The 223,920-nt window shown below is 42.1% G+C and overlaps 11 protein-coding genes across 27 annotated transcripts; 4 read left to right on the forward strand and 7 right to left on the reverse strand.

The window, feature by feature from the left end:
- The first annotated feature begins 22,360 nt into the window (after positions 1 to 22,360).
- Positions 22,361 to 29,389, forward strand: LOC128447794 (elongation factor 2). Its single transcript, XM_053430138.1, has 13 exons — positions 22,361 to 22,519; positions 23,610 to 23,824; positions 24,449 to 24,630; positions 25,017 to 25,225; positions 25,400 to 25,578; positions 25,810 to 25,915; positions 26,114 to 26,366; positions 26,446 to 26,641; positions 26,763 to 27,129; positions 27,288 to 27,641; positions 27,764 to 27,946; positions 28,210 to 28,342; positions 29,019 to 29,389. Exons 1-13 carry the CDS (start codon positions 22,517 to 22,519, stop codon positions 29,210 to 29,212), a joined length of 2,574 nt encoding a protein of 857 aa, XP_053286113.1. The 5' UTR covers positions 22,361 to 22,516; the 3' UTR covers positions 29,213 to 29,389.
- A 3,991-nt stretch (positions 29,390 to 33,380) lies between these two features.
- On the forward strand, positions 33,381 to 37,550 carry hmg20b (high mobility group 20B). Its single transcript, XM_053430308.1, has 9 exons — positions 33,381 to 33,438; positions 33,743 to 33,901; positions 34,638 to 34,838; positions 35,105 to 35,225; positions 35,404 to 35,456; positions 35,540 to 35,606; positions 35,843 to 36,058; positions 36,323 to 36,455; positions 36,909 to 37,550. The coding sequence occupies exons 2-9, from the start codon at positions 33,821 to 33,823 to the stop codon at positions 36,919 to 36,921; spliced, it is 885 nt and encodes a 294-aa protein (XP_053286283.1). The 5' UTR covers positions 33,381 to 33,438; positions 33,743 to 33,820; the 3' UTR covers positions 36,922 to 37,550.
- Positions 37,551 to 39,198: 1,648 nt separating this feature from the next.
- Positions 39,199 to 86,233, forward strand: unc13a (unc-13 homolog A (C. elegans)). The gene is made up of 39 exons (XM_053430707.1): positions 39,199 to 39,305; positions 44,460 to 44,489; positions 44,612 to 44,711; positions 45,857 to 45,974; positions 46,407 to 46,530; positions 47,335 to 47,405; positions 47,621 to 47,675; positions 50,045 to 50,240; positions 53,903 to 54,721; positions 54,996 to 55,089; positions 55,462 to 55,547; positions 56,062 to 56,140; positions 57,689 to 57,763; positions 57,858 to 58,077; positions 59,119 to 59,346; positions 60,207 to 60,348; positions 60,805 to 60,974; positions 61,098 to 61,213; positions 62,307 to 62,470; positions 62,589 to 62,742; positions 63,242 to 63,310; positions 63,634 to 63,723; positions 64,174 to 64,308; positions 65,177 to 65,310; positions 65,500 to 65,585; positions 66,496 to 66,622; positions 67,185 to 67,281; positions 67,964 to 68,107; positions 68,227 to 68,304; positions 68,541 to 68,618; positions 69,501 to 69,589; positions 69,707 to 69,853; positions 70,287 to 70,410; positions 75,455 to 75,511; positions 75,628 to 75,708; positions 76,426 to 76,573; positions 80,535 to 80,627; positions 82,025 to 82,184; positions 82,661 to 86,233. Exons 1-39 carry the CDS (start codon positions 39,284 to 39,286, stop codon positions 82,947 to 82,949), a joined length of 5,289 nt encoding a protein of 1,762 aa, XP_053286682.1. The 5' UTR covers positions 39,199 to 39,283; the 3' UTR covers positions 82,950 to 86,233.
- si:dkey-110c1.10 (unconventional myosin-Vb) lies at positions 85,250 to 101,326 on the reverse strand. Its single transcript, XM_053429990.1, has 35 exons — positions 101,300 to 101,326; positions 100,552 to 100,662; positions 100,280 to 100,448; positions 99,272 to 99,416; positions 98,791 to 98,947; positions 98,541 to 98,684; positions 98,345 to 98,426; positions 98,120 to 98,227; positions 97,713 to 97,825; positions 97,323 to 97,591; positions 97,159 to 97,240; positions 96,739 to 96,879; positions 96,304 to 96,435; positions 95,744 to 95,827; positions 95,507 to 95,623; positions 95,325 to 95,422; positions 95,149 to 95,235; positions 94,091 to 94,411; positions 93,817 to 93,973; positions 93,436 to 93,675; positions 93,111 to 93,320; positions 92,443 to 92,536; positions 92,177 to 92,325; positions 91,870 to 92,067; positions 91,253 to 91,353; positions 91,035 to 91,140; positions 90,628 to 90,733; positions 90,215 to 90,340; positions 89,021 to 89,172; positions 88,660 to 88,749; positions 88,224 to 88,356; positions 87,840 to 88,137; positions 87,043 to 87,217; positions 86,852 to 86,932; positions 85,250 to 86,759 (listed from the first exon to the last, which is right to left on the reverse strand). Exons 1-35 carry the CDS (start codon positions 101,324 to 101,326, stop codon positions 86,598 to 86,600), a joined length of 4,965 nt encoding a protein of 1,654 aa, XP_053285965.1. The 3' UTR covers positions 85,250 to 86,597.
- Positions 101,327 to 102,138: 812 nt separating this feature from the next.
- Positions 102,139 to 111,622, reverse strand: mbd3b (methyl-CpG binding domain protein 3b). Of its 2 annotated transcripts, none has more exons than XM_053429993.1 (7): positions 111,485 to 111,622; positions 108,334 to 108,493; positions 105,588 to 105,725; positions 105,408 to 105,498; positions 104,720 to 104,897; positions 103,560 to 103,712; positions 102,139 to 103,358 (listed from the first exon to the last, which is right to left on the reverse strand). In XM_053429993.1, the coding sequence occupies exons 1-6, from the start codon at positions 111,496 to 111,498 to the stop codon at positions 103,565 to 103,567; spliced, it is 729 nt and encodes a 242-aa protein (XP_053285968.1). In that variant the 5' UTR covers positions 111,499 to 111,622; the 3' UTR covers positions 102,139 to 103,358; positions 103,560 to 103,564. The 2 variants fall into 2 exon arrangements, with proteins under 2 accessions (XP_053285968.1, XP_053285967.1); XM_053429992.1 differs by lacking the exon at positions 111,485 to 111,622 and adding an exon at positions 109,507 to 109,835.
- A 320-nt stretch (positions 111,623 to 111,942) lies between these two features.
- On the reverse strand, positions 111,943 to 114,226 carry LOC128447714 (cytochrome b-c1 complex subunit 10). Its single transcript, XM_053429994.1, has 3 exons — positions 114,066 to 114,226; positions 112,909 to 113,050; positions 111,943 to 112,130 (listed from the first exon to the last, which is right to left on the reverse strand). The coding sequence occupies exons 1-2, from the start codon at positions 114,125 to 114,127 to the stop codon at positions 112,930 to 112,932; spliced, it is 183 nt and encodes a 60-aa protein (XP_053285969.1). The 5' UTR covers positions 114,128 to 114,226; the 3' UTR covers positions 111,943 to 112,130; positions 112,909 to 112,929.
- A 1,362-nt stretch (positions 114,227 to 115,588) lies between these two features.
- Positions 115,589 to 142,108, reverse strand: tcf3b (transcription factor 3b). 13 transcript variants are annotated; one of them, XM_053429996.1, is made up of 21 exons: positions 142,050 to 142,108; positions 138,386 to 138,482; positions 136,359 to 136,431; positions 131,270 to 131,343; positions 130,595 to 130,667; positions 130,073 to 130,113; positions 129,709 to 129,841; positions 128,936 to 128,982; positions 124,292 to 124,391; positions 124,094 to 124,194; positions 123,673 to 123,796; positions 123,430 to 123,488; positions 122,827 to 122,902; positions 122,221 to 122,282; positions 121,846 to 122,037; positions 120,533 to 120,644; positions 120,185 to 120,338; positions 119,829 to 119,882; positions 118,976 to 119,235; positions 118,194 to 118,345; positions 115,589 to 118,032 (listed from the first exon to the last, which is right to left on the reverse strand). In XM_053429996.1, the coding sequence occupies exons 2-20, from the start codon at positions 138,458 to 138,460 to the stop codon at positions 118,200 to 118,202; spliced, it is 1,956 nt and encodes a 651-aa protein (XP_053285971.1). In that variant the 5' UTR covers positions 138,461 to 138,482; positions 142,050 to 142,108; the 3' UTR covers positions 115,589 to 118,032; positions 118,194 to 118,199. The 13 variants fall into 13 exon arrangements, with proteins under 13 accessions (XP_053285971.1, XP_053285978.1, XP_053285974.1 ...); XM_053430003.1 differs by lacking the exon at positions 142,050 to 142,108 and adding an exon at positions 141,494 to 141,838 and having other exon boundaries at positions 123,673 to 123,766; positions 124,094 to 124,191; XM_053429999.1 differs by lacking the exon at positions 142,050 to 142,108 and adding an exon at positions 141,494 to 141,838 and having other exon boundaries at positions 124,094 to 124,191.
- Positions 142,109 to 150,023: 7,915 nt separating this feature from the next.
- zbtb7a (zinc finger and BTB domain containing 7a) lies at positions 150,024 to 173,292 on the reverse strand. Of its 2 annotated transcripts, none has more exons than XM_053430009.1 (4): positions 172,891 to 173,292; positions 162,218 to 162,781; positions 160,468 to 161,351; positions 150,024 to 158,082 (listed from the first exon to the last, which is right to left on the reverse strand). In XM_053430009.1, exons 1-4 carry the CDS (start codon positions 172,954 to 172,956, stop codon positions 157,647 to 157,649), a joined length of 1,950 nt encoding a protein of 649 aa, XP_053285984.1. In that variant the 5' UTR covers positions 172,957 to 173,292; the 3' UTR covers positions 150,024 to 157,646. The 2 variants fall into 2 exon arrangements, with proteins under 2 accessions (XP_053285984.1, XP_053285985.1); XM_053430010.1 differs by lacking the exon at positions 172,891 to 173,292 and adding an exon at positions 165,963 to 166,521.
- Positions 173,293 to 175,172: 1,880 nt separating this feature from the next.
- On the reverse strand, positions 175,173 to 185,073 carry map2k2a (mitogen-activated protein kinase kinase 2a). Of its 3 annotated transcripts, none has more exons than XM_053429911.1 (12): positions 184,766 to 185,073; positions 184,242 to 184,418; positions 183,828 to 184,038; positions 182,544 to 182,690; positions 182,322 to 182,399; positions 181,881 to 181,932; positions 179,081 to 179,205; positions 178,240 to 178,453; positions 178,053 to 178,117; positions 177,869 to 177,930; positions 177,641 to 177,686; positions 175,173 to 176,952 (listed from the first exon to the last, which is right to left on the reverse strand). In XM_053429911.1, exons 2-12 carry the CDS (start codon positions 184,325 to 184,327, stop codon positions 176,842 to 176,844), a joined length of 1,197 nt encoding a protein of 398 aa, XP_053285886.1. In that variant the 5' UTR covers positions 184,328 to 184,418; positions 184,766 to 185,073; the 3' UTR covers positions 175,173 to 176,841. The 3 variants fall into 3 exon arrangements, with proteins under 3 accessions (XP_053285886.1, XP_053285885.1, XP_053285884.1); XM_053429910.1 differs by having other exon boundaries at positions 184,636 to 185,073; XM_053429909.1 differs by having other exon boundaries at positions 184,534 to 185,072.
- A 4,224-nt stretch (positions 185,074 to 189,297) lies between these two features.
- Positions 189,298 to 201,341, reverse strand: pias4a (protein inhibitor of activated STAT, 4a). The gene is made up of 11 exons (XM_053429907.1): positions 201,242 to 201,341; positions 199,302 to 199,683; positions 199,099 to 199,183; positions 198,945 to 198,986; positions 198,690 to 198,780; positions 196,906 to 197,034; positions 194,500 to 194,605; positions 194,242 to 194,315; positions 193,964 to 194,124; positions 192,825 to 192,976; positions 189,298 to 192,667 (listed from the first exon to the last, which is right to left on the reverse strand). Exons 1-11 carry the CDS (start codon positions 201,266 to 201,268, stop codon positions 192,393 to 192,395), a joined length of 1,524 nt encoding a protein of 507 aa, XP_053285882.1. The 5' UTR covers positions 201,269 to 201,341; the 3' UTR covers positions 189,298 to 192,392.
- A 4,105-nt stretch (positions 201,342 to 205,446) lies between these two features.
- On the forward strand, positions 205,447 to 207,036 carry foxq2 (forkhead box Q2). Its single transcript, XM_053431534.1, has 2 exons — positions 205,447 to 205,944; positions 206,662 to 207,036. Exons 1-2 carry the CDS (start codon positions 205,447 to 205,449, stop codon positions 207,034 to 207,036), a joined length of 873 nt encoding a protein of 290 aa, XP_053287509.1.
- The last annotated feature ends 16,884 nt before the right edge of the window (positions 207,037 to 223,920 follow it).

Consider the following 223,920-nt stretch of genomic DNA (forward strand, 5'->3'; position numbering starts at 1 on the left):
GGCCCACTGAGACGGTGACATGGCTATGTACATGAAAATATTAAATTGAATGAATACAAATTAAATTCCTTAATGGCTAGACTTGATTTCATAGTAATTCATATCATATTTGTTGAGATACTTCTGATCTGGACCAAAGTAGTGGATTCATCAGACCAGCCCAAATACTAACATTGCCATACCTAAAGATAAAGCAGGCTGAAAATGTTTAATTGATGCTGATTAGGTCTTTTTATTCCAGTGAGCTCTTTGGTTACTTGCAGCAGCTCTGTGGATTAACCCAGAGTCAGTGGCTTTTGCAGTCTTTCTGACCTTTCCCTGCCGATGATGATCTTGCCTTGAGGAACAATAGATTAGCTAAAATACCAGCCGGTGATTCAGGCTTTATCTATTCTTTCGCAGGTCAAAGCAAAGAGAACTTTAGATACATCAAGCCAGAATGGGACAGATGCTGTCATCCATGTCTGGGGGTGTTTATTATCGCGCACACCAGGCCAATCTGTGGAGGCAGGTGGAGTGAATGCAAACCAACAACACATGGCTCGAGGTGTGTCGGGTATGAAACACAAATTTCATTTTTGCCACTTTGTCATTTTGTCATCTTATTTCCAATAATAAATACTAATTAATTAATGTTGAAAGTGATTATAGGGAAGACAATCCATTAGAGGTATCCATCCAGACGTCTTTGTTCTAGACTGTAATAATAACTACTGGTTGGATGACCATGATACTATGTATTGACATGCAAGTTTCCCAGAGGTTGACTCTTAGTGGCTTTTTTGAGGTTTCTCATGGCACTACAATTAGATTGACACTTCTGATTTTGAGTGAAATGTCTTTACAGCTGATCGAGAGACTGAATACAATTTTTTTACGGAAATTCATGTCCTCCCATAGTACAAATTTTAATAACCCATCCGGAAAAAGGTTCTGGGCCATCAGGACTAAAACCTTGCACCACCTGAACAGTTTTTTTCCCTATGGCAGTGGGTCTCACAAACAAGCCCCCTGCATCACACTGACTCTGCAACCCCCCCCCCCCCCCGCACATAATTTATAATTATATATTATTGGCACTATCACCAATCTCTGCACCTTAGCACCGCACGTGCCCATAACTCTCTTACTGTATATATTGTTGTTCTATATTGTTGTTTTTTATATTGTTGTTTTATGTACAGTGCACCAAACACACCAAGACAATTTCCTGTATGTGCAAATATACATGGCAAATAAAATAATTCTGATTCTGATTCTGACCCCTTGACTTGTCCTCAATCGCCACCATCAGCTCAACATTCAATGTGTCCTTTGGTTTTACCTGAAGAACTGATGACATAACCCAGAGATGTCAACCATATTATCTGCCAAGAGATTTACTGATATGTTAATCATTGTTGTTTATGATACTTAGGGTGCAGATAAAAAAAAATGCACCAAAGGAAGTGTATGAGGCCATTATCAGTGTTGATCTTTTTATTATCTTTTGAGCAGCACATAGGGAATCTTGCCTTGCATAATGGTAAATAAATCTCAAATCTTGAATCTTGATGCCTCAGTTGTACTTTGTGTTTGGAACTGATTAGCAAATGCTTAACACTTCAATGGCAACCCCACTCAGTTATATTTATATATGATAAATCATAATGGAGTCTTCTCTCTGTACTTTTCACATTGAGAAACTACACCATTCTCTTCACAAGATTATTCACAGAGACCCAACATTCCCCCATGAGCGGGCATTTGGCAGCAGTAGGGAAGAATAACTCATTTTTAATGGGAAGAAACCCTGACTAATGCTTAGCTCTGGGTGGGCAGCCATCTCTTTCCCGACCAGTCAGGTCAGGGGCAGAATAACATGGCTTGATGAAAAAAATAATGCAAAGACTAATTTGGGATAGATGAACAAATGCTAAACATCAACCATTGTCACCATGAACATGTGAATCTCTGTTGTTTAACATTTCAAACCCTGAGTTTTAAGCATGGCTGAAGTAGATGAGGCAGCCTTTCAAGAACAAGGAAGGATTTTTATACATTTGAAAGTGAAAAGTTGGTGCTGATGCTGCATAGTTGAAAGAAAAACGTTTTAAAACTACTGTGAGGCTGGCATCTTCCTCAGGTCTCTGATCTATTTCAAGAATCTGAAACCATGATCAGATAGACATTATGCCACTGGGGTTAAATCTCATCGGACGCAAGCACAAACTTTGAGAAATCTTTCATTAAACTATTAAACTACACTAGTTTAGTAAGAGTAGTTACATTTTCGGAGTCAAACATTTATACCACATAGACCAATTCCCAGCGGGCATCACCAGTATCAGAAGTTTGGAGTTTTTACTAGGTGCGGCTAAGAAATATAATTTAAAAGTACTTTAATTTTGAACCGTGTCCCTCAAAAGGTTATGATGTTTTATTGCATCTCTGAATTATAAACTAATCAAATTTCTACCTGCGCTTCTACAAAATCAACTGAGCTTGAAAATGCTACGGGTTCAATGTCTGAAATGAATAAAGGATGTGCACACACACACATACAAACGCAAACTCACCAGCTTTCCTTTTCTTTCATTACAACATGTTAGGTCAAAACTGAAAGAAGGAACATTTAGAGGTTATTTACAGTCCTTCCGAGAAGCATGTGTTAAATGTATGTTTCATATATGTTGACCTACTTACCAGATCAATCAAAGTATTGTGAATTACAGGTAAATGAAAAGTACAATGTGTTCTCAGTATAACTGTGTATTTACAACACAGTCAGGCTTTGGGTTATCTAAGGTGTTGAGATACTATATCATTCCTGCGATAGAGCAGATGGTAATTAAGTTAATGATTTCAGATACAGGCATACAAGTGGTTTTATTGTGGAAACTTTTAGTTTCGAGACTTGTTCATTTCAACATTCATGACAGAACATGTGTTGGTTTTAACATAAAATGTCATTATTAGAGCTGTGAAAAATAACGCGTTAACGCGTTATGATTAAATTACAGGATTAATTCGTTTTTTTTTTTTAACGCATTTAACGCATGCGCAGAAGGACCTTCCAATTCCGCCGCCTCTGCACTAGTCGCCGCTCTAATGCAGTCAGACGGCAGCTGCCATTCAAACAAACAAACAACATGGATAATTCTGATGAACCTGAGGACCTTCTGGACGGGAAGATCGTGTTCCAAAAAAACAAAGATCGAACATTCAGTAAAACCAAGGTGATATGCACACTCTGCGAGAAGACGTTATCGTTTCGACGTAGCAATACCCGCCTAACCACCGCAACGCGAAGCATGTGTTGGTAGGCGAGGGGCGTTCAAGTGGAATGCGCCAAACCAGACTCACTCGCAGGACACATTGTGCAAAAGAAGCGGTCAGCTTTACTGTCAGAGAATTTGAACAAGTTAGTTAGCCAACTGGCTAAAGAACGAGTAGCTAAGAGGGCCTTTAGAGGCATTAGATTGTATCATGGTGTGGTTAATGGTTGTGTGACAAAAAATATAAAAAATGTCAACCATCCTATGGCTAAGAAGCTCAAATAATTTCTGTTTGATTTAAAAAAAAAAAGTTTTATTCAACCACACAATGGCTAAGGAGCCCGAATATTGTTTAGGATGAAGATTATATTAATGTTCCATATGGAAAAGCAATGATAACTGCTGAAGAACTGCTGAGTTGCAGCACAAAAGAAAAGTTAAATGTCATAAATCTTGTTTTCACAAAAATATTCCGAGAAAATCGGTAATGTGATTAATCATGATTAATCCATAGAAACCTGTGATTAATTTGATTAAAAATTTCATTCATTTCACAGCCCTAGTCATTATAAGAACTTTCCCCACTTATCCTCCACTTTACAGGTGAGACATATTCATGTCATATTCAAGCTCTGATCTTTAGAACTGAAAGACAAAAGTGTTGCTGCAGTTAATTCATGTCGATGTGAATAACATCAGCTTCATGACATTCATAACAGTTTTTTTCAGCCTCTCAAAATTGATGGTATTCACCTTATTATATCCCATGAGGATTCTCAAATAGAGAACAATTCACAAGTCAGATTCCCCGAGAGACTGAAGTTCTGTAATGTGGGTCAGGTATTTTTTTGCAAACCTCCTGAGACACAGCAAAACCAAATCTATCTATCTACCTTGTCAGGTGTACGGATAAATGATTCAGACTTATTTATCATTCATGCCAATATAAAGAAAACATTCCTTACTGTTTCCTACTGAAGAATAACAATGTCAGTAATCGATAATTGAACATATGTAGAGTAACTCTAAGTGTAACGTTTTAGAGGAATTACAAATACAGCCAAGTGTTTTTCAGTGGGCACCTGTAAACTTGGTTTGCCCTTGTTGTGCAGTGGTTTGCCAACTCATAAGAGGGACTTGCTGTCTGGAGAACAAACCTGTTTTATCTTCAGACGCTGAGAGAATCTAACTCAACTGCCATACACCGCCCCATGTTAAGTGGGAAGATTCCAAGCTTAAGAGAAATGAAACAAGGTCACCTCGAAACTGCAGGCGAATCTAATGTGGACTGAGCTTGGGAAAGAATTGAGGATCTTTGAGGGAATTGCTGCCAGTTACTGTATGACGTTCATATAACTTTCTCTGAACAAGGGAGGATAATAGACTGCATATAAAGATGGAAAACGTGTCTTCACTACAGAAATTAAGCCGAAATGTCCTGGATATAAATCGTCTTGTGCCGATGATGTAAAACGGAGCCAGACTCTGTGTAGTTTGTATTTTCCTCGCCTTTTTGGAACTACTGTCTTTTGTGTTATTTTTTAAAGCAAAAACTAATGTCACGACCAAGATGATTGAGCCATTGCGGCACCTCCTGGTCAGTAGGGGGCAGTTTGAGACCATGGCTGGGCCAAGGCACTGCTACTTTATAGCGCAAGCGCCGCTGTTCCTCATAGCTGTGAGGAATTCAGCAGAGGCAAGCCACGTCTCCGTGTCTCATTCTTGTCTCCTATATTTCAGAAAACTAAATATATAGCTGTTTATGGGTGCCACAGTCCGGTACCTGTAACATTGAAAATTACATCTTAATTTGATCCCTTTATCTATGTCAATTATCTATATTGCAGACAGCCACCAGGGGCCAATCAATACACATTGCTTTAACTTTAGGGCAGATTAATCAGTCACACCAATTTATTGGCAAGTATTAGCTAATTGCAAACGTATAAATATTAATTATAAGTTGTGTATATATATGTTGATGATACAGTGCTATTTAAACTTGTGCAGATAGGGAAACAGTTAACCATTCTACATATTTCCACTATATTGTGAGGTTACTGTAATGACTACAATTATAACAAACTTTATTTATATCACACTTTTCTTAATAATACAAAATGCTTTACAAGGAATACAAATTGAGAATAATACAACAGAACATGAGCAGAGAAAATAGAACAAATAAAGTTAGTCGGGATAAATAAGAGCCAGTCTCATTATTTGTAGATGCTAATTTATTACTCTGTAAGTTCAAGGGGAAGCAAATTCCCAACTTTTTGGGCTCTGATAGCAAAAAGCTTAAGGCCAATTTATGCTTCTCCGTTTTGACGGACACGGACAGATAGGACCGCTTTCTTTGCCGTGGAACGCCCTCTCCGGGCCTCTCCGGGGCTCCACGGAGAGCTTTTCGGACAGCTCTGATTTTTCTCTACACGTCGGCATGGCGGAGAGCCCACGGATAGCCCTTGGCTGTGATTGGTCCGCTAACGCCAGCATTTCGGGACCTCAAACTTCCTGTTCCATTCCCTACATCACAATAACGACTCTATGATTAATGTGACAAGTGTGTTAAGCCAGCGGCGTTGTCCGGCTGACGGTTGCTGCAGTCACCTACGGTTATAACGAACTTTCATAACGGGGCTAGCGGGCTAGCCACCATGCTAACTGCGGTGGGAACAGCGCAAAAACCCGCTGACTTTAATCCCACGGCTGTCATGACACTGTTTCTCAAACACCGTCAGGTTAGAAGCAAACACTTGGTAGTAGTTAGTATCGGGTGTCCGTGCTGACTGTGTGTGGAAGCTGGGGGGAGCTAGCTGCCTCCGTGTAGCTTCAAGCTGTTGCAGCTGTTGAATTAGCAACGCAGTTTGGAAACAAGACCGGGGAACTGCTGCGCTAAGACACGATAACATAAGCATTTTGACCCGCTGGGTGTCACTTTATTTCAGCAAAAACTGTCGCGTCATCAACATCCTTTTTCTGTTAGTTGGCATCGTTCACTGTGTGTGAGGAGCCGGGAGGACGTAAATAAACTAGCGTGGACTTCTTCTATATACCTCATGAGGTAGGCTTCTCTAAGCTCGACTTCGTTGCGCCAACTACTGTTCTGGCGGTGAATTGTTTTCACAACAAAAAGGCTCGTAGAACTATAAATCAAAAAGTGTCCGTCCGATCCGTCCGTGCGTCCGTCCGCAACGGACTCGGAGAAGCATATATCGGCCTTAGTCACGTTTCCTTCAAGGTGAGACCTGGGAGAAACCAGCAGGGCTCCATCTGCAGATCTTAACAGTTGAGAGGGCAACTACCAGGTCAATATGTCTATAAGGTATTTGGGTGCAAGGCCATTCAAGGTCTTAAAAGTGAGCACTAACATTTTTAAAAGAAGCACAGGAATGGTGTAGTCTTGACTTTTTGCCCCAGTGATAAGCCCGGCAGCAGCATTTTGCATTAAATGGAGATGATGGGGAGAATTCTAGCTCATACCTGAGTAAAATGTATTACAGTAATCAAGGCAACATAAAAGCATGTACATCTTTTTGCAATTCAGCAATTGATAAAATGACTGAAGTTTGAGATGGTCTTGAGGCGAAAGGAACAGGACTGAGCAACAGTCTTCCCCTGCACATCAAAAAAGAGGTTTGAATCAAATATTACATAAAGATTTCAAACAGTCAGCATGATATTATTCGACAGATCTGAAAGTTCAGCTTTGGTGAATAGACCTTGTCTTGTCATCATTGATTTTGATTGAATGTCAGAGAGTGTCATCTTCATAAAATGATAAAATACAGCCAAAAGGGGGCCAGTAATATCCTTTGGGAAGTGCTGAAACAATTTAACATAAACCAAAACCCTGACAAATTGTCACTGATCCTGTTCTTCCCAAGTTTTTTGAAACTACCCTATAAGGAAGATGCTTGAGGACTGCCAACCAAGAACATTTACAAAGAGTCTTTCATACCAAATCTACATGGTTCTAAGGAGGTGCAATCTTCTCCCTTTGAGTGCAGTCTTGTCTGTTCTAACGCAAAAAAAGTAAGCCCAATATCATCAACCATGACAGAGACAAACGCTACACCTCCTCCTCCCCTTCTGTCTGATCCAGACCATAGAACAGGACATTCCACTTCTCCACTCTATAGATATTTAAGAAGAGGCGGGGCGGGGAGCAGGGAGGGCTACACGGCTTATCAGGGAAATGATTAGTATTTAGACACAGCAAAGCATCAAACAAAGAGAAAGACTGTTGGTTCTGTGTTTGTGATCTTATCTATTGTGTTGGCCTTCAACTTCTTGCACGGTGCTGCTGTTGATAACAAGCACCGACAATAATTAATCATTGAAGATGAAAAACAAGATATGATATTGTCGGAGGAGATCTGGGTTTTTGAGAAAAATGAAAACTTTACTACGAGTTGTTTATATGTATTTGTGTCCGTTTTTTTTCAATATACCAGTGGCCTGCTGTCAGGGCAAGAAAGTCGAGCGATGCTTGACTCCTGAAATCTACCAGTAGACCTAAATAATGATATCTATTAAATTATACGAAAGTTCAATTGATTTCTCTTCTTACATCTGATCCTAAACTGTGCAGTGTCTCATGAAGGATCTGATGTTGCCTGGTTGCATTTGTGGTGGGGAAGAATCCTCACTGTGGGTGAGCATAGTGTGCAGCAGTGCTGAACACAGCCCCCCCACTCCTCCACTAATCAGCCAGACTATATAGGGCACCTATGAGCTGCCGTTGGTCTGGGCAGGTTGTGGCTGGTGGTTGCTAGTTATACAGGTATGTGGTTGACGTGACTCTCTACCCTGCAGGCTCCTTTTCTGTGGCTTGCACACTAATTTTACTGCCTCCATTACAGCCTGCTGCATGTTCCCTGTTGTCCTGGCTGTGAGAGACACAGACTAAGGCACCATACTGGAGGTGTTAAGTAGTGGTGGCCCCCATACTGAATGTGTTTTCATGCAGCATGGTCTGCATAACTAATTATTATGTTTTCTCTGTCTAAGTTTCACCTGCTGCTTTTTTTTTTAGGGGGGGGGGGGGGGTAATATTGGATTTATTTCTTTTTGGCAGCATTTACTTTGTTTAGTTTGCATGAATTGTTACCTTTGTTTGTTTGAACAAGTTGGTTACACCATTATTAGTTATATTGTTTATGTTTATATCGTTGACAGTGGTGAGGTCCCCACATAACGCATGTGAGAGAGAGCACTGGGATAAGAGTCTTGTGTGCACCATTGTTGCTGTGCTTTGCTGTGATGCACCTGAGATGAGCAACTGGTGGCAACCTTGGCCATAAAAGAACACACAAACGTGAAGCCGAAGCGTCTTGATTTCCTCCTCATGGCTGGCTATGGTATAGGTCATAATAATACAAATAATAGTAATAACAGCTTGAATTTAAATAGCCGCATTCAAGAGATCCAAGGAGGCATAGGAGTGGAAATTAAGGCAATGTTGACAAATGGTACGACCAAGCAGGAGCATGTAGATTGTGAAACGAAGGGGGCCCAGCACTGAACCTTGCGGCACACCCGTGTTGACTGGGGCTGGAGTGGAGCTAGAAACTTTGACGTGACAAACTGTTTCCTGTTGGAGAGGTATGATTGGAACCAGGTGACAGCTGTACCAGTCCTTACAGAGGTGTTTGGATAGGTGGTTGAGGATGATGGTATGGGAGACTGTGTCACAGGCAGCAAAGAGGTTTAGGAGGATGAGGATACTGATGTGGCCAGAGTCGTCAGCGATGAGGATGTCATTTTAGCTCCATGCACCAATCCCTATGTCTCAAAATGCGCAAGATGGCAGTGTTCATATCCGGGATATTTTAGTAAATTTTTTGGCTAGTGGGAGGAAGTGGAGCTGGCTGTGCATTTCTGTGGTTTAGGTTGCACAGTCAGGTCAAAAATAAAATTGTATGTGATTATTGTAAACAAAAAACTCGGGAAAACTGTGTACAACAATTTCTGAAATGGCTCAGGAGCCTAAACTCGCCACTGTCATCCCTGACATGAAGTTAACTGTGATAACCACTTTCATAGCCTCCTCACACGTTTCAGTCTCCAGCCTGTGACCCTCATTTTAACCTTTTACCACTCAAACTCCTGCCGTGACTGAGTTGGCCTTAATTAAAGCCTGCTGTTTGACCAACATGCTCTTCGTGGGGACACTTAATCAGCAGCTGTCATCACAGACATTACCATTCATCTGCAGCAGTGCTGTACATCTCCAATGAGTCAATCTATAGTCACTTTACAAGACAATATTTCTGACAACCACTTATTTCCTGCCCTTTAACAATGACTATTTTGCGTCAATGCCAAGGGGTTGTTCTGGATAATGGTGTCATTATAGCCGTAAATGAAAGAGAGACGATGAAGACCAACAACAATATTGGCTGTAAATGCAGTTAACAAGTGTTCTATTATCTGAATATGAACACTGGCGAAGGAGAGGCATGTCAATCTAGCTGTCTAATGATTTCATTTCCCTGAGTGCCCTGCATGACTAAATTGAATGTTCTATGCATACACAGCCTTGTACTGGATGTAATTTGCCATTCATAAAAAAACTACAGATCTTGGTGAGTCTTAAAATGCTATTGCATGGATGGTTTTGGTCCAGAATTCAGCTGCCTGCCTGTCTGGATGAAAATGGAGCGCTCTGGCTGCTACATACTCATATTCTCTCCCTCACAAGTACAACAGACGTTTGCCCCAAAATGTGATCAGCAATGATTGGATTTGGCTGCAAAACTGTTTACCCCTGAAAGTCCAGAAGTGTTTTGTGGACTCAAACCCTTCTGACTGACTGAAAGTCAAATCTTAAATTGTCAGAATCCGGTCCAGTGAGGTCAGGTGTAAAGCTGAACTGCAGATCAGTTAAAAACCGACATTTATCTCCAACATTCAGCACAGAAACTTTTAAAGGATGAAGAATTCTGCAGAGTTAGGTGTATTTGTCACAGCACTAGCTCTTCTGGTTCAGGAAGCCATGGATCATGAGGGATATCCAGCGTTCAATTGTGTTTCAGTTTAGTGAGTAGACCGAAAGAGTCAGAGCTCCAGTCAAGACCTCTCTCCAGGGTCTGACAGTAGCATAGGATGAGTGTCTTATATAAGCAGCTGAGAATCAGGTTTGTCTGTGTTTCTCTGTGCTGGGATTATAAACTGAAATGTTCACCTTCTGACCTCTGTCTCCTGTAATATCTCATATAAAATAATATTCTATACTTCAGTGCAACAGTGTTTTGTGTTTTATTTCAGGCATGCACATACAGTGTTTTCCAGGAGGTGGACTGGGAAAGGCCATACACTTCTGCCGAAGTAAAAATATAAAGTATGAGGTGGCGACAAGTATGGAAGACTTCCCTGACCTCCTGCAGTTTACCGAGCTAAGAGAGGAACTGGGGTTGCTTCCATCACTAACTCGTTCTTCCCTCTGAGCATCTGGATGGCTTAAGAAATTCCTTGCTACACTTAAAATGTTGATATTTCTACATGAAATGATTTAACCCCACATCCTGGCAGAGAAACTGCCGACCTATTTTAGATGTGACAGTATTATAGGATAGATTTAATATCTTTGACTTGCAGGAGTAAGAATAAATTACTCTTCGTGTGAAAAAAACGTATGTATTCTTCTGTTATAGCTCATCACATGGATATACAGTATCTTTTAGACTTTTTTTTCTCTTGGTGAACATGAAGGATTATGTAGCAGATGGCATGCAGCGAATGTATGTAACTACATGTCTGCATTTGATTAAAAGCTACAACGAGGCCAGTCCACCCCCCAGGAAGTGATCCACTTTCCCTGTCTGCACACCAATGATGTTTCCGATGGCTCGAGCTGTTTGCACACTGCATGGTTTGAAAAATTAGTCCAACACAGAACCAAGGGTCCTTAAACACAGATGCCAGTTTACACAAGCAATCCCTTCAAATGTGGCCACTAAAATCACTGAGGTGAAATAATGCAAATCTGATTCATCTAAATCTGCGCCAAGTCACACAGAATTGGAGTAGATGGCTCTTTTTTTGCGAACCGCTCCCCGTGAAAAATCTGCTTGAAAATAATGAAATCCATCCAAACATGGAGCCCATCCACTTCAGTTTATTACACAATAATGGTAGATACGAGGGTTAGAGGATAGACTGTATATAAAGATGGATGACATGACATCTCCCAAAAAAAAAAAAAAACTAAAAGTGAAAAATCTAACAATTGTTTAAATTTTCTTTGCGGTTTCCGCATTGCATGTGGGAGCGAGCATCGAAAAACATATTTATTGTACTTCTAATTTTCCTGCAAGTTAATGAATGGGAAACTTGTAACATGCAGTACACCTTTTAGTTCATGGCATTGAAGTATTGCTGTGAACTCACTTTCTTTTGTGACAAACTTTCTCCTCAGCCCGCCATGGTCTATTGTCAGTTAAGACATGGGGATCACTGCTGCCACCACAATGGAGCAGTTCTCCTCTTTCAACAATCTCTTTGGCAATTCATAACCATTGTTGACACATTCTGGCCTGTGTTGGGATGGAGATGAGGGAAAGTTATGAGTGAAACTTGCAGCCAAATGGTCGCAATTCAGAAAGTCTGCAGAGTTCAGAAGATACACACTATACAAAAACACCATTCAATTTGGAAAACACTCTTCTGATTTGTGTTTTCAACACAAATTAGGAGAACAGATTAAACAATTCCAAAGTCTAAACTTTTTTATTGGCATACTTACACTTTCTAGGGATTTACTCTCTAATTTAATCACCGTCCATAGTAACTTTTTTCTCCACTCGTTTTTAATCCGGAGAGCACAAATGTCCTTTGACAAACTTTCAAACTGTCTCCTCCCAATGGAAAGATAAATGGTGCTTGAAATAATGAATGATGGTGCTTTAAATTAGGTCCTATGCTAAATATTATGGCAGAAGTAATTACATGTTTATTCATGTCCATCAATCACTGCTCGTCTTCTAAACATTAACAGTCTATGCGTGTGTATGTATATTTTTGATAAATTGTGTTGATGACATTGTCATCAGGAGAATGGATTGTATATTATATTGGTAGTCTGATAATAATCAGTCATTTTCTTCTATCCTCAGTTTCCAATGAAGTGATGTTGTTCAGATAGACGCCTGGATGGAAAATCAATTCATCTCACAGCTGGAGAGACTGATAACACAAGTATCGGCTTTGAGATGATTCAAACTGCTTTTATCCATATCTCCTCGCAATTAGTTGATGTTTTTAACTCATGTCTTATCATTCATCATAGACCATAATAGACGAGGAGCAATTTCACTTACACTTAATATTACAGACAAAAGGCTCTCCAGGGGAATCAGAGATTCTCTCATACACCCGAGTTTAGACGGCAAAGTAAACAATTGCAGATTCAAAGAGCTTCAGTCATTTATTTGAAAGTATGCACACAATTGTAATCATATCCAATAATAGAACTAAAATATCCGGGATTTTAGCTATTGACATCATATGGAGCCAGAGTGATCAGGGTGTGGAGCTGCTGTTTTCAGGTTCTGCCGATGAAAGCGCTCGTTCAACCACTTGTCCCTCTCAGCTGTCAATCATGATGTTTCACCTTATTTTTATAACATCGATTAACTAACTAACATGTACTTCGACTTTTTAGTTTGGTCCATGTTTATTGCATGTACTGCAGTCAGCCATTTGGGCGAATGAGATGATTTGTCTCCACTTCAGGGAGCTGTCATGTCGTCCAACTTCATGTACAGTCAGTTGGTATACAACCTCTTTTATTTCTCTGCACCACTGCAATACATTTATTTTCTATTGAAGCAAAATGCAGCATCTCACTGACGGAAGAAGTTAAGCAGTCAAAGTGTCCAGGGAGAGTCTCGGCCCACAGAGCACAGTCCAAACAAAAACAGCCCTGCTTGCATTTTTATCTTCAAATGGAAGATGGCACAGATATACTATATTCTTTCAAAATCTTTGAATAAATTGACTCAAATACAGACAATCAATCAACTTCTTTGTTGCTATTTTGTTTGTAGATATACAAACTTTATGTGTGTGTGCTGTATGAAAGAAGATACCAAGAAGATATCCTTCCATGCAGAATGGAAAAACATCCTGTTTTGTCAAAGCAGCAAAATCATTTTATCAGACTGTTTGTAAGAGATGCGATGGATCGGCTTTATTTATTCCATGTGTGCCATGTGTTACAGAGAGCCGGTGTGATACCAGAACTAGAAGCAGATTCGTTTGTCCTTTTCAGAAAGGTCCCGGTAAACCTTCCAGTCAGAAATCTCATTGGTTTGACAAGATACTGCAAATTAAAATGGAAAGCCAGTTTAACTTGGCAGACCAGTTGCACACTTGGGTATGCTCCCTGTAGATGTTCTAAAGCACAACAGCATGGACAAAACGCAAATGTTATAAATAAATAAATAATATCCCAATGGCAATCAACTTGGAAATGTCCTCCAGGGTGCATGGTAAGATATAGAAAATATGTGTCAGTGTAAAGAGTGAATACACGCATGAAGACCTTCAGAAATCCAGGTCAGTGAAATGTGATTGGTGAAGCAGAGTCGCTGTCATCTGACACAGCAAAGCATGACATCGAAGCCCATTTCAGTCTTGACAAATGCTGGCTTAAAGTCAGCATGTCAGCTGCTCTCAGTTCTGTCTGGGAACCCGTCACTCCAATAAGCCACATCCTGGCCACATAGATGAGCCCAAACTGGATCATGGAGCCTGCCACATAAAAGAAGTGCCACTGCCATTCAATGTAATACCCAGAGCTGCTCAGCTCCTGCTTATTGAAGTGCAACTTCACCTCATAGTTGTGGGTGAAGTGTCTCTCCGAGGAAATTAAAAAAGAATGCACACAGACATCGTAAGCACACACAAATGCAACTTACCAATTAGTTTTCTGAAGTTAAGTTATCCAGCTTGTCGAGGACTGTGCAGCACTTTAGCGACAAATATTGTTTGCCTCTGAAGTTCCCTGATGGCCAGACCACGGTCGCCCTGAGCCGTTTGAACCACTGGCACAGGCAGCTGTCTCAGCCAGGGTTTGTATGTGAGACAGCCAGCTCTATGGCAGCAGTATCTGAGGACATGGAGGGACAGGAGAGGATGGGGAACATCTCTGAATGGCAGACGGTGTGGTGGTTGGTTGGCTGATCATTATTAAACATGCTAGATAAGACGTCAGCTGATGGCAGCTTATTATGATTTCCAAAAGACAGAGTGGATGTGAATGTAGCTATCATTGCTTAGTTCTGCTGGCTCCCCGTCTGCTAGAGTTTAGAGAGCGCTGCCAGAACTGGGTCAGTTTGATATTTTGGGCCTGATTTCAAAATGTCACTGCCTTTTTTAGGTGTGAACAACTCCTACCTGCTGCTAGTTCCTTTCCAATCAACAGTGTGTTTCCCCCCTCTCACCACACTAACTGCGACAATCTGCACAGCTTTAGTTTTGTACCAACCTCAGTTATATTCTCCCACACCTTCTCCCTGCCTGCACTCCCCTCCTCTCCTTTAGCTCTCATTGGGTTCCTCTCTCTTTTGTCTAATCCTGTGCGTCTCTCTGTCTTTGTCCAACTGATGGAACAAAGCAGACATAAAGGTTCATAGTCTTACCTAAGTTATTATGGGTTTGAACTGAGCAGAAACGCTGGTAGGCTTCTTCCAGACATCTACTGAACCCTGGGCATTTGCTTGAAATTTTTCCCGGAGGGGCTGTATGTGAGAATGGAAATGTTTAAGTCATTTCCTATGGCCATTTTCTGTAACTTCTCAGAGCCAGCCTCAGAGTAAAATGTCCAGAAAATGTCAGGGTGAGTCCATGTGAGAATACGTCAAGATTTCCAGAAAATGCAGTGCAAGCGAACAAGCATGCTGATGACGTTTCTAACACATTCCCCATAAGGAATACGAGTGTGTCAGGAAACAACAAGAGGTGTCATTCTCGCAGAAGATGCAGACAAAAATATCATCTTGGAAAGACATAGAGATTCAAAAGCTTTCGGTGATAAGAGCAGACGCCAGAGTCACTACACAAAAACACAGAGTGGAATTGATATATATATATGTGGTGCCTCCTGCACGCTCTATCCAGGTATCACCCCTCACCTGAAATGTGACATTTTCCTGTTATTCTGACCTGGGGAATCTCTTTGTGCATCTTCATATGTGTTGAAAAAACTGTAGTCTCAGCAGGAGGAGCCCCTTCATGGAGATAAACACCCCCTCATACAGTTTCATCATTCTAAACAATGTAGTACTGCAGATAGACTATGAATGAGATGAAGCAAGATCAATTGTGAACTTTCATTTGTATGATAATATGTCCTTTCTCTCAGTCTTGGGGTGTTGTTATTGGTCTGTGTTTACATCCAGGAGAGATTACCAAGATTATGGGTTTATCACCTCACAACGCAGTCAAAACTGAGCACAGACATGACACACATATTTTTAGATTCTGTTTAACTCAAACTCCCAAAGAAAGTCGTCGTCCCTGATGTTCACATCTATAAATCTGCACAGAAAAAGTGCCTCATTTAACTCGAGAACTTCCCATTGAACATTTTCCTCAGTATCATTGAAATCGAGTGACAGTTTCCTGAAAATTCCCTGAGACATTGTGAATGTAAACATTTCTGGGTAGCAGACATTCTCTGTGTGTTCTCTCCTACGCACAGCAAATATAAAAAAATCCACCCGAGTGAACATTAAGATACGTCACAGTGCTACCTGACAGGGGCTTTATTCAGGGAGTGTGAAAGGAGAGATGAGACAGAAATAGTCCTGCCCTCTCCCTTTGAGATTTAACAGCGATGACACTGGAGCATGACAGATTATATCGACCGAAATTCACCTAAGTCTATAAAGAAATTGTGTCCCAACCCCTGCTCTAGTAAGCCACCTTGTCATAGTCTTACTTTTAAGGGATTTGTAGAAGAATAATATTCAAACACATAATTAGAAAGGAATGCATTTTGGTGCAGACACAGATCAGGGGACGGATCCAGAAAATTTGTTATGATCATTTTCTTAACTAGAATGACACTCAGGGGAGTGCATACCTCCAACAAGGCCCAACGGCTCCCCCCTAAAATTACCTGTTGACTGAATGCACATGATCTCAGCTGCACATGTGTGGTAGTTACAGGTTAGAATTCCTTAATGTTACTGTACAGCAGCTGAAAAAAACTGTATTTATATCCACTCATTCCCGACTCTTGTTTTGAGCCACTTATGGGTGTATTTTTCATCAAGATCTACGAATTATACCCTTTGAAATGAGGGAAAGTTATAAAGTATAGAATGATTAGCTCCTTTAATGGAATCTGTGCCAACATTTAATATGTTTTGGTCCATGTCCCGTCCTTTCACCAAGTTTTGTTGTGTAATCCCGATGACAATCAAACACAATAGAATGACACTCAGTAGAGCATTCCTCCACCAAGGCTCAACAGTCTCCTTAAATTCAATCCAGCAACACCAATTTTCACTCACTCAAGGTATCACTTCCCTTAATGTTGCTGACCTTTGTTTTCAAGATCCATGTTTGTTATTCCCTGGCAAATCTGTGAAAATGTGATGAAAAAAACCCGGACCTGCCATTGGATCCTAATTTACACCAACATGTAATGGGTTCTTTCCTAACACATACCGCATCCTTCCACCATGTTTCATGGAGATCACTTATGTAGATTTCGCATTATCCTGCTGACAAACAAACAGGCCGAGGTGGAAACATAACCTCTTCGGTGCAGTTCCTTTGCTCACCAGAGTAGCTTCATCAACTCCAGCAGTCAAAGCTCACATAGATGTGTCGTTTTGGCTGCAGCTTTGGATAGTTTTGTTTCTCTGCTGTGCTCCACTCTGAACATAATTTCAGTAGGTATCAGAGACAAACAGTTTGACGACAGTTACATGAAATGTTTGAGCTGTTTTCTTAAATGTCAGCTGCAAGACAACCGCACATAATCACACACATTATTATATGTATTATCAAACACTTTCGCTGCTCTATATTGATGCTGGGGGCGACACTTGCCGCAGAGTGCTTTCAGCGCATAGTGTTTTCAGCTCAGGTTTTCAGTCTGAATCAACATTCAACTACATGTTTTCAACTTACGTGTACCTTGTTTGGACAGCTTGTGATCAGGAGTGTTTTGATTCTGCCCCTGTTATGAAACTTGTAAGGACTTTTCATTCGTCTAACCTCTTTTGTTGTACTAATTTTTCGAATTTATCTGTGGACCTTTTGATATTAGGGTAGGACTTTGGTCTTGTATATATGGCTGTTTGGATCCACAGACTTTGGCCTTTTACTTTCCATTTGGTTTTTGGATATGGATTCTTATCTCAGTTGTTTGAACTTTGAGGTAACTATTTTCTGTTTTACTTTTAAGTTTACGTCCCATTTCACGACTTTGTTGTGTTCATGTGATTTGAAGTTGGAATGGGGGAAAAAGTGCTGTTGTATCCATGTGTTCAGAGCGTTTAAACACATTGACACCTCTTTCCAATATCTACAATAAAATCTTGATCAACTAAGCAACTCTGTGACTTGTGTAACAACATTTCGCCAACTTTCCGATTTGTTGATCCGAGTTGAGATGATGTTTATGGGAATTATCCCGGACAGGAACTTAATTTTACAACAACTCTGTCTCCACATGAATGTTGATTACAATCACTATAGTCCACTATAAAGGGAGCTTGTGGCATTGACAGAAAGAAAAATGGCAGAGAGATGAGAACAGCCTTCTCTCTGAGGAGATTCTACTCCTTATTCTTATCAAAAAATTCCCACAAACCATTCGTCGCTTCACATCCTTGCATTTCCTGGCTTTTCAGTTTTGCTGTTTTGGAATTTATTTGTGATTTATATTGTGATGTTTTTCTGCATTACTGCTTCTTACCTGTTAAAACTGTAAGCCAATTGTTTTAATTAGTTTTACCATCTTCTCAACCAGCCTTGTTGTTGGTCTGCTACTTGGGTCCTGCAATCTCTAAACTTGTCAATTTGTTCCCTGGGTTGGCAAAATAAACCCTCTAGCTGAGGGGGCGTTTAGCAAGACCCTTAACCTCCTATTGATTGAATAGAGCTGACATGTGAGTCCAGCAGAATGAAGGCTACTTATCTTGAAAAAATTTACCTGGATAAGTTAAGACAAATTAAGTTTTAACAACATGAGGTATGCTATCCAATGAATATATTCTTAGTGCAAGAATAGGTACATTCAGCAGATTCCTGAAGCAATATACTTTTTTAATTTTTTTTATATATTGATCCTGTGTCAACCTGAAAGACAACATGCATTGTGTACTGCAAAGTACTGCTCTGAATACAATGGGTATTAACTTAAATTATCAGTTGATAAAGAGTAGAAATCTTCCATCTCCACCTATCCTTTGCAGCCTATCCCATCTGACACTAGGCGAGTGACGGAACTATGAATAGGACAAATTGGGTGACAGACTTGTTTGAGCAGGACCTGGAGGACACTGGGATTACTTTAATGGAATTTATTTAATTTGTAAGTGATCTCCAGTCCACTCTATGAACTCGGTGCTCATAGAGTGACTGCAGCGATATTACACACTCTTGTACTTGATGATACACGCACAGTGTTAGAAGAAATTATTAAAAACTATTATTGACTTGGCTCGGCAACTCTGCTGTTTAATGAATCTGAAGATGATTTTTATCTTTTTCAATTAAAGGTTCGTAATGAAGAATAATGTTGCGCGCATAAAAATAACCTTTTTTTTTTTTTAAAGTTAATGATGAAGTGGATCAATAATCTGGTTTCAGTTCACTATACACAATGAATGGAAGTCAATGCAGTATCCTAAAAAGGATAGATGGGCAAATGTGTGTGTGTGTGTGTGTGTGTCTGTCCGTCCGTCCACATAGATGTCCCCTGTATATCTGTTATTGGTGCTGTTGGTGTTCAAAGCTACTGAAAACTGGAATGAAATTCCTCATATGTGATAACAGACGTATAACTGTGGGTTACCTGTATGTTTGCGTCATTTATTATTTATAACATGTATTCGCTGTTTGCCATAATGATGCCTTGGAAAGGCTCCAGGGAATTGACTCAGCTTGTGTCCGGTATCTGAGCTACATTCATAGTCCAGATAGTCCAAATTCATTTTGAATGTATTTGTGGCTCTAAAGCAATTCAAACCAACAATGTTGTGATGTGACATTGGAATACCATACTGATTTGGCCTTTTCTCAACAATAAGCCTTTTGACTGGTGAAAATGGGAGTTCAATTTCAGACTATAAACTAATTGAATATGAGATGATTTCTTCTAAGCACTTCATCTCAATAATAGGTGTTGTCAAAGACAACTGATGTCTGTATGTGAGGGTCAGACTCTCAGATGGGAAATAAATGAGGGCAGGGAAGTTAGAGACTGTGGAGCGGGGCAGAATGTGGATGAATTAGACTGTGGACATGGTGTGTCAGACTACTGTCTCTCTGTCAAACAAAGTACCAGGGAAACATGGACTACTGAGAGAAAGCAAAACAGCTTTGAATATTTACATGACGCATGCACTGAGGTTGCTCTTGTGGCAGAGAAATCATACCCCCTCTAAAACTTCTTTGTCAATTTTAATCTATAGTCAATTACTGATGCTGAACTGTCTGCCGTCTGGGCCCGTCAATCATCTGTGTGTGACTGTTTTCAGATACGACTGCATGCTGGGAGCTACAGCTTGAAAAGCACATCAGGTGCGATGGCGTCAAATGAGAACATTTTACAGAGTTAACTTCCTTTTGGAACGGGTAATTAACAATGTCAAATTAACTCTGCGTACTAGGTAGAGTGTTTTTGAGCGTGCGTGTGTCTGTGTACGTGTTATAGGCCTAATTGTTTTCTAATTGTGTCCTCTACATGCCCCTCTCTGTTCCCGGTTTCCTCTAAGAATATTAATCATGGGATAATTTTATACTTTTTGTGGCACTAGAGCAACCCATAAGATTAGTCCCATTACGGTCAATCTATCAGAGTATTCATCATCTCCCGACAAGCAATCAAACTGACTGCTGCCTTTAAAGAAAGACGGTTTCAGCATGGAGTGCAGATAGAGATAGATTTCACTTCATCTCTGGTCACTGTCTTTTCTTCCCCTCTCACGGACTACCTCCACTCCCATACCCACATTTAAAGGTTTGCGAGTTTGCGTGTCAGTCCACGAAACCCTTTCGAAGTCTCAGGGGTTTAACAGTGTTACATCCAAATCCATTCAAATGTAAGAGGCCTTCTTCCGACATAATAAAACAACAGGTAAAAAACATGGCTCCATACTGTGTGGTGTCATCCAAGTGTCTGTAAGCGCTGACCTTCAAATTTGACTAAAAAAAAAGCATCATTTACACTGTTTGAGTAGGTGGTCTAGCAACATGGCAGATTAAAGAGATAATCAAACAATCCACAAAACACCTTTATATTCTATGTGCAATCAGATTAAAGGTAATTTGTCTGACATCATTATTGGATCGTGGGCAGTATTTTGGTCAAGGACAAATCTTTGACAATTACGCAGTTCTTATTCAGTATTCATATGTAACCCTGACTGTTGTCAACCATAAGAGATTATGAAGTCCAGGTTTTATAATTTGCAGCCTCCAATCACAGATTAAAGCAATTACTCACACAGACCAAGGGAAATGCATTCTTTTGTGAATTTCACAACCTTCTTCTAAAAAAAAAACACGTGTTAACTTTCAGATATTCAATTAGATACAACCACCTTTCCATCTGCTGAGGTTATTCTCAGCTGTATCCTGTAATGAGAGTCAATTAAACAGCATATTTTCTTGAAGAAAAAATATACCCACAGCTGAGCATCACTTGTGCATTATGGGACATGCAGTGTGCTGAAAGTTGGAGTGGCTGGTTATGAAGTTGGGGCGCCATCTGCTGGAAGGAAGAAAAATATGCCGATGGGGGAGTTGAAGTGTTTGAGTCCATAAAACACTTTTGGAGCTTCAGGGGTTAACAGTGTATCTGATTAGTGACCTATCTTCAGATGTAATAAAACGAAAGACTGCTAGTGTGGTGTCAGCCAAGTGTCCAGTAGCCCCGACATTCAAATGCGACTCGAAACGAAGTCATTAACATCGTGTTTTAAGACTCATCTCAGTTTGATGACATTTTGGAGTGACATTGTTAAGATGATGGAATCAATAGGTAATGATAACATTTAAAAAATCTAATAAACCTGATAAATTAAGAAATTAAGGGGTGAAAAGATGAAAAGTCTATGATATCAAGTAGATTTGATATCAAAAGGTCAAACAATACAGCATAAAACCCAACCTGAAAACATGTTGAATACGAAGAAGAACTCAAATGTCAAAACCTTATATGGCAAATATAAAACAATTTGACAAAAATATTTACTGTACATGTTGTGATATATCAACAGATATCAGACAGCCGAAGCGCTAATATGAAATTTGGGCTCTTCCTTCGGCAACATTACAGAAAGTATTCTCGCCTTTTGAAATTGACCTGCCGATGCAGAAGATGACCGTTTCAAAGGCTTACGGACACTTGGAGGACGTCACATGAGCAGTGTTTAGGCCTTTTTTGGGGGGGGGGGGGGGGGGGGAATTGATCACCAGTAACATCAATTGTATGCATGCAAACTTTTTACCCATGAAACTTTACTCTTTTGAATACTATGGACGTATATGCCCGTATTTCCTCTGTCCCATTCTCCCTGCCATTCGCTTTTCAGTCCTGATTTTGATTAAACTTTAGATCTCAGCCTTCCAGCCCAATGTGTGCAGGAATCCATACAAACAAACCGGGCTTCGATATCTACTGCGTCGTCATCACGTTTAGTGCGCAGTCACGAACCAAACTTTGAAAGTTGAACTTCCTTCACGTTTGTGCTGCGGCTGTGGACCCTACACTGTGTATTCCAAGAAGAAGAAGAAGAAGAAGATGATGATGATGATGATGATGAAGATGATGACTGCACCCTTCTTGGTCTCTGCCATAGGTCTCTGCGCATCAGTGGCGGGAATCACCCGTGAGCCTCTGGGGTTCCGTCAGTACGTGCTTACGTAGGAGGTGACGCAGGCTGGTGACGCAGTCCCTATAAACGTCTGTTTCCCTACATCAGCTGCCTCTTCCCTGCCTAAGCCATCGTGTGGTGGGCAGCGTAAAATTTACTGAGCGAGCGTATCCGAAACCATCCGTCAAAATGGTAAGTTTCTAACATTTCTCGGAGTAGTGTTTGAACGCTAAATCGTATCAGTGGTTTAGAAACGCCGGTATTCGCGGATGGTGTGCTACTAACATGTATATACTATCAATGTGGCTTGGATGAAAATGGCAACCATTTTGTCGTCTGTCCCGCTGGCACCGGCAAAGGCCGCAACGCCTCCAGAAACAAGCTCAACTCGCTCCCTTCAATGTCAAATTGAGGCTGTTGATCAGAGAATTTAGTGAAGTGGGGTTTAAATGGCTAACGTCAGATGACATGGCGTTTTTGCTGAGCATCGACAGTAACGGCTTTTGCTCCGTTAGCTGCTGAATTGCTCACTTGACGTTTAATAAAAACCCATTTTTGGTGCGCATCTTGAAGCGGGGGAGCGAGCACCTCGACCTGTAATCTGGGTTTTATACCTGTAGCGGTTTCCGAGTCTTCATCTGCCGGCTTTTCGTGGCCTGGAGCGTAAGGCTAGTTTAGCTGTCACGCTAAAGTTAGCGTTTAGCATGTTGTCTATTCTGTACACGTGGCCTATTCATGCCGGGTGGTGGTGGTCCGATCACTTTTTTGGCCAAGTCAGGTTGTTGAAGTGGATGACGTCATTGCTGTCCACTTTATGTCCGCATTCATACTGACTGAAGGCGAGGTCAAAATTCGCTGTGAAACGCAGAACACAATAGCATTCCAGCTGTGGCCGTGGCGAACGCTCAGTAACTGTGCAGAACCATGAATGACGAACCGGCAGCCATTTTTGAAATGTAAGGGTGCAGCCACTGAAGGAAATTATTCTGTCGCAATTCGCCTAAGACGCTGTCATCCAATTTAGCTAGATAACCGTAACTTGTGTAAACAATTAGATTATCTGAGTCCATTAGTAACACCAGCAGTTAAGAGGAGACACCGTGTAGTTAATGAATCCGTCGGTAAGTGGCACTTCCAGTAAAGTCTCCATCAGATACTATCTGGATTGTCGCCCGAAGCACTATTCACAGATTACAATGGCCGCTGCATGACCGGCTGTAGCGCAGCTGTACAAAGTCTGTTTCTTTTTGTGTGACATTTCAACTTGACTTTTCCCCCCTAGGTGAACTTTACTATCGAGCAGATCCGTGCCATCATGGACAAAAAGGCCAACATCCGTAACATGTCTGTGATTGCGCACGTCGACCACGGAAAGTCAACCCTGACTGACTCGCTGGTATCAAAGGCGGGCATCATCGCATCAAACCGTGCTGGAGAGGCCCGTTTCACAGACACGCGCAAGGATGAGCAGGAACGTTGCATTACCATCAAATCTACGTAAGTATTTTGTTTATTAAAGTCTGCTGTTTTTTTTGCATAGATCTGACAATACAAGTTGATGGAGCCTGAATGGAAATCTGTTGGATAGGGATAAAAGTGCAGGACAGACCCTACTGCTGTATTGCCGCATCACGTTTGACTCCATAATACTGGCACAATTTGTAAACTCATTGCAGCTTTTTATAGTAGTAGTTTGGCTTAAGTGAAAAAGTGACTGATCATAAAAGCTCTTAATGACAATATAGCAATATCTGTTAAAGAGCCTTGTTTCTTTAGTTACCTGCTAGTCTCAGCTGGACGACAAGTGAATTTCTCAGATTTTTTTCTTGCTTAAATTTTTTAACATTGTAATCTCCGATCACTCTTCATCATGGTCAACCAGTTTACTCACAATGTTAAATTTTGCGATATTACACTTCATAGAGCACCTAATCATTTGATCTCTCTTTGCTGCTGTAACATGGCAAATTTCCCTCTTTTTGGACAAATAAAGGACTTCTAAACTTATGTTGAGAATTCGTCAGGCTCTGAAGAGTAGGATTAAAGAAAAAAAGCATTTTATTTATGTTACTTCGATTTAGTTGTAGTAAATCTTGACATCTGGTTTTGCCCACATTGCAGCGCCATCTCCATGTACTACGAGTTGGGTGAAAGGGACTTGGCCTTCATTAAGAATAGTAAGGATGGTGCTGGCTTCTTGATCAACTTGATTGACTCACCAGGACACGTTGACTTCTCCTCTGAAGTGACTGCAGCTCTCCGCGTGACTGATGGAGCCTTGGTTGTTGTGGATTGCGTCTCTGGTAAGAACAACTCCAAATCTTCAGTGGATTGTGTAGGCGCTTGCTTCTGAACTTGCAATTAAATGTATAAAGGTGGAAAATCACAGACTGTAATTTTACAAAGGAATCATTCCAGTCACAGCTTCTTCAAGTTGTTTGTAGAGACAGTAAGATCTACTTAATCTATAAAAAGTGGCTACAAAAAACAACTTCTGGCCAACTGGCAGCTTGCTAATAAGACTGTCTTCTGAATTGTGAGGTTTTTTCTTTCAATTATTTAGTTTTTCATGCAAATATGCTGTTACTATGATGGTTATTTTTTAATTACACCATTGACTACTTGTTTTAAATTAGATACAGAACTTGACGCCTTCTCCTGGGTTAATTTGTCTCTGTATCCTTGCCAGGTGTTTGTGTGCAAACTGAGACTGTGCTCCGTCAGGCCATTTGTGAGCGTATCAAGCCAGTCCTGATGATGAACAAGATGGACCGTGCTTTGTTGGAGTTGCAGATTGAACCAGAAGATCTCTACCAGACTTTCCAGCGCATTTGTGAGAATGTGAACGTCATCATCGCCACCTATGGAGAAGAAGATGGTCCTATGGGCCCCATCCAGGTGAGTGGAAGTCTAAACTTTATCTTAAGTACAATACTCAGTGGTATACTCGTAGTTGCACACAGGTAATTTACCTTGAGCACTATTTTCGAAATAGTTTATTTTTTTTATCAACCAAATTGTCATCTCCCCCTTTTCGGCATATAGTGACTAATGGTCTGTCGCTTCTCCAAGATTGATCCACCAATAGGTACTGTTGGCTTTGGCTCTGGACTCCATGGCTGGGCTTTTACCCTCAAGCAGTTTGCTGAGATGTATGTAGCCAAGTTTGCTGCAAAGGGCAACACCGACATGACAGCAGATGAGCATTGCAAGAAGGTGGAGGACATGATGAAGAAACTGTGGGGTGACAGGTGAGTCTAACAGGCGCTTGACTGCCTTACAAATTGCATTTCAATAGAAACTGTAGCCAACAGTTACACTAACACTTAATGGAGGGCCGTAGTGCGCAAAAGTGGCTTCACTAAAATGCTCATCTTTTTGTTTGAATCACAGACTCTTAACTTTCAGATTTTGCTTCTCTTATGGATGTAGCTGATTCTGGCCCGTTTTTTATTGGTAATCTTAAACATCTTATGTTTTAGGTTCTTTGATGCTAGTACTGGAAAGTTCTTGAAGTCTCGTACTTCAGCTGATGGCAAAAACCTTCCCCGCACCTTTGTTGCTCTTGTGTTGGACCCCATCTTCAAGGTAACTAGAGATGCTATTTACCATAAACAATTGTTAATTTTGCCTGCAAGTGATGATTTGAATATTCTTCACTTTGACCTGACTAAACATTGATGATGACCTTCACTCTGAGCGGGGACCATTCTATGGTTTTCTTTATCATCTTTGGTTAGGCTATGTTGGTTTTCATTCATAATTGCAATCAACTTCCTTATTTAGGTGTTCAATGCCATCATGGAATTTAACAAAGAGGAAACCGCCAAACTGATCGTGAAGCTGGATATCAAGCTGGATAATGAAGACAAAGAAAAGGAGGGCAAGCCTCTCCTGAAGGCTGTCATGCGTCGCTGGCTTCCGGCTGGAGAAGCACTTCTTCAAATGATCACCATCCATCTGCCTTCCCCGGTCGTTGCCCAGAAGTACCGTTGCGATTTGCTCTATGAAGGACCCGGTGATGATGAGGCTGCCACCGGTATGACGTTTATTTATTTTTCATTTGAACAGTTGTGTTTAGATCCTGGTCTAAATGTCCGGCTTATTTGTTTACCCAGCTATCAAGACCTGTGACCCCAATGGTCCTTTGATGATGTACATCTCAAAGATGGTCCCCACCACCGATAAGGGTCGCTTCTACGCCTTTGGTCGTGTGTTCTCTGGGTGTGTCTCCACTGGCCTGAAAGTGCGCATCATGGGACCAAACTACATCCCTGGAAAGAAGGACGACCTTTACGTGAAGCCAATTCAGAGGTTGGTATCAACTTTTTGTCTGTTAATTGGTTATTATTTGATATGTGTTTGGAGCCTAGCTGTGCGATTGAATTAATCAAGTATTGGGCACATTAGTATAATCCAACTTTCTATTTGTCAGGACAATTTTGATGATGGGGCGTTACACTGAGGCCATTGAAGATGTACCATGCGGTAACATTGTGGGTCTGGTTGGAGTGGACCAGTATCTTGTCAAGACGGGAACAATCACCACCTTCGAGCATGCACACAACTTGAAAGTGATGAAGTTCAGTGTCAGCCCTGTGGTGAGAGTTGCTGTGGAGGCCAAAAACCCTGCTGACCTGCCTAAGCTGGTGGAGGGTTTGAAGCGTCTGTCCAAGTCCGACCCAATGGTGCAGTGCATCATTGAAGAGTCCGGAGAGCATATCATTGCTGGAGCTGGAGAGCTGCATCTGGAGATCTGTTTGAAGGATCTGGAAGAGGATCATGCTTGCATCCCAATCAAGGTGACTTAGTCCATAATTTAAGTTAACTTCAGTCAGTTTTTTTTCTTAAATGATTTTGCAATTCATTTTATATTGAATATGCCATTTTCAATTGTAATATTTTGATAGTCCCTAGAGGTTGACTTTCCTATATTGAAATTTTCTGCTTTCTTTTTTAGAAATCTGACCCAGTGGTGTCCTATAGGGAGACAGTCAGCGTCGGATCAACTGTCATGTGTCTGGCAAAGTCGCCCAACAAGCACAACCGTCTGTTCATGATGGCCCGTCCCCTTGAAGAAGGCCTAGCAGAGGATATCGATAAGGGTGACTTTACCCAGCGTCAGGAGGCCAAGGCCCGTGCCCGTCAACTTGTTGAAAAATTCGACTGGGATGTCGGAGAGGCTAGAAAGATTTGGTGCTTTGGACCTGATGGAACTGGCCCCAACATGCTGGTGGATGTCACCAAGGGAGTGCAGTACCTTAATGAGATCAAGGATAGTGTTGTTGCTGGCTTCCAGTGGGCTGTCAAGGAGGTAATTAGAATTCACTCAATCGGTTCATATGGTGTATTGTATTTATTAGTTTAGGAATAGATGTGTGCAATTATTGTAACTGAGGTCAGTGCATATATTTCAACTATTTATTTTCTCTTTAGGGTGTCCTGTGTGAAGAGAACATGCGTGCTGTTCGCTTTGACGTCCATGATGTGACCCTGCACACAGACGCCATCCACCGCGGTGGTGGTCAAATTATTCCCACAGCCCGCAGAGCCATGTACGCTTCTGCACTCACAGCTGAGCCTAGAATCATGGAGCCAATCTATCTGGTGGAGATCCAGGTAAGTTCCCCTGGATGTATAGTCTGGTTTCCTCTAGTTACCGGTTGTATCTCAGAGTTGGACATATGATTATTTTTTTACTTTATATATTTGCTCACAAAATTTCTCACCTTTTGGATTAAGCAAGGCCCAATGATTAAGTTTCAGAGGTTATTATTAATCGGAAGAAAAAAATTGTCAGGAGCCGGGCTTTTATTAATTGTGCACTTTTCATATATTTTAGTATTTTCTGTTGAACCTAATATTGCTTCTCCACTCTGTAGTGTCCTGACAGTGCAATTGGTGGAATCTACGGTGTGTTAACCAGGAGGCGTGGTCATGTGTTTGAAGAGTACTCCGTCGCTGGGACACCCATGCATGTCAGCAAGGCCTACCTGCCTGTCATGGAGTCATTTGGTATGTTGGGGTTGTTTTTAAACTAGAAGTGCAGCGAAAACATTTCTTTTTAAACCAGTATTGGGAACTGATTCTGACTTTAATATTAGTACTTTGTTTATGTTGCAGTATAATCTATAGTCATTTCAACACGACATCTTGTATTTTGCTGTAGTTTCACTTGAGATGTAGAAGTCTGATTTTAACAGTAGCCGACATCAAATATTTTGCTGTGTAACTAGAGTAGTTTATTACCATAGATCTGACCCACTGGAACAAAATCACCTATAGACTACTTAATCTTGCTCTATTATGAATATCTAGATCCAAATACTGAAGTGATATGGAAAGTTCTGCAAAGGGAATGCCAGTGATGATGTGATCAATTTAACAAAATGTGTCATTTGGAATTTGTAACTTAAACACTTGATGCATCTCTGACAAGTACGAACATTGTGAGAACGTACAGGCAGCAGCCAAATTTTGTTTGTACATGTACCACTTATCTTATTGTTCCAATGATCTCAATTTAGTTTTAGCCAAGTGAAGTGCTCCCACTATTGCGCCCTGGGTTAGTTTAAAGCGACCAGCTGTTAACTCACTAGTTGCTACATTAATTAAACATACAACCTCCATTGACAGTATTGTAATTACTTGATGAGGATACGTTGAAACATTTTGCTCTGTCCTTTCCTAGGTTTCACAGCTGACCTGCGATCTTCCACTGGTGGCCAGGCCTTCCCACAGTGTGTGTTCGACCACTGGCAGATCCTCCCTGGAAACCCAATGGATGCAACAAGCAAGCCTGGCATTGTTGTCACTGACACACGCAAACGCAAGGGTCTCAAGGAAGGTGTCCCAGCATTGGACAACTACCTGGACAAAATGTAAAAGCTCACCTGGCTCATGCCTAATTCCTGCTTTCCCATCAAATTTAAGTCTACATCATGGGACCGGACTGTACAGAACAGAGTTCACCGTTGGCCAAAAGGATTGACAATATTGAATAAATATCTACAAAAATTGTAAACCATCAATAAAAGCAAATAAAAATGTGTTGGAGCTCTTTGTTTTCTCAGTTTGCTTTTTGAAGAGATAACTATGTTTCCGTGTTTTACGATATGAACTCGTCCAAAACAAATGTAGTAACACCACTGATCACAAGTTGAGAAATATTAGGAGAGATTTCAGTTGTAATGCAGTAACAAGCTGATGTCTTTGGGGTGTACCTCAGACCAGCATCTAGTTAGACATGCCCAAACTACGGATATCGAGCTGGGAGCAGTGTTGAAATGAGAGTTAGTGATAGTTCAACAGTGGTGAGTAGATGTGATGTAACATTTTTGGCTGAAACTAAAGCATTGTCTAATCGCCAAAAATACAGACTTGTATAATAAGCTAGTGGGACTGTGCTTGGTTGTGGACCGGGATGGAACATTTCAGCTATTTTTAGGTTACTGCTATAAGGTTTGTATGGCATTATTCTAAGTTTTACTATTTTAACAGTTTAACTTTCCATGATACCTTTTTATTACTTTCAACACTTAAAATGGCTTAATACCCTAAACAAGCATTTAAAGGCAATCTACTAATGGTTGAGACCTATGCAACTATAATAAATAAAACAAGGTTCCAAGACCCATTCCTGCAGTGGCCCTTGATGTAGAGGTAGCAAAGATCCTGATGGAACACCTTTTAGATTACAAAGGTACAGGGTGATGTTTGACATTGGAAGTTATGTTTTCTTCCATTTGTATTGGAGGGCACGGTTACACTTTAAGGGGGTTGGTAATGTGTACTGTAGTGTCCAGCCCCGCAGAAGCAACTAAAAAGGCTAGGTAACATGTGGCCTTAGGTTCAACACACCTTGTAATGGGACATTTTACCATCATACCACTCTGTATTATCTCTTATGCATATTAATTCTGCTTGTGAAACTGTTACGATGACATTAGAGCCACAAGTCTGACGAGGTTTGTCTCCTACCACCAAGACCTCGAAGAAGCAGTCAACTTGTGTCTAGGAGGCCTTCAGCATGTGACTGTCTCATCTCCTGGGATGTTATTATTCACTCAGTTCTAACACACACACATCATCGCATCTGCATAATAAACATACGCCTGCAGCTGTTTCTTTGTAATTTCCTTTGCAGAATAATCATCGCACACTCTGACTGTTTGACCTTTTTTGCAAGGAATAAAGTAAACTTAAAAGACCATGATTCTCTAGCCCTTTTATTTCAGATGTCTCACCGGGTCAAATTTCTTTACAATCTTAACCCTGAATTGTTCTGTGAGAACAATTTTGTTTCAAACCATTTCATTCCCAGACTTTCAAATCATTGACTCAAATGAAAATAATTTCTTGGTAGGAATAATAAAATAAATATTCCACAACAATATCACTTTGTATTTTGTAGCTTTACATCAATCATCAGGGTATGCTAATTCATAGTAATCCAACTGTCAATTAATTTTAGAGGAGCCAATGTTAATTGAGATAACTGAACTTTTATGACTTTTACTTCTTGGTTTCAGATTCTTTCTCAGTTTGGTCACTCTGTTTTGAAAGTACATCTCAGATGTATTAGTAAACTAAAAAAAAAGTAAACTAATAATTATTAGTCTGTGTGCTAAAACATACCATTGCACAACATGCATAAAACATAGCATCGCAAAACATGCTTACAAAAAACTTTCTTTATGATATATAACTATCATTTTGACTTTCAATGACAACATTCAAGCATAGACTTTCAAATTAAAACATACCACAGGTAATTGTTTCTTGAACTCCACCCTGCCTTTGAGTTCACTTCAAATGTCACAGAACCTAAAACATGTGTCACTTTATTTTATTATTTACCAAAAATATTATAAAAATGGAAGCCTTTCGAAAATAAAAGTTAACTAGAAGGTTTTGCATGAATTTCAGAATTACATTAAATTAAATGTGTCCCACACTGTGATTCTTTTAAGGTGCCAGAAGCCAAGGTTGGAAACTACTGGGTTATTCTCTAACAAGTGGTTTTAAAGCATGTTAAATCATCCAGTCTCTAAAATCCCAAAAATATAAAAGTGACTTTTAAGTAAGGCTGTCCAATATATGTAGTAAAGTAGAAAATAAAATGGGTTTCTCTGAAATGTGTATTAAAAGCAGCATAGAATGACACAGACACACACACACACACAAAATAATGTTTCCATCTTCTTCCTGTACTTAGTTTCTCATGGGAATGAGCAGAGGTGTAAAAAGTACTGAAATATTGTACTCAAGTAAAAGTACCTTTACTTTGATGAAATTTTACTTAAGTACAAGTAAAAGTACCCATCTAAAAATCTACTCAAGTAAAAGTAAAAAGTAGTTCATTTAAAATGTACTTTAAGTAAAAGTTACTTAGTTACTTCCAACAACTTAATGGGGGCCGCTCCTATACAGTGCAAAGAAGGACAAGGGGTCCTAAATCCAATCCAAAAACAGTTATTTTTAATTAAAGGAGAATCTTTACAAATATAAGTGCAATGACATTAAACATGTCAAACATTTAACATGTCAACATTTAACAACTTTTGGGAGGACATGTCAAGACATGAACCACATGACAGCTAAAATAAAAGTTAAAATGCCGCTGTCCCACTGTATATTTAAACTTTTGGTTAAACTTTGGTCGACCTTTTGAGCACTAGTCTGCAAACTTCTTGTTGAGTTTAAGCAGCAGCTGATTTTCAAGGTGAGTAGAGCTCATCCGGGCTCGCTTTGCAGTGAACAGCAATCCAGCACAGCTGAAGAGTCACTCGCTGACGGCCGAGGCAGGTAGGCCAGTAGGCTATTGAGTTTCAAAAGAACGTGTTCATTGAACACTTTCATTTTTATGACAACGTTGAACTGAACGCAACTTAATGACAAATAATGAATTTGAACGGTGAACACTTTCATATTATCTGAGGTCTAGCTAAAACGTTACGGTCTGTTTTCCTTGCCTGAGGAGAGACGCTGTCTAAATCGAATGCTTGCACCATGTCGTTGCGATTTTTTTTTAATGGGGGGGCTGCGCGCCGGGAGTGAAGCTTGCATAGAGCCCCAAATGTTCTAGGGCCGGTCCTGTGTAGTGCAGTGATTCTCAAACTGTGTGGTGCGCTCCATCAGGGTGGGGCGCGCGACCGGGAGGGGACAAATGCGAGGATGAACTAATATTATAGCCGAACTAATGCTTTGACGTCCGCATCTCTTTAACGGCGGAGCAGTAAACAAATCGCTCTTTCAACGGAGCCAGGGGTCGGCAACCCGCGGCTCTTCAGCCGCTCTGCAGTGGCTCCCTGTGCAGTGTTGTGCATGTCACGCATATTTTTCACGAACAGTGAACTTTACGATCAGTTTTCATATGTTGAACGTGCACGTGAGGGAACGTCATCCACTCTATGCAGCATCTACCACTGCAGTGAGAATTGCCTTGCGCCTTGAACTTTTTTTACTCAGTAACAGACGTAATTTCCAATGTAGCGAAGTACAATACTTCAGTCAAAATCTACTTAAGTAAAAGTAAAATTACCCATTTCAAAAACTACTCAAAAAATTACAAAGTACACAAAAAAAATACTCAATTACAGTAAGGTGAGTAAATGTAATTCGTTACTTTACACCTCTGGGAATGAGCAACTAATCCAATCCTTAATGTTAAAGTAAGTGCAGTGTGGGTAGAGTGGTCGTTCTCCACATAAAGATTGGGAGTTCAATTCCCACTCTTCCCCATCTGAATGCATATCATGTCCTTGGCAAGATACTGAACCACTACATTTGGCAGAACTTCAACCACCTATTCATTACACAATATTTGACACTATGTACATTTTAAAACAAAAAAAGGGTGAGGGTTACGGTTAGGATCCTACGCAGGAAGTGCACAGTCCGCTTCTGCCCTAAATTATACAAGAAAATTTAAATATACCAATGGAGCATAAGTGACGGCTCTTATTTTTTACAGAGGAATCTAAAGTAGCCATCTAGTAGGACGAGTGGGGGAGGGGTTCACGGCCATCCAGCCAATCAGGAGTGTCCGTTTCGACCAATCAGAAAACAGGCAGTCTTCTCTTCCTGTTTGGACGAGGACTTCACTGTCGGTGAGTAATATAAGGTTTAGATAAGAAGTACAACTACTTGTCAAAAAACTCTAACTGTCCCCAGTGTGTAGGTTGTACTTTAAAGTAAATTGCGTATTTTGCTTTGTATTATTTGTTCCTTCGGCAGAGCGAGTGTGTTGTGCTACCTTTGTTTGTGTGTGTGTGTGTGTGTGAGCACTTAGCCTCAGTGAACAGCTAGCAGGGAGGTTAGCTTACCAAGCGGCATAGCTGCGGGGACAGTAATACCACAATTAATCTCTCGCCTCTTGTTTTTAAATCTTTTCTCCTATGTTATTTTGCACAGACACTTTACCAAGACGCGAGCCCAGCGGATAAAGGCCACTTTCAGCCTGAACACAGTCGGTTTCTCGGGAAGAAGCCCATGGGAGGGATCAAACAGGAGCAGGGTGATGCCTCACAGCAGCTCAGAGCCTCGCATTCAGCCGAACAGACCCAGGATGAGGTGACCGCGATCAACGTCAAATCATTTAAACTTTAACTCCTGTATGCGGGAATGCGGCTGTAAGGTTTTCAAAGTAAAGAACTGAGGACATGTGTTGTTAACTTTATGCACACATAGTCACTCTTTTGTTGCAGCAGTTCTGGAATACTCTTTTATAAATGTGTAAATACAATATCAATTATTCTGTATGTCAGTTTTTCCCCTTGCCTTTCTGCCTGGTTTTACTTTAAGCATGTTATTCCCCCTATCCCCAGGATTTCACAGGAAAATATAAATAGTATACATGTTTGTGGGTCTTTTATAATATATTATGGGGAGCTAACAGTAAAAATGTATTATCAGTATAATGGTACACAATTGAACAGCGGTACTAAACCTATAGCCTCTTAAATGGCCTCTAAATAAAAGAATGTGGTTTCTGTCGTACTTGACATATATCTTACATTTCCTTCATTACTTTCTAAAAAAGTAATTTAACCTGTAGGAACCCCAAAGTTACACTGATCAGTGTCTGCAGTACAGCTGGAACATCTGATTTATTAATTTTAATTATTTAAGTAAAGTAAAGAAATATTTTCATTCTATAGAGCATTGAATATGTTTTCATTATGGGATGTTAGTTGGACGAAACATGAAATTTGAATTGTTTTTTTTAACTTGTTTAAACATCACATTTACAACCCAAACAAATGACAAGCCTCTCCACTCACCAATGTCATTCTTTCTCTCTCTGTAGCCCAAGAAGAGAGGCTGGCCAAAGGGTAAGAAAAGAAAAAAGGTACTACCAAATGGGCCTAAGGCGCCCGTAACAGGATATGTGCGCTTCCTGAACGAGCGGCGGGAACTAATGAGGGCCCGATACCCTGACTTACCTTTTCCCGAAATCACCAAAAGACTTGGAGCAGAGTGGACACGTTTAGTGCCAAATGACAAACAGGTACATTTCAAGTAAAAAAAATAAAATGTAATGACGCAGTATATTCAGTGCACCAGGTACTTTCTTACTGGCCCGGTTGAAATCCATGACGACTCATGGACATCAAGTCAGGAATATAATAGAAGCTGTTGTTTTTTAAACATTTGTATTTTAGCATTTCAAAGATTTTCAAACCTCAAGGTTTAAAAAAATATTTTAAACAAATTCCAGAATGTGTCATTTAGCAAGTTAGGTTTTTTACCTGAACAATATTTCTGTACCGGCAGCGCTATCTGGACGAGGCGGAGCGGGAGAAGATGCAATATGCTCAAGAATTGAAGGAATATCAGCAGACTGAGGCCTATCAGATCACCACTGCTAAGATACAAGACAAAAGGATCAAGAAAGGTGAACACTGACTTCTACTCAACTAATGTTTGTCATGTTGATTACTGTTGTGCATGTGTGTTTTTATTACTTACTACCTTAAAAAATAACCACCGTCATCAGGGAAACTGACACGATTATTATTCAACCTCTCTGTTCCATCTGAGCTGTATTATGGACATAAAGTTTTCTCTTTCAGAAGACTCTCCATCTGTCATCATCAGTACTAGTTCAGGGTCATCTTTACCAAAGGTACAGTTATTTGTCACTACATATTCTTTAATATTTTTATAGAGTAAATTGCACAAAGCTAAGTTGTGCATTTTGTCCTCAAGGCTTCTGACCTCCCGAGCAGATTTGACATCCCTATCTTCACAGAGGAGTTCCTTGATCAGAACAAAGGTAAGGAAAAACCGGAAAATGGAAATAAAGCACAAGGCGTGTTTTCAGCATGGATAGGTACTTATGCCAGGACAGAAGTATGCCATTACCTAATATACTAATAGGACATTAACAGAGGTGGTGCCTGGACATCATGCTAAGAGAGGTGATCACATCGATGTAATGCTTTTTCAGTTTTTATTCGACCAACAAACAATCTCATCAAATCATTTTTATTTCACTCTTTGCCGTTTCAGCTCGAGAGGCTGAGTTGCGGCGGCTTCGTAAGGCCAACATTGAGTTTGAGGAGCAGAACGCAGTGTTGCAGCGGCACATCAAGGACATGTACAACGCCAAAGAGCGCCTGGAGGCTGAACTGGGGCTGGATGAGAAGCGCACCCAGGCTCTTCAGCAACACTTATTGGCCATTAAACACACTCTGGTTAACAGTCTCTCATCAGTCCCACTGCCAGGTAAGGAGTAAGGAGGCTGTATTTAGGGAATACAACCAGAGAGTAATATAAAGGTTATGTCTTCATGCCAGGTTCATTGAATTTAATGTGTCATTATGAAAACACTGGTTATGTTAGGTGATTGGTCTTCTCCTCATTTTAAATATCTGGCTATATTAAAAAACTGTACTGTCCCAGGAACTGCTGTATTAGTGCATAAATTAAAAAATTTCCATTTGAAAAATCAAATTCAATAATGTGTAAAGATATTTTTTTCCTGGACAGGTACAGGTGAGACAGCCTCTCTTGGGAACCTGGACTCCTACCTGAGCTGTCTCAGCGGTGCGCTGGAGGGCAACCCACACAAGCACCGTGCCCTGCTTACCCAGCTTTGTGAGGTCCTCTCTCATCTTGACAGGTAACTGAAACCTCTTTTACAAACATACCGTGGGTGTGTCACACAAGACTTTAGCATTTAATCTGTATCTGAGCACAGATACTTCTACTGATCACAGACATGCTTTGCTGAGTTAATTTGTGCACACATACACGTGCAGCTATAACATATAACACTTAAACCATCATGTTCAAGTGTCGGGTAGTTAATAAATAATAATTTACTCCAAGATATTTAGTATCTATTGTACATTTTGTAGCTCTAACCGGTTGGAGAAAGAGAGGGAGAGACCCTGAGGAGAAAAGAAGCATGTCAAAATAAACATTATTAAAGTCACACACTGTAGTTGGGTCTTTGTCTATCATGATTATCCTTTTTTTAATTCTGAGCTTCCAAGTTTTGAAGACTATATTTGAATTGAATCCCTGAATAAGTCGTCTTCTTTTTCCGTGTGAATGGACTTTTTTTTGTCAGTGAGAAGCTATGAGGAGACTCCATCTGAAGAGCCTTTGATTCCTGCAGCAGAGCGACAGGTGATGGACATGTGGTATTAGCTCAAACTAGTGCCATTCAACAACACACGGCTATCTCAAGGATAGGCAAGACAAGGGTACAAACATTTCAAACTCCACATAACTTTTCTTTATGAATGTGTGTATTCACACACATTCTTTTTCTTGTGAATAAAAATCTGTGGGGTGCTAAGGGTTTTTAAAGTTTCATTTTTTTAATTTCATTAAATGTAATGTACAGTAATTTTACCTTCACGGATGCCATAAGTAAATTTAGATTGACCCTAACTCTATTGTGTAGCTTTGTATCAACAGTTGCTCACCGTCTCTATGAGCTGTCCAATAAGGCCAGACTAATAATCAGTTTACATTAAATGTCATTCGGTATGTGGTGGGTGGTTGTACATAGTGTTATTTAGACTGCATGAAAAAACGAACTGGAAGGGATTGAAAATGTAATGTTCTGGTTAACTGCGCATGTTTGAATTTACATAGATGATGGCAGGTAGATGGATCGATGAGCAGATAAACATGTCAGAATATTATATATTTGTGAAGTATATTTGTATTTTTCTTAAATGTTCATTAAACCATATTGAAAATGTTTCCAACAAAAGGGTGAGTGTGTGCAGCTTGAAATGTTTTAATTGTCATTGGTGAATTGTTTTTTAAAATGCCACATCTTAAGTTAAGATCCAATCCCAAAAGAACTTGCGTAAAGGCAAAATGTTCTTTTGTATAATTTTGGTGCTCTGACCCTGAGGACTGTGAAGTTGTATAGGGTGTTGTGTACCAGCAGGGGGAGCTGTTGGCCCACACAGCCAAAGCTAGACGAGAGTTAAAGGGTGTATCTGTTTTTTAATTGAGATTATCTGTTTTAAATATGCAACACAGTTTACACAGAATTTAAAGATTGAGACTGATTTAGATTTTGTCCACTCAGTCAGACCAAGGCTCAAAGACTGATATCCTGCGCCAATTACAGGTGGCTGTGGCTCAGGCGGTAGAGAGGGTAGTCCACTAACAACTAGCAGGTCGGCAGGGTGATCCCAGTCTCCCATAATGCGGGCAGTGAAGTGTACTTGGTTTCTAAGTAATGTGTGATTGAGAGAAATTTCTGCACACAGATGCACTGTATGAATGGGTGAGTGGCAAACACTGTACTGTGAAGTGCTTTGAGTGGTCATCAAGACTAGAAAACGCTATATAAATACAGCTATTTACCATTTAATTATGATATTTTATCTTTTGTTGAGCACCAACAGTCCATCTGCTTAATTATCACCCACGTACATTACCGCATATTGGGGCTATAATAATTTCCATCATTGTTTAATCCATCTATTTATCCCCCTGATTAATCAGTTGGTTCATAATGTGTCTGTCTGTGTGTGTGTTTATTTGTGTACCTTGCTTCTTTTGAACTTTTGCTGTAAATGTATGAGAATAAGAATTTTCTTTAACTAACTGATGCCCAGTAATTCTTGCCCTGTCTGCTTTGTTTTGGAGCTCTATTGTTTCTTTTAAAGTAGGGCTGGAAGATATGGCCAATAATTATATTAAGATAAACATTTCCTTATCAGTCCATTTTGCTAATTATCACAACAAATGTCACATTATTATTTATATTAAGTTTAAAGACAGTATTTTGCTCATGAGTGAAGGTTGTGGCTTTAAACTCTACTTCATGAAAAGCAAATGACAAACACTTGATTAACAGCAAGTGTTTGTCCGGTCATTGTTTGCAAGACGGTTGAAAGTTTGACTAGTTCTTTCTCTTTATTCTCCAAAAGGTAGTCCTACATATTATGGCAGTGACTGAAGAAGAATTGCAATATTCCCAAAGAGATAGTGGTGCGATAAAAGGTGTAAGGCCTCAGGAGCTTAAGAAGAACTCCTGAATAGATGTCTGCTTGTTCAAACATACAAACACGTACACTGGTGGGGGAGTCTCACCACAGACCACCGCCCTGACGTCACTGCCAGAAGCTGTCCACTCTGGCGGTGGTGCTGAAGCTGAACAAGATGGCTGAGTGCTGGGGAGCGGAGAGCTGAGATAGAGAAGGTGGTCGGCGGAAAAGTCTCAGATTTGGACAGACGCGCCACTCAAACGAGGACAGACGGGTTCACCACTCCGGCGCTCGGCCTGACACAGTGAAGAGTTGATTTACCGAGCAGCGGAACGAGCCCCGCCAGGCCCCGGCTCTGCCGCCGACGGCAGGCTTCTCCCCACCCGCAGCCCCGCGACCCTCTCCCCGGCTGCGCTGCCGCACAGATTAGCTCAGTGAAGGAAGCTGGTGAAGAAGCTGGACCCGGGGCCAAAGGCGCTCATAAGAAATGTCATTGCTGTGTGTTGGAGGTAAGAGCGACGAATGTGCAATAGTCTGGCACGACTTGCTTTCGATTTCCTCCACATTAGATAAATCCAAGTCGCGTCTTGTCGGCTTATTGTGGAGGGGTTGACCTGTGAGGATGCATTCATCCCTGTTGGGGATTAGCTACTACACGCTCATACATCTTAGTTGCAGTTTATTTCGTGCACATCTCACTGATAAGGCGAATACTTCCCATGATCACTTATAGCGTTTGATTGTCTATTACCCTGTATTCACTCCCACTGTCAGCCATGAGCACGACCTGCCTGCCTGGGCTCATTTCACCAAACCTGGGATCACTACAACATTTAAGGATCGATTTATGGTGTCGATGTATGCTTTCTGGCAGCCTCTGTCAAACAAGGTAAAACCAGATTGCTCCACTCGCAGTTTGTGCCTGTATGTGTTTCAGGACTACAGGTCATTACTGGTGCAGACGCTCCTCGGTTTTCCACCGTAAATGTGCGAAAAAATTTGCACATTTTCTCTACGTTAGGTTTTTCAGAACAGATTCGATTTTTAAATCATCCTTCTCCTATTGATCGAGCTCTACAACAACAACCACAGTCTGTTGTGATTTTAACCAATTCAAGACTCTTCAAATGGTTGTTTCGGTTTCCTCCTAAGAAGCCTGATTTACAACACACTTGTGCAAGGACTTCTTTTCAAATATCTTTCTCCAGTCACTGATGATGTATTTCCATTTTTTCAGTCAAGTCTATCTGGAAAAGAAATAGAACCTGGACCCCAATACCATCTAGTCCTCTGATTACAAACCTTTAAATGTAATTTATAGGCTATTAACACTACATTTAGTTTAAGATTTGTAGTTGTGTTGTTTTTAATTGATTTATGATTTGGGTTTGACTAACATTTTTGTATCAGGAGTTTCAATCAAGTGAGTGAAGACCTCCATTTATCAAACTTCACTTTATTTTAATCAGGAGTCTTTTGCTGTCAGGTATAACTTAAATTGTTATGTATACATCTCAAAGGGAAAACTGGGTGGACAGATTTCTGCAAATGTGAAGGGAATTAAAGAGGCCTACTATTATCCTGCAGCGGATCTCCCCTGAGCACCTCAGTAACACCTGGTCAGCTGCAGATTTGGGAACCAGAAAATTTATACCACTTAAGACAGCTTTAGATTCAAGATTTTAGGAAGAATCTGAATGTGTGGATTTATTATGGTTAGAAATTCTCCCCCCTCTTAAGGTTTTATTTAGACTTCCTCCATAGGAGCAGAGTTAAAGTGTTGATGAAGATGCTGCTTCTGTCCGGTTTGACCGCCAATGTCAGGATTGAGATTCAGGCTCATTGGCCCCTTCATGTCCTGAAGCTCTGTTGGCATGGCAACCCCAATGGTATTTTAGGCCTCTTCCGGCATTTCCTCATTAGTTCCTTCACTCTCTGTGGCAGGTCTGTAGCTATAGGTTTATATTGATATTGTATTTGTTCACGGTGGCTGTGCGCAGAATGACGTTATGAAGAGGAAGATGAGTATAGGTGTTCACCTCGTTGAAATGGTTACAGGCTGATATGAACATTGCAGTAGCAGTGATGTGACATCGCCTGTGCATGTTCCGCTCCCACGTCTTGTGATGTTAGATTTAGTCTTTAAAATGATGGCCTGTGTCACACAAGCTGAATAAGCATATTCAGATCTGACGGCTCTCCATTCGCTGTCAACCCTAGAGATGTCAATTCAAACATTACAACTTTCTAGCAGAGCAAACCATGACAGACGTCTGTATTACTTATGCCTTTTTGCATTAATATAATTACCTCAAACAAGGAGGTTACTTTTTTTTTAATTGTGGTGCAGATCTGGAACAAGGCAACACTTTTATAACATTTCTGTTGATTGGTCAAAGAATCATAAGCAAAGAAAATGCAGACATAATTAGGGAGTAGGTATCACTGAGTGTGTGCAATTTCATGTGGATCCAAATAGAAATTTGTATCTACTGGATTTAAACTTTTAGGTTTAGGTGTGTAGGCTTTGTTCAGACACTGTATCAGGGCTAGACACATGTAACTACCACCAATGTGTTGCTGAGAAATGTAAAGTTTACAGAGCCTGTTGGGGCTTGTCAGAGGTACATGCTCTACTAAGTGCCTTTCTAACAAACGTAATCAGATCATTGAGAACCTTGGTAAAAGTAATCCCGTTTGTCAGACACTATAAATGAATATAAGTTAACCAAGTCAAACCATCCTTAGCCTCTGTTGTTTGTTCTCTTTTTACATTTAAAACACACTGTTATATTACTGTCACTACTATGGCACTCAGAGAAACACATACCTCTGCCAAGATCAAACAATCCCACACATGTCCGTCTAGCTCTCATAATAGAAAAATAATATGAAAAGGAAGTAGTCAGACAGTCTGCAAAAATTTGTACAAACTCTTAAATCTCAACACCATAAGTATGTCTGATTTGTTCTCATCAAACAATTCATTTCCCCCAAGAAGTTGATTTCCTGGCCCATGGCCCCTTCCCTTCACCATGTTGGGCACCAATCATTTCAGTGACTTTGGGTAATCCTGTTCAAAGCAAAGGGTGGGGTGAAAACAGAACCTCCTTGGCGAAGTTAATAGAGTTATTGTGATTCTGGGTTTATTGTAAATATCAATAGTATAACACAGCATTCATATTCTGTGGTTAATGATGCAAAGGCAACAGCATTACGTTCTGTTTATATCCTCTCTAAAGTCTTAAGTTTGATTGCTAAGCTTCTTCATTAGCAGACATGAATTAGTGCTTACCAGGGGAGTGCAGTCACCAGGGACCGTAGTACTTTTTTAACAGTTACACTCTAATCAGCATGACTGACCCACAGTATTCCCTCAGGTATTGTTCAGGAGTGTGACTGAATGTTATCCAGCAGAGCAGACAGGAGTGCACTCTAATGACCTCTCAGTTTTACTTCCATCGTTTCTAGTTTCTTTCCGTCCATCTCTTGTCTATCTGTTGTGTTTTTCCTGGTGTCTAATTCTGAGGTGTGGCTTGTTTCAAACCTAAAAAGAGGCCTATCTGCACTGGGCATCAGTTAAAGTATTTGTCCAATTTTCCTCCAGCAAAGAAAGAGAAAATGAGGTCCAGTAATTACTGTGGTGGGGACTCCACGATTTGCAGTAAAATATGTTACACCTACTGCCTTCTCCTCCCTCCTCTGTTCTGTAACCACAGCGATGTTGGTTTAGTCTCATGCCTGTGAGCTGTGAACTCCCCACCCCCCCCTTTCCGGCAAACCCCCCACCCTTGTCACACTGAAGTGGTTATTTTTAGTGTTGGGGATGCAGCGCGCTCTGCCCGCATCCGGCTGCACACAGAGATTAATGGAGCACAAGCGAAAGAGATAGAAAGGGAGCACACGTGCATACTTGCCACATGGCAGGGGAAGCTTGTAGGAGCAAGTGATTGAGAGAGAGAGAGAGAGAGAGAGAGAGAGAGAGGAGGCTGACGACTGGCTGATGGTGAGGAGGGCGAAGCGTTTGACAGCGTTGGCAAGGGTACAGCCGAGGATGCATCTGTCACTTGCCGTCTGTGTGAAGCAAAGAAATAATCCATTTGAACGTCTCTTTTACAAATGTATATATTCGGTACTTCCACCGACATGAACCCTCTGTACCCCCTTAGGCGTGAGTGCCCCTGACAGCAGCTCTAATACCAGCAGGGGGATTTCACTTTGAAGTTGGATAAGTAGCACATATGCTCCACCGCACCTTGTACTCTGCCACCTGCCTCATGAATCAGAGATATATTTAAGTGATAAGCAGGATCCCAAGGGGCGTTTGCTGGGGATAGGCTATTTTTAGAATCAAATTTGTCCACACTGATTATCATACCTGCCCGGCTGTCACCGACCCTGAATGTGTTTCTTTATCAGCATCACTTTTGCAACTGGAATTTTTTTTGATTGAATAAGTGGGCGTCTATATTTATATATTCGGCTCCATCTATTTGAAACAGTCAGACTGTAGGTCATTCATTTTGAAAGCATTCTTCTTACAGCCACACACACACTCAGAGGATTTATTAAGGGCTTGTTGTTGTGGCCTGATTAGGTCGACTTTAAATGATGCTAAGTTGCTGTATTTCTTTGCCTAAATGTAACATCAGTGAAGAGAGGCAATCAGCAGGGATTAAAAAGCAGAACTGTGAATATTAAATGCCTCAATGCAGAACATGGGGACGCTGGGCACCAACAGGGTGCAGGGTTGAATGAATAATGGAACGGCTCCTGACGTCACTGTGGCTATAAAAGTCAGTCTGGTTCCTCCAGAGGTCCCTGTGTTGAGGAGTCCTCTTATCCACCACCCCCTGTCGACGACCACGCAGGAACTCTCACACACACACACACATGCACACACACAAGCACACACATCATAGAAGCTTATTGCCACTCTCCCGCTGGCATCACCTTTTCACTGTCACCTGCAGAAACTGCCCTCCTGGCCCCCTGTGACTCATAGACCCTGAAATCTGATGAGCAGATGCAGTCTTTCATATTGAGATCCTGGAATTCTGCCCAAAGAGTCCCATGGTTGAGAAGAGCACCACCCCCCTCCTCCTCCTCCTCCCTCTCTCTCTCTCTCTCTCTCAAATGCCAGGCGCCTGTCAATCACCAACCAGACGAACTTGCACACAAGCTACAGGCAGTGGTCCGTCTGGACTGTAGGGTAGAGTCGCACAGCATAAGACGAGCCTTCATGGAGTCACTAAGAGCTTCAGAGCATAAAAATGTGAAATCTTAAAATATATTCTATAGCCTATAACCTTTATACAATAACCTTCGACAAGAAGGTTATGTTTTTGTCTACGATTGTCTATTATTTAACCGGATTCTGCAAAAACGAAATGTTGATATACCACAAAACTGGGTCAGGGAAGGATGCATTACATTTTGGTGCAGATGCAGATCCCAGGGATGATCCAGTTTGGTCTTGATGAAAAATATGGCATGTTTGGGAGACTGATATTTATGACTGTGTCCAATTTGTTGCAGTGGCAAAAAAAAGAATCTGGATTTAGTGAATTTAAACGTGTTTTCATGAGGGGACTGTTGGGCTCTCTGAGTGCCACATATGTTCCTCTTTCCATAGACTAATTTGTCCATTGTTTTGTTTACAGTGAAGAAAGCCAAGCTTGATGGACCCCAAGGTGAGTAATGGCCTTCGACCTCGGGAGATCAGTCATATCTTACTTATTTTTGCTGACTGCTGTTAAACACACACTCATTGGTTATAGTCTAACCAACAATTTTAACTTTTTCTTTTTCACAGAGAAATTTAACACATACGTGACCCTGAAGGTGCAGAATGTTAAGAGCACCACCATCGCTGTGCGCGGCAGTCAGCCGTGCTGGGAGCAGGACTTCATGTTGTGAGTGATTCTTGCATCTCTCCGTCTTCCACCCCTCTTTTAACTCAGCACGTCGTTCCCCTCTTAACTGCATGTCCTCTTTTCTGACTTTTTATTAGGTGATTGAATTGGGGCCAGTGCTGCTCAATTTTAATTCACAATTTGTTACTATATTCCCTCTTCTTCAGACCTCAAATTTTTCCAATTAAATGAATCCTCACTTGGACCCACAAACTATGAATGGGGTTGTATTGTTTCGATATAGAGAGCGTTTTGACTGTTTTTTTCAGGTCAACGGAGCACTGCTACCTGTTGAACAGGATAAATATGAAAAACCTAAAATTATAAAAGAATACATAAATGCCAGCTTAAATAGGTGGGTTTTTAGAGGTGAAATTTAAACAACATTTTTTATATGGTGGCTGTTATCTTATTTTTATATTGGTATAATTCCAATAAATAAACATATAACCACAACACTATCAGCTGGCAGAGGATAATAGACATTGCTCCAAGTGGAGATATGATTCCATTAATTATCATGATCGTATGTTTTGGAAATTAAATAAATAGATTAACAAAAGAATAATTAAAAGTACAGAAAATGCTCTTAAGAAGCAGACACTCATATAATCATTCTGATTATATGAGTGGTTGTATAGGTTTAAAAAAAAAAAATGTATAGGGAAAATTAAACATTTTTAATAATCCGGACATTTTGTAGTTGTACAGATAAAAGTAATCATTACAATATCAGAGGCTGTTGCTCAGTTTGAATAAAACAGGAGAAAATACACGATGAGAGATTCTCACTCATACAAGCGTTTCTGATGAGTCTATATGTGGTGTTTACTGTCCAGGACTGTTCCATGATGGAAACAGAAATAGTATCTGTTGTTGTTCCATCTTGGCTCCCTCTTATATCTTGTCCGCGACCTGGTTGACGATCACCCTCTCGCTCCATCCTTGTGCTGAGTGACTCATTTCCCTCACAGTGTGTATTCATCCCCGAGTTGAAGTGAAGCTCCTGATGGCACACGCTCTATTTCTGTTCTAAACCCTGTCTCTCCTCAGCTCTTTATATCATTCTGTCTACTTTTCTCTCTCTTCTTTCTTAACACATTATCTTTTTCTCAACCCCCTCTCTCCCTCTCTCTGCCTCACAGTGAAATAAACCGCCTGGATCTGGGCCTCACAGTTGAGGTGTGGAATAAAGGGCTGATCTGGGACACCATGGTGGGCACCGTATGGATCCCCCTGCACAGCATACGGCAGTCCAATGAGGTACACTGCCACTCCCTCTGTCTATTCGGCTCCGGAATATGGTTTCACTGGCCACACTGTACATGTAAAGCAATGAGGGATGATAAATTGTAAAATGAAAGACACATCACTTTTCATGTTACCTTGATTAAGGCCATTGTGTGAGACCTGAGAGTGCTTTGAGAATTATTGGTGTGATCTCATGACTTTCAGCCACATACTGTATTTTGAAATAGTTTTGTTTTATGCATGCCTTCCTGGATTCTTGTCATCACTTTGTGGAAGTCTGCACTTTTCCACGGCCTGATGATCAGACTGAATCCCCATTTTGTTTTCTGTTCATTAATTAGTGAATTACATTACACAGAGGTGTAGAGCCAGACCAGTCTCACAGACTAAAACACCTGTTTATTTATTGTCCCGATCACGTTCCTTTTCCACTTTTATTTCCAGGAGGGCCCAGGTCAGTGGCTGACGCTGGACTCCAACGTGATCATGGCTGAGAATGAGATCTGTGGAACCAAAGACCCGACCTTTCACAGGCTGCTGCTCGACATCCGCTTTGAGCTGCCACTCGGTCTGACCTTTACGTTGATGTTTGAATGACTTTACCTTCTGCTTTGTTCTGTGTGTTTTATTTTTAAAATAACATTTTTATTCAGAATTTCAATTGAATAAGAACAATGACAAAGAACAATTACTGTCACTAATAGTACTACTACTACTGTAGTGCAACTACTTCTCTCTCTACCGCCATCCTAATCAGGACCATAAGTAGCACTACTATGACTAATACTACTTCTTCTACTAATACTTTCCTTCTACAATACTAACACTACCTTTGATCGTGTTCCTACCACTATTAGTATTTCTTGCAGTATAACCACTACTCGCAAGACCATTGTTATCTAATATAATGAGTAAGGTTTGTTTTTGAGTTTAAGACTGTGCTCAAACCTACAGCATCACTGCAGGGCGTGGTAACAAAACGCACTTATGTCATTTATATTTTCTATTTCTTTATCTACCTTGTGCTTATATTGCATGTTTATGAATATATTACTTTTAATGATTTCTTTTGACTGTCCTCTTTGCTGCTGCAACAGGATAATGTCCCTGTTGTGGGGCTAATAGAGGAGATAATTGTATTTAATCTTAAACCTAAGACACCCAGTAATACACAGACAGGGCAGTAAAGCACTGTTGTCTAGCCTGGTGTTGAGTCACACTTTAAAGTTTAAAGTGATCATTATGCTTGGACCTGATCATGGCCTCTCCCAATAGAGTAATCATTACTCTATAGAAAGAGAGATGTTCATATGTCCAGTGCTTGATTTGCGGAGGCGAGTGTGATGTGAAGTGTTTTTGTTGTGTGCTGCAGACATTCCGGAGGAGGAGGCCAGATACTGGGCCAAGAAACTTGAACAACTCAACGCCATGAGAGATCAAGATGTAAGAACTTTGCGACATTCTACTCAGTCTCTCTGCGCCGTCATCGTGTGTTTCCCCATCTATTTATTCCTTCTGCCTTATCATGCTTTCTTTCATAACCGTTTTGTTTTTGAATTTTCATACTCTCAATAGCTGCCCATAACAGCACAATTGCTACAGTCAAGTGATTTACCTCAGTGCATTTTCCAACCCGTCTCTTGTTGTTTTCTCCTCAGTATGCCTATCAGGAGGAGCAGGAGCGGCCACTGCACGCACCGACCACACAGTGCTGTGAGTGTCTGCAGCTTCCTCTCTACTCTCCCTGCTGTGTCCTTTTTATGCCTCCTGTTTTTACTCCCTCTGTTCCGTCGCCCCTGACTTATTGAGAACATGACTAGACGCGAGGTACAAATGAGGCTGATAGATGAGGCAGAGAATGAGTGGAGCGAGGGAGGAAAGCAGATGTGACGAATCACCCAGGCAGGCCTGCCGGAGCACTCCAATGACTTAGTGGTGCTAGATGTGTATGCATGTGAGCTGACATATGCTGGGTTGTCAGACACACAACACCCTGTCTGTCTGTCCGTCCATCCGTCTGTTTGTTGGTGACACTGGGAGCAGATTGATACATGCATACAAATCTGTGGAGGGTACGGGTTGGTTGGTGGAAAGATGCTTGTGTATATGTGTGCAGAGATGACACAGCACGAGAATCTTTATAACGCCTCTGGCCACTGGCTGTTGGAGGAGCGGAAGCGTGATGTTTTTGTGTTGTATGTCCATCTGTATAAACATCTATTCATCTGTCCCATTCTTGTAAACATGATATATCAAGAACTCTTTGAAGGAATTTCTTTGATCGGACAAAAACATTCACTAATTTGATCAACATCTCAGAAACACCTTTAGGGAATTTCTACAATATTTTGTACAAACATTCACTTGGACTCAAGGATTAACTGATAAGATGTTGGTAGCCAAAGGCCAGGATCACGGTGACCTCATGTTTTTGTGAACGTGATATATCAGGAACACCTATAGGAAATTTCATTAGGTAAAAAAATTCACTGGGACTCAAGGATGACTGATCAGAATTTGATGGTCAAAGATCAAGATCACCCTGACCTCACAAACCCTTGTTTTCCTTGTGAACACGAGAGACTGCTTTCAAATTTGGCCAAAATGTTCACGTAGATTCACGGATTGCCTGATATGATATAGTTGTCAAAGGTTAAGGTCACAGCAGCCTCATAACACATGTTTAGGCCTTTTGAACATGACAATTGAATCTAAAGTCTGCCTTTAGGGAAATTTCGTAAAATTTGAACTGCTGTCACTTCGACTCAAAGATTATCAGATTAGATGACGTGGTCAAAGGTCACAGTGACCTCATATGAGTCTCCGTGTAGACTGAGTCTGCACTGGTTGGCAGAGTCATTCAACCTCAGGATGGTAATTATATTCTGTTCTTAGTTAGCAGCATCAAGGCCGACAGCATTTAAAAAAAAAAGACCTTGTACTTTTCTTCACTCACACACTGGATTTACGTCACTTATGAACTCTCTGCACTCAAATTTGCATTTTATGGTAATTATCTCCCCCTGCTTTACTTCTCTATATCTTTGTTTACATGGATTTGTGAAATGATGATGTGTTTAGTTTGTAACCCAAACCTAATTTTTTCCAACCATTCATCTCCTTGCAGGTAATTGGAGTCTGTGGGGAGAGCAGCAAAGTAGGTTGAAGTTTCTTTCATGCTCCCCTGCTAATGACTTGCAGTAGCTCTGTTTTTATTTTCCGCGTCTCACTTAATGAAATGATCTTGTGTAGTGTGTTGAATTTCCTTTTCTGCTTTGATCCATATTCTCCCATGGATAAATAAAGTCAGGCTGCAAGAGTTACATTAAATAAAGACGCAAAAAAATATAATCTCTAGTGAATGTTGAAGATGTATGTCGAGCACAGTAACAACCGGGATGCTAGGATTACAAAAAGTAGTTGACAGCCTTAACCCTTGCGTTTATTAAACAAATGATATGCCCAATTTAAAAATAAATTCAGAGTATTAATTATCAAAACATATTTAGAAAAGAAATGCAAACTTATATTTTGGAAAAATAAATCTCCCTGGGCAAAATATGAAAAACACTTCCCTTCACAGATATTTACTGTCTTTGAAATTCTTCCAGGACTTTTTTGTCCTGGAAGAATTATGGCTTCCATTATATTCTTTCTTGGAGAACGCGTTCAAATATGATCTACAAAAGAACTGGGACGATTTCTTGCCCTGAGCCTTGTACAGCCATTAACAAATGTCAGTGTTTTGTTTTATTTATTAGTTTATTTGTTTTATTGTTGTTGTTCAGTTATTTTTACATTTTTTAAATTTGATTATGCACTTCAAATATGTGAATATATGTGATGCCATGTGTGCATGAATTAGAATAAACAAAATTTCAAAAAGAAATGCAAATAGAAATTCTAAGGAAAAAGTCAATTTAGCATTTGTTCCACCAATGACACTCTGTCTGACATTATACACATTGCTCTAGGAATCACACCTTTGTCAAAAATGAAAAACATGAAACAACTGTTCTGTCCATCACTCTCATCTCGCCCCCTCGTTTCCTCCGATCACTCACTGGTGTTTGTGTGAACAGACGAGGACCCCGACAGCGCCGTGGACGACAGGGACAGCGACTACCGCAGCGAGACCAGTAACAGCATCCCGCCTCCGTTCTACACGACCTCTCAGCCCAACGCGTCCATGCACCAGTATCCCATGAGGAACCCGCAGTTAAGACACTCCTACAATGACGATATCCACGAGTTGGACTATGACCACCGAGCCATGAGGTAACACGCACAGTTCAGCCACTGCACAGGCACAACTAAAGCAGAGTGGTTCCTTTTCTCTTTTTTTTAAGTCTTATGTTTATGTGCACCCACGAGATTACCATAATGAATCAGCAAATTTAAGAGGGAGAAAGGATTTCTTTTAGGTAGACAGGAAGGAAAAACACCAGAAGTAAAAAACTGTTTAATGATGAAAATGTAATATCACACTCTGCCTCTTGAACAAAAACTTCCTTTTTGAAAGAATCCATTCGGAGACAAGCATTTAGCCCCGAGACAGTTGAGACCCTTTGGACTTGCTCTGTTTTGTTCATGGTAACATGTTGATCCACTATGCTCTCCTCCTCTAGAGAATAGCCCTGGCCTCAGTGTATACAAGCATGCTGGGGCACAAACTTCTTGTATACAGGTCATGTATGAAAGTCGGCCTTTGTGGCTATCCTTTACTGCGTGTGTGCATGTCGAGTCTTTGAGCATCAGAACATGTGATCAGAACATGTGACCTCTTCTGCGCTAACTTGCTCTGCAGGAAACTAGTTAATTTCAGGACATGACAGTATATGTGATGATTTCTGGACATGTTTTTAATGGTGGCAGATGAAAGCAAATGAATGCACTCCTCAGGAAAGCTGAAACATAAAGTTTGGATTTCAAATGGATGAATTCAATCTTCAAGTGCCTAACCTTGATCAAAGAAACTTTAAGGATAAGGGCACAATTTTTCAAGTCTGTCTTAAGACAACAGTCTGGTGTTCAAATGAACCATAGCCTGAGCCAATGTGTCCTAATCGGCTCCTGGTGGATGGTTCCAGTACAGGTCTGAAATCCAGTCTCCTCCATGTTAGTGGATGGGACATAGGCCGAACTAAAAAGTCAAAGTTACCGTCAATTAGATAATCTCAAAGATATCTTCTGTCATTTTAAGACTTTCTTATCACACTGTTTGTTTAAGTGTTCCTCTTTCTCATAACTAAATTTAATTTGTTATTTGAGGCTATAAATGATTGACGGCTGACAATGACTCATTATTTGGTCGAGTGTATGTTTTGGTAGGACGTTGATGTCCATTTCTCCGTCACTACTGTGCACACGCTGGCTCCAAATGTGTGTGTTTTTAAGTTTCATTTCTGGACAGTGAGAGGAGGTGGAGATGCATCATCCTTCTTTATGTAGAGTGTATCATATGAAAACTCTTCCTAATGCACTTGCAATGTAGGTGACATGGCACACCAACAAGTGGGGATATTCCAAAGTCTTTTTAGCACAAATTTACCTCTTTGTATTCCCACAGTGTTTTCTTGGGATGCTGCGGTGGGAGGACTGAAACATAACACTGAAAAGACCGTAGCTCTGGAATTTACTCACTTGAATTTAATAGATCAGGCTGCGGAAGCCTCATATTAGCTTCAGTCAATTTAAAACATAGGAAAAGATGGTGAATAACCCTAGTAAGTTTGAAGGTCTTCTGCACTATTTGGATAATATGGGCCCAACACAGTGCATGTTAGTGACCATCGGCGGCGGTTAGAGACATGCCATAAGTTGTGTACCTTAGCGTCATCTAGGCTTTCGCCCTTTTAATCACAAGGCACCCTCTGCTCAGTGAGGTTCACCATAGGCTGATCAGACCTGGGGAGGTGACCCTAACATCATGAGGCCCAGTCGGGGTCTTTCCTCCATACATGCACCTGACTATTGTTTTGAGACTTGAAAAATTGTGAGGCTTTCACCGGTTTTACGTTATATTGCAGAGGCTCAGTTTGGTTTTCTTTGAACGACTTGCATTGAGCTCTACTGATGCTCCTCTCCCACCTCTTCCCTCCCCCCCACCTCCCTCCCTGCTCCTCCTACCAGACGCAATGATAGTTTAGACTCTGCCACCAACGGGGGCAGCGATATCGACTCAGGCTCGGGGTCGAGCCGGCGCACCAGTCGTCAGTATTCACTAGACAGTAGGCACTCGCTGTCCGATAGGTGGGTCTCTGTACCTCCTCCCCGAATCCTCCCCCCCTCCCCTCTACTTCCTCTTGCTCCGGCCTGTGACTCCGTCTCGCTGTGACGTCAGTGGTGGACTTGTCCCGTCCTCCTCGCTCGCTGTGCTTGCATGCATGCGCTCTTGCCCTTTCTCTGTATATGTATATATTATATATATTTTCTTGAAAAGAAATCTACTGGTCCTGCATCTATCTTTACTGTGTGCCTGGCGAAGAATTACAAATGAGTCTCACCAGTAATGTATCATGCTTGTCTTTCTCCATCTTTGAACCCTAATAAGTTTTGTGCAGTTTTCGGTTTATCTGTGTGGGTGAGTGATAAAACCAATGTGTATATATGTGTGTGTGTGTGTGTGTGCGTGTGTGTGTGTTTGGTCCAGATATTATTTATTAGTTTACACAGTCACATAATGGGGACTTGTCTTCTTTATATGGGGACAAAAAGCAAGTCCCCATAACATAGTCAACACATTTTTAAGGTGAATACAATTTTTAAGGTTAAGTTAGGACTAAGGCTTAGGTTAAGGTTAAGGTTAAGGGGAGGCAAGTAGCCATTATGGTTATGGTTAGAATAAGTCTCTGTAATGTAAGTACATTGTATGTCCTCTGATGTCATTGGGACTGGGTTGCGTGTGCATCTGTTGTTGTGGCAGCCTGCTGTTACTCTATGTGAGACTTTAAGAAGGGCCCTGTCTTATTCTGGACGTCCCATACATGGTAATTATACACATTTAATTTCCACTTGTGAGAAAGTAGGAGGACATCGACCTAATGATGAGGTCCTAAAGAAGAGAGGCCAAGACAGACTCTTTATTCTTCATTTCTTCATGTTTTTTTATAGGGCAGCCATTTATTTAGAGAGTTATGCAAGCGTTTCCCTGTCAGTGTTGGTCTTTGTGTTGGATGAGAGGGAGATAGGTGATGAATAGTGGGGAACAGGGGTGTCGTAATTGAATGTCTATGTGTCTATTCAGCCGTATGTTTGTATTCCCTGTGGCTCACAGGCCAAAACCATTATACAGTTTTCTCCTTTATGGCTCCTGCACTATGCATTATTGAACCGACGTGGCTGTAATCAATAGAGACAAAACAATACTGTGTGAGTGTGTTTGTTAGAAATTGTGTTATGTGTCTTAAAATCTCTTACTGACTCATGGTCTGTCTCAGTGTTTAATAGCCTCATTCATCATAGAGAATAATAATATTCAGTTATTTATATGCAGAAAGACTGTTATTGTTCTGCCAGGCTAATCAATCACCCTGGACCTCTCCAGGTTCCTGTTCTTTCATTTGATTAGGCCTGTTTATATCATACATTTCTCAAATATCTCCTTTCTAATCACCTGCTTCTGTATGCTGTGTGTTTCTGTATTAATTTGTGAACTAGTATCCATTGTAACCTTTCCCATGACTAAAGATATGGTTCCCCTTACAGTAACATAGAAGCACTTTTAATCTGATCCCTTACTGTAAGTCTCCTGATTGGTTGGTTGAGAGTTACTCCTCTTTTCCTATTGGTTAATGGTCTCCCTCCCTGGCCCCTAACACAAGTCCCTAAAGTGTCACTGTGTCAGCAAAAATCTTTAAAGTGCAACTCTGGGAACTCCACTAGTTTAGTGTTAAACCTGTGTGGGTGTGTAACATTCTGCATCTCCCCCCTTCTTTTAGTCCCACGGACAGTCGTTACGCCTCATCGGGCGAGTTGAGTCGAGGCAGCTCGCAGCTCAGCGAGGGGTTTGTTCCCGAGGACGGCGGGAGCTTGCGAGGTTCGGAGTTCTACGATGAAAACGACTCCTACCACTCCTGCCACTCTTCAGTCAGCGGCGGCAAAGAGGATTCCCCGGGCTGGGAGGGTGAAGATCCCCAGGCCATCTACAGCGACGATGGAGCCTACCTCAAAGACGGAGGGGAGGAGGGGGCATTGTATGATGAAGATGAGGGAGACATGTACGGGGAGGAAGGAGAGTACACCTACGAAGATGAGGAGGAGATGCCTTATGAAGAGGATGAAGATATGTATCAGCTTGACGGCACACTCAGTGAATCCCAGGAACCGCCCTACACCCCCACACCCACAAGCACTGACCCCACTCTGATGCCGCCCTCTGATGGTCAGTCCTCCACCCGGCCGCCGCTGGAGAAGCAGGCGTCGTTGCGACAGCAGCAGCAGCCGGCCCACGATCAGATCCAGCCTCCGATCACAGCTCCTGGTCTACCTCCGGCCTCACAGGACGACATGTTGCCACCTTTCACTTCAGACTCCACTAAAACTCCCTTTGCATTCCCACAGCCAGATATGTCCACCACCACATCCACACCCACTCCTGCAACCACTATACAGGTTCCAGTCCCAGACTCCAAACCCCTGGAACCCGAACACAAACCTGAGTTAGCGCTGGAGGAACCGAAACCTTTCGAGCAGCTTCCAGCAGCTGAAGGCGTCTCTCCAGCTCCTGTGGAGAAAACAGAGGAGCCTCCTGTTCCAAGGTGAACACAGCTCATACCTTAAAAACTTCAGAGAGGAAGAGAATACATAAATCCACCTACTGTCAACATTACATAACTCATGTGAAAACTCTATATACTAATATTATTCTGTCCACGTATCTTCATCATTGCTATAGTTTCAGTGCATACATTTCAGTATGTATATTTATATATATATATATATACTGAAATGTATGCTCTGCATAAGCCTAACCCTAACCCTAACCCTAACCCTAACCCTAACCCTTTGGTCTTTATTCAATCGTTCTTTTAGTTTCCCAAGGAGAGAAATCATGGAGCCTGGTACTGCCAGAGCCAAAGCCAACTGGCTTCGACTTTGCAGCAAAGTGCGATTACAGCTGCAAGAGGTACAGCCTCTGCATGTGTGTGTGTGTGTGTGTGTGTGTGTGTGTGTGTGTGTGTGTGTGTGTGTGTGTGTGTGTGTGTGTGTTCGTTCCTTACTGTATCTTTCAGCACGTAGGTGTCGATAACAGGTAAAAGAGGGTAAATCTTGTTTTTTTGTATTTTTTTCTCTGTTGTTGGTCTGCTTTAATTTCTATGTCTATTATTTTAGCTGACTGACTTGTAGGATCAGCCCCTTCCTGTCTAACTGTTGTGTTTTTCCCCCCAGCTTTTTGTGATTGATGTGGATTATGCTGTATCGTCTTGTGTGTATTTGATTGTTTATGTTTACCCCTTGTATTGTTTTTTTTTTCTCCATTTCCTTATTTTCTTTTCAGTTGTTTGCCATCCTCGTAGCGATTTGCATGTTGTCCATTCTGATTACCCATGGCTGGAGCCGACTCGCAGGTGGGTGTGGCCCAGAGTGTGTTGATTTATATTGTCTGGCCTTGTGCAGCTCGTAGTTATTTGCATAGAGCCAGGCGGCTGTTAGCGCTTTATGTGTCATTTTCAAAGCCTGAACTCACCGTGAAATATTGCTTTTTGCTAATTAATCCCTTGTAATATCGCTAGATTTTGATTTGTCAGGGTAAAGGACAATGTCTGTACAGTACTATAAGATGATACTCTTCTTATTCTTCTTCAATATGGCATCCTGCTTGCTTTTCTCTCTCATCACATCGCCCTCTTTCTTCACAGGCCCGAGGAGAAAATGTTGGCATTGCCCGCCTGCTGCTATCAGCAGGGTAAGCCACCATGACGCTGTTACTACTGCAAATGGAAATCTATAACTTACCAGGCAAAAGCCAAGCCTGTGGCCATAATGTCTGAATGCATTTACTGTCTAATTGAACCGTCATGTCCACGTTCTGTTTAACCACTGTTGCAACTCAAAACCTTGGATGCTGAACGTTGCTCTGTGCGTGGTTTGTCTCCAGGATGGGCGGCGCTCTGTACAGCATCGACAGCATGCCAGACCTCAGGAAGAGGAAAGCTATGCCTCTGGTCAGAGATCTGGTGAGTTTCTGTGCTAATCTCTTTATATTCCCCTGACTAAGTGTCTCACATCTCCGCAGTCCATCTATCACTCAGCTCAACAGTCAGTGCTCTCGTCTACTCTAGCTCCTCCTGGGCTTTTCATCTGATTCTCTGCTTTCTTTGTGTCATCTTATCTCTCCGTGGCTCTATTCTCCTGCACTTTCCTCCTCCATTTGAGCCTTTCAGTCTACGTCACTTCATCCTCTGTGCTTACAGATGATGCATGCTGCTGTTACAGCGTGACAGGGCAAGCTGCAGGGCTGAGGGGCCAGGGGAAAGGCCAGAGGATTCCTCTGACATACACTGATGTCTGCTTGATACTCTCTTATAACATAACTTTTCATAACCACATGACACTGACTCATTCGTGGTTCGACTCTGAAAAACAATAATCCGCTGGACGAACCTGTAACTCATCTAGTACAAGACAACTTAAAAAAAAAACTTGGGTACTTTGGGAACTTCTCTTATTTTCTTTTTTAAGATCACAACCATTATCATATATGTCTATCCAGAGCCACACAAGAACCATAAAACCACAACTTCAGAGCTCAGCTTTATATATTGATTAAACAAATAAAATACAGTGTACTACGTAGAATGCAAGTCAGTGGTCTGCTTACCTCTGCCAAGGCTCAACAGTCCCCTTAGAGTCATTAAAGCTGCACCAAATGATACTCATAGATATCAGTGCCACAATGTCAAAAAGGCCATTGTCTTGTTAATAAATAAAAAAAAAAAAAAACAGGATTAGACCCCTATTCAACGAACCTAACCCGTAACCTAATTTAATCAAACCTTCTCCAAAGTTCTTTATTGGCCTATCCACACCTTTTCACCCAAACAGTTGATAGGTGTTTGTGTAATCCTGCTAACAGACAGAAAACTGACATAAAGCATAACTTAGAGGCACTGGTATGTAAATTCTCCCATTTCCTGTCACCTGGCTCCTCCAAACAAACTGACTCATGCTAGCTGCACTGGCTTCAATCTTGTCATCTCCATCGTGGTAAGGAAAAAAAAGCTTAATGACAGGGTGGAGTACTGGTTGTATGAGCAGTCATCACATTTTATTTACATAACATATATATCGGACTGGTTGTGGGTGTGGCCTCCTCGCCCTTCAGGTTTCCACATCCTGGTTTTGACTCCACGCTTTTATTGTGGATTCCTGTGAGGACAGCAAACGCACAATAAATGTGTCGGTTTCTCATCATCACTTTTGCATTTTTAACAACCTGCGGAAATTTCTTCCACAGTCTTTCCTTTTTCTAATGTCAAATCTCTCCCTTGTTCCTTCCACCATCACGTTCTGCCACAGGCCATGGTGAGTAACAAACTTTTTTTTGTGTGATTTTGACAGTATAATAGTGTTCTATGTATCATGGTTGCTATTGCAAAAGGAGGCACTTTAAAGTCTTCAGCTGTCACCTCTACTTAGTTGTAACTGTTCAAGAAAACATTACTAGACACACGGTAATAATTGGGAGCTGAGAGACGTGACATCTTCTTTCTCCCGTCGCTCAGTCTTTGGTTCAGAACTCCAGGAAAGCAGGTATCACCTCGGCCCTGACGTCCAGCACCCTCCATAATGAAGAACTGGTCAGTGCTCTCTTTACACTATTAGATCGAAACATATCACATCAGGCTGAAAGGCTTTTAACTCCTCTTCTCCTCTTCCTCTGTAACCTTGTAGAAGAGTCATGTCTATAAGAAGACTCTTCAGGCCCTCATATATCCCATCTCCTGCACCACCCCACATAATTTTGAGGTGTGGACCGCCACCACTCCGACTTACTGCTACGAGTGCGAGGGGCTGCTGTGGGGTATCGCTCGCCAGGGCATGCGCTGTACCGAGTGTGGAGTCAAGTGTCACGAAAAGTGCCAAGATCTACTCAACGCTGACTGTCTGCAAAGTAAGAGACACGATGGAAAACATTATTATTACAGTTCGTGCATCTAAAACATTGGAAAGAGAGACTGAAATATGATGATGTCGTATACATTTTACATTCATGAGTCTGTAACAGTAGAAGACGTGTACATGTCTGTTACATGTATGAAGTCTTATACGTTGAATTTAAAAAAAGAACATATTATTTGTGCAAATAAACTTAGCTAACATACATCAGTGTGATAAGAACTACTGTAGATGACAGAAACCATCTTTGAGAAAAATGTATTTAACCTGTACTTTAACCTTTTAGTTTGGTACATGTTCCATCCACTAACATGGAGAAGGTTTTCTATACTGTCATCAGGTTTCATGCTAAGCTAAACTACCTGGCAGCTAGCTTCATGTTCACCTTACAGACTTAAGAGTGGTATCAATAATCCCATCTAACTCTAGACAATTAACTCTTTTGAATGAGCAATCAAAATTTGTAAATGGCCTAAAACTGCTTCAAGAATACCCTGTAATGTCCTGTGATATATAACTCAAAAGTAATTTGTATCATGGCTTGTTAATTGACAACCATTTACTGACTTCTTTCTGCGTCAGTGCTGCTTTTTATTAATAAGACCAAAGTATCCATGAGCACTTTTCTTCCTCTTATCTCTCTTTGTCAGTGTCAACCTCCTCTTCCTTCCCCCCTCACACCCACTTCTTTTATTGTCCTTGTTTTCTTGGGAGGATATTAAAAGTCATTTATCTTTTGTGGACATCCACCTCTCGTTTCCATTTCTCTTTTACACAGCAGTTCATAGCACTGCAAATGTGTCCGGCCCTCATTCATGAAATATAATATCATCTGCAGTTCTTCTCTGCTCTGAATTAAATTTCCTTGGCAGGTTTTTTAATAAGTTGTAAAATGTTGTCCTCAAGGGAAAACTCTTCTCTTCTTTCTATCATAATTAATCACTGTATGGAAACTAAAAGCCATAAACCTCTCATGGAGAGTCATTTCTATATGGCTTTAACTTCAGATCCTTTTCTTTATTGTCCCACTTATCAGGGGCGGCGGAGAAGAGCTCAAAACACGGTGCGGAGGACCGAACCCAGAACATCATCATGGTCCTGAAGGACCGCATGAAGATCCGTGAGAGGAACAAACCAGAGATCTTTGAACTCATTCAGGAAGTGTTCACCATCCTCAAGGCCACCCACGTCACCCAGATGAAGCAGATCAAACAGAGCGTGCTTGATGGCACCTCCAAATGGTCGGCCAAGATCTGCATCACAGGTGAGGGCGGGGGGGGGGGGGGGGGGGGGGGGGGGGAAGTTATATCAGTACAGTAGGTTTGAAGGGAGCTGGCAGACGTTGTCAGCATTAAAGTCAGAAGAGACGGAGCATGTCACGTGTTTGTGTCTATGAAATGAGACGAGCTGCCGTCTGCATGAAGAGAGCACAGGAGGCGTTTATGGGGCAATAGAGCAGAAGGTCAGATGAGTTAAGAGACATCTGTTTCCCTCAGAACACACACTCTCACGCATACTTGTGCTTCTATACTTGTGAGGACACACTACTGCCCCTAACCCTAACCTTACCCTTCACAAATGGAGCGATGCTTGGGAGCTACTTCAGGCAGCCAACTGGAGCTGTGCTGCTGCAATCACGGCGGTCGATTTGAACAGAAAATAATTCCCATCACTCCCTTTGCTTGGCCCTCGCTGTTGCTGCACCAGTTTTGCTGCTCCCAGCATCCACTGGTAGGCTCCGACGGGGGTCATTTTTACTTCTCTTAATAAAACAGAAAGGTAGAGTGCATAACTCTGCCAAGGCTCAACAGCCCTTTTGTGAAAGCATGCTTAGGGAAGGATGATGCACCTCTTGTATCCTTTCAATGGAAACAGGCTCTGTTCCTCTATGCTTACCCAAGCCTAATTCTAACCATTAAGCAAAACCATCGACAAAAGTCTGAACACTCAGCACTTTGAAGCTGTCTGAAAGTGCAGGCCATCTAAAATGTCCTAAATCTGTTGATCTAATCTACAGTGACACTGGTACTCACACAGATAGAAAGAGCAGGACACACAGAGGATGTTGCTGGTTGACTGTGTAACAGTGTGGCTGACCAGTTTATTGTTTTCCCTTCTTCCTAGTGTTGTGTGCTCAGGGTCTTCAAGCCAAGGATAAAACTGGCTCCAGTGATCCTTATGTCACTGTCCAGGTGGGAAAGACCAAAAAGAGGACCAAGACCATCTACGGAAACCTCAACCCCGTCTGGGAGGAGACATTTAATTTGTGAGTCGAGACTTCCTGGAAACTACCAATTTTATAGTAGCTTTAGGCTTTTATGTTATTAATCTTCATGCAGGCGATACGTTATTTTTTCCACAAAATTTCTCGTTAAGCCAGAAACTGTCCTATTTTAGTGGGAAATGCTCATCACAATTTCTCAGAGCTCAGGGAGATGCCTCATTATTTCTTAACTTTGCCAAGAAAGGAAAACATTTAAAGATATATTGCACTTACAGTTACCTATATAGCTTTTTTACTCATAACCCTAATCATTATTCAGTTTTCCGTGTTGTTGACTAAAATTGTGTTGACCTTTCTCTAACTGAGTTAGGTCTAGTTAGTGTCAGAATTAAACGTTTTTATCTCCTTTGTGTTGATGAAAGAAAATAGATTCAGCTCATTTTAAGGTTCGATTTTATGTTTAAGGTGTAAACTGATTGTCTGATTCCGTCTGTGCAGCGAGTGTCACAACTCCTCAGATCGGATCAAGGTGCGCGTCTGGGATGAGGACGACGACATCAAGTCCCGTGTGAAGCAGAAGTTCAAGCGAGAGTCTGATGACTTCCTCGGTCAAACCATCATCGAGGTCCGAACCCTGAGCGGAGAGATGGATGTTTGGTACAATCTCGGTCAGTTACATTTATAGTCTGCCTCATTTATACTTCCTGCAATAATCTCTTGACTTTACACTTATAAAAGTAATTCAACATCTTTGATTGATTGAGTTTGGTGACCGTGTTGTGTGTTCACAGATAAGCGTACAGACAAATCCGCTGTATCTGGAGCCATCCGCATGCACATTAATGTAGAAATCAAAGGAGAGGAGACGGTCGCCCCCTATCACGTTCAGTACACCTGTTTACATGAAGTAAGTTCAGTGTGTGTTTGTATGTCAAAACAAGCAAAAATCTAGAGTTGTACTTTAATACTGTTTTGTGGCACTGGTAAGCATTTTGTGAATCTTTATTTTCCTTCCCCCGATACATTTATACATTGTATATCAAGACTATTTTTTGCAGAATAAAGAGAAAGAGCTCCTAAAAGTTAACAAACAAGTAGTGTTTACCCAAAACTTTAGAACACTATAATCGGTTGATGTTTTAAAGATGTCTCCCTCTGATGGGGGGGAAATCTTTTACCTATAATAGTTTCATCCATTTTACTGCTCAGACTTTTTGAGCAGTACTTTTTTTCATTGGAAAGCCCAATTTCCAATGAACAGACAGCAGCCACTTCATTGTTGCTGTAACGATATGCGTTCTTTCTTTATTTCTGCATGTGAAGCTTTTGCACTAGACACCCAGTTGACTGGGTTTTAAAAGGGAAAGAATATAACTTATATGAATGTTAATGGTGTGTGTGTGTGTCCATGCACCTCTGTGCCAACTCCTCTCATGAGCTCTGCCAGACAGTTTGGCGGATGTTCCCTTCCATAATGGATTCATTCTAAATCAAATTTAAGTTAATACTCCACGAACATTGCTTTGCTCTAGTAAGGTAAAGACCTTTTCTAAAAACAAAGACATCCGACATAGTATTAAACTGCTCCACACTGTACAGAGAACTACCCTGATTGGCTGTGAACCAATCACAGTCTTGTACGGAATCATTACCGGGCCCATTACTCAACAGAGCACATTAGCTGAACCTTAACCGACAAATGACCACTGTTATTGCTGCACATAAGTGGCCATAAACCACAAAGCCAACCCTTAACGTTTTACTGCTGCACAATGCTTTACGGCTGAGTACCCTCGACAGCAGCCTCGTGTTGGCCTCATAAAGCGGTTTAACGTTGCACAGTCGTTTGAAGATTAATAGGTCGAGAGTTTGAAACCTAATTCGTTTTTCACAATGACATATGCAAGCTACGATTTAAGCAGAGGCTCAGCTCCTCTCCCTCTAATCTTCCGCACACCTCCTTCAATTCTTCCCCTCACTCTGCTACCTCCTCCCCGCAGAACCTCTTCCACTATATGACAGACCTGCAGAACAACGGCGTGGTGAAGATCCCTGATGCCAAAGGGGATGATGCATGGAAAGTTTACTTCGAGGAGACGCCCCAGGAGATCGTAGACGAGTTCGCCATGCGCTACGGAGTGGAGTCCATCTACCAGGCCATGACGTATGTTCTTTTTTTGGGGGTGGATGTCATGCAGCATTGGTTGTGGTCGTGCATCAGGCTCTCAGTAAGCTGTTAGCACCTACTGTTTGTTTACGTTGTGTTTGTCCTTCATTTGCAGCCACTTTGCCTGTCTGTCGTCCAAGTACATGTGCCCAGGTGTGCCTGCAGTAATGAGCACACTGCTGGCTAACATCAATGCCTACTATGCCCACACCACCCAGGCAACTAACAACGTCTCTGCCTCTGACCGCTTTGCTGCTTCTAACTTCGGGGTGAGTCATTGCAAACAGAATCTATAAATTCACCTGGTGTCAGAATGTTCCACATCAAAAACTTGCCGTTGAATTTTTTTGTAAACAGATTACAATAAAACTTGGTGGGATGATGTGGTATAGGTCAGGGTTGAAACCATTGAATTCTGGTGCATATTCCCCCTCATTTTTCCCTTTTTTCCCTTTCTTAAACATTGATTAAGCATTAAACATTGATAGAGCATTTCTCCACATTTCCTTGATTTTTCACTGGATAATGAATAAAAAAATAAAAAAGGCATATTTAGGGGACTGATATTTTATGAATGGAATTTGGAGTCGATCCATTTAGAAATCATGATCTACTAGTGAATGACGGCTGGGCCTTGGCAGAGGTATGCATTTTACTGAGTGCCATTCTCTTTTGTCATAGAGTTAAATTGCTGTTTCTTTCTATATTAAGCAGTGAAGTGGATGTCAGTGTTAAATTGTGTTTTCATATGTTTTGTAATATCCACAGAAAGAGCGATTTGTCAAGCTTCTAGATCAGCTGCACAACTCTCTGAGGATCGACCTGTCCATGTACAGAGTAAGAAACCCCATCTCACTGCTTTCCCTCATGTCTTAGATTCTATAATGTCTGTGATGCTTCCTTTTCTCCTAACATCTGCCTCTATGTGAGAAAACAGCCACACAGAGCAGAGTGATGTGTTCTTTCGAGTGACAGCTCCTCTCAAACATGCGTGGACACATTCAGGACACACTGCACACACCCACACAGTAACAAGTGGAAGGATTCGGTGGCAGTGCTGGATCTTTTCCATGACACCAGAAAAAAAACACTGGGCAAAGAAGGATGTGATATTTTTACTGTTGTGACTCACTGTTTTTTTTTTTTGTCTGACTCTGCAGAATAACTTCCCAGCCAGCAGTCCTGAGAGGCTGCAGGATCTCAAGTCCACAGTGGACCTCCTCACCAGTATCACCTTCTTCAGAATGAAGGTACAGAGACTTTTTCTTTTCCACTGTGTTTCATAAACACAGCCTACCCATTCAAATGGAATATCGCTCAATGTGTGAACTTCTTCTACCAAATTGATTCAGGAAGTTTAACCCGTAACTAAGCAGAGATGTATTTATTTGTTGTTTGCAGTATTTCTCTGAAATGTTTCTACAAAATCAGCACAATCAGATTGCAGGGCTGCTTAGTCTTCACCCTGCAATCGTTATAATACCATGGGGATCCTACAGTGCCAACTAAATTATAATGATAATGTTAACCAGTTCATCCATTTTCTTCATTCAAAGACAATTTTTTTTCTCTGAACCTTATTTAAAAAAAGTTAGTTAATACAAAGCCGAATTGAAAACTATGGTCTGGACTTTCAGGTGAGAAAACCGCTTTACTTTACTTTACTGTAACTTTCTCTCTATCTATCTGTTTGTGTTCAGGTCCAAGAACTCCAGTCTCCGCCCAGAGCCAGTCAGGTAGTCAAGGACTGTGTCAAAGCTTGTCTCAACTCCACCTACGAGTACATCTTTAACAACTGTCATGAGCTCTACAGCCGCGAGTATCAGACAGACCCGGTAAGAACCTCTCTGTCGCTCTCTCTCTGTCTCTCTCTGTCTCTCTCTGTCTACATTTATAAGACAGATTGTTATTATTCTAATAAAGTAGTGGCTCTTGACTGGCCCTTGACTAATCAGAATGCCATGGACTTTTGTGTGAAGCACTTTGTAACCTAGTTTAGATAAGTTCTATACAAATAAAGTTATTATTACTATTATAATTAATCAAATTGCTTGATAAAAGATTTCTTGCACAAAATACTTTTTTTTTTAAATGTTTTAATTCCATCCTCAGTGCTTGATTTCTGTAATATCCTTGCTGGTGTGTGAAATCCAATCTCTCTGTGGTGTGTGTGCGTGCATGTACTTTGTTTTGTGGAGAAGTCCGACCGTCCTCTCTGTCTGAGTAGGCCAGGCTCCTCCATCCATCACCCTGAACCAGATTTCAGCTGGGATTTCTAGAGCTTGATCCGAGTCTTCATAAAAGCACCAGCCCCATTCATACTCCCTCATGAATTTCATTGTCCCTTTTGAATAAAACATTTCATCCTGCGGGACGTTGCTATATTTTGTCGAAATCTCTGCAAGATCATTCTTCACTCTTCATTTCCTGCAGTGCTCAGCTTATTTTTTCAGCTCTTCAAAGAAATCGCTCAGATGGTTGACATTCAGTCTGTTTTATTCTGTTTGAGCAACATTTGCTGGGTCCCACAAAAGTGGACGTACGGGGCTTTAGGACATTTGACATGACAATGCAGGATTTTGTGTAATCATGACAATAAAATAAAATGAAATAGTAGCTATTTTCTTGTCATATTTTAGGTAAAGTGAGCAGCAGGCAAAAGTCCTATTGAAACATTGTGTGTTCTTTTTGTGACCTTTCCAGGCGAAGCAGGGCCCCGTGCCTCCAGAGGAGCAGGGACCGAGCATCAAGAACCTGGATTTCTGGTCCAAGCTCATCACACTTATTGTTTCCATTATCGAGGAGGACAAGAACTCCTACACCCCCTGCCTGAACCAGTATGTCTCTACTTAATCACATTTCCTTCCTAGTGGCCTTTTTTTTTATTTTACCCTCTTTACTCTGTCTCTTCTCCTATTACCCTCACAACCCCACTTTCAGGCTTGTATCTTTCTGCTGAGTTTAATACGCCTTCTTATTCAAAGTGCATATACATTAAGTCCATCTCCTGTTCCTCCTCCATTAAGATTTCCCCAGGAGCTCAACGTGGGTAAAATCAGTGCAGAAGTGATGTGGAACCTGTTTGCTCAGGATATGAAATATGCAATGGAGGGTGAGTGCACATCATTGTTATTCTGAGCTTCTCAAATGACACAAATCACTGATGAATTGTTACCGCTAACAGTTTGTGGTTCAAGCACTATTTGCACTCACGACCAAACAGACAGAGAGGACAATATAATGCATTTGACCTGCACTTCATGATGATACTTAAAGGGTTGAACGGATACTGGTACTTGACTGTTTCCAGTGGTTTGGTTGTAAATCCGACAGATGATGAATGATTTGTTCTGTGTTCACGATCAGTCCGGAAGATTTAATCGTAATCAAACAATCCTGGGTAATTATATCCTATATGCGATAAGCACAAACCCTGTTTTTTTATACATGCTCTATAGAGGTATCGAACATATTTTATGATAGTTTGTCAGTAGGATACAGTTCTTTGGCCGCAGTGGTTCTCCCAATTTGATTGTGTGCAAATTCTCATTATAACTAAATGCAGACAATAAACATGAATTCATTGTGTTTTCTTATTATGAGCAGGATATTGAATTGATATTGAAAATCTCTTTTTCATCAGATAAGTAATTCACTAAAGTCTAAAGTAATGATATAGCATTTATTTGCAGCCACATTTCCTGCTTTCATTGATATCATTTTGAATAAAAACTTGATTTCAAATAACGCAAGGCCTGAAGGGTTGTATTCAATTGTACCTTTAATTGATTTTTTGATTTATAAATTGGTACTCCTTCCATAATGATCCTATGTGACAGCTTTACAAAATATGATCACAATTCATTATATTCACCTACTCTGTGAGGATGGGTGTTTGATTCTTGGCTGATGCCTCTTCAAGCATTGTGTAGTAAAAGCAGGTGGGTGTAGTCAGCTCAAACACCCGGACCAGACGATCTTTTGACTCAACGTGGATTTGTCTGCTTTGCTCTTTCTCTCAGAGCATGAAAAAAATCGCCTGTGCAAGAGCGCAGATTACATGAACCTGCACTTCAAGGTCAAGTGGCTGTACAACGAGTACTGCAAAGACCTGCCCTTCTTCAAGAGCAGAGTGCCCGAGTATCCTGCGTGAGTAGCAGCTCCACCATCGATGTCTCACAGCCTCATGCACACACACGCATCTGAATATATTCTGAAAGCTGAATATAAGAAGAGCGGATTAAGTCCCCGATCTTTCATCCGTGATGTAAATCAGTGCAGAGTGCAAGTATCTTTCCTCTGCATTAATCATGGGTGTTTTGGGTCTAACATGCAATGTACGAATCAGAGTCCTGTTCCCCATTACCTGTAAAAAACAGGTATGCTTTTCCACATTGGCAGATTGCAGTTGTAATGATCAGTTGCCAGGTAGTAGGGGATGGATGGATGGATGGATGGATGGATGGATGGATGGATGGATGGATGGATGGATGGATGGATGAATGGTGGATGGATGGATATATGGATAGGTGGATGGATAGATAGATGGATGGATGGATGAATGATGGATGGATATATGGATAGGTGGATGAATGGATAGGTGGATGAATGGATGGATGGATCAGACTCTCTCTGCTTGCTCAGCTTGTTACCATCAAGTGTTTTTTCCCTGTGTCATTTTGCTTCCTGCTTTGTTTTATGCACTCCATAGGTGGTTTGAGCCATTTGTCATCCAGTGGCTGGATGAAAATGAGGAAGTGTCTCGAGACTTTCTGCACGGTGCTCTGGAACGAGACAAAAAAGATGGGGTAAAAGTTTTGCTGCTCTTCCTTATCTGCGCTTCAACCCTCTTGAAATGCAGAGTCGCTGTTGTTGCTCAGGCAGAATTACTGTAATCCATCCTTTGTACTTCCTCTGTCACGCTCAAACTTATCAGTTAACGGTGTCTCCTCCCGCTCGCCCTGCTATGCTTCAAAGGCTGCCAGCAGCAGGAAAGGCACGCACACCGCAGCGCAGGTGTGGTCTCGAAATAGAACACATTTGTGTGTTTGGGATGAGTGGATGTTTCAGCAGAAGCACTTCATCGTGTAAAGAGATTCTTTGTAAGTTCAAAGACGTGCGGTGGAGACGTGCTTGTGACAGCAGGGTATTGTGAATGAATGGCCTGATTCCAGAGTTTTGGCTCTTCTACTCATTACCCAGACTCCCTGGAGGAGCACCTACACACTCACCTCCAGCCAATTAGGGACCAGGCACATACCAACAGCCAATTAAAAGGAGACAGTCAGGAGTTCCCACCTGTCCCCAGATGGCTGTCTAACAGGCAGTATGGCTGAATGACGGCATGGGGGCTGAGGATCTGTGCACGCTGTGAAAGATATTCAGTTTAATGGTCCATTTCTATGATCGTAGGTGGCCAGGGTCTAATGTGCCTCGCCTCTATCTTTTTCCCGGTTTTTAATCTTCTTACACATCTTCTCTGCCCTACAGTTCCAGGTTACATCAGAACACGCTCTGTTCTCCTGCTCTGTGGTGGATGTGTTTTCTCAGCTCAACCAGAGCTTTGAGATCATCAGGAAGCTGGAGTGTCCAGATCCACAGATTGTTGGACACTACATGAAGAGATTTGCCAAGGTGATTCAGAACTTCCCTTATTGAATCAATACACCTTTTTTTTATTATAAAGGTAACAGCATTTTTTTTAACAACTATCCCTTTATAACTAATTGCTCTTTCTTATTTTCCCTCTCCAGACAATCAGCAATGTCCTACTGTCCTATGCTGACATAATCTCCAAGTGTTTTGCCAACTATGTCACCATGGAGAAAGTGGTGAGTGGCCAAAGACTTGATGAGCCCACCCGGAGTCATCTCAGCCACTTCTAAACAAACCTTAGATTTCAGATTTCAGTTTAGCTCTTTTTTTTAATTGCTCGAAAGTCTAGTAATAACATGTAGAACGTAAAAATGGATGTTATTATTACAGTATATTTATGTGTTATTATGTATTCATCATCCTGAATCCCAACAGAAGTGTTAAAGACAAACACGTGTTATTTTGTCCTCAGCCCTGCATCCTGATCAACAACATCCAACAGCTGAGAGTTCAACTGGAGAAAATGTTTGAAGCGATGGGTGGAAAAGACGTGAGAATCCCCATTTACATTTTTTTTAATTGTCAGGGCCTGTAAACCTCATGGGGACCAAAGCCTGGTCCTACTGAGGTAAATCATCATTTCTGAAGTTCTGGTGAATGTCAGTGGTAAGATGTGAACTGTGGTTAGGTTAAGGTTAGAGTTAGGTTTGAATTGGTCATGGTTACGTTCAGGGATAAAGTTTTCCATTTGGCTGTTCACAAAGATTGGAAATCAATGCAATGTCCTAGGGTTAGTGTGTTAGTCCTAGTTTCTTAGTTCAGACATCTTAAAGGTATAGGGTCGGTCATTTGTTTATGAAACACGTTTTATCTTATTTCAAAGTCTTCTTAATGTCTCGATATAAGTTAAGTCGTCTGAAATGAAAAGTCGGTATCTGTGGCCCTTACAGGACTTTAATCAACAATCATTGGCCAGCACTCACCAACCTGCCTGCTCACACTCCCTGCCTATGCTCTCACTGCACATGATATCCTCAGGTTTCCCCAAGGCCAGATGTTTTGCGGTCTTCAGGTGGGGGGACATACACTGCTAAAATTAGCGAGCAACTCCCTGAAAAGTCTTATTCCAGCAGTTGTCAGGCAGCGTCCATGTGTTTTGGGGGCTAAGCTTTGACGAGAGAGCAGATTGGAAGGGCAGGGGTGAATCAGTTGCTTTCTTTCAAAGTGTAGCCTGCGCTTGCTAACTTTTCCAGGATTACCAACCCTAGCTTTAATCCAAATCCTTCCGTTAGTGACATATTACCTCCAAAACACTTCAACCACCTCTGTGTGTGTGTGTGTGTGTGTGTGTGTGTGTGTGTGTGTGTGTGTGTGTGTGTGTGTGTGTGTGTGTGTGTGTGTGTGTGTGTGTATTTCTCTGTGCGTGTGTCAGTTGTGTGTGGAGGCCAGCGATATCCTGAAGGACCTGCAGGTTAAGCTCAACAATGTTATGGATGATCTCAGCAGGGTCTTTTCTGTCAGGTAAAGAAACTCACTCACACACTCTCACATCCATGGACTGTAAAGACTCGCCTCTGAGATTGATGTGATTTATCTCCAGACCAACTTACTAAATGTTATTCTACTTCCCTTCTGCAGTTTCCAGCCTCATATTGAGGAGAACGTGAAGCAGATGGGAGACATCTTGGCCCAGGTGAAGGGCACTTCAAACGTAGGGAACGCCAGCAGCGTGGCGCAGGATGCTGACAACGTCCTGCAGCCCATCATGGAGTTCCTGGACAGCAAGTGAGGCACACTGCTATTTTAGTGCAAGTTTATAAGGATTGTTCCATTTTGGAGGCATTTTATGATTGAGTCATTTAGCCAAGGTCAGACAAATTGAGGATGCCTGGTTTTTGGTCATGTTATCATAAACCCAAAAAGAGTTAGACCAGCAATCCATGAACAGAGGTTTAAGATTTGCATGTCATTTTCTCTCTTTTGAGAATATTTCTTACTCACCTCCAAATTCATCTATGGATCATGTCAAGTTAATATTATTATTCAACACTCAAACTGTTCACAGAGACATAAGACTTAGAAATGTATGAATTATTTGCCTCTGGATGAGAAGTAAAAGTAGTAAAATTCCCTTAAGTCCTTTTTGGTCATGAGGCGATTTCTAGCAAACACTCATTTTTGTTCTCTCTCCCCCCCCCCCCCCCCCCCCCCGTACCAGCCTGACTTTGTTTGCTAAGATCTGTGAGAAGACTGTGCTGAAGCGTGTGTTGAAGGAGCTGTGGAAGCTGGTGATGAACACCATGGAGAAGACCATCGTCCTGCCGCCCCTCACAGACCAAACGGTGAGAGCACACAGGCCTGCAAGCGCACACATACAACCATACCAATACATACAATATAAATGACAAGCTACATGCCACTTATAGTATACATGCACACAAATATATACATGCACATAGTGCCTACACCACAAAGACAATACATTTGTGTACTTGTGGAAAACCTACATGGGATAGCAAGATTTTAGTTTTTTTTTTTAATGTTCTAATGATGACAGCAGCAGAAAACATGCCCCAAAGGCAGCATAAAAAAAACAAACAAAAAAACAGAGGAGGAGGTGGAGAATGAACAAAGGGAATCATACAGAGGCAGACATTTTGTGTGTGTGGCGACTCAACGCGGCCCTCCTCTAAAAACAAAAAGCCAGAGGAAGATCAAACTGCTTCTTCCTCACATCTACATGGCATCCTACCCACTCCTCGACCGCCTTGCACACATTATCTTCAGCATCGCCCCGGGTACCTTCATTCATCCCAGCCATCAAGAAGAAAGCCTTTACAGAAAAAGAAAAAAGGAGTGCACCATATCATTATAACACCAGCTCATGGCTGCTCTCCAGTATGTCAGTCAACGATTGTTTGGAGAGATTCCTGATTCTCAAGTAACTCCCATCAGACTGGCAGAAAATGTTTGCCCGAATGATCTGGCCCTCTTCCCAAAAGAGAATCATGCATTTTGGAAAGCAGCCACTCGTTTTCTTTGTTTAAGATATATGTGTTCTTATTTGTGTTTGGTTATTAACAAAAGAGCCTCATATCACGTGATTATCAATCCCTGGATAACATGAGCAGCACAAGCCAGACATGTATTTTAACGCCTGGCTCCGCCTCAGTAGCCATACGTCTGCAGGTAGCCCTTATCCAATTCAGCCGAGACAGGAAAGTAAAAACACATAAAGATAGTGAGTGTAGATAAAAGCCACATTATCATCTTGAGAATTTGCTGTTAAAAGCTAAAACATGTATTTTTCTATAATCTCAGTAAAAAGGTTAGTTACTTGCAGGACGCTCTCAGTTGTGTAGCTGCCCTTAGTCCAGGCTTCAGACAGGAGTCGATTGGTTCCTGGAGCGTCCAGCCCTGAGGCCCAAACATGTGTTATTGATTGATGTGGGGCTCTTTGCAGCTTGACTGACCCTTCTCTCTGGTTGTTGTCGTGTGATTACTATTACATCCTGCTCCCACCGCTCTCCCTCCACAGATGATTGTAAGTACAGCACTCCTGCGTGTGTGTCTGTCTGTCCGTCCACGGTGGTTGGTCCTCTGCTATATGTGGCTGCGATCTTCCCCTGTTTTTTATCCCCACATCACACCCTGTCCCTTCTCAGGGCCTCACCTCTCTGACCTGTCACATCCGTGTCTTCTTCCTCTTCTTATTTCTCCTCCTCCTTTACTTTCTCTTCCTCTTCCTCCTCCTTCTATTCTTCGTCTCCTCCTCCCACTTCTTCTTCCTCTTCCTCCTTCTCTTATCTCCTCTTTTCTCCAACCTCTGTCTCTCTTTGGAGAAGACAGGAGCATGGTGCATTCCTGACTGGTTCTGATAGGCCCCTACCCCTTGACAGTCTCCACCAATCAATGCCTCCCTCCCTCCTCTTCTGCCGTCTCTCCTTCCTGAACACTCTCCTCAAACAGGAAGTGGTACTCCTCTCTTGCGCCTGGTGTTGCCTTGTTTCTTCTCATGCATTGTGTCTCACTGACCGGGACTCAGTTGAGGTGACTGATCTCTCGGTAGCTCGGTATCCGGTGTCCTGCCCCCACCTCCAGACCCTACCCCACTTTTCCCTCCTTCTCAACCTCCCCCCACCCCCACTGTCCCCACCCTCCCCCTCCTGTTTGAACTGTGTCCCGACTCCCCCACCCTCCAACTGTGGGTTTGCTGCTTGCGTCTGATCTATTTCAACACTGCAGTCCTCTCTCAGTATACTGTACAACACTGTATTGTACTGTATGTCCCTGCAGACCTGTCCTGGTTTGGTTTCATGTTCTGTTGTCACTATGATTCATGAAATCCTGCTAAACTGTATGTTGACAGTCCTGATATACGGACTACTGTTTCTTACAGGTGGTCATTGGTTTGCTTTGATGTTTGGCCAAAATGTAGCCGTTTTCACACAGGACCTCCGGGTTAAATCAGGAGAACTGGCTACGGACTTTACCCAGACTTTGTCTTTCACACATGCACAACACAGCTGAAATCTGCTCAGACGCGCTCACAACTGCATTAAATCCTCCACGTTATTCGGGCGAGAGTTGGAGCAGCCGGATGAGGCAGGAAGTGATCGGTTAACTCCACTGCACCCCGACACCATCCTCAGCTCTTATCACCACCAACTTTCTTGAAAGTCTTTGTAGGTTTCTTCTAGGTGTGTGTCAAGGCTTTTTCAACGGAAGATATTTGCTTTCTTTTTGTTTTTCTCATTTTTGCGTCCGTCACGTCTGTCACGCTCGTGTTGAATCCAGTAGGGGATCACACATCGACTTCTCCTGGATTTCTGCGGACTTTATGCTAGGAGGCCAAGAGGAGAAAGTCTGCAGAGACTGCAGAGCGTCTGGAAGCAGCTTAAGAGAAGGATCCATTGAAAAGTGCTGTTAAAGGGGAATTCCAGTATTTATCAACGTGGTCCCTTTATTTATAAATGCGGTTGTGTAAATGAACAGATCAATAGAGAATGGTATGGCCACTTATGGGGCAACTGCAACATTAAATATACCCTAAAAGTTATTTTTTTTCACCAATTAAAGGATGAATTGTTAGTCTGGGTCCCAAAGGGATAGTTCACAGAGTAAAGACACAGTATAAACCTTTTTATCAGTGAAATATACACTTTCGTGGACTGTTGACATTATACACCATAGCCAATGGTGCTATGTCATGTCACACCCAAATTTATAACAAAGACCACACATTGAAAAAATAACATAATTCCCCTTTAACCTAAAACTCTATGAGATGACTTTTTCGAGAACATAGTTTGTTTAAAATAATTTTTGTGTCTGAGTTCATTCTTAGTAATGTAGTAAGAAAGTTAGCTTAATTAACACCATTCAGAATAGGTCAATTTGTGAAAAGAATTTAAAATCTGACCGTATACCCACCCGAAATGCAAAGTCATCACATAGCGGTTTAATGTAAAGAGTTCATTGATTTTGTTATTATCTTTTCCACTTTTAGAGGAATAGTTTTGAATATACATTTTGGTTAATACACTTATTTGATCTTTTGATGAGAGTTAGATGAGAAGATTGATTCCCCTTTTATGTCTGCATATTTGAATGGCTACGCGTCTCACTCAGGTCCCATGTGACACTGGAAGTGTCAAGGATGGTTCACAAATAGAAGTAGTTGTATCATTGTAAAAATACAGAATTTAACTGCACAACAGCTGTTAGCAAAGATAACCGGATCAGCAGCGCTTTTAATTGATTATCTATGTTAGGTTATGTTGAGTTTTAAAACTAAAACGAGATGATCTGCGTTTCCAAACTTTTAGTGGCGCTAAAAACTTGGAGTACTGTGGACGCCAGACGTATCTCTTGTAGAGTTCATGCATTTTCAAGCGAAAAAACGTAGTAGTGAGGATTTGGTCTTAGTTAGAGGTAGCAAGGCTGACTGCTTCTCCTGTCTCCTGTCTTTATTCTAAACCAACACGTACAGACATGAGAGTGGTATCAATTATCAAAATTCAACCCTGTGCAGAATAAAAGCTAATTTCTCCTGTATATTTTATATCACATAATTTTGTTACATCCATTTAAAAATGTCACCATCTCACTATTGTTTTATGCCAAACATGAATTTATGTATTTGTCAAATTATGTTATTTATTGTTGTTTTGTTCTTAATTTATTTAAAGCACAAAATTAGTTCAGAAGGTGACATCCCTTGCAGTGATGATGATGATGATGATGATGATGATGATGATGATGATGAGGAGGATGATGATGATGATGATGATGATGAGGATGATCATGATCCTGATGATGATGAGGATGATCATGATGATGATGATGATGATGAGGATGAGAATGAGGATGATCATGATCCTGATGATGATGATGATGATCATGATGATGATGATGAGGATGAGGATGATCATGATCATGATCCTGATTATGATGAGGATGATGATGATGTCTTTAAATTATATGCAGTTTTTCATTACGTACTAGTCAGTGAGAGTGAAGTCAGACTGCAGGGACTGGCCACTTCTTGATGTATTAACCACATGCTCTCTTTCCAGGGGAGGCTGAAGAATGCTTCTCACAGTGATGTAAGGACTAAACCCCCTCAGATCATTGTGTCTCGTCTCTCTCCTCTGTGTCCCTGTCTTTCTCCCTTAGCTTCTCAGTCAAACAAGGCAGTGGAAAAATTGATATTTTTTTCTAACGTCACGCAATAGTGTCTATATGTTTAAACAGTTTAAATGAAACAACACAGTTTCAAAGGTACATTCTTGGTTTTCTGTAGGTTTGACAAATAAGTGAAACTCCTACGCACATATTTATGCATTTTGCTTCATTTTCTGCTTGATTGTATATTTCTTTAAACTTCATTAGGCGGTAGCTGCACACAGTATTTGGTAAAACTTAACTTCATACGAAAAGCTGTGACTAAAGAAAAAAACTGTGTTGCACTCCCAGTAAATACCTGTATGTGTTTGTGTGTGTGTGTGTGTGTGTGTGTGTGTGTGTGCACGTTTTGTTTATGATTGCAGTATGTTTACTTCCTTGCCCCTGACATGAGCTGAACCACATTCCTTCCTCTTTGTACTGAAATGTTTCAATGTGTGTGTGTGTGTGTGTGTGTGTGTGTGTGTGTGTCGCAGAGTGTAATGTTTTGGAAAGAATACATAAGTGTGGTAACAGCGATTGAAGGAAAAAAGTACTTTGACATCTGTAAAGCGGCTCGGAGTGACTGTCTATGAATGTGCTGTCGTCCTCTGTTTGACACTAAGCCGTTTACTGCTGCCCCTTTTTGTCATAATAATAATCACAAAAACACTCTTCTCTCTCTGCCTGTCTACCTTTCTCTCTCTCCGTCTCTTCCAGGGCACTCAGCTCATCTTTAACGCTGCCAAGGAGCTGGGACAGCTGTCCAAGCTGAAGGTACAATATGTTTTTACACCACCGGGCTCTGGACAGAGAAAGTATGGAGCAGGGTATGAATGGACAGGCTCCTCACTTTGGTCTGTGCTTCTCTTTGTTGTTGTTGTTGCCTTCAGGAGCACATGGTTCGTGAGGAGGCCAAGGCGCTCTCACCCAAGCAGTGTGCGGTGATAGAGCTGGCCCTCGACACCATTAAGGTACAAACTCACCCTTACACGTGCACAGGTTTTGTCACATGTTTGAGACGGAAGAACAATTAATGGAATGGCTCTTGCAAGCTAGTACAGGCAGCCAACTTAAGCTGTTCAGCTCACATTCTGTGACATGCCTCACTCTTCACAACCTCTATCCTCCTGTCCTCTCCACCAGGATTGAGTGAATTGAGTTGTCTGACTGAAATCACAGTGTATGTCCTGGTTTGCTCCATAGTGTTGTCTACAAGGGTAAAATATATTTTGTGTAGAAATAGCATTTGTTCGGTCCAACCTTTCAGACTTTCTTTTTGTTCCCTTCCAGCTTTATTATTTCTATAAATACAAACCCATGGAGTGGGGAAAGCCTTTTAAGTTAGAAAAATCTTTGCAAAAAGACAAAAATTAATAGATTGACAATATGGGTGTCTCAAGCTAAATGTGGAACATATCAGAGATAATATGTTTATTTAACTAGAATCGCAATATTTCAATAGCTATCAAATACTCTCTCATTTATTTTCTCTAGATCCATTAATCAATTAACCGACTAATCATAACTCCTCGAGATGTGAGTGAGTGAATTATTGAAAGCCATTTCTGAAAATCACGATATTCTAGATATCGCTCTTTGTTCTTGAAATTCAAAGTGCCTCTGCTTCTTCAGGAACAAAGTGTTTTAACTGTTTTAATCGTTTTCTATTTTGTCTCGGTGAACATTAGCAATACTTCCATGCTGGTGGTGTGGGTCTGAAGAAGACTTTCCTGGAAAAGAGTCCTGACCTCCTGTCTCTGCACTACGCCCTGTCCCTCTACACTCAGGCCACAGACAAACTTATTAGGACCTTTGTCTCTTCACAGAACGCACAAGGTAATCTAACGCTCTTTAATCTTCATGACACTTCCTTTCTGTGTCTTTTAAATACATTTGACGCTCTTTATTTTCCGGTATCTTTATTTGCTCTATGTAAACTTCATTTTGAATGTTTAATGACATGCTCTGTAATTCAGATCCTTATTAAATATCTTCTTTTGCTAAGCTCTCTCTCAAAGGAGACACTCTGTATCTCCTGCTTCTTTGTTGATGTTAGGGTTTCCCAGTCGAGCTGAGTCTCCCGGTAGCCAGCCTCTGGATACACACAGATTATTCTTTACATGATCTGACAGCTATTTACAATGAAGAAATAAACACTCGCCCACCTTCTTTTCTCGCGCTCTTTCATTCCGCTGCTCAGCCTCCGTCGCAGCGTCAGATGGCTACATAACAGCCTTCATCTTTGTGGAAGCACTGACAATGACACGGTGTCCCTGGGCACTGCTGTAGAAATGGCATTTGTGTCGATGATTATTTAAAAAATCTAAATCAGGCAAAATCCTAAAGTACATTTCACTTTAATAGATATGAGTGAAGTCAGATGTTGCAGGACCGTCACACTGCAGATCAGAAGAAAAAGAGTCAGTTCAATAGAAGTAACTCATTATTCAAAAGACTTAATTTATCCAATTGAGTGGATTCAACTTATCATTTGAATTCAGTAAAATAATATTTGATTGAGATAATTTAATATATAACTAAATCAATTTGAATTACCTTAATGAGTAAATTCAAATACATTAGTCAAATTTGATCATCCTATTTTGATTGAGTAATTTCAACTAAATGACAGAACGCATTAGACAAAAGACTTATTCATGTTGGTCTGTTTTCTCCTCTGTAAACCTCATCTTCTACGTGTCTCTGCTTTCTCTGTTAACTCCTCCCTCTGCCCCATCTGTGGGCCAGTGTTCGGCGGGAAGGGGGTGAGGTTCACCACTAGTGAGGATGTTTACCCAGAAAAGGGTATGTGACACTCGGGCTCAGGGCCTGAGACATGCAGGACAACCAGAAAAGTCTTCAGACCAAATCCCAACTCCCTCCACCCTCCACCTCCCTCCCCATGTGCATCCTGAAACGCCCCCCTGCCTGCTCGAACTCGTCACAGCAGACAAATGCATTGCACAGATGCAACCGACTAATTCCTCTTTTCCTCGCTCTATCTCTGTAAACACACACATTCCCAGCACAACAATAAGAATGTAGACTTTATGCATTCATGCATGTTATATACACACTGATGTCTGTATGTATGGAGCTGCACTGAATACATACGCCACAGACTGTATGTATGAGCAGACACTGAAGCATGATGTGCGGACATCAGAGGAAAAGAACAGAAATGCATTAAAGTGGAGGAATCCTGATCCAGCATGATGTCACCGTCAGTGGCCCGAGGGCCAAGCGTGCGTGTGTGTGCGTATGTTGAGAGCGTGTCACAGAGAAAAGCCATGTGACAGAGCGGGAATGTCCTCAAGGTTGCTGAAGCAGAGGTTCAGTGTATTATCTGTCTCCAGTGTGGAGGACAGGGATGAGACTCCCGCCCCCTCCCCACGTTACTGCCCCTCCCACTGTGTTTGAAGTGAAAGGCATTGATGAAGAGGAGATTATGGGGATGATGATGACTGTTGGCTCAGTTTGTCTGGGAGGGCTCCCTGTCCCTGCCTGCTGTATCATCACACACAAACACACACAGAGAAACACAAACACACACACACACACAAAGCTCCCACGTGCTGCGCCGCCCACCCTCCAGCAGTGATGAGAAAAGGGTGTTCGACTCACCCCCACCCCTTCCCTCCATCGGCTGAGCCAATCAGAAGCAGTCCCTCAGGTCATGTGGTTTGAGTTCTGTCACTTCATATTTGTATCAAAACAATTGACTATTTCGCACACACACGCAGGACAATGCAGAACTGTATCCATTCAGCTAATTAAAAAACAATGAACTGTAAAATAATTACAAGTTACTTTTAAAAAAACATATATATTATGACATTTTTCTTATAAAATTATGACTTTATCCTCATATATTATAATTTTTACATGCAAAGCTTAAATTTAAGATTCAAAGCTAGCCTTACGTAAGCATGAGCAGCTGTTTATTTATCAGTCTAGAACAAACAGTGCAATTTTAATCCTTTATTCTGAAAGAGATGTCTCCAGTTTTGGGAAGAAACATTACCATTAGAGTTTCTTTGCTTCCATTTCTATCGACTCTTGTGTTTTAGGCGTAACATCCAACCAATCAATCAGATTGCCGTCTAATCCTTAAAAACCCACATGCCCATCATATTTATTCTGATTAGGATTTGCAGTGTGGTTTACAGCAAGCGCCTGTGATTGGTGTGTTTGTTTAAGAAGCAAAGCCTTCGCCTCCCTGGCAGCATCTCCCTGCCTCCCCGGCCAGCAAAGTTTTCTTTTTTCCTCTTTGATGGAAGTCCTCCACAGTGTAGACAAGGCCAGATGGATGAGTGCTGCTCTCTTTAGTCCCGCTGGCAGCGAAACCAACAATCCCATAATGCTCTCCAGGGAGCTGCAGAGAGCTGCGTGCCAGGAACATTCTGCTGTCTCACTCGCACAGACACCTTGTTTAGTGAGCGGCTGGTTGAAAACACACACACGCACACACACACACACACACACACACACACACACACACACACACACATGGGCTGTTGGTAGTCGCCACAAAGATACCGGTGACAGAATGAAGTTGCTAATTAAAACATTTAGATTTAATGTGCATTTGTTACCGTAGCCTTCTGGAGTTGTGTGTGGAAGTTAACCACGACATCACCACACCAAGACACTGAGATCTGACCACCATGTCCCTCCCAGACAAAGGAGTTGGAGCTCCTGGTCCTCTTCTCCCTGAAACAGTGACAGAAGCTAGAAGTCGATGCCCAAGGACTCTGAGTCCAGGGCTGAGCTATTTTGGATGGAGGGTGCAGACGTGGAATAACTCAAATATATATTGTATCCCTTCAGGGTTACTATTCAAAGATGGACCTCAGACTAGATCCATCTGCATTCCTAGCCATATAATCTTTAGTGTAATGAATCCAATTTGAGTCTTCAAGACTCGTGCCCTGTCGCACAGTGCAGCTGTATTAGGTGAGCTGGATGTTATTAGTACCATCACTCACCGTCAGCTCTGAGAGGCTGAACGACTCCTCTCTCCTGTTAGCTCCTTCCCCATTTCCTGCCCCCCTCCCCCTCTGACCATATTAACGTCTGCACCAAGGAATGGGTGTGTCCATCTGAGCATGTCCCGACCTGATCTATGTCAGGGGGAACTAACCACTTCTCACTGTCTTCACCTTCTTCCTCTCCTTCTTCTTACTCATCTTCTTGTTTCTCCTCTTCGTCCTCCTTTTATTCCTCATATTCCTTTTCTCTTTTCTCTTTTCTCTTTTCTCTTTTCTCTTTTCCTCTTTTCCTCTTTCTCTTCTCCCTCTCCTTCTCTCTTTTCTTCTACCTCTTCTTCTTCTCTACATCCACACAGACACTATGCATCTATGAGTGGGCTCACATTACTCTCCTCACTGGATCCACATTGTCTCTCAACCACTAAATCTGTTTCTGGGTGCCTCACAATGCAAACTGCACACTAAATTTAAAACACTTGTGCCCACTCATAGCAGCTTTGTCTGATTGACCATTTCCAGACCACAACACTCACACAAACAGATCACTGTGCCTTGTTTTAAATGATATTGTTCCACAGTGATAAAAGAAAAGAAAAGAAACAGTTGTCCAGTAAATATTTTGCTATCCACATGGTTATAACTGATTCCATTCCAATGTGAGGAATTGAAATGGAATTGGTCTGTTACCTTGTTTTCTGGCAGGGCACAGTGGCTTGTGTTGCTGTTTGGTCTGTGACAGGAGCTCAAATAGGTCATGGGTGCAAATGTGAGTGTGTTAATGAACTGTGTCCTGTCGGCACTATCAGGCTCTGGGGTGGACGATGCTGTGGGAGAGGTGTCCATCCACGTGGAGATCTTCACTCACCCCAACACTGGAGAGCACAAGGTCACAGTGAAAGGTAAAGGAGAACGTTTACTTGGAATAGAAACGGATCAGCTTGAACGTTTATTCTTGACACTTTGATTAATATTTAACGAAGACAGTCCCGCGTCGAGTTCCATCAACTTTTTTCCAGAACTTCTCAAATGCATCAGTGGACAGTGTTTGCTCAGCTGGAGATTAACTTACAAAATACAGTTTGCATCTCAACACGTCCAACTTCATGACAACTGGGCAAATGCTAGCCACCTATGTAACTGTTAAAAGCTAGTTAGTGGACATTAATGTGAGATTGCTTTTTCAAACAGGATGCAATATTTTAATACAGCAATGGCCAGAAATGGTGGATTTGAGAAAAAAATATATATAAATTGTATCATGAAGCCAGCAGGTTGTTTTTATTCTAAATGTCAGTGCTGTGATGAGCCCAAATTGTTCAATAATGTTTACAAATTGTTCAATAAAGAGAGTGCCCATTCCGTGAGTTTATTTTCCCACCTGAGAACAGTTAAAGATATAAAATATAACAATTCTCATTATTTATTTAATTGACTGGCGCATGTACTTCACCCAAAATGAGTCCAACGATGTTCAAACCCAGAGAAATACACAATTGTATTCAAAGTAACAGGACTTTCATTTGTGTCGCCTTTTATTTGCATCCTATCAGCTTTAACTCTGGCTTTGGCCGGCTCTGCTATAACTTCTGGGGCAAACGATACGTGACAATTAGAGATGTTAGCCAGTTAGCTAGTCGGCTGTTTTTCCTTCCACTGTTGTGCTGGTAATGGACCATGTTTATTTATCGCCGTTTGCTGATTAACGTGAATAGAACTTGAATACACAACCTTATTCGTGAACATGATTTGATTCGTCATTTTCATCAGTGACGGTGGTGCGGTCGAAAACACCCATGATCCCACGCTGCTTCACGATATCATCAAACTAGATCTTTTTTAGTTTAGTTTTAAATTTTTGGCACATTTAAGATAAAAATAATCCTGTTATCAGTCATTTCCACCTGCCTCTGACAGACGCTTGTCTAAATTTAGGATATTACATATTCACCGGATTGCATATTTTACATCTAAGTCTTCAGTGGAGCAGGAGAACAGGAAGGGGTCACATGGAAACAGGGTCTAAGAGGAATTGGGAAGTTATTTAAACGTATGTATTATTACCATGATAGTACAAAGGCATAGAAGCCAGCATTCAAAGAAATATAGACCTTTGCAAGTATCAAATTCCAGTGCTACTTTTATCGTCCTGTCAGGAAAGTGTGAGGCCTGAGGGAGAGCCAGTATTTTGTTCTTCTGAATCTTCCCTCTCTCATCACATTTTCACACATTTTCTCCTCACAAATGTCTCACTCGCTCTCCCACACTGTCCCATCCTTTCCCTCGGTCCCTGCCTCAGTCGTGGCTGCCAATGACCTGAGGTGGCAGACGCAGGGAATTTTCCGGCCCTTCGTGGAGGTCTACATCATCGGCCCCCACCTCAGCGACAAGAAGAGGAAGTACGCCACAAAGTCGAAGAACAACAGCTGGGCTCCCAAGTACAACGAAACCTTCCCATTGTGAGTAGTTGACGACAGTAACAATGATAATAATTGCCTCCGCAGAGGAACTTATGTTTTTTCGTCCGCGATTGTTTGTTGTTGGTGGAATTATTCAAAACCTACTCAACCGATCTCACAGAAATTGTGAGGAAGGGTGGTGCATGACCCAAGGGAGAATCCATTCATTTTGGTAAGGTTCCGGATCAGGGGTCTTTCCCAGGTTTATATTTGATTTATATCTCTTTTCTTTATCATTGCAAGGTTTTTTCAACATCTTCTTTGAGATTGAGAGAATAATTCATTGCTCTTGATGAAAAAAATCAGGCACATTTAGGGGATTCATATGTATGAGTTTGTGCAATTGGGTGCAGATGCAACTAGAAATCAGGATATAGTGAATTAAAATGTGGTGTCATAAGGGGACTGGCAGGCTCCTGTTTTACAACAACGATTTGGAGATGCAGTATTTGACTTGTCTCTCTCCTCCGCTGCAGCACCCTGAGCAGTGAGGTGGGTCCCGAGTGCTACGAGCTGCAGGTGTGTGTGAAGGACTACTGCTTCGCCCGAGAGGACCGCACCGTGGGAATGGCCGTCATGCAGCTGAAAGACATGGCCTCCAAGGGCAGCGTCGCCTGCTGGCTGCCGCTGGGTAAACGCATCCACATGGACGAGACGGGCCTCACCGTGCTGCGCATCCTCTCCCAGCGCAACAACGACGACGTGGCCAAGGAGTTCGTCAAGCTCAAGTCCGACCAGCGCTCTCCAGAGGAGGGCCGCAGCTAAGACACAGAAAAAGAATAAAAAAACAAAAGACTGTTTGGAACCTGAATCAGATGTTGCTACCTACTGCCCTGGAGCTCTCTCGCGAGCCACTGCTAGCCACTGCCCTGATGATCCAGTGTTGTAAAAGCACAGATAAGACAGTCACCACACACCCAGTGCTGTAAATACATTCATTTCAGTGGGAAACACGTAGTGCAGAGCAAAGCATCACTTTCATTTTCTTCAAACACAAAAAAAAAAGCCCCAGTGTCTTCATTGTCACAGATATCAACCGTCCTTATGAAAAACAGCACATACACTTTAATCCTAGAGCATATATATACTTTCTATCGATATAGGTGAGTCATGCTGTTCCATAACCAATGGCATGGCCACCCGCCCACACATGCCCACATCCTGTTCCTCTCCTCCCTCCCCGGCCTGCGCCCGCTCAGAGAAGGGAGAAGTGCCAAGAGATAAACACTGAAACATCCCGAGACCAGCCCTAAGCACAATGGGACCAACTGACCCATTAACAACAACGACAATGGCTGCACTGCCTCAAACATTCCAGATATCATGGAGGGGAACAAAGCACTATTTATTTTTATTTACAGCTTTCTTCCGAGTTATATTTGTATTTGAATATCACTATAAATATAGAATAATATATGAAGGACGTAATGTATAGTAGTTATAAGGGGATTATTCAATGGACGTGTGCCACTTGAGAAATAGTCCTCGTCTGTCTTTCTGTCCATCGACCCTCTAACAGAGCACACTGCCTGACACCCTCAATGCCTTCTGTCCCGTTGACCCTCGTACATATGGTTTGTGCGTCATCAATACAGCGACTGTATAGAGAGACGAATCTGATGAAAACACATCTGCCGGCACTGTGATTCATCAGAGTGTGCGTGTGTGTGTGTGTGTGTATGTGTGTGTGTGTGTGTGTGTGTGTGTGTTTGTGTGAACGTGTGATCTGCGTTTGTAATATGTTCTAATGTCGACCTCATGTGTTGCCTGTTACCTGCAGATGTTATCACAAAGCCATCACAAATAAAGCGTGTCACACAGAGGAGGGGTTTCGTCACGTTCTGGCTGGATTTTGAAGAGATTATTTGACTTTAGGGGTTATACAACTTGTGTCTTCTGATGGTTATTCCATCTTCTTTCTGTTACTATAAACATTCCACAACCAGACGGCCCAAACTGGGTGTGTGAAGGATGGAGAACTCTACCAAATCAAAATCAGCACGTAAGCAGATGATAAAAAACAAGCTCCCTGAGACCTTATTTTTGGAAAAGCAACCTCCCGTGGGTTAGAAAACAGCAGCACCGGCGCCCCAGGGAGAGCACAAACCGTTAATGATCCCACTACCCATCATTCCCTAATGATTCCGCCCCAGGTGCTGTAACCCTATTCCCTGATAAGGAGAAGTCCGACCTCTGCTAAAGGGCTGTAGATCCACACCACACCCGGGTCTGGTACCTGCACTTAAAGAGGGCCTACAGTTCAGTCTGTGGCTCCAATCAGTGGAGAGAGAAGCATGGAGATTTTAGAAGCACAAGGTCGTCGCCGCACCTATTTCAACGTGTTTATACTGAGCTTGTCCTTCAGTGATTGTTTATAAATTTACATCAGTGTCATGTGGAAATAAATGTAGTGAAATGGCCATTGACTGTCCAGCATGTCACTTCTATTTTCAGTGAATGCCCCATGAACTGATTTATTTGCCTGTTTGAGGTTTACATGCTTGTTGTGATTTTAAAAACAGCATCCGAATGAGGAAATGATGATCAGGGTCAACGAGTTAAAACCACAGGTCGTATGTTCAGTTGTTCTCTTCCTGCCTCTTTGTTACATCGCCCCTGACGAGGGCCTCTCCCACTTGACGATAAATGAATCATTTTAAAGACCCCCTTCTTTTTTGAACAAGGTGTAAGAACTGAACTCTATGCATTTGAATCTAAAATTAAAATCTATGTAGATGAGTCATTTATGAAAAGCTCTTATAATGTTTACATTGTGGATTATTATTCAGATTATATCAGCACAAGCGTTTGTCTGATACGTTGTTAACGCCGTCTATATTGTAACAGGCCGGATCTCGCGGGTGTATTCGAGCTGATCAGAGCTGAGACTTGTTTGTACAGCGTCTCAGTGCAGATTAGAATACTCTGGAACAGACAGAGATTGATGTTGGTGCTGGTGTTGCACAGTGTAAATAGCTCAGATGTACCGGACACACGACAGACTATGTGAAGTAAAGTTTGCTGCTCTGTTGTAGACTTGAATTTTACTCTGGGTGAATGGGCAGTTGGGAAATGATGTGTGTGTGTGTGTGTGTGTGTGTGTGTGTGTGTGTGTGTGTGTGTGTGTGTGTGTGTGTGTGTGTGTGTGTGTGTGTGTGTGTGTGTGTGTGTGTGTGTGTGTGTGTGTCTGTGTGTGTGTGTGTCTGTGTGTGTGTGTGTGTGTGTGTGTGTGTGTGTGTGTGTGTGAGAGAGAAGGTGCCCATTCAGGAAATGTAGCTGTTATTAAGAGTTATATTAAGACTGCGTACACACAGGATATGATGATGAAACAATATGTACGAATCTGATAATGAGCTTGTAAAGCTGCTGCAAGAAGGAAGAAGTGAGGAACTGAATCTAAAGAATGTTGGTGTGTACAAGGTCTTTTCCTTGAAGGGAACATCTGCACATTCTTTTAAGAACTTTAGACAACAGGTAAACAACCGTCACAAAGCAGTAATTGCCACGAAAATAAATCTTTATTTATTGCTGTTGACAATGATATTTTAGAGGAGGAGGTTTGGGTGTAACCAGGCTGGCATGAGACACAGAGATGTTAATGGAGTATAAATGTAAAAGCACAACAAAAAGCACAGACACAAAGTCGACAGACATGCATGATCTGTTCTGTTCTGTGCAGCGGGGCCGCGGCCACACAGAAGGGCACCTGCGCCGCCATGCCGGTTCCTGTACTTCCAGAAATGGTGCATGATAGGAACAATAAAATAAAAAGGAAAAAAATATTATTGTGCCAGCACGCATTAATTATTTGATGTTAATTGCCAATGGTTGTCTCCTTTATTTTGTAATATTTCCTTCTTGTTTTCTATTTTTCAAATGGTTGTGAATATATAAATATGTATTACTGATGATGTGTAGTGGTACAAAGTACTCGCATGGGAATTTTTTTTATACACAAGATGTTTCTAATTTTTTTTTAATATTCTGGTTGTTCTTATTGGGGGTTGATTGGGGCTGATGTCCCACTGTGTTCCTGCTTCCAATAAAAGATGGAGAAAAAAGCTTCAGGTCATTGCTTGTTCATTAAGCTTTAGTTCTACTTTTCCATTTCTGAATATATAAATGCCTAATTTGGAATTTATCCATTAAAATAAACTTTATATTCCTTGTCTTCATTAGCATTCATGCCATATTAAACACCAGTAAATTAGCTGAGGTGACCACTGACCCTGTGTAGCATACACACACTAATCCACTGATGATTCACTGGTTCATCGAACAAATTTAGGTCCCTGGATAGATAAATGGAAGAGGAATTAATTTCACAACACACCCTGTTAAAAGTGATTTAATTTCACTAAATCCAATACGTAGGCAGTGACACTGAACCCAAGAGGCCAGATGTCCTGTTTCCTAGACTCTGCGTAGAAAGGAAATCTTGAGGGTGTCTGGGATGACTAACTGCTCAGCGTGGAGCCCGGTGGGAGGCGAGTAGAGGAAAGTGACAGGAAACACTCGCCTCACGTCCAGTAAGAGCTGCGGAGGCTGCGAGTCGGAGCGGCCCTTCAGAAGCCCCTGTAGGCGAGCGAAGATAAAGAAGACTGGCATTAGACGCATAACTCTACAATGATAATCAAAGATGTGACAGCTCTAAATGTGAACTGCACCTGGACAGTACGGATGAAATTCAGTGAGACTCTTTCTTCAAGGTCACTGTGCGGAGTGTAGAGGGTCAGAATCTTCACTATCTGTACAACAAAGATAAGACACCGGCAGACAGTTAGACAAAAATATTTTGTATCAGACAAAAAACAAACCATTTCTTTTTCTCTTGATAGCAGATGACAGAGAGCCCCACCTGCTGGCTGGACAGTGCACTGCAGGTCTGAACTAGGGCCTGTGCCTCCGCCTCAGTTTTTTTCCCAGTCTGCAGAAGCTGAACCGCCTGGATCAGAGGCTCCAGCGTGGCCACAGCGCCCCCTGCCTGCAGATTACGGCTACGCAGCCACTCCTCCAACAGGCTCACATTGTAGCTGCATGTCAAGAGGAAGACAATAAGCCCTTATTTCAGCGTTTAAGTCATTTTCAATCCCACATGTTAACACTCACTGGTAGCAGCTTTTCACACGTGACGATTTTGTATTTTTTGTAAGCAAACATCACCTTGTGCTCTAAGAAACCAAGATGGCTATTTGTCACTATTCAGAGATTTGCTTGGTTTCAATTTGTTAGGAAACACATTTTTATGTTAAAACATGTAAAAAAATATAGGAATGTGGAAATGTAGGTGGTTAATGGACATAAACTAGACTCTGAAAACATGAGTTTAAATCCTTTAGCATTGGAAGATATCGTCAAATCTAAAAAGTAATTGATATTGTTTTAGAGTAATAGCCTGAGACAGTATATGAATTAAGGGCAGTATCTATCCATGATTATTCAGTCGTTGCAGTTTGTATATACAGTATATAATAGATGTCAAGATATAGTAAGTTTAGTGGTGATTGAAAAATTATTTATGAATCACAATAAATAATGGGAAAGCTCAGTGTATTTAACACCTTCAAAAATACACCTTCCAAATGAAGTTGCAGTTGACATATGGGGAAATGTTCTATATGTATGTATGTACAGTATATGTGTGTGAATTGATACCGTATTTGCATGCCCCGATTCCAGCAGCATACGTCCTTCCGCAGCAGCAGGCTGTTCAGAGCGGAGGCAGAGATGAGGTAGGTGAGCTGGTGAAAGGCCTGTTCCATCAGCGGGGCGGGCAGAGCCTGATGGGTCATGGCAGCGTGAAGGGCTCCCAGCTCCCTCAGCACCGACGCTATGGTGGGAGCAACACCTGCTGCAGTCCTGGGGTCCGAGCCGGCACGCTTCCTGGATGCTCCCAACTTCACAGCTGAGCCAGAGAGACCAGGGATGGTCTCAGACTCCAGCATGGCGGGGACTGAGGGAGACGAGATTAGCAGCACGTGAGTGAACGGGAGAAGCTGAGGCACTAGCATGGGGATCATCCACAGCGTGTAGTGGTACCTATGATGTTCTGCAGGCGCGTCTCAGTGATGGAGAGGAGCTGCTGATAGGCCTGGATGCAGAGGTCGCTCAGGGCGTGAATCAGGTCGCTCAGGTCGCTCGTCAGCGGAGCCAGCTCAGCTGAATCAAGGGTCTGAAAAGTAACAGATACATTCACACTGTAAAATATATTGGAAATTTCTCTGTGAGACCGTTACTTATCCCATCAAGAAAAATAATCAGTTATTAAATAACGTTTTTTACCACTTATTTTAGAAAGTGACATATTCAAGTGTAAATGATAGATACCAGAGACACTTCTATAGGATTACAAATACAGAAAGCAGATAAAGAAAATTATAATTATCAAATTTAAATACACATCATAATCACACATTGAAGTATAAGATAAATATACAACAAATAAATAAAATTAAAAAAGGGATGCTCCTCCTGCCTGTTTTGGGGAGTGCTGGGTCAGCAGGTCGTGCAACACACAAACGTTCTTCAGCCACAGAGCTGTCATGTCTATATTGTTGTTATGTTTCTGCAGGGACAGAGGAGAGAAGAAGTTACGTTGTCACATGGAAATAAACAGTATACTGGGTTTTGCTGTGGTTTAGTTTCTCCATAGTAACCAGATTGTTGCAGTTCGACTCACAAGACAAAACTATCGGTTGGCGATCGCAGGAAAGAGTTTCAAAGTTATCTGTGCCTTCATCTCTGTGAGTGACAATCTACCTGACGTGACATGAACTGTCCTCACACATTACTCCTCAACCATCTGGTGCAGTGAGCAGGTTCAGAGCTCAGGTTACCTTCAGAGCTGCCTTCACAGCGGTGACAGCAGCGCTACAGAGCGAGCGAGCGTGAGTCTGGTCCCTGCTGCAGTCGGCCTGGCGGACACACAGGGAAAGCACGATGGCAGGGAGACCGGGAGGCAGGGACAGGGCGGTGTCCACACGGATGTCTGGACGTCACAGACGAGAGAGAACAGCACAGTGAACACGGTCAGGTCATACCTGTCAGACGTGAGCTTGTTCTTGTGACTCAAGTACAGCCACACTTCATAGCTGTGGGACCTTGATGTGGTCGGACCATCACATACAGGACCGGAATTCAGTCTAATTTAGAGTGTCTGCACAAGTTCATGTGTTTATATTTTAATCACACGTGTGCACAAGAACGTATGGACACTCATCTGAGGACAAATCAAGTCACTGAGGCTCATGGAACAAGTTCATCTGTATCAAGGGTCTAAAAAGTACGAGTGCAGTCAAACATTACTTTGTAAAATGTCTCATTCATTATCTATAAATGGTAAATAGTCGATTTATACTTTTCTAGTCCTGATGACCACTCAAAGCTCTCTATCAGACACACTCAGTATCACGCCTAAGGACACTTAGGCAGCAGGGATGGGGGAGACTGGGATCGAACCGGCCAACATTCTGGTAAGTGGATGATCCACTCTACCTCCTACCAATACCACTTATTATTATAAGAATCACAGAGGGCTGGAGGCAATCTCAGACATAAAGTGAAAAGCCAAATGTAAGGTTTACTTCAAACTGAGTGTGAATGACACTCCTAAGGTTACTGAGATCAGACAGAAAATGTATTGACACCTTTAATTGATACATCTCATTTTATTTTTATAAAAGATATTCACAAATCCAAATTTAGCTCATAGCGCTTAACAGTCTGCACAAGGTGCGACATCCTCTGCTAAGAACCCCCGACTAGAGTGAACAAGTACCAACACAATAAATAGAATAAAAAGGGGGAAAATGCAAAAACCTCAGATGATCACAAGTGAGGGGATCCCTCTCTCAGAACGGAGAGAAGGGCTGCAGATGTCACGGGTAACAGAGCATTCAACATTTCAGAGAGAAAAACAGTGTCTGACATAAAGTGAGCATTTAAAGCATTAGAGCACCTTTGATATTCTGGTGAAAGTGTATAAAAAGATGTGTAAATGAAGGTGAAGGTGGGCGGGGGCTGAGTCTCACCTGTGATGAGGTTCTTCATGAGCTTGGCTTCATCTCTCTTCCGACACTCCAGCAGACCAGTGACTGCTGCTGGCTTCGGTTGGAGCGGACAGGACGAGCTCTCCGCGATCAAAGCTGAGGGAAAAACTGGAAATAAAAACACAATCAACTGAAAAACCAGCAACGTTAAAATAAATACCAAGATAAACACAAAGACTAAAAAGTGGATAATTTATCATTTCTAAGTTCATATATTTACTTTCTGAAAAGTACATCATGCATTATTATTTTCAAGAGCAATATAAGGTAATGCTCCGAATATCGCTTCTTACTTCTAATTAATATAAGAATAAGTTATTCTGAAGATTTTAAAACAAGAATCACTAAACAAGAATTAGTTCGGAGAATTTTTCACGGTAGAAATGACGCATCACCTTGACTGAGGAGTCGTCTGAGTGACACGGTGCTTCTCAGCTCCTTCAGCTCGCTCCTCAGTCTGACACACTCCTGCTCTCTGGCCTCCAGCAGCTCCTGCAGCTCCTTCAACCACAAACACACACTCACATGTGGGATTTGGGGTTTTATCCAGCGCCCTCGTCCCAAGTTACTCGACACGATTGCAACAGACAAAAAGCTTTAAGTAAAACAGAATCGCCAGCAGCGGATTGTGAGGGCATTTACACTCCACAATACTCTGACTCTTACATTGTTGACTGGTTATGTAAGAAAGAAATGCTGGGAGATAACAGAAGGAGGTAAGGCTGGGAGCATGAGAGCAAAAACCAATCAGGACTCAGTTTATACATAATCTTTCAACAGAGTCCTTCATGCACCTCCATACCTGTGGCTGTGATGCAGAGGAAGAAGCAGAGGATGCTTGGTGCCTCTGAGCCTCCAGCTCCTCCTCCCACTGACTGCGCTGGTTACGCAGCTGACTCTCCAGGAACCTGACACCCACAGAGGGCGAGATGAAACAAGAGGACAGAGTTTATCCACCACATATAAATCACAGCCTAAAAACCACAGGGATGAGTCAGTGGTGACAGACGACTGACGGACTTGTTGGCCACTCGTACGGCATCGTAGGCGTGTGCCAGGTCCTCTCCTCTCATCTTCACCGCCGGGTCTTTGGCCACGTCCATCTTCTCCATCAACGAGTCCTGAAACAAGTACACAGTGAGAAACTGATTTTTTAGGCCAATGTTTATACAAATGTTAGGGATAATTACTGATATACATATTTTAAAATAATTTGCAATGAGGAATAGATTTTGTTATCACACCCTTAGGACAGAGAAATGTGTTTAAGGCTTGATAGGTTTGACAGTTTAACCATCAACTTCAGATTAGAAATACAACCAAATATATATCAAGATTTTTTTTAATGTGAAATGTAAACTTATTGCATTGTTTATTCTGTATGCAGACACATAAATGTCTGCCAAAGACTCATTTTTGCAGATAAATCTTTGCACATCTATGAAGAACACTTTTTGCCTGATGAATTTCCATCACCAAATGTCACAAATAAATCACAGAAAGTAGGTAAGACGGTGTGCAGGACTGATACATCAATCAAGCTCAAGCAAAGACAATGGGAACATTTTATATAAGACAAAATAACTCAACAAATATCATTTTGGAACGTCCCTCTTTGACTCTTTGAATCATCTCACCATTGTTGTTTCTGAGCTACACACAGAGAGTGTCCTCTCCGGGCAGGGAGACGTCACGCTGACCCTGCGCACCTCCTCAGGAGACAGGAGGGCAATTGGGAAGGGTGACAGGGGGGACTGGGGTGACAGTTGGGTGGGTGAGGGAGGCTCAAACGTCTGACTCTGGGTGGAGTCTGTCCTCCTGTGGCCACTGGTGCTCTGTCATGAGGAGGACAAATAAACACGCTCAGCAACCAAGATGGAGTTTAACAGCCAAACTGTGTTAGTGTGGAGTTCTTTCAGTGTGTGGCTCAGTGTGTTTATGAACCTCAGTGAGCAGACTCATCTCTCGGAGGTTATCGTATCTCTGCTCCAGTCGGGTGAACTCTCTCAGGAGGCCCTGGTACTTTCTCCTCTCTTCATCCAGCTCCACCCTCAGAGCTGCACTCGCCTGGGACACAGCCTGATGGACACACTCTGCGCGCGCACACACACACACACACACACACACACACACAAGAGGAGGAAGAATACGGGAAACAGTGTGAGGAGAAAAGACGGAGAGAGAGGGTATGAAGCAGTGAAGTAACTCACCTTCTTTAGCTTTTTCTTGTTCAAGTAAGCGAGCAGAGAGTTCTTCTCTCTCTTTGCTAAAATCATCTTTTTCTCTCTGCAGCGTTTGCAACTCCTTCAAAAATTAGAAAGAAAGAGAATCAGTGATTAAAACCTGAATAGTTATCAGACAGTGGTGGGATGCAGAGAAGTACATTTATTTTTCTACTGTACTTAAGTACATTTTTCATGCATCTTTAGTGAGAGAGATTTATTTTCAGGTACTTTTCACTCCACTTCTTATATCAGCAAATATCTGAACCTTCCAATACATTTTATAATGCACTGTGTTACATGTTCACAATGTTTTTATATATTTAAAAATAATCAATAAGGTAAAGCGATCATCGATCTAATCAGAGCGGGAACATAACATTAGGCCCCGCCTCCTGCAGCGGCAGCATCACTGCTCGTAAAACCCCATTAAGAAAAGGTCGAGTCATAATGATATAGTAGACTGTTGCATTAGGGAATAGGAGACACTCACCAAAGACTTTTATTTTCAATACTATAGGTCCATTTAAAAGCAAGTACTAACTTACTCTTATCCTGAAGTAGAACAACTTGAGAACATTTTTGTATATTTGTACTTTTACTTTAGTAATATCACCACTGTTGTTCGAGGTGTTTTCTGTCACTCTCTGGCCTACTTGTGTGAGCTGCAGGATCTCCTGAGCAGCTTTGTCCACGGCTCTCTTCCTCTTCTCTTCCTTCTTCTCACTGATGTCTGAGCAGGGTGGAGGCCTTTCATGTTTCTGGCTCTCCAGTCTCTGTATGATCAGCCTCAGAGCCTCCAGCTCAGCAGTGGCGGCCTCTCGCTCTGCATGCAGGGTCTCTTTCAGAGCAGCCCTCTCTCTGGCCTGGACACATACAAACATTGTCATATGAATATGAAATCACATCTCCACACAGATGTTTTAGAGCTCAAATGGATCCCATCAGTGGATCACGCCCGCCCTGAAACCCTTAGCCCACCTCCTGGTCGGCTCGTAGCTGCAGCTGCATCACTTTGACCTCCATGCCCGTGTTGAGCTCTCGGTACTTCTCCACAGAGCGGGCCTCGGTCTTCAGTTTCAGCAGCCTTCTCCTGGCAGCCCTGCGGCGCACGCAGCACTGCATGAACACCACCGCCGCACGCACTCGCCTGTACGCCCGCCTCGCCAACCACCCACGCACTCTCGCCTGAAGCAACACAGTGGCACGTTCTGCAACCAACTGAGGAGAGAGAATGGAGTCCAAATCTTTAATCAGTTCAGGTTATGTGCCTGAAGCTTGCTCCTTTCCAAAGATCAAGATAAGAGAGTATAAAAACACCGCGCAGATGGACAAGAGGAGGTTTGTTCTGACTGTGCTGACCTGTCTGTATGTGCGGCGTGCCAGTGTGCCCCTGGTGAAGGCCTGGATGGTGACTGTGGCTTGGCGGATCATGAGGAACAGCTCTCGAACCACCACCATGCGGTACATCTTCTGGATCACTAAGGCAGCCTTGGTGTAGCGCAGGGTCAGGACCAGTCTGTCACCAATGTGACAAAGAGGCAAATACTACTTAGATAAATTTTGGGGAAGAACTTGTGTGTGATCTAGAGAAAAACAACATCTTGGATAAAGATATAGTTTCTCCCCTCCTCACCGTCTGGCCAGAGCTCCTCTGCTGTATCTCTGTATGGTGACAGTGGCCCAGAGGACCCTGGTGAATCTGATCCGTGACAGCCATCCTCTGACCCGGCTCTGGATGACCACAGCAGCCTCACGCAGCCTCTCGGCCCTCAGCCTCTCCAGGAGAGCCACCTGACCGGCCCTGAAAAAGACCTTGGTCTTTCCGAAGCAGTACTGGTCCGGGTCTGAGATGATCTGAGGCAAGGTCAGTCGACAAGAGGCCTGCGCCTGCTCCAGACTCTGAGGCTCTCGAACAAGAACGCGGTACCTGCTGAAGAATTCCTCGTACGTCCATCTGGAAAAACAGGTTTAGTTCAGAAGTATGTACTTTTTTTTCATAATGTGCCTGCATTCAAAGTTGATAATATACAGTCCACTATTAAAGCAGTTACACAACTTTCCTGTTTCCAAGGGACTGTGTTGATTTCACATGGGAGCGATTGAGGAAAAATGGATTATCTAAACTTGAGATCATATTTTTGATCATGAAAATGTTGAATAATGCCCGATCTCAAATGTTAACGAAAGTGCAACTGCCCTCTTATCTGAATCTGCCCTAAAATGTAACAGGTTCTTCCTTGACCACAACCTTCAATCAACTTTCATGGAAAGTCTTTCAGTTGTTTTTGTGTAATCTTGCTAACAAACATACAAACCAACCAACAAACAGAAAAGGGGAAAAAAACATATACTATATAAAATATAGAAATTCAATGAGCAGCAATTCATCTAAGGATGCTGCCTCTCTGATCTCAATAGGTGATGTGTTTCCAACAGAAAAAACCTTGTCACCTTTGGTAACCACAGACCTGTGAATAACAAGATCACGTCAGGTCGATACCAAACTCGCACAAAGCTAAACACGGTGCTTGTAAGATAAAAACGACATTTAAGAGTTTATTTTATAAACAAAACTTACAAAACCTCTGGTCCTCTGGTGTCTATTTTATTTCATTCGTATGTGACAGTTAATGTGATTTAAAGGCTCAGATCTAGATGAGAGCTTTGAATGTGTGATGAAGTCCTCACTACCTGGATGGAAAACCTGCAGCACTGATACGAATGGTCTCCAGCACCCCACAGGCTCTCAGCTGTTGCACTGTCCTCTTGGGGTCAAACCTAACACGGAGAAGATGTTGTGTGTCATTTAGTGTGTTTCCACATCTTTAACACAAAATACTGCAAACAGTCACAACTGTGAGACTTACATGAACGGCTCTTTGAGGTCGTTGGGTTTGATGCAGCGGACGTAGTGAGGGGTGGTGCTGTTGAGGGTGTCCATCAGCATCTGTAGGGACTGACGGAACTGACAGGCACAAACAACAGACTCACTGTTAACCGTCTGCAGTAGGAAATGGAGGGAAGCATCAGTGACTGAAGAGCAGCTCACCTGGAAGCCCACCGTCAGTCTGTGCTCTCTGGTCGCTCTTTTCCCTGAGCGAACACTCCCATTGGCCACAGAGGACATGTTCTCCTGCTGCTGAAACAACTCGGCCACAAGCTCAGACTGACACACACATCAACACACACACACACACACACACACATGCAAACACACGGGTTATGGATTCACTAGTCACATGCAAAATAAATATATTCATAAAATTTGTCACATCAGCACATCTACCTGACTCGCTTTCATGATATTAACCAGCTCCTCATAGACTGTGTCTCGATTCTTGTTTAAAAATCCTTCACATTCATACTGCACCTGAAAGGAAATGATACAAACACATCAGAGAAACACAAATCACTTTCACAGTCATGACGACAGCTTCATCCTCAAAAAGGGACAGCGATGGATGTTGAACCACTACAGTTCTCATCCAGTTATTATGGTGGCCCTGAAGAACAAATCACATACACAACATGAACTTCTAACTGCTATATCCACTATGATTAGATCTGCACACGTTCTACTTGTGTTATGATTTTTTGTTGTGTTTTTAGTTTTTTTGCTATTGTGCTTCTCATATTTATATGTTTTTTCCCTTTACTTGGAGTTTTTTTATTTGCCTTTTTGTTTTCTTATTTGCTGTTGTAACTTCTTATTTTCTGCTGTGACTTAATATTTGCTGTTGTGTTTTCTACAATGTCGTTGTGTTTTGCATTTACCAATTAGTTTTCGCATGAGCTTGAACTAACGTTAACTGAATTGCGTGAGGAGTTTCGACCTTCGTCACTCACCAGGTCGGCAAAGTGCAGAACGATGAAGGCGCTGTTTGACATGCGAGGTTTCTGGAAGTGAGGGTGGGGCTTGCTGGTCAGGTGTTGGTCGTACAGCTTCCGCACCCAGCTCTCGTCTGAGCCTTTAGGCATCTGATCATAAACACAGACTAATTTCACAGAGACCACAGGGAATTTGTGAAGATGTCAAACAAAACACCCTCACAATGTTAAAGTGGAAATAAAAATTGGATGACCTGGATTGACCCCCTGATCCTGATATCATCAAAACTGCATGGGTTCTCTCCTGACCACTATCCTTCATAATAATCAGACCAGTAGTTTTTGCATAACCCTGCTATCTAACCCAGCCAAAACATACCCCCCTTGATGCAGGTAACTAAGACAGAGGCGAGAGAGAGAGAGAGAGAAGGAGAGAGAGGGGGCGTGTCTGACCCTGCACTCCTCATCCAACAGATCAAACAGGCCCAGTTGTCCCTCGACGAGGTTGATGCACTGCTGATTGTCACTGAATTCAATCTTGCTCCAGGCCAGCTCCTCCCGGACATACTCCTCCTGCTCCAAGTGGAACACGTGCTGCAGGGAAACACATCAGTTCTTAGAAAAACAGGAAAAATATCAAACACGTGATCGTGATAGAAAAAGAAATGCAGCACTTTTTGAATTGTTTTTGCAAAAGATTAAGAAAGAAAGAATAAGACGCATGTATTGCGAGTGCATTAACCTGTAGAACTGAAGACAGGATTTACACTGAGACAAGTGTCTGCAGGTTACATCTGTGTCTGATGAATTAAACAGTGTAGGAGTAAGTGATGAAGTGACAGGCTGAACAAAAAACCTCTGTCAGTGACTTACCCTGTTAAACTGCTGCTGGAGCTTCTCGTTTGCATAGTTTATACAAAACTGCTCAAAACTGTTCCGATCAAAGGTCTCAAACCTGCTCCGAGACAAAGACTCGTCAATTCAACTACACTCTAAATGTCTTTTTGTATTTAATGCCACCAAGCCAGATCACTCACCCATAGATATCCAGTACCCCTATGAATGATCTGGTCTGTCCCCTCTGGGAGCGCAGGGCAGAGTTCAGTCTCTGGACGGTCCATGTGAACAACTGGCCGTAGATGTGTTTAGCCAGAGCATCTCTGGCCTCTGTGGCCTGCTGCCCCGACCTCGGCTTGACCAGCATCTCTCCCCCTACAGCCAGCCTGCGATGACACAGCCAGTGAGCCATCTGAGGTCCCTCAACTCCAAGTAGCTGGGAGAAGACGACCAGGGAGCAGTCATCTGTCTGGAAGAGATACAGAGAGAGGTACAACTGCTACAGTGATGCACCTAGTGACAGATATATGAGTACAAATGTGTTTAAAGAATAACTGAAGCCATAAGTACAAAAGTGATCTATTCTTTACATCAATATAACTCTTATCAGAACTTCTCCCACTGGCTTGGATCTTGGCATTTCCAAGGTGTAGAATAGCTGAGAGGATCCTGAAGAGCTCCATCTGCTGGTCAGGCTGAACACCTGCAACATCGAGCTGTTTTGTTAGTTCTTCATAACTTAGGACGGTATGTGTGTGTGTGTGTGTGTGTGTGTGTGTGTGTGTGTGTGTGTGTGTGTGTGTGTGTGTGTGTGTGTGTGTGTGTGTGCGCGTGCGTGCGTGCGTTTGTGTGTACTTGAGGGAGTAGTTTTTGTGTTACATTCTGTTTGTGTGAGAAGGGCTATATAAATAAAGACTGATTAATTGATTGATTGGTTGATTGGTTGATTGGTTGATTGAGTGAAAATGTGCAACGTGTGAATTGTAATACTCCTTACCCAGGATGGTGAAAGCATGGCGAGTGCGCTCCAGGTCTGACACATCATCAGCACCAGGAATCTGCATCTCTCCTCCCTGATTGGTGTAGCGGAAATTCTCGGCTGCATCTGGGAAAGGAAGGAAATTTACCCTCATCGCTCTCGGGCTGCAGGTGACATCACAACTATACACACACACGTATTGTGTGAACCTGGTTCAGAGCGTCGCCTGTGATTCAGTCTCACCCAGTTTGAGGGATCTCATTTCAGGCAGCTCTCTGGAGGCACACAGCTGGTAGAAGATGTGGTAGTTCCTCTCTGAAGAAGCCTTCCATACAAACAAATATCAGATTATTTGTCACAAAACGCACAAATAGCAGCTTTTAACAATATATATGATAAGAAAATAAATATAACTGTCCTAAGGTGTGACAGAATGTACCTGGAAGACGACCCGTGACTTCTCCAGTAGATACGTCCTCATTTTAGCACCAATGATGTCGCCCTTTCTACCAAAGCCGATCTCGATGTATTTCCCAAAACGACTACTGTTGTCATTTCGAGTGGTTTTAGCATTCCCAATGGACTGTGGGTAATGATACAAATGATTTGTTTTTTTATTTGATTATTTTATATCTTTATATGACATCCCATACTGTAACTAAGAGTACGGGACAAAAGTCCCTCCTCACCTCCATGATGGGATTAGACGCCAAGACTCTCTCCTCCACACTGGTCTGCTGGGCTGCTCCTCCAACCACAGCAAAGTATCTCATGGTGAATTTGGCTGAGACAGTTTTTCCTGATCCCGACTCCCCACTGATGATGATCGACTGGTTTTTCTCCTCCCTACCAACATATTTATACATCTCACACACGCTCATATCTGCAGGTTTATCACTATTAGTGAAAGAGTATATGACATTTTAACATCCCACCTGCAAAAGGCTAACAAACACTCAGTTAAAGGGATGGTGACTGATTCTTCAATTGTAATAAAAACAAGAGACAAAACACTGTGCTGTAAGCCCTGACGTCCTGAAGTGTTTTGTGGACTCAAACACTTCACCCACCCGTCCATCAACATGGCGGCGAGTAGATAAAGAGTGCATTTTCCCTCTTGGCGGAACTATCTCTTTAAAGTCCCATGGGCTCTGATCTTTGAGGTCTGACCTGGTCATGGTGCGGTAGGCCTCCTCTGCCACTGAAAAGATGTGAGGTTCGATGTCGGCCATGTCCTGACCACTGTAAGCATCGATCACCTCCTCTCCGTAGATGTGGAGCTGGTCATAGGGATTGATGGCCACTAAAACGATACCTGAAACATGAGCATCAGCATGAGTGTGTTAATATATAGTCAGAGGAATATAGAAACAGAGACAGTCGCAAATGGGGCAAGGATCATTGTGGGTGATGATAGGAATCCTCTCGCCTCCTCATTTAAATCTATAGCAAAAAGATCCAAAATGTCCTTTATTCCACAAGCTATGAAGTAAACATGCAGTTGAAAAGAGGATGTACAGCTGGTCTGGACCAAATCTCTGTCAATGCAGAGCTGCTTAAAGGTGCAATGCAAAGGTAAGTGTTGGGTACATCGTCATGTTTTTATATTGGTGTGGAAATGCTCTGTGTTTATTGCAGCAAAACAATTTTTGCAGCAAATTGTTTTGCAGCAAACCAATTTCCCTACAGGGACAAATAAATAATCTATCCATCTGTACTGAGAGGACTTATACATACTACACAATACACAATAGACAGAGAAGTACTATGTATATTTACACTTGACCGTTAGTGCAGAAAAGTGGGGTCGTCAAAAACTGCATCTTCAGAGGCAGTAAAATACTTAAAAAAAAGTTAATTTTCTTGACACAACTAGACAAATGCGAAAAAAATGCAGTAGTTCAAAATGGAGTGTGAGCTGTGGAGCATATTTCTAACATGTTCAATCATTATCTTTACAGTTTATATGGTAATTATAATAGGGTAGTGCATATCTATATGTTTATGATAATTCAAACAGAAGCACATATTGGCTTCCTGTTTCTGTTTCTAGCATTTTGCCAGTGTGCATCTCAGGAACAGTTGCAGGTAGATTTTCCCCATTCCCACTGTGACAGTCATCCCTAAGATTTCCATCAATCTCCCGCTGTCCTCTGCCTCCATCTGTTCCAGGCTCACCACAGTACGTGTAGATGCTGTTGTAGTCCAGGAATCGAACCCGCAGGTTGTGAAGGACAGCCGGCTCATGGAGGAAGCTGAGAGCCGTGAGATCGTTTTCCCCCTCCAGGATGTCGGGGTTCCCCAACAGTGGGAGATGAGCAGGAGAGCCCACAGGGTAATGCATCTCCTGTCAATGGGAAAGGAAGTCAGAGGTCTATTTTGGGGGAGGGAGCCCAATAAGTATTTTTGTGAAAATATTGGAGGGATGCTACAGCGATCACGTGTGTCACCTTTCCATTAGAGAGCTGCAGCAGCAGATGTTCCTCTCCAGGAACATAGTCCTGGAGGAGTTGGGCTGAAACCCAGACTTCATCCGGATCAGGAATCCACACACCAGCCCCCTGAGGAAGAAACAGACAACTGTGATGATAAACTATTAAAATACCGCATTGAATAATAAAAATGGAAAACACACTTGCCATATGTTATAAAAACGTAAAGTCTTGGAGAGAATTGTTTTTATTATTTCATTCTATAACACTGTGCAGGTACATGTCACACTTCCTGGCCTCACCCACACAGATTTGTGACCCATCAGCATAAAAGCCTCCTAAACAGTGTTAAAAATTAACACTAGTCATCCTCCTCTAAATTGCCTGCATGGATTAGTTATTATCTACGTCTAACATGTCTAATTCACCGACTAATACGTCAGTTTCAACCCACATTTGGATCAGTACAGTTTTATAGATTATTGACCATTGTTCATAGAAATGAGAATTAAAAATATCAACGTTTTTGCTGATTTTTTTACAGGAAATCTATCAACTATTGGCTGAAGAACACAAATGAAGATAAGTAATGATTTGGACATTAGGTTAAGAGTCGATGAAAATGTACATAACTGGAAAAGGACTGACAAATACACATCTTACGTATTATCGGTTGTGTTTTTAATGTATAAAATGATGAAGGGTGAATTAATTTAAAACTGCTAAGAAACGAAAGAGACACACACTTGATTACATTCAGTCTTACCTTACTGTAAAGCTCCAGTGTTGCCATATCGACTACTTTAAAGCGTCAGCAGCGACATAACTTCTAAGATCAGAAAGGCAGGAGGGTTGACACCAAGACGCCGGTTTATCCTCTACTCATCTGTGGAGCCACAGTCAGTGCAGGTGACAGCATTTTTGCACTTTGTCCACTTTGCACATAAAAGCACGGGCACTGTCACGTTAACTGTTAATCTGGATGGAGGAGTTTTTCCCTTCTGACTTATTCCTGCAAGGCAGAGGGGCTTTAAGACAGCCCTTCTTAGTGAGGGGGGGGGGGGGGGGGGGCAGATACATCTAAATAGAGAGCGCATACGCCCACCACGGCTCGAAAGCCTCTTACTAAACCACATTTTAATTCACATGATCAAGATTTTTATTCAGATCTGCACAAAACTCCCCACTTAAATATCAGTCCTCTGTTTTTGACTAATCTTGCTGAAGACATTCAAACAAACACAAACACAAACCTCATCTCTCATCTCATCGTCATCTGCTTATCCGGGGTCGGGTCGCGGGGGGAGCAGCTCAAGCAGGGGGCCCCAGACTTCCCTTTCCCGGGCCACATTGACCAGCTCTGACGGGGGGATCCCGAGGCGTTCCCAGGCCAGTGTTGAGATATAATCTCTCCACCTAGTCCTGGGTCTTCCCCGAGGTCTCCTCCCCACTGGACGTGCCTGAAACACCTCCCAAGGGAGGCGCCCAGTGGGCATCCTTACCAGATGCCCGAACCACCTCAAACACAAACCTTGGTAGAGGAAATTAAATGGTGAACGTAAAGAGACATTTTTAAGAGAGAAAATAAAAACACAAAACAGCAGATTTACGGACATACTGACTCATTTTAATAAGTAATACAATCAAATTCATTTCAGCAATCAGCCTGCTGATATCGAAAAGGGAATTTTTAATAACGTGAATCAAATTATTCACCATCAAGCTTTGACATACAGGGAGACAGAATAAAATAAACTATTATTACTCTGATAATAAATGAAAAGACATTAAAACTATAATCTGTCATTTGCTGTCACCAAATTTGCGCATGTGTTTTTCGAGGAGGCAGCACGTGTGTGTGGTAATGTTGACACACAGAAACAAAGCCTTGGCACCTAACAGCAGTGTTTACCAACATCACTCAGCACCTACGTATATATATATATATATTTATACATGATGATGAGTTAAAAACAGTAACAGCTGTACTACAGAAAGAGGTTTCAAGTCATTTCTTCTCTATTGTGCTCATCATGATTTCAAATACAGACAAAAGTCAAAGACCTCAACGCTTCTCAAAAATGACGCGCTTCCTATTTGGTCAGTACTGAACGTGACTCACACGGTGACCTTTCTTTGAGGTAACAATATAAAAGTTGACTGTCCCCTCTGCCGGATGAACACAAGCTTCAAAGTACATCTGCAGTTTGGCCCTGAAGCTGATTCAAGTGAACTCAAACCCTCGAAAAGAGGGCTCTCTCTGTGCGTCTTATTGAACTATGCATGAAGTGCATCATGGAAATTAAGAGGGAGACGAGCCAAGAATACAAAACAGTCATTTCAAATCTGCCCAGAAAAGAAGCATAAACACCCAAATGAACCCTTTGCTGACATAAAATGTTTGGATATGACCTGATTGTCGCAAAAACTACAAACCCTCTCAAAGCTTTCTACTAAGAAGTATGCACATGATCATCAAAAATGGAATTTGACACTGTAGATAAGTTAAGAATATTTGCCAGTTCAGCGGAAGTCAATTTAAAAAAGAAGCATTGAGGATATTTTCATGGCCGTTGAAGTCAGCGAATCCCATCCAGAGGAGTTAATGATGAATGGGCGCATTAGAGACTCAGTTCTTTAGGCTGTTCTGGAGGGAATCAGGTTTAAGTTGGTACAAGGGCAGGGGTCTTCATGGCTGGACTGGTGAAGGGCTCCTACTCTTCATTGTCGTGTGTGTGTGTGTGTGTGTGTGTGTGTGTGTGTGTGTGTGTGTGTGTGTATGTATGTAGAGCCGTTGAATGAACCGAACCAGGCTTTACAAAACCCTAAAGGAAAAGATATCAACAATTAGGATACATCTCAAATAAAATCATTTAAACTCAGCAAATGGCAAGAAACAGAAGTAGAAACCGAAAAATACATTCCGTTTTTATGTATTGTCCTCTGTGTCGCAAGTGGAATAAAATTACAACTTTATACATTTTCCGTTATTTTATTTGGTGCCATGTAATCGTCCCCTGACCGACCTGTGCTATACGCTCTCCATGTCCTCGCTGCTGTTGCCCTCATCCTTCAGAGACTCCCCCTCGTTAGCAGACTCCTCGACGTGGGCCATCATATCAGCCATCAGCGCCTCCTCCAGCCTTTTCCTCACGCTGTACACCAGCTCCTCCTGTTTCCTACACACAAACACAACAGGAAGCTGTTACAGTTGGCAGTTACAGCTGCTCATAACGACCACCGAATCAGCACACAGCATATGGTTTGGGTGTGTTTTTACAGAGAGCCGGTTCACTTGTTATGGAATCATGACATTTTCAAACAGAGACAACCCTGTCATCTTTTGGACAAATACTATTTTTCAAATTTGGCAGATATTTAAATTATTTCTTTGCCTTTTTAACTCAATTTAGGAGGGTATAATTTCACCTCTGTAATGTATTTCCATGAAACTCAGAATGATGGAACAACATGGGCCAAGAAATCATTCATACGATTTTAGCACAGATCCATACTAAGGGACAAACCCAGGAAGTTGTATCACTTTTATGAACGTGGAGTTGTTTTCGTTTAGACATATTCACCAATTGCACCTGTGTAGACAGCGGATATCTGGGCAAAAAAAAAAAACTTACGTTTCTCCTCCCAAAACACAAACAGCAATACTTTTTGTTTTAGGTCCAGACAACATTTTGGCTGAATTCTATGGACAGCTATCGGCATATGAATGCAAATCAAATTAAGGGTTATAGTTGACTTTGGTCAATGTGTTCCACCTCTTTTGCGTTTCACACAGACTGTCTACCTGCGGGCAACCAAATCCTTGCTGGGAACAGAAACCACAAGAGTTTTGGCCCCAAACCCTAAATGTGTAGCTGAGAAAATGTGGATTCAGCAGAACTGTTAATATATATCTTCAAAAATGTTCAGAGCTGTGTCCCAACAAACAAGACGGATTTTGTGTAGTGTGGAGTTTAAGTGGACTGTTGGGCCTTGGTTGAAGTGTGATTTCCATTATAGTTATGTGGTTGTTTCGCTTTGACAACAAAAACAGATGACAGTCAATATACACAAGTGAGCTTCTTCGATCACAGTGAACAAGATCACAATTTGTTACACAACGGTTTCCTTGTCCCACATTCCAACAGATGTCAAACGTGTAGAGTTGTGTTCGGTGACCGCCCACCTGATGTCCTCATCGGTGACAATAAAAGCCTTGCATAGCGGCTGTGCCGTGTTGAGCCACACTCCCGGGTTCTTCTCTACAGCTGCAGACAGCTGGCCGGTGATGGGAGCGGCGCTGGTGTGAAGCGCGCTCGCAATGGCCGACAATAGAGTCTTATCTGAGCAGCCGGGACCAACCCCTAGAAAAACAACCGAATAATTGTCAGACTTTATTTTTTTTAAACATGTACGTTTCTTAAAACTGCACTCGGATTTAGTGATATCATATAAACAACTGTTTCTGATAAATCTGATAAAAGCTACTTGAATCTGTAACGACTGACTATATTTTCATGAATTCTCTGTTTAAAATACAGCTTCAGAGTATTTAGCCTAGATAAGACAACTATGAGCTGGGGAGACATGCAGCACCAGGACTCAAGCCTCCGTCTGTGGGGCACCAGCTGACCAGGTGAGCTATAGGCCGCCTCCGACTCCTTATTCTAAAAGCATTGCTTAACTCTGTAATACTCATTTGACTTGGTATTCAAACATCCTTGTGTTTTTAATACTCTTATATGCTCATGGCTTCATGCTTACTCTGGTGCAGCATTTCTGTTTAATATTGTACATGGTCCCTTATGAATACATTTTATTAAACAATTATATTAAAACACACTAAATAAACGATGTGTAATTGGTGTTATTACCTTGCAGGCCTTTAGGCAGTTCCATTGTTTTCACCAGCTCCTCTGCGATGTCATAAGCATTAAGACCGCCGAGTTTCTTCTCCCAGAAGAGCTGTGAACAATAAACCAGTGACAGTCAGAAAACACACGTCTCAGGTTTATGTGGGAAGATGTTAACTGTAACGGACCGATGCTGTGTACCTGTCTGGGCTGTTCAACGGCTTTCTGAGGGTCCGTCTTCACTTTGTTGTTGGGATGGTTGGTAACCTTGGTAACAGGTTGCTTAAAGATGGAGGCCGTCTGTCTGACTGGCAGTGATGTGTTCAAGTCAGGTTTTCCCTTAAAGACCCAAGGGCAGGATGGACAGGAGAGAAAATACATGTGCACCAGGTTATTTTAAGACCACATGTTGCCATTCAGAGGAGAACAAAGCTTTTGCTGTGTGTGTGGATTTAAGAGTTGACTGAAGTGAACCAGTAAATAAAATAAACTGGTTTGACTGTGGCCCTGTAAAACCAAGGCTCACTGCGTGTTTGAAAAACATATAAAAGCCACTTTTGGATGGAATTGAATATTATTAAGTAACGGTACTATTCTCAAGTTCTACTTTCATTATATGTTAACCTCCTTCTACACTAGAGCCTTTCTGGTTCTGGTTTGTAGCTGTTTCAAATATGGCACCAGCTACAATCAGCCTGAGAAGATTTTCACCTGTATTGACACTAAATGATTGTTTCTTGTTGACGTTGAACATTTTACCTGCAGAGCTGAAACTAAAACCATGTTTTCCAACTAGGGATGTCACGAGAACCGATACTTACGATACCTTTCGATGCTAAAATAACAAAAACACAGACGATGCCCATTGTTTTGAAGCACCGTAAGCACCATGAGCGCCGATGCCAGCTGTTAGCATTAGCAATAGCATCGGTGCTGCGCCTCTTCCGGAACTGATGATGGCAGTATACGCTTCAGAGTGTTCCAGACGACGTTTACATTCAGAAAACCAAGATGGCAACTGCAGCGATCGCCCCACCTCGACTTGTTGATAAAAAAGGCACAAAGAGTTGTTTAGGGAAGTACTAATATGACTGTGGCGTTATCATTAATGCGCAGAAGCCATTATGCAAACGATGATACTATGATCTGCAGAGCAAGGGAGGTAATACTTCCAATTTAGCAAAGCACCTGAAAGTCCGTCATCCTGATATGTTTAAAGAATTCAAGGTGAGATCTGATTCACATTAACAACATCCAAAGAATAAATAATAAAGAAGTTCATGTTTCAAGTTCAAGTACATGGAATCTTAGAAAATCCGTTTTTTTGTTACCGTGGCATCGAAATTGTCATAGAGAATCGTGTTATTTTACTGGTATTGGCACAGACTACTGAATTTTTGGTATCGTGACACCCTTATTTCCAACTAGAGTTAAACACAACTCCACCTGCTGAAAGTAAAGGCAGTGTACAAAATAGCTCCTTCTTTCACTTATGCTGATTTCAGATATGAGCTGAATTCCAGACACTCATGAAACTTTCCAAAGGGGCTGTATGCAAGGACGCAGATATACAGTAAGTCAGCTGATCCCGACAATCTCTCCGAAAACCTTCCTGCCTCCCCTCGTAAACACTTGAGAAGCCCTTGAGAGAACAGAGCAGGAAAATGTCATAAATTCCAAGAAAGAGTGGGGGTGCTGATGACATTTATAACACGGGGCGTACGCAAAATTTAAAAAAGCTCAACAAAAAGAATACAAACATCTAAGGATGAAAAGGAGGTTTCATACACGTAGGAGACACCAAAAAGATATAAAAAACTGAAAAGACAAGAAGAGTCCATAAGAACCAACGCTGCAGTCAATGTGATGTTAACAAAAACAACTCTTTTAGGCAGCAGAATTGACACTTTATGTTCTGCCTCCTGCTCTACACTCCTCGCCTGAATGTTTCTCACATTTTCCTGCTGTTGTGAAGGAGACTGACTCAGACAATCTCCCGCTGCGTTCTTCATGTGTGAAAAGCAACTCCGGAAAATGTCCTGAACTGATTGTCTCCACATTTTCCAGAGGCAATGTCTGCAATGGCTTCACTCACTTAATATTTTACTCTGTAACTAGCGGTAAATTCAAATGTTTAGGTGTAGTTCTGCTACATTACTTATTATTGCATCTATTAAAGTATTGGTCCACGCCATTGATGACTTTCTGATCCACAGAGGGAAGTTGCATGGTCACTATATAGTAAACAGAGTGTAATATGAACATAGGTCCTGTTCAGACCTGGTATTAAACATCCGTCATCTGAACACAAGTGGTCAGCACTAAGTACATGTTCACACCTGACATTGAAATTAATCTGCTAATGTAAGAGCTCTTGACCGGATCTCACTTGCCCGCTCTATATGCAAATAATCACAACATTTATGATCGGGAAAACTAAATTATGTTGTTTTCACCCAGTCCGAGTTTATAGATGCGTCCAATTTCACTGTGTGTGTGACGATGTGTGTGACGATGTGTGTGACGATGTGTGCGACTGTCAGCCCGAGCAAGAGAGAGGAAAAGTAGAGTCAGGAGGAGCTGGATGAAACTTGTGTAACAGCTGTGAAGAAAGATTTCACCAATTTGAGAAGTATCAGCCATTATGTGGGGGTCAGTGTTGTTGTTGTGGACGTGGCTACAAGCAAAACAGTGTATGGATACCGAGAAGCATGAAAATAGAGACATCAGCCGAGTGAGTGGTCCCTCATATGTGGCTCAGGATGATCTCACACAGCAAGAAGAATGTTGCCACATTTCTCCCAGAACACGTCTGTCTGAATGTGGTCATTGAGACCTGAACCTAGATCTGTCCACTAGTGATCGGATCCCTCAGGTTGGATGTTAACACCAGGTCTGAACAGGTGTCACTGGCATCCGATGTGTCTCACGGTCAGTTTGTTCTCACCTTGTTCTGGTTGTTGTTGTCGTATCGCAGCCTCTGGCGGTTCTTGTTCAGCTTGCTCATGAGCATCTTCCCCGTGCGGAAGTCGAAGGAGCTGAGGTCCATCTGGTTGCCAAGGTAACGGGCCAGCTGAGGCTTGCTCCGAAACTTCTTCCCAGACGGACTGGTGGAGGAGAGGCAGTGGACAGGACATGAGAAAAACCATTACCCTCACCACAATCGTCACCATGTAGCCACAAGTACAAGACGGGTCAGAGCAGAACAGAAGACACAGACACACAAAACCACACAGACAACTGAACAAGGATGAAGGCACAACAGACAGAAAAGAAACAACAACATGCAACAAGTCAGAGCACAACCAGAGCACATCCAAATGAGATGAAACTGAAACCACGTCACACCGCGCTGCGAAATGGAAGCAATCTTAAAAATACTGAGGCCCTGATCTCCATTTAAAAGCTCGTTGGTAGCATGAGGAGCAGACATGAGTTTATAGAAATATCAAACACGATGTATAACCTCTGGGCGTCTGTGAGTAAACATGACAATATCAACACACATGTCGGGATGGAGACATTGTGGCTCCGCGGGCGGGAGCGACAGCATCTTTCTCGGTTTGTTTTGGAACCCGAGCAACGGGCAACACAGCTGCGGGTGGACACGTGCCAGGACGTCATGCAGATGTGTGTTACATCACCACACGGCACAGTACACAGCAGTAGGATTGAACACAGTTCGCCTACCACAGACTATACAACCGACCCGCCTCCCCCCTCTCTTGCCTCTGCTCCTCATCTTGCTCTTCTCCTCTGCTAAATGAAAACAAATCTGGCGTTGTTCATTCACGTCAATGGCAGATCATTAAAAAAAACAAAAAAAAACAAGACGGGTAATGACACGGAGTTGGTTTCTGTATGAGTCATCAGAGGCCTCGTCAGCTGCTGCCAGTGTACCCGGGTCACCACGCTCCTCCTCCCGGCGGCGGCAGCGAGAGGAGCCCGGCCTGTCTGGCCTCGCAGCCCGGCTCCTTCTCCCTCCGCCTCCTCCCTCACATCCCCAAACTTTATACCGACCCGCCACCCGCCGCCAGCCCGCCTCATCACACACCTCCTGCCCCCCCCCTCCCCCCCACAGAAAGTTTCTCTTTACGAGCCCCCCGGTTCGTTTTAGTACCTAAAATAATAGACATCGCTTTTTCCAGCGGACAAACCCGACTTTCTGGTCACTTCTTCCATTTTCCAGCCCTTGGGGAGAGCAGTGCAATCCCACCTTTTCTTCTCCATTTCCCACGCGAGCAGCCTATTAATCCACTAACAAGTTACAGCGGGAAGCGACGCCGCTTTTTTAAGTGTAGCTGTCGGTCTATTTTAGAGGAGAAGGACAGGCCTATCGCTCCTCACGCTTTTGTTTCGACCATATTACAACATGCGTCCCCGAAACGAGTTCTGTCAGCCGCCAGCGACGTCTCCTCTTCCCTTTGTCGTTTTGCAGATTGCTCCGCCGCCGAACCTCGGCCGCATCACTACCCCGCCTCGCTCAAGCGGCCGCGAGGGCCACATCCGCGAGATAAACACGGGACGTCGCCGCTGCGTGAAGACAGCGTGAGCGACGGGAAGTCACTGGGTGTTGGATTTCAGAAGAAAACATTAGTCCTCACGAATCAGATCTTGAATGGTGTTTTAATTGCCAAGTGTTTGCTTTGTTGTTTAGCGCATAGGACACATATGATGAGACATGAAGCAGATTAACAAGCAGGTATTGTCATCATGAGCCACATTCTTGTGGGTTATGGCATTACACGAAGATTAAAGATAAAGTTCCTGTCGTCTAATGTCGTTGATGTACCATGCAAATTCGATATCATCTTAGAGAAATTTACCTCATCCATAAAAGTGTTAAGAAAAATGTGCAGAAAAGTATAATTATGCAAGAAAAAAATGTCATCGAGGTTTTAAAACCGAACTGCAACCACATCAATCATTTGAATTACTTTTGACCCAGAAGACAACTTCATAAAGTCACCAATTTAATATCTGAATGTAAAAGTCTAAAGAAGATGTGTAAGATTATTTACATAATTCAATAATAGACTTGGATTTAAAGCAAATTTGGTTAGGTGAATTAAAACAGTTGATAATGATATATCTAGTCATATTTTATTATGTCACTTTGAATCAATTTGAGCTTGAAATGTAATGGTGGACATAGGAAGACATTCAAGTTAGTATCTTCAGTTGTCAATTACATGTCACATTTAATGTGTTGAATTTGAAATATTTTAACAATACTTTGAAACATTTGTTTAGGGTTTTATTTCTCCGTCTGAACTCTTTGGATTAATCTCTGAATAACATAACGGGGTCAGGCAGAATGTAATGCCCTCAAGGCCTATTTTGAGTCTTGGTCTTTTATTCTGAAATGGCCTAAAGGAAGTGCTAAAATATCTCCTGTTTAGCTTGACGCAGAGTGCTACCTGCACAGCGACGTTAACCTATGGGGAAACATAAATCAGGCTGCAGCTGCAAATAGACCGTAAATAGCGACGACACACAGATGCGGTGACAACGATCACACGTGTAGCGGAATCATTCAAATAGCCGGATGTAGTAAAAAATATAAACATTCACCTGCAGCGGCTTCGAACTGTGGAAAAAAATGTATAAAAAGTTCATGTTGGTGAGCGGAGCCGCTTCACCTCGACAATCCCCACCGATGTCAGCCGGCAGTCTGAAGCCGGCTTTTATGAATGAACCGAGTGGAGCTCATCGATTAAACACAGACACCATTTTAAGGCAGCATGTCACACATCTACTCTGTTAAGCTGCGGTGCAGGAAACATCCGATCTGCGACCGAGGCTTAAAAACCTCACGACGGAATACAAACCTGTCGACGCAGTGCACCGACTCCATGCTCGGTCCAACATTAGCTGTGGATATGAGGCAGAATAAAGACAACAGAGAGGCAACAGAAAACACACACACAGATCCCGGCTGCACAGCGCTGCTGTCTGCCAAAAACTGCGAGACCACCGAGAGCATTCTTAGTCTGATCGATGATAAACATACTTTGTTATGCAGACGACCCTCCACTTATCAACGGCTACAAACATCTCTGTCCGCGGGTTTCTCGCCCTAATGATGGTGTACTTACTCGTTTTTATCCATCTTGAAGACACTATCTCGTTTTCTCCCTCTCGCTATGTTAAATCCCTTCTCCCCTCTCCTCTTTCAGTCCCCTCCCCCTTCGATGGGAGAAATGAAAGACATTATCCACGCAAATTTCGCAGCCTGCCAAAAAAAATGAGCCTAATGTCAGATTGAAAATGGCCTCAGTGTGCAGAAGTAGGCTTGTTATTACTTTGTATTCCATATTTGCAATCATGCACTATTGGTGAAGTATATATTCAGATACTTTACAAATGCATTGTCTTCAATAAAATATATGTCACAATATTTTGACAGTACAAACAATCATGAATAGTGTGCATATATCACATCTACAGAACCACCTCTTCAAAATCCCCTCATACAAAAAATTATTTATTTAAACACAGTTTTAGAAATTGCATGGCCAGTTGGAAATTTGAGGGAGACAAAATGGACACAATGTAGAACATTAAAGCTTTATTCACATTTAATAATAATGGAAAATTAATTTCCAGACTGCATCCCGACGTCCAAACTCCTTCCTAACAAGTCCCCGGTGACTGATGGCTGAGCCAGGGTCGTCCTAGTTAAGTTTTTCGATTTGCAAGCAATCCACCCATATACAGTATGCCCATTCCCAAGCTCTGGTCCTGCAGGCGGAGACACAGCCCAGTCATTAGTTCAAAAATAAAACAAAATGTACATCAAAATACAAATCAGTTTGAATGTATAAGAAGCACATCCTTCCTGTCCCTAAGGCTGGGAACCTGTTTCCTTCTTCACAAACTTCCTCATCTGATATAAGTGAACAGGCTTTGGTGGAACCACAACCAAAGGTTTCAGGGGGTGGGGGCAGAGAGATATGAAACTACCAACAGGAATATAATATCTGTAATTATATCAATGATATAATGGATACTGTAAGGCTTATAGGTCATAATATTGTATTATACTGATACTTTATCTGATAAATATAAGAAAACACTAATTGTGATATCCACAGTATTGTCTCAATAATGATAATGTACAGTCATACTTATTTACTCATCCTTTCAGTATTTTAATCAAGATTTAATTGCAACATCAGTATAGTTCACTACACTTGAATTCTGCTAAAGGCATATAGTTTTATTTCATTTTTTTTTTCTTTGCCATTCACTGATTTAGTAAAGCTCTAGATTAGAGAGAAGCAAAAAGCCTGTCAGATGAACAGTTAACAGTTAAACACTGCAGATGTCTGAGGCATCTCTGACCTCACTGTCTGCGCAGATGCAGTTAAGCACCTGTCATGGTCCCCACCGCTGTGTCTACACCTGTCGCTTTCTTATCTGGAGTGCATGGTTGTGGCTAAAGCTAACAAGCAATCCAACTAAACAAAGTGGGCCACAAAAATGAAACACGTGCTGGTCACATTGGCAGTGGACTCACATTGTAGAGTTATGCGAGACTTTATTCATCCTCGTTGAACTTCCCTTTAACGTACGGCACATAATCTAGAAACAACCGCCAGTCTGTGAAGTTGATCAGTGCCACACCGCCCACTGTTCCCCAGGCAACCATGTTAGGTATCCTAGAAGAAAGATAACACGTGACATATAAATAAAACAATAAATCACACAATAAATCAACTATAATGCAAGTATATAAACCACATAACTGCTTCTCGTAAGCATGATTATTTAGCAAAATATACAGTATTTCTAATGACATTCGTTAGGTTCAAATTCTTCTGAGTCTAGACACAAACCTCAAAAGACTTTTTAAAAATCTTAACTAATTTCCTGAAGAAAATTAAATTCAGGAAATGCAATTCAGTGGTTGCAAATCTCATACTTTATGTTGCTGGTGATTACTGACGATCAGAATAAAAAAAAAAAACATTTATCCATCCAGCCGTGTATTTAAAAAAAAAGAAAAACATCTAATAAATTGCTGACAAAAGTATGAACTAATCTGACATTAATCAAAACGGATTCTGATCATTAAGAATCCTTTTCCTTTAATGATTACATAATCTTTATCAATGTCTAGTCAGCAATGGGTGACCTACTTTTTTGCAAGGTCAGTGAGATCACTGTGCTGCCAGTATGAATATACAGAAACAAACAGCTGTTTAAAAGAGAATGCATCTATTAGACTATTTTAATACTTTATAATCAAATCTACATTTTTTTTAAGATACTCATACTGTAACTTATACCTCCCTGCAGGTTATAAAACATCAATCAAATGATGATTCAGGGGACAAGTTTATTGACAAACAGTTGTTTGTGCCAAACTAGGGTTGAAATGTTCGACAGGTCAGAGACAGCTGTGCCTGACTAGAAACCTGCACGACCATATAAATATAACGCGTCTCCTTCACTGGTTGTTCACTCGTTAACGTGGGGACGCTAACTAGCGATGCTAACTAGTGCAGCTAGAAAAGTCAATAGGACATAAACAGGCAGGAGAAGCTAATGTCGACTGATAAACCTCATGCAGAAGGACACGGGGGCGTCGCCTGTTTGTTTACAGCACGATGAAAATAAATAAAAAATCCATTTCCAGTGCTGGTTTGCTCCCGTGTTGTGGCCGTAACTCACCACGTCCTCAGTATAGTGATGTACTTGGCACCGACGAACTTATTGAGTATTTTCTGGACCATCCTGACCTTCTCTCTCCGCCGCACTGCTTCCCTCCAGGCAGTGTTGACAGCTCTGAAGGACCCCGGGCTGGCTCTTCTGACGCCTGACTCAAATGAGCTGCGCGGTGCGTGCGTGCGGCAGCTCAGGGTCGTTTCAGGCCACACTCTGAAAAAAAAAAAAAAATCTGTGTTTACGACACAGACCTTTGGCAGCCATCCGCCTACAATTAATACTCCAGTCCTGCGCCATGTTGACTTCATGATATCAATAGTTTTAGCTGGTATGTCTGCTTGGATTGAATGTGGTGCATTAGTTTCATATTCATAAAGCTGACACGTGCATTAGTTATTTATTGGGCGGCCAGCAATAGAAAATGTGAACAAATTCATCTTCCGCACTACAGTAATCCCTTTATTACAATGTTTTCCTTTATTTTCCTTTTTATGTATACAATATTCAAAAGCCAGACATTGGAAAAGGTATAATCTGTTATTAAAAATGGCACATTTATTGCTACATTACTGTTATATACAAGACAGTTCTCAACTATATATATTTATATATATTTAAAAAAGAAAGAAATTGAGTGAGGCACTGTGAGGACCCTGCAGGTGTCAGTGTCCTCACTCCCCATGATGTAGGGCTGTGTACCAGTGAATGGATTTAACACTCAATAGTCACATCAATTCAGTTCAACAAAGATATGACAAAAAGTTGGAGGAAGCAAGTGTTTTATCACTGCTCTCTTATATTAAACCAAATCGCAGCACGTAGACTCAACACTTCCCATCATAATATAGTAGGTTTGTGTTAACTTTGTGCTCCGGCAGTGGTCGGGGGTGCTTTTCTGCTATCTGTGTCTTGTCATGACTGGAGAGTAAAGATAAGATTCCCCCAAAGATACATTTTTCGCATTTAACTTGCTGCCTAATAGGAAGTTTTACAGAATACTGAATGACGTCAAGTCAGATCTTCCCTTGGAATAAATCCACAAACTTCAGAATACTTTATTGATCTTGTAATATTAATGATTATGGCTAAAGAAAACTTTAAATATAACGTTTTGAAAGAAGTGATAAGAGCTTCTCAAAAAAAAGGTAATTTTCAATATCCACCAAGAGCTGGAACAGTCAAATATCAGAGGTGAAAACTGTCATTGAAGACGAAATATACTTGATGTTTTACAGAAATAAAATAAGAAAAATGCTCCAAATCATCAACTCCAGCTGCTATGGAAAGTAAAACTAACGCCCTACACTGAAACTGAAGAAACACATTCACAGAAACATGTCAACGTTCATCAAAAGCAGACAGCCAGAGCCACAAGCAGCATCTCTTGAGCCCCGTTATGTCAAAACTGTTAAAAAAATATAGGGTGGGTAGAAAGAAAACTCAGGATCTGGACCCATGACCTTCACTAAAACAGCAGTGTGGACAATATCATCCAGTTGAATATTTAGAAATGAGGAATAAAAACTAAACAAGATCTATGTAACATTTATTTATTTAACTAGATACACTGAAAGAAAAATCTCTTTATACCATTTAAACTTCTTCCTGAAAATTGAAAAAAGCATTAGGAGAAGGGAGGGTGGGGGAATGAACAAGTACCTCTTTAATCTCCATGATAAATGAAATGATATGGTTCACAAAATAAAAACTTATTATTCTTAAATGAAAATACAAGTTCAGGCACTGAGAAGGTATCACTCTCCCATTATGACATCTTAAGTCTTGAGAATGAAAAGGCCACACTATTGACTTGTATAGGTCTTTTTCTTCATCTTCTGTTTTTTGTAGAAATAAAAACACACAAAATACTCTACCTCCCATTTGTGATTACATGTTGGTAGAAACCAGTCACAACATGACATGACATGGGATCAATATCACAATAACACTGTTTTGTTCTCCATATTATCCATTACCTTACACCCAATACGGACGTCTGCCTCCAAAACAAATGTGCAGGATACAAAAAAAAAAAAAAAAAGAGACTGTGAGCTGCACACGGAGCCACTTGGTTTAGGTCAGACATTAGAAAGAAAAGAAAAAAACTGTACTGAGAAGACCCAGGAACACAACTTTGAAAATGAAGGCGATCCACATTTGTATGGTAGCTACATTCAAAAACCAGTTGCATAATTACTGTTTGAGACAAATTTCCCCTTCCCACATTTTTCCTCGGCACCTCGCTGCTAAAGTCAGCGCACTTTAACAAGGTCGCAGCAAAAACTCTGTCCACATACATCCCCGCCCCCCCCCCCCATGGAAAGAAATAATTAATCTGGGTAGCTGATGATATGCCTTACAACTGAAACAGGAATAAAGTATATACCAAACGCTTTCAACATTTGTCTTTCATCATCTGTTGACCCTTTTTCCTCTGCCGTTCAATTGTGAATTCAATTTTTGAACATATTTATTTAAATGTCAAATATCCCCTTTTTCAGCTCATCTACAATACACTCTAAACTTCAAACTAATATTGCCATTTATGTAAAAAAATCTACAATGTATAGACTAACAAAAAATATATATTTTTATATATATTTAATTTTGAAAAATGAAACAGAGTAATGTATGAATTGAATTTACACGTCACACTTCTCTCAGTAAGAAACTTGAGGACTGACTTACTAAGGAGAAAGGTGAAGGGCTGTAATTCAGTGGGAATGCTCGTTTAGGAAAAGAAAGCCTTCGTTACACAAAGACTTGTCTGCTTCAACAACTGCGCACTGATGAGATCCCTCTATCAAAAGGAACCCAGATTTTTTTGTCTTTTTTTTTTTTTTTTACAGAAGATCAATTCAGGGGTAAAAATTGGAACTGTTAAGTCTGCTGGCATCGTCAGTAACCCATTTCAAGAAAGTAACAGCACGGAGCGCTGCTCACCACTTCGTCTCAAATGGCTTTTTATACAAGACTTTTCAGGGATCGAAATGCACGCAGGTCGACACTCAACTTCCAGCCTTAACCTATACAACTGTGCTTTGTCTCGTCCATGACTGCTTTAGTACATAAAGCAATACAAAACCCTGAACCTATGACAAGGAACCACTGGAGTTAATACTAGAATTTGTGGTCAACACAGAGGAAGAACAGTTTTGCAGTTGACAGATTATATCGCTTGGAAAATCCTTAAACTCAAGGAAGGAGTCCTCGATTTCCAAGTCTCCAGACTCCTCTTGGGACGAGACTGGGCTCCAGTCGGAGACAGTCTCTAGGTCAAAGTTCCCGTCTTTCATGAAAGCTGCGTTTGAAATGTAAAAACTTTGACCTTTCCTCGTGACCTATTCACAACCCAACTCAAACATTTCATCAAGGAAAAGTCACAGAATTTAGACAATTCAACTTCAACTATAGGCTTGGTTACATAACATATGTAAGACTGTACCATCACGCTGGGAATGACATACATTAAAAATAATTGCTCATACACATAAGCAATCCCTTACAATAAATGTTCCTCATGTAAAGCAATTTGCTTAAATGTCAAATAGAAAACATGTAACAATTAGGCACAAATCCTTGATTTAATTTGTGTTTGATTAGGTCTCCTTTCTTTCACCAGAGCACCTCTCGGCAGTGTGTGAAGTCCCAAATTTGTGGCAGGACGTAAAGTACTCCGGCGTTCCATCATCGTGTGGAATCCAAAACTTGAACAAAAACTGTAAATGTATAAAACAAAGCAAAAACTAAAAAAAAGTTCTTCACATTTGAGCTTGTAGTCATGGTTGGGAGTGCGACAAACAGGCTGTGTCAGTTTTGGCAGTATGCATGTGTGTACGAGTGTTTGAATGTGCATCTTGAAACTTGAACGGACAATACACAGACATGTCCACATAAACACACACTGAGAATAATGGGTGGAAGAAAATTGTTAAGGCCACATCCTCTGACAGCCAAGGAAACAGCACCAGATCTGTGAAAGAAAGACAGACATTATGCAGCAGCATCGCTACTAAATAACAACTGCAGACTCACAGTGAGGATGATGCTGACGTCTAAATTCTAATAATGTGGGACAAAATAGCTACATTTAATTCGGAACAATCATTTTATTGGTCATTCCTGAGGACCTACCTGGTGCTACATGTGGCCAACTGGATTGTGTCCATCTCCTCCCATGCTAGGATGGCCACTTGAGAGCTGCATCGATGCTTCACCCACCACCCCAGACACCTTCTCCTCCTCGCGGCGTTTTAAACATGCTGCCTTGGGGTTAAGGTTACGCTCTGATGAAGAAGGGAAAACCAATCAGGCCACATCGGTATAATTAAATAATGTATTAAATCTACCAATATGCTATAGCAGAGTCAAAACACTCTATAACCCAAGCATTTTTTTTTTTAACAACGTAAGGGGTTTCTGAGAAGCTGACAGAATCGACAATGTTTACAAAATATATTTCTCAGCCTCTGAAGCAGATAGACATGAAATAAAATATAAAATATAAAGCATGCTGCTGTAACTGAAGCGCTGAATGCTGCAGAGTGCTGAGCACTAGCGCTGTGGACATTTCTTAATTCTTAAATGACACCACTTTATAATTATGACACTGCTGCTTCAGGATCAGGACAGACGCTCATGGAAGGTTTGGTCTGTGTCAGAGTCTCCTCCTCACTTCTCTGACCTGAGCTCACTTTAAACTTACAACAACATGGTTTGAGCACAAATTTGTGAATGAGACCCAATGTATCTTAATCAGTCACATGTCTTACAGGAGATGCCATATCTTCTGGCTCTCAGGGGAGAAGGATGACATTTCAGGAACCGCACTTTAAGGCTTATACAGGCATACGATAGATCTGGTCTAAATGGGTTAACAGAGGTAAACATAAGTGTGGCTCCTCTTGCAAACTGACCTCTGACTTGTTGTTCTAGGTTGAGGATGACATTGACGGCTTGGTGCAGTATGAGAAGTTTGGTCTGAGGTTTGTCGTGGCTTAGGTGTAATTGGCACATCCTCCCAAGCTCCTTGAAAGCCTCATTGATGTCCCGTACTCTGAGACGCTCGCGGGCATTGTTAGCCACTCGCCGTTCCTTCTCGCGCTCCATCTTCAACTCTGGGGGAAGGTCCTCATCATCTTCTTCATTGTCCTGACTGGTGTCAAACAGAGACGAACTAATCAAATGAAAACAGTACAAAAATTAGAAATAAAAACATCAAACCACGAAGTGTTCATACTACACACGATAAACCTTTAGCACCAAGAGCAGGACTAAACGTTTTACTGATTGAATGTTCTAAAATGAGATGTGTGGGCAGTTAATACTATACGAACGTGAGAAAAAAATTATCCAAGGAGCAGCATCTCCCACTTCAATGTTGACTCCACAAACATTGGATAAGTTGACTTTCAATGGTATAAAAAACTGTTGTACCTGCATGTTTCATTGTAATTCAGCTTGAATAAGAATGTTTATTTAAGCATCTCTGTGATTTGTCGGGTTGTTTTGTACAGTGCAGTTTGTTCAGGGGTAGTTTTTCAAATGTGTTCACGACAACACATTTGTATTTTAAATCTGAACACTACCCTGCATCATATGACAATACTTTAAAGTGACTTTTAGACAGTGAGGTAATATTTTCCTACAATAATTCTGCCGATTGAAGTTCACATTTTAAACAAACGTGACATAAACATGTGCTTTGAGTAATTGTTTGCCAAGAGGCTGCAAAGCACAAGACCTTGATTCTCTATCGTTGAAACTTACTCATCTCTCTGTTCTGCAAGGCTAGAGAGCAGCTGGAGGGCTAACTCCTCCTTTCTGAAAACGTGAAGGGAGGGGGATTTTGACATTGTTAAACATCTAACAGAGACTGAGCTATCAGCACGACACACAGGAAATAGTAGATAACTGAGAGGAAGTACACTTAAAAAAACAGCTGAACATTTGGCAGATTTCGTCAAAGGTTTTACTAAATATTCTTATGTCTGACAATTTGCCACAAGAAATTTTCCACCTTTGAGAGATTAAAATCTGCACTGGAATTTAACAGCATGATTCAGTGGTTTCTGGTTAAAAGCAGAAAGGGTGAAAAAATACTATGAAGTAAATAATAACCTTACCTTGACCGAATACGTGCTAGCTTAGAGTCCTTCCTTTCATCGTCAGACTTGTCTGAAAGAGAGTTTTCATCATCCTCTCTGTCTTCTCTCTCTTCTCTCTTGATGTCTGAGCTGCTGGAGGAGTGTGTAGAGCGGGCCATTCCACCAGGGAGACCTTAGGACAAACAAAAAAACATGAGGATGCAATTTTATAACAAAAGTATTTCCATTTCAAAACATTTACTTCATAACTTCCCCTTTTCTGGTAGGGATACTAGCAGAGGCGCTAAACCAATCTTGAATTTCAGTACTTCAAATGCAAAATACAACATAGGTTCTGCTAAGTAACAAGATGTTAGCCAAACTCACTGGTGAAGCCTTCTGGTTGACCGGCTGAAGGCGTGGGTCCAGAGGCGTGGTGACCGTGCAGGAGAGTGCTGCTGGGAGGAAGACCTGTGGGCTCCTCATGCTTCCCCCCCTGCTGATGAAAGCAAAGAACAATGATTTGAATCTCGCAGGCTCAGACACAGAAACCCCACCAACAGGCTGCAGAGGTTCTATCAACCAGAGAAATTGCTCCAACTTGGAGTAAATAAACAGAGCCACTACAAAAGACAAATTATGACATGGCTAATTAACAAGGTTATTCATATTGTTTAACATTTGTGCAGATCTATGGCTGTTAATTCAGGGAACATAATACATTTTAGAATATAGGACAGGATGGTGAATGTATCTTGTACATTTGAAGGTCTTCTGCACAATTTAGGTTACCAACTACCAGTAGATGTCAGCAGGTGTTAGCGACCACTAGCAGATGTTAGGGGCATAACTTCAGTTGTGCACCTTAGCGTCATCAAGTGTTTTGGCCCGGTTATTAATGATACAGGCCGAACTTGAGTAAACGCTGAGGCTCAAAAGGTAAATCTGACTGGCTACTGGCTTGTATGGCAGAATATGAAAGCCACGAGGTACATAATCACCTCTATACCTTTTTTTAACTAAACACTATCCCCTTTTAGAACATGGGACAAGGTGGAGAATATCCCTTGTATGCAGGGCTTGTCTGTGGAACCACAAATCTTTGAGCAACCTGATGGGGGATGTTGCAATGAAACCCCTGCAACCAACCTCCCCATTGCAAACTATTGCCTCGGTGCTCTGCCGCAAATTCTATTATTGACCAGCAGATGGCACAAATGAGTGTGTTAGACAGGTTTTTCCCTCATGAAAAGAAAAAACAAGCAAAGCAATTTAATTCCCCCCCCTCATCGATTCAAATACAAGGTTAAACTATTGTAAAACAAAAAAAATAGGTTGTACAACATTAAACTGGAATATAAAATCAAGATGCCCCATCAGCCTATATTTCAGTCACATAAAAAAATGTATGATGTATGTTTTGGTTCTTTTAAGCCAGGTTACAAAAAGTATTTTTTTCTTATTTTGATACCGGCACAGCATCTTCATCAATTGAAGACAGATATAATTACAGTACTTCCCATAACAAATCTGAATCTCTACTCAAAAAGTGTAACCACAAATTCCTTGTAGAGAAATTTCAATGCTCAGTATGTTTACGATAAAATTAAACATAAGCACTAATTTACACCCCCCCCCTCCCGCCTCGGAAGTTGCTTTCAAACACATATGAAACTACTTGAGAAGAACGGGTGACTCACCATAGCAGGATGTCTGTTGCTGAGAGCAAGACTCGCATTGGGAAAAGCTAGGGAGAGGCCTCCGAGGCCCCCGTTGTGTACTGAAGACAGCAGGTTGTGCATGTCAGAGTGGGCGCCCTCTAAGCCAGGGCCCACAGCATGGCTACGCAGTACATGAATGGCCTCCTCCAGACGATCCTCCATTTTGTTCTGCTTAAAAATACATGGGACATGCACTTAGATATTAACATAAATACAAGCTAGGGAAAGCTAATACAGAGACACAGTTTAATTATGATTTAAAACCAGGCATTTCTACTTTAGTGTGGGACGAATATAATGCAGCCACTTCATGTTTCCAAATAACTGACGTAGCAGAACAATATCTGAACATACCAGTGCATGTGGTGGCCCATCATAGTTGGGTGTGGTAGGTCTTTGCCACTGTGACTGAGCTCCTTCAGAGAAAAATATTTGGATAGTGTTAAGTGTTAATGTTACTTCACACCAGATGAATCAACAGACATGTTTCTGTGCTTAAGAACATTTAACATGCACAGGATTACTTTAGCTCCAACAAGTTAATCTGATTCATTTCTGTGTGCCAAGCAAAAAAGGACGCAATCAAACTGAACAAGCTAAATGATTTGATCTGGTGCAGGTATTCTGTGGCTGGAATTGAGATATTTTCCATAATTCATGGTTGTACTGCAGAGTTAAAAGGAATAAGAGGATATAAACCACCTGTACTCAGTTTACCAGCTGACTTAATACTGCTCTCAGGTTGACATGAATCTGAGATCAGGCCAAGGTAGAACAGAACTGATGAGAGTAAAACTAAAATAAATAATGCAAGGATTTTTTTCCCCTTCATATTGCGGTTAAATATTATGCATAACAGTGTGAATCCCTTAACCCCCCCCCTATAATAGTTTTACTTTTTATATATTAGGAGTAATAATTTTTGCCTCATTATCTGTGTGCATGAGAACTGAACTGTACCTGCAATCGCCTGAGGGGATCCAGGAGTAGACGGAGCTGAGGGGAAGTTATTACTGTTGTGGTCCGATGGATAAATCTGAAAGAAATCAATAAACAAACTCAACATAATGAACATTATTTACTATTCAATACTGTTTTAAAAACAACAAAAAAGAAATGCATTTCAATGCAATTAAGTTGAAAAATGCAAACTACTGCAGGGCAATATGGAGGAAAATGTAACAATATTTTCTACTTTATATAATACATCATTAATATTATGATATACACAATCATTTTAACAGACTAAATCTTATTGGATACCTGAAAATATTTATAGTATAAATCCATTATTAGGTCTTTAAACTGTTTGTCACTGTTGGGATTTTTCTTCAAAATGTTTTATAATGGACTTTCATTACTTTTGAGTCAAACCATGAAAATACTAAATAATAATCCACTGAAATTATGTTTTTATTTGTTCTGTTCTTCACAGAAATCTCCTGAAAACATTGCACTGTCACTTAGTCAGAGGAAAACAAAATCCCTGTGAAAACCGTTGTAATTGTTTTATTGCCCAGCACTAATTTACAAAACCAACAGCAAACAGAAAAAAGGACTCACTGAGGCAAGAGCCTTCCCAATCTCATCTCCTGAACTGCCAGCTGTGGTGCCTCGGTTGGCTGCAGAGACAAAATAAATAACGCGAGTCAGATGACCCGATAATTTATTTTTGGAAGGAGGAAAAAAACACAGACACATTGTGCGTATATATATATATAAAAAATTACTATGGGAGTTGAATCAAGTGACAGATGCATCTCAAGACTTTCGTGTTATTATCAGTTTATTTCAAAAATCCCTTACACATGATGCCTTCTCCGTTGATGGTGGGTGCGTGGTTGTAAGTGGTGGGGGCCGAATGGAAGCCATTGACTTCGCTGCCGTGCAGAGGATAGTTCTGTGGGGACAGAGGCAGGGGGTGACGCTTCTGGAGAAAGGATACAAGCAGCTTCATAAGAACATACACCTCTCAAAGAGAAATTTTATCAATCTCACGAAGAAGTTTTAGGTTTAATTACTCCATATGTGTTAAGTGTTAACAGATTGATAAAGTAATATATCTCAGATGACATGGTTTATTGAAACTAAAATCTTGTCTTAATGTCAGTATGAGCAATAATAGAAGATATGCATAACTACAGAGAAAGCAAAACCTGGAGATGAAGTGGAAAAAAATAAGATGACAGAGAAAACTAGAATGAGACTGAGGCCGTTTTCTACCCACCATCCTGTCCTGGGGGTTAATTGCGGAAAACGAGCCCGGCTGTCCAATGTGAGGAGAGTTGCCCAGCATGGCAGAGTAGCCAGAAGATGACCAGGGGTCTTCTAAGAAAAGAGAAGACATTTAAATGAATGAAAACAGCTTCACAAAATGGAATTACAGGATGAAAATGATTTCAGTGAACATTTTTGTAAAGGTTACCTTGCATGTAGAAGGAGCCAGGGTAGACAGCTCCAGGCTTAGCACCAGGATATCCTCCATTGTCTCTGGTGTACTCGTCACCAGATGTGGAGGCATACACCTTAACAAACATGGAGACAGAATACAATTAGTCCACAATAATATACTTGAACATAGATATTTTACGTTTCTGGATAAATATCGATTTCCTGTGCAACCACAAGCATTATGAGAGAAGAGGAGTAATTTATCGATCCAGCCTATTCATGCTATAGAAAGGCACCAGCTTTAAGTCGCCACAAGATGGCAAGAGGGAGTCTGCCGGTGGTGTAGGCAGGCTGACTCCTTGCCTATGGAGGAGAACGCAGCGGCCATGGCATGCTGGGCACAGCTACGGCTTGAATCCCAGTGCACAGTGAGCACTTCCTCTAGCTCCCAGGACCCCGGTGACATTGCACTGCTGGCCTGCAGCCCCTCCCTATACCACGCTCAGTATCAGCTCACACACATACCTTTCAGTGAGCCAACACACACACAAACACACACCCATGAACACACCACTTGCAAACTCACATTCTATATGGCTAGAAAATATGGAAATGGTCAACTCGGATCAAACTGGACATTTTATTGAAGCACCTTAAAAGTCCACACATGCGTTGTACATAATGCAGATAAAAATGGATGCTAGGACTCTTCTAGACACAGATTGAAAACGGACATGAGAAGCCTTTGGTTTCTTGACACCATCGGCTGCCACTCAGTCCGTCTTTTCTCTCTACTCTTCTACAGCACATGGCAGATAGAGGAAGAGAGAAAAGAGAATTGAGGCTACGCTGCAAAGAATGCTAATCCAGAGAAGGGATTTTTTTTTTTGTAATTTGATTTAACAGGGAGAAGTGGAAAGGGAATGGAGAGATGCACTTCTAATTACAGAGCCATCTGCCTGTTCCTGGACCACATCCAACTCCACAGGCAGCTGGGCTGAGGAGAGGGAGCGACGAGAGGGAGAGAGATGGGGGCTGGGATCCAGTCAGCAAGAGAGAGCAAGCGAGCAAGAGAGAGAGAGAGATGGCGAGTGCTGTGGGTAGGGGCTGGTAAAGGGGCAAGGGGGAGGACTGAGGGGGGGAGAAATTAAGGCCCTGATGATTTATGAAATCGGTAGAGAGATAAGGGGTGTTGACGGGGGACAGGAGAAGGTAATCTAAATGACTTAAACAAAGCTTGATATGGCCAGGGGAGTGTGAAGGAAACAAGGGATTTAAAATGATCACGGTTAATTCAGGGGAAAACATGACGGAGATGGCTTCATTTAACAATAGGCTTTGAGTTGTTCTTTCACAGGGAACAATGTGGAGTGAATCCTGCTGCTCTAGATGGGAACAGAGAACAACACAATGACTGGTGCTGCTGGATAATTGTATTCTCAGAAAGAAAGGGGATTTCTAGGGTAAAATCCTCAACTAATAGGGGTTTAATGTAATTCAGGTTATGACCATGTAAAAGGTCTCTACGCTAGAAAACACTGGTTGTGGCAACGGGGTGGGGAGTAGATAAAGATTAACATCAAACTAACCTCAAAGCGCTTTATTCAACCACAAAGGTTTTGTGGTTAGTGTAGTTGTCAACTAGGGGGCAGAGGAAGAGAAGTTCCTCCATTTGTTGGATTGTTGCAAAGGTTCACAGGGTTAAGGCGATGATCTTGTGTACGGACATTGGTGGGTTAGAGAAGTCAGACAGCTTCGGGGGGAAAATGGTGAAAATGGCCTGTTCAATGCCGCTGTTATTTGACCATTAGCTGATATACAGCATCTTGATTTAAGTGACAGAAGTAGATAAAGAGAAAACGAAGAATGTGTTGAAGAGAAGAAGGAAGAGAAGGAGTGTGGGTGGGAGGACAGACCACAGGATCATCATCAGCAGTCATTAATCTGGGCTCAGACACGAGGCTAAGAGGCCTCACAAGCACCGCGCCTCACAACTGGGTCATTCACAGGGGGGAGGCCCACCCAGGCCATCATGTGGTGAGGCGTAGGCGGAGGGCTGGGTAAAATGGGGGGGGGGGGGGGGGGGGTCCTCACTCACACCATTTGCACCAAAACCATGCGGCCATCGTTCACACTGTGGGGAATCACTCTGAGGTTCAGACAGTGAGAAAGCGACCAGACAGAGCATTCCCACTCAATCTCTGTGAGAAAAATCACCATGGCGAAGAGCGTCTACACGCAGAGGTTTCAGCAGCCACTTTCACATGACAACACCTAGGTCACAGAAGATACTTCACTTCATTAATGTACAAGAATTCAAGACATGGATTAAGCAGAGAGTTCACAGAGTCCGAGCGTTATCCGTCTCTGACTATTAGTCGATCTGACTTGAACCCTCCTAATCAATGCAGCCAGCTACTGTAGATGCATCTGTTCTTCTTAAACCACGATAGAGGCAGAATGTAGCCCTGCTAACACTTGACATCCTTTCCTACTAGATAACACATCCATGGCTCTGTGATTTGAACCTAGTCAGCCACATAAATCCAGTGAATTTACTCCATCCATGCGTTAAAAATAAATCAGCATGGGCATTAATCTATTTCCATGCTTCTGCTGGACAAATGTGCAGGTTTTTGACCCAGCAAACCTTACAGTTCTTTAACTTTTACATGTTCTCCACAAACACATGCTCATCTTGCTGAAGCCAAGCCCCGTACTGAAACCCAGATGCCACAAGAGCGGAGATACTAAGTATCCATTCCTACTTCATTTTTTAGGTCACTTTTGTCATCTGAGAACAAGTAGCACGAGGATGGGGTTAGAGAAAATGTTTGTGCAATGGAAGTATTTCCATGATTCAGTGACAGCTCAGGAAGCAAGACAGAGCTCTACTAGCAACAGCATCACAGGCAACTACAGGGCAGGGTCCTTCTGACACGAAATATCATGTTTGCTGTCTCACAAAGCAACACATCAGCTGGTTTGGGGCCAGGAAGGAACCCGACTTTATATAACAAATATTAAGGAGTTTTTGTTATGCTTTTGTCAGCATCACCAATACATTACATAGATGGTGGTGGCCCATCAATGTTTCACAATGAACAAAATGTATTAAATCAATATAAAAAAAAGCAATTTCTTATCGAGTGCTTTTCATTGTTAATAATTGGAATAATCAAAATTGGCAAAATTATACTTCAATTAAAACAAATTGTTGATATTGTTAATTATCACGATAAATTTCACATAATTTAATTTGTAATAATAAAATTAAATAAAGTGACAAACAGTCAAACATTTTGCAAACTTAAAGAAGATCAATTATGTGTCGTATATCCTCACTGTGCACAGTCTATAAGCATTATATAATAATATAGGATTTTTGTTATATTGCTATTGGTGACAAATACATTTTCATAATTATTGATGTTTTAAGGCCTAGCCCTACTGTATCATTGTAGAGCCGTGCACAGTGCTCAATTGAACACAATGACCAAGGACCCATCAGTCATAGTCGAACTGACCATCAGGAGGACCAGGATAAATCTCTTCCCATCGGTGGCTAATACACGATCAAAATATCCAGGAAGTTTTTGTCTTCTTCAGCAGGCAGGCAGAAATCAACCACACACTGACCCTGTGTTTATGGTCTTGGTCTTTCAGAGTGAACATGAGAGTTTGCATGTTCCAGTCTGGGTTCACAGCTACTACTACAACATCTAATTCTGTGAGAAACACTTTTCAAATAAAGGAATCTGCCTCTGGGTCACTGAAGATCCACAGTTACTGAAACTGTACGGAAGGAAAAGCTGCTAATCAGCACACATCAATCTTATCTAATGAATATAATATATAAATGGGCACGATGTGGACAACTGAAACTGTATTCAATTCTTTGTCACGTCACTTTACAGTAACAGTGGAACTCATTCAGTATAATCTCAAACATCCATCAGTGACTAGTGTATCCAGCTATGTGTGGAACTGCCAACAACACACAAGCTGCATCAGCTGCTGGAAATTCTGGGCCCACTGACAAAATGTGACACTTGGTAGAGTAAATCAAACTATAGGATTCTGCAAACTTCTTAGACCTTACATTTAGGTTCAATAACACTTCAGGATAATTCAGTTGAAATCCATATGAATTTTAAGGACCAAACATCAGAATAACAATTGTTAGTAACAAAAACCACAAAATGAACATTCAAAGATTAATTTGCTATTTAGCCAAAAACTCTTTACTTTCCCCTCTAATGATGTGAAACAGATAAAAGATTCAATAAGAGATTGGTAAAGCCTAGGTCTTAAATTCAAAGTATCGAAGAAGACAAGTTACCAGACTTGACAAAGTAGCTCAAAATTCTATAAAAGTGCTTGTCTACATGACAACCAGACCCCAAACAGCACTTGACACCACTCGAGTGTAGTGTAGGGACAACCACAGTGATGGTGTTTATTGGGACCTGAGTTGCCTGACTGTCAGCTTGCGGAGAGTTTGACTGAGGAGGAGATCTTTAGCCCTGTCTGTCACAGAGTTGCTCAAGCAGAGTAAGGAAAGCAGTGAGTGTGTGTCCGTGTGCAGCATATGAGTGTATTGAGAGAGATAGGTAGAAACACAGAGACAGAGAGGACTGGCTGTGAGCTGTGAATGTGAGCATAAATAAGCACTCACCGAGGATGGCAAGCCGGGGGGTTTCCGAATCTTCTTTGGCTGGGTGTCTACATACGGGCAGACAGAGAACCAGTAAAAAGGTGAAAGAGAGAAACCAAAACACAAAGGAGGATATAGCAAAGACAATGTGTTTGTTCGTGTTATGTCAGTTCAGGTGCAGTTTCTTCATGCGCTCACTCTCATTTCCACTGCAAACTGAAAAATTGAAAAACAAGCTGCGGCAAGTGTATGCCAGCCTGAATCTGTACGTCATGATTAGAAAAATTTAGAAAAAAAATACAACGAAATAAACTGACATTAAATGAAATTTGCTCCTTTAATTTCATTAGCAGCGGAGGTACGAGTCAACATTGCTTCTAAAACAGTTAATCAATCGATCAAATTTGATTTGTAAAGCCCATGTTCAAAAATCACAAATTGTCTCATTAGGGCTTATCCATTATTATTATTAATAGTCATTGTACAATTAACAAACAACTCTTGTGATAATCAATTTATTATTAGAATTTTTTTCCATAAAAATACCAATTATTTGTTTTTTCTAACCTTTTAAAATGGAATATTTTCTGCTATACTAATATGCCATAAAACAAGCATCTTTGTACGTTGGACAATTAAAAAAAAAAATCTCTGGGAACTTGTTATAAACATTTTGAACCTAAACATTAATCGAAAACAAAGAAAATATACAGCAAATAATCAAGGAAGGCAAATTATGGAAAAATGTTAAACAGACAAAGAACAATTCTTGATAATTCTCAAGCCTATCTTACCTATGCCTCCCTCAGGCGGCCTTCTCCTGGGGTTGTTGGGGTATGATTGGTAAAACTGGGAGCCAGGCTTAAGGCCAGAGGGGGACATGGCGTCTGGGCTAGGCATCGCTATGTCACTGGGAGGAAAACCAGGCTAGACAAGACAGAGAGAGAGAGAGAGAGAGAAACAGAGAGTAAAGGTTTACATACAGGGGCATGGGAAAACACAGCAGAAACAAACAACCTCTGTTCTAGGAAACGAAGACGGTTAATTCAAAGTGGTTAACATGAAAAGAGAAGTGAAAAAGGAGGGCTTCCTTTACACTGACAAAATATGAATGTATCTCTAACATAGGCATAGCTTTGTAGTGAATAGGTAACATACCTGACTTCCAAAGGGAGGGTACGGTGGCCTCTCATTTTTACCTGGAGGATAAAAGTGACGATTATTTATGCTAGTGAAACCCAGAGCTGTGTACACATATTAAGAGGCAATGATGTGTGCTCTAACAAACGAAAAGTAGGTTTTCTAAAGTACAAAAAGTCCAGAGATGATCTCCCCCTTTCCGTACGCTCAGCTGCATAAAGCTGCCTGCCAGACAAAACCCCAGGGAAGGTTTCTGCTTCAGTGCCCTAACATCCCCAACACTCAACGACTGAACGCAGGCACACACACAAACACACGCACGTACGTAGACAGACATACATATTTTTGCTACACGGAAAACAATTCTGTAGTCATAACAAATGCAGAACAGTCCAATTGGCCATAATCAACATGTTCTTTTTAAAACTGGAGTGAGACAAAGCAACATTTCCGTTGGCACTAAGAATCAAATTCACCCAATTTATATAATTCTGCGTGGTGTTTTTACCACACGAGTCACTTGTTAAAAAATGAGCTTACCTGCGATTCCTGAACTGATGAACGGAGAGGACAAGCCTTCATGCTCACTGTAGTGGGATCCTTCTCCATATCCCTGCAGAAACCAAATACACCACAACGTGAGAAGCCTTATAAAGAACATACATTCATGCATTAAAACTGGGTAAATAACAAATGTAAATGACAACCCCTGTTTAAGGTCAAACCCAACTTGTTAGCATACCTACATGGCTTAGCGGTTTCCCTCCCTCTGCTTTTCTGTCTAACTAACAGGATCCATGCCAAACATATCTGCATCAGCTCTGGGGATTCAAACTGACTTTCTTAATTATCAACTTGTGGTAATCAAAGCCTGCTGCATCTATTTCACCCCCTGTTCCTTGTATTTACACAAGAGTTGTGCCAAGACAGTTACGGCGGATGTGAAGCTGCAATTACTGGTGGGCTTCCACAGAGGTTCTGGGATACCAGAGCGCTTGCCAACGCAGGAGCCTGAGCCAAGGTTATTAAGTATAAAGTAAAACTACCACTTCAAATCAAATATGGCACACTGCAGGAAAACAGCACAACAATGTTGTGCTGGTTGGGGGAGAGAGGATGTGTTCATCATGCAAGTGTGTGACAATATCATGGCATCTGGTGTTAATGCTTAGATGTCCAAACTTAAATTCATGCATGTGTGTATTTAAATCTTACCCGTCCTTGGCTGAAAGAGGAACTGTTCTGTTCTGCTGGGCCCCAAGACCCAGAGCCGCTACGCTCGTCTATTGCTGAAGAGAGAAAGACAGTGTTAAAATCGACACAGGAAGCTGGTCCGATTGGATAAAATGATAAAGCAGTTTGGGGAATGTGGGCAATCACCAAATAAGAACATATAGTTATCATCCTATGTGTCACTGCAGATATGTAGTAATACCCTGAAGTTGGAGCCATATCAAGGAAACCTGTCACCACATCCTACTCTCAACATTTGATGTTCTTAAGTGGCCACAATGGGCCTGCACAATCCAGGAGAGAGCCTCACTTCTGATCAAAGACGCTGCTGTCGCATTCGAGATGCAATGCAACATTCGACCAGTTCTAGGGAAGTAAAATACCACATAGCAAACACTGCTCAGTTTAGCTATTAGTGTTTATGCAGACACTGAATGGCAGAAAATGAATCATTCACATCCCGTATGTCATCCAAGAAGATAAAAGGTCATCTTAACCACACTTCTATTCCTTTCTGTCAATTTGACTATACAAATGTGAGATAACGTACTATAAAAAAAATGCAAAAACAAAACACGAATCACTGTATTTTAGGTAAAGAGAGGGGCGATGTGTGTCACAAAGGAAAAATACAGCCAAAAGACTGGTGGAGCAGAAAACTCCAAAATACCCCCATCATCCCCTTCTCCCTGTCTTATGCACTAATGCTATCCAGCCTCTCTGGAGACACCAGGCTTAATTGCATGCTGATTTGCATAATTGTGCATATTAATGTGGTTTCCTTATGAATATTCATATTTCGTCTTTGATTTTTGCCTAATTAAAAAAATGTGTGTGAGAAAGCAATGAGCGGGTGGAAGGAGAATGCAAGGGGACGAGAGGGGGAGGGAAAGAGAGCAGTAGAAAGAGGGAGGAAGGAACAAGAGTGAGAGGGGTCTGGGTGAGATCAGCCTGGCTGACGAGTGAGAATGAGTGATGAGACTAACAGAGCGGTGCAAGCACCTACACACGCTGCGACAGCCATGATCTATGGAGCTGATGCCGGTGGCATGGAGAATCAGGCGAGCAGGGAGGAGAGGGGACCTCAAAAAGATCGGCCTTGCTCGCTGTCACATCAGCCCAACTGAAAGTCCACGGCCATAATACACCGCTTCACCACCATCAACCATGTCCAATGTACAGGACAATGGTGATGGGTTCTCTGCTAAATTAGGATGACAGACTTTATACAAAGACACTTAAGCCAAAGCTTGGTGCCAGGTGTGGTAATTCCAAATTAGCAAGATAAACATCCACTTCAGAGAGGAGACATCAGCAACAAGATGGTTTGCTCGCAACTGATCTATGAATTATATTTACGCAAACAAAGTAAATTTGCTGCAGCTGTAACAAAAACATCTGATAAACTACAGGTATTTTCACATGAGCTAAACACAATAAAGGCTGTAGAAAACACACTAAGTCATACAGTACAAATGTCAACAAAAACTGCACCGAGTAGGCTTCCTAAGCTAACAAGTAGTCAGGAGCGCAAGCTCATAATCTTCACAGCTATTTTCAATACAACACTCATCCGCCTATGAAGCCTCCATTTGGCCAGCGGGGGTGCAGAGGATAGAGCGAAAACGCGGCTGTGCAGGAGAAGTCTGACAACATTGTTTCACACTTACTGGAGTAATTAACTCGGAGGCAATTAAAGCAAGGTGGAAAGCTGCTGAGGTGAAATGATGCTCCGCCAGACTAGAAGAGCCCGACAACAGAAGAAGGATATTTCTATTGTTCCTCTTCTCGTCTTGAGTATTACCAAACAAATGAGGAGTCACCACGGGCAAACAAAATGATAAAATAATGCAGTATGGTCTTATAAATCACCCACCTTTCACTGCATGTTCTAAAAAAAATAAAATTTAAAAAGGCAAATTTACGGTTGAATCAAAAACAAGATAAGTTCCATTTCAAGTGGGTCATTCTCAAAGAAAAACTTCTACTTTTGTCCTTATTTTATCACTTTAACTCTTAAGCTTTTCAAACCACCTGAAAACTAAGTTAAAGTTTGTCTTTACCATGCTACACCACTATTGGATAATGAAATGCCTTTATTTAAATATGTCTTATAAGAGCTGTTAATAATAATAGAGCATCATTAATTTAGTGTAACAGAACACACTCAAATGTACTTTTCCAGTGCCTTGGAATACAAATATTAGTGAATGACTTAAATAGTTTCCTAGTGTTTACTTATACATTCTCCAATCGTTTGGGTCCAATTGTGAGGAAAAAAGTTGCTGTATGAAACAAATTTTTATAAACACTAAATTGTTACTGTGACCTGTCAGTATTTATAATTAGAGGACATCCAGGAGTGTTCATAAACACAGCATCATGCACGTGTTTACTAACAAATCTAATAGAATTCATGCTTTTATCCAACAATAGACAATTACAATTGAAAACTTAAACTGTATTTATGTGCTCCTCAATTGTTGATACTTGCTGTGTCCATGATGAAGAGGAATTATTCTCCAGGAAGTGTTGAATTAGCGACTACTTAAATACACAAATAAGAAGCTGTAAAAGATGTGATGTTGGAAAGAAAACGGGTTCTCTGATCGTATAGCACATTCATCCAGATTTTGACATGGCCACTGAGAATGTACTTCCATTGAACGTCACAAGGTAAGACAAATACTGACTCAAGTCCCAAAAAAATATTTATTTTCTGAGCCACAAAGCTTTCTCACGGCTGCAGGCTATGAAAACATCTAATTTCGTAGAAGAGGGACATCACTCTTCTTTGAGATTTCCTCGTTCTTTAGGTCTTCGGTTTTCTAAATGCAACCCACCAACACACAGAGAAATATATGACCGTGTGAGGGGATACAATTCAGAGGGCAAAAGTCAAACGTAACTAGTCAGCGAGCCACTGGGTGCGACCACATGTGTAATTTCACTGTGTTTGTTGTGATCTCGGGGAAGTGAGCACGTTGTGTCCCGTGCATATGTGTGTTTGTGTGTGAGGGGGGGGTTGAAGACGTTGCCAGCAGCTGCAAAGGTGACAGAGGGGACAGAGGGGACGCCTGCCTGAAGGCTTGTGGGCTTGGCCAGCTCCCACCACACACCATCACACTCAGCCGCCCGTACTTCTCAAACCTCCCACACTTCTTGCCAATCCTCTCCCCTTTCCTCTCCTGCTCTCTCCCCTCCCCAAACAAACACTCACGCACACTGGCCACTGAGGAGGGGAGAAGGACGCTTAATGCAATTAGCACCCCTCTGAGTACTTTTGTGTTGATGAATAGAGGTGGTCTGGTGATCCACTGGGCTGCCCACTGCCGTTCCCGCGCTGCTGACTCCCTGAATATACAAGCTGCCGAGGTGACGTCATAGATGGACATTGTTCTTTAATGGTCATCATTTTATAATAAACGGATTTCCTGGCCTATAGCCATACAGTGTTTCAATGAGTAGTGTGCAATGACTTCTGGGTCCCAAAATATAATCCTGTTAACAAACGCAGCCATTGTATAATAATAAATCAATTAAAAAAATAATAAATCACATTCACTTTATTTGTCCAGTTTTCCGCCACAGATGTACGATGTAAATTAGTTTTCTTCCCAATATATACAGAATATACTATGTACTACATTTATGATACCATACTAGTCCACAAGAAACTCCCGGGCTGGAATTAGCAGATGTTAGCAGTTCATCTACCAAGTGCTATTCGAGGGTACCTGCAGATCGCCCAAAGTTTAACATGCCAGCTTGAAGTATCGCATTAAAATGGGTGTCAATGACCAAGGGCCACACTTTAGGACACGAGCCGGGAGGAGGAATTAACTCCTCACTGCTTAGTAATTGCCTGCTGTAATAGAAACAAACAGAATCCTCCCTTCCACAGGCTGATCCCTATTCAACAAGCCCTCTCTTCCACTCTGGCCACTCACTGCATGCTGGGCCAGTTTAAGAGGCTGTGAGCTGGGGGTGAGGGACATTGTCTCGGACTCAAGCCATTTCCTGCAGATCAGTGGGGGTAAGAGCCCTGTGCCGTGTTGGGGGAGGAGTGTTTTACACTTCAGGGTGGGGGAGTTGTTTCAAGTCCATAAGCCCCCTTTTTTGTCTTTGTTCCTTAGTGGCCAAGTTCTCACTCTGGGGAACACTGGGGAGTGTGACTCGATTTCACACGCCGGGTTGGCAGGGTGACAGGAACCAAAGTAATCCAACTTACTAATAACATTCGGGAAGAGAAGAAAGCTAACCCAGAGGCTTCAGGTGTTTAAGGGGGGGGGGTTAAACGGCAGCAAATCGGAACTTCAAAACAGCAAAATAAAGCTAATCTCCAGGAAGAGATTGTTAAACTCAAATCCATTTAGATGTATTAATAAAGCAGAGTTTAGATTTTTTATAAAAATACTATTCTGGGCCTCAAGAGATTTAAAGCCACAATCCATTTTATCCATGTCCCAAAGACATGTCAATGCTACATTCAGGAAAGTTAAGGAGCAAAAATCAGTTATTAAAAAGGATTCAGTTTTCTACATAGATAACAATCAAGGAATCACAACATAAAAGGCCCGAACTACACCTCAGCACGTTGCTAAATGGTCATGTATTCAAAAACTACTTGCATCACTCAATCTCTGTATACAATCAGTTCAGGATATAAGTACAAGCACAACTGTTCCATCTTCTTTGAGCACCACATATAAAATGTACATCTATAACAAGGTGGTGTAAGATCTCGAAACAAGTGAAACTGAAACATGCGAAATACCACAGGGATTATGAGGGAAACTTTTTTGAGTTGACCTTTAAAAAGAACTTGCTTTACTCTATCAGCTGTAATCTGAAAACAGGTTTATTGGTTGACTAAAAATCATAGATTTCTTCATATTAAATTAGTTTATGGTTGCTAGGCAAAAACTTACATGTAGCCACAGCAATATCACATAGGTAAACATAGTGATAAGTTAAAAAGGGGGGGGGGGGAAACAACATTTGCCAAGACATACAGGAAATACAAATCTGAAATTGAGTCTAGGTCTGTACTTTGAAGGGAGAAACTTACCTGATCCGCCAAACTGACTGCTGGCAAGTGTCATTGTCCTGTTCTTCCCATTGGCTACTGGAGGCGCGAACATCTACAAGACAAGAGGAAAGATACTGTAACGAGGAAATCAAAAAGGGGACACACTTCACACATTGTATTTCCATCATGAACATCACACACTTGTATAGCTTTAAAGTTTTTTTTGCTCAAGGCACTTCAGTTGAAAGGGAGATATTAACTATTCCTTCATTGGTTAAATGGTTGAAAGACTATCAAGCTATATTAATCCTCAAATCATTATTTGCAAATGAATGCATTTAAAAAAAACTGTTGGTTTTATTTTATTTAAATACAGATGAAAGTTTTTGCCCCTGAAAAATACAGCATTTTGAAGTTAAAGCTTTGAGATATGAAACCAGAAGTATAAAGTAATTTAACTTCTAAACCACTGACGATGAGCCCATGAGCTTAGTCAGCGAGCCACAGTATCTGCTGAGTGGGATCTTTCAGTGACATGCTCTACGGTTCAAAGCAAACCTTTTTGTAATTGGGATACCATAAAACAATCTGACAGTACCACGTATAATCTTAAAAAACATTTGCAAAAACAAAAACAGGGTATGGTCTAAAGCACTCCAAAATTAGTGACTTGGAAACCAACTTTGTTTCCACTACATTTGATCACAGATCACTCCGACATGTTTGGCTTTATTCAAGGTCCGTGTCTAACGTGCATTTTTGTGACCAGCCAGCAAATAAACAAAGGAGTCAATTTGTTTGTACAATGTTTGACGGTTCCTCACCCACATTGCAAATGTCATATTTTGACAAAAACATCTGCTAATATAAACTGGCAGCTGGTCAATCTGAGCTTTTCTAAAACAGACCCAACTGACTAATGAGAACCTCCCGTAAACCCCCTTCACAACAAGGGCTGTTTTGTCCTTTATTGGGGGAAATTTATTTTAAATAGCAGTGCTGTGGCGTAGAAGAGGACTACAACTATCCGTACAAGTCAAAGTAGTGTCACAGAATACAGCTATACAAAAAAATGCCCATCAGTGCATTTCCAAAAATCACTAAAACAAAGCTACCCTAGATATTTTGTAGTTTAAACCCCCTGTGACTCTAGCAATGATATGAACACTTCAGTATTCACCAGATGCCGGCGCTACAGTTCGGAATTACCTATTTTATCCCATATACAATAAATACATATACAATATAAATTTTCCACAGTAAGCAATTTAGCTTTTCCGTCTCTACATTTCCATATAGGAGAAGAAATGCCTAGTTTGTTTCTTTCGGTTTATAAGATGTTTGTGTTAGCCAAGAGCTAAAAAAAGGGCTTCATGGCAAAATGAAAAATAGGTAAATAAAAGTTAAACCAAAAACCTCTATCCACTTTTTAGATAATGTCTGGAGGAAACCTCTGACAGCAACCCTGAAAATAATTTCCTTAAGACTAAAAATACGACAACGAAACGTAGAAGCCGTCTGCTCAGCACAGTTCATACATCATGTTACCTCCCCACCTCACCCTCAGATTCTGTTAACAAGACAAAGAGGTGAAATTATTCCCAACATCTCATGCAGTCATTCCTGATTTCTCTTGTTGTGTTTACCGTGGGTACCAGTTGGTTTCAGAAAGGTTCAACTTCCTTGTTGCTGTATCTCTGCATCGCCTACATAATTGAGTAACCTACATTTAAAATGTGAATCATTTTCACCATTCACCCTGAGGTATAGCAATATTCTTCAAAAGAAATTGGCACTAGCTCTGTGTGCCAAGAATGAGGGATGGAAATATCCTCAGCTGACATAACCTGTTGTTAAAAAAAAAAAAAAAAGAAGGTTTGGAGTTAGATGTTGCTGATTTAGAGAAATTAAGCTTCCCACCGAAATTGTTTCCACGCCCCTTTCCCCAATTCTCCAACTTTCTTCTGCTCTCACCCAGACCTGTATCGCATTCTTTAAAGCTCTTTCTCCCAGTGCCACCCACCTACCACCCTGAACCACCCAAGACTGCTCTCCCACTCTCTTACCGCACTGAAATCCAGGAGGTCGTTGAGTTCCTTGTCAGTTCCCACTGCAGCCATTCTTTGCTGCTGTTCGTTCATACCCTTCAGTCTCTAATAAACCCTATGAGAGAAATTTGCAGATACAGGGTTTTAATGGCACTAGCAAGCACAAAGAGAAGTTACATGTAGTTTTTTAAATAAAAAACAGGGGGATGATGGTAATGAATGATTTGAACTACTCTAGCTTTGCCATCACAAATCTTGTATTAACCCATGTGATAATGCATATTGGCAAGTTATCTCCCTAAAGATAATGGTGCTGGGGTGCACTTTGTAGCAGTTTTCTTTAACAAAAAGCAACTCTCTCTCACTCTCTGCCATTAAGTCTAATGTATTCTATTATTAATTTAAAGATGAGACTATATCCTAGCGAAAGCAAATCTTGTATACCTGTAAAGTAAAAAATATGAGAACCAGTGACCGCCTATTGAGCCTCCGTTGGCCGCAACCCAAGGCTCAAATTACAAAACACGCTGAACCACGGACCTACGAGGGAAAACACAACCTACATTTAAGGCAGGTCTACTGAAAAAAATGCTAATTTCTCCAAGACACTGCCTTCACATGCAGGCAGCACAAGAGACACTGCCATGAAATGATGAATACTCTGCCTTTAGTCAAATCACTACCAAGTAATGACCTCAAGTAAAAGAAAATTGTCTTTCATTTTACGCAACCCTGGCAAATAACAACCATATGTCGATCATTGCTACATAAAAGGGAATGTAATACATTTACAATTACAGACATAATTAGGACTATTGTTAGCCCAAGGAAATATGGGTGAAAGGCAGAGCTAATGACTATATGCAAACACGTCATTACCAAATTACCATATGTCAACTCAGAAAGAACCTTGTCAAATGACACAGTGAGCATGAATACTGGATTTACTCTGTTTTGCATTCCAACGCAAGCCCGAGGCCGCTCTCTGATGCTGAGCGGTGGTTCTGCAAGCCTCACCGGGAACTAGCGGTACGGGGAGCGCGTGGAGAAACAGAGGCACTTGGACACCAACAGGTGGTGTGCTTTTACAACCTCTTTTGTGACACAGAACTAGCATAAATAGATGCAATGAGGGGGAAAAAATAAAGAAAAAGAAAAAGATGGATATCGCAGACGAAATGCAAGTTTAACAATGTTAATGTTAACAAAGAAAACGCAGAAGATTTGACTTTATTTAAAGAAATAACAATATCAATCCTCACCACTTGAACACAAAACAGACAAAAGTATTCAATTCAACAAATCTTTTTCTGTGTGTATGAAATCAACACTGTTCACTTCTTGCTCTTTATAGTGACAGACAAAGAGTGCAGCCCAACTCCAGTGAACCCAGGCGAGCAGAACTAATTTAACCTTGAGACAAGGGAAGGAAGTGAACACACAACACATCGCCCCAAATGTAAATAGGCTAGGAACATGGCTGTCAATGTTTTTCCAAACTTCTGGATAGGCCGGGCATCGAAAGACTTGAAGACAAAACTTTATATTCCTAAATATCTTTAAGGAACTGGGGCAAACGGAGCAGAGCACATGGAGGGGCTTAATGTAACAAAATGGTCTCTTCAGCTACTGCTGGATCAATATTTGAAGCAAGCAGATTAGGGGTCTTTGTCACCCCACACAAGGCAGAAGAGGCAGGTCATTCTTCACTAAAGAGCCTAGTGAAACAAACCACCCGCTTAAACAAACGGCGAAAGTATATAATAAAAAACTTCAATATTTACAATAAATCTATTAGGGCAAACACAGCTCGAATTTTGTTTACCACTTAAATTTGTTTTTTGTTTTGGACCATGAGTCAGTTTTTGGCCGTGGCTTTCAAAACACAGCAGAGAGCCAAATCAAGTTTTTTTTACACCATGTAATTGTGTAGTTTTGTTTTTTTTTTACAATTCAGTGCCAATGTGTTTTGCTTTTTGCTGCCACCTGCCAAAACAAATGTTAACATAAGAGCAAAGTAAACAACTATAACATGCCGTTTATGTCAACGCTATTACTACTGGAGGAATAACGTACCAAAACAGAAAAGCCACATTCAACTGTTGATCCAAAACGCAGCGGCTGTTAACATCCAGTGCCAAAAAAAATGACAATATTAATAAACACTTTTTTGGGGGGGGTCAAGGGTTTAGAACAATGACAATAAACACGTAGGGCACCACAGGATGTAGGGCTGCACATTATTTGATCATCTCCACTAGGCCACATCCAGGGCCAGGCTGACAACTAACCCATTCACCATTAACGTGTCTCCCCCCCAAACTATGTTGTCATCAGCCTCAAATCTAATTAAAAACAAAACCCCTGTCTACCCGGCGACAACCCGAAAAAAGAAGAAGAAATGCGCGTAGAAACAAGCGCAACAAGGGGCCGTGGGAGGTTGGAGAATATTAAAAAAAGAGCGAAATATTGCTGCAAACTTCAGGCAACGAAAACACAGAGTCCTCCTTTCCTCCACATATTGAGGTTCAAGTCGAGCAGTGAGGGAGGTGAGTGGTGGAGGCGGTGGGGGTGGGAGCAGGAGGAATTTCCTGCCAAATGCGTAATAAAATAAAGTCTAGCTGGTGGCCAGACACTTGCACAGAGGCATGTTTACAGGGCGAGCAAATGGCCTTTTTTTTAATGGAAAAGTTTGTTTCGCGAAAATACGCGCAGGGCCCCAACACAAAGTTTAGCAAAAATGCTCGGCGGCGTTCAAAGACTTCATATTTTCACACACGCAGGCTAAAGCTAGCTGCGGAGACACACGGTGGAAAAAAACAAAATGAGGCTCGTTAGCAGACGAGAAACATTTAGAGGGGTCTTTTCTGTTTAAATGCAGGACAAAGGAGTAGTTTCCTCCTCTCCGTGGTCGAGGCGGACACCATCACACACTCCGCTCGCCACCTCAAACCAGACGGGGGTGGGAAAAAAAACTTAACATCCCCCGCTTTAACCACACATTCCCGAAAAACTTTTCGAAAAATCGAGAGGCGTCGAGAGAAGAAAAAAATGAGGTGCCAATGAAGCCCGGTCGAATTCATGCAAGTTGCCCACGAAACGTGAAGTGAAAGAGTGTGTTTTTACCTCTCCTCTCCGAGTGTCTGGTATCCAACAGTAAAAAGAAAAGAGACTCGCAGGAGGAAAAACATAAAACTTCAAGAGAATCTCGACCTCAGCGCATGAAACGCATTGGAGCACAGTGGACAGTCTTCCTTTTGTCCCGGGGAGCCTGCTCTGCACCGCGCGCACACGTGTTTGCTTCAATGTAACAAGTCAGTGTGCAAACAAATCTATTGTAGTAACTAATGTCGCGTCTTCCTTTTTTGTTGTTACAACTGAGATGATTTCATTCTTCTCGCAGACATCTTCACCACCTCCGTCCACATTGTCAGACGCAACGGCGTATCCCTCCGCACAAACGCGAGGGCCTCTACGCCAGCGGTGTCCGATTTCAAACGCCTACGAGAGAAGGGCTGTTTTTACAGAGGACGGCCCGCGGCGTCCGCGTCCACCGACGACCCACACGACGGGAGCGTCCAGCACCGAGGCCCGGTTCGGGGTTCCGGCTCCGGAGTCGGCGAAATGCGGGAGCGCTGAGAGGACTAGGTCGCGCGGCGGAAGGCTATCGTAAGAAAGTTACCTGCGATTACACAGCAGCAGCTTGACGAGATGGCACGATAAATGCGAAGGAGCCCGGCCAATGGGAGCGCCAGTAGGGTTGACTGACAGCAGCGGCAGCCAGCGAGCGGCCGGAAGTCAGAGGAATTCCCGCCTTCCTATCTGACGCTCACTTTCCCTGTGTGCTGAGGGAGGCTGGCTGAGGGGCTCCAACATGCTCGCTGACATCATTTTATCACTGTGGTTGCTGTGTCCTCCGCTCTGCTTTCTCCTCAAAACAATGTACTCAACATACGGCATGAGAATCATTCAGATTTCTTTACAATTAAAACTACATTAACGAATGTAAGTTCCATTTCATTTTATTCCCATTAATGTTAATGCTACTGAAACATTTTTAAGTAAGATTCATTTAAAGCTATTACCTGCTTACACCTACACTAGCCATTACTTCTACAACTGTTAGCTGAGTGCTTTTAATGTTAGTTTTAATTATTATAATATCAATCTCCTGATATGTGAGTAGTTATTAAAATGGACTCACCTATTTTGCTTGTTGTTAGGTCTTTTATTTATATGTTTAAACTCAGCATTCAGGCTACATACACATACGATGTCTGGTTCAAAATTCATATTTTGTCCAGCTGACTACACTAAAAAATTATCATAATTTGTCATGTTATATCTCAATTCATAAATTATTTGGCTCTTCTATGTAATGTTGGGGGACTGTTTTTGAAAAATACTATTATAATTACCAAAGACACCAAAATTTCCTTCGGGATCACTAGAGTATCTAAATGTCTATCCATCTATCTATAATGAAAAGAGAATAATATTAAACAATAAAAGATGAAAAAAAATCGAACTAGAGATATGTATTGTGTCAATGTAACTTGTTAACTTTAATATGACTAGACGTATTTCATTTTTGTGTTTCCAAGTGAAGTAATTTATTTTCTATTTTTATTATGTGTACTAAATATCATAATCATAACCGGAAGAGCCTTTTCAGTATCATGTCATGTGTGTCAAAGAAAAACATCAAAGCCTTACGATAAAGTAGCCGGAATCAGCCGAAAACTGGCACATTTGCTTGACAATTATTCGAAAAATATCAGACTAACCAAATAGTCACAATAAATTAGTCTGATAATTATTCAATCTTTTTTGTTTCTGCTCTACTTCCACATGGCAAGTCTTTTTTACGAATGAGGTGATAAACATAAGACCAACGCGCCCCTAGAAACTGCTTGTAACTGCCTGCTCCAGAGCAGAGTGGAGAGCAGGAGAGTATAGGATCACAGAGTGAGTGGGGGTGGGGGGTGGAGGGGTTAGTTCAGAGAAAACAGTTCAGACAGGGTGGGCATACCATCATCAACCGCTTTTTATCTCTAAGGGTTAAACAAAACCACCGCTTTATAATAGAAAATAAATAATAGATTAATATTTAAAAGCAACTGCCATTCAGTCACCATGATGAAGATGAGGCTGATGACACTGATAATGATGTAGACCGGGTTATAATGGAATACGTTAAGCCGACCCTGATGTCTGTACCTCCTGTGTTTTCCGCCTTTTATTCAATGCACGCTCCTCGTATGTGAAGCCACACAATAACCACTCCGCTGAAAAGTATATGTAGGTGTTAAACAGCTGTTGTCTGTAACCTGAGGACAAACCTCGTCACAGAAGAGGGAAGTTAAGATGACCCCCTCTTTGTTTCCAATCTGCAACCTTCAAACTTACCATGTTATATATGCTTACCTTCTACGCATATATATATCATTGTACAGAGGAAGAATACAAAAAAAAACAACAGAAATCTTTCCTCAGCATCTTAGCATAGAGTTATCACTGTCAGCCACTACAAAGGCTATGATGACTCAAGTATCCTTTGAGTCACTATAGTGGGCCGGATGCCCGTGTCTTGGTTGTGAGCTAAATAACAAAATAAAGACATGACAAATGCAAATCCTGCATAGCAGCCTGATGTTATTATACCACCCCAATGCCCCAAATTGTATATTAGCAAAGAGGTTACAAAATGGAAGGGGCTTTGCTGTCAATAGGACATATAGGCAAATAATCCATCGGGTGTCCCCAGGGTAAAGGAAAAAGCCTCGGCACAGAACATTAATTAGTGTCATGGACCGTCTTAGGAATGTAATGGGGTTACTGCTTGGAACAAATTCACATATGGGCCATAAATACCTTCACAAACAAACCATGTGCACGTCCACATTTGGTTGCACATATAAAAACATACAGGTACTCACATAAGCAGATAAAATGAAAAGACAGCCACAGCATCAAAAAAGAAAATAATCACAACCATCGAAGAAAGGGCATCTTGAGTAATTCATCTAATACCTATTTGGAATCCTGTCATTAAGGAATGTATTCATCAAAAGATTAGATTTGAACAGATGGAAGCATCTGCTTGGCAAAATGAATTACTAGTGAGGCAGAGAAAATCTCTCATATTTGTGCTTTTTCCAGTAGACGTTGGGCCTTGAGTAAGAAGAGTGCTTTTGTCAGTATTAGCAATGAGGCTTGTAAGCCCTCCAAGTAGTTTGTAGTAACAGCTGGGTCTGACATGGAGAGCATGTACAAGGGCAGCCAGGATGAAGAGAGGGAGGGGGCGGCAGAAAAAGAATCATAAAAAAAAACAAAAAACATATATAACGCTGGTCTTAATGAACACAGAGGGCACAGAGTTAAAGAGGAATGAGTTACAGCTGAAGACAGAGGATGTGTTTTAAAGCATCATCCTCTTGGACTTTAATAACATCACACCTATAATTCTCTTTTACAAGCAAATTTAGGTGGTGCCACTTTCTCATTGGAGCCTAGGCCAAAATCTGCTTGTTAAATAATCCAATTAAAATGCATGAAATAAGTGATATTTAAAGCTATACTTCTATAAATGCCGTTGTCCACTATTCTTTAAATGAATACACACTCACACGCTCTAATTTAAGAGACAGCGGCCACTAAAAGCCCAATTTTTTATGCTAAAATTATATTTCATATCCCATTTCAATAATGCTGATCCAACACATGGTAACCTCAAAGCTAGCGCCGTCATTATACAGAATAACATGTCATCTATAATCTCAAAATACGTTCCCAGCACAATGGACGTGTTAAAGGCCGGACGGGGAGGGACGTCGTCACACATGCCCTCGATGATTCCTTCCAGCCATTCCCGCCTCCATACGTGTAATTAACGACAGATGCACATGGGAAATTTGCATATGTTTGGCACATAGCTGCTAATCGGTCATATATCTGTGCATAATAATGAAATATTTATCTACGTACACATGTTTAGAAATTACATAAATATAGTGAGGAATAACCGCGTGTAATAATGTGTGCTAATTACATGTTTGTCTTTGGATTCTTTTCTGTTTAATCCACAATGCTTTGATGACAAACAATAAAGAGGGCCGATCCCACATCATAGTATAGATACATTACATATGTTACCTTTGACGCAAGCTTTTTAGCTGTTTAGCCTCCACAGTCTGCGTTTTAGTGTTTGTTAGGAACCTCAACGCTCACATGTTACACACATTTATCCCTCATTGCCACCCTGCTCATATGAAGCCAGTCATGCAAGCCAAACCACATCACCAGGTTATATCACACACACACACACACACACACACACACACTTACACAGGATGATAAGCCCGTAAACATTGCATAGGCAGCACACATAATGCACACAGAGCTCACTGGTGAGGCAAGCTGCTCACCTCGCTCCACACTGAGCGCCTCACAGCCTGTAATAGTAGAGGCTTAGGTTTGGGTGGGGGAAGGGCAGAGGTGCACAGGTTTCTGATCAGACAAGAAAACTAGGCCAAGACCAACAATCCCTCTCCCTGAACAGCCCCGGCTCCCCAGTAAACGCCACAACTTTGTTACAGGGTTGTGACAATCACCAGTGAGTCTGCCATTAATGGTGGAGCTACGGAGTGATTTTGAGCCACAACACGTGTATTTTAGAGGAATAACAGCTTCTCATAGCCAGGCTATGATTCATGCTTCCTTGCCCCTTTGGAAGCTATCCTCCAATAAGAGTTAGAGGCTGGGGGTAGGAGCGGATAGATTGATAGTGTTGGCTGAGTGCCCATGGTCCTAGTCTATCTGTGCTGAAGGGGAGGAGACGGGGGAATCTATCTGTTGTGCTCTCTGTGCTCATGATAAACTGACTCTCGTCAAGCTTCTTCCCTCTATTACAGCTCGCCTGGCCGAAAACTCTCGCTGACTTCAAACATGTTAAACAACAATAAAAACGTGTGGAGAGCGGAGAGGGTGATTTAAATAGGGCATAATCCACAAGGTTACGTTGGCCCCGCTTCCAGGGATATATAGCCGGAACCGAGTGATTGTTTGGAGCAGAGAGGACAGCATTATCCTCTTGAAGTATTCAAAACAGACAAACTTCAGAAAGAAAGGGACACATGGAAGCCAGATTTCACTTCTTCAGAAATGGGACCATCATCAGCACAAAGTCTGTCTTCCTTATCCGGAATCTGTAATTCCCACAGAGCCCCACAGTGAGAAAGAAAATGAGTTTGAGGGATTGTCCATGACATTAATCCTCCCAAACACTACACTTCCACACAGGATCCAATACAGACAGACAAACACAAAGCAAATCAACAATCTATTTACAAAAGGAAAAACTGAATCAACAATCCCTTTGGCTTCTGTCTGCTCTCATTTGACAATGGCTTTCCTGCACACTGCCTTCCTCTGTTCTTTCTGCTGATTTTTATGGGACCCCTCCCTGCCATCTTGGATTCCCATTATTGTGCAGTTGCATGGGTGCCCCTGCACTGCCACCCACGCTTCAGGTACAGGGAACAACAAAAACACACACACCAGATTCCTGTTCACAAAACTGGACAATTGAGAAACCCACTGGCAGGCTGCAAAGCTGAGTGAAAAAGAGCTGAAGATATGAGGCTGCAGCGGTGGTATGATCCGGAGCTGTTATTTGTTTTAGAGAGATGAATAGGAAGGTGAGAGGTACAAAGAAGCAGAGACTGAGGGTGACGCAGGCAAACGCAGATAGTGCCAAGTCGAGAGGAGTATTCCTACCAGAGTCCAACATATATAAATAAATAAATCTTTGTCTCCAATCTGAAAATAATAGAGTAGTCATATATTGAGGGGGAGGTTGTGCAAAAAGTCACATGATAACAATCAGATCAGAGGCTGAATTGACTCTAAATCAATTGAAGTAGGCATGTCAGGGCTGCCCAGGACAGGAGGGGGGGAGAGAGGGGAGTGAAAGGGAGATAGATGTGAGCCCTGTGTGGGGGAGGGAAGCAGAAGAGATTGTTGATGTAGTGGGAGCGCTGCAACAACAATAACAGCAATGTGTGCACATGTGTGTGTGTGCGCGCACGTACTTGTGAGTGACAGAGTGAATGAGTTAGAGTGGAAGTGGGGATGTGTTATGGCTCACAAAAGTGATGAAATGACATCTCCTTTACCTCAGCACACAGCTGCTATGGCAGCAAAGAGCTCACTGTGGAGATATCTGACCTTCTATGTTCTCTGGTCAGGAGTGTCTGCCTGCCTGTCATCTTCCCCTCTAATTAGCAATATATACCCAGTTACTGCACTGTGTCCGTTACAAAGAGATTTCTGCTCATTGATTCTTATGTTATTAGTATAATCTTATATTCATGGATGGCTGTTTGCTAAGCAGAAACAATTTAATAAAATCAATCTCCTGACTTAATATAAATGCATTTTAAAGGCGGATTATTCTACATGTATATTCCCCCTCAATGCATATGACCTGCATATGTATCATCAACTAATTGTCTTAAAACGCTGAGCTATTAATTTTGATTACAGCTTCCAGATAAAAACAAATCTGATTTGAAAACTTATGGATTTTACAAAATGCGAATCGAAGCGTCTCTTTTTCGTTGTTTTTTCTCTATTTCTTTCATCTCTTTTTCTCCTCCCCTCCCCCTTTTTCTTTGTAGATTAGAATTCATTAGCAATCAAAGAGCCTCCAGAGAGCTCCAGCTCTTAATTACCTACTCATTTGCATTTTTGCATATTAATGACTGCAGGGTTTTGGTAGGGTTTTTGCCGCAGTGGTTTAAAGGCACCCCAGTCCTCTGTTCTCTGGGGAGGTGGAGAGATGGCCAGAGGCAAGGCTCCAAGCCTGTCCAATCCCCCCCCCCCTCCATCCTTCCTGATGGGAGCTGGACAGAGAAGAGGGGGGTGCTAGCTGAGGGCATATGGGACGGGTGGGGTGCGGTGGTGGTAGGGGATGACAGGGGTGCACAGGTTAAAGATCAATGTCCCTTATCAACATAAGAAAGAACACTTCTTCTGTGCTGCCTAATTATTGTCATATTGAGCAATTTAAGCACCTGATCCGAACAAAATATACCCTCAGAGAAACTGGAAATCTATACTGCAGAGATTGCTCACGTGGGTTTTATTGAGGACGGCAGCTCGTTTGGATGAAACTCATGTCCCACGGTGTGCAGAGGCAGGGGCATTTCATATCCCCAGAGAAAGGTGTGTACTGTCGAAAATGAGGCTAGTGTGCGCGTGTCACTGTTTTCCTTTACATTACAGCCGGTCTCCAACTGCTCATTGTGAGGGCAGCAAGAGACTCATTTACCATGAGCCTTAATTACAATGGCGTGTATGCACATGTGTACAAGCGAGCAAGATTATAAACCACACCTTTTGCACATAAGCATATAGACAAACAAGTAAACAGAAACAGTTTCAGGAACATGCACACACACATTCACATGCACAGACTGAGGGAATAATACCACTAGAGACACCAGACAACAGCTCCAAGGCATCTCCCAGCCCCTGAAGAGCTGCTGTTCTTCTTATCCAATATGTTTTGACTGCAACAATGATGTCTGAACATGGAAAATAACACCATAGCCCACTGTGTTTTTGAGATACCTTACAAACATAACAATTAATGACTAATGGGACATCTGGCCAACAGGTTCAGCAAGGCGGAATTAAACATCTCATTCTCTAATATATCACCCTGTGTGGATATGTATTACAATCAATGTGTGAGAGTTGTTTTCTCACGGAAAAGTACAATATTTTCATCGATATAATGAGCATGTGAGTTAGCTACACACATAGAAGTAGTGATATTAGATGAAACACGCAAGACACATACATGTGTCATGCTGCATCGCTGAAAGCACACTGCTCAAGGAGTGGGCTTAAGTCGACTTAACTGCTATTAGTGGAGCATTATAAAATGTGTGTGTGCAGCCAGGGCCCGAGGACTGCAGCAATGTGTGGGCTGTTGGGGTGGGGTTAATGAGCTGTTCTATGACCTCTGTCACCCCACAGGACCGCCTCAGGGAGACAGAGGGGGGAAAACAAGAAGACAGGGTGACAACGAGCCAGTGGTTTGCAGTCTGCCGCTGGGCTTCTGGGACAGATTTAAAATAGTACTGGAGGCTTCACCTCCACAGATATATGCTAGCACAGACCTTTAGCCCCTGAGTGAGTAAACGTCCTTTGGTACCACACAACTACACTGCAATGTTCTTAATGTGTGTCAGCCCAGTCTGTACTGTACTGTGGTAATGTGATATTTGCATTACGTGGTTTGAATGCAAGTATGGCTACATGTGTGTCCACAATGATGCACCAGAGTGAGTGAGTGAAACATGTAATGCAAGAGAAAAAGAGAGAGACACAGAAGTGATGTGAGGCAGCACTTGATGCTCACTGCAAACGATCATAACAGTGATAATACTGCCACCTTCTGGTTGATGTAGAGAACTGACTTGTTCTTATTGGTTGCATTACGTTCAGCACATGAACACAAATGGTTGTCAGTCCTTGTCTCTCTGTTGTAAAGTCAATGCTTCTGTGGATGACAACACAACCACATGTCAACGTGTTAGGATGTTACATTAGTTTAGAAAAAGGGACAAAATTATCAACACACCACTTTGCAACCATTGTTTTTAATAGAAAGATTTTATATTCTTTGAACCAGACAACCAGATGCCAGACATTTTTGGATATATTAAAAAAAGAAGAACAGGAAACAAAAATGACACAAAAATGGAATTATATGGTTTAGACTGTGTGGATTTAGTGGTCTCATATACAATTTTTTTCGTCACCAAGAAAGTGCAAATTCTCAAAAAAAAGAGAAACAAAACGAAAATCCCCCATATCCCCCCCTCCCTGCAGCTATCAACAGATATGGACCGACAGACTGCGATGCTGAAAAAAATTAAACTAATTTTGTGATGAGAATAGGGATTATTTAAAAAGTAAATCCACACTGAATCACGTCAGGGAGATAACGGCTGCTGTTGAAAAGCTGAATGATGCTTTACTTTCTGACCAAACTCGTGCCAATTAGTGAATTCACAGCAGGTATTCTGCTTCTTTTGTGATTCTCTGGTTGGGATAGAGCGTCAGGGAGGTGGTCAGATGTCCAGCAGAGCAACAGTTTCTGCCTCACGCGACTCTGTGCGCATTTACAGTTGAACTTCCAGATATGAGAACTGGGACGTGTTCCACCATCTTAACATGTACAGCAGGGAAAAAAAAAAAAAAAAAAACTCTGTAAAGAATTATCTTCATCATCACAGTTACAAATCAATCTATTATAAATAGTAGCCTATTTCTGTCTCTCCCAAGTTAAACCATTTACTGAACTATAGATTTATCGAACGTTTATTAGGATCAATATTATTCTTTTCCACTCTACTGCAACAATCTTGATTTGACATAGATGTTAAGGCCAAAAAACACATTTTCTGTTCTGATTTGCAAAAGTCCATGATGGTCATTTGGCCATTTCATCCATTTCATGTAAGTCCCACATGGATACCAGATCCAGCCTTTAACTGCACAGAGAGGGCGTTATTGCAGACAAAGAGATTCTGCAGTGGATACAACACTGCATGTTTAACATTCAGCACAGCTAGCCTTCTCAGAAAGCTTTGTAACTCTTATACAGGTTTCTTTTCAAGAAAATGAGTCTCCCAAAATGAGCTTGAATGACCTTACCCCCCACCCCCCCGGACGAGATCTGAGATAGTGAGCAGAGAGCAGGTATTGGGGGGGCGATGGAGCCCCCCCCCCCCACACACACACCACCATTGTGTGACTATGCAACAGCTGCATATGGTGGTCTAACAGAGATGTGTTTGTTTATGTTCAGCTGAGGTGGCAGCTCAAACCACCTTCAATCCAGATAGAAAATGTTCAAGTTTTTTTCTTTTTTCAATAATCATATTATTATTATTTTTGCATTTAAATAATCATCCGCACTGAGAAGACAAAACAAACAAATAAACAACAGGATCAACAATATAACAATAATAGTGATAACCTTAAAATAAAAGCACACAAAATTCAGGATGGCCTTTTCGCAAAGTGCTTTTTGTTACAATCGCAGAAGCTGAAAAAAGGCAGTTGGATAGCAGTACGCCGGGGGCCTTTTCAACTGTCTGTCAGCCTCTTAGTGGTGGGATAGTGAGCGCAGACAGACGGACTGAAACAGCCGACTGTCGTCTCCAGCTCTCATCCTTTACACCTGCCAAGATCACCAAAATATATGATGATCAATAGTATGAAGTAATGGAATATATCTTACTAATTGGTTTAAGGTGACTGAAAACTGAAACGGCAGATTTCCTCCAGACATTATCCAATCCCCTCCCTCTCTCGCTGATTCCCCTGCTGAAGGTGTGTGATCTTTGATTGAAGGCCAGTCGGCAGCAGAGACTCCGAGTCCACAGAGAGGAAGAGCGATGGGAGAAGAAAGTGAGAGAACATACAACGCTCTGCATCTGTGCTTTTCCAAACCCAACTCCTTTCAGAATTTTTTTTACCGTCTGACTTTTAAGACTGAATCTCCAGCGGCTTCCTTCCCTTATACAAACCCTGGATCTATATATCTTTATATATATTTAAATTTAATAGAGGGAAGTGTTCCGCTGTTAACCTTTATGGGAAGGATTATGTTCAATATTGGTATGAAGAAGAAAAGCAAAGACGGAGAGGGGGGGGTGATGAGACACAACCACAAACTGAGCTGAAACCAATGCATAGCAGTGTATTTTCCACCTGAGAAGAACTTACATAGAGACAAAGTAGATCAGCAACATTCTCCTTGTTGCAGTTCTCCAATCTGGTGACCTCCTATTGCAATTCACATCACACTGTGGCCATGCAATTCCTACCAGCTTAGAGTAGCAACGCTGAACCAATAAATAGTCGATCACCTGGGCTTTCTAACCTCATCCCTGAAAACAACTTCCAGCCTTCCCCTACCACCCGTATTAAATCCTCCTCCTCCCTGTACGCTAAACCTCCGAATCCCTCCAGACTGAGAGAGACTCCAAGTGCAAACTGTCCCCACTTGGCTGAGAGCAGCCAACAGACAGCAGCCAGCCTCTGAAGGACCCAGGGCTGTCTGTGTAAGTGCCAGAGCTACGCTGCGCACGGGGCCATACTGCATATGCTGCACTCAGCTTGGTGTGCACGGAGAGCCTCACGGAAAACACAGAGAAATCAGGTGTTGCGGCAGAATGACGCGGCAAAGCTAACAAGTCCCACTTCTGCCGTCATTGCAGTTCGCTGTGATAACAGTCATCCTGTCCAGCTTCAGCTTGATTATTTACAGTTATCATTGTTATCACATCATTGTTGGTCGTCTTTGTTTTATGGCCTTCTCAGATAGATTCACCAAAAGTCTTTGATAGCAACAAAGAAAAAAAAGAACATGAAGGTCAAATTGAAATCACCTCTGAGACTGTGTCAGTGACCTTGGTCTGGGGCTGAGGCTGGGGACGCACCAGTTCTGGAGCCACAGATGCTGATGGAGACGCAACTCTGATCTAGCGACTACGACTTTGTTATTAATAAATTCAAATTCAAACAACAGAATGATCAATTTCCGAACCAATCCAATTAGCTTTTAAACTTTTGGTCTTAAGTTATGGGTAGAAAACAAAGATCAGGGTGAACAGAAAAGGAGAGAGTGCAAGTTTTACCGGCCCCTGCCCAGTTAAAGCACCTGGTGGGTGTGAGCCTCAGCCACACACTGCACAATACCACTGTGTGGTAAACAAGGAAAATAAAAAATAAGCTTAGTGCTGCTCAGGCAAGGCCAAAAAGTCCCAGTCTGCTTCAATTAGAGAACATTAGACTTCAATTCAACCTTTTCAAAAAATGAAATCATCCATTTTTAGTGATGATGAAATTAACAGTGTTTAACAATAGTTGTAATCATCATTTTATCATTTTACTGAACATAAAACAAATCAAGATCCCATCTCTTCAGTTGAAAACAAGTCGGAATCAATATCATGCCACACGCTACATCTCAGCCGTCAGATCAGGATGTTTTCGAGAGGCTTTGCTACTGTTTAAGTGCCTAAATGTTTTTTTATTTGGAATATATTTAAATACAAAGAGCAAATATGATTTCCGGTCTTCCCACCACTTCTAGTTTCCATCAGAAGCTACAACCAGAATCTCTTTTCAAGAGACTTCAGATTCAACAATAAAACTCTATTAATCCAACATTAGATTGGTAGCTTTAAAACGTACAATGACTTGAATGCAAGCCATGCTTTCCTTTGGTATTTGTAGTTGTTGGACGTCTGTGTACTTCTTTAATATACTGTACATGATTATTTCTATGGAGGGGGTTGGATGGACTTTTTTACGAGACCATTGAGTGAGTTCACCACGCAGCTCCGTGCTCATGGAAACTCGCAGGCCTCTCTGAGGTCTCCTGCCCTTCTCCCATAAGCAGGACAAGGACATTTAACATTAGTGCAAACTTTTGCTCTCTCAGCTTAAGCACCATTTCCAGTGCTATCAGGCTTTATATCCATAACCCCACCCATGCACCCATTTTCCCCACCCTCCTGGCACAGCAACAAAAAACCTCTTCCCACCCCCCCATACACACACACTCACACACTCAAACACATACGCCTACGCAGTTACATGCACAGCCATGTAAAATTGTTAGAAAAAAACTGCTGTAGCACAACACGTTACTTTAAGAAAAGAAAGAGTGTAGACAGAAAAAAACTATACATCCTTAAGCCTCTGATTCTATCTGCCACATACAAAGAGCGAGGGAAAGTGAACTCAAGTAAATGTCTGCATGATTCCACACACATTTCTGCATATGCATCCAAGAAGAGGGCATCTGTGTGTGGCTTAGTCAGGGGAGGCCCAGTCTGAATAAATTATAGACATACTTTCAATATTTCTAGTCTATAGAGACTAAGATCGAGGGCAAAAAGCTTTGGTTAATCAACACACAACATAAGACATTTGGGGCAAATATGAAGGTCCAACAGAACATGTGTTTAAGATGGCTCACAGGTCTCAACAGGTAAAAAAAATCTGCCACATCAAATGGTTTTAAGGAGTGCATGGCGAGTACCACTATACATGAAGATCACAAAGCAGGTCGAGATACCCAGGTTGCATTGGTCTGCCTGTAGGAGCCAAACTGTGCAATAATAAACCCCATCTTTGTCATAACAGAGAAGCAAAAATAGAAACTCAAACTGCGAAGACCTCGCCAACCTCTGACAATGACCAACAAGAGTAAACGAAGATTTGTGCAAATGTGCACCGAGGGAGCTGTGAAGTAAACAAGCAACACTGTCCAATGAGTTGTTTTACAATATGGTATTTTTTTTTGCTTGTGTGGTACCGTGGACCTATTATCACTGTGGTTCCTCGGAGAACATGTGTAGTTATGAGAGGAGCTGGTGAACAGATGGGCTAGACACGAAGTTTGTTTATCCAAGCTTGTCCTGAGACCCTCCAGCCTGCCAGCCAGCATTGCATGCTTGTGCACACGCACAGACACACACTTTCTTTTTCATCTCCCTCATCCTTCCATCCCCCTTTCTTGACATTAAGACATAAAAAACACACTAGATTTATTTTTGACAACTAACTTCAAGTGCAATCCGTCACATGGATTAATTTAGTCATTTGTAAAGTCAGAACTCTCAACACGTTTGTAGCTGAAACCGGTCTGGCTTCTCTTTCTGAGATCGATTTAGCATAATCAAGGTTTCAATTTTTTTCGTTTTCTTGGCAGCTTGTCATCAAAAACTGAAAAGAACCAGCAAAGGAGCTTGACTTCAACCCCATGGGCAGAAGAAAGGACATATCTCATTTGCAAATGGTTTGTTTCTGAAGTACCCGTTTTGTTGACAAAAGTGCCCTCCTCAGGGACAAAGTGCATTCATAACCTGCCTCTTTCCAATCAAGGTGCAAAAGGGGACTGGTAGTTGAACTACAGCACGACTATTTAAGTTATAGGGGGGGGGGGCTCGAAACCCATATGTGTGATCTCCTCTATATTCAAAGGCTCAGTGTGCTGGCTTTGGAAATAATGTTGAGATTTAAAAATGGACAAATCCAGATGTAGGGAGTCACTGACAATATCTAACTGATGTATCAGCTCTAGTGTTTTCCCCTTCTCTACAGGATACCTGCACTCAGCAAGTGTGTGTGTGTGTGTGTGTGTGTGTGTGTGAGGCAGAGAAAGTGCAGTGGGGCTGGCAGCTCAGGGTGCATGTTTGAACAGGCTGTGGCTGACTCACACAGTGATGATGTGGCCAGAGGGACCCTGGCTGCCACGCACACACACACACACATGCACACAAACACACAAACATGTAAACACACTCGCACACTAAACTGCCAGTACCAGGCGTACTACCCACAGCAACACCAGACTCTAATATAATAATATCCCCTCCAGGCTGGTTCGGGGGCATTAGAGGACTACAGAGGGAGCGCGAGGGAGAGAAAAGGCCTGATTTGATCCCCTCCTGCCTGGAAACGTGGCTGAGCTGGGGGAGATTATTTTTTGGAATGCAACAGACATTGTGAGATCCCCCTCCCCTTCCCTTGTTCCCCTCCCCCCATCAACCAGCTGCAGCTGCGCTCCTATTTGGCCTCCCAACTTGGACAGGTATTTATTGCTCTCTTCATCATACAGGTTGCCTCACGGTTGTGTGGTCCCCAGGGCAAAAGAATTGGAATAAGCATGATACATAAACCTGCTCTCGCTCCTTCCCCGACACCAGCCCACTTCCTTTAAATATACCTCTCTCGCTCGCTCTCTCTCTCTCTCTCACACTCGCTCGGTTGGATATCTTTAGTAAAGCTGTGCAAACATAGAAAAAAAAGGTGCTCATCTTTCTCTTCTTCTTCGTATTCTTTGTCACTCTCTCACTTGGGCTCCCTGCCATTTCTTTTAACCTGCGGTTGGTTAAATGCTACCCGCGCCTTGTCACACAAGGACAGATTCCGAAAAACTGCAGTTAAGCACATTCATTCGATCGACCTCCTCATCCTTTGGGCAGGAACTATACATGTCAAGTGATTAGGACAAATGGGTGACTTATGTTTTTTTTGTTTCATCAAACATTCATACAGTTTTTTTTTCGTTCACCCGCAAGCTTCACTCTTTGAGAAATATGACATCAAGCCTAAGAGGAAAAAACCCGATTGGTAAGTACACCTCAGCATTAAGAAAGGACCAATGTCATATTTACCACCTGCTGTATATACATGTATACAATTATAAAGTGTCAAGTACCCGAAGCAGTCAACAAAAAGGAACGGAAAAAAAGAAAAAAAAATTAAGACAAAATCAAAAGGGAAAACAGAAATGCTGAAATTGCAGAATTGTGAGGAATAAGAGGCCATGTAGTCAAGCCAACAGACACATTGACGATGGTAGTGCTTTTAAAACACAATCCCTCCACCCCTCATTTTCCCTAGTCCTGCAATTGACGAGTCCCCATTAACGTGGATTCGACTCAAGGTCAATTTGTTTTTCAATAAGACAAACCTTAGATTCTGAAAATGCTTTTTTTAGAGTAAGTAACACTTCAACCAAACCCTCGTCTGAGTCTTTCTGGAACATTTAGAGAGAGAAAACTGTTGCATCAAAACTGTGGTGCGTTTTCCTTGCATATGCCATATTGTGGCAATGTTGTTTCTATGGTAACTGTACATTTCAGACCTGCAAAAGAATAGAAAAAGAGTTGTTTTCACCGGGAGGATTTGTCCTCGCTTCACCCGTACAGCAGCCAGAAGGTGCTTGACAGACACCTTGCTTAGAGCTTGAAGGCTGTGAGGACAAAACCAATAAAAATCTAAATCAACTGCATAGTTGTTCAGAGTTTCTTCGTATCTATTATACATTTGCCTAAGCCCATATGCCAATGTATAAAACCCCTAATATTATAAAGAAGGAAATGGCCCAGAAAGTGGACGTGATGGGTGTATGATGTGAAGCGTTCTTTGCTCTTTAACAGATACACAGACTCAAGTGCTTGCAAGTCTACTCTTTTCTAAAGTAAAAGGAGAAAGAAATATAAAGATTAGATTTTTGTGACACCCTGATTTGGTTTATAGAGGAATAGTTAGTTGTTAAATTGTTTTTTTTTTAAGTCTGTCTTTGCGTCTTTTTTCTCCTCTGTTCACTGGCCTGTCTCACAGGCAGTGCAGAGTGACTATGGTATCCAGCAGTGTCCTTGATGCCCCTGCAGTCTCAAGGCCCAGCCTCCCCAGCAAACTCCTGCAGCTGAGGACTGTGTGCACGAGCTCCAGCTACCCCCTCCATCTCCGCCGCTGAGGTTGCTTCTGAACGCCGCCGTCCCCTGATGGTACGAGGCGCAGGCCCTGTGTCGGAGCTGGGGCTCAGCAGACCCAACTGGGACTCAAGGTGCCCTGGCTCCCTCATCCGAGGCTTTCGACCTCGACGAGAGGGGATGCCGTTGCAGCCGTCCTTCTTGAGGTGGCGGTGCAGGTGATCGGAGCGCACAAAAGTCTTAAAGCAGCTTGAGCACTGATAGGGGCGCAGGCCTGTGTGTACACGCATGTGGTTCTTCAGGTCGTAGTTGTGAGCAAAGGCGGCTCCACATTGCGTACACAGGTAAGGCTTCTCTCCTGTATGCTTCCTCATATGAACCTTGAGCTTGTCCTGCCTGAGAGGGAGAAAAATAAACAAAATCAGAATCCGGATCAGAACACAGAGTTTTTAACATTTTGATAAACTAGAGGATTGGCTCACAACAAATTAAAATCACTTAAGAAACAAAGCTGGCTTCAAGTTTTCATTTCAGTGTCAGTAATTAACGAGGCTTCAAGCCATACCACGTAAATAAATACATATAGATCACTCAATATAGATTATTAATTTTCACATGTACCTGCAGTCATCTTAATATACTGTGGGTGGTTTCATTTTCTTAATAGGTTTTTGTGATCCAATAGATTGCTGCAAGGGGAAGCCTGACCAATTAAGGCTACATCTATATAAATACTTTTAAAGTCTCCATCCTGATGAGCGATCTAGCTTCATATTAGTAATAACCTCTGTCCATATCAACAGACCATTCACATATACTGAGCATTTGTTGCTGGTGTTACCAGGAAGCAGATTGTCTACTCTACAGTTGGTTACTTAGTTACAAGAAATAATATTAAACAAGACATAGCAACGATGCAAAGTAAAGCAGGTGAGTTGGAACTGTTTCTGACAGTAAGGGTTTTATATCTTGCATTCGATGCTACAAGTAATTTCCAAACATCTCAGTTTTTTGCATGTATTTACTACAATGCTCCCTGGAGATTTCAAGGTAAAAGGTTACAAGCCATGTTTCCAAACTTCTCTGCGTCAGTGAGTAGTGTAGACAGCAGTCGTAAACATGCCAACAGTGATGCGATTTGAAACTATAATAGACAATGAACATTTGATTGTCCTCTACAGCTGAACGTAGCTTGACAAAGCACTGAAATATATAAAGTGGGGTCCAAAGGCCTCCTGCTGCCACTTGAATGTAGTAACTTTTTAGTTATACCGCCACAAGCCATTTAATTTTGAATACGAATTTTGTGTCACTCAAATCAAATTGCTAATATAACAACTTTAAAAAAATGTATGAGTTCTACAACAATTCCACAAAGACCAAACAATGACTTGGCTGCTCTTAATCTAACGTCAGTCATCTCATTACTTCCTGAAACAATTTTTACTTCTTCCTGATAGAATGTCCACTAAACTTTATCAGGCTGCCTTGGTCTTTATCTGACTCTTGTCCCTCCACCCCCCCTTTATCCCTTACTATCTCTCTAGCTCCCGAGCTCTTAAATCATCTAACCCTTCTGCATCCAGGGCAGAGGGCTTCTAAATAAACAAGCGTGGATATAACAACTCCATTTGAACATACAAAGACACACAAATACACTGTGCATGTAATTGGATTAGCTGTCATACAAGCAAGCAAACAAATAAACCCACTGCACCCTTCAAGGTCGAAACAAACCGTGTCCCAAATATAGAAATTAACAAAGAAATTTGTATATAGGTGAAGTGAAACACACAAACACGAACTGGAGCCTTGGAACAAAGTGGCACACTGACAGAGGTGAATTATTTAAAGGACAGGAGTGATTTATTACCATGCGAGGCACACTCTTAACCCTGATCAAACAGGATTAAGATTACAATACCCCCTTCCCACTGCCGGTCGACTTTAGCTTGAAGGCAAATTCAGACTGGTCTTCCCTGCCCGTCATGCCAGCTGAGGCTCTGGGTATTACTAGCCCACTGCATTTATTTCCAACACAAGTCTTCTGATTATTTCATTACAAGAATGATTTCAAGGAAAAGACGCGTGTACTGAATACAGGGAAACCAAGTGGAAGTCCAGTTCCTTATACTGGCCCCATTTATCTGAGCGGCACATGGCAGCTTTCATTAGAGAGGTAAAGGAGTGACAGAGAGAGAGAGAGAGAGAGAGATAGAGAGAGAGAGAGGAGGGGGTGGTGTAACTACTCTGCCATGGGCAATAATCAACATAACCAGAGATCAAAAGTTCAAATTACTGCATTGGAGCACATAACCGTAGCACCACTAAGGGCCTGTGATCCCACTCTGTATCAGAGCACAGCACTTTATAGCAACCATCCACTAGATAACTACCATGGCACAGCCTTCTTTTATAGGACCCCTATGCTAAAATTCCAGGACTTTGCTATGAAGGCTGTCATCATAAAACAGACCTTTATAACCACCTGACCCCCCTCTCAGAGCTGGGATATGCTGCACGCCATTCGGATGAGCATTTGGCTACAATGTGACATTGTAATAACACCTGAGTAGGACTCAAGTCAGTCCACGGACAAGGTAAACATTTAGATTTACAAACTGCGTTGCCTCCTTAATACGAAGCTAAGTTGGTTAATGCTAATACTCCTCCTCTTGGCTTTGTGGTGTTTCCCCACTGCTGGGCAGTTTGTCTATGGTGCCAAGTCCAAGACTATTAGTACATGTGACATCGGGAAGTCACTTCCTTAATTAGGCTTACCTGGTAAAGCGCACTTTGCAGATGGCGCATTCATAGGGTTTCTCTCCCGTGTGCGTTCGGATATGGCGGGGTAGCTTGCCTGCTCCTTGAATGACCTTGGAGCATATGGGGCACTTCTGGAAGGCCTTAGAGCGCATCTTCCTCTCTCCTCCACCTCCTCCACCCCCACTGCCTCTCTCTCCAACAACCCTCTCTCCTCCTACTCTGTCTTGGCCAGTACTGCCCCGTGATAACCAGGGTGGCGGCACACCATGTGTCACAGCAGCAGAAGACGTATCCTCATGCTGTGTGCTGTTAAAATAATTCAAGTAAAATTCCATGTCTGGGTCGTCCCCATCTCCTAGGTCCTCCCCGGTTGTTGCGCGCTCCTTTTGCCTCTCGATGGAGTCCATCATCTGCTGCAGGAGGGCACTGGCTGAACCTCTCTCCCTCGCCATTTCCTCCCTACCACTGTCCTCCACTTCGGTCTCCTGCCCCAGCCTTGTGTCAGGTGGGAGGTAGAGGTGCCCGTTCTGGGATGGTGGGTAATAAGACGACCCCAGGCTTGCTCCATTCCCCTGCAATGCCTCCCCGTCCTCATCTTCCTCGTCATCCTCATCCTCTTCTTCTGGCTCCTGCGTTGGGGCCTGGGCCAATGCGAGTGCCAGGGGGGAGTAGTACTCACCAGGGCCACCAGGAGCCCCGTTGCTAGGGCCATTGCCGTGGTTAAAGTGCAGGTGTGTAGGCAGGTCCCTGAGCTCTGGCGTGCTGCAGCTGCTGCTCCAGTGCGCCCCTCTCTGGAAGTACTCCAGGTACTCCCGGGCCCGAGCCCGGTTCCCCTGCTCCTTGCCACCTCTGCCCTTTCCCTCCTTATGTTCATCCTCATCTCGTTGCTCATTGCCCGCCTAGTGAGAGACAATGGGAAACAAAGAAAGTGAGCGAGAGGAAATGTAAGTTCATATAATTGTGTGCAAAGAAAATAGACAAAAGCACAATAGCAAAGCACAAGTAAAAAGTAAAACACAAAACAGGAAAGAGCTATATTTACAACTGTAATGACTGTCGGCATGAGCAGATCGCATGTACACGCACAGGCTAAGTATGCTTGTGGGTACATGCATTTGCAGTCAGAAAATAAAAGCTATTTTGCTGAGCAATTTAACAACATCTACAAAGTCTTCCTGTTGAATTGTTTTTGGCTTTTTAATCAAAGTAAACAAAGCTAAATGTTGCATTCGAAAAATTTGAAATATGTGTCCACAAACTGCAATGTAACAAGTAGGGATTACGTAAAGCAGTAAGTATTCAGACACAACATACCGCAGCTATACTTGATCATGTACAAGTGGTGCTGCTGTATGCTGTGTCTCTAGTCTGTGAAAGCACATGCTGTCCCTCCACACAAACTATTGGCTCAGAATGAGTAAGTGTTGTACTAACCACAGGTCTGTGGGCGTGTGTTGGGCATAGTGATTGAGACTGATAAAGGCTGTGATGCAAGTTTGACTTCGCTGACTATTTAATGAGGGGATTTATTGATGACCAGACAACCCATTCTATAAGTGGCTAAGGCATGAAAAAAGATTTTGAATAGATTATTACCGGTCTACAATATATTAATTGTGCTGGTTTCCTACAGGGTCTGTGTTTAGCTATTCAACACTTGCTTTTTGAGTCATCAACTCTCAAAGGCAGAGCAGTTAAACTGTCCTTTCAAAATTCGACTTCAAATTCAACACATGTCACTTCTAGTACAATAACGATCTTGTACCGGCGGGGAGAGCACTTTGGTGTCCAGCAGGTGAGTACAGACGTCCTGGACAGGTGAGATCTCCAGGAGGCGAGCAGCGGCAAGGATGTCCGCCACACTGCTGTGGCTGACTGTCAATGTGGCTGTGTAGGCAAAGTCCAGCAACGCTCCCAGAGCCTCCGCTGGCGCAAAGTCGATGTTGTAGATGTTTTGTTGGTCGGCAGCGGCACCTGAAGTGAAGAGCTTGTGGAAGTATGAGCTGCAGGAGGCCAGGACGGAGCGGTGTGCAGGAAACTCCTGATCCTGAGTGACCAGGAGCACGTCGCACAGCAGGCCAGAGAGCCGCTGCTTGTTCAGGCTGCCCAGGATGTCGGCGCTGTGCTCGGGGAAAGGGATCCCCACGGGGCCTTCCTCCGCCTCGCCCGGCCCTCCTCGCCCTCCTCCGCCCCCGGCGCTTGCTGTCCCCCTGAGCTGCTTTCCGCCCCTCCCACCAGCTCCTGACGACATCTTCCACCAGCCTGCCGCCGAGCCGCCTAGCACAGCCCCCACCCGTGTATCCGTCCTACCGTCTGTGCGTCTGCCTGTCTGAGGTGGGAAATAGTTTGGATAGAGGGATGGATGCCGGAGAAAGAGAAGAGAAAGGAAAACTTTTTTAGAATCACATCATGACATTATGTGGATATGGGTCTTTTCACAGCAGACATTTTGACATGTGACAGAAGGACAGTTACAGGTGCTCAAACATTATTAACGTCATTATTTACCCCCGTGGTTCTCCAACTGTAACATGTCAAAATGTCTGCAGCAGAGAGACAGAGGAACATGGATTCATGTATTCCCCATAGTGACAAATCTAAACCAAAATGCATTCATTTGCAGATAGGGGTGAAAAAAGATTAGCCAACATGTCATCTGGACCTCAGACTCAGAGAAAGAGTATGGCTGGTTGTGTCTTGTGTGGAGAAATGTTCGACTTGTTGGACTGGAAACATTGTACAGTAAACAGAATACAGATCCTTGGCACAGATATCCACTGTCCACAACAGAAGCCCCAAAATATTGGCTGTGCCCCCGAAGGCAACGTCATCAGGCAAAAAAAAATCTGCTCTAATTCTTGAAAATTAAAAATGTAGGAATAAGGAGAGCTTAGTTCCTCACAGTTCACAACATACAGGGAGTCTGCAATGTAAACATAAGTACACTCTACGACAAAGTTGGGTCATATTAGGTTACGTAGCAATTAGCACGGGCTCTGCAATTAGCATGTTTATAGACTATGCGACATCTGTCAGTCTGCGACACTGGAGACAGCATGAACTAGTTGAAACTAAACATAAACACTATAGACCTCTTACACAGCAGCCATTGTGACAGGAAATAGGAGGTAAACACAGGTGTTCCTAATGACATTAAGGGGGTTCTGTTCTATTTAGGTACAGAGCGTTAATGTGCTTACAATGGTGACACAATTCAATTACAATTCACATTTGTGTGTTTACAAGTCCTTAAGTAAACTGTGCACTGACTTGTACAGTCTCTGCATTAAACCCAAGATGATTATTTTTACATTAATATCTTAGCAATATCTTAGCTTCTGTGATAATGTGTTTTTATATCTATGCCACCAATATCAACATTCCTCACTGTGATGTGTTTTTATACACACAAAAAAATATAATTAAAGTAAGGTGGGCCTCATTTAAACTACACAATGAATGCTTTACATTTGCCGCATATGTTGAATGAAGGATTAATCTGTTTTGAAAGCAGTAGCTCAGGTAAGGAGCCAAAATATTAAAGCATCCCAAACCGACAATATAAACATTTCACTGCCTTTTGCTGGACCCAAAAGCCCTGAGTGAGTATCAATCTGCTTACAATTGATTTAAAACCAATCTACTGGCAAAACAGGCTGTTTACACATCGAGTACAAAATTGTACAACACCAAAAGTGTGACAATGTGCAATCATTAAGTTTCTAATGGCACGGAATAAAGTGTGGAATAAGGCCAGGCTTGTTACCGGTTACAGTAGGGTGTGTATATAACTATGGTTATGTTTATGTGTGTATGTGCAGGTGGCTGGGTGCATGTTTCCTTACATGCCTACTTCTATAGGTGTGTGTGCATGCACCCGTGCAAGGAAGCAAGTAAGAGGTCGTGTAGGACAGATAGACAGAGGGCAGTGGGGATCAGAGTGCATGCTGGGAGCTGGGCTGTGCAGCTTGTGCACTCTGTTAGTGGAGAGGCAGGGAGGGACGAGAGGGAGGTGGAGGAAAAGGGGGGGGGGGGGGCGAGTGAGGGAGGGGGGGCTGCCAGAGCAGACCCTGTGGAAAAACTCCATGGGAGGAGGAAGAGGACACGCAACAAGCTGCGAGGGAACAGTATTAAAAAGGGAGGTTGTCAATCCGGTCTGAGCTGGTTACCCCACCCTGTACTGTGTGCCAAGTTTCAGGAAAGGCTGTCCCCTCGCGCACGTGTGGGGGGAGATTAAAATCATCGACTGAAGCCGGCGCAGTCGGAGGGGAGTTTGGCCATCCACGATTTCTCTATTAACACACTCACACACAGGCAAATACGTTGGCATCACAGAGACATCAAGAAGTTGCAAAGTTCACATACACGCAACTCAACACATATAGGCCATCTCCACCTCCAACCCTCCCCCCTTCTCCATCTGCCAGGAAGGCCCAGCGGGGGGTGAGGTTAAGGGTGGAGTTAGGGATGGTGCTGATTGAGGATGCGTTCAGTTTGCTGCCCTACATGAGCAGGTCATTCAAATGACATTCCTTCAGACCAGCCCTCCTGGTATGTTTGTGCACTACACCAGGCAATCTAACCTGCTCAACCTGGCTGCCTGTCCTCTTCCACACTGGCTCACCTGCGTTCACCTCTCCTTTTCTCTCCACTGTTATGTTATGTTCTCCCTTGTTAGAAGCAACGCCTATCTGTCTCCACACCTTGAGATCTGGCAACATCTGTGTCAGTTAGAGACCGCTGAAAGGCAGGCCAGTGCATAGAGCCGACTTTTATTCCAACTTATCATGATCACCTAAATGGATCAATAATTATTCTTAATTTAGGCAAAGCTTCAAAATAGCAACAGGATCATTCAACTAAAAGTTTGAACATTCAAATAAAGCAGGTAATATCTAGAACTACTTTTTTGTTTGACTAAGGGTAAAAAAAAACAGCTCTTGCTCCTCAAAGTACGTCTCCCTTAATTCAATTCTATTTTGATGGGAAGCTGACCACAAAGGCACTGCAAACTCTCCCAATGTCTTTCATAGAGCTCAGATGAAAAAGGAGAGTCAGACATGGCATGAGCTAATTTTATTATCCAACTCCTCATCTGAATATGCCGAGAGAGGGGAGGGCAAAGACAAAGAGGTACGACACAGGGGGGGGGGGGAGAGCTGAGTGCATTGGAGATGGCAGAAAGAGCGAGAGAAAGGGCAACCGCACGGCTGTCGGTCACGTCCTTCACAGGTGGAAACAGATCTCTGAGCCCATCACCAGACCGGGCATTGTTGCAAGCTTGTGTATTGCGTTATCCCTAGGACATACACAGCTGACCCTGGGTCACGGCTTTGTGAGGTAAAGACGCTGAGCAGAGAGGAGATAAAACACACACACACACACACACACATGTACACAAACTTGATTCAGTGCCAACAAAGCATGGAGGGACTGCTCTGTATGCAGGAGTCACCTGTCCCCAAATAACCCACAAAGAGCACTAAGAAAGAGGAAACAGTGCCACAAACCTGATCCTGACACCTCCTCATGGCTTGAAACATTCCTTATCACTAATTCATGCCTATGGGTGACAAGGCCCGCAGCCCAGCACAAGGCAGCCCAGTAACTGTCTGTTCCCCTGCACGCGCTCCACTTCCAGGGAAGGGCCTTCTCTCAATGACCGGTCCTCGAGCACCCACGCCTGCTTTGCAAGTCAAACAGCCGCTCTAACGCAGGATCCACCCATCCCATCCTCGCCCTGATCACCTCCATTTCTTCCGTAGCGTCCCTCTAGCGCTTCCACTGTATCTACGCGCAGCAGGGACAGATATCAAAATTACGTTTCAGGGCCGAAACAACCAACAACCGTCAGCCTTTCCGCTGTTTTCTCAGTTGACTGTGCTGTGCATGTGTTCTTAATATCTATGCCAAGTTGGTCACACCCAGTTTGCCTGTCATTCACAGACAAACACGTTGACACCAGGCAGTGGTTGCAACTAGTAAAAGCAGTCTTATTTGGCCCGATGTGTATCATCTATGGAAAGCCTGCAGAATTTCCACTCTCAAAGTAGCTGTCTTTGGCTGACACATACCAGTCATTCCTAAATACAAAGGAACAAACTGTTAACCCTGTGCAACCTCAGATGTTTCTTAGATAGATGAGAAAATTATTGTTTACTGGCTATTTTTAACAGCTGCGGCCACAATGTCAGGTTTCACCAAACTCAGGGAAAGCATCAAGTCCAGAAAATTGAGAAAATATTAAAATCAGTAATTCCAGTGGATACTGCACTGTGCTTTTCAGTTCAACTCGACTGAATTTGAACGCAAATCATCCCCTTCGTTTTGCTTTTTATTCCAAACTTTCAGTTACTAGTTCCTTCAAAGAGTGATTGAATCATAAAAATCTGCAATTCAAATACAATTCAAAGCTACTGAGTAATCCAACTTTTAAAGGAGAAATAGAACAAACACAACAGAATAACGGATCCCTTGAACAATACATGTAAATAGAGCACAGATGAGCCACCTTTTAGCAATGAAATACAGAGCAGGTTATTATCTTATTGCTTTTACAAGAGTACAATTCTATCGTAGGTTACTTCTACACACTACTTCATATATTTCAACCACAATTGTTATTATTAAAGTAGGGCCAGAACTATAAACAACTGTTAAGTCTTTATATGAGACGGCAGGTTGAAGGATTTGGTTGGCCCTTTGCTCTTGTCTGCACTTCCCTGCCCCTTTTTTTTTATCATTTCTCTTTTTCCTATCATGGCCTTGTTTTACTGACTATCTCAACTGGCCTCTATGACAACAAACCAGTCCATACCTATATTCCTGCTACAAGCAAATCACTTCACTTAAGTCAAGAACGTTCAAACTTGGACCCAAGAGGATATTGCAAGATATAAAGAAATGGGGAGGGGGTAGCAGTTCCTAGGAAAAGTGGATTTTGAACAAGTGCCAAGGCCAAGTGACTCACTACTGCCAGTTGTGAAAAGGAAACCTGATTGGTCGTATTGGGAGTGAAGCAGGAAGAGGGCACGTGACTGATAAAACTGAAGTTTAGAGGGCTGGTCTAGGCCTGGCAGCTTTTCACTAGAAACTAACCAGGAAGTTCTGTCAAAGCACAGACACAAAGCCAGTGAAAAGGTAGTGGGCGAGGCAGGGCGTTAAACTCACAAGCTCACTCATAACTCCTGAGTGCATGGTGGCCTAGGAATCCGGATCAGATGTCAATGATAAGCTCAAGAGATCTCATTCAGTTACCTGGTGTAACCTGCTTCAGTCAGAGGTGACCGCCCATTAGTTGAGCAAAGTTTAATGTGAGGAAGGTGGCAGGGGATTTTATGATGTCCTTATAAACGTCTGACGTTTAAGGTGCAAGATAGCAGAGGAACTGGAAAGTGAAATCTGTATCTATTTCTATTCCCCGACTCTACATGTAGCTGTGCTTTTTTTTTTCTACTTGTTTGTATCAGTCAGACCCACTGTATACCCACAGGCTATAGTAGATAAAAACAGTGCACAGAAAAACAAGAAACAACATTGTAATTCAATCCAACATGACAGCTGACAATTACTACTTTTGCAAATCTTGCTGTTTTTACATTGTACAACAGCAGAAGGATGGTGATTAAATTATAAGGTCATTTTTAAATCTATAGTTTATTTTGATTATTTGTTTCTCTGTAGAAAAATTAACCCCAAACCACATCCTAATTGCCACCAAGGAAGTTGTGTTTTTGTCTTTGTTGTTGAAGCAGACTGTTGGTGGCGCTATACACTCTATGAGTTCAATTCTAGTTACAGCAATATGAAGGAGTTTAATTTCACATCACAAAAAGGTACAGCAAAGAAACTTGAAGCCGGGTTTGAGACAACAAAAACAGCAAAGGTGTTTCTGTTTGTGCGGTCACTGTATGTAGAGACACAACAGTGCAGTGACATTATCAAGTGAATTCATTCATTAGTTTCATAATCTTAAGTGTAGCCTATAACTCATATATAATTTAGATCACTCTATACTTTTGTCTTTTGGTGGATGATTCCAAGTCATGAGTTTCATTCTGACAGATGTTTTGGTACAGTAGTTCCAGTGCAATACAACCACATCAATCGTCTGAGTTACTTTTAGCCTTTGTGACATGCTCTGACACTACCATGCTGCCAACCAGGAAGTGGACCAAAACCTATCACATGGCTTCAGAGACAGCGCTACAAGCCCAATGCAGTGGTGGCCAGCAGAACCCAGGCTGGCCAGTTGGTCAATCCGCAGGCCCGACGTGCCCTGGCTGCGCTGCTCTGTGCATGCGCAGCCCAGCAGGGAAGGAGGACTTCCTGCGAGTCTGTGGCGAGCGTGTAACAGAACCCGCTCTGTTATCAGATGACCAGCTCTCTGCTTGCTTGCTCTCTCTGTCCCTACTGTCTGACCCTCTCTTTCTCTCTCCCTCTCTTTCTCTCATCTGTCGCTCTCATCTCATCATTGCTCCATCTCTGTCTCAGACTCTGCACAGAACCCACCCCACACCACCCACTTCCCCTTTCCACTGCTGAGGATGCAAAGCAGCACGGACCCACCCACCCTGCTGTGTCTCGCCATCCATTATTGCAACCCACCCATCCTTTCTTCTGTTTCATCCCAAACCAATTCACTACATCAACATGCAGACAGTGTCTTGTTGGTCACATATCTGCCTCCTGATCAGTTAGCCTTTCTGCTAAATTGACAAAGCTTCTGGTTTCTGTAATACACCCCTTATTATCGATATAACAATAATGTTGTTGACAAAAGCCCGCCCCTTCAACTAATTGATGTTTTCATAGAATATTTAAATATAAAAACCCACACCTAAAGACATCATCTAACTTAAAAAGTCTAGTCTAGTTTCACCCCCACCCTGAAAAACATCCCAGCCTCTTACTATCCCACTCTAATTTGATCAGGTTGTGTTGGCCTCTCCATAATAAATGTCCCAGAAGAGAACAGAAGAAGCCCCTTTACTCCCCCCTAGACTTCAGCACAACAACAGTAAAACAACAGAGAGGGGTCTGTCTGTCTAGTCAGGCTGGAAGCTGTGGTATACTGAGCAGCTGACCAGGGGAACCAAACATTACAGGGAAGTGAAGCTGCATTTACTGAGGGAGAGTCCGATCAAAGTATTTAAACTGTGGACAAAATGTGACAAACATATTAGTACAGAAACACGGCAGTAGAGAGATGATGGCGTGAAGTACAGATAAACTCAGCTCTGTATCCTTCCATATGGCCAACAATACCTAATTTCACCACATCAAAACTACTATGAAAAAACAGAATGACTGCTGCATGTAGTATATTGTATGCAGCCAGCGTTTCACTCTGAAATAAAACCTCAAACTGCCACGGCGACATCACGCAACCTGTCTTCACAGTCTGACTGAACCTGCTAGTTTCAGGCCATAGTGGTGCAGGCACAAACATACAGGAATATCAAACTGTATTCAGCCTCACCGCCAAATTGATGGGTGGTGTCTTGGACCTGCCCACAGCCACTGAAGTCCCCTGCAATTCCCCTGGAGTCTATTGTTGGTAACACAGATGCACACACATGCTCGCACACAAGCACACACTCACATACACAAACACATATGGCGTCCTAGTTTAACCTCTTGCTGGAATTCACTTGAACCAATCATACTGTTCTCCCATAGTGGTACCTAGTCAAAAGCATAGAGGGCTGCATCCGGTCAACATTTACTGAAACTAATATTTTTTCTGTGACATTGAACTCAATAAGGAATATGTCATCAGCGCTGTCTGCTGCTGCCTTCTGAGATGCATTCCTAACACTTTCCCAGCACTTGGGCGTCTTCGTGTTCTTTGCGCTCCTCGTACCCTCTCCTTGCCCACACATTTAAAAGAACGGGTTCAGCGAGTATGCAAAGCTAAAAATTATGCATCTAGTTATCGAGCAAGGCAGCTGGGGCTGCTGTGAAGTCTTTAAAACCACGAGCCACAAGCAGGCAGGACATGACAGGCGAGATTAGAATCTGCTCTTAACAAGATGCTGGTGAGGAAAGGGGGGTGGGGGTAGTGGACTGGGAGAAAAAGATGTCATGAGATTGACCATGGTGTGAGTAGCTGAGGAAAAGCTGATATCAAGCGACAAACACACACATGTTCTCCTACGTAAAGTGCACAAAGTAACCAGAGCTTAAGTTAAATTTCAATATTGCATGAACTTAACTGAGGCAGCTTACCCTCCCAGGGAAATAGTTGTCACAAGATGTGTCACATATTCTCCCCTTCGGCAGGAAGACATGTCACTCACTGAGGCTTTTCAAATAAACCCAACGCCCCACCTGTGCTCCTGTACTGTCAGCTACAGCGTGGTCGCTCTGTAGAAAACATTTTGATACAGTCGTCTCTGCGGAATGACTTTAACACCCTAAGTACCGATGCACGCCATGCAACTGTCTACATCTTTTCAGTCCACAAATTAAATTAATCGGATGGAAACAACACTGATGCATCATGAGCTTGCAAGCTCACAGTTAAAAAGTTAGCCTGATAAAAACTTAGAGACAACAACTGTTCTCCTGAGCAGTCTTTGCAGCACCTTACACTCAGCACTGACCTATTTGCCGTATTCACTGCTTTAACTGCAAGTGGGTCAAGAACTCTGAACTTTATCAACACCCTTCTCTCTCACACTCTCTTTCACACACAGCATGTTATGGGCTTCATTTCCTTTGCTTGCCTCTCTTGTCCTCTCAGCCACAGTCTAAAGACACAGTATGTGTGTGTGTGTGTGTGTGTGTGTGTGTGTGTGTGTGTGTGTAATTGAGTGTGTATGTAGATGTCTTTGGTGTGCTTACCAAATAGGCAGAAAATGTGTCCCGGGCCCTATCTGACTCCCCTGCCTGTGGCCCAGCTCTGCTGCCTCCGTCTCTGGGCAGGGCTGCAGCTCTACCAGACAGGAAACTTGCGAGTGGCCCTAGTCATACAGGCAAGCCCTTGCCTGATCCCACACAAACAGACACTTACCACCCCCCCACCCCCACCACCACCACACCCCCCGCCCCCCAACACCGCCACCCCCCCCCCCCCCCTCTATTTTCAGCCCACAACTCTGCTCCGCATCCCCTTCTCTCATTGGCCTGACAGCTGCTCATTCACCACACCTCCTCGTCAGGATAGGCTGGCGGCTGTTCCCTTTCCTGGATGGCCAAGGGCAAGGCACTCTGGGATGTAGAGTTCCAAAACCACATATGACTCGCTTTGTAGCCCCTGCTGTGGACTACGAGTCCCAGTGCTCCGTGCCCTCACCACCCCCACTATCTCCAAGCCTGCTCTAACGTAAGCACTCAGGGCTGAATTATACACTACTGTATGTTGCTAGCAGGCTGCCAGGTATTAAAGTACAGACCAGCCATCAAACAGGGCCAAGCTTCGTATGAGGAAAAAAACAAAACACTCCAACCTCAACTGTCACAGCACTAAGCAAACATCACAAGTGATTTCATTCACAAGCTCATGACAGAGTGACATTTCACCACAGTTACAACTCCTGACCTAAATTATGAGTTACTGCTCTTCCAAACAGACTAATGCCACCATGACATGCCCTGCGCACACAGTACTCAACTTGCCCCTGCACTGAGCATTTCAATCGCTGCTGTCTCGAAAAAGTTTTCTGCAATTACTTGTGCCATGTCCAAAAGAATTATTTTCGGTTTCTCCTGCTCCTCATTCAGTGCCCCCCACCCCCGTCCTCCTCCTCCTCCTCCTCTAAGTGCTTCCACCTGCCTGAAAAGTTAATGCCTTGAACACATCCTATAAACTTTACCTCAAGATCCCTCAGAGGTAAAGAGCAGTGCAGAGGAAGTACTTTAGAAGGATTTAAAAAAAAAAAAGAGGAACCTTGACTGGGGAGTACTGCTGCGACCCACCTCTCCTCATCGGCCAACCCCTCCACCCTGCTCTCCTTTCTGTCCCCCTCCCTCATTCCTCCCTCTCTCCTCTCCTCCTCTGCCCTGCTCCCCTCTGGTCGACAGGCCCAGGGCAGACAGCGGGGGGATGGCAGGGTGCCTTTAGCTCACCTGCGATGGCCGTGGTGGTGCTTATTGTGGGTTAGCTCAGCCCTCTCCTCTCCTCCTCTCCGGAGCTCTCTCTCTCTCTCCCTCTCACTGTTGTGCAGCTTAAAGCCCCGTATGCGCTAACCAAGCAGCAGCAGATCAACTCAATTCCCTTCCTGGTTTCTGGAGGGCAAAGAGGTCCCTCCCTTTCTCTCTCTCTCTCCCTAACTCTCCCTCCCTCTCTCTTAAAGAAACAGCATTCGTCCTACGTCTCCCCTCCCTCCTCCCCCTGTGAAGCAAAAGTTAACGAGAAATATGTTTGCGCTCAAAAGTGGACAGTTATTAAAGTCATAAACTTAATCAGAGATAACACAAATCATTAACCCATACCTTTCCACTGTGTGGTTTCACAGAGGATGTCAGCCTGTGTCTCCCTCTGTGGACATTCAAAAGCATGGTTTAAGCTTAAGCTGAGTTGTAACCCATGTCCTTTCTCACACGCCACATCTCCCAGTACTGCTTTGCTTGTCTATGTGAATTGAGTCGCACCCATCCATCCCATTGCCTGAGGTCATGGTGTCCCATCCCAAAAGCAAGCCATGGCACATTCCAGCACAAACAGTAGGGGCTGCCAGCTACCCCCTTGATACTCAGTATGGCTCAACCCAGTCTCTGTACATAAGGCTGCCAAGCTCCAACAGGTGAGGCATCAAAGAAGACGTTACTAAGCTGAAAAGTGGCTCCTGGTGGAGAATGGCAAGTTCCCATGTGTAAATTTACAGCTCATGCGCTTCATGTTGCGCCACTTCCAGCCTCCCACTGCACGCCCCCACGGCGAGTGCAAGCCAGCTATTGTGGCACGGAGTGGGATGGAGCAGAAGATGTAATCGATGCTTCTGTTGCAACATTTACCATCTCAACGCGCCTGAATGCACCTTAATACACACACAAGAAAAATCGACTTTACACAGTGTCTCTACCTGTGAATAGTTGCTCTCTGCCAGTCTCAGGGGTGTGTCCCACGGTGCAGCGGGGGCTTGACACTGGCTTGACTCTGCTCTGATAACCTTGCAGGGGGAATCATGGAGTAAGGAAGAGGCAGTGGCACAACCTCTGTGTAGAGGGCACTGTTCAGCTCTGTCTCTATATGCATATAGGGTTTAAAGCTTCAAAATGACTATAAGTACATGCAAATTGCAGCATTTGGACGTGTGTTGCCATCTCTTGCTATAATCTGCGATGCTAAATGAAGAGGATGCAGGTGGATAAGTTGTAGCCTAAGTGAAATGTAAACAGCAGGATATGCACTTCCACAAAAAGACATAATATTTACACAAGTTGCCTACTACTTAGTTTTGCTTTAATTACCCCCAGTGAAAATGAGCTGTTGTAAGCCCATGGCAGTCTGAGGTGAAGTCAGACATTTTTAGAGCCGTGTCGCCCTTCAGTCCAATATAATAGAGTCCAGACACCCCGCATCAGACCTGTGTTTGTCATGACACTCTGAATAAATGGGCTTCAGCCACTAGGAAGGGCTAAATGCTAGCTAGTAGCCATACATGTCTGTTTCAGGCTGTGGGCCTGATGGACACTTAATGAGGTCAGGAGTTAGCAGGTTAGCTCATACCTGCTTCTGTGAGAACGTGGAGTTTAGGCTTCATCTTTATTCTGACCTGACTACCATTCTATCTATTTCATTAGTAAGAAACAAACCGTGACACCACGCTGAGTTTCTTTGTCACTTTAAGACTCGTTCCTCCTTTGTTTACCTGTTGAGATGCGGAGGCAGAACCAAACCCACCGGACCCGGAAACACAGTTCCACGCACCGGTAACGTTAACTAGCTTAACATTTCAAATGAAAAGTCCACTTACCCTCCATAACTTCATCAAAACTCCAACTCGTGCTCCAACTCTCACAACGGTGCGCAGTCCGGTCACCGACGATGAGCCACGAGCACGTGGGTCCACTCAAGCCCAGATGTTGTTGCTATGGTGACCTGCACTTTTTAGCGGACACCTATCAGCCAATCAGAACCCAGTATCACTCCACATAGGAGGCAAAATCTGGAGGATAAAATCAAGTCGTTCAGCTGGCCATGTATGAGAATGTTATTATTACCATTGATTTATTTTAACCGACTTAAGTTAAAGAAAATAATTGTCACTAAAAAGTTGCAACTTATCATTTGACTAGATTTTTTTTTATATTTTTACTTTTTCAAATCAATAAGGGTTACTGTTGTGTATGTGTCGCCAAAAGCACAAATACAATTTTTTTATATATATTATATACATTTCATATAAAACATTTTCTCAGAATTTGATTTCCCCTGTTAATGATCTCAAGAAATAAGTTTTGGTGGGATAAAACGGATTTTAAAAAAAATTACTCAAAAGTTGTGAATCTTCAACATGTAAGTCTGACAGTTCTGAACTAATCTTGATAAATACCGTGGTACAAAATTAACGCCCCTTAAAACATGCAAATTCCCCAGAAAAACAAATGACAGTTGTCAATGCTAGAGAATACTTCAACCAGACCAGTCAGCTCATGTTTGTTTGGCGATGCCAGGATCTGATGCGCACCAGTGCAGTAGTTCCTGCCATATTTGCACCATTATACACAGGGAAGCTACAGTGGATTGCCGAAGAAAAATTAGCCTCAAACAGTACATTCACAAATAACTTTTATTTTCATCTTTTTATACATTATAACCATAATCCAACACCTTTTTATATTATAATAAAATGACTCTTCTCCCTTGTCATTTACATAAATCAAAAATTTGTATATTAAGACTGCAAAATAGTACTCCTGTAATTTTTGTATATAGCTTTGTACACATACGAGTGACGATGCATCAATTTAGCTCTGAATGAATGCATGTTTCAGGGGGAATAAGGGCAGCCATAACAGAGAGAATACAAGAGCTCTAGCAAGACGGCAGGCTAGCAAGTGTAATACCACCACCATGTGACCAACACTGAACTGGGTTCAAATTTAGCAGTCAAACCCTTTGTACTACTTATGACTTAAGTTCCATTTGCAGTCGGACAAAATAGGTTTAAAGCAAAAGGAAAGGGTTTTCAAGCGTGTGCAAACCCAAGTCTTTTCCAAAAGCACACCTCTTCTGTTTGGGTCCCAAGAGAAAGCTTGGAGCGCCACACATTAGCAGTACAGTGAAAACATAACCAAATACACCTCAGGGGGGAAAGTACAGACCAACAACCAAGAAAAGTTAAACTCAAATTAGTCAATGTGATTTGGGATTTCATATTGACACTGCGGAGGTTCAGGCTTTTGATAAAAACCACCAGCTAATCCTCCCCACCATGATGTTGGGAAATAAGATACACATACAGTATTAGAAAGATAATAAACCATGCTATACCATCCCTTGAATACGGTTTGATCATTGTTTTCTCAATGTCAAAAATGACATTCTGGCGTGTATCAGGCCTCCACAGCATACGCCTTCAAACACGAGACACACTGTGTGGGATGTATGCAGAGGGAACAATGTCAACACAATCGGAGTGTAGGTTGCCAATTGGAGAAAAAAAAATAAACATTCAAAGTACACTGATATACTGTTCATGAATGTGCATACAAAAAAAACACAGATCAGGCATTAGTAGTCGTGAGTACCCTCTTTGGTTTGTGACACTGTTCACAAAGTGATTTTTAGATTGACCGCTCATTAACCAAAAAGTGCAAATGACTCCTGATAGGCCCATTTCTCCTGCTCACTAATTTAATTTATTGGTAATTGCAAAGTCACAATTTTTTAAGATTAGCAAGTTTGACAAAGGGATTTAAATCAAAATAACAGCTTTCACCTTCAATAAAACAAATTTTTAATTTGCAAGTAATGTGATTTATGTTCAGATTTCTCTCTGGTCATTTTCAGCCCTAAACTCTACAGCAGGTAATTCATTAAAATCCCAGAAGCCATCGACCGTTGCCATAGAAAAGATTAATACAGAATATTCAACAATACAAAATAATTTTCGGCAATCAATGCAAATTCAGCTGACACACTGGCAGCCCTTCAGAGCTTTATGTCCTCCCCTAGCTGTGTGGAGAAGTGAGCTGAGGCTACTTTTGACATTGGCATAGTGAAGCTGTGGTCTTACAGTACAATGACTCAATGGGCCCTGCTGCTTGTGAGGAAATAAATGAGGGGGGGAAGCCGAAACCATTTTACCCCAGAGCAAGATAAAAAAAAATAAGTGCCATTATGTGTGATGGCTTGTGTATGTGTATGTTAAGTATATGCATGTGTATGCAAGCAAGACCCAGAGGTGTGTCAGAGCAGTGGGGAGGATGGGGGCCTGTTCACTCAGTGCTGCGGGTGGGAGTGCTGGGCTGGTTGAGCTCCATGGTTTTGCACAACCAACCGGCAAAGTCCACTTCCTCCACCTCTGATCGTTTGATGAATGTGTGACTCTGAAAGACAAGCAAGGAGAATAACAATGATTGTGCTGCAAGAATCAAAATAAATATGGAAGTATCTCTGTCTGTTTGTTACTGGAAGATTTCGACAACCACTAATGTGATCAAATTCAAACTTTGAAGGTGTAGGAGCAATATTGAGAAGGTGTTTGATAAGAAAATCGGCACTATACTTAACGTGCAAAACCCCTAGTAAAGTGTCCGGAAAAGAGCAGAGTGAGTCCTTGTGAGAATAAAGAAGGAAATAGACAAAAAAACTATCAAAGCGCACAAATGGGTGCGTTGTTCACATGTGATTGACACAAAACAAAAAAAAAAAAAAAATCTATCCAGACGCCATTCCTGACCGAAAGTTCAAGACATTTTCCTCTTGTTGTGAACACGTCTGACCTACACTTTGCCCACTGCGTACTTCATATGAAAAAGGCGAACTCCAGAAACTCTTCAGGCCCAAATTTTCATTTTCTGTCTGTTAACGCCCAGATTCCTCCATTCATTCTAAATTGTGCCAACTGTACTGTTCCCATGGTAACTATATTTGACGCAACCGTTTCATGAAGTCACTGATGACATCCTCAAAGGTCACGGTGCATCTTTACAAGTACTGCACTAGTTAGAATAGATATCAAACAACCTGGTGATCAAAGTATCAGTTAAATTAAAATGAGGCTCAGGAACGCACCATCAGCATCTTCAGGTCGGCTCTCTCGGCTGGGTTCTTGATCAAACTGCACACACAAACAACATTAAGACAGTTACAGACATGAGGAAACTTAAAAAAAAAAAAACATTACTGCCTCTGTCACTTAGGTCCTCAAAGATGGGTTTTACTTGTTTCATTTGAAAATTTGTTCGAAGAGACAGATGAGAACAATGTAAACACAGCTCAGTCAAACATGTATGTACTCACCATTTTGTCACAAAGTCCTGGAAGTCAATGGTGAAGACGCCAAGTGGCAGTTTGGGAGGCGGCTGAGGAAGAAACACAACGCATAGAACAATCAGAGCAGTTAAAAGAAAGTACAGTAACACTTGTGTGTGTGTGTGTGTGTGCGTTTAACATAATATATTGTGCAATAGGGGATTTCTCACACCTCATTAACAATGTAGTCCAAAAGTTCAAAGATGGCCATAGCAGGTCGGCTGTCCATTCCATGTCCTGTGAACAAGTCACATGCCATAAATAAAGAAATAATTAACTTCATTACCGTACAATTTCCTGTATGGCAAATTGTCTTATATAATCATCTGCGTATTCAGGGATGTATTTGTGTCTCATACCGCTCACAGGCCTGCCTGGTGGTCTGGGCCTCTGCATGTTGGTGTGAGGCTCTACAACGGCCCCGTCTAGAACAGCCCGTCCAAACACAGACTCCAGTTCTTTGGTGTCCGGAGGAGGGATGGGGTAGCGGCCGATTGCCAGCTCCACCAGGGACAGACCCATGCTCCACACGTCAGACTGAACGGAGTAGTGAGTGCCCTGCAGTCTCTCCGGCTGTTGAGAAACACACAATCTACGTCAGAGCGAGCAGGTAGAGCCAAGATGCCAGGCAGGAGAGAGGTTTGGACAGAGAGGCTGGGTGGGGAAAGAGCAGAGACTGGAGGGGAGGTGGATAATGGAAGGGTAGAGGGAGGAGGGGGGTGTTATGGCAAGAAGAGGTGGGGTGCGGTTCGGGCAAGAGGACAGAGGATGGGAGGGTTTGGCAGGAAGTGAAGAGCAGCTTTGGACTGTTTTTGTTAGAAGAGTGAGCAAGGGCAGATGTGCGTGTTGGGAATTGTGATGAAAGGGGCAAGTGTGTCTTGTGCGGGTTTGAGGATGGGTACCATACAAGCAGCTCATAGCACCCACCAGGTGTCTAAGACTGAGGGGGAAGGAGGACAAGAAAGAGCGAACACAGTTGCGTCGCTCTTTGCCAGAGAGCCCTTTTCCTGGGCACGGCCCTCAGGTTCTTGGCAGGGAAGTGAGGGAGGTCCAAAGGAAAGGAGGGTAGTGGGCGGGGCCAGGGAGCAGGAGCAATGTGAGAAAAAAAATGTAAAAAGAAAAAAAGAGGAGAAGGAAAGTGGGGATAGGGCCAGAGAAAAAAAAGGGGGGTGGGGGCGCAGGCGTGCAGAGCTGACTCACCGACATGTAGGAGCGCGTTCCAACAAAGGAGTTGGCCATGGAATCTATGAGCTGGCCGCTCACACCAAAGTCGCACAGCTTGATCTCCCCGCGAGAGTTGACCAGAATGTTGGAGGGCTTGACATCTATGTGGCAGAGGGGATGGGCACAAACAAACGTATGGCGGGTTTAGTGAGATTCTTCATCTTGCTGTGTCTCAACTCTCATCTGTACTTAACACCTCAGTATGGACTCATCCGGAAGAGAAGAGACTTCTCACAGTAACAATTCATGATTACACAAATAGGTGGGTATGAATGGATTCACATATGTGTGCCATATGTACAGTGTGACATGCATCTATAGCCCCTTTCACACTGGACACAAAACCCACCAACATCTGTCTTTACTCTTTTGTGTGAAGACTGCATTCAATCCCAGGTCTAGTGACTCTGCAGTGGTAGCGGCTATTTATCAGCTCCAGCTCTGATAGGCAGTGATGGAAACATGACACCCACGTGGAAAAGACTAGTTCAACCCCTTTTCCAGCAGAGTGCTGTCATGCATATATAAGTGCAGAAGGGATTTTTTTCAAAGGTGATCTATGAACAATGTGCGGTGGCCATTTGATTCTTGGTGTCCAACACAAGCGAGAGAACACGGGCGAGAGCTTCCATGTTTCCTTCTGAGGTTTACTGACCTTGTTTTCCAGCACATGTCGTATCGAACGTAACACAACAACAAAAAAACAACAACAAGGCAGCTGTCTTCTTCAGCTGATTTACTTGTGTTAAATTTACTTTTGATTTGATTTTCCGTGTGGATACGAATGTGCAGGTTATGAAAAATAAATTTATATTTCAAATTTTAAACAGTAAACAAATATTTTAGGGACTTTCTGATCTTACCATCGCCAAGGAGGTTTGTTTTCATCAGTGTTTGTTCGATAGTAAGATTACGCACAATTTCCATGAAATTTGGTGGAAAATGCACAATGGGTCAGGGAAGCAGTTTCCAGATCAGGGAGATGATCCAGGATAATTTCTCATTTTTATTTATTTAACATTTTGAGATGAAGCATTTTTCAGCAGAATAATCAGACATGTTTAGGGGACTGATAGTTATGAGTGTGTGCCTTCCTGTGGTATACTCTCAACTTAGTGACATTCTAGATTGAATCTTTCAAGAGCCAGTTATGTAGAGATGAATATTGTGACCAGAACTATAGTGTGCCATGAGCGAACCCGGGTTTCACGCTCGGCATCCCCCAGATTTGTCTGTGGTGCCGTGTTCAGCGAGAGAAGGGGACATGAACTAACATCTCTGTTTTAAAACAAGGCTCTCCTCCACAGTTCCCGCTCAGCACTTAAAAACATCCTGCGAAATAACGGGGTATGACTGAGCCCTACAATCTGTCCTCTGCGGTGACGGACCCTCTCACTGACCAAGGACGTCTGAGGAGTTACTGAGAAGGAGGTGGCGTGAAAGAGCGGGGAGAACGATGGAGGGAGACGCGGAGGGAGGGGTCGACAGGGCGCGGCTGCTGTATAATCACATCCGAGAGGCTGTAATTACCGCCCGAGCTCACAGACAACCCTGTCCTGTAGTACCGCCGACCCTGTAGCACTGCTATGGACTTCACTGAGCAGCACTGACTGTCTGCCTTAGCCAGTCTTTTTCATAACAACACACCAGCTGTTTCTCGCTGGTGCGCTGTGGAAAACTTGTCTGCTTAAGACTATGCTATGGTCTGACTTTGAATTTTGTTAGAATGCAAATAATTATTTCCAAATAATAGCCTACCTTGTGGTGAGCGTATTAATTCTCTTAAGATGTCGATGCAGTGTATATGGGGGAGGGGGGGTATGACGACTTGATAAAAAATGGAATGGAAAAGTGCAGGGACCTAGTGTCATTAATGTGTTGCATCTGAAGCGGGTTCACTTACATTTAAAGAAGTTTAGTAACATTTGTAAATAGCAGTCATACATATATGGTTTTGTTCATGTATTTGTTTGAGAGTAGGTACGATTATAACAGGGAAGATATTATCCTGCTTTCTTCAATCTGATGTTTAGACTGCAACATGCATGTTTGAATCGCTGCTGGTTACATCACCAGTATCAGCACATCTCAGCCAACACCAATACTGAAGGGATGGGAGTCATATTACTCTCAAGTATCCATGAAGCAACATCTACATTCTGTTATTGCTAAATGAGGATGAATTTACCGTAATGTGGCCATGTTGCCCTTTCAAAGTTACTAGAGACTAACATCCATAGATTTTGTGGCCATTACCAGACAGAAAATCATTTTAACAGATTTCTGTTCTGGTCCTTTCTTCCATTGCCAAACTGGGTGATAAAAAAACATTAAGGAATTAGCCTTAGAACCATTAGAATAGTAAATATGATAATGTGATTAAGTTAAGCACTGCATAGGTCTCGTTAGCTATTGCAGCAGGGTTGTATTTAAATCAATATCCTGTATTAGAAAAACAGAGTAATTTTTTGTTGAATTTGTCCTCCAATATTTTTTGTGCATTACAGAAACGTTGTCTGTACGAAAATCATGATACAATTTAAAAAACAATTCTCTATATGTCAGGAAATTCGGAGCAATAACATTAAACCTTTTAGTTGCTTTAAGTTATCACTGGATATCTGAAGGCAAAGCCTCTCCAGCTATATGAATGATTACAACACCACCCTTTACATTGAATACTAGCTTATTTAGCATTTCTGGTATTGCAGTGTTCAAAATGTGGCGCAATGGACTTTAGGAGGAGTAATTTATTGCAACAAAGCAAAATCCTCACCTCTGTGCATGATCTGATGCTTCTCCCGCAGATAAGCTAATCCTCTCAAAACCTGTAAACAAGAAGACAACATTCAACATGACACACAAAAATACAGAGAGAAAAATATCAGATGATAAAATATGTACACATTTATAAATATACACTTTCAGGTCAGGGGATGTTATTTTAAAATTCATTTTGCAATTATTTTTACACTTGGTTTTTGGAATTTTAAGTCAATTTAAACACTGTCAGCCTTTTTGTTTGTGACTCATGCATGACTGGAAACTCACAGCTGGTTAGGCAACACAAGAGACACAAACCCACAAAGGAAGAGCAGTGCATATTTGACAGCAAAAACTGTTCTTAAATTTACAAAGACGTCAGATCCTTTAAAAAACGAGAAGAAGAGTCAGACTCCATATTTTACTTTAAAACAGTAATCAGTTTGATACATACAGCTATGCTGACTTTCCCCAGGATTTCCTCTGGGATTTTTCTTGCTTCCTTCTGGACCTGGTCTAGGGATCCACCATCCTGTAGAGACAGGTTGCACCAATAAATTGTCAAATTTTAAAAATCAAAACACATGCGTCTCTTTGGGAACAAATATATTATTTTTAAAAAATCAAATGTTTGAATATAAGAACTCCAATTCACTAAAGACTCCTTGTCTCTCACCATGTGCTCCATACAGATGCTGATCTCTCCATCGCTGTAAAAGGCCCCATAGAAGCCCACAATGTAGGGGGAGTTGCATTCATGCAGCACCTGCAGCTCTCGGATGATCTGGTTCCTGATGGCAGGTTTGATTTCCAGGTGAATCAACTGGAGGAGGGTAAATATGAAAACATGAATGACTGCTCTGACAAAGACGAGTGCACTGGAGGCAGAAACATCACTGTATGATCGTCTCATATCTCAAAGTAACACACAGAGGTGGAGGCTGGCATCACTAACACTTTGCTGTGTCAGCAATCTAAACACACACTGGAGTTACATTCATATATTCAAAATAGTGACAACCACAATGTAAAAATACCAATTCAAGACATGTCAGAACATAGCTGGTGGTCCACAGGCTTGAGCTTGTTGCTGCACAAGAGTCTGCATGGAGTCCTAATAACTAACTACCTCTTAGACTGTAAACTCTGATATGGTCAGAATGTGAAGGGAGGACAACATTTGACAGTGTAAAATGAGCTTTCTAACAAAGATGGAACCAACTACATGATGGGGCAGAGCTTATAAGTCTGCTCATATACATTTTCAGCATTTTATTCATCACCATCTATGGATAGTTGTCAGTTAATCAGGAATAAAATCTCAAACTAATACAGTCTAATAGAACAGCCCTGCAATAAATCCTCTCTTCATGAAGGTTGACATGTTCAGATGTTAAATGGTTGATTCACCAGTACTAACGTCCCGGAGGTTGTGATTTGTTGTGCTGCTGAACTGAATTGTGACATATGTTGACTCATGTTCCAATTATTTTGAGGGTGGGCTTAACAGCAGAGACATCTCTTTGTAGAAAATTCTTGTTTTATGTTAGGAACGATTTTCCTTGTATATTTTCTGACGAGGACTTCAGGTGGATACCGATGTGTTTAATGTGTTTTCATCTGCATTTGTTTGTGTTTTAGCAGGGTTACACAAAAGCTACTTGACAGATTGCCACAGACCTTGGTGGAAGGATGTGGTTTAGGTCAGACAAAATCTTAAGATTCTAGTTATTGCACGTGTACATCTTTAGCCCACAGTGCACAATGTGCTTTTCTCAGGACAGTAAGTCAGTTGGGCCTCATGTCGACGTGTGTCCAGCAAACCAAGACATCAGCTACGCTACAGCGCCATGACAAAAATCTAAACTGGACTCAGAGAGTGGGAACACATATGGAGAGGGTTTTCATTCGGCTCCCTCCACCCGACACACTGCTCCTTTAGAAAGACGTTTATGTTCACCTTGCGGGCCATGACCAGACCAGAGGGTTTGTGGCGGACCTTGTTGACCACTCCCCCGTTTCCGGCACCCAACTCGCAGATGGGGTCAAAGTCCTCATCCTTCAGCTCCCCGACCTGAGCTTTCTGGGTGAGGAAGGCCTCCAGCCGTTTCCTCTGCTGCTCGTCCAGGTCCAGCTCACCCAGCTTCTTCTGTAAGGCCTCGAGGTTTGCTCTGAGGATGACACAGGGAACACACACAAACACAGACAGATGATGATGATGATGCAGGGACCTCTATCATCTGCATACAGTCGATGAGGCACAGGATTACAGGCTAACTGCTAATAAACAGTGAAAACTTCTACCACAGCTCAGTAACACACATCCTCCCTCGAACAGACCCACTTCATTTCGACCCACTGTGGTGTTACTCACTCCGATGCAGCATCGATGGTGGAGGTGGCCTGTCCCTCCCCAATGGGCGTAATGTTCAGGGGCAGGGGTCTTCTTTTAGGACCCATCACGGAAACTTCCACACACGATTTTCACGAACGAAGCACTGGAGGAGCCGAGCGGCAGCTGAGGAACTCTTCTCCTGGTTAGGAACTTAGTCTGAAATAAAGCAACAGGGTCAGCTCTGGGTGGCTAGTCAGTTAGCTAGCTAGCGTTAGCAAGAATTAGTGCACTCTCGGTAACATGTGAGAGACGGTGCTAAAACCTGTCATACCGAGGGGTTGGGGGGTTAAAAGCCCAGTCGTCTGTCGGTGCCTTTAGAACATTTGGACAGAGCACATTTCTTTTTTTAAATCGCTTCTCCTGCTTTATCTACCTGCTAATACTAGCCATTAGCCACCTAGCCGCTACAAGCTAGCACCAGCTCCAGGAAAAACTGTGCCCTGCGTTTCTTAAGCTTCTTCCCAGACAACGGGCCGCCGAAGGGGTTTTAGCGGCGCACACACCGGGACACCGAATCGGCTCGCTCTCCTCCGCAGGACGGCGACGGATTCCTCCGTGCTCCGGCTCAGGGTGTGGGGGATCTCAAGCGAGAAGGGCTTCGGCCGTGGATGGTGGCTGGTGGTGCTTTGGTACAGGAAGCAGCAGCTGCAGCATCAGACCTGTGACACCCACAGGGAGAGCCCTTCATAAATAGCGCGAGACTGAGGCTGTCTGACAGGCAGATATGAGGGGGTGTGCGGCGTCTCGTGGGAGACACACGACATGGGCCCTGTGTGATAACACCCGAGGTTCGCTGCTTTAAATGAGGCACAAAGTCCCGTTTGACCACATCTGCTCCAGACTCTGCTGCTTCTTATGTGTCCACTAGCAGCCTGCATACAAGCTGCGAGGCACATCACTGCCACCCAGTGGCGAAGAGAGGGAACTGACGCGTCACAAAACCACACTCTTTTGTATTAATATCATTATTGAAGTGAAAGTTCACCCAACAAGTGTCCGTTAGTGCCACCTTTCAAATTCTAGTAGAAACAGGACAATAATTTGTCCATCTTCTATTTGTGCTTATTTCCTCATGGGAATCAGCAGGCGGTGTGGGCTAGTCGGTAGAGATGTTGTACTCCAACAAGAAGGTTGCGGGTTTAATCCCCACTCTCTCCTCTTAAAGCCGGTAATACTGAACTCTTGAAATTGGCAGAAATTCAATCACCTATTAATTGCAAAATATCTTACAGTATTTAAATTAATTAAATATGAAAACAGAAAAAGCGCGCAATTCCTGCGCAATGGACTTCTGCGCAGGAAATGCGCAGTAGGCTTCTGCGCAGGATGTGCCCAGTTCGGTTCTGCAGGATGTGCGCAATGGACTTCTGCGCAGGATGTGCGCAGTAGCCTTCTGCACAGTATGTGCGCCCGCAGTTAATTTTTTTATTTTTCATTCATTTAATTAAATAATTTTTTTTTATATTTTAATTAATTAATTTAATCAAATTAAATTTTTATATTAATTTAATTTAATTTACTTTAATTGTAATTTTTTATATATCTATTTTTTTAATTTGTTATATATATATTTTTTTGTAAACTGTAAACTGAACTACTTTATAAGACTGCTATCATTTGAAAATATGCACCGATATCCCCAGGGAGACGAGACAGTGTTGAATTCAGTTGTGCTTTTGAAAAGCGCCTGCAAATTGTTGGGTGATAAATTAATAAAAATAAAACAAACTAAAAAGACTGTGAAATGTGTTTGAAGATCGAATTGTGAAAGTAAAGTTACAAAGCTGGTTTTACCGTAATGAGTCAAACAGCGCGGTTCCATTTGAAAGTATTCTCTGAATACAGTCGAGATTACGAATCTCTCTTTTGAAATGTTAGGGACACAACTGGTGCAACAGTTGTTTCGCCCTAATCATAATCCCCCTCATCCGAACCCATGAGTTTGGACTCAGCTCCTGTGTCCACTGGTGTCCTTGTTCCACCCAGTCAGCGTAGTGGCGTGGGGCTGGCTCATCCCTGTGGCCCAGGGAGCGCCTTTCTCCGCGCTGGTTCAGGGGTAAATTATGCTGGTCTTCACAGGTGACTTACCTACGCAAGCCTGTAGCCGCCCCCCCACAGGAGATTATGTGCTTGTGTGTGTGTGTGTGTGTGTGTGTGTGTGTGTGTGTGTGTGTGTGTGTGTGTGTGTGTCCACGGCGCTTCCCGGTTCTTCCCGGCACTATATTGGGCCGGTGCGAACAGCCCAAGTACACTCCTGATCAAAATCTTAAGACCAGTTAAAAAATTGCATGAATTTGCATTTTGCACTGTTGGATCTTAGGAAGGCTCTAAGTAGGGCTTCAAAATACAAAAAATTTATTGAAAACAACAATTTAACTCAAATAGGCTGTTCATCAGCTGATAAAAAGTTTAAGACCACAGCCTTTAAAAGCCTAAATCTGTGCAAAAATTTGGATTCCATGTCATTTCCTGTCAAGTAATCACACTGAAGATCTCTTGATGGCAGAGGCAAAAAAGCTCAGCGTCTTTGAACGTGGTAGGATAGTTGAACTGCATAAACAAGACCTCTCACAACGTGCCATCGCTGCTAAGGTTGGACGCAGTAAGAAAGTCATTTTGCATTTCTTAAAAGATCCTCACGGTTATGGAACAAAAAAATCAAGTGGTAGACCCAAAAAAATCTCACCGGCGCTGAGCCGGAGGATCCGAATGGCTGTCCGTCAAGACACGGCACGATCCTCGTCCCAAATTAAGGCCATTACTGGTGCTGACTGCAGCCCAATAACCATCAGACGGCATCTGCGAAGGAAGGGCACGTCTCCTTCAACGCCACAAAATTGCCCGTTTAGACTTTGCAAGGGAGCACCAAACATGGGACATTCAAAGGTGGAAGAAAGTTTTATTCTCTGACGAGAAAAAATGTAACCTTGTTGGTCCTGATGTCTTCCAACGTTACTGGCATGACAAGGAGATGCCACCTGAGATGTTTTCTATGTGGCACAGTGGTGGGGGGCGCCATCATGATCTGGGTGCTTTTTCCTTCAATGGAACAATGGAGCTCCAGGTTGTGCAGGGGCGTCAAACAGCAGCTGGCTATGTGGAGATGTTGCAGCGGGCATCCCTCATGACTGAGGGCCCTCGTCTGTGTGATAACGACTGGGTTTTTCAGCAGGACAACGCTCCAATTCACAATGACGTCTGACCAAGACTTTTTTTCCAGGAGAATAACATCACTCTTTTGGACCATCCTGCATGTTCCCCTGATCTTAATCCAATTGAGAACATGGGGATGGATGGCAAGGGAAGTTTACAAAAATGGACTTCAGTTCCAGACAGTGGATGCCCTTCGTGAAGCCATCTTCACCACTTGGCGCAACATTCGCACTAGCCATTTGGAAACACTTGAAGTGATCAACAATAATGGTGGAGCTACTCATTACTGAGTCAGTTTTTGACACTTTAATTTCTGTTTTAGGAGTTTTTTTTTTTTTTTTTCTGTGGTCTTAAACTTTTGATCAGCTGATGAACAGCCTACTTCAGTTGTCGGTTAAATTGTTGTTTTCAATAAATTGCCTGCTCACAACTTTTGGGCTCTTGTTCCCATTTCTTCTTTTTGCATTTTGAAACTCTACTTAGAACCTTCCTAAAATTCAACAGTGCAAAATGCAAATTCATGAAATTTTTTAACTGGTCTTAAGATTTTGATCAGGAGTGTATTTAACAGGGGCGAGGAAAGGAGGCGGACCGCTTTCGCAGCGCTTCTACCTCTGGTGCGTCCCGGGGTTAGAGGATGATGGTGTGACGTTACTGTATTGTTTTACATTGCATGTGTCACGTCATGATAAATCAGTCTCTTGGCTTTTTGCGCCCTAGGCAACCGCCTATGTCGCCTGTACCAGAAGCCGCCCCTGGATTTAATTCAAATAACCTTGAACGATCTAGCAGTGGCTTCAAACTGCATTTGTAACTAAACCAACATGTGATATCAGATCTATAATCTGCAGCATCTAATCCGATTTTACTCGTGTGCTCCTCTCAGATAAACATGTCTCAGTCTGATACAACTCTGTTTCCTCTTGTTGCTTCAGGGGTTGATGCAACTGGTTAGAAACACTCGGCAGAGCGAGAGCTGCTTTAAAAAAAGGGAAGTTTGATTCGATTTTTTTTCCTAAACTCTAAATGGATAAAAGTGCCACTTCATTTATTTTCTATTTGTTTGATTTAAAACGGGACTTTTCAGTTAGAAGATAACTGTGAACATTTTATGCACCATACCAGATAATGGCTTCGAGATAATTCAAACTGTCAGAGCCTTGACAGGTCACAACAGGACAGTAACAGCACATTACACAAACACTACAGAGTACAGTTACATGCAAAGTTTTTCACAGAAGAGCAAAGAAACAGTGAGTGCTTTAAATAGAGCTGTCTTTTTTAAATCACTGAACCTTTAAGTTAACCTCAAAAGGAAAGTAGCCTATGAGACTTCAGATCAACAGGGTTTTTTTTGTGCAAAAAATTTAAGCTGAATCTGACAGTTTAAGTCTGCCATAGTCTCTTCCTATCGAGGACAGTGAGACTCCAGTGATGTATTGGCTGTGTGGTCATAATTGATCTGGGAGTTGAGCCGTGGCTCCAGTCTCAGGACAAATGCACGTGGAGCAGGATTTCTTTATTTTTGGACTCTCTGTATTTGACTGGATTCTTTCTTCCCTCACATGTTGACCAGTCGCTCTGTCTCCTCTGCAGAGATGCACCATCATGTTCCATTATGCTTCCCTGGAGGGTTTGTATTAGCTATAGGTGATGAGCAGTACAGTACCTGGTGTTCTGACTCTACAGTCTGCAGCCTCAGCAGAAATTCCGGTTAGTCAGACCAGGCATATATTTTCCGTCATCACCTGTTACCAATGTTTACTGAAGCCTCAGGTTTCTGATGTGTCGGAGAGGAATGAAACCTGCCTTGCTATTCTGCTGAAGAATAGCGACCTTTCTCCAAACATCAAAACAGTTTCAAAATAAAACGAAGCACAAATATTTTTAAGAACTGATTTTAATTAATTCCACACGTCAATAACAGCTGTTAGAATACGATCATTTGAAATTTTACAGTTTTATCCTCAACAGGCATCAAATGTATCCCCAGATCTGAGCATTTGGTACAGGACATGAACAATCCACACCTCAGAACCAGTCCTCCCAGTCCTCAGTGGCATCAGCTCCAGCTGCCATTCAATAGCTCCTTGTGTCTGTCCACCCTTAGGAACAACTGGAGGCGATTCAAGGCTTAATAAAATATTATTTAATTTTATTGTCTTTTAATATGAACATGTAAAAAAAAACACAAAAAACAAAACATTTACATCAGGGATTGTAAGCCTCTGCCCATGCTACCTTATGCAATAATTGTAAGATGAAGAGATGCCACTGCAAAAAGACCAGACTCTCAGCTCTCTCCTGCTCCCAAAACAACCTGCACAAACACATCTGGCTCAGATCCACAGAAGCAACCTGCACTGCCTCTCATCTTTAACCATGAAGGCAAAGACAAGTTTAGGAGATCCATTCAAATAATAACCTTCAATACCTAGCGACAAATGAACAGTGTCATTTTAAATGTATAGCAGTTACTCAAATTGCCTAGTAAAAAACAGGTATTAGAGTTCTTCACAATAAATTTTTGCTTCAAAGCGCTGTATAAAGAATATCCTTGCAGGGACAGACTCAGGTGGAGTAGAGGTCATCGATCAATTTTGTGTGATTACCAAATATTTTCACCAGTATGTTCTCTTTGAAATCTACTTCAATGTGTCAAAAAGAGGAGAGAAATGGAAGACCCGATTTTTGTCAACCTACTTTTTTCAAATCAACGTCCCGCTTGCACGATGCACTATGACAGTGAGGCCTGGCAAAAAGGGATCAGAATTGTGTTTTACAGTGGAGTATGACTGCACCCTTTTTTTAGTTTCACATGTTCAGATTCAAATGCATGAGATGTAAGTGGATGTCTGGTCCCAAAGGTAATTTATCTTGGATTAATACTCACTACAGGATGGCGTAAAAATAAATAAGCCATAAACTCTATGTCCAATGAAAGTGCAAACAGCCCTATCAACACAGCAATATCTTCTGACCGTCCTGCAGACAAACCTAATGCAAACACGTGCAGCCCATGTTTCCTCATCCGAGTAGCAGCGATCGCAAACCGACAACACTAGTGCGGGTGTAGAAGAGCATTAGTCTGAGCCTAGTGTGTGGCAACGCAAGTCCAGTTCTACTCCAGCAAACACACGTGACTTAATATACACTGAGCGGAGGCCGAAGGGGGATTGTTGGTTGAGGCAGCTCCACTTGTTCCAGACGGGACAATTTGTAATTCAATGAATGACTTTCAGCTTGGCAGGGGTTGCACTTATTTTCAAGTCATTCAGATTTGTCGAGTTAGACATGTTCAACCCTGTCGGCACAAGAAATGCTCCAAATGCTTCTTTGACCCAGGTTGGATTCATTCAAAGGAAAAGAAATAGGACTGTTCATCAACAGCCCGGCCATGAGCCTCTCCACACCCAAAACCACAGCAGCTGAAGTATCCTGCTTTCTGCGAGTACAAGCTCCTGACTGTATAGAGCTTCAGCCAAATACTATGATGATTTATTACACACAACTGTTATGAGAACATGAAGCAATAAAATAAATATGCTTGTAGAGAAGACACCAAAATATGGGAAGAAAAAAAAAAAGGACAGCACTTCTGAAACCTGTTCCATGACTGTCCTTTATCTCAGATTCTTTATTCTGAGTTGCTCGTACTGCAATTGAAACAAACAAAATGCCTCTCAGACTGGGGGATCTGATTGGCCAGCTCAGCTAGTGTAAAAAAAAAAAAGAAAAGAAAAAAAGATAAAAAGGCACCAAATTCTCATGACCACCTTCTGTCAGTGAAATCTAAAATTATCTGCTTTGGCAGAGCAGCCGAACAGTAATTTTGATGTCTTATGCCCATTTGCACTGTTGATACACCAACCATATTTTAATCCTATTACAGCAAAAACAACTACAGCAATGTGTTATTTAGTGGGACCGCTCCACCCATCACTGACACCAACAGTTAGCCTGGTGGTTAACCACAAGCTACCTAGTCCTTCAACATGATGTTGTTGCTGCGGAGGAAATGGAGCGGCATGTAACAATGGACTTTGAAGAAGAAAAAAAAAAAAATATGTAGGAAAAAGAAAATCTCCAGTGTAAAATTGGCTTCAGAAAGACTCATCAATTCTTCTGTCCTCTGCTCTTTCTCAGCTACTCTCTGGTCAGTCTGCTAAGTTTTTTTTTTATGACTGAGGTAGGTTCTCTTATCTAAAGGACAAAATAAAAATGGAAAGCATCACACATCAGAGGCCAGTATTGTGTTCTGCCCTTTCATAATTAAAAGGATAAATTCCTGAAAAAACCCTTTCAAGCTTTGAACTCATTCCAAGAACGAAGAAACTATAACCCAACAGAAGAGGTTTCGATTTGCATCACACTCCACGTACCTCTACCATGTGTCCTCCCCAAAAGTTACTCGTGCCCCTTTTCCATGGTTGTTTTTGATCCTTCACCAAAAACTACTGAGGTGCCTCCGCTTTTCAAATTGCCTGTTCATCACAAATGTGACACAATCTGAAACGCAAACATTGAACGCCCACGGCTAAAAGAGCCAGTAATTCCAAGTCAATTACAAAGAGTGATGGAGTGGAAGAGAGGAAATAGTCTGGAGAGAGGAGGAGAGGAGGAAAGGGATGGTGGTGTCGGGGTGCTCGATCCATTCAGTTTCTTTAGTAGAGGCAGGACGGTACAGATATTCACTGTGAGGTGACAGTTGACCAAAAAGAGTTAGAGTCGCTTCCAGTGGTGTACAGTACAAAGAGGAATCCTAATCGCTCTAGATTCAAGATTCATTAACAGTGCATGTTTGAGTGTGTTTGTTTTGTACGGGTAGAAACCAGAGCTGCTAAAAGGCTCTAATGTTGGGCGTAAGGGAGGGTCGTTGCATCTAGTAGATTACTGTTCCTGTCCTCAAGTTCCTTTTGAGCCCCCTGCCTTTGTCTCTGTGTGTGTGTCAGTCTATGCGGGGACAGAGCTGCGGGGTCAGTAGGCAGTAACCAGGTCCTTGTCGTAGTTATATCGGCCCCTCTTCGGGGCAGGACTGTCGGCGCTATCCTCTGTGTCCTCGCTGTCCCCTCCTGCCCCGCCGCCTTCCTCTTCAGAGGAAGAGTCAAGAGTTAGATCTACCACCGCACCTCCGCTGGGCGCCACGGATGTTCCACCTGTGCCTCCTGCCCCCCCCACGGAACTGCTGCCAGATTTGCCCGTCAGGCTGGTGCTGCTGTGGGCTGGTGAATGACCGTTTGCCTCAGGAATGCCTAAAGACAGATGTCATTCAAAAATGTGTGTTACAAGATGACAGATTTTCCAGAATGTCTGCAGCATCTGACATTTGCATTATTTTAGGAGTGTATCTGGTGTTCAGCATTTCCACTCTCTGGAAGCTGTAAAAATGTCTCAGGGTTTGACACTCACATATATCAACATCAGGGTAGTCTGGCGTGTTGCTGCTTTCTCTATCCCTGTCCCTCTCCTTCTCATCTCTGATGGGTTGCCAGGAGCCGTCGGTTAGGTACTCAATCTCCTCAATGTCTTCACTTGTCTGTTTCAGGATCTCAGATAGCAGTCTGAAAAACACACGGCAGGTTAGAGTTGCCTTGCAAAAGATCACACACATCAGAAAACCAACAGAATACTCAACAGCAGGAGAAATTCCAGATAAAATGTTGATCATTTTAGTTATAAAAATGGATATTATTCCAATTACACTTCATAGAGAAAATAAGCAACTTCTGCTAAAATATTTGGATGAAAATTGTACTCCATCGGTATATTTCAGAGCCATCACTAAATAAACCTGACAACATTATGTAATTAGGCCATTTGAAACTGAACATAGCGATCAGTTACAGACGAGTTTTTCACAAAAGCTTTATTTAAGGAATGCAAATAAACCTTGAAGCTAAACGGGAACACAATGCTTTCCGTCTTTGTCAAAGTAAGGTTATGTCTGTCAGAGGTGTTTAGAATTTGCAAGAAATGACACGCCCAAACTGTTGTCGACAGAAATGGACTGCAGGCTCCTCTGGGTTTTTCCAAAGAACTAACAATTCTCTTTATAACAAAAATGCAGATAACCAAAGCCACAATGTAGTAGAAACATTTGGGACCTTTAGATGTGTCACTGAACTTATCCAGGTAAAATACAAAAACGACATAATCACAGCTCTGTGGCATGGTTCTCTAAATTGTAGGGGTGTTAGGACAAGTCGATCAGAGAGTCAATAAACAAGCCAGTTTAGCTGATCAAAGGTTTTGAGCGATAACCAGATAACAGGTTTAGAATTGCAGAACAAAATGGATAATGACCCTCTCATGACTAGCAAAACCGCCAAAGCGTTTTTTTTAAATGAAAACACAGAAGGCTAGTGCAAGATCCAACTTGTGTCAAAAGTTCTATAAAAGGCCCCCACATCTGTGCAGCTTCATACATTTTCTCCATGCTGGCTTCGGAACACAGGGGTCGTCCAGACTACACATCGGTGAAATTTCAGAATTTATTGAAAATATGGTGTGTGGGTGGAACCAGTCAGAGCATGTTTCTGTCTCCTTACCCATCAATTGTGAGCAGCTCAAAGGGAGCGGGCTTGTCACAGACAGGGCAAGTCCACGTGGGCTTCTTCTCGTTCATCTGCAGGAAGAAGACTGCATCGAAACACTGGAGATGGGCACAAGTTAAAACTCGACACGGTACCCCGAGCCGCATCTTAACCAACTGGGAAATGGGAGAAGACAAAGCATGTTAAAGACATCCAGCAAAGTAGCAGCACAGATATGAAGGAAACTTTATCACAGCTGAAATTGTCAAGTGGTCTCATGCAGATATACTCACTGGACAGATGAGAGAAACTCGAAGGCCTGTGGTCGCAATTTCACTTTCTGGGTCAAAACGAAGTTTGTCTTGGACTGTAGATAAATAGTTGGTCAACATTTAGGGCACCACATTTTTCACAATAAATAGACAATCCAGTCCAACCAAAACAGAATAAACAAACGTTGAGTCAATGACTTGTAGTAATATAATTCAAATCAGTTTAATATTAAGTCGTAATAGAAACTGTCACAATTTAGGAGATCAAGTCAAACTTACTGCGTTCACGACAGCGATCTGCACTCTCCACCGAGCAGAGTTTGAGTTGGCTGAAGAGGTCTGTTGCAGTGAAGACCCTCACTAAATACACAGCCACCGAGTACCGCTGAAAACACACCAATTCAGAGGTTGTGAGCACAGACTTAAAAGACAAAAAAGTATATAGTGTATATAGAGCAGCTTCCAAGTACTCAGCTCCCTTCAATATTTGTTTAGGTTGTAAATAGGGCAAATATTGAATATATCTCTAGGGTTTACAGCAGCTGCAGACCACACCAGGTGCCACTCCTGTCAGTTAAAAACAGGAAACTGAGGCTACAATTCGCAGAGGCTCAAAATTGGACATAGAAGATGTTTTGAGCATGACAATGAGTTCACTGTACTCAAATGGCCTCCAGTCACCAGATCTCAATCCAATAGAGCACCTTTGGGATTTGGTGGACTTACTGATGTGGAGATTGCCATCATAGATGTGCAGCCGACAAATCTGCAGCAACTGCGTGATGCTATCATGTCAACATGGACCAAAATCTCTGAGGAATTATTCAAGCACCTTGTTGAATCTATGCTACGACGAATTAAGGCAGTTCTGAAGGAAAAAGGAGGTCCAACCCGGTAATAGTAGGGTGTGAGTGAGTGAGTATATATATATATATATATAAACAACTGAGGAATAAAAAAGAGGAATAAGGTCTCCGATTCGACAATAAAACAATTATCAATGAATTTTATTTCTATACATGATTTTGTATAAATCACTGTTCGACTAAAAGGAAAAAAACGGATTGATTTGACATTCATTCAGTTTAGACACGTGTGCTTCATCTCTAGCCTTTACTGTATCAGTGGCCCTGCCTGACCCCTTCTTGGCAGCATTAAGGCTGATCAACAAGAGATTCTGCTCCTTTGATATTTTCTAATCTCTCACTTAGAGCTGATCTTTATAAAAAAGCTCAATTCATATTCATGTTTGTGGGTAAACGGGGCATCGCTTCTTGTGCATGGTGCACGTGTGCTTAAATACGTGCTTCATAAATGCTAAAGTGGATCAACAAGCACAAAGTAAACTGAAACATTGAGCTAAACTGAATGAGTTGAATGGATAAATGCTGTTGGATAAAGTTGAAGGTCTTGGCAGAGCGTGTGTACCCAATAAGTACTCAAAGTGGTATGTAGGTAAGTTTTGTGTTGAGCAAGCTAGTGCAGAAGAAGCTGAAACCTCTTTCAGAGGGAAAATTAATGAAGGAGCCTTGTTGCCACTGAAGTTCATGAGACAACACAATGCTATGAGCGGGTTTTTCAATTCTCACTCTGGCAAACACTCAGTACTGCGAAAGACTGACTAAAATTTGGAAATCAGCCGCAAGAACTATCAGCATTACCATCTGACGTCAGACATCTAAAACAGCCGTTACATTAGGAAGAATCCTGTATATATATATATATTCAGTGATTTAATTTGGCCCTTGAAAGATGTTGTCTTACTATCTCTTGGTCTGTGTTTTACACCAGTCATCCTTTGCCTAAATTCTGACCACCAAATAAATTTGATAAAATATACCACATTGTAATTTTGGATAGTCAAGTTAAGATTGACGACAATTTTATCAATTTATATTGTAAAATTCTAAGTGATCTTCTTTGGCCAGACAAATGCCTTCTAATCACTCGGTATTGGAAGAAATTGCAATCTCTATAAGATGAGGCAAAACAAACAGCTGGTACTCCTGAAGTGCAACTCTCAAGAGAGATGAGAAGGAATTGAGATTGGTGAGTCATCATTTTTCTCAGTAAATACTTTTGTATACTAACTTCAGTAGACTACTTTTGTTTTTCCCCCCAGATCTGCTGGTGGAAATAGCTAACGAGTGAGGCATCTTGCTTATCATCTCGGGATTGAACGGAACTGTGGTCTTGGAAAATATACAGATTGAACTCTGGATGTTAAAACTGTGCGGGACACACACATGCCACCTTTAATTTCTTTGGTTATTTTTGGTTACGTAGCTACATGTTAAATCAAATCCAACATGTTCTTTGGCCTTCTTCTCCTCACCCCCCCCTCAACCACCAACCCTAGTTTGCCTCTAAAAAAAAAGGTGCTCTGGTTAGTTTAAAACTGCATTGTTTTGTTACTGTTAATTGGGTTTAGGTACAACTTTCACAGTTCTTATCCCTAATTGGTTTACAAGAACTCTAAAAAGAAGGTGTGAACAGAGGTGAGAGTGTATTCGTTGGTATTCCAGCTGCTTAACAGGATAAGGATTGTGGGAGCAACACTTAAGAGGTTCACTGAAGTAATTCAGCCCTTGGCCTCTGAAAGCCTTCTTTAGGAGCTACACCACGCAAGGCTGAGCAGAACTCAGGACCCTGATCTGAGCCTAAATATGAGAATCAGACTCTTACCTTGCCAAAGTTTCCCCAGGTGATGGTGACTCTGTTTGTGACACTGGAGAGATGCAACCAGGGAGTGATGTTTACAGGTCGACAAGGGCGACGAGGTTCAACTCCAGGCTTATTAGAGGGGTAATAGCCCTGTAAATACACACAAAAATGCAAAAGTATTATTTACATCATCTTAAACTCTATCCAGATATCAGTTTTTGAATGATTTGTATACATAGGTATCAGTATTCCCGCTAAAGGGCTTCAATACAATTGGAAAGTAGTCAGGTTCTTATTGTGCTGGTTGCACAGTCACTATTTTATCAAAGAAACACAAAAGTCAAACATAGTTTCTAGTCTTTTTATAAAGAGGTTAAATAAATAAAGCCAATGCTTTCCCCTTCTTTGTAGTTTTCAATTTAAATAAGACATACCCAATCTCAACAGACCGACGAGTCCATTTAAACACATGGAACATAAATACATTTGAACATAAAACTAGAAAAGCTACTGAAAGACAGAGGAGGAAAGATGAAAATCAAAAGAGGATTTGGGAGGAAAAACACAAAATAAAAAAAATTCCATTCTCCTCCAACAGTATGTTCAGGTAGAGGAACTGTTTTGCAAGAGAAAGCCATCCTACTACTACTTGCAGCTTTTTTGATGGCTAGAAGTAATATTTTAATAATGTCTATTAGTGGCTTTAGGTTTGGTCTGAATATAATATGTACAACATATAGCACCTTTCTTGTCCATTACTGCTACATTTGATTTTAAAAGACAGGGCAGCCATGATAAGTCGCTGTAATATATGACATCAGAGCTAAATGTATATAACATAGGGTTGCTCGATTATGAAAAAAAAAAAATCATAATCACGATAATTTTGGACAATTTCGAAATCATGATTATTCAAACAATTATGTGCCTTTATTCTGAAGTCTATGCTTTATTCTTTAAATGACTGGAGCATGCGCAATAAAGTGAATCACTTCCGGTTCAGATAAACACAGATGACGGTTGCGTGTCTTATTCCTCTGTGAAACCAGGATATTGGTGCCCGGTTATTCAAACCCTTAATGATGGCAACCCTAACACTCGCTGACCGGCACTGAGAAATGCGGTTCCGGTCTGACCGGTCTAAGCAGCCAGGCGGGGGCGCGCTTGAGAATAGCGGTGCGCGGCGTGGCCGCTACATGGTGTGCAGCTGCTCAAACTTTTTCGACCCTTTTAGTCGATCAAACGGGTTGGGGCCCTCCCTGCCTTTCCACTCGTGCATTTTTTTTTCACCACCAGTGACCACACACACAACTCGCCTCCTTCACTTTACGGCTGCTTGAGAGTCAGTGCCAGTCAGCTTAGCCGCTGAAGGCTTTGGGGGGAGGACAAATAATCGTTTCTACTCGATTATAGTAGTTTGGAGATCGTTTGACCCCATAATCGAAATCAGGCTTAAATTTAGATTAATCGAGCAGCCCTATATCAACATCAATATTGTAACACTCAAGTTTTTTCTTCAATATCACTAAATAGTCACTGCATCATGACGTCAGTCATTTTTTGGCCAAGACTTGAGTTGGGCTGTCAGCAAAGACAAAAAAAAAATACCACTTTTGTATCAACAACATAGCTCGAAAACAACAATGCAGTAAATATGAATCTTTCCCACCAGTACATGACACAAAACACTACAGTTTGTTATCCATACAGAGACTGAGGACTGACAAGAGCAGAGGATCAGTTCTGCTTTAGTAGCATTTATGTCCTTAAGTTGTAGCTTAAGTCAAATAAGAGAATTCACTCACTGGCACATGACAGTAGGACTGGTTGACTTTGACAGCAATATTGGGGGGATACTGGTCCTCCTGGACACCAATGGAGTCTGTGTAACAGATTCTGCAACAGAGAGTGACAACAGAGAGAAAATATTACTAAACATGGTAAAACTATATTTCCTTATCCGTCAGAAACATTCTGATTAACACTGGCAAAACGAGCACAGTCCAGACAACAGGATTGTGTTAAATATTAAGTTTCAAAGGGAATTGCTGAAAACTTACCTAAGAACCACTTGGATTGATCTGATTCCTGGACGAAGCTCGCTAAGAAAGTAAAAGGTACTTAATTAAAATGCGCATGAGTTACATAATCCTAAATTAAGATGCTAATAACTGTGCAAAGCTAAATCTGATAAGAAATGCTTAACTCCCTTACCTTGCATTTCTGATCTGATCAGCTTGGGTTGGTGTTAACTCAAATATGCATTGACTGTCCTGCAGTTTCTCATTGTTCTGGGAAACTGTAAAATTGAATTAAAACACAGTGCATAGTTGAATAACCCAGTAGGGAATATAATATTTCTCTCAAATCAATTAATATATTACAAGAACAAAGAAAATCGAGTTGTCTATACTTACTTAGCTCTGTTGGTGGCAACAGTGTCTCCAGGGTTTGGTAAAAGGGTAGTGGCACTAGCTTGACCTCTGCTGCAGGTGTCGGAGATGGTTTGGAAATGCCGTTGAGGTAGTCTGCGCCCTGAGAGGTGGCGGTGGGGGATGAGCTGAGGGACGAGTAGGCAACCGGGACGCCCTCTGGACGCCGTGCCGCAAGCCAGCCAGAAGATTTGGGGAAGCGCGACTCGTAGAGCTGCCTGACATTCTTCAGAAGCTCTGGGCTGTATTCGGTCTGCACCAGCCGCAGTGCGCGCCCCACCAGGTCCTGCTTCAGCCCGCTTTTGCTGCGACCCATCGAGGCCAGCAGTGTCTGCAGGTCTGACACCCGGAAACTTTTGACCATGTTCTACAGAGATGAATAAACCATAAACAATTTTTAGGACATTGACTCTCTAACGGCAGTAAAGATATGACATGTATGCATTTCACTGTATTGCAGTCACACTATATGCCTTCAACGTCATGTAAGGCACAGAGACTGGTAATCAGAAGAAAAGCAATGACAAAAAAAGCCAAGCGACAGCTCATGCCTGGGAAGAAAAGACATTTAAAACTAAATGTTCAAAAGGTAAACACAACAATGTGCGCTCACGAACTAATACTTTATAGAAACTGTATTTTCGACCTTTGTTTACCATACGCCAAGGAGGATATGTTTTCATCTGGGTTCATCTGTCTGTTAGTAGGCAGGTGAAATTGATAGGGAAAAAAAAATCTAGCACGTTTAGGGGAATAATATTTTCAAGTGTGTGTGCAACTTGTTGGAGATCCAAATAGCAATCTGTATTAAGTGAAATCAAACGTGTTTCAAAGGGGGACTGTTTGTGGAGGTGTGAACATTCTCAGTGCACTCGTATCAGTGTACAACTCACCAACACACATTTTATGTGAGCATGTAACATTACTAGTGGGCTCACCGGTAATCAATCAAACCAAGCATACTGTTAAAAATCCATTTACATTGATGGCTTGGACCCTCGTGGGTCAATCAGAGCCAAACTTTAAAATGGAAGAATAACAATAACGGGCTGATGATGCCCATTTACTCTATGAATGAAAGTGTAGCTAAAATTATAAATATACACAGATGAATGTCACTGAGGCCAAAATGCGTCCAGACTTCGATACGCCACACTATACTTGAACAGTATTGACCCAAAGAGAGCAATCGGTTACCTCCGGACAAAGCATACGCATGATGGTACATATTAAAAGGCAGCAGCTACGTGGAGTGAAGGAACTTGACAACAAACGGAATGTTGTTGATTGAGGAAACGGCTGCAGTGTGACACGCTTTAACTGGCAGATGCGTCTACAAATACAATATCACAGTAACGTCGCTAAACGGTTGGCTTCTGGTAGACAAGCTGCGTAGGAAATTGCGGTCGTAAAATAATAAAGATTTGTGTTTCCTCAGCCTCACTCGAACAACAGCAGTGTAGCCGCAGCTCTCGTCTGGCTAGCTCCTTTCAGGACTGGGCTGTCGGCATTCAATCATAGCAACGGAACAATTTGACAGGTGCTCAGTTCCGTAAACTAAAATACAGAGACACGTATCCGTCTGATAAATACCGTCACGTCTTGACAGGGCAGAGGGGAAGCTGGCAGCAGCCCCCCGATTGTCTGGATGGACCCATCATTCATTTCGATTTCTTCCTTTAGCGGCAGCGTGATGCTAGCCGAACCAACGCATTTGCTTGGTTGTCGCTACCTAGCGGGCTAGCTACGTTAGCGGCGCAGGCTAGTTCGTTTCGTCATGAACGAAATGGGCCACATTTGGGAGAATATAAACTCTAAACCATGTTCAAGCAAAGCCCCAGGTTTCCCCCACGACGGGGCCGAACTTCAGGCCGCAAACCCGCAGCCGTCTCCCCTCAAACCAAATCTATCCGAGCTCGACTCACCATCGCTTCCACCAGTTCGGCCGCCATCTTCGAGCAGCAGTACCGCGAGAGTCAGAGACGACGGTTAGTCTTTCACCAATGAGACGCAGAGCCTGCTTTGACGGACAGGTGACTTTAACCAATCACAGCGGGTCCCCGACCAGACTCCTTTGCGCTGCATACGCAATGGGCGGGCTCGCGGTTTTTTAAAGTTACAGTACAACTTTTTTTTCAAACACTAAGAGTCGGGTCTGGTGTCAGAATTAGGCCTCGGTGTGTGTTTGTGACAAAATGAGTGACCGTTTTGTGATATCCGTGGTGTTCCGGTTTAATAGTGTTGAGATATCCTGAACACAAGTGTTAAAAACTGTTTATATTCACTGTTTATTTAAAGCACGAGATGTCAAGTGGAAATGGTCGCATGGTCCCTACAAGTTCACTCCGAGCCAAATAATCCATTTCGGGTTGTGAGTCAGTTATGGAGTTAATGCTTTGTCTAAGGTATGTTTACTACTGAATTAAAAATAGTAATCAACGAAATATACATTCATGTATAAGTATACACGAACCACACCGTGTCTTAAACACAAGTAAAATGTTATGTCATGCTTTTAATATAATGTAAATAAGTATATAAGGAACACACTTACAGTCCCTCCGGGGATCCACCCCAGGTTTTCTCAAGCTCCTCATATGTAGCAGAGAACAGCCTCATGGAAACAAAAATCAATTGAAGAAATTGCAGTATCATGTAATAACACGGTGTGTTTTCTTTTGGCTTTACTTTGGTTGTGAAACATCAATAGAACCATGCAGGAGGCTACAGACTCCTGGCTTTCCACCAATCTGGTTGATGGAATAGGTTATCTACATTTATAAGTTGTTTATTTGTGAATAAAAGTATATAAGTATATAGGAGATGTACAAAATAAAGGATTTATTTATTTTGATATAGCTGTTTAAATTGATCTTAATGTTGTTTGTTCTCCACAATACAGGCTACTATTTACTATTTTAATACTTACATTTAAATTTTTGGTATATTTCTTTTATCAACAGAGACTATGCATATTAGGTAAATGATGAAGCTGATTACAATACATGAGCTTGCTCATGTAAAGGCTGCATAATGCTTTATGTTGCACATAGGCCTATATTTCATGTTGCATTATTTAAACAGAAGAGGGCAACATGGTCCATGAATTGACCTGACTGTCATGTAATCCATGCCCAGTGTAAACCGGACGGAACAAAGCAGATCAAGCAAGTTACTGTAGCCTACTGTTACTGTGATCTAGACTAATGTGATGTGCGCTATAGAGATCTTATAGGTCAATAAATAGAATATAATCATTTTATTGTCATTGCACAGTGTAAAACGTGAGGAAACAGAATAAACAGGTGAAAAAGGACCAATACATTTTCTTTATAAATATAAAAAAACAGTGCAGCAGATAATTTTAGCAGATACATCTGTATTTGTACTTGTTGTGCAATTTAGTCTATATAAAAAAGCAGAGTTCAGTTCTGTTATGGCTGTGGGGTAAAAGCTGTTTTTCCTACTGTTTGTCTGTGTTTTTATTGACCTTCAGGGGGCAGCAGGTCAAACAGAAGATGTCCATGATGGAAATACACTATATCTATTGCGCAAATTATTCTGATTCTATATAACTTCAAAGCTCATGGGTTCACCATATATGAATATGTGCACGCAGACACTTTTAAATCAGACATCTGTTTGTTCAGGATCCCAGAGACGTTATGATTATAACACATGAAAGTAAGAGAAACTGAAATCAAAACCAATTGATGTCAATGCAAGATTTATTCAATGTAAACATCATCACCAGCAATGAAATTCTTAGTCTTAGAGCCAAGTCAACTTTACCAAGTAACAAAAATAGTTACAAATTTGTTACAATTCACAAGTTACAACAAATTACAGTTAAGAAAGATTGTACATTTATATATATTACAAAACAATATAGTTTGTGATACCGCTCCAATTAATCACGAGAGGATACAAATACAGATTATGTGAGCGAAGAAGTGTTGAAATGTTGTATATAATGTTTTGCTATGATTTTGATCTTACCTTTATCTTATTTCTGGAAAGATTAATAGTTACTGTGGTTGAATAACACAACATTTTAAGATGGATTAGGTGCTTTAGAACGCCTCATAATTAATCAAAAGACCAAAGAAGCCTTTTAATTGTGAAAAGATAGTTAACAGTACAAAATTTAACAAATGTCAGTGATATCAAATAAATATACAGTTACAAACCACATTTTATTTCAACATTTGACAGAGTAATTCAGTGTCTGATTTTGATATGTGTGTAATAACATGAAGAAGAATGATTTATCTCAATACTGTAACAAAAACCTGCTACATCAGTTATTCGTATATAACAAAATAAAATGGCATTACCAACATTGCAAAAATGTTAACGTTAACATGAAGAAGGGTTCTTTGATGAAAAAGAATTATCATCTTCTATATCATCTCCTAAAATGAAGAAGGAAGAATAAGCTATAAAAGGATATAGCAAAGAAACACCCAGCGATGCATGATATAAAACAGGAAATGAATACTTTGCATCTCGATGCATTTCAATGTATCACATCCACAATTTTCCGTATTACTGCACATCGCTACGTTTTCAGCAATTAATAAAATCAGTCAGACATTACAATTTTCCCGTAAATTACTTCTTTTCAATTAAAAAATAGGACTACAACAGTAACTCAATGACAGTAGTGCTCTCCACACTGATTTGACATTCATTCAGTTTGGACTTATATGCTGCTTAACAGGACAAATTCTGATTATATATTATAACCTTTTCTGTATCAAGGTGGCCCCACTTGGCCCCCCCTTAGCAGTGCCACTGCACTGAGGCGCATTATTGCGCATGTCAACGAGTGACTCTGCTCTTCTGATGTTTTCTAATCACTCACTTTATAAAAACCTGCTGAACTCATATTTATATGCCGGGACACAGATCATGTGACAACATTTTGGTGCTGATTGGACAATGCACAGTGGAGTTAGTGACAACTTCGTCTCCTTTAGCGAAGGACAAAGGGACTTTTTTTCCGTCCGGTCATGATACATGTGTGTAGCGAATTTCGTGAAGATCGGCTAGACCAGCCGGAATTTCTACATTTTAGGGGGCGCTGTTGAGCCAATTTGTCGATTTCCGTTTAGATTTCCATCAGAATACTAACATTTTCATCAGGACTAACGCATCTGCGAAGTTTGGTGAGTATCGAGTATGATCGAGCCGTCAAAATTGTGAGTCATTTGCCTGAATAATCAAATGAAACGCAATAGGACCTTTCCACTGTCAATGGTCGGGCAGTAAAAAACGGTTTATATCAAAAGCAGGAAAGGAAGTCATTTGATTTTTTCTCCAGACATTTGACTGTTTGACTCCAAAAAAATGTGATTTTTTTTTTTTTCAATCTCTAAAACATTGAACTAGAGCTTTAATTACTGCTCTGTGGTAACTCAAGTAATTCTCTGGACAGCATCCCCACAGACAAAACAACTTTAACAGGATAACACTGGCATCTAAAAGGCCTTTGATTCTACAGCATCCATCCTCTGCACACCATGTCTCACTAAATCTTGAGTGTTTAATCTCCCGTAATTACAAAGATTTGCTTAGGTTAATAAAATTAATCCGCCTGAATTTAGACCCCCTACCTGGACCTCCCCTGTGTCTCCTTTGCCCCTTTCTGTGAGGGATAAATTCACAGTCATATAAATAGAGTCACCTTCACAACTGTGAAGCACAGCTCTTCCATTCACGAGCAAAAAGGCTGCTGGATTTAGAGGAGGGGGTTTCGGTCAGGTTCATTTAAACGTAGAGGCGAAAGCGTTTAATTAAACTTTGTTGGCAAACAAGGTGGCCGCATTTAGTCTTCGTTACTGACGTCATTTCCACAGGTTGAGATTGTGTCGCTCATGAGCGCATCAGGGTTAACAACAGTTGAGAGGCTCATCTTTGTCTGTGATCGTGTCAACAGTAAGACTTTGGCGGAAGAAGCGAGGGGCATTGAGGCATTCAGTCCATAAGGGGGTTTTTATTTTGAAAGAAAAAATGCTGTGGAACTCAGACAAACAATTCTGAGAAGACTTTTTGGGAGAAACGCTTTCTACTCATCAGTGGATAATTATTCAACAGTCAGTCAGTTGAAAGTAATTAAACGTCTTAAATGAGTGTGAGATATCTCGATTCAGAAATGACAATGGAGGACAGAAGCAGCCGCACCATCGCCAGAGAGAGGCTTGGACTGAGCTTCACTATTGACTACCTTCTGTTCAATAAAGGAGTCAAAGGTTCCAAAGAAGAAGCGAAGGGAAGTCGTGCGGCAGAGCAGACAGCGAGCAACATGCTCGATCATCAGAATCCTAAACCCGAAGAGGTGGGGATTCGCTCTGATAAACAGCCGAAGAGGTCAGAGGTAGACCCCGAGGAAAGGAAAGTCAAAGAAGAGGAGGGGGAAGAAGAGCAACAAGAGGAGGGGGAGGAGGAAGTGACCACCACCACCACCACGTCTGTCAGCAGCGGTCGAGAGAAGTCTGCGGACAAACCCAACCAGTCGTACATCTCTCTCATCTCTAAGGCGATCCTGGCGTCCGAGCAGAAGAAGCTGCTGCTGTGTGACATCTACCAGTGGATCATGGACCACTACCCGTACTTCAAGAGTAAGGTATGTTCAGGTTCATTTTTGCATCTTTGTATTAGCACGGCAGCCGAAGATCATGCTTTATCAACAGAAAGTAGCTGTTGTCGTAACAGAGGGATTTAGAAAGTCAGATTGGGCGATAACGTAAAGTAAGCTCAGAGAAACATGCGATCGCTGTCTGGGGGAGTGTTTTGAAATAACGCAACGCTCTATTACTTTTGTTAACGTGCCCCAGCTACTAAAAGGCGCGTTAACCTGTCATCGTGTTTATCTTAGTTACAGAAAATAAAGTGGCAGCCATTTTCAAGTGGAGCTACCCAGTTGGCACAGGTAATCTGTCTGAGTGGTCAGGCAATTAGGTGCTCGCAGGGACACTAGATGATCTTCTTGTTGGCGAATTCACAGATAAAGTAATCCTGTTGCTAGGTTGCAAACCGCCTCTGCCGTTACCAGGTGCGACAACAGATTGGACGTAGCCTAGTGGATTACAGTCAGTCATTGGTTTGAAGTGCTAAAAAGGTAACTCAAGGTGTCGTGCCTTGCTGTGATCATATACAGTGTTGACACGCTATCACACCTCCTGCCAACAACAGGACAAGGTGACATCCTGAGAAGGATCAGCCATACTTAACCAGCCACCTATGTTAATTTCCAGGTGGGGTCACCCACCGTTTAACGCTTACTTACCTTCAGGTTTTGCTTTTGGGCCTAACAGCCTCCATGTTCTTTGCTCCCCAACAGGATAAAAACTGGAGGAACAGTGTGAGACACAACCTCTCCCTGAACGACTGCTTCATCAAAGCTGGCCGCAGTGACAACGGTAAAGGCCACTTCTGGGCAATTCACCCATCAAACTATGAGGACTTCTCCAACGGGGACTATCACTGCCGCAGGGCACGGCGGAGGGTGCGCAGGGTGGCGGGGCAGCTTCCCCTGCCCTCCCTGAGCTCCCCCTACCACCCCGCTCTGGCTCGCCCCCACAGAACGACCTGTTGGTGCTGTCCTCAGGCATCAGCGTTCCCTCTGACCTGCTCAGCGCCCAGATTCTACTGGCCCTGGTCCCGTATGCAGCCCCAACTGGGGCTCCACCCGGGCCTGCACGCCTCTCTACCCTGAGACTAAACACTTTATATCTGTCAGTTATTCTGTATTTACAGTTTGGACTTGAATCACCAAAATGTAAGAGATATTTTAGAGACTTTTTCTGCAAATTATTATGTCATTAGGTGACGTCAACATTGATATGAAATTGTATATTATTACATTATATTTAGCTTTGTATGTGAGGTCATTCAATAATTAAATAAAATGTATTAATCTTTAAAACCATTGCATCTGTTTCCTTTGTATTCCCGGATATATATGAAGTTTTGCTATAATCTCATTAAATCTTAATGAATTTAAGTGACGTTTTTTGTTATCTGTGTTTGTGTGCACGTGTGCATGTGTGCATGAATGTGTGTGTGCCTGTGTGTGTGTGTGTGTGTGTGTTTGTGTGTGTGTGTGTGTGTGTGTGTGTGTGCGTGCTTGTCTGTGTGAGCAGATAGCACTAAAAGTGAGCCCAAACGCTAAGACACCCACCCACCATTAGACGCTAATTAGTCAAAGCTGTCGGGCTGCGAAATCTTCTGCCTTATTAGACTAAAATCGGGATTCCCAAAGCCGACTCCCGAGGATATGAGGCCAGATAATCTCAGCAATCCCAAATAGTTTCAAGAAATAGGAGGCTTATCACACAGTGTAATCTGGAGCCGCCGCCGCAGTAAAGAGGGGGACCATGCGGGAGGTCGGGGATGAAGGAGGCAGAGGAAAGGGAAGGAGGCAGAGAGATTGAGAGAGGGGAGGGGAGGCTGATTTATTGGAGAGAGGTGGGTGGGCTTTTTTAGGGGCTGAGTCCCATCTGTATATGTAAAGCAGTCAGGGCAGAAATGTGCAGCTAATGGAAGGGAAGATATCATTAGATTTATGCTGAACATAAATTGAATACAGTTTGGATAAAGTTACACATATTTTATGAAGTGTCTCCAAAGCAGGAGCACTTCAGTTAAAAGGATGACCTCAAAATAATTCCATAATAAGAATCAAGTCAATATCTTACCTGTCTCACATCAATAGTGAAATTCCTCTCTGACTTGCAAAGGTTGGCATTTACATTCCCAGTGCTCCAGCCAAAGAGGATTAGGTCATACATTGACTTTTCTGAAGTTTGTTTGTCTCGGCTCATGTGGGCTTCTTATTTGCAAATGATTGAATATTTGATTAAAGCCATAGTTGACATGAAATTAGATTCGGATCGTACAAACAATATGTCAGAGGGATAAAGCTTCAAGAGAGGGTTATTCACAACGGTTATTTCCGGGTGATGTTCATTAGAACAATGACAAATCCATCTAATTAATTTTTGTTCACCAAATCTTCCTATTCGACGTCGGCAGCTAATTGGAGGCCTAATTTGCTTAATTCCCATGAATTGTTCGCCGCATTAAATCCTCTTCTATTCACCAGCTTTAGGGCTTTAATTTGGTTGCATATGTTTGCTGTACACACATGCACACGTGCTGCCACACACACACACACACACACACACACACACACACACACAGAATAACATACGCACATTTACATTAGTTAACACACACATACAACTCCTAACAATCAGACTTGTGTGTGTGTGTGTGTGTGCATGTGTGTGTGTGTGTGTGTGTGTGTATATAACTAATTAAGGATTTTTGATAATGGAAGGCACATGCAAAAAATACAGCAAATAACATGTTCAACAAAATCGCACAAAATTGTAATTAACTTCCTTTCTAAGTCAATGAGATTGAGGTCATGCGCTCAATCAGTGTGTGTGTGTGTGTGTGTTCATACTGTATGTGCATGTCATTTTGTTAATCTAATGAGATGGGTGGAGGGGATGCAGGGGGGGCCGTAGATTAAGGAACACAGATTTGTTGGTGATTAGCAGAGAGTGTGGTAAGAAGATCAGCCCTGAGACGGCGATGAAACATTATGGCCGTGTTTTAATACAACACATTTACAGCAGCATTCCAAAGCTGCTTCCCTTCAGCCTTACATGTATCTCATTGATTTGACTGTAGGCTCGACATCCAACCGTTCACACAGCGTAGTGTGAAGCTCCAACATAAACATGAAACTAAGTACGAGAGATATTCAATTCTGGTTATGTTGGTTTTCAGCTTGAAGCTTCCATTGGGTGCAATATTTTATAATAACAGCATTAGAAATTATTTAACCCGACAAATGGTTTGATTCAAATTAACTGAATAACGTTTTAGGATACAATCATTTTATTGAATTAATTCACTTATGGTGCTGGTTACAGCCACAGTTACATCAAAATTATAGTTATGACTTAAGATAAAGGTCTTGGTTATTGACTGTAAATAATTTTTTTAACTCTAGTATATATATATATATGTCCTAATTTCCCCTAAATGCGTGAAACTTACTACACTTACTTCATAGTTTAAAATACTTTTGAATTATGAATAAAAAAGACAGACAAAGAAATTAGAATTCTTTTTCTAGTCTGATTATATAGATATTTCCTTGTATGTCTCCAATCAAAACTAATACAAACCATAGAGGTTTTGGGCCGATACTGAGACCAGTATACACAAACACACAACTTCAAATATGTTTTCATAATAAATTATTGTTGACTATCACTGTTTTTAGGGGCTTAGTTGCTACTTTTCAACTATTTCAAATATTCCACACAAATCCTGGTTTTAAATTGTGGTTTGAGGTCAAGCTTCTCCTAATTAATTTCGCTGTCATTTTTTCATTTGAATTCAGTGAGATTTTTTTGTTAATAAGTTGCACAAAGAGTAAGACTCACAACATTTAATTTAAATTATCTTATAGACCCTGGGGGTGAAAAGGGGCAATCTACAGTTTGGAATTGCTCATGTACATCTTGCCAAAAAACTTGATAACTCGTGAAAATGATCCTATTTGAAGTGGATGCTCTAAAGTAATGCCATTTATTTGACACGACGCTGTTAATTATTTGCTTCTTTCTCTGAGGTTTGGTGGTGGAGCGGCTGCAGCTGTATACGAATGACTCCTAATAGGCCCGAGGCCTGGAGGAGTCCAAATTGCCAGACTATTAGAAAGCATGATTGCACACAAGTAAGTAGTATTTGAGGCTTAGGAAGCGCTGTAGCTGGACCAAAACCAGCTGCTATTTTCTGGTTGTGTCCCACCACGAACAATGGTCTGGCGTTACCTCGGCTTCAAAGGCCCTATAATAGTCAATCGATCAGAATGCGAGGTGCTATTCTGCAGATTACTGTTAACAATAATTTGCCTCCCAGTGCACCGTTGCCATCTTTGAAGCAATGTTTTATTGCCTCTCTTTTTCTTTCTTTTTTCATCTGCATCTGTCATCCCCGAGGTCCAGTGTTTGATCTCTCCCCACCAGTGTCTGCCTCCCCGGGGTCGCGTTGACCTGTTGATTGGCAGCTGCGATCAGACATATGGTCGGACGAGGCATCGACCGCCGCTCCCCGGAGACAAAAGCAGACTAGTGGGGTTTTTTGCCCCCTCTCTCACCGCGCCGTGGAGCCGAGGAGCCGAGGAGCCAGGGCTGCAGAGCCGGGGAGAAAGCACCCGATCCGGCCGCTAGATGTCGCAAGGTGCAAGCGAATATCTCCAGCTCCGTGAGGATGTAAGTGGGTGATATTTTTAATCATTATTTCATATTTTATCAACCCATGGTCTTCAGGGTTGTGACCAATTTAGTGTTACATGTTACAACTTTTTCAATGCAGATTTAATTTTTCCCCATTGCTATTATTCATGATCATTAAAAGAAAAATCCTTGAGGATAATCATCCTCATTACACTTCCTTCTCCTTATGACATTTTGACCCCTGTTATAGAGAATAATGGCTGTGTAGTCATCTGAGGTGATAACATACAACCTCTAGCAGGACGACGAATTAATGTGGATGCTGGCAAAGCAGTGTGTTTGCTTGGTGCTCATGCCAGGAGGCCTCTGGTTGTTGCCTAGCTGTGTGCTTCATGGAAACCAATTGGGGGCAGCTTGAATCCCAATGAAAAAACACACAGATGTAATTCTCAACCCAGTATGCGTGAGGACATTTAGGGAAAGTGAGGATATTCTGGCCTCACTTTCTGACCCACTTTCAAAGGGCTGTTTGAGGCTTTAGGCTTGGCTTTAGGGTTAGAATAAGGTTAGGGTTAGGGTTAGCTTTGGGGCTAAGGGAATGCATTATGCCAATGAGTATCCTCACTAAGATAGAAGTACAAAGTTGTGTGTGTGTGCATGTGATTTCATAATATTGAATTGCAAATCACCCGCATCTCCATCTCTGCTATCTGTGTGCACGTGTAGAGATATCTTTGTGAGGACGTTTTTGACCCTTGACCTTATGCAGTGAGGACATTTTGCGAAAGTGAGGCCATTTTAGCGGATCGAGCTTAAATATGTGGTTTTAAGATTAAGTTAAGGGATTGGATAAGGCAGTTAGTTGTGATGGGTAAGGGACGAGGGAATGCATTAAACAAATGAGTGTCCTCGCTAAGATAGAAGTACAAGGATGTGTATGTAGGTGTGTGTGTGTGTGTGTATTTGTAAATGCATGAATTCAGCATATAGAATGCAAAACACTCCCCATCTCCATCTCTCCGCCTATTCAGCGAGCGGATAGTTGCCATGGTGATGCAGCCAGGGTCTTGCAGTGATCCCCACTGACCCTGAATGGTGACCTCTGACATTTAGGCCATGGCCAGGGTCAAGAGGTCAGCGATGGCTGGAGGGCAACAAGAGCACTTCCATGATTGGCACATGCTCGCTGCCTACTTGCATCTGCAGCGCTCACCTCACTGTCCAGTTTGCACCTCACATTTTGTATTCGTTACAGAGCGGAGACCACCAGCAGCAGAAGGTTGGTCCCACCGCGCTGCATTGCACTGTTTGCCGGTTGAGCTCATTCTGTGCTCACGGCAATGCAAAGCTCCAACATTGTATAATGCGTCATTTGCATTCGGTGTTGTTACACTTTCTATGTCTTCACACTAATGATAAAAATGCATCATGTATCATGATGGTTGTGATTACAGTAATGATCATTAGTATTCCCGCGGCCCCTGCAATCCGCTGTATGGGAGGATATTTATAGTTCTTCATGTGATTATGTGTGTATGTATGTATGTATGTATGTATGTATGTATGCATGCATGTATGTGTCTGTGTGCATAGGTGTGTGTGTTTGTTCATTTCGATGGGGGGAGGGCTCTGCACCGCACCATGGTTCTTCTCGTGGGGAATAATTACAGAATTGTGGGTACTAAAAGTCATGTGACCCGAGCCTTCTGCTCCCAAATAATTTATCCCCCCGGCTGATAGCTCGTCAATATCAATTTATTAATTTAACAGTTCTGGACTGATAAAAGGTAGTGCGCACAGTTAGATTGCTGAAGTGGGGAATAAGGATGAATTTTACAGTACAATGGTGTGAGAGGAAGGAAGCAGGGAGAGAGGCTGAAGGACAAAGCAAGCAGGAGCGAAACAGCACAAGAGTGATCAATGGCGGCACAGAGGAGAGAGATGCATATTCGCCGAGTAAAAATGGGCCACCATCGCTCATATTCCAAGGTTATTGAATGAAACTTATGAAAATTAATACACTTATTATCACCATATTAAAAATTAAGATTGAAGACAGGGCGCTCGTTGTATTGATATTCAAATGTCTCCGATATATTGATCAACACAACCCAGTTTTTCCCCTAACATCCCAATGCAGGTGAGCCTGTGCAGTGGAGAGGGAAAAATATGTTTTTCTAGAAAAGCTTTTGAAGATTTTAATTTGCAACACAAAAAAAATCACTTTCATGTTTGTTCACAACCTGAGAACCCTCAGAGGTGTTATTTAAGAGGATCGTTTCCTGGAGGATGCTTCCTCCAAAGCAAAGATACATCAGAGAAAAACACATAAATGTGACCTCTTACATGTGACCCCTCTTGACCTCCCAGCACTTCCTTTGCATCCTGATTTTTAAAAAAGGGTAATGAATATACATCTGAGATAAAGCAGAACACATATATCACCAGGTCTCCAGCACAAAACAGTCAACCTAGAACTAACCTATTCCCAGAGCCATTACATAATATCCCTGAAGGAGGCTAAAAGGCATTTTAACAAGACCCACTGCTCTATGACCTCTGACCTCTTCTTCGTTGACCCTAGGCTCCTGACCCCACTTACACTAGCCAGTGACAGTGGCGGACACAGATCCAGCACACTTCCTGGTGTGAGGAGACAAAGAGATTAATTTACAAATTGATGCATGTGAGGATGTTGCGTTTTCCTGACGGACGGATTTGGCCTGATGATCTGTCATTGGCATGGTATTTTCTTCTCCCCTATCCACACAGGACTGTCATGAAAAGAAAACAAACAATCCAGTGAATCTGATCGCCTCTTGTCGTGTGCGTCGGCGCATTATATAATCCTTTCTTCTCTGCAAGCTCCCCTCACACGGACAATCACTGTAGTGGATTCTCCTCAGGTCTTTGGAGAGCTGCAGGGTAGCGAGTGTCAATAGAAGTGGAGTGTGTGAGTGTGAGAGATGATAGACTGAGGTTAAGAGGTGTCAACACAGAAAGAGAGAGGACTCGAGGACTCTTCACTGGCGCCGGCCTGACACTCTGACACTCTCCTCAACCTCTCCTCTGATTAACCACTCTAAAGACGCCATTGAGACACACAGAAACACACGTGCACCTGCAGACACGCGCACAAAGATCCACTGCACTCTCTACGACTCCTTTCCCTCAAGTCACACACACGCCTGCGTGCAGCTACATTTCATCCACGCGTACACTGTGCGCCAGACACATCAGCTGTGAGGTGTGGAAACCTGAAGACGTGTTGTTCACAGCCACAGAAACTCTCTGAGAGGTTCAGGCCGTCAGGAATGGATTTGTTACACCTCTGATCTGTTGTATACGTTCAACCAAGTGTAAGATGCAGCGGTGCCGTCCCACAGGGCTTTGCACCTGTCAGGTGGTGAAGCGCAACATACAGAAGGCGGAACACACACTAACATACAGTACATTGTCACTCACATGCACTTAAACACGGCTTCAGTCAGGCTTTGCGTCTATGGGACCATTAGCTTGAACACGTTCATATAGCTGCACTCATTTGTCTGATTGCTGCTTTATGAGACAGTTAGAGTCTTATAAAGTCTGGAGTCACAATAAGTCACACACTATATAATCATTTTATCAAAGGCGTGCTCCACAGTAATTCTTTTCATTTCACACCCTAATAGTTAATGTCCTGTAAAAACATATTAACCTCCTACAAACTGCACAACTGCAAGATTGAGTATTTTCTTATCGGCCAGATTTGATAGGCGCACACTTCTGTCTGGATGTGCAAGACTTTATTTTCTTTAATTAGGTCTGATTTTGATTCAGTAAAGACTATTGTTGACAGTCTGATTGATTTAGGAGAGGATTATGTTTGCTCACCGGAATTCAAAAACATATATTTTCTCTCATCCCTTTTCTAGTCATGTGAGATTGTGTTTCTGTGCTCATGGTTCTTTTATACTAAACTGCTGTCACTCTGATATAATGGAGGTTAGTGGATTTTCATTTATGTTGCTCGCAGTATTAATCTTTAAAGAATATTTGGATAATTCATCAGAAACATTTATTTCTTTTTTTGCGAACAGATTCTACAAATTGACAGATTCTACTGTTTCATGGCACGCCTGCCCGGCTGCTCCACAGTCCACACCCACATCCTCCATCATGGGGGTTTACGTCTTAGGAGCCTGCACCTCATAACAGTTTGTGTGTCGATTAAATCGGTGGAGAATTCCTGGGCACAGTACTTTGGTCAACACTTTGGTATGTCGATAAGAGAAAGCTGGGGTTTAAATCTATAATTATTGGCTGAAAGGTTCATTCAAACGCAACCTTAATAATTAATAAAATAATACTGCATTACATATATATATGTAAAGATTTTACCAATTCTATAAAGACACTCGACATGGGATAAAGACAAAGAAAGCAACTAAATGTAAATAACGTCTGTTTTCCACCGTTTCCTCCCCATACCAAAAACCTGCAGACTGGGGTTAGGTTCATTGGAGACTCTAAATTATCCGTAGATGTGAATATGTGTGTGAATGGTCGCCCTGTGATAGGCGGTTGTACCACATCTCAGCCCAGGTGGGGTTGAGCCTCACAGGATAAGCAGTACAAATAATGGACTTTCCCATAAAACTAAACTCATTTGCAGCCTGGGTGGACACCAAGAATCCTCACCTCGAAGATTATATAAAAACTTTATGAAACCAATATCCATCTAACTCTCATATGACGCTTCACACTGCACATGTGTGTTTTACAAAGGTCATTTCGTTTGGCACTGCAGGGATCAGACATTCTCTTTTGTGCAACTTAGTGTTGAACATTAAGCCCGGCAGCTGAAGAGATTCTGATGACATGCAGCGCCTCCCTCTCCATCATGCTTTAGCATCAAGCAAATAGCACTTCTCAAGTGACCAGACAAAACTGCTCAGAAATAGAGATATAATGCGCACACTGTGCAGGGATATAGATTGCAGAATGTGAAGACGCTGCACGAGTCAATACCTAAATGAAGAAAAATGCTGATGTGAACTTAGATATATGACTCATATCTGTACGAGTTGACATGCAGGCAGGCAGGTCCATGAATCTTAATAATCAGAGATGAGAAGCAAGTAGGTTGAGTGGTGATACCAAGATATGTCAGCGTAATGACATGTGAGTATTTAAAACAAATAGTCACGTCGACGGCGATGGATATGAGACCCTGACCAACTGGCGCCACACCGCCGCTTCGCCCTCGTCCCCTCCCTCTCCTCCTCAAAACCCGTGAAGTAGAAAATAGGCAGATATGAAGAGGTGGGGATGGAGGGAGATAAGCTGAGTTGGAGATAGAGACAGGCGAAAGAGGTAAGGGTCATAGCACATGCTCCTCTCGGCCTTCTCCCTCGCCAGTGTTGTTTTATTAGCCCTGTCAGATTGTAATTTGCCCAACGGTAAACATACAGAACAGGCTTAATTAAGAATTTTTGAACGGGGCTACGGTCAAGTCCGGAAACATTAGAGAGAAGCAACCGGGTGTCGTAAAGATTGATTGAGACGGAGGATGGAAGGACGTGGTTAAAAACAGAGGGGTGGAGGGAGGAGGGGCGCGAGTGGTTTGCATGTTACTGCGGAGGGGTATTCTTGTGTTGCTCAGGGCAGTAGGGCGAGATAAGTTTGGAAAAGATAGGGACAAACGATTTTTAATGCATTAACAGACCGGCTGTTCGAGGCAATAACAAGGAAGAGATCGGCGTTAAAATGTTTGACATCCTGCGTCGAGATCAATGCATCCCGGACACACACACACACACACACACACACACACACACACACAGGCTGCACACTCACCTCAACTACTAGCACAGATAACACACTAACACATGCACACATACACATCCCAACCTTAGTAGGGCACAGAGCATGTGGGTGGGTGCATGAGTTAACAGCCTCCAAACCTCAAGGCGATGTGCAGAAAATAAAAAAAAACAATGTCTATATCCATAACAATATCCGCAGGTAAAAGCATCTTTAAATCAAAACAGAGAGAGGGAGCATCTGGAGTCGATTTTTTTGAGAGCTGTGTGGACTACGTAAAAAGACCGGCAAACTAAAAGAGTAATGAGCCTATCTATATCTCCCTGTGGACCTTAACTTTGCATTCAATACATTATTTACAGCTGAATTTTTACTGAGGTATAGGTTCCTCTCAAGGGTGTTTACAGACTGGTGCTCTAACAGCTTTCCATTGCCTGCAGTTGAGTTGGGAAGCCGTCAGAGGTAATGATTCCACCTTGTTTTGCCGTGTTTGCAGGCCTCTATGTGTTGCGATGAACCAGCGCTGTTCTTGTGAGCGGAGAATATTTGGAAGATATTATGTGGACTTATATGTTTGTTTGCAGCATACCCCTTTAACAAACACTTGTGCAAAAAGCCGAAAGAAGACACCAGATATAATCTTGTTCCTGTTTTGACGGCGGTAAAGACGGCCCAAGTGACTGTATATAACTGTAGAGACTGTTATTTTCACTGCTATTGTGTTTGCACTTGTGATATAAGATAGCAACTGTCATCACAGTGATATATGCAAATTAAGCTGCTGGAATTTGTGCTTTCAAATAATCTAAACTTTGTCCCCTGAGGATCCAACCATCACAACAAAAGTGCACTTCCCTGTGCACATCCCAAGCTCTTGCTTATAACATGTGGATACAAACTTCTAAATGTGAATGCATGTGTAGACACACTGTGTTTACACTACTATAAAAAGTTATCTAATTCTGATGTTTTATCCATAAACGGACGTATTGGACAGAAAAAGTACACAGAGGTTTATTATTGGAGAAACTCTGAGGTGATGCAGGTTCCCACCATCTCACAATCAATCTAAATGCACAAACATATTTTTTGGACAGGTTCAATATTTACGTAGTGTACATATGCTTTTTACTCCCTCCCTCTGCCTTCAAACAGGATAACTGCCATCATAGTGTCCTGTTGTTACCCTGCAGCAGGGGCGTTAAATCCTATTTCAGTTGCAGATGATAGTTTTGCATGTGAGGTGTATGTGAGTGACTCTGAATGTTAATCCTGGGACTGCATAAGGATTTCTTTAAAAAGGTGTGATGCTCATTTCTGTTTAATGAAAAGCCAACGCTGGTCTTTCTGAGATGTAATTTGACACCTACAGATGGACTCACAACACATCATGTGCATGAGATGCAATCATAAGCAAAGTGAAGACGGAACATAGTCACATTATCTAACACGATGTCATTCATTGTCTAAACCTTGAGTGGAAAAACAATATTTTGGTTGTGGCAAACGCTTCAGGTCCTCTTATTGTGTCCTGTCCTTAGACGTGCAGTAAAGTCATTTACAAATTGTAATGTGTCAGAAAAAAAAATGAGTACGAAATAATTATATTATTATATTATTATTCTATTACAAGCAGATTGGCAACAACTGTGTCAGATTCAGGATATACGATCTGTATAGAGTAAGGTATAATGCCAGATGTACAGTTTGGTTCTGGGGCAGGTTATTCAGTCGTCTGCTGCCTTTACAGCACTCTTTTTAGGATCTGAAGGATTTTTTTGTGTAATAACTACACCCCTCCCCCTTGCAGCCAGAATACACACACACACACACACACCCTCACACTCTCTCTCTCACACACACACACACACACACACACACACACACACACACGCACACACAATCTACTGTAGCCTGAGAAGTCCCTGCTCGCTTTGTCTTTGTAGTTGAGCAGCTCCTGTCCAAAATACTGTAACTTGTGGGAAACAGGGAGGTCTCAGCTCTCTGCTCGGAGAACACGAGAAGCAGAGACTCTCTTTATGACGCTCCCTGTCTCTGTCTTTGTTTCCCTCTTTTCAAATAGACTATTTGTCATCGCTGAAAGAGAGCATTTTAAAAATTCAACCTGGAGCCAACCCCCACCCTAACTCCCCCTCTATTCTCACTCTCAATTCCCCAGACTCTGGCCAGCTGCGATCGATAGTCTATTGATCAACTCTCTCCATTCCCATTACACACTAGTGCCAAAAAGAGCCAACCATTTTCCCTGAAAAGCTGATCTGGAGCATATTTGCAATGGTAAGGTTTCTCTCATTTCAGCGAATCTTATTAGATGCGTGTACAGTGTGTGTGAGGGCTTTAAGCGCTGTGTGATGTGGAGTGGCTGAGAAAGAACCTCAACAAATGCAGTTACTTATTTAATTGAAAGGTATTGCACAGAGGTAAAGCATTGGCTCTCCGCTTAAGCAATATGGGAAAGGTGATAGCATTACCACATATGTAGAAAGTAATTTGTTTTCCAGTTGTTTCTACTTCTACTTCTCTCCCCCACCCTTCGTCTCTCTCCTCTCTCTCTCTCTCTCTCTCTCTCTCTCTCCACATAGACAATGCTACAGGCAAAATCAATACTGGAAAGAGAAAAAAAAGAAGGCATATTTTTAGCCTGTTATTATATGAGCTGCATGAGGAAAACAGCGTTTGTGGGAAAGACAGAAAAGCAGAGGTGCTGATAAGAGAGTGATTGGGTGGGACATGCAGAATAAGTGAAAGAGTGAGAATGATGCCGGGCCGTGCAAAGAGAGCGTCTAATGGAGATGGATCAAACAGAGGTGGAGATAAGATGGGGGGTAACTGTGAGAAAATGGCTGATGTCTTGGCCGGGGGGATGAGGCTCGGCGCGGGCGGGCAGGAGACGGGGCTGTAAACATTGAGGACGTTTACTCTGTAAACCCAAGAATACATTGATATGATGTGAAATCTCCCTCTTTTAAACTCAATGTCTCACATTTAATTTTGCAGTTACGAGTCACATCTGAAAAGTAGCACCTCCGCTATCAGTCTGCAGAGGTAAACCCTGAATCCCTCTCATTGTGCAGCACCAGTGATGTTATTAATATCTCCTCATGCAGCTTCCCTCTGTGCGTGTTTGCGCTCTCTGAGGATTGCTGCACACTACACCACAGCCCTCACTTCCCCTCCTGCTGCCAATGGCTTTCTGATGGACTCCCTTTCTCTAACCTCTTTTGGAGCTCACCTCTGGGCCACTGTCAGTCAACCTCCAGCGCTCCTCCTATTGGCTGGAGATGCTCTGTTGATCAAATGATGGGGCCGTCCAATTGGCCAGAGAGCTCAGGGGAGGGGGGGGGGGAAGGAATTGATTTATCTGTGGTATTAGAGGATCAATTAATCCCCATTGTGTGTGCCAGCACAGATAGTCTGATGTGTCTTATTTGGTACGGCTTGTTTCTGCTCGGCCAAGATAAGAGTCTCTCCCCTCACTTCGCTCTATGAGCAACAAATCAAATCGAATCGAAAGGGATGACGGCATGTGGAGGGTTCCTCCCCGGGCTGCGGCTGGCTGATCACAATAAGGAAAAGACCATCGATATGAAGAGTATGTGCAGAATGAATTGTGCTCATTTGAGGACTGTTGCCATGACGATGCAAGGTGGGGGGGATACAAACATCCCAAATAACTGGCGTTGTCTCCTGGTCCCGTTTATGATTGTTAATGACTTTTAAATCAAATCCAGTGGAGACACAGTTAGAGCTGAAGCTATTAGTCAATAAGAGAGTAGATTTACAAGTGTATCAAGTTGCACACTCTCTACATATATAAATATATATATACTATGTACAATGCACTCCAAATATATATTATGTAGAACTTCTATGTTTCTATTATATTGTATTATTATATTTTGTCTATCTTTAGTATTTGTATTTTATCGAGTGTGTTATGTGCCTGCCGATTTATCACAGGAATTTCCCAGTTTGGGGTCAATAAAGTACATCATCCAGCCATCCCTCCCTCCCTCCCTCCATCCCTCTATGCATCCAAACCTCCCTCCATCCATCCCTCTATCCATCCCAACCTCCATCCATCCCAACCTCCCTCCATCCATCCACCCATCCACCCATCCAACCATCCATCTATCCACCCATCCATCTATCCAACCATCCATCCCTCCATCCATCCGTCCTCCATCCATCCATCCATCCATCCACCCAACCTTCCATCCCGTTTTTTCCACTGAAAGACGACTGTACATTTTGTATTTCATTGCCTACATTGAAATATGTATCAAGGCAGGGACTTCATCACATCCAGTTTATATAGGAGGGATCTTGAGAGTGACCAATAACAACAGACATGTGGGCATGTAGATTTTGTTTTAACATTTGAAATAAGGCTAACCTATCCTTTAATCGATAAGAGATATAAATACCCAAAGATGGCGGCTCCCAGCCTCTCAGAAATGAAGACCTCAAGCTTTCCTTTTCCTTGTATGGTTGTATATATTGAATATTATTTGGGATTTTGACATTTGAAGACGTCATCTTGAGCTAATGATGGCCACTATTTCCTGACATTTTCAACTCTTAATCAATTATTGAACAAAATATTCATCAGATTAGTTAGTAATGGTGATAATTATGAGTTGCAGCCCAACGTACAGCATCTTATATGTATATTCTGCATATTTAAAAAGCAAACTGTAAGGGACAAGAAGGAACACAAGTAACACACTGTAGTGCACAATTCTGAGTGGGAAAGCAATCATAGCCAGGGGAGGAAGTGAGAGGGGTCAATGGACCGATACTTGCCGATGCACTCGTTCCAAGATGACAGTGAAAAGAAAAGGTAAGAGAGACCAGGATAGAAGTGGATGCTAATTCCTACTTTTCAGTTTAAATAAAGATTGGAGCTGGATAAAAGCCATTAAGGGAGAAATCAGACAGGGCATGCTATGTAGGACAAGAGCTGACTGCAGGGAGGTGAGTGGTGGGATCGATACTCAGTCGATACGCTCAACACCCAGCTCTGCACACACACACACACACTTACACACACACAGAGAGTGAGAGAGAGAGAGTGAGTGAGAGAGAGGGGCATGCAGTACTGCCAGGCATCTGCATGTTTGTGTGTGTGCAGCAGTGACAAATGGAGAACGGCAGAGACGGAGAGAAAGAGTGCATGCAATATACAATTAACTCTCTTTTGAGTGAGGGCATATTAAACACAGGCTGCTTGTGCGGACTGTAATTTTAGGTGATAAAAGTATTAAAGCAGAGCACTTGGACAGAGATGGAAGGGTGGACAGCTGCGCAGATGGATTTATTTTCAGAGCCACGATACAGTTAACAAAGACAGATGTTTCAAAGGAGCGTCTCCAGCCCCAACTGGAGCCTGGATACGACCGCAATCACTCTGCATTCTGTCCTCCCTTCCTCTCCTCTCTCTCTTATTCTCTCCCTCTTTCTTTAACCTTCTCCCTCCCTCCTTCCTCTCCCTCTCTCCTCCCTGCCTCCCTTCCTCCCCCCCCCCCCCCTCTCTCTCTGTAGAATTGATCGACTATGTCTCCTCAATCCATCTCTCCCTCTGTCGCCTAGCAACGGGTGCTCTATCGGGTGTGGAGGGTGGGAGTTGCACTCGGGGAGGGGGGTATGAGAGGGGTAGTGTTGGGGGGGGGGCGGGCGTGTATGGGTGGTTGGTGTTGGTGAAGCAAAAATCCAGTTGTACTTCATCCCACATTTATTCTGACTGATACATGTTTTGCTTTCATACTGCGCGTCTGAGGGTTTTCACTACTTGGCTGATGAATACAAAACAAAAAAAAGATTTACAACCTAACAAAACGAAGCTGGCAGAGCGATGTTTCACCATTTATTCCCATATCCACCTAAGAAAAAAGAAAAGAAGAAGACATAACACATCTGCTGCAGCTGTAGCACACCAAAAAAAAAAACTGTTTGATATCAGAGCCAGGATGACTAGTAGTAGTAGTAGTGGTGGTAGGTCACTGGTTCTGTTCTGTGCATCTGAATGTTCCACATCCAACCGAGCGGCCCAGTGCTTTCCCTGCAGCTGGGTCGCTGTTTCATACTGAGAGCTATCTCTGAAAATAACAACGCTTATACTGGTGCACTTCAAATTTATCTACGCCTCCTCTTTTCTGTCTCCACAATAAAGAAATTTGAAAAAATAAATATATTCCACAGTATTTCTACTCATACATGATTTTTTTTAGATAATCCAGGACTCTGTCACCTTGAAAAGATGCATGACTTAAACAACCTTTTCGTGTTATATTCAGTCCCGGCATCTCTTCTGCTGTTTCGCAAAATTAATACGAGGAAATCTGTGGAGTTAAACCCCTCTGGTCATGAGAATTATTGTTCTGCATGAAAGCATGAATATAACTTCGAACAAAAGGCCATTTAAATCTGTCTGCATTCAATCCCTGAATTAACATGCATAAGGGAATAAGAATGAGTGTGGTGGAAGAGGCATTGTTCTGTTTTTAAGACCTTATCCTTTTGATCTACACTTAATGTCTGATCCCCTTTGAGGAAGATGTGTAGGCTATTCTTTAAGCCTAATAAATCCAGCGTTAGCAGTGCTTAACAGGGGAAAAAGCTGTGTGGTTTAAAAAACCACCAGGGCAGGAGGAGAAGAACAATGAGTAATGCTCTTAACTAGCTTGTGAGATAACGCATACACATTACAATCTATAATCATTCTAATCTGCAATCTATCAAGCAGAGTAAATGTATACATATCAGGACCGTAGGCTGTGTTGAGAAATATGCATCTGCATTTGAATCTGTGATCTCTTTAATCCAGACTCTAAAGAATCGTAATCGTAAGTGAAAGAATGTGAGTGTGAGTGTGTGTGTGTGTGTGTGTGTGTGTGTGTGTGTGTGTGTGCGTGCGTGTAATTTCTCACCTTTAGACATTGCGTACTAAACATTATTTTGATGTTTGATAGATATTAAGTGATAAATGCATGCAGTTCTGCAGATTAACACACACACAAACACACACACCAGCATTTAGCATCTGTGGCACATAACAATTACAGCGTCAGTCAAACACAGGCAGTCGATGGATTGAAACACAAGATAAAATGTAAAATACGAATCCAAAGCATTCTCGGTTCATTTGTATCTGTTGACAAATCGAGTCAATTCACTTTCAGTTCAGTTTAAAACTAGGAGTTATATCAAATATGTACATTATCTCTGTATACTTGCATATCTGACCGGAGGTCTATTGTATTGACATCAGTTCTGAAACAACTTGTTACGGATGTAAATCTAAATAACTACTTTAATAAACTGTCACACAAAATGTCAGCAAAATATTATTCTGTACCAACTGGTTAACGATGGGGAATGACAAAGCATGAAGTAATTTACAACCCACACAGCACACTGTCAGTCGCACAAAACACACACACAGCTCTACATTAATACTAGTACAGATTAATACAATATAGATAAAACACAGAAAGGTTTGGTCATTGTAA

The sequence above is a fragment of the Pleuronectes platessa genome, chromosome 9 (genome assembly GCF_947347685.1).
Source record: "Pleuronectes platessa chromosome 9, fPlePla1.1, whole genome shotgun sequence".
Classification (NCBI taxonomy): Eukaryota; Metazoa; Chordata; class Actinopteri; order Pleuronectiformes; family Pleuronectidae; genus Pleuronectes; species Pleuronectes platessa.

What these genes read in the sequence shown, in the direction of transcription:
- hmg20b (XM_053430308.1), top strand. Translation starts at nt 33,821, where the DNA reads ATGGGAGGGATCAAACAGGAGCAGGGTGATGCCTCACAGCAGCTCAGA. An exon ending in CAGGGTCATCTTTACCAAAG is followed by an intron (nt 35,457 to 35,539) that starts GTACAGTTATTT and finishes TTTGTCCTCAAG; the next exon opens with GCTTCTGACCTCCCGAGCAG. An exon ending in GTTCCTTGATCAGAACAAAG is followed by an intron (nt 35,607 to 35,842) that starts GTAAGGAAAAAC and finishes TTGCCGTTTCAG; the next exon opens with CTCGAGAGGCTGAGTTGCGG.
- LOC128447794 (XM_053430138.1), top strand. An exon ending in GTCCTATGGGCCCCATCCAG is followed by an intron (nt 25,226 to 25,399) that starts GTGAGTGGAAGT and finishes CGCTTCTCCAAG; the next exon opens with ATTGATCCACCAATAGGTAC. An exon ending in TACGTGAAGCCAATTCAGAG is followed by an intron (nt 26,642 to 26,762) that starts GTTGGTATCAAC and finishes TCTATTTGTCAG; the next exon opens with GACAATTTTGATGATGGGGC.
- si:dkey-110c1.10 (XM_053429990.1), bottom strand. Translation starts at nt 101,326, where the DNA reads ATGGCAACACTGGAGCTTTACAGTAAG. An exon ending in TGCAGCTCTCTAATGGAAAG is followed by an intron (nt 100,449 to 100,551) that starts GTGACACACGTG and finishes TCCCATTGACAG; the next exon opens with GAGATGCATTACCCTGTGGG. An exon ending in GGGGTACTGGATATCTATGG is followed by an intron (nt 97,241 to 97,322) that starts GTGAGTGATCTG and finishes GTCTCGGAGCAG; the next exon opens with GTTTGAGACCTTTGATCGGA.
- mbd3b (XM_053429992.1), bottom strand. Translation starts at nt 109,616, where the DNA reads ATGGAGAAGAAAAGGTGGGATTGCACTGCTCTCCCCAAGGGCTGGAAA. An exon ending in ACAACAACAACCAGAACAAG is followed by an intron (nt 105,726 to 108,333) that starts GTGAGAACAAAC and finishes TGGGTCTTTAAG; the next exon opens with GGAAAACCTGACTTGAACAC. An exon ending in GTCACCGATGAGGACATCAG is followed by an intron (nt 103,713 to 104,719) that starts GTGGGCGGTCAC and finishes GTTTGTGTGTAG; the next exon opens with GAAACAGGAGGAGCTGGTGT.
- pias4a (XM_053429907.1), bottom strand. Translation starts at nt 201,268, where the DNA reads ATGGCGGCCGAACTGGTGGAAGCGATG. An exon ending in TCAATCCAAGTGGTTCTTAG is followed by an intron (nt 198,781 to 198,944) that starts GTAAGTTTTCAG and finishes TCTCTGTTGCAG; the next exon opens with AATCTGTTACACAGACTCCA. An exon ending in CCTGGGGAAACTTTGGCAAG is followed by an intron (nt 194,606 to 196,905) that starts GTAAGAGTCTGA and finishes GTGTGTTTTCAG; the next exon opens with CGGTACTCGGTGGCTGTGTA.
- foxq2 (XM_053431534.1), top strand. Translation starts at nt 205,447, where the DNA reads ATGAGTGTGAGATATCTCGATTCAGAAATGACAATGGAGGACAGAAGC. An exon ending in ACCCGTACTTCAAGAGTAAG is followed by an intron (nt 205,945 to 206,661) that starts GTATGTTCAGGT and finishes GCTCCCCAACAG; the next exon opens with GATAAAAACTGGAGGAACAG.
- tcf3b (XM_053429996.1), bottom strand. Translation starts at nt 138,460, where the DNA reads ATGAACGAACAGCAGCAAAGAATGGCTGCAGTGGGAACTGACAAGGAA. An exon ending in CTTGCAGAACAGAGAGATGA is followed by an intron (nt 119,236 to 119,828) that starts GTAAGTTTCAAC and finishes TCATTTGATTAG; the next exon opens with TTCGTCTCTGTTTGACACCA. An exon ending in CCTAGAACAACAAGTCAGAG is followed by an intron (nt 118,346 to 118,975) that starts GTCAGTTTGCAA and finishes CTTCTTCATCAG; the next exon opens with AGCGTAACCTTAACCCCAAG.
- zbtb7a (XM_053430009.1), bottom strand. Translation starts at nt 172,956, where the DNA reads ATGCTTTTGAATGTCCACAGAGGGAGACACAGGCTGACATCCTCTGTG. An exon ending in TGAAACCACACAGTGGAAAG is followed by an intron (nt 162,782 to 172,890) that starts GTATGGGTTAAT and finishes TTCCCACCTCAG; the next exon opens with ACAGGCAGACGCACAGACGG. An exon ending in TGCAAAGTGCGCTTTACCAG is followed by an intron (nt 158,083 to 160,467) that starts GTAAGCCTAATT and finishes TCTCCCTCTCAG; the next exon opens with GCAGGACAAGCTCAAGGTTC.
- LOC128447714 (XM_053429994.1), bottom strand. Translation starts at nt 114,127, where the DNA reads ATGGTCCAGAAAATACTCAATAAGTTCGTCGGTGCCAAGTACATCACT. An exon ending in ATCACTATACTGAGGACGTG is followed by an intron (nt 113,051 to 114,065) that starts GTGAGTTACGGC and finishes TCTTTCTTCTAG; the next exon opens with GATACCTAACATGGTTGCCT.
- map2k2a (XM_053429911.1), bottom strand. Translation starts at nt 184,327, where the DNA reads ATGGGTCCTAAAAGAAGACCCCTGCCCCTGAACATTACGCCCATTGGG. An exon ending in ACCATCGATGCTGCATCGGA is followed by an intron (nt 184,039 to 184,241) that starts GTGAGTAACACC and finishes TGTCATCCTCAG; the next exon opens with AGCAAACCTCGAGGCCTTAC. An exon ending in CAGGACTTTGTGACAAAATG is followed by an intron (nt 177,687 to 177,868) that starts GTGAGTACATAC and finishes TTGTGTGTGCAG; the next exon opens with TTTGATCAAGAACCCAGCCG.
- unc13a (XM_053430707.1), top strand. Translation starts at nt 39,284, where the DNA reads ATGTCATTGCTGTGTGTTGGAG. An exon ending in CGCACCGACCACACAGTGCT is followed by an intron (nt 47,676 to 50,044) that starts GTGAGTGTCTGC and finishes TTGTGTGAACAG; the next exon opens with ACGAGGACCCCGACAGCGCC. An exon ending in TGGGAGGAGACATTTAATTT is followed by an intron (nt 60,349 to 60,804) that starts GTGAGTCGAGAC and finishes CCGTCTGTGCAG; the next exon opens with CGAGTGTCACAACTCCTCAG.